General features: G+C 44.1%; 1 protein-coding gene across 1 annotated transcript; it reads right to left on the bottom strand.

Moving 5' to 3' along the window:
- Positions 1 to 82,327: 82,327 nt before the first annotated feature.
- On the bottom strand, positions 82,328 to 267,762 carry OXCT1 (3-oxoacid CoA-transferase 1). Its single transcript, XM_077462803.1, has 17 exons — positions 267,565 to 267,762; positions 256,087 to 256,195; positions 252,704 to 252,794; positions 236,318 to 236,453; positions 225,142 to 225,291; positions 216,872 to 216,978; positions 194,964 to 195,024; positions 172,348 to 172,455; positions 169,311 to 169,425; positions 164,668 to 164,762; positions 163,734 to 163,782; positions 162,463 to 162,535; positions 159,033 to 159,108; positions 110,587 to 110,676; positions 98,099 to 98,179; positions 92,254 to 92,355; positions 82,328 to 82,494 (listed from the first exon to the last, which is right to left on the bottom strand). The coding sequence occupies exons 1-17, from the start codon at positions 267,661 to 267,663 to the stop codon at positions 82,453 to 82,455; spliced, it is 1,584 nt and encodes a 527-aa protein (XP_077318929.1). The 5' UTR covers positions 267,664 to 267,762; the 3' UTR covers positions 82,328 to 82,452.
- Positions 267,763 to 288,358: the final 20,596 nt, after the last annotated feature.

Here is a 288,358-nt window from a genome sequence, read left to right as displayed (position 1 = left end):
GGCTATAACATAGCAAAATGTGGAAAAAGTGAAGCGCTGTGAATACTTTCCGGATGCACTGTACATATCTCGTATACAATTGCTATACAATATTTAAATAAATGTACTTTCTTTTTTTGCAGCTGCTGTAATGTTCTCAAAAAAATCAATGCAGTATGGCAACCTGGATGCCTTCTGCACAGAACTTCCCTAGAAGTTCCATGCTTGTTTCATTGGCTTACCAATTTTCCCAGAAGTCTGTGCTAAGTAAAATTTTACCCATTCTCTGCAATAGGAATCATATAATTGGTGAGATACTCCCTAAGATATACTAGCAGATTTAAATACACTAACAAATTTAGTCAAAACTCTATAACGCTTTATACTTTATAAGCAGTTACAGCAAACTGTTTTTTTATTTTTTATTTTGAGATAATAGGATTGAGCACCCCTGCCAGTGTTAAATGGTTTGGCTTATTCCTGTTACTGCTACATCTGCAGGGTAGCTTGTTCTTTTTAAAAAGAACAAGCTGGCCAGATTCCAGATGAAAATAAATAAAGAAAGCCTACAAAAGAAATCTAATGCAACCATTACATCTAAGAATTGGTAAGCTGCAATGCAATACCGTAAATGTTTGCTTTTTGGGTTAATACCACTAATCTTTAGTTCTAATGAGTGTTAGGAAAATACCCCAGCATTTATATTGACAGATACGGTAATCAACCACCATGTGAAGACAAGAGTTAACACCTATGAAGCCTTCCTGAAACCATGAATGGGAACAGTGTGGTTCCACAATTCTCACACCTCCCATCCTGTTCTTGGTCAATCAACATTTCTAAAATGTCATTGTGATTGAATCAACGTGTCAGTGCTACAGGCATGTATGTAAATGCTGGGGTATCTTCCTGATACTCATTATTAGAACTAAAGAATTGGACTCTGTACAGGCATGTCAAGTTCCTTTGCCCCAAACGTGCCCATCCATGTCTTTATGGACCTTGCTTACATTTCTTATTGCATTCCTTGTAGTGCTGGAATGCTGACAATGAGCCCTCAGGCTTATATATTTTTTTTTTTTTGAATAAATTTTTATTGAAAAAGTGATAGAACAGTACATAAAATCATCATCAGCAGATACAAGTGTTTTCTTGTTTATATAAGTACAGTGTACAAAGTAGACTATAACACAAGACGAGACTCTCATCATCTTGAAGGCGTGTAAAAGAAAAGAAAAGAAAGGAAAAACAAGAGACTTAAAAACCTGAACGAGAGCAGACGCTAATCCACTCCCTCATAGGATTAGACAGACATGAGGAGACTATAACTGGATGGATCTAACTAGCCCGGAGGCTCTAAAATTAACCTCATGGAACTAACCAAATATGGCAAAAACAGGAGAGGGGCTGGGAGAAGGGGGGGGGGGGGGGAGGGGGGGAGGAGGAGGGGGGGGGATAGTGGGCTTAGGTCCAATACTCCATGGAAGGAAGACATCCAATAGTGGAAGAGTTCATGTTTGATGAGGATCTTTGTACACAAATGAGTGTTTATCAAGGAGCGTGCGGTCGTGTGGAGAGAGGTGTATCGAAATAAAAAGGTCCCATCTGTCATGAAAGCGTTTGGAGGCTTTCTGGTGGTCCAGGTTGGCATTGATTTTGTCCCGAAAAAGGAGTTGTAAGAGATCCCTTTCGACCTGTGAAATGGAGGTCGTAGATGCGGAGGTCCAGTTGGCCAGTATGGCCCTTCTGGCTAATAGGAGGCAGATCAAGGACCAGTCCTTTCCCGGTGGGCTGGGGGCGGTTGACCAGGGAAGTAGAGTGTAGTCCCAATGCCCAAAGATGAGGAGGAGCGGATTCTTGGGGAGTTTCAACAGCGTAATCCTGAAGATATAAGCCAGAACTTGATCCCAGAAAGTAGCAATAAAGTTACAAGTCCAGAACCGGTGTACGAGAGAAGGTTTGGGTTGTTGGCACATTGGGCACAGTGAGGGGGAGGGAGAGGCCGAAGAATGGTTGGGAGTGGGTAGAAAAGGAATATGGGCGCGGTGGGCGATTTTTAGCTGGGTTTCCCTCCATAATTCATTAGGGATCAGATTGTACACAGAATTGAGGCCTTGCAGGATTTTGTCTACTATGTCCTCCTCTGGAAAGTCCTTCGCCCAATTCAGCACTGATGACGAGGCTAAGGATGGAGTAATTTTCAAAAGTAGTGGTTTGTATATGTCAGAAATTTTGCAGGTGTCATTCCGGATGAGAGTTTCCATGAATGATGTAGTGAATCTGACGGATTCGGTCCTGCAGGTTTTTTGAAGAAAGCTGACACATTGGCGATAATGGAAGTTTGAGGCATCCGGAAGAGAAAATTTTGCTGCTAGGGAGCTGAATGGCAGCACCCTGCCAGAATCTGGCTCACACATGGAGAAAAATGTAGCAAGACCCTTTTGGCGCCATTCATCGTAAGGTTGTCGTTCCAAACCTGGAGTGAAATTTGGGTTCCCTTGAATTGGAAGAAATTTAGAGATGAAAGGAGAGAGACGGAGACTTTTCCTTACCTCCCTCCAGGCAATGGCAGTGTCCCTCAGCAGGAGGTTGTGTTGATGCGGAGTTGCTAGAGATTTCCACTTGCAGTGAAGAAGGGCAGTAAGGGAATAGGGATGGACCATTGCCGTTTCCAAGTGAAAGTTTGAACATTGGGATTTTTGGGTAATCCAATCTAGACTCACCCTCAAGAGACATGCTAAATTATACAGTCTAACGTTTGGAAGACTAATACCGCCCTCGGTCCTGGGAAGATGAAGTTTCGAGAAGGCAATGCGCGGTCTTTTGTTTCGCCAAAGAAATTTTGATATTGCAGAGTTTAAAATTTGAATATCTTTGTGTCTGATGAGTAAAGGTATCGTTTGAAGAGGGTATAGCAGGCGTGCGAAACTGACCATTTTTATCAGGTGACATCTTCCCAGGAGCGAGAGGGGCAGATCCATCCAGTTTTCAAGTTCCTGAGTGAGCTTGTTAAAAAGGGGAGGATAATTTAGATGGTAAAGTGAGGAGGGAAGCTTCCCTATTTTAATACCCAGATAAGTGATGTGTGATTTAGCTATCGAGAAGATGGAATTGTGAGACCAGGCTGGAGGTGGGAGGGAACCGAGGGGCAGTATCTCGCTCTTGGAATAGTTTATGCGTAAACCGGAGCATTTTCGGAATAGATCAAATGTGTTCTTTATCGTGGGCATATCTGCGGAAGGGTTTGCGGAGAATATGAGGACGTCATCTGCAAAGAGAGACGTCTTCAGTTGTAGCTCGCCTATCGGAATGCCATGGATTGGGGCTACTGTGGACAAAAACCTAGATAGTGGTTCCAGGGCCAAATTAAAGAGGAGAGGGGATAAGGGGCAGCCTTGTCTCGTACCCTTATGGAGGCGAAATTCATTTGAGAGCAGGCCAGCTGCAACCAATCTAGCGGCCGGAGAGGTATACATAGATTTTATTAGATGTAAGAAAGGGCCGGTGAAACCCATTTTGTTCAGAACCAGAGACAGCCATTCAAAACTAACATTGTCGAAAGCTTTTTCGGCATCAAGAGTAATGATGGCAAAGTCCCCGTTCGGGTTGCATCTAGCGTGCTCTAGTGCCATCATCACCTTTCTGATGTTGATCGTCGCCGTTCTGCCTTTCACAAAGCCTGACTGGGCAGGATGGATCAGAAAAGGGATGATGTTAGCTAGCCTTGTGGCTATGATTTTGGATAAAATCTTGACATCGAGATTTAGGAGCGATATGGGCCTATAAGAGCCTGGTTCTGTAGGTTCCTTCCCCTTTTTTCCTAGAAGTTTTATTATCGCCTGGTTGCCTGTGGGTAGATAGGGGCCCCCTGTCCATATGTGTTGGTACACCCTTTCAAGTGTGGGTGCTAGGAGTGAATTGAGTGATTTATAAAATTCGCCCGTTAGTCCATCTGGACCAGGGGCTTTGGAAGAGGCTAGAGTCCGAATCGTGTTGGTTATTTCCGCGAGAGATATGGGGGCATTTAGGGAGTCTAGTTGTGAGGGGGATATTTGAGTCAGGGTTACTTTGCCTATAAATTCGTGTGCCGTTTGCTCGTCGATAGGGTCTGCCGCATACAAGGCCGTATAGTAACGCAGCATGGCAGAATTTATGCCCTGTTGCGACGTTGTTATAGAGCCGTCGGGCTCCCGGATAGCAGGTATGATAGTTGGGCGGTAGGTTCCTTTACATAGTCTGGCTAGCAGTTTACCGGCTTTGTTCCCGAATTTGTGGAGAGTGGCATCAAAGTGAGCTCTCTTAATCGATTCAAGTGTGTCGGCCCAAGTTTCAAAGGATTGTTTGGCTATTCGCCAAGCTTCCCGGTTTTCAGGTGTGTCATGGGTATAGAGTGTACGTTGGGCCTGATGGAGTTTGGAACTGGCCGTAGTATAGTTAAGATGTGCATTCTTTTTGAAGGAGGATGCATAAGAGATAATGCGTCCTCGGAGGAAAGCTTTCCCTGCGTCCCATAGCAGATTAGGGTTGTCCGCATGGTCCGCATTAGTTTGTGCGTATAAACGCCATTCTTTGGTGATGTAGGTGTGGAAGTCCGCGTTGTGCTGGAGGAAGGCTGGGAATCGCCAAATTTTGGGATTCGGATGGATATCAGGAGTCTCTAGAGATATAGATATAGGAGCATGGTCAGAGATAGCAATATCATGTATCTCCGCGTCTGGGATGAAGGGGAGTAGGTCATGTGAGCTAAATATGTAGTCAATTCTAGTGAATAAATTGTGTGGATGGGAGTAGAAGGAGAAATCCCTATCAGTCGGGTGGTGTATGCGCCATAGGTCAAGGAGACGAAGGGATTCCATTGTGTCCGCTAACAATGTAGTGTTGGTCGGTGTCGAGGACGAGTCAAGTCGTCGTTTCGAAGATTTATCAGCTAGTGGGTGTATTACGGAATTAAAGTCTCCCCCCACGACTTGAGGTAAGGAGGGGTAGCGCAGGAGCCAGGTGGTCAGTGTGGTGAAGAATTGCTTCGTAGGACTGTTTGGGGCGTATATGTTGGATATCACTATTTCTTTTGTCCCAATGCGGATACGAATAGAGAGCAATCTGCCCTGAGTATCCGTATCCGTTGACAGTATGGTACAAGGGAGATTTTTATGAATAAGGATAAGGACTCCCGCTTTACGGCCGAGAGCTTCTGAGCCCGCCACCGCCCCCACCCAGAGTTTCTTCATCCGAACAAAATCGGTTGAGGAAAGATGTGTCTCCTGAAGCAAAGCTATATCTGCTTTGAGCCGTTTGAGATGGCGAAGAACCTTCATTCTCTTAGCAGGGGAACGAAGGCCCTTCACATTCCAAGAAATTATTCGCAGCATGATGGGGTTAGGATGGGGATATGGTGTGCTAGTAGTGAAATCATTCGGATGTGTGTGGTTAAGTGTAGTGAGCAGTAGTTATTCATACTGGAGCATGGGAGCAAAGCCCTAAAAAGGGGGGTGATGAGTATGCGTGCACTAATAGAGAACCTATCGGGTAGAGGAAAAGGAGAGGAGGGGGAAGGATAAAACTGTCGCAGTAGCCAAAGATAAGATAAGCAGAAATAAACATAATCGCTAACTAACTTCTCTTTTTTCCGCATGGGGATCACTGCGAAGACCAGTTCCCATAACCAGCCCTGCATCATGTCAGAGGCTTCCGCCCCTTAGAGATGGAGTACAAGGCAGCGGCAGGGCATGTGGGAGAGCAGCACATGGGCGCAGGTCTGCACAAAGAACCCAGGGGGAAGAGGGTACGAATGTGTACAAGAGTGAAAATATATATGTCACAAATTAGTGTACATAAGTTGTCATGTTAAGCAGAATACCTCTATAGCCATGAACCACTGAGGAAGGGTAAAAATACATCTAAAATAGAACAAAACAAAAAAGTTCGTCCGCAAAGAGTCAGTTCAAGATGTATGCAGACAGAACAACAGGTCTGAACAAGTAGTAACAGATATTACCTGTGAGGTGTGGACTGTCCAGGGGGGAGAGTCCAAAGTTCAGAACACCTTAACTAGGTACGTAGGAAGGCCAAACAGAGCCATAAAGAAAGGAACACTTGCGTGTGGAAACAGCGGGGCCAGTGCGTGCCCCTCAGCGTGTAGTGAGGCCATGATGAGTTGGACCCGAGGCCCTGAAGCGCTTGGGAGAGTCCTTGCGCGGGCTCCTTTGATCCAGGGCCCGGTTGAGTGGTGGGGCCTTAGGCGTGGGGCTGAGGAGGGATCCTGAGCGCGACGATTTCAAGTAGGCAGATGCTTCCTCCGGGTCTTGAAAGGACAGTTGTTCACCAGAGGGTGTTTTGATCCGTAGGGTAGCCGGGAATGCCAATGTGAATTTGAATTGCCGTTGGTGAAGTTCTGCACAAACATGCTGGAAAGCTTTGCGTCGTTTAGAAACATCTACCGAATAGTCGGCGAAGATCAGGATGCGGACTCCTTCTATCTGTAGGGATCTTGCTTGCCGGTATTGTTGCAGTATGGCGGCTTTGTCTGAGTAGTTGAGATATTTGGCTATGATCGGGCGCGGTAACTTGCGTTCCGAGTTGAAAGCCCCCATGCGGTGAGCGCGCTCCACGATACACGGGCCTCCCAGACCCAGAGCTTCAGGGATGCGACGAGCGCATACTTCCATTAGGGCAGATTGATGGAGCGATTCAGGGAAACCTACGAAACGCAGGTTGTTCCTCCTGGACCTGTTCTCGAGGTCATCGAGTTTTTCCAGAATAAATTTGTTCGTTCTGTCCTGTGCATGTTCCAGGGATTGCGTCTGGTAAAGCTCGTCCTCAATGGTGGATATGCGATGCTCTGCTTCATTCAGTCTGGATGCATGTTCCCCCAGCTGGGCTTGGACTTTCTGCATGCCTAAGCTGACAGCTTTCTCCACTGATGCAGCGATCATAGGGGAGAGGAGAGCAGCCACAGCCTGTGCCAGGATTTCTGTGTGATGGTCTCGTGGCAGTGGAGGTAATTGTGGCTGCTGGATGAAGGGAGATGATTCAGGGCTAGATGGAGGAGGGGGGGCCTGGATCTGTGGTGGTATAGAGTCACTGATGCTGGATGGATGAGCAGGCTGTTCCCCTACCTCCATAGCAGGCGACGTCTCCTCAGGCTGGGCCGCACAGGCCGGATCCGTGTAGGCCGAAGCCGGGGCCTCGATTTGCGGCTGGGCCGGCCGCGCGGCGGCGGCCGCGTACGATCGCGGCCCGGTTTTTTCGAGGAACCGGTCCATCCCGTGGCCGGGGACGTGGAGAAGGCTGATGGGGCTGTTTGGGGCGGAAAACGCCGATTTTCAGGCCGATGTGGAGGGCGGTTTGCGGGAGCTGTGAGAGGCACAGCTACTCCATGCGGCGCCGGAACCGGAAGTAGGCTTATATTTCTCAAAGGCCATTTTTTTTTTCTCTTTAATATGCCTTTTTTGTGTAGTAACTGAAAATGCTAGATTGTTTTTATTTTCTATATGTTTATTTCACAAAAGAGGGGTTAGCCTATGGCTCAGCCTCCGCACTCAGTTGATTTGTATTTGTTTATTTACTGCACTCAGTGCACTCATTCAGGGCCCCTGTAAAGTACACTCCACAGCCTGTCCCATCACAACTCCCAGCTTTTTCTACTGCAGTTTCCAGCATCCTTACCTGCACTATACTCTCAGGCCTAAGTCCACCTACAGCAGCCCAGGCAGTGCAGTAGGCAGAGAGAAAGCTGCTTCCAACTCAAAGTCTAGTGCCAGCCCTGGAAGCAAATCCCACCCACACCCCAATGACTGTATGTGTATTAACCACTTAAAGATCAGGCCTTTTCTGGAACTTTTTGTTTAAAAGTTTAAATCAGTATATTTTGCTAGAAAATTACTTGGATACCCCAAACATTTACATTTTTTTTAGCAGAGATGCTGGAGAATAAAATGGTCGATTGTTGTAATATTTTATGTAATTTTTTGGCTTAAAATACACTTTAATGAATGAAAAAAAAAACACAATACTTACCCCATTTTTGTAAAATGTGAAATATGATGTTACGCTGAGTAAATAGATACCTAATATGTCATGCTTTAAAATTTGCACACGCTCATGGAATGGCGAAAAACGATGGTACTTAAAAATCTCCATAGGCGACAATTTAAAATGTTTTACAGGTTACCTGTTTATAGTTACGGAGGGGGTCTTGCACTAGAATTATTGCTCTCAGTCTAACGTTCACGGAAATACTTCCCATGTGTGGTTTAAACACATACATTGCCTACATTGCGTAGTTCTAGGAGTGGTGGTGTGGGGAAGTTGTGGTGAATACACCTGTCTTGGAGAGCTGTCAGCTGGTAGTACCCTGGGGGAGTGCACGACAGGAAGGTGACAACACTTGGGTAGCATTGAATCCCTAACACCAGATGTAAAAAGACAAGCTGTACCTGGAAGGATCAAAAGGCTGAAGGAATAAAAGGCTCTTTGTAAGGTGTTCGTCTTCTAGATTCCCCTGAAATATGATGTTACGCTGAGTAAATAGATACCTAATATGTCATGCTTTAAAATTTGCACACGCTCATGGAATGGCGAAAAACGATGGTACTTAAAAATCTCCATAGGCGACAATTTAAAATGTTTTACAGGTTACCTGTTTATAGTTACGGAGGGGGTCTTGCACTAGAATTATTGCTCTCAGTCTAACGTTCACGGAAATACTTCCCATGTGTGGTTTAAACACATACATTGCCTACATTGCGTAGTTCTAGGAGTGGTGGTGTGGGGAAGTTGTGGTGAATACACCTGTCTTGGAGAGCTGTCAGCTGGTAGTACCCTGGGGGAGTGCACGACAGGAAGGTGACAACACTTGGGTAGCATTGAATCCCTAACACCAGATGTAAAAAGACAAGCTGTACCTGGAAGGATCAAAAGGCTGAAGGAATAAAAGGCTCTTTGTAAGGTGTTCGTCTTCTAGATTCCCCTGAAATATGATGTTACGCTGAGTAAATAGATACCTAATATGTCATGCTTTAAAATTTGCACACGCTCATGGAATGGCGAAAAACGATGGTACTTAAAAATCTCCATAGGCGACAATTTAAAATGTTTTACAGGTTACCTGTTTATAGTTACGGAGGGGGTCTTGCACTAGAATTATTGCTCTCAGTCTAACGTTCACGGAAATACTTCCCATGTGTGGTTTAAACACATACATTGCCTACATTGCGTAGTTCTAGGAGTGGTGGTGTGGGGAAGTTGTGGTGAATACACCTGTCTTGGAGAGCTGTCAGCTGGTAGTACCCTGGGGGAGTGCACGACAGGAAGGTGACAACACTTGGGTAGCATTGAATCCCTAACACCAGATGTAAAAAGACAAGCTGTACCTGGAAGGATCAAAAGGCTGAAGGAATAAAAGGCTCTTTGTAAGGTGTTCGTCTTCTAGATTCCCCTGGATAGCCTAGGCTGGAGTGGCTCAATGGAGGTCCCAAACGCCGGCGGTTAATCAAATACACATACACTCATGGGTACGTGGTGAAGATTACAGGGTTTAATGGAAAGTGGACCGTCTTTTATGTGGTAATTTACAAAGCCCTGCCCTGTGAGGGGCCCATAGGGTGGATTTTACACATACATCAACAATTTTCTTAAACTCATGACATTATGTAAGTCAAAGGTTAAATACAATCTTCTGACAGTTATTTTGCCATTTCAGCATCTGCTGACTGACCATATTCTTGCGTAACCAGTCCTATCTATCCCTGTGCCTCTTACCACAGACAGATGTTTCCTGATATGTCAACATCTTGCATCTTAATTCTGAACCTATTGAAATGCACGCCTAAGCATATTATCTTAGACCTTTGACTTAGTACATCTTTGGTAACCTCAATAGGTATTCCCTTATAATCCTCCCTTTGATCATTCTGTGATTTACATAATGATCATTCCTTTTCTAATTTAATAGCACAGGCTTCATACTCCGAACCCTCGTGCTCTTGGTTTTTATACCATACCGTTGGACCTTTAACAATGGAAGTGAGTTTCAGATCCTCCTGAGCGGCCGTGTTTCCCTTTTTACATAAACATTTGATTATCTTATAACAGGCATATAAGAATAGAATGAAGAGAATCACAGTGGCAATTGTCATGGCAGTATTTCGGAGCCAAGATATTAATCCCCCAAAACTAAAACTGCTCGAGAATGGATCCCAGTTTTTTCCTATATTTCTTGCCTCTTTCTGTAGTTTATTTACCTCTTCCCTGTGTTGGGCAATAACGTCATAGTAGTCTGGGACTTCGATGCTGGTATTATGAATCCAGGTACAGCACTCATAATCCTCAGTAGTCTCACAGAGGCCAGTAAGGGCTGCACTCATACTTTCTATAGCCAACTCATGTAGTTCTAGTTGCTTCCTAATTGCCCTAGTTTCTAGATTTAGTTTGGTTATATCATCAGAATTTTCCTCCAGAATCTCATCAATTATGCCAGTGTAATTATTTAATCTTTTCATTAGGTCAATTCCCCACCCTGTCCAGGAAGGGAACCATGCCCAGGCCATATCTTTTTCTAAAAACAATTCTCGTTTATTACGGTGTCTAAGGGGATATCTAGGATGCATGCTAGCTTCAAGGAGGTGACTTCCCTTGTTATCCCCTAATACCCCCATGATAGGAACCAGGGCTGCAAGGTAACACCACCCCTGGGGTTTGGTTGGGATCCAGGGGTGACAGAGTTTGCCGCAGCATATATATATGGTATTTCCTAGAGCTAGGGGCCGTTTATGGAACACGTTCCTAAGAGTATCAGAAAGGCCAGAGAGCACCAGAATTGACATTAATTGGTGTATTGTAGACTTAGTACTGGAGCTAAGAAAGTCTAAAAAGGTGGCATTTAGGGTGGGATCTGAAGTATGGAAGAAAGAAGGACTGTTAAGCGATGTCATTGAAATGTTAAGTTTTGCTTGTTTGCAAACCTCGGCTCCATCTGTGGTGTTTCCCAGTTGGAAACACCAGTCTGGGAAGTGGCTTCTACCTATAATTTGGAAAGTGAGGGTTTTATTTGAAAGGGTCCTAGTAACATTCGTTAGGACGATAGGGGGTGTTCCATTAAGGAGGGGGGTAAAATTCAAGGGGACTGCCATGAGAGGGATTCTAGCTGTACTGGGATGTAGCTTGCTGCAAATCCAGCATTTCTCAAAACCGGATTTTTGAGCATAGCTATATTTGAATTTTAGTAGTAACATCTTGTCAGTCAGTCCCTTAGGTGACTCATTAACGGGTATAATACTTCTACTATGTCTTTGGCCGGGGGTATTATTCATCTTAGGTGGTCCACATATCCCTTTTAATAGACCTAAGTCTTCTGGATGATATATACAGTTGGCTATAAACCATGTGGGCAGGAATACAAATAGTACCAGACTACCCCAAAGGCATACAGCCTTCCCTGACACTGAAGGTAAAAACATTTCTACAAGTTCTTATGCTTGTCCTTCTTCCTCGCTATCGTGTAGGGTTTCAAGGGTTTATTGTCCAATGCCTTCCTGAATCTCTTGCAGTTCCGGTAGCTGTTCGGGTGGGTCGGGTTCTTCTTCAATAGGTGGGGGGTCGGGGGTTGTGGGAAGCGGTGGGCACTTTTTCAGCCTGCTGGCGTGGATCCAGGTGTTTCCTTGGTCAGTCAGGACCGCAGTTCTGGACACCTTTTCAACCTTCCAAGGTCCAGAGTAGATTGGTCCGATCCTCTTTTTGTGGGCCAGTTGCTTGACTAGCACTTGATCTCCTGGGATGAAGGGGTGTGTTGGCTCTGTGGAGAGAGGAGAGAAGGTGACAGAAACTTGTTCGTTTATTTCATGAAGCATACTTACCAGGTTTTTCACGTACATTTCCTCTTGGGAATAAATGTCAATATCAGTGTCTTGGTCTAATGGGGGTAATTCTATGTTTGCGGGGACTCCCATCAAAATTTCAAAAGGTGAAAGTTTCGTTCTGGCGTGGGGTGCCGTTCTAATCTGGAATAGCACAGAAGGGAGGTGATCAAGCCATCCCTTCATTGTGCCCCCTGTGGCCTTTTTCAATTTATCCTTTATATTTCTATTCATTCTTTCCACTACCCCTGCGCTTTGAGGGTGAAAGGGGATGTGTAGTTTCCATTGCAGCCCTAACAATTTAGCCACAGCCTGGGTAACGGAAGAGCTGAATGCAGGTCCCCTATCTGACCAAATAGATGTTGGTATGCCAAACCTACAAATCCAGTTATTCAGCAAGCATTTTGCTGCTATATTGGCTGTCTCACCTGCACAGGGAGTGGCTTCAACCCAGCCTGAAAATTTATCTACGACAACGCACAGGAATTTTAGGTTCCCCTTTTGTTTTGGCATGTGTGTGAAGTCTACTTGTAAATCTGTAAGGGGACCTATTGGTGGGGGTAGATGACCATGTAGGCCATGCCGTTTGCCCTGAACATTGTTTTGAGCATAGGTAAGACAACTTGTGGTCAGGAGTTTGACTTGTTTGTTCAAGGCGTTTGTGCAGAAAGATTTGGTGTACATAGTGGCTAAAGGGACGGCACCTATGTGTCCTGGACCATGAAGGTAGGAGAGAATTAGAATACTGCTTGCCTCAGGTATTCCCAATATCTTCCCCTCTTTTGACCACAGACCCTCTGGGTCTTTGGTCAAGCCAGCCTTCACCCAATACAAGACATCTTCCTCAGTGGCTAATGATTGCATTTGTGCCACTACAGATTTAAAGTTAGGACAGGTGAAATGATCCTTAAAGTACATGGACGTGGGGGTGGGCTCCTGGGTGGAGGACTGGGCTGCCTTTTTCGCTTCTCGGTCAGCTAAGGCATTTCCCTTGGAAAGTCTGCTATTATCTGAAGAATGTGCTTTTACTTTAATTATTGCCACCTCTTTTGGGAGCAAAATAGCCCGAAGAAGTGCCTGAATCTGGGTAGCATTGGAAATAGGTTTATTATCTGCTGTTTTAAAACCTCTTTTAGCCCATATTACTCCGAAGTCATGCACCACCCCAAATGCATATCTACTGTCTGTGTAAATGTTCACCTTCTTATCTGTAAATAAAATGCAGGCCCTGGTGAGGGCTTCTAGTTCAGCCACCTGAGCCGAAGAGGGGGGCAGTGGTTTGGCTTCTAATACCTTGTTTGGCAACTGGACTATTGCATATCCTGTTTGGAAGGTGGAATCGGAGGGACGGGAGCAACTACCGTCCACAAAAACATCGTCTGCATTGGTAATCGGTACGTCGGTGAGGTCTGGTCTTGGTGATGTGATAGACTCCACTCGTGTTATACAGTCATGAAACTGGTCTGGGTCTTGTGGTAGGCGTAACATGGAGTGCAAGAGACGGACGGCAGGGTTGTTGGCGGGAACATATTTGAGAGACAGATTGTCTGTGTTCATGAGGGAAATCTCATATCCACTGAGTCTTTGTGAGGTCATGTGTTGGGTGTTCATGTTCTGTATGAGGTGGGTGACAGAATGTGTGGTGTAAAGCGTCATCGGGTGTCCCAAGACCATCTTGTTGGCATCTTGTACGGCCATAGCACAGGCGGCTAAATTCTGAAGGCATGATGGCATGCCTTGAACCTAAAGGGGGAGTTTTTTAGATAGGTAGGAGACAGGGCGGTAGCCTGTTCCATGCTGTTGTGTCAAAACCGCGGCAAAAGAGGTCCCCGAGACTATACAGTATAGTTGAAAAGCTTTACCATAGTCTACCAACCCCAGGGCGGGTGCACATGACAAACTGTTCAATAGGGCCTGGAAGGCTTTAAGCCGTTCCTCTGTCCAATCAACCTGCCTAGGGGCTGTTGAGGCGGTGGCCTCTCTTAGTATGCCATCATAATGAGAACAGTCGGGGATCCACTGGCGGCAATATACCACAGCACCCAAGAATGAGAGCAGGGCTGCCTTGTCTTTTGGGGGGCTCAGAGCTTGTAGGGCTGCGGCGCGTTTGGGGGAGACCATCCTTGTCCCCCTTTTTAGTATGCACCCCAAGTATTCCACTTGTGGCATACACCACTGTATCTTCTTTCTGGATGCTAAATGTCCGATGTGGGCTAGATGGTTCAACAGAGATGTGGAATCGACCGCACAATCTTCAGCAGTGCGACTGCACAAGAGCAAGTCGTCCACATACTGTATTAGCACCGACCCTCGCTCAGGCGTCCAAGATTTGACAGTCTCATTGAGTATCATAGAGAAGGCAGCAGGACTATCAACATACCCCTGAGGCAGGCGTGTCCAGGTTAACTGACCCGTCAACTGGCCCTCCGTCCAGGAGAAGGCAAACATAGGCTGGGCCTCTTCCGCAATGGGAATGCTAAAGAAGGCATTTGCTAAATCAATCACTGTGTAGCATAGAGAATGTGCCGGTATACATGAGAAGATAAAAGTGATGTCTGAGACTAGGGGTGGAAGTGGAATCACTTGTTTGTTAACTGCCCTTAGGTCTTGTACAAGTCTCCACTCCCCACTGGCCTTTTTTACGGGGTAAATGGGCGTGTTCCAGGGACTGATGATTGGTTTCATGATACCTTTTGATATGTAATCATTAATTTGAGGGGAGATGCCTTTGACTTTCTCTGGGGGTAGGGGATACTGTTTTTGATATTGTATCCCCGCATCTGATCGCATTTGTGGTGCATATGGTGTGCAATTAATAAAGCCCACACTACCTTTGTTTTCTGCCCAAATTGTGTGATGGTCAAGGGAGGAAGGTATCATTAGAAAGAAACTCCTGTGTGCATGTCTTTTTGGGCTGTGTAAGTCACAAAGAGGGGAACTCGCAGTGAGGGAGCCGTCTTTGTCAAACTTAATGGTAATGTTCAACTGGGACAGTAAATCTCTGCCCATTAGGGATACTGGACAGGAAGTCAGGACAGCGAAACTCTGCATACATAGCTCTAGTCCATCCGGGGTAGAGACTGGTAAAGGCGGGGTGACGGAATGAGTAACCGATGTCCCATTTATTCCAATAGAGTGTCCCTCAGTAAACACTGGTGTGTCATACCTCTCATCATTTAATGAGCTAAAAGTGGCACCTGAATCAAGCAGGAAACACACTATGTGGTTGTCTACGCGTAATATAACTTGTGGTAGACTCTTCCATGATAGGTTGTGGCACACCAGACTGAGGGAAGGGACATACTCTAGGCATCCCTATTGGGGGTGTGTTTGTCGGGTAGATGGCCACTGCATGGGGATTCGAGGGGGAGGTCTGTTAGAGGTTGGGGTGTAGGGTGGCTGTGCAAGCGCATGGTTTTGAGATGGTGTTTGGGGAGGTGGCGGATATTGGGGGTACCTTGTAGTGTGAGGGGGGGGGGCGATTAGCAGCGTTGTACCCCCTTCCCCTGCCCCTTGGATAGCTCGCCCTCTGTCTATATGGGCACTGTGATTTCCAATGTCCCTGTTCCCCACAATTAAAACATCCTTGGTCAGGTGGGTAGGGCTGCATGGTCATGAGGTGCGGTGGTGAGGATGAGGTTTCAGGTGTGACTAGGGTTTGTGTTTGTGTCAAGGAGGGGAAAATTCCCCTTTTTGTTCAAAGACCCCTGAAGTCTCTCTGGACCTGGCGTCCTTCATAAATTCATCTGGTGCTTGCTCCGCCCATTTGGGGTTTGTGAATTTGAGCAATTGCGTCACTTTGGGATCGCCTCCCGACATGATGGTAGTGGTAAATAATTGTGGTGTGGCCCCATCTACAGCTTTCCATAGGGAGTATACTCTGGTACAGTAATCTTAGAATTTCTCTTTAGGTCCCTGCTTGGCTAGGATCAGTTCTTGGAGTGCAGATGGTCCTTTGTATAATTTGGACCAATGACCTCCCATGCCTTTCCAAAAGGATATCCAATCCTTATCGGTCTGGATATGGGTTGTCCATAGGTCGTCTACAGGGGCTACTTCTGGGCTGTCTGGGTCTACAATGCTAAGAATACTTTTTATGTCATCTTTGTCAAGCCCTGTGCCTGCACTATATTTTGCCAGAAAGGTACCTGCATCTCGTGGATACTTCTTGGGATTGGGACATAGTTCTTTTATTTTGGAGAGTGTACCCAAAGGTAATGGTATATGCACCTCGGTGTTCCCCATGGTCATCAAAGGTGCTTTGAATGAAGCCCCTACTACTTCTTCCTCAGTTTCCTCTTCTATGGATGATGTCCCTTTTTTACTAATTGGACCTAACTCCTCAGTTTTGGGAATAGGTGTCTCTTTTGTATGGCTTCTTGTAGTGGTGGGGGGCAGCGATATAATCCTATCCTGCGCTTCTTTTAACATTTCCTCCTTCTTCCCTAATTGCCTTCTTAACTTTTCTAGTTCCTTTTGTAAGTCCTCCATCCTATGTTCCTCTCTCTCTTTTCCCTCCTGGAATTCCTTCTCCCTTTTTTCCAAGTCTTTCTGATACATTTCTAACACTATTTTCCTATCCACTTCTGCCTTTTCTGCCTCATCGAGGGCTATTTCTTTTTGTTTTAGGTCTTCCATAAGTGTTTCTAACTCAGTTCTCCTTTTCCCTATTCTCTCTTCTTCCTCCTTTTTCCTCTCTTCAAACTCTTTTATCTTTGCCTCTAATTCCTGCTTTTCGGGACTACCCACCTCTTCTTGTCCTGTAACTTCTTCCTGTCTCCCCTCTTCCTCTCTGCCCCTACTTACTTGTTCCCATTGGGCCACTTGTTGTGGTGTTGCTGTGGTGTGTGCTATGGCGGCTAGGACTACAGGATCCAGTGAAGGATATAGTTGAAGGTATGAACCTGGCGTCCCATCCTCGTTTTTTACCATAACATAAGGTGGGGGTGGACATTGAGGCGGGGGAGGGGGAGGTGAAGGGGGTGCAGGGGCTTCAGCCATAGCACTGGGTCCTATATTTGGAGTAAGCTTTGTAGTTTTATTAATATGCTTCTTTTTATATTTGTGTAGACATTTATCCCATGCATGGTAACAATCTTTTATATATTGAATATTTTCCCACTTCCCTGGAGGGTACGAATTTTTGTGGATTTGGCATATTTTACTTACTTCCTGCCAGTCTTCCTCAGTACAAGGACCATATGGCCCTGGGTCATGTATCCCCAATTGCTGACACCTTTCTCGGACTTGTGTCCAAAATGGTTCTACCTGGGGGCCAGGGATCATATTACTGACAAATTCATAGGGTGATGGGGTGGCCATGGTTTGGGTTGCTGCAGAATTCCCCATCTAGTAGTCTGGGCAGTGTGTGTCTAGTGGCAGGACACAGGTGATAACACCCGGTTTGTCCAACAATCCGGTCTCTGGTCTGGGAGTAGGATCCCTGATCTTTTTTGGGGCAGATGGACTTATATAAAACTATGAAGATTTACCCTTAATATACGATGAAGGGTAAATCTTTCCTGGTGGCGGGATATACCCCTCTTACACCAAGTCTGCAAGAGAAGCCTGTAGGTCTAGTGGTCAAAAGAATCTACCTTTCATAAATGCTAAGAAAAAATAAACCTAGCGTGCAGTGTGAACAGGCGGGTGCTACCTCACTACAATCTGGTTCTTAATACTCTGTATTCATTTAACAACATTTGGGTTTATTCAAACAGATATCCACTCTATATAATTATATCTTATACAACGTTAATACTCTATATACTTACGCTTGCACCTAAAGAGAAACAGACATATTTTTATGGTTTAAGATTTCAGCTTTAAAACGTTACATGTACATTATCAAGTAATCACATCATGATGCATTTCATTATATATATAGTGCACTTAAAAAGTTCTCAAAGTGGGCGTCCATTTAGCCAATCCTTATGTCACGGGCGTATATGATACCTCCCGTGTTAGAATATAATCATAAATATCTCTCTTAGTTTATAGTCGGACCAACCTGGTCAGACTCCTCAGTACCTGCGAACCCTTTTCACCCCCCAAGGGACCAGCCTAGTCCGTTGCGAAGGCACAGTTTATATATATATATATATATATACACACAATTAAATTTCTTATAATGGTTGTTTGGACAGGTCAAGCATAAACGCCAATTACCATAAAAAGAGGTAAAAGGTGTAAATATGACTTACCTGTGCAAACCCCACTTCTGGTACCAAAACTGTAAGGTGTTCGTCTTCTAGATTCCCCTGGATAGCCTAGGCTGGAGTGGCTCAATGGAGGTCCCAAACGCCGGCGGTTAATCAAATACACATACACTCATGGGTACGTGGTGAAGATTACAGGGTTTAATGGAAAGTGGACCGTCTTTTATGTGGTAATTTACAAAGCCCTGCCCTGTGAGGGGCCCATAGGGTGGATTTTACACATACATCAACAATTTTCTTAAACTCATGACATTATGTAAGTCAAAGGTTAAATACAATCTTCTGACAGTTATTTTGCCATTTCAGCATCTGCTGACTGACCATATTCTTGCGTAACCAGTCCTATCTATCCCTGTGCCTCTTACCACAGACAGATGTTTCCTGATATGTCAACATCTTGCATCTTAATTCTGAACCTATTGAAATGCACGCCTAAGCATATTATCTTAGACCTTTGACTTAGTACATCTTTGGTAACCTCAATAGGTATTCCCTTATACTCTTTAGCTCTCTAATTGCTCACATCGAGTACCCAAGCGGTCCCTAGGGACCACCTCCGGGAGAGAAACAGAGTGACCCCCGCTGCATAAATTATACTTTTACTGGTATAGAGGAGGAACACGCTGGATCCATCCCCTTTCTATCTCCCAAATTATGTTACAGCAGTGAGGTAATTACCTAGTATATTACACGGGTGTCATTAACATCGAAGGATCACTTCTCACAGTGTCACCAGATGTGGTTTATCTTAGGAAGCTTTCACATGACGTTCCCATAAGAATATTCACATATCTGCACTTTGGACCCAGATCCGTGTCCAAATATTCACTTATTTATATTGGACTGTTATATTGATTTTTTTTGGCCAGCAGTTGTTTGCTCCCCACATTGCTATTGTTTTTATGTATCACGTGATTTTATCATTTTAAAGAGGGATTCCACCAAAAAAAAAAATTATTAAAAGCCAGCAGCTATAAATACTACAGCTGCTGACTTTTAATAAATGGACACTCACCTGTCCCGGGTTCCAGCGATGCCGGCAGCCAAGGCCGATCAATCGCTCGGCCCTCGGCTGCTGCCGCCACCATTCTAGGTGAGGGAATCAGGAAGTGAAGCGAATCGGCTTCACTTCCTGGTTCCCTACTGCGCATGCGTGAGTTGCGCCACGCAATAGGAAATCTCTGCGCTGTCACTGGGACCCGTGTGTGTCCCAGCAGACAGCGCGGCAGGGCAGGAAATGGCGTAGACTCCCACGGGAGTCTATGCCCGGAAGTGGGTGTAAATACCTGTCTTTGACAGGTATCTCCACCCCCCTCCCCCCTGAAAGGTGTCAATTGTGACACCGGAGGGGGGGAGGGATCCGATCAGCGGAGGTTCCACTTTAGGGTGGAATCCCGCTTTAAGTTCTGTCTATCAGAATTTTTTCAATAAACCATCATTGGTTGTATTTCACCATGCGAGGCGTTTTTTATGCTTTGTTCCTTTTATGGTGAACCCTCACGAGACTTCTGGCACCAAGCTCTACAGTAGTTTATGGTACGGAAACCCTACTCATTTTCCCGATCCGGATACTGTAAGGAACCCTGAGAGGAAAATAACATCTGGTCGGTGTACTGGGGTGAGTGGCTGGAGCCCCCCCCCATAAGCTCGCAAGACACACTACTATACGGTGGATGTGTCCAACCCATCTGGTAAGAGTATCTACTTTCTCTACTTGCCTATAACCCATTTTCAAGAGCTTTTGAAATCTGAGAACGTGACAAGATATTTAACCTTGAATGCCATCTGAGGACTTTTAATTAAGCTCTAGATGCACCAGAGTGATTAATTTTGGGACTGTTCTTAAATATTTCATGGACTTTCCATTCACTGTTTGTCAGATATGCACATTTTTTTTCACCTATTTAAATAGGTGCCTTTAAGCGCAGTACTAATTTATATATGTTATGTGAACTTGGTTTGTTTGTGTGCTAGCAGCTGGGCTGTGATTCTTACAGAAATTTTGTAGTTTCACTACTTTTCTTCACTTTTTTCATTTTTGAAATAGCGCGGTGTTTTTTCTTTTTTGTTCTGTAGCACTTTATACTGTTTATGAATTTTTATTCAGTATATGTTTTTTATATATTTTTTTATATTTTGTTTACCACGTAGGAGAGACAGCAATATATATATATATATATATATATATATATATATATATATATATATATATATATATTTGTTTCACATATAAGAATCGTTGTCACAAGATTAATTATTTTCATTGTACTAGGAGCATATCACTTTATCACTGATTTTATACTAAGGATTGTTTGACTCACACGGTGTCTGCAGCACCCTATATCTATACCTTACCATCCCATAGTAGCACGGGACGGGAGTACTTACTATACATATTCCAGAAGTGATGTCAGATGTCATTCCGGTCCTCCAAAGGCATGCCCAGCTACCGATAGCATTGGATCATTCCCTGGCTTCACCAATGGGCCAAGTAAGACCAGGAATGACTGGGCTAAAAGTGATTTTATCGGATAGAGAATCGGCCATAGTAAAAAAAAAAAAAAAATAGCTGCGGCCATAACACCCATTACACCGGTATATAACGTCAAACAAATTACATATTTTTACTATTGGCAAGTGGTTAAATTAGACCTTGCACCTGAAAAAGGCAGGTCTGATATTTAAATGCGGCCCTCCTCCCACTTGCTAAACACTGAATTAAATTTAAAAAAACACCTGTGAGGGGAAAAAAGTTAGATAATATATTTACATTTCCCCAGTTTCTGCCCATGGCAAGAGTGACATCCTCTCCCTTCCGGTAACATCCTGGGAAATGCAGCGGGGTCCAAATCTGGTTGAGAAGACAATGCTGCACTGTGCTATTATGAGTATTATTGTTACACAGGATTTATATAGCTCCAACAGTTTGCGCAGCTCTTTACAACATGAGGGCAGACAGAACAGTTACAATACAATTCAATACAGGAGGAATCAGAGGGCCCTGCTCGTTAGAGCTTACAGTATAGGAGGGCTACAGATTACAGATTCTTCTCCCAAGATTCAAAGTATTCAGTATTCTTTGGAATTCTCGTCACCAGGATGACATCACCCCTGTCCGACCGAAGGAAGGGAAAAGGTAAGTATAAACCTATCAGCTATAATTTCCACCAGTGACAGGTTAAGAGAATAACATTGATTATCTCATTACAATGGCATCTAAAAGCCCTTGGGGTATATTAGGTAGCTAGTAAACATGTTGTCTCTGAAACTGATGTTTTGACAGCAGAAAAAAATGGGCATCACAATTTGTTGTGTATGGGTTTACATAGCTGCAGAGTGGTCAAAGTGCCAAAAGCACCTAGAATGGCATTTGAGCATCGGTTGTGGCGCACAGAGCAATGGAAGAAGGTGGCCTGGTCTGATGAATCACATTTTCTTGTATACCATGTGGCTGGCTGGGTGTGTGTAAATTGCTTACCTGGGGAAGAGATGGCACTAGGATACAGTTTTGGAAAAAGGTAAACCGGTGGAGGCAGTGTGGTGCTTTGGGCAATGTCCTGCTGGGAAAACTTAGTTCCTGCCATTCATATGGCTGTTACTTGACATGTACCACATACCTAAACATTGTTGCTGACCAAGTACACCTCTTCATAGAAACAGTATTTCCTAATGGCAGTGGCCTCTTTCAGCAGGATAATGCACCCTGCCACACTGCCACACTGCAAAAATGGTTCAAGAATAATTTGAGGAACACAAGCATGAGTTTGAGGTGTTGGTGTGGCCTTCAAATTCTCCAGATGTAATTAAGCATCTGTGGGATGTGCTGGAAAAACAAGTCCAATCCATGGAGGCCCCATCCCCCAACTTACAGGAATTAAAGGATCTGCTATTTATGGCGTGGTGCCAGATACCACAGCATACCTTCAGAGGTCTAGTGACATCAATGCCTTGATGGGTCAGAACTGTGTTGGCAGCAAAAGGGACTACTCAATATTAGGTGAATGATCATAAAGTTATGGCTGATCGTGGCATTATCTAACTTTTTTTGCCCTACAGGTGTTTTTTCTACATTTTTAAAATAACGTAAAAAGCATACATTACTTTAATGTAGGGTTGCACCAATAGAGGTTTTTATCGACGAGTATGGGTACTGGTACATATCTGGGAAAATGCTAAATCTGCATAGTGTCCCGGTCCCGTCAATGATAGAAAATCACAGCTGCTGTAAGTACTCATAGGACTGGAGGAGAATTTCTGGGACCCCTGTGGGTATAGGGTGGAAGTGATGTCAGCTTGGGGACAGACTGCCTCTACATCTCCTCCAGCCCTGTGAGCACCTCCAGCGGCCGTGAGTATCTATCATTACCAGGACTGGGACACTATGCAGATTTTGCATTTGATATGCAGACATGTACTTAATGTGAGTTATAACCTTTTGTTCATTTTGTAATGATGCAAATCATACCACAAAGTAAGGGTTTCAGTATAGGGAGCATTTGCATGAGTACAAATACTCGCACAAATGCTTGGCATTGGTGCATCCCTACTTTAATGTAATTGCACACAATGATTGGGAGCACAAGTGGTTGAATAACATGGAGGCGACCTCAGGGAAAGGAGTGACCACTGAGATCCAGGAGATGAAGATAAGCTGCTGGGATATCACCATGGAATATAAGGTGACTCCTGAGTTTTCCTAGAGACTTGACAGGGCTAAAGCAGATGTCAGAATAAGTGGATGTATTACTAGTGCCCAGACTAACTGATAAAGAACAGAAGTCATAGTATGAGAACCTTTAAATATTTACCAATGTTATAAATTGCTGAAATATATTTAACCTTTTATTTTAGCTATACTGGCTCTTTAAAGTCTAACTTCACCTTTTTTTCTAATTTCCAGATCCCCTATGTACCAATATAGCATTAATGTACCTTTTTTACAAAAATATAAAATCTTTACATTACATCTACAGACACTTACTTCACTTGTCCTCATCCATGTTTCCAAACATATCCATTGCTTCTGCCTTACTTCCTGGTCAGGCTTTAGGTCATGACACAGGAAGGAGTTGACAAGCCTACCTCATTAGCACACATCCTGCATCATCCACCCTCCTACGTACCCACCCATTCCTAGCTACAAGTTTTTTAAATTAAATGCAATCAATCAGTGATCACCCTTCTCACTAAATACACAATTGTATACACAGATTGTATAGTGTAGGCCCCCTTTATACACCTAAAATTTGCTAGTTGCGCTTTCAGGGCCATTAATGGTTAACAGCACACCAAACACAAATGCAAAAACACATTTTGCCATTTGAAAAAAATGGGTGGCAAATGCAAAACACAAAGTAAAAAACATGCAACCCACAAAACACCAAAATGTCCCATAAGCCACATGTGGCCCAGCCCATTGAAATCAACAGGCTGCCCTATGCATGTCACAGGAAAAAGCGAGCCACAAAATGCTCGCTCCCACTATGTTAGATGGGAATGGGGCCTGAAAGGGAAATTGGTGCGTTAACACAAAAACAATGAGGCTCCATTCACATCTGTGCGTTTCCTTGAATTTCAGAAATGTACTGCACCAAAAATCAAAGTAAAAAAACGCACCAAGCTCCGCTCTAAAAAAAAAAATTCTGAAGCTTCTTTGGGGTGATTGCTGCGTGCAGGACAGCCCATTCAGGTGGGCTGCCCTATGTGTGATGAGTGAAAATGCTAAAAAAAGGCCCCCCCCTCACTAAAAAAAAAACACATGTGGGAATGCGAGTTCACGCTATGCAGATATGTGAATGTGGCTTGACAGCTGAGTGTTTCTGTCCACTCCCTTCTATGTACTCATATAAAGATGGCCAAACACTATGCAGTATGATTGTATATTGTGTATTTAGTGAAAGGGGTGATCACTGATTGATTGCATTTCACTTAACTTAACAGCTTGCCGACCGCCTCACACCGATATACGTCGGCAGAAGGGCTTGTACAGGCAGAATCACGTACCTGTACATTGCCCTTTAAGAGGTGGCCAGCGCACCCCCGAGACCAGCTTCATGAGTCGGGTCGTGGGTCCCGTGGACTCGATCGCCATGGGGATACCCACGATCGCCTCATGGGGAGGAAGAACGGGGAGATGCTAATGTAAACAGGCATCTCCCCATTCTGCCTAGTGACAGTGTCACTGATCTCTGCTCCCTGTGATTGGAGCAGAGATCAGTGATGTGTCACACACAGCCACGCCATCCACCGTTAGAAAAACGCCCCAGGACACACTTAACCTCTACACTGCCATCTAGTGGTTAACCCCTTCACTGCCAGTGTCAGTGCATTTGTATAGCACTGATTGCTGTAAACATGACAGTGGTCCCAAAAATGTCCGAAGTGTCCACCATAATGTCACAGTCACGATAAAAATCACTCATCGCCACCATTAAAAAAATATATATATTAATAAAAATGCCATAAAACTATCCCCTCTTTTGTAAATGCTATAACTTTTGCGCAAACCAATCAATAATCGCTTATTGCGATTTTTTTAAATCAAAAATATGTAGAAGAATACACATCGGCCTAAACTGAGGAAAAAAAATTTTTTTATATATTTTTGGGGGATATTTATTATAGCAAAATGTAAAAAATAATGTGTTTTTTTTCAAAATTGTCGCACTTTTTTTGTTTATAGTGCAAAAAATAAAAAACAGCAGGGGTGATTAAATACCACCAAAAGAAAGCTCGAAAAAAAGGACGTCAATTTTGTTTGGGAGTCATGTCGCACGACCGCGTAATTGTCAGTTAAAACAACGCAGCGCAGAATCGCAAAAAGTGCTCTTGTCAGGAAGGGGGTAAATTCTTCTGGGGCTGAAGTGGTTAAAAAATGTGCAGCTGGGAATCGGTGGGTAGGTAGGAGGGTGAATGATGCAGGGTGTGTGCTAATGAGGTCAGCTGGTCAACTCCTTCCTGTGTCATGACCTATAGTCTATCCAGGAAGTAAGGCAGAAGCAATGGATACGTTTGGAAACATGGATGAGGAGTGAAGTAAGTGTCTGTAGATGGAAAACTTTGATATTCTTGCAAAAAAAAGTACATTAATGCTATATTGGTACATAGGGGAGCTGGAATTTAGAAAAAAAAGTGAACAAATACTAATATAAGTGTACAGCCAAAGCTACCAAAAAAGAAAAAAACGGTGTCATGCATTAATTAAATTAGAAAGGACTCGTTAATTTGTCACTATTGTATATTTGTATGAAATCACTGTGGGACTGGAGCAGATGCCTATAAATATGGAATCCTGCGGGAAGAGGAAATCAGAAGTTTAATTTGCTTTATCTAAACTTGCATAACATCTTGTCAGCTAAGCGCAAATAACAACATGCAACATCCAATCTGCTGCCTCTGCTCACACTGAGAACGGTGCTGAAACAAGCTGATATCTGCCATCTGCAATGTGTAGGCTGAATATTTTATAATATTTATATAGCTGGGATGACCATATAAAAAGCAATGAGTATTGTTCATTATTCCACGGCTGAGTCTTGTTCTGATCATTGGCCAGAACTCCTGCAGATCGTCTTCTGCCCAGTGACTTAGAAGGAAATGAAACAAGAGACACAAATTATATTAGAGGAAAACAGCTTTATGGGAGTAAGAAGATGCTAAAAGTCCATTGCTAAGCAGCTGAGTTTTTCTAGTGGCTGTATTATCTCAGTTATACTGAAAGTCAGATAGATGGATGCACAGGTTTTGGTCCTGGGCCTAATTTTAAATCATGTGGTATTTTTACACAGTTTATGTAGTTCATTATATTAATATTTTATATATTTGTTTTTTAAATCGTCTATGCAGTTCATTTATTATAGAGACCATTTTACAGTCCATTCCTAAAATGCAGGCCATAGTGTGGAGCCTAATGCCCCATACACACGATGAGATTATCGGACGAATGAACGTCCGTTTTTTATTGCATGCTAATCTCAGATCGAATCTGATGAGTTTACTAAAGTCACGAAAATTCCCGCACGACATAAAAAAAATTCGTACGTGATGTCATGTGTTGTAATGCATTTGTATTGCATTTTCGAACGATAGCTGTACTGATTACACGAAAATCGTACGATCTAGCATCGTACGAAAAAAATTTCCGTGCACGTCCGATAGAATAATATCGGATGTACTGTTCGAATCGGCTCTCGAAAGCTCTGTACTAACGATCCGATTATCGTACGATCGCATCGAAAGCGGTATTTTCCGTACGATTTTCGTATCGTGTGTACGGGGCATAAGGTGTGTCTCTATGCTGTAACAAAGAGAACTCTGTGATTGGACAAGAGGCCAGATGTCACCAGCACACCATAGGACTCCAAAAATGGGTCAAAAGCTTTATTCAGTGATCACATCTTTACAGAAAGCATCAACGTTTTGGAGCCTCACAGGACCCCTTCATCGGGCATGTGATGACCCATTTTTGGATATTGTGTGCTGGTGACATTTCCCACTCTGATTGCTCAGGGTTCCAGCCGGTGGTCGCTTCAGCACCTACTTATACATACAGCCACTTCTACAGGAATGTGTGCATTGGGAATAGTCCGTTGGAAAAGAGGCCATTATTTTGCCAGCTCACATCCCTGGGTGATTTTCCCAGCTTTTTTTTTTTTTTTAACTATTCATTTTAATAGCACTACTATGGCTTCTAAATCCAAAACGTATCAGAGCACTAGACACAACTGTAAAACAGACCATTGTGCTTTATAAACTGTTATTTGTTTTTTTTTATTCTCCACAGTAAGGCCATGCACTTCTTTAAAAACAGATCCCAAAGTCTTTTTGGGTGACCTAGTTCAGCAACTCTCATTTCAATTAAAGCATACATCCTTTTAGTATGTAGAAAGATGGCTGTGCTGCAGCTTTGAGGAACGGGCTGAGCGCTCTGTGCCCACTCTCCTCCTTCAACCCATGCTATGCGTAAATTCCCCATTCGCTCCTGTGCCCCTCCCCACCTTCTAGCAACAGGGCAGTGGATCAATGAGAGATAAAGGGAGAGGATCATGGGACCCGTAGGTCTAACAGGAGCACTGTAGAGGGCAGACTAATGGGTTCTTGGACTTCATCAACCAGTGATGCAAACCAAGGGAGGAGAGAAACAGAGTTTTCCCAAGCAAATTACGAGAAAGCAAGGTCTTTTCCTTCTAGCGCTCCAACAGAGAGACAGCTACAGAGAAGACAGGGCAGCAAACAATCAGGTTGCTGAAAGACTGAGCTACAGAGAATTGCTGTGTCTTGGTACACAGCAATTTATGTCTGTTTTTAGGCGACAATTTTATTTTTTTTACCTATGATTGGTTTCTAAAAAAAAAAAAAAGGATGCTAAAAGAGATGTAGACTAATGTAAACTGAACTGAAATAAACTGAAAAAGAACTGAAGAGAACTGAACTGAAGTGCAAACCGATGTAAACTGAATTAAACTGAAGGAGGATGTGCAAATTGATGCAACTTGAATCATTGTTTTTTTCTTAGCAAAAAACATGACTGAACTGATAACACCCATTGTGAAAGGCCCCCAATGATATGATAATACCTTTCTACCTATTTTTTATGTAGTTCCACAGAATTTCCACATGCCTTTTCCAGTTGCAATACAAATGAATTTGTTGCCAAAGGCTAACGAGCCAGACAATATTAGCCAGACTGGAAGATAAATCCATATTTATGCTTCATAGTACTTTTTATATCATACATCTTTTTAGCTGCCCAACTCTATACACCTATACACTGACTCAAATACACCTCATATAATGATTAAATTAATCCCCATGTGGGGGAATATTTTACCATTTAAGAAAGCTGATGACTCTCGAAACAAGGAACAATCTGTGAGTTTAGGTACATTTGCCACCCAGTCCCCTAGTTTATATGTCCTGCATAACAACAGGATAGGATAACACTTTGTTATAAAAGAAAAAAAAAAAAAATATATATATATATATATATATATATATATATATATATATATATATATATATATATATGGTCCGGGCATCCTTTTGTAGACTATAGCCAGGTTGATGATCTAGCTTTTTCTTTTTTTTTCATAATCTCTTTATTGTTTTAAAGCATAGAAACAATTGCAGGTGCAGGCCATACTGGACAACAAAGTTCTAAAAAATAAATAAAAAGTCCCCCAACTAAAATCAAAAAAAGGACAAAATAAAAATACAACAAAAAATGTAGGTGTGTGTTGGCTCATGTGAAACTCAAGATTACACCAATAAGAACAGTAATCCAGGGTCCCTTTAAATATCAGGATGAAATCAAGGTGTAAAATAAACATGCTCTACCCCTGGGGTAGGCAACCTCTGCCCTCCAGCTGTGGTGAAACTACAAGTCCCATGAGACATTGCAAGACCTTGACAAACACAGGCATGGCTGGAGACAGAGACATGATGGGATTTGTAGTTTCACCACAGCTGGAGTGCCGAGGTTACCTACCCCTGCTCTACCCCAACCCAAAGCCCACACTCATATATATGCTAATACTATACAGTAGTGTCATCTCCCAGCCAGCTGGTCCAAACTTTCGGAAGCAGTCCCTATTTGCATAAGTATGTTTATAAAAGTGGAAGTTGAGAATTAACTAGCTGTTTCCAATATGCAATGGTAGGAGCCGTAGGTCTCTTCTAGTGTAATGTTAGTACTTTTCTAGCATAGAAAAGTAGAAGTCCCACTAGTGTCCTACCTGGGTTGGTGTTCAAGAGGCCTTCGACTAAGCCCAGTAAGCAAACCTTTGGAAAAGGGCAAAAGGAAATCTGAGCTACCTTGCTTATGATGTCAACAATAGAATCCCCAAAAGGACTGAATAACTAGGCACATCCAGACTATATGGAAGAAGTCCCCTTCAGCTCTGTTGCATCGCCAGCATGTAGAAGGGATGGTACCTCCTACGATGTGTACATGCGCTATGGTGAAGTCACGCCAGCTGATTGTGACCGCGCATGTGCTGGCATTTTTCGACGGAGGGCACAATTCGATAGAACACCGGCACTGGGGAGCTACAGTTCATTGAGGGAACCATGAATGCCAACATGTACTGTGATATACTGATGCAGAGCATGATCCCTTCCCTTTGGAGACTGGGCCACAGGGCTGTATTCTAACATAACGACCCCAGACACACTTACAAGATGACCACTGTCTTGCTAAAGAAACTGAGGATAAAGATGATGGACTGGCCAAGCATGTCTCCAGACCTAAACCTTATTGAGCATCTGTGGAGCATCCTCAAACGGAAGGTGGAGGAGCGCAAGGTCTCTAACAGGCACCAGATCCTTGATGTTGTCATGGAGGAGTGGAAGCAGACCTGATTGGTGTCACTGAATGGGCACTGATTGGTGTCACTGATGGGCACTGCTGGGGCTATATTGATGCTCAGTGCCCTGATTACCTTTACACTCTCTGCTGCAAGGAGATGCCACTGATCGGCTCTCCTCGCCTCACACTATGTTAGTGTGAGGCAAGGAGAGTCGAAAAATGGAACTTCCGTAATTAAATGTGACCCGGCTGTGATTGGACACAGCCGATCACATGGGCAAAGAGCTGTATCATTGGCTCTTTACCCAGATTGGAGGTCGCGCTGTATCCTGGAGACCCGGCACGACCACAATCGCCCAGTGGGCACTCCAGAGCAGTGACAATGTGGCGACATCCAGAACGAGAGGGGATCCCGCCCTCTGTCAATTTACTATACGGAGGGCGGGAGGTAGTTAAACTTGCACTGGAAAAACAGGGAGAAACGCAATCTGGTTAAAGCATAACCAAACAGGAGAACAAAAATGTAAAAGAGTTTTGCTCTCTAGTTCTGATCTTTCTGCTGTGGTGGAGGGGATTAGTAGAGGTGAAGATGGGAAGATATGTTAGTAGTCCAGCCTGTGTGACCACCATGGCTCCCTCCATAGATTCAGTGGATGATTGATTGCAGCCACCCAGGGCCAGGATGTGTGTTATTTTCAGGATTATCAGGGAATAATATGATACCCCTGTATAGACCTTGAATGGAGGAAGCAATGTGATTTAGAAAGATTGTTTTATTTTGTGGAAAAACTTGGAAAATCTTAAAAAAAAAAAAATCTGATTAAAAAAAAAGGGAAAAAAAAAGCCTTATATTAATATAAAAAACGAATGTCATCGCCACATCTAAGAACTGATATTTATTGAACAAAAAAATATATGGCACAGTACATGGATATTTTTTTTGACCCCCCAAATAATCGGTCCATGCAGGTATGTGGCCTAAAATTCTGCGATGTCCATTAAAATGAGCAGGGCCAAAAGGAAAGCACAACAGTAGGCAGCTCCACCAAAGGGATATGAATCAACCTCTGAAACATAACAAAAGAACACAAGGGGGGGCCCACTAAGTGCAGTATTGATGATACCTTTAATGCAGCAGCCAAATGCAAACTCACATTATGTGGCCTAAAATTCAGTAAGTCCATGAAAAAAAAATGAATAAAAGTCTATGAACAGGGCCCTGAAATGTCAGGAAAGTACAAATAACCCCCAAATGACCCCTTTTGAAAAGTAGACAGTCAAAGGTATTTAGTATAAGGCATGGTGAGTTTTTTGAAGTTGTAATTTTTTCCCACAATTCTTAAGTTTTTTTTTTTTCCACAAAATTGTGATAATAAAGTTATTTCTCACACACAGCATATGCATACTTCCAATTATACCCCAAAATACATTCTGCTACTCCTTTCGAGTATGGCAATACCACATGTGTGTGACTTTTACACAGCCTGGCACACAGAGAGGTCCAACATGCAGGGAGCACCTTCAGGGGTCTAGGCAGGGCTGGACTTATCATTGGGCTTGACTGGGCTAAAGTCCATGGGCCCCATCCAATAGGGGGCCCCGTGGGCCCCCCTGTTTACGTTTTAAATACTGTATCTTCTTTACGTTTTAAACACTAGGTGTCTGCGCTATAGCCAAAAATGGCTACAGCGCAGACTCCAATTGCCGGGAGGACGTCCCTGGACGTTCTCCTGTTTACTTCCCCAGTGTGTGTCCCTTGGACATAGCCAATCACAGATCGTGCTAAATGGCCAATTACAGTGGCCATTTAGCACTCGATCGCAGTGTCCAATGGGAGATGATCTCATATGTAAACATATGAGATCATCTCTCATCGCCAGCTCTCCCTCCTCACACAGAGACAGCGTGTGAGGAGGGAGAGCAAACAGAGGCAGCGTCAAGGTAAAAAAAAAAGGGGGTAAAATAAAGTGCTCACAGTGCCACGTATAAGTGCCATCTGTCATCAGTGTCACGTGTCATCAGTGACACCTATTAGTGTCATCTATCGGTGTCACGTATTAGTGCCACATATTAGTGGCATCTGTCATCAGTGTCACGTATTAGTGCCATCTGTCATTAGTGCCACGTGTCATCAGTGCCACATATTAGTGCCATCTGTCATCAGTGTCACGCGTCATCAGTGCCATGTATTAGTGGCATCTGTCATCAGTGCCACATCAGTGTAAGATGTCATTAGTGCCACGTCAGTGTCACGTGTCATTGTCCTGGTGCTCCAGGGCCTTCAAACGTGTAATAGGTAATCAAGAAGTTAGATGTGTAATTTATGCTCCTAGAACAGGTGATGGTGCTCCCTGCATGTTGGGCCTCTCTAAGTGGCCAGGCTGTGGAAAAGTCCCACACATGTATTATCGTAATACTCAGGAGGAGTAGTAGAATGTATTTTGGGGTGTCATTTGTGGTATACACATGCCGTGTGAGAGAAATAACCTATTACAATGACAATTATTGAGATTAATTTAACATTTTTAATAGACTTCAGCAATTAATATAAATTATGTAATTTTGTTTAGTTGTTTGTTCAGAATCGTGATCTCTATTTTTATTCTCAGTTTATCCTGAATTGTGTAGCTCTAATACATAGCTTGTGTATGTATCATTTTGTTCTATTTAAAGTAATGTATAGAAGGTAGGGCCCGAAAGTGACCCAAGCCCAGGGTCCCCCACCACCCTAAGTCCTGCCCTGGTTCTAGGAGCATAAATTACACCTCTAATTTCCTAACGACCTTGTAAGGGAAGTACTTACCGAGGCCGAGATGCCTTATAGCGGTTCACCCTTGCGAATATGCGCAGTTCGCCCCCTGGAGTTGGTACAGGGAGTGAATGGCACAAAGAGGCACAGGCTACCCAGGTGGCAGGAGAAGCCTTAGGTGAAGGTCCTTGAAGAGGTGAGCGCCTGTGCAAGGGCTGGGAGGGTGGCAAGTGCAGCAGGCAGGAAGTCCCGAAACAGGCTAAGGGTCAAACACTGACAGTCTATGATGTAAACACAGGCAGAGGTGTAGTGTCTTTGAGAAACACAAGGCAAGTCCGGGTCACAGGCCGAGGGTCAAGGCAAGGTGATAGGAGGCAGGTCCGGGTCACTGGAGAGAAGCAGAGTCCGTTTAAGCAAGCCAGGGGGTCAAGGTCCAGGAGATAAGCAACAGCGTCAAAGAACAATCCGGGTCACAACGGGTATACAGATGCAAGGAACAGGATCAAATTAGCAGGAGCTGAAGACAAACCAGCAATTTGTCTGCGCACCAGAACAGCTTTATATAGGCCGCAAAGGGGGGCGCTAAGCGTGCGCCAGTGTTCATGTGCGTGTGTTGGAGTGCCGGGCCGCAAATGCGCATGTGCCGCTCAGCCGCACATGCGCATAGGAACTAAGGTGCCTGGAATGTCTATTTCCCTGACAGACCTATTACATTTGTGAAGGCCCTGGAGCACCAGAACAGTGGTATTACCCACAAAATTACCCCATTTTGGAAAGCAAATACCCCAACGTCTATTCTATGAGGCATAATGAGTCTTTTGAACGGTTCATTTTTTTCCACAAGTCTTCAGAAAATGTGGAAAGAAAATTAAAACTTATTTTTTTTTTTTTACACAAAGTGGTCAGTTTATAAGATATTTTTAACTCAAAGCATGTATATAGCAAAAATGACACCCCAAAACACATTTTGCTACTCCTTCTGAGTACGGCGATACCACATGTCTGAGACTTTTACACAGCCTGGCCACATACAGAGGCCCAACATGCATCAGGCGTTTTTGGAGCATAAATTACACCTCTAATTTCCTAATGACCTATCACACTTTTGAGACCCTGGAGCACCAGGACAATGGAATTACCCACAAAATGAGCCCATTTTGGAAAGCAAACACCCCAACGTATATTCTATGCAGCATTATGAGTCTTTTTTTGATGGTTAATTTTTGTTCACACAAGTCTTCAGAAAACGTGGAAAGAAAATGAAAATCTTTTTTTTTTTTTTTTTACACAAATTTGTCAATTTATAATATATTTTACACATATATACTATTTACACATAGCATGTATATAGCAAAAAATTACACCCCAAAACACATTCTACTACTCCTGAGTATGGCGATACCATGTGTGAGACTTTTACACAGCCTGGTCACTTGAAGTAGTACCTTCAAGCGTTCTAGGAGCATAAATGACACATCTCATTTCATTCCTACCTATCACACTTTTGAAGGTCCTTGAGCACCAGAACAGTGGAATTACCCACAAAATGATGCCATTTTGGAAAACAAACACCCCAATGTATAATCTATGAGGCATGGGCTGCAGATAGGTACTCGGTTACTCTGATGGGCTGGTGACAGGTACTCGGGTACTCTGATGACCTGCTGACAGGTCCCTGGGTACTCTGATGGCCTGTTGACAGGTACTCGGGTACTCTGATGGGCTACAGATAGGTACTTGGGTACTCTAATGGATCTGGTGACTGGTACTTGGGTACTCTGATGGGTGATGACAGGTACTTAGATGAGCAGTGACAAGTACTCAGGTACTCAGATGGGCTGTGACAGGTACTCCTTTACTCAGATGGACTGTGACAGGTACTCAGATGGGCTGTGACAGGTACTCGGGTACTCAAATGGACTGTGACGGGTACTCAGATGGACTGTGACGGGTACTCAGATGGGCTGTGAAAGGTACTCAGGTACTCAGATGAACTGTGACAGGTACTCGAGTACTCAGATATACTGTGACAGGTACTTTAGGTATAATGTGGCAGGTACTCAGTAGTGATGGACGAACTTCCGACGGGACGTTTCGCGAACGCGAAACGCGAACGGACACAAACGTTCGCGAAAACGACCGTTCGCCGCGGGCTCCATTGACTTCAATGGGAGGCGAATTTCGCAAACCTTTAGGTCGAATTTGCGGCCACGGGGTAATTATTAGGGGGTAGCACGTAGTCCCACCACCTGGACAATAGCATAATACATGTATGAGGTGAATTTGGGATCGATAACTACAAGCATTTTTTTTTTATTTGGGAAATTGTTCTGACAATTCAGGACTATGGAGCTAATGAAGGCAATGGAGGAGAGGGAAGGTCAGGGACCAGGGTAGGCAAACAAGAGGGTGCAGGAGATACAGAGCACTGACAGCAGCACCGTAATACAGAGCACTGACATCAGCACCGTGACATACAGCGCTGACAGCAGCTCCGTGACATACAGCGCTGACAGCAGCTCCGTGACATACAGCGCTGACAGCAGCTCCGTGACATACAGCGCTGACAGCAGCTCCGTGACATACAGCGCTGACAGCAGCTCCGTGACATACAGCGCTGACAGCAGCACCGTGACATACAGCGCTGACAGCAGCTCCGTGACATACAGCGCTGACAGCAGCTCCGTGACATACAGCGCTGACAGCAGCTCCGTGACATACAGCACTGACAGCAGCTCCGTGACATACAGCGCTGACAGCAGCTCCGTGACATACAGCGCTGACAGCAGCACCGTGACATACAGCGCTGACAGCAGCTCCGTGACATACAGCGCTGACAGCAGCTCCGTGACATACAGCGCTGACAGCAGCTCCGTGACATACAGCGCTGACAGCAGCTCCGTGACATACAGCGCTGACAGCAGCTCCGTGACATACAGCGCTGACAGCAGCACCGTAAGCAGCCCCAGGAGGAAGTCAGCACAGCACAGGGATGGTGTGATCCCCTCATAATAAGAACCCCCAGGAGGAAGTCAGCACAGCACAGGGATGGTGGGAGCCCCTCATAATAAGAACACCCAGGAGGAAGTCAGCACAGCACAGGGATGGTGGGAACCCCTCATAATAAGCAGCCCCAGTAGAAATATGACACCGCTCAACCTCTTCAAAGAGGAGGGTAGGGGCATATAGTACGGTGTGCTTTTTTGGGTCAGGGAAGTGAGCCAAATGAATTAAGAAGGTCTGTGTGCTTGATTCCAAAAATTGTTTATAGACATATACATGGTCTACTGATCACATGTGTTGAATTCCTCCGAGATCCATGCCTCATTCATTTTTAGAAATGTGAGGTAGTTAACACTGTGGTGAGCTAGGCGAGTACGCTTATCGGTCACAATCCCCCCTGCTGCGCTGAACGTCCTTTCGGACAGGACACTGGATGAGGGGCAAGCCAACAGTTCGATTGCAAATTGGGCAAGCTCTGGCCAGAGGTCAAGCCTGCCCACCCAGTAGTCTAGGGGTTCATCACTCCTCAGAGCGTCCACATCGGCCGTTAACCCAATGTAGTCGGACACCTGACGGTCTAGGCGTTCCCTGATGCTGGATCCGGATGACACCTGTCGATGGGTCGGCTGAAAGAATGACCTCATATCCGAAGTCACCAACACATCTTCAAACCGGCCTCTTCTTGCAGGCGCTGTTGGATTGGTACCCGCAAATCCTTCTCTGGGAGTGGGAATTGCTCCTCTGCCAGCGCACGCAAAAGCAGAATGCAGCATTTCTCGAAGCAAGGCCTGGAAGTGCTGCATTCTGACAGCCCTCTGCGACGGCGGTAACATTTCCGCCATTTTGTGTTTGTACCGGGGGTCTAAGTACGTTGCCACCCAGTACTGGTCCTTGACCCTCATGCTTTTTATACGGGGGTCCCTATTAAAACACTGGAGCATGAAGGCCCCCATTTGCACTAAAGTGGAAGCGGTGTGGTGGCCTGGCTCCTGCTCATCATCCAGGATAATGTCGTCCTCTTCATTCTCCTCTCCCCATCCTCGCACAACAGGGATCCCAGAAAGGTTTAAAGCATGCTCTTCTTGCTCCTGCTCATCCGCCCCGGCACCATCCTCCTCTGACTCCTCATCAGACTCCTGTTGTTGACTTGTCTCAGATAGAGTAGCCCCCCCTGGGAATTCATCCAGCATTGCGACTTCCTCATCTTCCCGCTCCTGCTCCTCCACAGCCTGATCAATGACACGACGCAATGCACGCTCCAGAAAGAAGGCATAAGGTACCATGTCACTGATGGCGCCATGGCTGCGACTGACCAGTTTGGTGATCTCCTCAAATGGCCGCAGAAGTCTGCATGTGTCGCGCATGAGCAGCCACTGGCGCGGTGAAAAAAAACCCAGCTCCCCAGAACCGTTTCTTTCGCAGAGTTCATACAGGTAGACGTTAACTGCACGTTTCTGCTGGAGCAGCCTATCAAGCATATAGAAGGTTGAGTTCCATCGCGTCGGGCAATCGCAAATAAGACGTCTGACCGGCAGATGGTGTCGCCGCTGAATGTCAGCAAGGCGAGCCATGGCCGTGTAAGATCTTCTGAAATGGGCCGAGATTTTCCTTGCCTGCCGCAAGATGTCCTGGACCCCAGGGTATTTGACAAGGAATCGCTGCACGACCAAGTTTAAGACGTGTGCCATGCACGGCACGTGCGTGATTTTGCCCTGTTTCAATGCGCTAAGCAGATTGGCACCGTTGTCACACACCACTTTACCAACTGTCAAATTGAGCGGTGTTAGCCACTCATCTGCCTGTGAACGCAAAGCTGAAAGGAGTGCCGGGCCAGTGTGGCTCTTTGCTTCCAGGCACAACAGACGCAGCACGGCATGGCAACGTCTCACCTGGCATGTGGAATAGGTTCTGGGGAGCTTGGGCGGTGCAGTGGAAGAGACGCTAGCAGCGGAAAAGGAGGAGGCAGCTGAGGAGGAGAGGGAGGAGGATGGAGTAGGAGGAGGAGAAGAAGAGTCAGGCCTGCATGCAATCCGTGGCGGTAAAACCAAATCTACACGGGTGCCACGGGTTACATGCTTGACGGCCGTCAGAAGGTTCACCCAGTGGGCAGTAAAACTGATATACCTTCCCTGCCCGTGTTTGCTAGACCACGTGTCTGTGGTCAGATGTATCTTGGCACCGACACTGTGTGCCAGAGATACATTCACTTGCCGCTGAACATGGCCATATAGCTCTGGGATGCCCTTCTCTGAGAAATACTTCCTTCCTGGGACCTTCCATTGTGGTGTTCCAATGGCCACAAATTTGCGAAAGGCCTCCGAGTCCACCAGTTTATATGGCAGTAGTTGGCGGGCTATGAGTTCTGACAAGCCAGCCGCCAACCGTTGGGCAAGAGGGTTATCCGGCGTCATCATTTTTTTACGCTCAAACATTAGGCCCACGGAAGCCTGCCTTTTTGCAGAAAAATGTGAGCTTGGCGTGATGGAAGGTGGAGTGGAGGACAATTGTGAGGAGAGAGGAGAAGGAGAAGTAGAAGACGAGGCTGGACGGTGAGAGCCTGCAGTGTGGCTTTGTGTGTTCCGTTGCTCCCACTGGGCTCGGTGATGGCTGCTCATGTGCCTTCTTAAGGCGGTCGTCCCTAGGTGAGTATTGGGCTTACCGCGACTAACGCGTTGACTGCAAAGATTGCAGATGGCAACGCTATTGTCAGCAGCGGACACGTTAAAAAAAGCCCACACTGCGGAGCCATGTGCCGGTGTCCTGGGAGCGCCAGATGTGACCGTACATGGTCGATGACTCGCTCCTGATACATTTGCAGTCTGCTTTGTCCCTGCTGTGCAATGTAAGTCATTGCTGCTTCTCCTCCCTATCTGCTGGTCCATATCTCCCTCTGAACTCCCCTCCTCTTCCTCTCTTGTGGGCACCCACGTGACATCACTAGACACGTCATCATCAACGTCACCTTCCCCACCGCTATAAGTAGAGTAGGCAGCAACACCGGGGACCAACCTCCTCCTTGGGCTGATCTGGGTACTGGCGTCAGACTGCTGAGTAGCGCTTGTTGCTACCTCCTCTTCCTGATCCAATACCAAGAGTGGCTGCGCATCAGAAATGTCCTCTTGATATGGATCGGAAAATAATTCCAGTGACTCAAGCGGAAGGTATGTGGTGGTGGTGGTGGTGGTCGTGTTGTTGGTGGTAGTGTCTTTGGGGGTGCACATAGCAGAGAGTGAAGAAGAGGGTGCAGATCGAGAGGATGAGGAGGGTGCAGAAGAGTAAGGCTGAGCGAGCCACTCAACCAAGTCTGGTGCATCCTTTAAAGTAATTGAACGCACCTTCTGCAACTTCCCACTTTGGCTCAAGCCTGTTGCTCCTGCCCTACCCCTACCACCCCTGCGGAAGGGCCTGCCTCTTCCTCTGCATGTCATTTTTTAAATGACCCTGTGACAAAACTCTTAGTCCCTATACCGCTGAAGGACTGCTGCAGTATAGGTGAGCGGTCAGCAGTGGTGCACGTCAACCCTATCTATTGTGGACCTATAGCGGTCCTTACAGAACAGCAGACTGTACCGCACTCAAGCCTATGTACCGTAGCACCCTATACCAAGTTACCAGTCCTTATAAGAACTTTTGTGGACCAAGCAGGTTGTGTATTAGTGTTTAGCAGACTGTACGTCAGTCCCTATACCGCTGAAGGACTGCTGCAGTATAGGGCAGCGGTCAGCAGTGGTGCACGTCAACCCTATCTATTGTGGACCGATAGCGGTCCTTACAGAACAGCAGACTGTACCGCACTCAAGCCTATGTACCGTAGCACCCTATACCAAGTTACCAGTCCTTATAAGAACTTTTGTGGACCAAGCAGGTTGTGTATTAGTGTTTAGCAGACTGTACGTCAGTCCCTATACCGCTGAAGGACTGCTGCAGTATAGGGCAGCGGTCAGCAGTGGTGCACGTCAACCCTATCTATTGTGGACCGATAGCGGTCCTTACAGAACAGCAGACTGTACCGCACTCAAGCCTATGTACCGTAGCACCCTATACCAAGTTACCAGTCCTTATAAGAACTTTTGTGGAACAAGCAGGTTGTGTGTTAGTGATTAGCAGACTGTACGTCAGTCCCTATACCAATGAAGGACTGCTGCAGTATAGGGCAGCGGTCAGCAGTAGTGCACGGCAACCCTATGTATTGTGGACCGATAGCGGTCCTTACAGAACAGCAGACTGTACCGCACTCAAGCCTATGTACCGTAGCACCCTATACCAAGTTACCAGTCCTTATAAGAACTTTTGTGGACCAAGCAGGTTGTGTATTAGTGTTTAGCAGACTGTACGTCAGTCCCTATACCGCTGAAGGACTGCTGCAGTATAGGGCAGCGGTCAGCAGTGGTGCACGTCAACCCTATGTATTGTGGACCGATAGCGGTCCTTACAGAACAGCAGACTGTAACGCACTCAGGCCTATGTACCGTAGCACCCTATACCAAGTTACCAGTCCTTATAAGAACTTTTGTGGACCAAGCAGGTTGTGTGTTAGTGATTAGCAGACTGTACGTCAGTCCCTATACCAATGAAGGACTGCTGCAGTATAGGGCAGCGGTCAGCAGTAGTGCACGGCAACCCTATGTATTGTGGACCGATAGCGGTCCTTACAGAACAGCAGACTGTAACGCACTCAGGCCTATGTACCGTAGCACCCTATACCAAGTTACCAGTCCTTATAAAAACTTTTGTGGACCAAGCAGGTTGTGTGTTAGTGTTTAGCAGACTGTGCGTCAGTCCCTATACCGCTGAAGGACTGCTGCAGTATAGGGCAGCGGTCAGCAGTGGTGCACGTCAACCCTATCTATTGTGGACCGATAGCGGTCCTTACAGAACAGCAGACTGTACCGCACTCAAGCCTATGTACCGTAGCACCCTATACCAAGTTACCAGTCCTTATAAGAACTTTTGTGGACCAAGCAGGTTGTGTATTAGTGTTTAGCAGACTGTACGTCAGTCCCTATACCGCTGAAGGACTGCTGCAGTATAGGGCAGCGGTCAGCAGTGGTGCACGTCAACCCTATGTATTGTGGACCGATAGCGGTCCTTACAGAACAGCAGACTGTAACGCACTCAGGCCTATGTACCGTAGCACCCTATACCAAGTTACCAGTCCTTATAAGAACTTTTGTGGACCAAGCAGGTTGTGTGTTAGTGATTAGCAGACTGTACGTCAGTCCCTATACCAATGAAGGACTGCTGCAGTATAGGGCAGCGGTCAGCAGTAGTGCACGGCAACCCTATGTATTGTGGACCGATAGCGGTCCTTACAGAACAGCAGACTGTACTGCACTCAGGCCTATGTACCGTAGCACCCTATACCAAGTTACCAGTCCTTATAAAAACTTTTGTGGACCAAGCAGGTTGTGTGTTAGTGTTTAGCAGACTGTGCGTCAGTCCCTATACCGCTGAAGGACTGCTGCAGTATAGGGCAGCGGTCAGCAGTAGTGCACGGCAACCCTATGTATTGTGGACCGATAGCGGTCCTTACAGAACAGCAGACTGTAACGCACTCAGGCCTATGTACCGTAGCACCCTATACCAAGTTACCAGTCCTTATAAGAACTTTTGTGGACCAAGCAGGTTGTGTGTTAGTGATTAGCAGACTGTACGTCAGTCCCTATACCAATGAAGGACTGCTGCAGTATAGGGCAGCGGTCAGCAGTAGTGCACGGCAACCCTATGTATTGTGGACCGATAGCGGTCCTTACAGAACAGCAGACTGTACCGCACCCAAGCCTATGTACCGTAGCACCCTAGACAGACCAAGTTACCAGTCCTGATAAAGAGCTTTGTGGAACAAGTGAGTTGTGAATGATTAGCAGACTGCAGCAGAAGGGCAGCAGTCAAGTATAATATTCTTTCTATATTTGGAAGAAAGAATATTATACGTGTACAAGCCTATTACCGTACCACTGATACCAGTCCTGAAAAGAACCTTTGTGGAACTAATAGTAACAGCAAGTCTTTAAAATTATCCTCACTGCCTGACACACTGCTTCCTGCCTGTCCCTATACAAATTGGCAAAAAAGAGTAGGCTGGAACGATTAGCTGGAACAGCTCTTTTGTGGACCTGATAGTAACAGCTAATGATGATGATGATGATGATGATGAAGAAAGACTAATCTGGCTGAGCTGTCCCTAAAATAGCAGCATACAGCGCTCTGTCCCTTTATCTAAACTGACAAAAGAAACTCAGGCTGCTGACCTAACACCTATACCAGTCCTGAAAAGAACTTTTGTGTACCAAATAGCTAGCGTTTTCTCTGTCCCTACTCCACACAGGATCCTTTCCCTACAGTGACAGAAGAAAGAATGTAAAATGGCCACCGGATCGGGTGTATTTATAGGTTAGGGGGAATGTCCAAGTGTCCATGAGCTGTCATGTCTCAATTGGTTGTCCTGTAACACATGATAAACGTGTCACGAAAGGTTAAAGTTCTTGTATACATTAAACACGTAAGTCCGCCGGGGCGAACGACGGAAAAAGGCGTTCGAACCCGCGGACGGCGAAAGTCGGAAATTCGCCGCGAAACGACCGCCGGGCGAACCGTTCGGCCATCACTAGTACTCAGATGGGCTGTGACAGGTACAGGTGGTTGTTGCCATATTTTATGTCACACATTATTCGTGCAGCTGTTTATTAAGTGCAAATTTTAAGGGAAAAAAATACACTTAAATGCATTTTAGTGCACACAAACATCATATAATACCTATTTTTTTTTTTTTATAAAATATAAAACATGAGGTTGAGATGAATGAATAGATACTCAAAAGGTCAACATTTAATCTTTTTTTTTTTTTCTAACTGACAAAAAAAATTCAAATATGAATATGGTCATATCACATGACCTGTTTTTTTTGTTTTTCTAACTAACAAAAAGTCAACATATAATATATTTTTTTTTTGCAAAAAAAACCCTTTGCTGCCAGGGACAATTTTGATATTTGTTGCACAATTGTTAAATTAAACATGTTTTTTCGCAAGAAAATGGCTTATAATACCCGAAAAATTATATATTTTATGAAAGCAGCAACCCTGGAGAATTAAATGGTGGTTGTTGTCATACACCAAAATAAATTCTAGTGCATGCAAACACAATTTAATACCTGTTTTTTTGGGGGTAAAATATAAAATATGGTGTGGCATCCAGTAAATAGATATCAAATATGTGAAGATTTAATATTGCATATGACTGTGAAATAGTGAAAGAAAACGACGGTACCTAAAATTATCCATAGGTGGCGCTTTAAGAGCCTTTACAGGTTATCAGTTTGGAGTTAATGGTGGTTTCTGGGCTAGAATTATTATCTCGCTGTAATGTTCACATGTAGGTATTGCATTTGTGTTTGAGCATGGGGGAGGGGGTGCTTTAAAAAAAAAAATAATAGTAGTAATTGAATTACTTTTATTTAAAACATTTTTACACTTAAAAAAAAAAAAAGTAACTTTATTGCTGTTACCAAAAAAAAAAACAACAGTTTGAGAGATACACATTATTCATTATACTTTAAGGACAAGGTATAAAAATCCTATAACAATAAAATATGAGAGGATGACATCTGATTGGTGGATGCGTGATGTCTGCAGACATTTTTATTTCCAGGTCAGCTCCTTACTGGGGGGGAAGAGAAGGTCTGAGAGGTCACCAGAGGCTCCATTTTGCTTTTGTATCACATTGGTGTCACTCCAGGACAGAACATCCTAACCACACCCCCTATTCCACCTTCTCCCTGGCCCGACTCCGCCCACACCCTTATATGAAGCCATTTATAGTAAAATATGTGCCTCACCCCCCCCCCCCCCCCCCCAGGATCGCCCATAGGGCTGCCACCTTTCCTTCAAACCAAACCCGTACAATTTAGCGGGGCCTAGGACACCTTTGGGTGCCCCCAAGGAGAATAGTAATGCGGTGTGCATAGCACGCAGCAGTGAACAGTAGGTGTGGCCAAATTGTTCTTGCCCTGCCGCCCAGTAATGCTGAACCTGCCCCCAGACAGCTGCCACAGCTCCTGGACAGGAACAGATTTGTGTGCGACTATCTTGGTTACTTGGGGAGCCACAGCCTGGTCTGAATAATGTGAACACATGATTCAAAACCCGGAGTGTCCAGGTGAATCCCAGACAGGCGGTAACCCTATACTGACTTCAGCGCCCTGTTGTTTGTTTTCTTCTACATTGAGGTGATCCTACCCAGATGCAGGAGCTGCACAGGTTCCAATCATGATCCCTTCTTCTATTCAGCCATCCATCCACCCAGTTGTCTCATCCATTCCTCTACCCTATTGATGGTCTACAGATACAGATGAAAGTTTCAATGGACAAAGGTACTTTGTACTTCTCCTAGGAGACTTGTACACTCTTTGAATATGTCATTTACGGCCCCTTCCTTTTCTAAATGAACTCACTCACGGTGTTTCACAAATAGAAGCATAGTAAACAGTTAAATATGCTCTGGTGTGTTTGAGCTTTGGGGTGCACATCCTAAAACACTAGGCTGCCACACCTATGGGTGGATCCATGCCATCCATAGGTGGCATGGATCCACCCATATGAGAGAACACTCCTCCTCGCACAGGACCTACGTCCTGTACGAGGAGGAGTGTTCTCTCATGTGAGAAGGACAGGTACAACAAACACATAGTGCCCTCCACACCACTTGTCCTGCCAACACTCACAGAGACACAGGCAGTTAGAAAGTTATGAAAAACACCTCCTGAGGGGCCTTGGAGGGATGCAATTCCTTAAAGCACCCACTGATTTACAAAGGACAAGAAAGAGAGCAGGACACACAGACAGACCCCCCTCCCCCACGCCTCATCCTCAACTACTGAGCCCTACCTGCAATGTACAGACCCCCAACTACCAACCCCCCCCCCCACACACACACACTGCCAGCGAGAAAGGATAGGTGCAAAATAACTAGCAAGTTTTAAGTAGTGGCTGCTGGTTAAACAGTAAAGGTGCCTGGCCATTGAAGGGTTAACTGATCCTCCCACTCAGCTCCCTCGCCAGCAGCAGTGAGGTTAATTCTGCATCTGTCTGATAGATCCACTGCTCTCCTCTGCCCTACTGACACCATCCACTGCTCTCCTCTGCCCTACTGACACTGTCCACTGCTCTCCTCTGCCCTACTGACACCATCCACTGCTCTCCTCTGCCCTACTGACACTGTCCACTGCTCTCCTCTGCCCTACTGACACTGTCCACTGCCCTACTGACACCGTCCACTGATCTCCTCTGCCTCTGACACCGTCCGCTGCTCTCCTCTGCTCTACTGACACCATCCACTGATCTCCTCTGCCCTACTGACACCGTCCACTGCTCTCATCTCCTCTGCCCTACTGACACCATCCACTGCTCTCCTCTCCTCTGCCCTACTGACACCGTGCTCTGCTCTCCTCTGCCCTATTGACACTGTCCACTGCCTACTAACACCGTCCACTGACCTCCTCTGCCCTAATGACACCGTCCACTGCTCTCCTCTGCTCTACTGACACCGTCCACTGCTCTCCTCTGCTCTGACACCGTCCACTGCCCTCCTCTGCTCTACAGACACTGTCCACTGGCCTACTGACACTGTCCACTGCTCTCCTCTGCTCTACTGACACCGTCCACTGCTCTCCTCTACTCTACTGACACCGTCCTCTGCTCTCCTGACACCGTCCTCTGCCCTACTGACACCGTCCATTGCTCTCCTCTGCTCTACTGACACCGTCCACTGCCCTACTGACACCGTCCACTGCCCTACTGACACCGTCCTCTGCTCTCCTCTGCCCTACTGACACCATCTACTTCTCTCCTCTGCTCTACTGACACCGTCCACTGCTCTCCTATGCTCTACTGCCATCGTCCACTGCCCTCCTCTGCTCTACCGACACCATCCACTGCCCTACTGACACCATATACTGCTCTACTGACACCATCCACTGCCCCACTGACACTGTCCACTGCTCTCCTCTGCTCTACCGACATTGTCCACTGCCCTACTGACACCGTCCACTGCTCTCCTCTGCTCTACTGACACCATCCACTGCTCTACTGACATTGTCCACTGCCCTCCTCTGTTCTACTGACACTGTCACTGCCCTACTGACACCGTCCACTGCCCTCCTCTGCTCTACTGACACCGTCCACTGCCCTCCTCTGCTCTACTGACACCCTCCACTGCCCTACTGACACCATCCACTGCCCTCCTGTGCTCTACTGACACCGTCCACTGCCCTACTGACACCATACACACACCATCCACTGTTCTACTGATGGACACTCTCCACTTTTAAAGGTAGGCAGTTATATTTTTACAGTGACATTTGTTTTATTATATTTTTCTACGTTTTCCTTACTATTTAGTTAGGCCCTCCTATTTAGTTTTAAAAAGTGCTGAACCCTGGTGATCTTTGATCGCTTTCATGTTGTTCAGGTAGATCTCCACCTCTCAAAGGTTGGAGGTTGCTTTACACTGTGTTGCTGGGGAAAAGTGATTACGGAATTACCTATGCAGGGTGACCCGACAAACTCAGAGGGCCCTGTAAAAGCAGCAGTGGAAATGGAAAACAACTTTTGCATCGGGGTCCACAAACTTCAAACTACCCCACTGGATGTTGGGGTTCAACTGATGCATCCTATGAGGGAAGTAAGCTCTGTGGAGGATCTTAAATTGAAATAGTTGATCCCAGAGTGAGACTAGCTGTTTGGCTTATTGATGTATTTGATTATATTTAATAAATATACAATGTTTTTAATGTTTCTTTGAAGTACGACTTTAAAATAAATATATAACTTTTTTTTAATTATTGCAAAGAAAAGTTTTATTTTTATCATGTAAATTTTTTTACAAAACATAAGATAAACATAAGCACAAGTTCCAAAGTTAACTGTCACATTAAGAAATGGACTTGGACATTTTAAAATGTCTAGCTCTCACCACTAACAAGGGCCATTGGATTTAAGAATCAGTTTCAGAAAATGAATTGTTTTGTAAAAATTAGGAAGTTTTAGCTGTCAATTTATTGTGCTTGGACTGGTAAGGACTGAATGTCAGTGTGTGCCATTCCAGGACTTATAATGAACAGCCATGACTCAGAAGATCCACTTGTCAGTTTCTGACCCAGTTTAATGACGGGAGTTTATGCCGCAGTTTAAAATAACTTTTTGTGTTATATGAAAAGTTATTTGAGAAGCTCTTGCATATGTCTAGTATTCTTAGTACAATTCTTTTTTTTTTTTGGTGTCTGCGAAAGCATTCTGGAACCTTATTTTTTATTACGTGATCTAGTTCCAGAGCCAATAGCTCCAGAAATAACCTAAGGCACTACATTCCACCCAAAATTCACAAATCATACATTTGGGAAATGGAACTGATTTCCAACAAAAAATGTGCAGTTTAGTTTCTTCTGCCCAGTCCAAAAACAATTGCAAGTAGCACTCTGACACATTTCTTTCTGTTACTGGTGCTTGGCACTACCAATAATACATTCATAGTCTAGTGAAGGCTCTGGCTCATTTGGTTACTTGCAGGTTAGCGCCATAGCCTGTGTGGAGAGGGCAACTTCATATAACCACCCTATAACAGGGCTACACACCTCAAACCAAATAGGGTATAATAATAGCTTGGGTTATGTAATTGTAGAAACAGCAGGAGGTAAGTAATGATCTAATCTCACCTAGGAAGAATATTAAAGAGGGATTCCGCCCAAAAAAAAAATATTAAAAGCCAGCAGCTATAAATACTACAGCTGCTGACTTTTAACAAATGGACACTCACCTGTCCCGGGTTCCAGCGATGCCGGCAGCTGAGGCCGATCGACCGCTCGGGCCTCGGCTGCTGCCGCCGCCATTCGAAGTGAGGGAATCAGGAAGTAAAGCGAATCGGCTTCACTTCCCGGTTCCCTACTGCGCATGCGCGAGCCGCGCCGCGCAATAGGACATCTCCGCGCTGTCACTGGGACCCGTGTGTGTCCCAGCAGACAGCGCGGCAGGGCAGGAAATGGCGTAGACTCCCGTGGGAGTCTATGCCCGGAAGTGGGTGAAAATACCTGTCTTTGACAGGTATCTCCACCCCCCTCCCCCCTGAAAGGTGTCAATTGTGACACCGGAGGGGGGGGGGGTTCCGATCAGCGGAGGTTCCACTTTAGGGTGGAATCCCGCTTTAACTATAGCTTAATATGTAAAGCCTTGGTCTAACTATTTATCTAATATTTTTTAAAATTAGTTTGGGTAGCCAATGTGGAATACTAGCATTAACATCATCCAGTGCTCTACTGTTGAAGGCAAAGCTGTCATTCACTTTTTTGGCAATAGCCTTTCTAGCCAGAAACAACCTATCATGTTCAGGGTACAGGCTTGAAGACCAGTTGCTATAGCAGTAGCAGAACTACCACCAACCAGCAGGATAGGAACACAGGCGTGCAGAGTCTAAGTACTAACTGGTGTTCAACAAAGCTCCTGATGGTGGGGATGGATTTTGCTGTGTGTCAGTACCAGGTCGCAGTCCTCGGGATTACCCCACCAGGAGAGGATCAAGTCAGGTTCCAGTAGCAAATAAGTAGGTAGGGATAAAACAGAAGCGCAGTCAGAAAACAAGCCAAAGGTCAATAACGAGTAGTTTCAGGTTGGGATCAGGTAAAGGCATAGTCGAGGGATAAGCCAAGGGTCAGTAAAGAATGGTAGCAAAATATGGATGGCAGCAGGGAAGACAGGAGCTAGATACTGGCAGGAGAGAGCACAACAATGTGGGAGACAGGACGTGCAGAGACTTGTCTTAAATCAGGACGTTCATGGGAGGAGCAAAGAGTTCAGGGTTCAAGCCAAAAAAAGGTTCAAGACAGAATCATTCAAGGAATTGTCCAGGGAGCTGTCCAGCATTCCAGGTAGCTCAGCAAAAAGACATGGCCTGATATAGCAGGTGTTCTGGGTTCAAATTTAGGCCCTGACATAACCCCCTCCTGCACAAAGGTTATTTCCTGGACCTCTCCATGTCAGCCTACTATGGGTCAGCTCTGACCCCTCCAGGACCACTTTTCCTAGCCCATAAAGGGCGGCTGTCTGCCCACACCAGTGTTCTTTTTTCTTCCTTTTAAAGTTTATTTTTATTTATTTAATTTATTAATTTATTTTTCTTTTCCATCCACCATCCATCCTGTTCGGGTTCAGCCTCTCCCGGATCAGAAGACCCCCCAAATAGGCTGTAAATCTCCTGAGGAGGTGGGTTTCCATGGTGCTGGGATTGTATGGTACAGTATAAATTCCTGTATTATTGGCAAAGGTCACTGGCAGTATAAATGACTGTATATACCTTCGTTAGGCAGGTGCTGGCACTCCCTCCTTCCATGTTTTTGTGTGCTCAGGCAGTGGTTTGGCTTGCTGGAACTTGTAGTTCACCACCTCCACATGTATTCCTTTCAGGAAGCTCAGAGTTGAGCAGGTGAGGTCAGAGGTAGCTTCCTCTTGGATTGCCTAGCAAACACCAGAATGCTCACTGCTGATTTTCAGCAGGCTCTGTCCTCTAGGTTAATCTAAGCCTCCAGCTGATCAATCTACTACTCTGCTCTGGTAAGCCCGATTTCCAGGACTCTCATTACTTACAACTACAAAGAGGTTCCTAATCAGCATTCCAGCCTCAAAGGAGTAAAAAGGTGACTAGACATGATAAATCGCAGCGTCGCATGCAGCTGGATAGACGCCTGTTGTCACAGCATTCCAGATCTCCCTCACCCTTATCTCACTTTAGTCGCTCGGACCCGAGCCAAGACATCAGAAAGCCTCTAGAAAGAGCAAATCCGGACGCAGACAGAGAAGATCCTCCTCTTCGGATAGGTCTTCATTGCCAGCCCAGGCAGAAGAAGGATCCTGTTGGGCTTGCTCAGCTGAGGTCATCAGAGGAAAGCGGGTGTGCATCTTGCTTCAAGGAAGCAGCTCAGGACAATGCTGCGAATGCACGCCAGGTTAAATCCTACATTAAGCACGCAGTCAAGGAAGGGTTAAACAGTGTTTCAAGGAATCCTGCTCATCCTGCTGTATCTTCAGCATCTGGCGATTCAGATCATGTGTTTTCAGTGCGTTTTAACTCTGACGTCAATAGCGATTCAGATCCATCTGAGGGGAGATGGTCTCGGAATCGCATACGTTTGATTTTTGCACTGGTTCTCCCCTTGGTGGAGGCTGTTAAGGATGCGATGAAGTGGCAGGAAGAATTGTCACCTCCAAAGAAACAGCAGAGCACTTAGGTTGGATGTGCACCTGTGCGTTTTTTGCAGTTTTGCGCTACCGTTCATTTACCATGGTCTCCTATGGGACATGTTCTGTGATGCAGATCTGCAGAATGCAGGGAGCGTAGGGAAAGCATGGGTGTAAATCCAGCCTTAGACTGTGGGTAGCAGAGCTGGTGGATGGATGTTCAGATGAAAGTCTGGGAAGTGGCAGTTCTTCTCTTTTGCAGTTTGTGGCTGAATCGGCTGTTGACCAGGTCAGGGAGCCGGTTCAAAAGATGGCAGCAAAGATAATGGCTCATTCCATCACAGCCCGCAGAGCCTTATGGTTGAAGCATTGGTCGGCCGTTAAGACTTCTAAGCACGGTCTATATTCGGTTCCATTCAACAGGAAGCTACTCTTCGGGAAGACTTACAATCAGCAATTCAGCGGGTTTCCGGCGTGCAGATCTAGCCTAATCCCACAGAAGAGAAAAAGACAACAGCAGCCCTTTCAGTTTAACAAGAGATCAAAAGAAGGATTCAGCGAGGCCAGTACAGTTTTTCATGGAAGGGAGCGGGTCCAACCTACCAGAAACCTTCCAGGGCCAACAAAGCTTCTAAGGCTTCAAATAAGTCCTTCTGAAGGTGTCTCCACTTAACCCTCTCAAGTAGGAGCAAGACTAGCCTAATTCGGGGGGGGGGGGGGGGGGGGGGGGTTGGGCAGACAGTTTACAGGATGCCTGGATTGTAGCCGTCATTTGATCATGTTATCATCTCGAGTTCAGAGCAAGGCCCCCTCAGACCTTGTTTGTAGAAACTGGGCTTCCTACAGATGTTTGAGAGGATATATAGGGGAGCTGTTGGCAGCAAGGGCCATCCATTCCAAGGCACGGATTGGGTAAGAGTATGTTCCCTTCTGTTTTTGGTCCCAGAGGATTCAGGAGGTTTCAGACCAGTTTTTGACATCAAAGTCCTGAATTCTTACATGAAGGTACATGAAAGTATATGAAGGTTCCACCAAAAAAAAAACAATCATTTCAGTTGTGGACTCAGGAGACTGGACGGTTTCCATCGATCTGGCAGATGCGTATCTTCTTGTTTCCATAGACGCATCTCGCCATCGCTTTCTCTGGTTTTCCGTGGAAGGCTCTCATTTTTAATTTTAATGTCTCCCATTCGGTCTCTGCATGGCTCTGAGAATGTTCTCAAAGCTACTGTCTACTGTCGTTGCAACTTTCAGGGTCAAGGGAGTGCAAATATTCCATTATCTAGATGACATGCTACTTCTGGGTCCGTCAAATGAGCTCCTTCTACTTCATGTGAATTTCACCTGCAAAACACTAGCTTGTTTCGGTTGGTTGTTCAACTTTCGGAAGAGCCAGCTGCATCGGACCCAAATGTTGGAGTATTTAGGAGTACAATTCAGCACGGATCAGGGTGGTGTTTCTCTTCCTCAGAGGAAGGTCCAGGAGATCCTGTCTTTGACAAAAGCAGTGATAGCCAGGTCTTCTATGATGGTGTAGGAATGCATGCAGTATATAGGGCAGGGGTGTCCAAACTTTTTTCAAAGAGGGCCAGATTTGATGAAGTGAACATGCTCGAGGGCCGACCATTTTGCTTGACATTCTTTAAACCATTAAAATTCAGTCTAAGTGTGTTCATCCGAGCACTAATACACGGCCCAACAAGAATTCTCTTGCCTTTGTGCTGTGTGTGGTGAATAGATGAGCTTGGGTGTGTTATTTGGATATACTGTATTTAATCGGCTTATACCACACACCTTAACTTTAAAAAGGAAGTCTCAGGAAAAAAAAATAAAAAATCTTACATTTTAAATAAAGACATGTGAAGCAAAATAAGGGTCAGTGCCCATCTGCAGCCCCCAGTGTATTGCCATGAATTCAGCCCCCAGCGTATTGCCATGAGTGCAGCCCCCAGCGTATTGCCATGAGTGCAGCCCCCAGCGTATTGCCATGAGTGCAGCCCCCAGCGTATTGCCATGAGTGCAGCCCCCAGCGTATTGCCATGAGTGCAGCCCCCAGCGTATTGCCATGAGTGCAGCCCCCAGCGTATTGCCATGAGTGCAGCCCCCAGCGTATTGCCATGAATGCAGCCCCCAGCGTATTGCCATGAATGCAGCCCCCAGCGTATTGCCATGAATGCAGCCCCCAGCGTATTGCCATGAATGCAGCCCCCAGCGTATTGCCATGAATGCAGCCCCCAGCGTATTGCCATGAATGCAGCCCACACATTGCCATGAATGCAGCCCACACATTGCCATGAATGCAGCCCACACATTGCCATGAATGCAGCCCCCACATTGCCATGAATGCAGCCCCCACATTGCCAGGAATGCAGCCCCCACATTGCCATGAATGCAGCCCCCACATTGCCATGAATGCAGCCCACACATTGCCATGAATGCAGCCCCCATATTGCCATGAATGCAGCCCCCATATTGCCATGAATGCAGCCCCCATATTGCCATGAATGCAGCCCACACATTTCCATGAATGCAGCCCCCCATATTGCCATGAATGCAGCCCACACATTTCCATGAATGCAGCCCCCCATATTGCCATGAATGCAGCCCACACATTTCCATGAATGCAGACTCACCATTGCCATCAGTGCAGCCTGATTCATGTCCCTCTGCAGCGTTGGAGGAGACAGGGAGGGGGGCGGGACGAGCACCGACAGACATACAGGAGAAACTCCTGTTTCTATGACGGCCTCTTTAATTGAAAGTCCCGCCTCCTGTGATGGACAAAACGGTTGTCCAATGGCAGCACAGGACGGGACTTCCTTTTACACAGGACGCTGTCCTGTATCCAGTCCACGGCACTCGTCCTGCCCCCTCCATGGCAGCTGAGCCAGCATATCTATCTTTTGTGGCCCCCGGCGATCGGGGATTCGTTGGGGGCCACAAAAGATAGATATGTGAACATGACCAGACGGGCCGTCCGAAACCGGAACGCGGGCCGCGATTGGCCCGCGGGCCGGACTTTGGACATGCCTGATATAGGGGTTCTATCAGCCACAGTTCCAGTAGTCCCATGGGTCAGGTGGTGCAGAAGGAGGTTTCAATGCAACTTTCTTCTTCAGTGGGATTGTCACTCCTTGTTTCAGAAAATCTATCTGCCAATTCAGATAATCTGGTCCCTGGTTTGTTGGTCAGTAGCTCGCAATCTTTCCCGCGGAGTTCTGTTGAAGGTCTCAGAACCAATAGTGGTGACGACCAATGCCAGTCTGGCAGGCTGCGGGGCACACTGACTGGGATAGCAGCTTCAAGGCCAATGGAACTTTTGTGAATTTCCTGGGATTGGATGCTGTCAGACACCTCTGCTTCCATTGGCTCTCAAAATCCTGCTGAAGATTCAGCGAGAAAAATCACAGCAATAGTAGTCTTACCTTACTGGCTCAGGGAGCCGTGGTTTCCTGTGGCTTGGAGGATAAAGTTGGGCTTGCCAATCCCACTGCCTCCTTGTCAAAATCTCCTTCTGCGCAGTGGGGCCTGACACCCAAACTGCAGGAGGATGAAGTCAATAACTTGGAAGTGAGAGGGAGGCTTGAACTGGCTTAGGTCTCTCGTGCGGTGTAGTGGGGACATTATTACAGGCATGTAAGAAGCCGACGAATGTAACCTATCACCAGATCTGGAATACTACAGAAAGGGGTTGGGACCTTGGATCTCCGTCAGTATCTAACATTTTCTGCAGAGTGGTCTCTAAGCTTTAGCTTATAATTCCCTGATGGGTCAAATCCCTGCTTTGTCAGCTATGTCGTGTACAAGATATGCTCTACATCCATTGATTTTTAGGGGCAGCCATAGAAATCAGACCTCCATTGAAATAGTTTTTTCCAAAAAGAGGATTTAACACTAGTCTTGGGAACATCGCTGGTTCCTCCGTTTGATTAAGCTTTCTCTTGTTCATTATTTCTTTTAACAGTTTTTTGTTTTTGTATTTTACTAGCCGTTGCCTCGGCCAGAAGAGTCTCCGAGTTGTGCGCCTTCTCATCTAAAGAACCATATTGTTTGGTGCTCCCAGTCAAGATAGTCCTTAGGCCAATACCAAGCTTACTACTCAAGTTTGCCATGTAATTTCATATGAACTGGGAGGTGATTCTCCCAGCCTTTCCGGCGTATACAGCTGATGATGAGCGGAGTAGGTTAGACCTGGTCTCTGTGGTTTCTACCTACCCGAAATGGACTAAAAGCAGCTGTAGTTTTTCCGAATGGGGCCTAAAAGGGTATGCAGGCAACATCCAGAGTTGTGTCTTCCTGATTTGTCAAAGACCATACATATTGCATACAAAAAGCTGGGCCTTCCTCCTCCTTCAGAGATCAAAGCACATTCGATGAGGGGTATGGCAGCATCCTGAGCAGCATATGCAAAGGTCGCCCCTGAGGTAGTTTGCAGAGCAGCAAGCTGGAGCGCGCCCAACACTTTTTATTAGGCATTACAAGCTTAAATTGGCTTGTCCGCCTGAGGAAACATTTGGCTCTATGGTTATTACGGCAAATGTTGCCCATTAAAAATTTGAGTAGCATTGCATTGAGGGTTTGGCTTATTTTTTGTCTTCCCTCACTTTTTAATATTGCTTGGCACATCCCATAGTAGGCTGACAAAGGTCCAGGAATAAGGAAAATTGTTATCCATACTTACCATAATTTTCCTTTCCTGAATCCCCTTCTGTCTGATATACCCTGAATCAGGGTATGAACGTTAACCTGTTACCCCTTGACCCAGTGGTGGACTTGTGATAGCCGCCTTAATCTGGGAAAGCTAATCCTCTATTGTCCAAAGGGTTTGAGGGGATTTCCAGTTTATGTCTGCCATACAAATTAACATTAGACTACTAGAAAATGGCTGCCGATTGAATTCCGGATAGGTGCATAAATCATATATGGAGAAAGAAAAAGGCATCCCAAATAGTGTAGTATGTAAAAATATGGGTATTTTATTTAATAAATCCAACTGCGGTACTCACATTTAAAAACAAGGTAACTACTAATCTTCACGAGCAGCGAGCTCACACAGGGACGTCACTTATGGCGCCTGTCTGTTCCGATGCGTAGCGTCACGATCACATGACTTCATCAAGGAATAAAGGCAGGCAGTGGAATTGTCTTTAAATAGCCTTAAGTAAGTAATTCAATCAGTGTCCTTTTTCTAGTAGTCCAATGTTAATTTGTATGGTGGCCATTTTCCTATGGATGTATGTTACAGTCTAATCAAAAGTGGCCATTTTCTTATAGTATAATGTTAAATGAATGGTGACATGGCCATTTTCTTGTAGATATTGCTTACAACCTAATCATACGGCCAAACTTTTGGGATCTACCATTCTTAACATGCTAATGGACATTGGATAAATGATCTTTAGGCAAAGCTGCAAGCTAGGGATGTAACGAATACCAAATCTATAACCAAATAAATAAAAAAAGATAAAAAGAAAACAATCTGTAAAACAGACCACTGAAATAAAAAATTAAATACGACAAAAAATAAATAAAATAAAGTATATCGCTCTATCGAAGTGATGGCAGTAACATATTAGATAAATGAAGAACATATTTATCTGTATATGTTAAAATTACTAAAAAGACATATCGTAGTGTGTAAAGAATGCTGAATGTTAAACACAGCAAGTAAACATATACAAGAATTATATGGATAAAGGGAAATGTAATCAATAGAGAATAGAATAAACAAAAGGGGGTATCGTCAATATAAATGTGACTGTTTAAAAAATAGAAAAGAAAACGATCTGTAAACATAGATACAGTCACATTTATATTGACGGTACCCCCTCTTGTCTATTCTATTCTCTATTGATTACATTTCCTTATATCCATATAATTCTTTGAAATGTTTACTTGCTGTGTTTAATCTATGACCAATTTTATCAGTTTTATATTTTTGCACACTGTTTGCATTATCACTTAGAGTGCAGCACCACTTACTCATTTTGTTAAATTTTTTCCTACTTTGGTTATGGATTAACCATTTCGGTGCTTGCAGAAACTAGTGTATCTTCTTCCCCCTTTTTTTCTTGTGTGTGGTAGCGTGGGAATATCTCTTTATTTTGTTTATATCCATTCACTGTCACCTTGGCTTAAAGTGGAGTTCCACCCCAAAAAACAAATGGGACAGGTAAGTGTCCATCTAGTAAAAGTCAGCAGCTGCAGTATTTGTAGCTGCTGATTTAATTTTTTTTTTTTTAAGCAGAACACCGCTTTATGGTACCAAGTATAAAAGATGCAGCCAAGCTATAAACTTGGGTAAAATCCAACAGTAGTCTCACTCAACAGAATCAAATGCTTTAGCTACATCTAGTGACACCAGCACCCTTGTGCCAACAGAGTCATGTTGTGTCTGTAGTTGTACATTTTCCTAGTATTAGAGGTAGTGCTCTTCAGTGGCATAAAGCCTGTTTGACCAGGATGGATTCATTTAGTAATTAATTTATTTAGGCAGACAAAGCCTTTGCTATAATCTTAGTATCGGTCTGTAACAGAGACACACAGTAGGTGTGTATGATTTCTGTAGTGGGTTTTTTTTATCAGGTACAGGTAACAGAATTATATTTGCTTGTCTCAGGATATAGAATTAAAGCGATTCCACATGAAGCTGAGGATAGGGGATAAACTCTCTATAAATACTATATAAAATTTAATTGAAAACCCACCAAGGCCTAGGGCCTTAAATTTGGCAAATTCAGAAGGGGTGTCCTGGAATTCATAAATTAAAGGTCTATTTGACGCATGTAGGTTTCAAGTTGCCCCATCGACGATGCCTCTTGCAATGAAACGTACGTCGGGCAGAAGACGCAGTGAAGACGGCAACACTCTCGCCGGGCGTAGTGTTAAACATACAACAATGTCAAAGGCACCTAGATCGCCCACCCAGTGGCTGGAACTGGTGCATAAGAGACAAAAACAGAGAATAAAAGAGAATACAACATAAACTGAGGATGGCAGCCTTCTGATTAACAGTCATAGAAATCCCGAGTTCAATTTACATAATCTGCGGGGGGGCCCCAGAAGTGCAGGAAAGACCAGGACATAATGCATTGACTCTGCATTAAGATCTTGGACCTCTGTTAGTAATCAAAGAAGGGCTAGGAGCCTTGGTAAGAGAAGAGGAACAGAGAGAAATAGGAAAGAGAAGGGGGAGAATAAGAGAAAGTGGGAAGGGGGGAAAAGGGAAAAAGAGAGGGGGGGCCCAGGACCATCCAGGAAACCAGTCAGAGCCAATCCATACTCGCCAGAGGAAGTTCGGGGAAGGCATGCAAGCCATATGCAAGCCAATGCTCCCAAACTTTAAAGGAACTGGGCATGTGTGTCTAAGTATACTAGACATTTGTTCAGTGACCATCATGGATGATAAGTGTTTTTTCACTTCCTGAAAGGGGACTGAGGTTTTTTCCATGTTTTAGCAATCGTCCGTTAACCGCTATGAACAAATAGGTTGCCAATTTCTGCTGACAAGCAAACGTACCCGGTATGGGGCAGTGTAAGTGCACATTTGGCCTCTTTACGGACATTTAAATGGAACAGAGAAAACAACAGACCAAACACTCTGGACCAGAACCCCACTATTCACGGGCAGGCCCACCAAGTGTGAATTACATGCCCATGATGGCCACATGCGCGGAAGAAGCGACTGCTAGAAGTGGGGTTGGGCAATACGTGCTGGAACCCAATACCATCGCTATAGCACTTTGTATGCTGCCTCCAAGGTGGCAGTGTTAAAGGAACATTTGGCTATGGAAGACCAGGCCCTGCTCCAGTCTGCCGGATCGATCCCATGACCCAGATCCCGCTCCCACTGGGACACAAGAGAGTGAAGGGGGAAATGATCGCTTATGCAAAGCTGTGTAGAGGGTGGAGATAAGGCCCAGGGAACCTGGGGTATGTAGACAGATGTGTTCAAAAGCAGATGTCTGGAATGGGTAGGAGGAGGTACGTCGGAGCGTAGCTATCTAGTGCTGAATATGAAAAAAAGCGGAAGAATTCTGCCTGGGGAGTGTCGTAGGATTTGCAGAATGCAGACCACGTTGGTGGAGTACATGTAGTCAGTAGATGGCAAACCTGAGTAAGGCCCAATGAGGTCCACCACGCGAACACATGGGGCTGGTCGAGCCATGGGGGGAACAATGGGTTATTTGTAATGGGCAGCGGGGGCAGGAAGGGGGACATAAGGGAGCTCAAGTATCTAATGGAGTCCCACAGCTTTAGGCTATGTGACATAAGAGGGCTCAATTAAGTTGACCAAAGTTACTGGGGGAGCCAGAAAAGAGCTTGCATCGAAAGAGGGGCACAATTAGGGAGCTCCAGAAGCACCCATAGGGGGACATTGGAGGAAGCATGGAGTAGCAATAATTGGGAGATCTGAGCTGCCAGATAATAATTTAGAGACTTGGGGAACTCCCAAAGCACCTTGCAGTCTATGTGTAAAGAGAGTAGCCTTAGAAATTCTGGGGCGTTTATTAGCCCAGATAAAGTGCATGATCCTGCTCTGAAGTAGGTGGAGAAAATGGGAGGGGACCTGTACTGGTAGGGTGTGAAAAAAGTACAGAAATTTTGGTAAGACCGTTATCTTTACAGAATGGATTCGACCTAATCAAGACAGGTGTGGAAATTTCCAAGTCTGCAGAAGACTGGTTAAGGATCGAAGTAGGGGATAGTAATTAACAGAGAATAGGGAAGAGTAAATAGGGGTCAGTCGGATTCCCAGATATTCAAGGTATGAGGTTGTCCAACGAAAGGGGAAGTGGGACTGGAGGCATGTTAACAGGTCAGGGTCTCGGGATACATTTAGAGCTACAGATTTCTCTAAGTTGATGTGAAGGCCCAAAATGAGCGAGAAATGTGTCAAGAGGTGTAACAAGTCGGGGAGGGGGATTAGTCAAGGTCAGAAGAGCGTTGTCGGAAAAAAGGGTTAGCTTGAACTTATGACCTGCATAGGGGATTCCTGTCACGTTCTGGTCTGCATGAAGAGTGAGTACTAAGGGTTCCAAAGCCAGGAGGAACAAAGCTGGGGAAAGGGTGCACCCCTGCTTTGTGCATCTATGGATAGAGAAGGGTGCTGAAAAGTGCCCTGCATATTTGACCAAAGCTGTAGGGACTGAGTATAGTGGCTGCATCCAAGTCAGAAAGGCTTCCCCAAACCCCAGCGAGAGAGTACAAATTGCAGATATTCCCATGACAAGGTATCAAAAGGCTTTATAAATATCTAATGAGAGATGAAAGCCCGGGATTTTCCGATGCTGCATGAGATTAATAAGATGAACCACCTTACAGACATTATCGCCAGCCTGCCTCCCTGGGATGAAACCCACCTGATCTCTGTGGATCAGGCGGCCTATATATTGATTAATGCGGGCGCTCAAGATTCTACCTAGGATCTTTAGGTCGTCATTCTGAAATGATGTTGGTCGGAAGGCCTGGGGTTCACTAGTATCTTCTGGCTTCTTAGGGACCATTGCGATGTGGGCCCTTAAAGCATCAGGAGAGGGCAAGGAGCCCTGGTTTAGAGCATTGAAGTTGTTAGCAAGGTGAGGTGCTAACAATGCAGGAAATGACTTATAGTAAAGCCCAGAGAAGCCATACGGGCCCGGCGCCTTAGAGGGCTTCAGGGACTTGATTGCTTGGAGGACTTCAGATTCTGAGATGTTTGCTTTGAGAGCTTCATGTGCGCCACCTCTCTACTGGAATTTTGGACCATTCTTCTTGTGCCAACTGCTCGAGGGTCTCTCATATTGGAAGGGTTTCTTTTCCCAATTGCTGTTTTGAGATCTCTCCACAGGTACTCTATGGGACTTAGATCTGGACTCATTGCTGGCCAGTTCAGTACTTTTCAGTGCTTTGCCTTAAACCATTTCTGAGTACTTTTTGACGTGTGCTTTGGGTCATTAACCTGCTGTAAGACCCAAGACCTCTGACGAAGACCCACCTTTCTGACACTGGGTCCTACATTGCACCCCAGAATTCTTTGGTAGTCTTCAGATTTCATAATGCCCCGTACATGGTCAATACATCCAATGCCTGAAGCAGCAAAGCAACCCCAAAACATCAGTGAACCTCCACCATGTTTGACTGTATTCTTTTATTTAAAGGCCTCATCTCTTTCTGAAAACAGCAGAATGATGGGGTTTACCAAAAAGATGTAATTTTGTTTAGTCTGTCCACAGCACATTCACCCAAAAGGACTTTGGCTTCCTCAGGTAAGTTTTGACAAATGCCAGTGTAGCACTGACCCCTGACCCCCGAAGAAGCTGCTGGTTTGATTTGAGCTTACCGTTACCTCACCTGCTTGCTTCTCTGTCTTGGGGATCGCGTGGTAAATGGGCCAAAGAACGTTGAAACTGACACCAAATCCTCTTTTGGGTTATTTATTTAGGAAAAACAGTCTCTTAATGGAGGGTAGAGGTTTAGGGGTGAGTTCAGGAACTTAAATTGCAAGGTGAAAGTATTAAGAGAATCCAGAGAATAAAACTGTTTCACAATTTGATTCAACAACCCCCGGAGAGACCTCTCTCACTAGGCCTAGCAGCCGGTGGGATAAAGTCTCTGCCACAGACTTGTGAGATACACTTGAGCGTTACTGAGGGATGTGAATAAATTTAAAGAACTGACATACGGTACCAGTTTCTCTCAGCCGATCCGGCAAAACCGTATGAGTGTTGATCCAGGTTGCGTCCTTCAACTAAGCCTCCAGGCTCCTTCAGAGAAACCAGCCTTGCGCACTATCTTCTCCTGAAAGAGTCCTCCCCTGGGGTTCTTCGGTTGCTGGGCCTCTCCCTTCTGATGAGACAGCACCGGACCAACTCTGGATCAGTAGGCCCCGAAATTCACTCGGGCCCATCCCTTCAGTTGCATCACCTCGGGCCAGCCAGCCCCGAGACACCGGATGCATAGTTCTGCACGCCAGGCCAGGGGGGCCATGGGGCTGGGTTAGGAGCACCAGAACCAGACAGCAAGTAATCCCCCCGCCAACATGGCATCGGTACCTTAAATACCACCCCCCAGAATGCACAGCAGGAAAACACTCCCACTGGGCTGGTTCCGAGAGATAAGTGGCATTCAATGCATCCAGCTAGACAGCGTTTCTACTCTTGCCAGCAGTGACAGCGACACCTGCGGTTAAGGAGAACCCAGTGCAACCCAGCTGGACTGGTACTGAAACCAGACATTTAGAGAAATAATACCGAAGCCCAACTGTGGCTTCAGGCAACTTAACTTTACAAAAAAAATATTGCCCGCTTGTCAGGAGCCAACGCTACACCAGTCTGGCTTTTTTATGTTTCTGTGTCAGCAGTAGGGTCCTCTTTGGTCTCCAACCATAGTGTCCCCCCTTCTTTCTTTCCGATGGTGACGAACAATATGAGCTGATACAGTTGTACCCTGTGCCTGAAGGTCAGCTTGAATTTGTCTGGAAGTTGATTGAGGTTCTTTATCCACCATTCCAACAATCCTTTGTTGCAATCTTTGACAAATATTTCTTTTTTGTCCATGTCCAGGGAGATTAGGTACAGTTGAATCAAAAAATAAAAATATAATTGCGCTACCAGAATAACGTAAAAAGTCTTGCAGCCAGCAACAACGATAAATTTTTGTTTTTTTAGATTAGGTACAGTGCCATGGGCTGCAGACTTCTTGACAATGTTGCGCACAGTGGGCACAGAAACAAAGCAGTTGTAAACTGCTGGACATTTTTTTTTCTGCTTAAAACGAAGCACTTCCAGCACCAAGATGTCAGCGCTGCAGGCGCTCTTATCTTCACCCATCTTGCTTCTGGTTTCCCACCTCATTCACTCACTAGCAGCCATATATAATAGAGGAGAGACTCGATCTCTCTTCATGGTGACCGGCTACAACACACAATCCCTTGGAAATTTAGATATACAGACAGCCATTGCTTGCTGCCCTGCAAAGATAAGATTCCTCTGAAGCTTTGGCTCCAACAAACTATCCTTTATGCTTCTCAGCAATTATATTTGAAATCCATAGGCCCACAGGCTCCCCATTATATATCTTTGGGGATGAAGGGTAGAAACACTTAATGTCAAATCGACTGAAAGATAACCATACATTTAGTATACTGTGTAGAAAATACAGCAAGCTCAAAATGATGCCACCGTGTCCTAGTATGCATGTCTGTGGTTCCGTGCTCCACCCATACTGATCAGACTCTCTGGTTGCTTTCTCTCTGCACTCTATCCTAAGTCACTCCGTAACGCTTAAGAATTGCAAATGCAATCAGTATCTATTGCTTACATCAATTGTGTTAATGATTTTCAAAACGTATTGATGTTGTACATTTCATGCTGGTTCAGTGTTTCAAATGTTTTTACAAAAGCATCCCCACAACATGATGCTGCCACCACCACGTTTCACAGTGGGGATGGTGTGTTCAGGGTGATGTGCAGTATTAGTTTTCTGCCACACATAGCGTTTTGCTTTTGGGCAAAAAAAGTTCAATTGTGGTCTCACCTGACCAGACAACCATCTTTCACATGTTTGTTGTGTCCCCCACATGGCTTTTCACAAACTGCAAAAGGGACTTATGACTTTCTCCTTGTCACTCTTCTGTAAAGGCCAAATTTGTGGAGTGCACCAATAGTTGTCCTGTGGACAGATACGTCCTCCTGAGCTGTGGATCTCTACATCTCTTCCAGAGTTACCATGGGCCTCTTGGCTGTTTCTCTGATTAATGCTCTCCTTGCCCGGCTTGTCAGTTTAGGTGGAAGGCCATGTCTTGGTAGGTTTGCAGTTGTGCCATATTCTTTCCATTTTTCGGATGATTGATTCAACAGTGCTCCGTGAGATGTCCAAAGCTTGGGATATTTTTTTTTTTTAGAACCTAACCCTGCTTTAAACTTCTCCACAACTTAATCCCTGACCTGTGTGGTGTGTTCCTTGGCCTTGATGATGCGGTTTGCTCACTAATGTTCTCTATCAAACCTCTAAGGGCACACAGAACAGCTATATTTATACTGAGATTAAATTACAAACAGGTGAACTCTATTTACTAATTAGATGACTTCTGAAAACAATTGGTTCCACTAGATTTTAGTGTGCACGCCACACTTTTCAGTATTTGTAAAAAAAAATTAAAACCATTTATCATTTTCCTTCCACTTCACAATTAGGTGCCACTTTGTGTTGATCTATCACTTAAAACCCCAATAAAATACTGTTACGTTTTTGATTGTAACATGACAAAATGTGGAAAATTTCAAGGGGTATGAATACTTTTTCAAGGCACTGTAGTAGCTGTATTACCTGGCATGGTGTTTTAATTGTTATACAATTGGTCCAGAGATTTACACAGCCCTATCAGCACAGTAGCATCACTTTCACTTTTGCAAAGTGGTTCTAAAATCTAAACATTTTTACCTTAATGCATTCTTTAACCACTTAAATTTTTTGCACTATAAACAAAACAAGACCGGCAATTTTGAAAAAAAAAAAAAAAGCTATATTTTTTTACTTTCTGCTATAAAACACATCCAATAAATTTTTTTTTACATATCTAATTTCTCCTTCAATTTAGGCCAATATGTATTCTGCTATATATTTTTGGTAAAAAAAAAAAATCCCAATAAGTATATATTGATTGGCTTGCACAAAAGTTGTAGCGTCTACAAACTATGGGATATTTTTATGGATTTTTTTTTATGTTTTATTAGCGATGGTGATCAGCGACCTATAGCGAGACTGCAACATTGTGGAAGACAAATCGGACACTATGTGACACATTTTTTTGGGACCAGTGACACCAATACAGTAATCAATGCTAAATGCGAACTGTAACTGTACTAATGACACGGCAGGGAAATGGTTAACAAGGGGGCAATCAAAGGGTTAAACTTGTCCCTAGGGAGCACTTTCTAACCATGAGGGGTGCTTGTACTGTAAGACGACAGATCCGTGTTTCTGCTTAGCAGAAACATAAGATCTTGATCTTCTCCAGTCACAGAATGCCTTGTTTACATAGGTAGATTGGCGTTCTGTCTGCCTCCGGACCGACTGGCGGGTCCCGGCAGACATCCGGTCCTCTGGACCCGCTGATTAGCTCCCACTGTGATCGAACACACTGCGATTGTCGCCGGTGGCCCCAGACCAGGAAGAGCAAAATCACATACAGCTAAAGAGAGGCGCCCCGCTGCAGTAAATGTAAGTGGGGCAATCTAGAAGCCGTTAAGGTAAATCATGTCCCACTATCTGTCCTACCACCCATCTCACCCTCCCAACTCATTTATAAAACACTTATCTAGCCCCATGTCACTTCTCCAGCGCTGTCTGCCGCCACAGTACCGCTCCGCTCACTTCCTGCTTTAACAAGAGAAGCTATGAGTGGAGGGGGATGTGGCTTACCAGTGCTGTGTGTGTCTATGGATCCACAGAGCCCGGCTTGGGAGTGAACACTTAACAGGAGGCACTCCAAGGAGGGAGGAGTGGACTCAGCCGATGGGGGACTGCAAAAAGAGGAGAAAAGTCACTATTCTGTGCAAAATCTTTGCCTGTCCCCACTTCTGGGAGATCACAGTGCGATCACTCGGAAGTTCAGCCCCTCTGCTCCTTCCCCTGCAGCTCGGCCATTCCGAAAGTGCAGCACGCTTTGTACATACACGGTAGGGAACCATCTGTGAAGCCACACTGCCAGGTTCCCTTACTACAAATGGTGGTGACAGCACCCGAGAGCAGATGGAAACATTGGTTGGGGTACTGACATTGCCAAGTGTCCTAATATTAAAAAGTCAGATATAGTATGTGTAGTTGCTGACTTTTACATTTTTTTTTTGTGTGTGTTGGGGGGGGGGGGGGGGGGACCTCCTCTTTAAAGGAATACACTACTGACACCATTCTGCACCCATCCCACTGACTGGATGCTAATGGAACAGCAGGAAACTGAAGAGGACATCTTGTTGCTCACTGTGTGATTGGCTACAAGTGCTGCTCCTTGCCCAGTTTTCTCAGCTGTGCAGAGAATTGAAAGAGGATGAAATCAAGTCAAGCTATAGTATTTAAACTAGTTACATTTACAAAAAATATATATTTAATGATTTCTTAATGGATACAGAACTGAATAATTGTGGGTGTTTTATATCTGCCTGCTATTCAAATTTAAAAAAAACAGCAGGAGTTTTATTGGAAATAGTATTTTTACTAACGCAGCCTGAAGTTAAAGGAAGCAACCGCGGCACGGATTCTTGAGTCAGAAATAGCCTGCATGAGATGAAAGGCACGCAAAGCGGCGTTTTGTTTTTTCAAGCTCCCGGCTAATGTCTCGTGCACCTGACTTTTCCACCGCTCATCCAAAATATACATTGTGCTTTGCTACGTAAACAGGACTGACTGGCCCATTATCCTGCAAATGGATCCAATATAGCAGGAGACACACGACACGGCTGTTTATTTTAATGCGTCCGCCGCACAAAGCCATCATGTGGTCACCTGCTGAGTTCTATTTAGAGCTCACCTTGTTCTATGGATTCCAGCTCTCCACTTAGCAATTACAAGACTCTGGAGTGTGGCAGCAAAGGTGACCTTAAGTGACATTGCTCCGGGAACCACTAAATAGCTTTCTTTCTAAAATGCACAGTGAAAATAATCTATTCCAGGCAATGCAATGACCCTCGTTATCATCATTAGCCTTTATTTATAAGCTGGTAATGTGTCACAACATGTATTGCAAATATTGTATTAGCCATTTCCATACAGCAGCTGTCAGTGCTTGAACACCGGGCACTTTCACCCCATTCCTGACCAGGCCAATTTTCAGATTTCGGCGCGGTCACACTTTGAATGACAATTGCACGGTCATGAAACTGATTTTTATTCAAACAGAGCTTTCTTTTGGTGGCATTTAACCACTTGCTTACTGGGCACTTAAACCCCCCTCCTATCCAGACCAATTTTCAGCGCTGATGCACTTTGAATGAAAATTGCGCGGTCATACAACACTGTACCCAAATTAAATTTTTCAAATTTTTTTTCCCCCCCAAATAGAGCTTTCTTTTGGTGGTATTTGATCACCTGTGCGATTTTTATATGTTGTTAAAAAAATGTAAAAAGCTGGAATTTAAAAAAACAAAAACTTTTATTTCGTTATAAAATTTTAAAACGGGTAATTTTTGTTCGTCATTGATGTCAGCGTGAGGAGAAAAAACAAAAACAAAGCTTTTGTTTTGATAATATGGTCAGCTGTCATTGGCTGACAGCTGATCATATGGTAAGGGGCCGGGACCGGCCCCTTACTCCGGTCGGTGATCACCCAAGTCTCAGTGACTCGATGATCACAGCGCGCACAGGGGAGTCCGTCATGTGACGTCTCCTGGGAATTCAGATCCGCGCTGTGGCCATAGCGCGGATGTCAAGTGGTTAATCACTGCTGGGTTTTTACATTTTTCCTAAAAACTTAAAAAAAAATAAAAAAGTTTCTTAGTTGCGGTCAGTCAATTTTGTAAATAAGTACATTTTTATCCTTTACTGATGTGCGCTAATGAGGTGGCACTAAATGCCACACTGATAGGTGGCACTGACTGGCATCACTGATCAGCAGTGCCCTGATTACCTGTACAGGCCTCCCCTGTGAGGAGATGCCACTGATCGGCTACCCTCTCCTCACACTATGTCAGCGTGAGATGAGGAGAGCCTATAAATGGCAATTCCGTGTTCACGTGTGATCATCGACTCTTTACCGAGATCCTAGGGCAGTGATGGCGAACCTTGGCACCCCAGATGTTTTGGAACTACATTTCCCATTATGCTCCTGCACTCTGCAGTGTAGTTGAGCATCATGGGAAATGTAGTTCGAAAACATCTGGGGTGCCAAGGTTCACCATCACTGTCCTAGGGGCACGGCGCAACCACAATCATTGTGACGCCCCCGCAGACAGCTGGGGCGACATCATATGACATCCTCCCAGGAAGAGAGGGGATCCTGCCCGCTGTCATTTTACTATACGGCGGGTGGGCAGAAGCTGGATAAAGAGCACTGTTTTTTTTTTTTTTTTTAAGCAGTATTGTATATAATGCTGTTCTTCCAGTAAGTTTTAAAGTGGAATTCTGAGATAACAAACCAATTTTACAACTGCTCCCCCCCCCCCCCCCTTCTAACTATCCTGTCGTATAAAGTTGCATATACTTATGTACTCTCAGACCCCTCCACTACAATCTAGTGATCTCCCGTGTCAGCCATTACCAGCTGCATGGGAGAGGAGGGAATGCTCCAACAGGTTGTAATACCTGAATGGTGACGTCAACCATAGGTTTACTGTAGACCAGGGATCCTCAAACTACAGCCCTCCAGCTGTTGCGAAACTACACATCCCATGAGGCATTGTAAAACTCTGACCTTCACAGACATGACTAAGCATGATGGGAAGTGTAGTTCCTGAACAACTGGAGGGCCATAGTTTGAAGACCCATGCTGTAGACCATCCGTGGTCACGTTCCTGCCTCTGCTAGCTGACACAGTATATGTAGCTGCTACTTGAAAATTTTAAAGGGGCAGATAGAACTCCACTTTAAAATAATGGACATCACAATCAAGATCCTGCTATGGTCCAGTACTGCAAAAAACATCTGCAATATCATGAGTTGGGAGCAGCAGCAATACTCCTATGTTCCTAGGAGAAAACGTTCTACAGAAGAAACTCATAAAAGTTAGAATGGTGGCTTGAGGAAAATTACAACTAACCACATGGACATCATAAACCTTTGTTCATTCATAACCTCATTATTAACCTAAAAACCCTGAGAATTTACATTCAGTCTGGCTTTAACATACAACATCCACTGCCTCTATTACCCATAAGGTCAAGTCTTTCAGTGTCATCTGGGGTATGCTGCAAATAGTTTATATTGTGCAAAATTCAAGGCATGTCAGTTGTATATCCATGTTGCTGGAAGACTGTATTGTTAACGAATAAAAACAAAACAAAAAGAAAAAAAACTTAGATGCAGCTTGTCCTAAAGGCTTAATTTTTGTTAGGAATTAAAACTAGATTGAAGCCAAATCTAGTTTCAGAGCAAAGAAAATGTATGTGAACTGTCTTTGCTACTGAAATATTTGGGATTCTTTTTAGCCACTCAAGTGGTTTCCACACTTCTGCCAAAGCATGTAAATGGAAGATGTTTCTCTGCGCCATTTGTATATTTTATATTTACATTAAACTGCATCAGGTTATTATGGTTCGGCAGGGCAGCCATCAGGGGGTACAGTCGATACAACTGTAAGGGGCCAGATCATCTGGAGGGGCCCTGGCAGGAGAAGGTGGAGGGGAACCCAGTTGGGGGGCTCACATGTATACAGGTGTGAGGGGGCTCTGACATGTATAAAGTTGAGGAGGGGGCCTGACATGTATACAGGGGTGGCTGGCATGCATATAGGTGAGGGGGTGCCTGACATGTATACAGGTGTGAGGAGGGGGGCCCCGACATGTACACAGGTGTGAGGGGGGGGGGGCTGACATGTATACAAGTGTGAAGGTGGGGAGCTGACATGTATACAGGTGTGAGGGTGGGGAGCTGACATATATACAGGAATGAGGGGGGCTGACATGTATACAGGTGTGAGGGTGGGGAGCTGACATATATACAGGAATGAGGGGGGCTGACATGTATACAGGTGTGAGGGTGGGGAGTCAACATATATACAGGAGTGAGGGGGGCCTGACATATATACAAGTGTGGGGGGGGTCTGACATGTATACAGTTGTGAGGGTGGGAAGCCAACATATATACAGAATTGGGGAAGGGGGCTGGGTGCGTACAGGTGTGAAGAGGGGGGCTGACATGTATACAGGTGTGGGGAGGAACTTGCATATATACAGGTGTGGGGGGAGGGAGCCGACATATATACAGGCGTGAGGGGGGCTAACATATATACAGGTGTGGGGGGAGCTGATATATATATATATATATATATATATATATATATACTCACAGGAATAAGGGGGGCTGACATATATATAATGTTGGGGGAGGGGGGCTGACATACAGGTGCGAGGAGAGGGGCTGATGCATACAGGTATAAGGAGGGGGGACTGATTGTACAGGTGTGAAGGGGACCGAGTGCATATTCGGTGGCATGGACGTGGGCAGGCCCTGGAATGTTGGTGGTCAAGCTCGGGGGGGGGGCCAGGCCTAAAAATGTGTAAGGGGCGGTTCTGTAGTAAGCCGACATCTGGTGATGGTTTCCAGCCACTACAACTTGCATACTTATGGGATTTTGGTTTCTCACTGTTCTCCCCTCCTGTTTAGTGTTAGTTCAGTCTACACCCTCCTCACTTCGTCCATGTGCCAGTGTTGGTACTCGGCAGAAACAGGGCTTAGGAAAGTTATTGTCTTCTTACACTTCAAAAGAGTGGAAGAAAATCCTCTATTGTGCTTAACTGAAGTAAAATTATGTAGGCTTCAACTTCTGTCTTAGTGAAGAATTACGCTGGCTGTAAAGGGTGCCATGACAGCAGGCGACTATACTGTCCAGACATACTGGGGTTGATTTACATGGTAACCAATCAGCTTCTAACTTCAGCTTGTTCAATTAAACTTTGACAAGATAAAAAAAACTGGAAGCCGTATTTTTTTCTTTTTGTGGAGATTTGCACCAGATTTTGCACACTCCAGTTTTAGTAAATCAACCCCACTGGGTCCAAAGAGGTATGTCAATGCATAATGTTTAACGGCACAAAGCCAGCTACTACTATAAATTCTACTGTATGTACCCAATGACACCAGATCCCAGTGCCTTAGGGCCAGTTCACACATAGAAACGCAGTCCGCATGTGTGCCAGATGCTTTTCTGCATGCACGTTTTTGATGCCATCCAGTTCATCCCCACCCCCCCTTTTTCCCCCCTTAAACTTAAATAAGGACATGTGTGTTCCAAAGCAGTCAAGGGCGGATCTAGGGGGGGGGGCAACAAGGCAATTAGCGCCTCCCCCCCTGAGAAATTAGTGATGGGCCGGCAGGTGAGAGCGGGTAGGCCAGTCAGCGGGTGAGTGGGGGGGGGAGGCTCGGCAGGTGAGTGAGCGGCTCGGTCGGCAGGTGGCCAGTCAGCGAGCCAGCTGAACTGCAGTTCCTCACTGTGCAGCTACGGGCAGCAGAGATAACATCTCTCTGCTGCCTGTCTTCACTCTGGCAAGTGACAATCAGCAACGTGTGGCAGGTGATGTGGCAAGTGACAATCACCAATGTGTGGCAGGTGACGTGGCAAGTGACAATCCACGTGTGGCAGGTGACGTGGCAGGTGACGTGGCAAGTGACAACCTGCAACTGAAGGCAGGCGACATGGAAAGTGACAATCAGGGCTCCCACTGATTCTGCGTTATGGTTAGTGGAACCATTTCATATTACAATGCAACAATAGAAATAATGCACTTCAATTATCCTGACACCATATCAACCAATGCGTGGTGATGATGAAAGCGCCACCCATTGCCCCAATAAATTGCCCGCAAAATAATTTTTTTTGGCAGTGCCCCTCCCGAGACGAGACTCTGGATCCACCCCTGGTTCCAATACATTCCAGTGTGGAAAAAAAATGCGGCATGTTCTATTTTTTTTTTAATCTGGAAGCGCAAGCACTGGTGTGAACTATGCCATTAAAACCATATAACCTACTTCCTATGCATTTTTGATGCAGGAAAAAAAAAAAAAAAGCACTGGACTGCATGTGGTGTGACCCCGCCCCTAAAATAAATTATTCTATCCCACTGTACTGCCCCTTGACTTATCCCCTTCCCGCCGAGCGTACGCAGATGTGCATACTCGGCTTCCGGGGGTTATACCGGGATGATGCCCGCACCTGCAGGCATCATCCCGGTACTGATTTTTAGAGCGGGCGATTGGCTTTCCAGCCATAACAACCGATGCGGCTAAAAGCCGCTCGGCTGTTATGCCGGAGGATCGGGAGGGGACGTCGCCGCCTCCCGCCACTCTTACCGGGGCTCCCGTTCAATCGGGAGCACTGATCGCACATCCGATGCCTCTGGAGGCTAGGGAGGGACTGGAATGAAGCCGTAAGAAGCTTCATTCCAGTCTCCTAATTGTAAACACGGAAGCGGCGCCATGACGTCACTTCCGGTTTACTCAGCTGCCAATGGCGCCGGATTTAAAATATATACAGTATTCAGAATCGCCGAAAACGACGATCTGAATACTTTGAAGTGTAAAGGAGGGATCGGGGGTCTTTTAGACCCCCGATCCCTCCATAAAGAGTACCTGTCACCACCTATTACTGTCACAAGGGAGGTTTACATTCCTTTTGACAGCAATAAAAGTGATCAAATATATATATATATATATTTTTTAAAACAAATTTATTAATTTTAAAATAAGAAACATTTTTTAAACCGCCCCCGTCCCTGCGAGCTCGTGCAGCAAAGAAAACGCATACGGAAGTCGCACCCGCATATGTAAATGGTGTTCAAATCACACGTGAGGTATCACTGCGATCGTGAGAGCGAGAGCAATAATTCTGGCCCTAGACTTCTGTAACTCTAACCTGGTAACCGGAAAAAAATTTAAAGCGTCGCCTATTGAGATTTTTAGGTAGCGTAGCTTGTCATTCCACGAGTACGTGCAATTATAAAGCGTGACGTGGTATCCATTTACTCGGCGTAACATTATCTTTCACATTTTGCACAAAAATTGGGCTAATTTTACGGTTTCGTTTTTTTTAAATTTATGAAAGTGTCCCTTTTCCTAAAAAGTTGCGCAAATACCGCGTGACATAAAATTTTGCAACAATTGCCCTATTTATTCTCTAGAGTCTCTGCTAAAATATTATATATATATATAATGTTTGGAGGTTTCAAGTAATTTTCTAGCAAAAAATATGGATTTTAACTTGTAAACACCAAATGTCAAAAATAGGCTTAGTCATAAAAGGGTTATAGCACGATTAGGATAACTTAAAAAAGGTGGAGTCGATGCGATCATTGTAGGAAGGAAAAAATAAACCCCACACCACACGTTTCCATGAATAGCTTTTTATTTTAAAAAAAATCCTGAAGTTGCACTTTAGGCAGCCTTCTATTTATTTGTTCTCTTCCTCTTTCAGGATGATGTATAGTGACTTTTTAGACTCCTCTCTCATCGAAACAAATCAAAGCTGCACAATAAATTTTAGACAATAAAAGTGAGAGCTAAAGAAATTAGGCAGCTGCAGCGCACTCCGCTCGTGATTAAGAAGCAAACGAACATTTTAAGACACATTGCATGCTGGGTGATAAGAAGCTACAAGAACAGATTATGCCATTTATTGGTGAAATGAAATATATGGTGGCTTGGAGAAAACTGGCTCAAATTGTCAGCCATTCATAGAATATAAACATATTACGTATTTTTTTTTCTTTTTATAAAATAGACTAAATCTAGACTGCAGAGTCAGCTGGAGACAAGGAGATAAGATGTTTAATATCTAGTGTTGATAAATTTAGACAATATAAAAACAATTCCACATAAAATGTGTTACAAAAAAAAAAAATTTCCAGTATACGGAAATTAAAAAAAAAAAAAAAAAAAAAAAAGCATCCGAGTAGGAATAAAAGTTTATTAACTTTTTATTCACTCGAGTCAGCAGGCCGCCACACTGACTCCTGGGAACTGACAAGCGGCTTGCGGATATTACGAACTATCCGCGCCCATATCCGCACTATCCCCGCCCATTTCCACGATCACCATAGACAGGAAATAGACAACATGACAAGAAAAAAAAAAAAAAAGGTAATGATGGAAAAAAAAAAAAAAAAAAAATATAAGTGAAGGTGCACCTTCACTTAAATTTTTCTTTTTTGTTGTAGTTTCTCCTTCTTTACCTTTTTCTTTTTTTTGCACTTGTATTTTTTCACATTACATTTTTCACATACACTATATACCTTTCTACAACCAACTTTTACTATTGGTTTTGTTTCATTCATTAGGCATACACTCTTAGTTGGCTGTCCTTGCCCTCACTTGAGACGCACCTTTTTGTCCCGATGTCCGCCTGTGTATGCACCCCTTGTGCCCTGCTGCTGCTGGATGGGCCTCCTCAGCTCCCGTACCGCCCCTTTTGGGGGGGGGGGGGCTGGTGGCCTCCAACGCCGCGCCTATGGCTGCATGGTTGTATGTACAGTAAGTAATTATTAGGTGGGCCTTTCAATACCTTTTGCTTTATTATAAACATTAATCGAATATCACCCTGTATTTTCAGACCAATCACCAGCTTGCTCCTGATGAGTGGTATTAAGCCGTGAAACGCGTAGAGCTACCAGTTGCCGTGTCTTTTGGTATCCCAACCTTTAACGGCATTCATTTCTTCAATAGTGTACTCTATATACATTTGTTTTATTCATTGTAAGAACCATGAAGTCATAGATTCATGTAGCTGTAATTTATTAATTGTCTATTCCATCACCACCATCGGTGGCTTTTTTTATATATACTAGTGAGGTATGCATTTATAATCCTTTGATTATCAGTTACCATGAGTGTAAAGAAATATTGATGCTAATAAAATTGTATGTCTGCGTACCTCATTCAATGTATTTAATCATGTTTTGATAGATAAATAAAATTTTCCCATTAGTAATTTTGCCTTATTTTCTTATCCCCGTGCTTCATATAAAGTCCCGACATGTTCTTGTTTTTAAGTTATGCCTTACAATGATAGGGCTGGAGGCTATGACCTCATTTAAAGTCCCAACTTTCCCCATTCCCCTTTCCTCACCATTTGAAAAGTTTATTAAAGCATAACGATCATCAAAATGTTAAGTAATTTTTTATCTACATTGCATTTCAATTAATTCTATCCTACTAATGATCTGAATTATCTTGAAATTTGTAAACTTACTTTGTAAAGATCCCCTCACATTTACGTCCTTGAATTCTGTGACACGTAGTTACTATGTCATGCGAGTCGGCACTGCTGTGTCACACATTTCACAGAGCCGGTCTTCTGTACTACCGTGGTGCTGAGGAGGCGTTTCAGAAGAGTCAGTACAGGAATTAGTGCTTGCAGGCAGCAAGGTACCATGGGATATGTAGTCCTTAGAACTTGCAAGTAAACAGCAGAGAAGTCGTAAACCATGCATGGAAGTTATTACGTATTGAATTGTCCTTATACAAACATTCCCTATTACTCCTAGGACAAAAGCACATAGTTGAAAGGTGAGAGTTCGTGTTGGCCAACTAGGCACTTCATGCCTAACAATGGTAGAGGGATGACTTGATTAGGGTTATGTTACCACTTTCATCATCTCACCTTAACCACTTAAGCCCCGGACCAATTGTCAGCCTAAGGACCAGAGGTCTTTTTACAATTTAGCACTGCACTGATTTAACTGGTAATTGCACGGTCATATGTTGTACCCCAAAAAAAATTGCGTCCTTTTATTCCCACAAATAGAGCTTTCTTTTGATGGTATTTAATTGCCTCTGCGATTTTTATTTTTTGCGATATAAATGAAAAAAGACCAAAAATGTAGAGAAAAAAAAGATATTTTCTAGTTTTTGTTATAAGAAAAATTAAACAAACTCAATTTTAGTCATACATTTAGGCCAAAATGAATTCGGCCACATGTCTTTAGTAAAAAAAAAAAAAAATGTCAATAAGCGTATATTTATTGGTTTGCGCAAAAGTTATAGCGTCTACAAACTAGAGTACATTTTCTGGAATTTATGACTGCCTATCTCATTTCTTGAGGTGCTAAAATGGCTGGGCAGTACAACCCCCCCCCCCCCAAATGAGCCCATTTTGGAAAGTAGACACCCCAAGGAAATTGCTGAGGGGCATGTTCAGCCCATTGAATATTATTTTTTTTTGTCCCAAGGGATTGAATAATGACAAAAAAATAAAAAATAAATGTTTACAAAAATGTGTCACTAAATGATATATTGCTCACACATGCCATCGTTATATGTGAAATTGCAGCCCAAAATACATTTTGCTGCTTCTTTTGAGTACAGGGATACCACATGCGTGGGACTTTTTGGGAGCCTAGCTGCGTACGGGGCCCCGAAAACCAATCACCGCCTTTAGGATTTCTAAGGGTGAAAATTTCTGATATCACTCCTCACTACCTATCACAGTTTCGAAGGCCATAAAATGCCAAAATATCACAAAACCCCCAAAATGACCCCATTTTGAAAGTAGACACCCCCAAGCTATTTGCTGAGAGGCATGTTGAGTCCATGGAATTTTTTATATTTTGCCACAAATTGCGGGAATATTACAAACCTTTTTTTTTTTTGCTCAAAGTTGTCACTAAATGATATATTGCTCACACATGCTATGGGCATAAGTGAAATTACACCCCAAAATACATTCTGCTGCTTCTCCTGAGTACGGGGATACCACATGTGTGGGACTTTTTGGGAGCCTAGCCACGTACGGGACCCCGAAATCCTTCAGGATTTCTAAGGGCATTAATTTTTTTATTTACTCCTCACTACCCATCACTACCTATCACAGTTTTTGAAGGCCATAAAATGCCAAGATGGCACAAAACCCCCCCAAATGACCCCATTTTGGAAAGTAGATACCCCAAGCTATTTGCTGAGGGGCATGTTGAGCCCATTGAATATATATATATTTTTTTGTCCCAAGGGATTGAATAATGACAAAAAATAAAAATACATTTTTTTACAAAAAGTTGTCACTAAATTATATATTGCTCACACATGCCATGGTTATATGTGGAATTGCACCCCAAAATAAATTTTGCCGCTTCTCCTGAGTACAGAGATACCACATGTGTGGGACTTTTTGGGAGACTAGCTGCGTACGGGGCCCCGAAAACCAATCATCTGGATTTCTGAGGGTGCAAATGTTTGATTTCACGTCTCACTACCTATTACAGTTTCAAAGGCCATAAAAAATAAAAAATAAAAAAATAAAGATTGATCAGTGGGTATGCCCACCATTAGAATACCTCCCTTCATCCACCCACTTCTAATGATGGGCATACATGCACCATTTATATATGCCGAAGCATGGGGGCATCCTCCCACAAAAAAGTTATGCCACGTACACACGGTCAAACTTTTCCACGGGCAAGCCCTCCGTCGGAATTTCGACCGGATGTACGCGGCATTAGGAGCAAAATCGCTCCTCCGCCCCCGCATATATATATATATATATTTTTTTTAACTGTAGTGATGAAATCACCTCCTACAGCACTGGAGTCACGGCTTTATGTATCGTGGGAGCAAACGCTGTTGCTGTCAAGATAAATAAATCCGCGCTGCAACTGAATGGCATACCTGCAAGCAAATTATGGTTGACATTAAAACAAAGTAACATTACAGTAAAACCTTACCATACCTGCAAAGCAAATGGCAAAAAAAAAAAAAAAAAAAGTCTAAATAAAACATTTAACACAACCTGTGCCTAAAAAAAAAATTAATAAATATATATATATACATATATACACACACACATACACACATATATATATATATACACACACACATATACATACATATACACACACACACACACACACATATACACACACACACATACATACATATACACACATACATACACACACCGAAGCATGGGGGCATCATCCCGCAAAAAAGTTATGCCACGTACACACGGTCAAACTTTTCCACAGGCAAGCCCTCCGTCGGAATTTCGACCGTATGTACGTGGCATTAGGAGCAAAATCGCTCCTCCTCCCCTGCTGCCCCCATGCTTCGGCATATATGCTCTGGAGTCAAGGTTTTATGTATCATGGGAGCAAATGCTATTGCTGTCAAGATAAATAAATCCGCGCTGCAGCTGAATGGCGTACCAGAAAACAAAAATAATGGTTAACAATAAAACACAGTAAACAGTAAAGTATAAAAAAAATTACATACCTGGAAAGCAAGCATGATAAAACATAATAAAATATTGCAGAATAAAATACAGTAAAAAAGAGCAACAATAGAGACAGAAAGAGAGAGAGAATAAAACTATTTTTATACTTATATTTTTTGTTTTTTTTTATTTATTTTTTACACTTTTTTGAACTGTAAACTGTAACTGTAAGGGTTCGGTCTCTCAAAATGCGATGGCATCTTGGGAGACCCGGTGTTAGTGTGTCCTAGCCTGTTAAATGCTGTACCCTACGCTAAAACTTCACTAGTGTGTGGTAGCATTCAAAACATTCACCAAGGCAAAGACCAGGATTGCCAGGACAGCGTGGACAATAACTGGTGTCACGACATCTTCTTTGGGTGGTTCGTTGTGTAGGGATATTCGGGAGGACATAAGGAAAATGCCTCTCATGCAGCCGGCTTACTGCATTTGGTTGGGAATGGTGAGGTGCAGAACCGTCTGGATACAGAAGGTCTGTGACAACCTCTCTCTGGAAAAAAAGAAGGGTTAAAGTCCCGCCTGAAGCTCTGTATAGCACATAAGCATTCAGCAAAGCCAATTGAAATAAGTAAACAGACGCTTTTTTGTACCAGCGTCTGGCCTTACGGGCAACTAGATACGGCGCCATCAACTGGTCATTGAGGTCCACCCCACCCATATTTTTGTTATATTCGTGGACACAGAGGGGTTTCTCCACAATACCAGTTGCCGTATGAATTTGGAACGTCGTGTCTGCATGAAGGGAGGTAAGAACGAAGACATTCTTATTATCCCTCCCCATTCATAGCGAGCAAATTATTACACCACAAACAGGCTCTCTCCTCCAGCCTAAGACGGGAATCTACAAGCCCCTGGGGAAAGCCACGGCGATTAGGTCGCACAGTGCCACATGCTCCAATCTGATGATTAAACAAATGACTAAACAGTGGCACGCTCGTGTAATAATTGTCCACGTACAAGTGGTACCCCTTTCCGAACAAGGGCGACACCAAGTTCTACACTATCTTGCCAGCGCTTTCTATGTAGTCAGAGCAGTTCTCCGGCTCTACGTAACCATCTTTACCCTCATAAACCATAAAGCTCCATGTATAGCCCGTGGCCCTGTCACAGAACTTATAGAGCTTGTCCCCGTATCTGGTACGCTTGTTGGGAATGTACTGTTTGAATGACAAGCGACTAGAAAATTTAATCAGGGACTCATCAACGCAGACAACTTAATGGGGAATAAACAAGGCTGCAAAACGTTGGTTGAAGTGGTTTATGAGGGGCCGAATTTTGTAGAGCCGATGCAAATTTTTGGAAACCTAAACTACTGGGGACGCTAGTATAGATCTGATCAGATATTTGGGGGCGGGGGGTGACTGGGGTGCCTATGTGTACATATGTGTCAGTGGACTGTTGGTGCACTTACTTGGATGTCTTCTCTCCTCACCGTCCGGTCAAAAAGACCGCCTCGAGGAGAGTGACATCACTTCCTCCCTGGCTGTGTTTAGAATACACAGGCAGGGGAAGCTTCTCATTCGCAAAAAGAAAAAAAAAAAAGAAAAAAAAAAACAAACAATTTTTTTACTTTTTGCTATAATAAATATCCCCAAAAATATATTAAAAATTTTCCCCCTCAGTTTAGGCCAATACGTATTCTTTTATTTTATTTTTTTTAACAAAAATATGTAGATCGCAATAAGTGTACATTGATTGGTTTGCGCAAAAGTTATAGAGTCTACAAAATAGGGGATAGTTTTATGGCATTTTTATGAGAAATTAGTTTTTGCTAGTAATGGGGGCGATCAGCGATTTTTATCGTTAACACTAGAGGGCAGTGAAGGGGTCAAGTGTGTCCTAGTTTGTGTTCTAACTGAAGGGTGATGGGGACTGTGCATGGAACAGATAACAGATAGTCTGTTCATACTCTGTATGAACAGACGATCTGTCAGTTTTCCCCTCAGAGAACCGGAAACTATTTGTACACACAGATCCTGGTTCACCGTGTCCCCCAAGTGATCGTGGGAGTCCGGCATCGGCCCGGTGCACCCTCTAGTGGCAGTCTACGGTACTGGCGTACCATGATGGCGATTCGCGCAGCTGAGCCATGTTGCCGCAGTATAACTGTGGCAGCTGGTCGGCATGTGGATATACAAAAAGTAAAAACAAAAAAATTGAAGGGGAAGGAAGAGTTAATTTGAGCCAATTAGAGTAAATTAAGAGTCCTTTCACACTAAGGCTCTTTACAGGCCTATGTGCCTATTTACAGGGCTCCATTGATAGGGCACTGATGAGCGCTGAAAGGGGCTGCATCGATGAGCACTGCTCGGGCTGCACTGATGGGCTGGTGAGGCTGCATTGATGGTCACTGATCAAATTGTAAATATTTATTTTTGCAACTTAATTCTGCAAAAATCATTTAACATTTCATGAGATGATTTTTGAGGGCGTGTTTAGGGGCAGGGCAACTGGGGGTGAGTAACTAACACTATATACATTATACACACTAATAAATATATATATATATATATATATATATATATATATATATATATATATATATATATATATATATATATATATATATATATATATATATATATACACACACACATATACATACATACATATACATATACATACATACACACACACACACACACACACACACACACACATATACATATACACACACACATATACATATACACACACACATATACATATACACACACACAGATCAAAGCTCACCCCTTGGATCTGCAATTAAACGAAACATAGGAGATACAAAAGTAACGTTAATTTGTAGATCTCAATTTCCTGTGAGAAAACCTTTAGACCCCCTTTCACACCGAGTGTGTTTTTCAGGCACTGTAGCGTTAAAAATAGCACCTGCAATCCACCCTCAAAACAGCTGCTCCATTATCTCCAGTGTGAAAGCCCAAGGGCTTTCACACTGGAGCAGGGCGCTAGCAGGGCGTCAGGAAAAGTCCTGCCAGCAGCTTCTTTGGAGTAGTGTGTTTACCGCTCCCCATTGAAATCAAAGGGGACAGTGTGGCAATAACGCCAGCAAAACACCGTTATTGAGGCACATTGTGGGCGGTTTTAAGCCTTTCTAGTGGGGTTAAAAGCGACCCGCTAGTGGTCGAATGCACTGCAAATCTAATGATAAAAAGACGCTAAAAATAGTGCCGTTTTACCGCCAGCGCTATGGGTGGCGCAGTGTGAAAGGGGTATTTTTGAAAGCAGCAGGTAGAGCTGCGGTATATACACAGCAACTCCCAGTTTCATAAGTGATGGGTATTTCTGGGAAGTAGGCGGGGGAGATACATCAGCAGGGCAGAAGAAGGACTGGACATTCTACACACGCCCCGTGCACCCTGAAGCTTTTTGGGCCATGTATAGCGTGCACTCATGGGTGTCCACAGGTAGGGGTAAGGGTAAGGAGGAAGGTCTATATACAGGTAGCTGTATATACCCACACTCCTTCCTGTGTATATATAGACCTTCCTCCATCGTTACTGACTGCAGATATATACGTGTCCTGTATACAGCTATATACACCCCCCTTCCTACCTGTATATACTCAAACCATCCACCCCCTATATACACATACTCTACAGGCCACAATTGATCGGCAGTGTGAGGCTGCATATGGGCGGAGAACTAAGCCCCTCCCCTTCATGACATTGTCAAAGGGGCAGAGCATGGGTAACCTTAAAATGTCCCCCCCCCCCCCCCCCCCCCGAAAAAAGTTCTGTGGACGCCCATGAGCACACCCAGGATCCTAAACCAGTTCAATGTCCAATCAACTGTCTGGGAGACAGAGGAGAGGAAACACCAACAGGGCTGTATTTGCCATAATAGACATTTGTGGGACTGGGCCAAGGTCAGCAGGGTTTTAGGGCTGTATTAAGTCTCAAATTTATGCAATAACCATTTTCTTATCGTATTTCCCTGTTTTGGACAGTTGTAGTAAGAAAACTGTAGAGGGACAGGCATTCTGCAGATGCCGGGAAGAATCTGAAAAGCTCTTTGTAGTTCAGGAAACATGAAACCATCTCTCTAGTCTCTTTGGTGGGCTGTATAGTTAAAATGTAGTGCCGCATATAAAAAGTAGACCACATGCTTCAATAGCATAGTTAAGCATACGGTTTTACTAAAGTGATGAAAATGCAAGAGCTTTTTACAGAAGAGCATCATTACCCAGGTGTGCCTATAGCAGCATGAAGTTTAAAGTCCCTGGACAACACTATTGTTCTTTAAGGTTAAAAAAAAAAAAAAAAAGCGACATCTTTGCAGGAAAAAAAACAAAAAAGGAAGTATTTTGCTTACTCTGCAGCCTGTAAGGCTTTGCACCCCCCATCAGAAAATCACAGGCGCAATGTCAGGCTCCTGCAGACAGTAAAGTTGTCTGGCTGTACCTTATACAGGCAGTTACTGAATGGCAGAAATACCCTATGTTCGCCAGCACCCGCGCAGCTCATTCAGAACTACTCACTGGCCAATTTATTAGTTACACCTTGCTAGTACTGGGCTGGACCCCTTTTGCTTTCAGAGCTGCATTCAATTCTTTATGGCATCAATTCAACAAGGTGTTGGAAACATGCCTCATTTTGGTCCTCTTAGGTGCTCTATTGGATTGAGATCTGGTGACTGGAGGCCATTGGAGTACAGTAACCTCATTGTCTTGTTCAAGAAACCAGTGGTGAGATGATTTGATCTTTGTGACATGGTGCATTATCCTGGGTACATTGTAGTCATAAAGAGATGGGCATGGTCAGCAACAATACACAGGAAGGCCATGGTGTTTAAATGATGCTCAATTGATACTAAGGGGCCCAAAGTGTGCCAAGAAAACACCCCCACACCATTAACAGCCTGAACCGTTTATATAAGGCAGGATGGATCCATGCTTTCACATTTACAAATTCTGACCCTACCATCTGAATGTCGCAGCTGAAAATCAAGACTCAGACCAGGCAACATTTTTCAATTCCATTGTCCAGTTTTGGTGAGCCTGTGCGAATTGTAGCCTCAGCAGCATCCAGTGTGGTCTTCCGTTTCTGTAGCCTATCTGCTTCAAGGTTCGATGTGTTTTACACTCCGATGATATTCTGTATACCTTGGTTGTAATGAGTGGTTATTTGAGTAACTGTTACCCATTATCTCAAAACAGTCTGCCCATTCTCCTCTGACATCAAGACGACATTTCCCCCCCCACACAACTGACGCTCATTGGATATTTTCTTTTTCGGACCATTCTCTGTAAACCCGAGACATGGTTGTGCGTGAAAATCCCAGTAGATCAGCAGTGTGTGAAATATTCAGACCAGCCCATCTGGCACCAACCACCATGCCACGTTCAAATTCACTTAAATCCCCTTTATTCTGATGCTCTGTTTAAACTGAAGTCGTTTTCCACCACATCTAGATGACTAAATGCATTGAGTTGCTGCCATGCGATTGGCTGATTAGCAATTAGTTTTAGCAAGAAAATTAACTTGTGTACCTAATAAAGTAGCCCCGTTGAGTATTCAAGCTATCGGCTGCAGATAGATGTAGCTCATTCACAGAACCCTGAATGAATGGCGCGGCCATGTGGGCGGAGCCCTGGATGGTCACACTGTATTAGGCTTGTGACAGCAAATGCGGTGGAGAAGTCACAAGAAAGGGGTAGGCAGTTGCTAGAACATGTTCCATCCTAAACATGGGTGGAACATGTTCCAAAGGTGAACGTAGCCTTTCACTGTAATAGAGCAGATGGCGTCACCCTGCTGACTATGCAGTATGCCAGGTGTGTGAGAAATAATTTGACAAGTAAAAACCACTCACATGAAATATTTCCACAGTGCAGTTAGTCATTTGCATAGAGTTCAGGTAAGTGTTGCCAATCAGAATTGGAATTCCATATTATACAAACCACACATTGATAGACGCACTCTGTTAGTGAGGTCCATAGGTTGTGAGATGGTTCCCAATAACGATCTTTGGTAACTAATCCATCATAAGAGGTCAGGAGAATGGTGCATCACCTCCCTCAGATCAGTGTTGCAGAGAAGAGGAAGAATGTGTGTGTAGACTGATAAAAAGAAGCTTAGAATCTCAAGCAGTAAACAAAGCAAACACATTTATCATCAAAAGTTTTATTAAATGGCACAGCCCCCCTCTTCCCCTGTAACAATTCATCTGAGATTGTAAAAAACAAGTCCTTATTACAAAGTTCCGTTACCGATGAGGAAGACTCAATACATTTTATTCACTGATCTGCTGTAAGGGCTGAAGGTCTGGTGAAACCTTAGGAATAAAAAAAAAAAAAAAAAAATGTACATTAGACATGGGCAAAATAGACATGTTCACATCAACACACATAATTTATCCTACATAATTCGTTTACAGAACCATAGAGGTGCACATAGCCTTCATACTTGCTATATTCCTGGGGTCTTGCTGTCACAATGACATGGCATTGAGAAGCCAAATTTGTTTTTTTCAAGATACAAAATATAAAAAATTCACTTCAGTTGTAGCAAGTCGGTGATAGGTTAGGCAAGTTTAGTTCTGGCCTCACTGCAATCAGTGAGGCTGTATGTGAATGTTTAGGTCTGTTCTGTGTTTCTCAGGCTGCACTCCAGAACTTTCTGGGTCGTTCCGGGACATAGGTGTGGAGCAAGGCAAACGGGCAGCATGAATATTTATACTGTCAGTCAATCCCTGTTGGAAACCACACAGATTGTTGCTTGGAAGGTGTAGAAATAATCAGACCTGGAACAGAAATGTCTTGTCCCCAAGAAGATCAGAGCCTAGGGGGGCCATTGCCTCCCAGGCAAGCGCAACGCATACCTGCTGTTGGTTGAGGTCCTAGCTGGGGATGCCTACTTTGGAGAAAGTTGCTGAAGCTGACCAAGGGGCTTTTTGTTGGAGGATTTAGTCTGGCATCACTGGAAGAAAGTGTCTGGTGGATAGCGATTGTGTTGTTGGCATCCCTTTGGTGCCAATGAATCAGCCATGTTCAAAGGGGACACTGTATGGTGCCCTAAAGAGCTCAGTGAATTTAAAAAGCACTCCGATTGGCTGTCTAAGAGGAACATTATTAACCTTAAAGGCCAGGTCCACCATATTTTTTGCCAAATTACAGATCCCCTATGCACCAATATACCATTAATGTACTTCTTTTGCTAAAATAAAAAAAAAACAGCTATTTATTCTACACACCCTAACCTCACTTTCTTCATGGCTGTTCAAACACACTTAACCATTACTTCTGCCTTACTTCCTGGACAGACTTTAGGTCATGACTGGGGAAGGAGTTGACCAGCTGATCTCAATAGCACACACCCTGCATTATCTACCCTCAGGGGGTCAACTCCTTCCTGTGTCATGACCTAAAGTGTCCAGGAAGTAAGGCAGAAGTAATAGACGAGTGTTTTTAAACAACCATTAGGAGAAATATTGAGTTGCGTAGAATGGAAAGTAGTTTTATTTTTGAAACAAAAGTACATTCATGCTATATTGGTACATAGGGGAGCTAGGAATTAGGGGAAAAAGGGGGGGGGGGTGCACTTAGCATTTAAGTTTCTACTACAAAGCTCAGCCCATCATTTACTTGTGCAAGGACTTGGCCTATAGCTCTAAAGAAGAAGAAGAAAGTTTACAGTTCTCAAACTGCTAATAAAGGTTAGTGGAGTATCTCAGTTACCCTACTCCTATCCAAATTCACGTTCTACTATAAAGCATCAAAAAAGCATAACCCTAGACTGTTCTTTGAGCCCCAGGAGTGACTGAGCCTGACAGTTTCCGGGAATATACCAAAAAAATAAAAAAACCTAATACTGCAGGCTCCTTCAGGGGTACCACTACACAGTTGTAACCGATCAGGGATCCCAAATATTTGAATCCTCATTAGACAAACATACACAAGCTACCAAAAAAACGTGTAGAAAGTACAAAAATTAAACAAATTTAAAATTTGTCAAAATTTTCTTTTAGTACATCATGGGACACAGAGTTAGGTTAATATTCATTACCTACTGTGTTATACTTCCATCTCCAGGTGACTGAACACTGGTAGACCAAAGGGCTTTAGACAGGAAGTGATAACCTATATAACCCCTCCCATACAGGAAGCACTTCAGTTTTGTAGCAAGCACTGAATCTCCCAAAAGAGTATCCTGTGATGTAGACAAAGAAAGAATTTTACAGGCAAGTATGACAAAAGAAATCCTATCTTCTTTATCATACATCACAGGACACAGAGTTAGGCGAATATTCATTACCTACTGGGACGTCCCAGAGCAATAGCCTGGAGCGGAGGGAGACACCCTGACAAAAAAATAGCCATCAGACCAGACATACGCCATCCTGCAGTACACAGGGCCGAAAGCCAAATCCTCAGCTGCTTGAACATCCACTTCATAAAATTTTGCAGCGACAACCAGGTAGCAGCCTTACAAATCTGAGCCACAGATATCTGATGGCGAAAAGCCCAGGAGGTTCCTACACCCTTGGTAGAATAAGCCCTTACCCTGAAGGGAGGAGCTTTACGTTTCAGACTGCAGGCCTGAATGATCAATTGGCAGACACAACGGGGAATGAAAGTATTAGAAGCTGCCTGCCCCCCCCCCCTCTTGGGTCCTCCTGGTAAAAAACAAAAACAGAGTCTGATCCTCGTATCTCCACAGATAGACAAAAAAAACAAAAAACAAAAACACACAACCTCTGCTCGCACTACAGCCAAGGACTACAGTCATCTCTCTTCTGCCGAACGAGGCAGAGAGTAAAAAAAGAAGGCAAAATAAAGTCCCGATTTAAATTAAAAGGCAGACATCGCCTTTGGCAGGAAAGATGGAATAGGACGCAACACCACCTTGTTGTGGTGAAGAATTTGGACCAATGGTATTTCATTGATCGGCCCAAATGATAGTTTCTGTAACACAGACAGCAACAAATTTAAAGTCCCAAGGATACATCGGTAACTTAATTGGGGGAAGCAAATGAGTTGCCCCCTCCATAAAGGTTTGGACCAGTGAATGGGAGGCCCAAAGGCCTTTGGAAAAATACAGACAAGTCCGAAATCTGACCTGATTGTACTCATCTGATTTCCACAGCCGACTGTAGAAAAGAGAATTCTCCCAATCACGTATATCCGAGGATGCCATTTTCTGGCTTCACACAAAGCATTATAGGCTTTCCAGATCCTATAACAGATCTTTCTAGTGAGCGTTTTTCTGGCATTTACTAGGGTAGACACCACGGTCCTTTAACACCCTGGCTTCAATAGCTATGTTGTCAAATTTAGAGACTGTAAATTGGGGTGGAATATAGGACCTTGGAGACAGTAGATCAGGGCGGCACAGAAGCATCCATGGCCCATCTATTGCCAATATCATGATCTCTGGGAACCAGGGCCTTCTGGCCTCGCTGGTGCCACTGGAATCCCCCCCTCTACAAAACCTGCTCAACAAATGTGGAAGAGGGATCAGGGGAAAACAAACCAGGGAGAGCCAATTCTATATTCCATACTATACTAGAGCATCTGCTCCGATTGCCAATGGATCCCTTGTTTAGGACACAAACTGCTGTAGCTTGTTGTTGAATCTGGATGCCAATAGATCGACCTCTGGCCATCCCCAACACTGGCATATTTCCCGAAACATGTTTGGGTGTAGGGACCACTCCCCCAGGCAGATCTGCTGGCGGCTGAGATAAACTACCTTCCAGTTCTCTGCTGAGATATGGACTGCTGATAGAACCAGAACATGTCCCTTTGCTTAAAAATAGTTCACCTCCTCCTGAGTTGAAATGCTCCTGGTACCACTCTGGTGGTTGATATAGGCCATTGCAGTGGCAATATCAGACTGAACCCTGATGGGGCAGTCTTGAAGCTCCACCGTCCAGGACCGTAGGGCCAGATGTACCGTCTAACTCCAGGATGTTGATGGGCAGGCTCTGCCCTTGACCATCTCCCCTGAACTGTGAGCCCCTCCAAGGTTGATCCCCAGCCAGAGAGATTGGCATCTAGCCAGTACAATCCAAGACACCGGGAGGAAGGATCTTTACTTTTGCAGGTTCTAATCCTGCAACCACCAATTTAGGCTTAAGCGTGCCCAGGGAGATAAGTGCATTGGGTAATCCAGGGCTTATGCTCTCCTGTTCCAAGCCTACAAGATGTCTTATTGTATAGGCCTGGAATGAAATGGAGCGTAGGGAGCTGCCTCAAAATGGAGGACACCATCCATCCTAGAAGACTAATACAGAGCTGAATGGAGGGTTGCCTGGTGCCCCTTACCTGATCCTTTAAGGGCCACAGATTTTACGGGTGGCAGAAATTCCTTTGTCTGGAAAGTATCCAGGATCAGACCTAGATACTTTAGACTGCGAGTTGGTCTCCAGACAAGGTTTTCCAAATACCGCAATGTGCAGGCTACACTGTGTTCCAGGGCCCGTAGTGAGTGATCTGAGCCAGAGGTCATCCAAGCACGAATATCCCCATGGCCCTTAAAAAAGACCCCAGTACAGGTGCTAGGATCTTTGTAAACACCCGTGGGGTTGTGGCAAGCCCAAAGGGCAGTGCCCCAAACTGGAAATTAGGTTTCTCTACTGCAAATTGCAGGAACCTACGATGAGGCTAAAAAGATAGGTACGTGTAAATACACGTCCTTGATATCGATGGAGGACAAGAAATCTCCCATCTGGAGCGATCCTACTACCTAGCGGACTAACTCCATCCTGAAGGATTGTTGGTTCAGGAATCTTGGGTCCAAGATTGGCCTTACGTCCCCATTTGGTTTTAGAGCTGTAAACGGGTTTGACTAAAACTGTGCCTCTTGCAGACACCGGAACCTGTATGATCAATCCCTGATGCACTAGCTGCTCTAGTGCTTGAAACAATACTTTTTTGGAGATCCGCAGGAACACTGGATCTTGGAAACCTCCGTAATTCCAGCAAGTAACCACGGGACACGAGGTGAACCACTCGTCCTGCTCCACTGTCCTCAAATTGGAGCAGCCCCCCCCACCCGAAAGTGGGTGTGCCCCCTCAAAAGGAGGGCTTGGTGCCAGGTTTAGAAGAGTTCTGGACCCAGATTTTTTCTGGCCCTGCGGCTTGCCCTTGGCTCTAGTGCCCTGTTGGCAGTGTAACTGCCTTGGCGCTGAAATACCTGAGGAAGTCCAAGGTTTTAAACAAGGGACACCTGGTCCTCTTTACAGGAAGTAAAAGCCCTTTCCTCCAGAAATCTTTTGGATGCATTTGTCCAGATCAACATTCCCCATGAAAGTGGAACCCTGCCAATAACTTCTCGCAGGGAAGCTTGGCTGACCAGTTCTTAAGCCACACAAATCTGTGCACGTGTACAGACAGGAGAGGTAAATGAGACACTTTCTGTATATAATCCTTTAAGGCATGGATATGCAATTAGTGGATCGCCAGCGGTTACAAAATTACAAGTCCCATCATGCCTCTGCCTCTGGGTGTCATGCTTGTGGCTGTCAGTCTTGCCATGTCTCATGGGACTTGTAGTTCTGCAACAGCTGGAGGTCCACTAATTGCATATCCCTGCTTTTAGACATTGTGGCGGATCGGCCCACACGCTGCTTCAGTGTTTCCGTCAGTATATTGCTTAAGTCCTGGAACACAAGAGCAATGAATCTGGCTATAGTAACCCCCAAGAACCAGACAACCCCAGTCTTTATACACCAGAAAATAGCCTATTCTCACACAAATATATACACCAGGACGACAACACAAACTGTACCCAGAAACCCAATTAACATGAGCTAACAAATCATTTAACCAGACTAGATGACTCATATGATTTTTCATGACAGCTTTGTCTGCTAGCTCCCCAACTACAATCACATCATCATAAATATCAAAACCGAACTCTTTCACACAACAGCGTTAAATAGCAAAAATATCAATGGGTGAAAGTCCTTTAGAAGCCACACTAGACTTATTTACAATAAACACATTATAGCAGACGACAGGTGGCTTAATGACATCAGCATCTGCTATGAGTCCCAACAATATGAATCAGTCACTATTTCTAATATGGCATATACAGCGTTCCCAGTGTGATTCTTGGGGAGACATGGACTTGAATCCAAAGTAACCTTATTTCAAGGGTCCCCGGGCATACACCTCAGAGTGAGAGTATTGTTCCCTAAAAATCCATACTCAGTATGCAAGGGACTAGCATTCAGTCTCCTCCAAATGCCTCTTCCCAGGCGAGTCCATCACAAGCATCTACAGCAAAACACAGCGCTCGAGGAATATCTGCCCTATTTTCAGCAAGATCATCCTCCTGGTTAGGCCTGTCAGGCCGTCTGACCTGATCCTTTAAGGACTGGCAGATTCCAATTACTGTGACAGCTGGCTGAATAGCTGAACTGGCCAAGGAAAAGGAAGCCTTTAATAATGACTCCCGTTTCTTGTCAACAGGGTCATTCAAGCCCTGTCTGTTATCCACTGGATACGTTAAGTTCTTGTTTAAGGAAAAGACCGCTGCATCTACAGCTGGCATGCTCCATTTCTTAACAAACGTTTCCTCCGTGTGATAACGGAAAAAACTTAGGAGCGAAAATCCTGTCAGGATGTTCCCAATCCGCATTCACCGCCTGTTCCAACAGCGTGTGCAAGGAGAAAGCCTGTGCAGGCTTCAGGGACCCCTCCAAAGAAGGGGGGGGGGGGGAGGTGCGGAAACCTCTGCAGGAGGCCACTTAAAGACAGAACAAACCATCTCGATAAGAGTCTGAATCAAAAGCCTCTGTGACTGAGGCCGATACCAACTGGACATATTCTGGTCCAGATTACCAAGAAGCACTCATCTGCTGGGCTGAGTCCTTAGCATCTAGCTCTTGCCCTTCCTCAACCTATTCCTGCTGCAAATTAGGAGGCTCAGGGGAGGGGGATCTGTCACGTTTCTTGCCACCCTGCGGGATGGAGGCACTCATGCCAGCAATCCTGTGCTCTAATCCGGCTAGGGCTGACAGTTCATCCCTGATAAAAGGGAGAAGCAGCAGCGTTGACTGTAGGCACAATACCAGACAGGTGCAGCGGCTCAGGTTGCCCAGAAGTCTCTGGTCTCTCAGGGGATACAACACTAGGGTTTCAACTAGGCTCCTCAGGAGCTACTGATGACATAGGTAGGCAAGCGTTAGCCGCCCCCCCCCCCTTTTTTAAAGACATTGCAAGCTAGAAAAAGGAGTACCTGGGTTTAGTATTTACATACCCAAGGAGGGACATTTTTTTAGGGCTCACCAAGCTCCTATGCAACAATTCTGCTAAGCACTTTTGCCTGCCAAACAACACCTTGTGACCATTTACTGTTTAACCAGGTCCCAATCGGCTCACGTGCATTAGAATGGCTCCCCTGCGTGAAACCCTATATGGGTACGGGATTCCTTTAAGAGCTGCCAGAGGGCGTGTGCCCACTGCATGGTGGGGGACCCAATGCGCTTGGCCGGCAATCACCACCAGTCACACACAAGTGCTAGCACAGGGATTTGTGTGTAAGCACACAAATCTCTGTGCTGTCAGAGGAGAGGAGACATATCACTGTTCCTACTTACTAGGAATAAAACGACAGGTCTTCTCTCCTACTCAGTCCTATGCCCATACAGTTAGAACACACTGAGGGAACACATTTAACCTCTTGATCACCCACTACTGTTAACCCCCTTCCCTACCAGTGTCATTTACACAGCAAGCAGTGCATTTTCATAGCACCGATTGCTGTATAAATGTCAATGGTCCCAAAAATGTGTCAAAAGAGAGCTCAAACAAACATCCCCAGCCACCTTGCAGACACTGGTAAAAAAAAACAAAAAAACAAAAAAAAAACTGAAGTATTTTCTGTATGGGAGGGGTTATATAGGGGATCACTTCCTGTCTAAAGAACGTTGGTCTACCAGTGTCCATTCACCTGGAGATGAAGTATAACCCAGTAGGTAAATGAATATTAGCCTGACTGTGTCCTGTGATGTATGATAAAGAAAATAGTTTTCCGGTGGCAACTGGTACAGGGGCTCAAGCAGCGAAACGGACTAAGGTGAATAGAAGTCATAAAGGGAGGGGTCAAGTATCTAACGTGCAAAACTTCATTCTGCATGTGGTGGAGAAATATAAATTCATTGACAACCATTTCCAAAAAATTACTACACACAAATACCGTATGGTATACATGGGTATTTACCATGAATGTTTCCATTTAGGCTAAGAAATGCTATGGCGGATTTATATGTTTATTTTCAGAAACATTTTTTGTAACACGATTTGGTTATATTGTCAAAAATGTATAAAGATTGAGTCTTTGCAGATGACACCAAGCTATGCAGTGGAATAGCGCCCTTACAGGATGTCTCCAATTTACAAGCCGACCTCAATGCTCTGTCTAATTGGGCGACTATGTGGCAGATGAGGTTTAATGTTGATAAATGTAAAGTTATGCACTTGGGGCCTAAGAATATGCATGCATCATACATGCTAGGGGGAGTACAACTGGGGGAATCCATAGTGGAGAAGGATCTGGGGGTTTTGGTACATAATAAGCTCAACAGCATGCTGTTTCCAAAGCGAGCAAAGTCGAGAGAGAGAGAGAGAGAGAGAGAGAGAGATCGAGAGAGATCGAGAGAGATCGAGAGAGATCGAGAGAGATCGAGAGAGATCGAGAGAGATCGAGAGAGATCGAGAGAGATCGAGAGAGATCGAGAGAGATCGAGAGAGATCGAGAGAGATCGAGAGAGATCATTTTGCCCCTGTACAAATCATTAGTAAGGCCTCACCTGGAATATGCAGTTCAGTTTTGGGCACCAGTTCTCAAAAAGGATATCGGGGAACTGGAGAAAGTGCAGAGAAGGGCAACCAAACTAATAAGAGGCACGGAGGAGCTCAGCTATGAGGAGAGATTAGAGGAACTAAATTTATTCACTCTTGAAAAGAGGAGAATAAGGGGGATATGATCAACATGTTCAAATATATTAGGGGTCCATATAGTGAACTTGGTGTTGAGTCATTCTCTGTACGGTCAACCCAGAGGACACGGGGGCACTCTTTACGTCTAGAGGAAAAGAGATTTCATATTCAAGTACGGAAAGGTTTGTTCACAGTTAGAGCTGTAAAAATGTGGACTAGACTCTCGCCAGAGGTGGTTCTGGCCAGCTCAGTAGATTGCTTTAAGAAAGGCCTGGATACTTTCCTGAATGTACATAATATAACTGGGTACTAAAATAGGTAAAGTTGATCCAGGGAAAATCCAATTGCCTCTTGGGGGGATCAGGAAGGATTTTTTTTCCCCTGCTGTAGCAAATTGGAGCATGCTCTGCTGGGGTTTATTTCGCCTTCCTCTGGATCAATTGTGGGCATAAAATTGGGTATATTGGATTGTACGATTATTTTATTTATTTTTTATTTGTTTTTAAGGTTGAACTGGATGGACTTGTGTCTTTTTTCAACCCGACTATGTAACTATGAGTCAAAAAAAATAAATAAAAAACACACACACACACACACACACACACACACACACACACACACCCCCACCTTGGATAGGTGTTTGGTGCGGTCATTGGACTGTATAAATGTTTGTGGATTCTTTCCTGGTTTCAAAAGGGGTACCCTCCATATTATGGGGTGCTGACGAATGAGAGCCAGTGTGCCCAAAGACAATTTCAGTGAATCTTACAAAATCTGAATCCAGGGCCCTTTTGTTTAAAATACAAAGCTAACAGGAGACTCCTTCATGCATTCTAAACAGCATTGATGGAGCAATCTATTAGAGTGGGAAAAATCTTTAAGTGTATGGCTAGCCTTACCCTGACTAAACAATTGGGAGGAAGGGACAATTGAAGCCTTCCATAAATTCTTTGTAAACACTAAACACATGAACTGTACAGAAAACATCTTCTAGGGTTGCCATCGCCAAGTTAGCCAAAGCACAACTATTCCTTTAATGATCACATTTTATAATCCCTCCAAAATGTATAAAAAGTGCTAGTCTGGATCAGGAGTCAGTGAGCAAACAGAACAGAGAAATAGATGTTTAAATACCAAGCACTCACTTTAAAGTCGCTGCCTGTGCATTTTTTGATGTCGTCTACAGTAAGACCTTCACCGATCTCAATCAAAGTTAGCCCGTTCTTCTTGTCCACATCAAAGACAGCCTATTACAGAGAAATATACATAAAATGCAGGTTATCAGATTGGAAATGTCAGGAAAAAATATCAGCTAAGATTTCAGGTTTCTGTTTTTCTTCAGCAAGCATTATTATGCTGTGGCTAGGAGCCAACTCAAGATAATCATCTATATGAGCCTGGATAAGGCTGAAATAAGACATTAGCAAGCAGAGAAGAGCCTGGCTTACTCCAAACACACTGAAGCAATATTCCCACATTACAGCTTGAGCAGGTTTAAGGTGAATATGGCAGATTTAAAAAAGTATAGACGTATCTTGAAACCCAATTGGCTGCCAACAATGCCAGATTTTCTAAAGCCCTTTTTAGAGCAATGCATACTAAACTGAAGCATAAACCGTTTAGTTGATCCAATTCAGAATTCAATATTTGATGCAGCTTGGATGCTGGTGACATGAAGGTGATCTACAGACTGCAGCAGGAAAAGTGAGATTCCTTCATTTGGATTTTTGTTTTTAACCACTTAAGGATCGGGCCTCTTTTTCAGACTCGGTGTTTATAAGTTAAAAACACTTTTTTGCTAGAAAATTACTTCGAACCCCCAAAACACACTTTTTTCTAACACCCTAGAGAATAAAATGGCAGTCACTGCAATACTTTTTGTCAAACCGTATTTGCGCAGCAGTCTTACAAGCACACTTTTTGGAAAAATAATTAGAGTTACTTGCGGTTAACGTCTTTTCCGGGAGTCTTTCAGGACAGCAACCTATGAGAGACCTCGGCTCCTCCCTTCTTAGGAAACACCGCCCAGCCTAGATTTAAAAGGCATGCTTCCCCGCCAGCTCCTCAGTTCAAGAGCAACTCCGGCCAGATGGGGAGACACAAGAACACATCATACACCTTAAATTAAATTACTTTGAAGGTTCCCGAGTCAGGAACCCAAAAGGAAAAAAAACCAACAAGGGTGGGTACACCGTGCCATCCTGAAAGACTCCTGGAAAAGACATTACCAGTAAGAAACTCAAATTTTCCCATATCCTCTTTCAGGTCAGCAACCTATGAGAGGATAAGCGAGCACTTACCCTTAGGGTGGGACTGCAGCTTACAGGACTCTGTGTCCAAAGACCTTGATCCCTTTGCTGACAACAAGATCAGCCTCTAGTGTCAGGTAAAAGGTAGGAGAGCTGAATCACGTTGCCACTGCACAGATCTGGCGTGGAGTAGCATCAGCTTCTCTGAGATCTCCCTACATATAGGCTTGTCCGATTGTTAGCAAATACCATCTTGCCCAGGTACTGCTAGAGATTTTAACCCTTACTTTTTTGGAAGGAAACCCCTTATTGACACAAACTAAAGTTCAAAAAGGAAGAACCTGCGAGGGCCCACAATGAGTAAAGTTTCATCCTACTTGGAAACTGCAGACCTAACACTGGTCCAGCTGCCAAAATGCCTCCAGATCTCAGGTAAGTGGAGCATAAAATATAATCTTAAGGGATCCCTCTTCGTAGCCAGACCACCCGATTCCCAGAGCCTTCAGGAAAGAGAACCGTGGACCTTTAAGCCAGTGTGATACAATGAGAAAGCCCGAAGTGTTCTATGCCCACCAGTAAGACTGTGGGTGGGCAAGATGGCATAGCACCTGGGGAAAATGCCAGCTCTGAGCAACAGCGTCTACCTAGGAGTGCCAACCCTTTACTGGTTGAGGCCCAAAGAGGAGGTTTTATGGGAGGAAACCCGAGATAGAAGTGCCTGCAACTGAAAGATGACTCCATTGAGTTTAGTCATAACTTCCATCACCAGATGAGATCTGGTGCCCATTATTTTCACAGGAAGGGTTCTGTTCCTGTCTTATGCGATTCAGGAATCGCCTCCGGCTCCCTCTGAGGGAGGGATATCGCACAGTCTTGGACATGCTGTTTGTTACCCATCACTTGGGGGGTTGCCCGTCCTCTTACTGACCATGCATTAATGCGTCAGACAATATTCTGAGATGCGCGATACCCCTTTCAGAAAAGTTCACTCTTGAGCATGGAATCCAACAATACCCCTCTATTCCCCAGGACTAGGCCGGTAAGTCTGGATCTGTGGAAAATAACTGTCTGGAGGGAGCAGAGTATACTGAACCAAAGCCTTCCCTGGCTTCCAACGGACCTTATGAACAGGAAAGCACCCTTTCTACTGCTCTATCCCTTGTCGTGGAGCAGGAGTGTTTTTCTTATCCTCCTGCAACCACCTCCTCAAGAGAAATTTTGTAATGAGGGGGCCTACTGGATTCACCATCCAGGTCTTCTCCCACTCCTTAACAAGTGTTCTAGAAACTTGTGCTTCTTACTATGGTCTGGTTTCCTGAAAGCCTTTAACCCTCCATGATGCCATACAGGGGACCACTCCCTGATATTGGAAATCAGAGATCCCCTGTTTAATTTCCTATATCAGGTGCATACAGGTGATGTGGCCATCAGGCACCATCCACCCATCAACCCTGTAACCACAAAACACTAGTGAAACAAGGAGGGTGCTAGCTTGGTTGAGATTCAAACTCACGACCTCAGGATTTAAGGCACAGTTTAGGCTCCACACCTTCAAATGCAAGTTTTCCTCACCATTTGTGAGTCGGTTAGGAGAACCTGAAGCCCCCTGCCTGAAAAAGAAATTGCCTTTCATGCCATTGAAATTGAAAGTTTTCTGAGTTGTGTGACCAGGCTGGCAGGTAAGTTAACGTTCAAGACTAGAGATGTTGCATAATTAATCCATAGACCAGAGAAGTCATTGAGCATCCTGCAGATATTTGGTAATGAAGTCAATGGCAAAGTGACAGAGCATATCATCAGCAAGGAGGGCGCATTTATGAGTCTTAGGCCCACAACTCACTACGCTGATATCAGGGTTGTCCCTTATAGCGATAGCAAGGGTCTCAATGGCAAAAATCTATGGAGGTAGGGATACCCCTGCCTTGTACAATTGTGGATTGGGAAGGATTCTGAGTAAAAGCTTTGCATTTTGACCTTCATCTCAGGGTAGGTGTAGAGGGCCCCAAATTATGTCAAGGAAGCATTGTCCGAATCCCCACCTCTGCAGAATTGGAATCAGGTAAGACCAGGAGAGAGAATCAAATGCTTTCATCAGATCTAGTGAGAGCAGGAACCCTGATTGAGGAGTAGCCCCTCCCATCCTGACTGAAGAAGAGAAACAACGTCAAACGCCCTCCTGATCTGGTCAGGGCCGTGCCTCCTCGGTATGAAACAGACCTGGTGTTTATGTATGTAAAGACTGAAAATTAGAAATTCTATCTGCTAAAATTTGTCAATTTTAAGGTAATTTTTTATTAATGATATAGGGCAGTAGTTTGTAGGACAACTAATGCCCTTGCCAGGTTTGGGAATAACTGATGAAGGCAGAGTTTCTGCTTGTAGATGGTTGTAGAATCTAGCTAGATAAGGAGTTAAGGTGATGGAAAAAGGTTTGTAGTATGGAATGGAAAAGCCATAGAGTTATTTTGGGGGTTCTTAATGACTTGAGTCACTTCCTTAGCTGAGATCGGAGATTCCAATTCAGGCCTGTGTTGGTCTGTGATGTTACCGGTAGGTATGTTTAGGGAGTTGAAGAATGAATCCCGATAGGTGGGGGAAGAGATCTTTCCTTTGCTACTATATAGGGAGCTATAAAAAGGTGTGGAAGACTTCCAAGATCTTTTGAGGTTTTTGAGAGAGGGTGCCATCTCAAAGTCAAAATTTTGGTTAAGGTGCGCTATTTGAATTTACGGGTCAGCCTATTAGCTAGAAGGGTACTCGTCTTAGCCTTCTGGTGATTATGTGATGACTTAATTTTTTTTTGATGCAATTTGTCCACTTTGAGAGCACCGCACTAGTCACAAAAATGTAAACAGCAAAAAAAAAAAAAAAAGTGTGTGAATTACAGATTAAGTGCTGGCTTGATGGAGGATTTTCTTGGTGGCAACACAGGGATTTTTCTTCATCAAAAAAAAAAAAGCTACGAAAACTAGTGAGCTTTAGATATCCTTTAAGAAACCCAGGAATATCTTGGCTCTGGTGACTCAATTTTTTGAGTTAAAATGACATCCCAGAGATGCCATATGGTTTGCTTTATAATCCGCTTTGTAGAGTGGACAGAAAGCATGGAGCCTGTCAATTCCTTAGAACTTGCTTGCTCATGAAGAACTAATGTATGGATGGAGTGACTAGTGGTTGCACTAGTGGCAGACTACTCCAGGTATAAGTGACAGGTACATTTATGTAGACTGCAGTGATTCAATTACACGGCAGGTTCACTTAGTACTAAAGACAGATCAGAATCATAAGTCACTGCCTGCTCCTTGTCTTTGATTAGCTGCCCTGTCTTACCTTTAGGGCAATTTCCAGATTTATCTGCACAGGCAGCAGATGGAAAGGGCACCCAACCATATCAGTGGGATTGGTTATATATCACAGATCTTAGGACATTTTCCTGGGGCTGCAATACATTTATCTAAACCCAAGGACACAAATATGACTAATTAAATTGCAGGTAACCAGTCTCTAGATGTGGTGGTTGCATCTCAGGCTTTTCCTCCCTTTTATTTCCACTTGGTCATCCTGTCACTAACACTTCATGTCGGGGAATATGGGGGGGGCACCAACACTGACTTGCTGTAATAAGAGGAGCATCGTCCCCACCCAAAAGGTCAAAAACATTACAATCTGACCATATAATTAACTTACCAAAACTAATATGATAATACTTACAACTACATAGTTATTGGTCCATCTAAAAGGAGATCGTACAATCAGACTAACGTGTGCTGTTAGCCTTCAACACCTTCTTTACATAACACAGGGCGGGGGAGTTTAGTCCACAACGAGGGCAGAGAATAATGCTAACTGATAACATTCAGCAGAGGCAGAAAGCACAGGAAGTCGTCCGCTCACAAGATTGCTCCCAGGATCAGCGGGTATTTTGTACTTACAAAACAGATACCAAAAATTGTTTTGAACAGCATAATTACCAGACCAAAAAGGAGTAAAATAATAAAGTTCATTTTAATGCCTTGTTTACACGGCACTGAGGCCCATACACTGCAGGCAGCCCATTCAAGTCTATGAGAATGCAGCAGCTGCAGCCCTGTAAATATAGCCCTGGTAGCAGCCCTGCAAATATACCATGTATGTTTAGGGCAACTGAACACCTACATGCCTGTCTGAGAATCGAATGGGCTGGCTGCATGCAGAACCTACCAGCTAGAGACACAGATAAATAGCCTACTCACGGCATACATGTGAACAGGGTCTGAAGGGATTATATACATTTTATTTTATGCAAAACATTTAGTCTGGCCATATATTATTGTGTTCAACCAGCAGTCAAACACATTCAAGGTGGATGGGGAGGGAAATCATTCTCACTGTGCGAATGTGTTCGGATGGCGGGGAGACTGGCTCCCTGGGTGCCTGCTTAAGGGTAAGAAAGGGAGGCACAGGGATGAGTATGGGTGATGCTCAACCTTTCATAAGCCTACCTATAAAATTAAGTTTAATAGTCATTCGCTAGAAATAAAAGCATGAGTTCTGCACCTGCAGGTACCTTCATAGTGCTGTTTGATTCCAAAGCTGCCTGATGTGAAAACATCTGCTGATTTTGAGAAAGTGTGAGCACGAGACCTCTTCCCAGGGTGCAGAGTTCAGGCCCGAGCAGCCAATGCCAGATCCAAGCACTGTCATGTGAGGAAAAAGATGTATTTTCCTATACTAAATTATTGGGAATGGTAAAAATGGTTACCTTCTCTGTAATGATGCGATCCACGCACTGTTTACCAGTAAGAGGCAAGTTACATTGTTCCAAAATTTTGTGCGCTCCTCCCTGTAATAAAGCAGAAGACCTTGTGTTAGTCAGAAAATATAAGTAAAAAAATTCTTTAGCAATTCTGTATGGGCTCTCAATTATTGGAAGTCAAAACCTTATTGGTTGCCTGTATTATTGGAAATCAAAATGATATCCAGCATATGGCAGGTATGGATGATGCTGAACTATATCCCCCGGGAGATCATATAAACCCCTGTTGCCATAATATCCCCGGTATCTCAAGCAAGTGGAAGCTTTTAGTCATAAGAAAATGAATGTCAAATCATAATCTACATCGTATCCACATCAACATACACCGTCGCCAAATCCAAAAATTCAATATTTTGATGGGCAACCAGGGCTGTAAGAGTGTAGCAAAGTCCCAGGACTCCTTTAGTCTAATGAGAACCTCCAGAGTCAAGGACAACCGACATTCTTCTGTCTAGAGTGGGTTGCAAGGCATAGTGGGTGTAATAAAAGTTAGAGTCATGAGTGCCAGACACTTCTTGAATGTAAAGATTTATTTTCTCTTGAACAGAACAGCGAGAGAGGGTTTAGGGCCAGGACACCCTTAGGTAGTTGCAATGTTAATTAGCCGACTCAGACTTCTACAGGCATCCAGCCAGACACCACATCTGCATGTGTAGGAGCGCTGTCTCCTATGGCAACAGTCTTAGAACAGTTCCTAACACAAATTGTAACAAACTCCTTTACTTTTCTACAGTCACTTTTTGTAGACTCAGCCCACTGAGCTCCCAGTCTTTCACTGGACTTACCGATTCACTGCCACCGAATCCCATGAGCTCTTCTAATCTTAGTATCTTCAAGCGTCGCCCCCACTTCCCTGCTGGGTCCCTAGCTGGGCACTCCAGATACTCCTCAAGCATCACCTCACTGGCTGGGTCCCTGTCCCTGGCTTGGCACCTCCTGAAGTTTCTCGATCCTTCACTGTCACCGGTTGGGGAGAATACTGCTCCGGTACTTGCTTCAGCTACTCACAGTGGTCCCTGGTAACAAGGTGGATGGTCCCTTAGTGGCAACAGCTTTCCCCCTACCCCGGACAGATTCTCCGGCCAGCAGAACTGTCACTTCTGGTTGGACTGAAAGACATTCCCAACCCCACGCTGCTCTTGCTTCTGGATAGGCACTCACACAGCCTAGCAGCCAGATGTGCCTGGGAGAGGCCCAAATTAAATAGGCTCGCCCAGCAGGCCAAGAGACCCAAGAAAAACCCTGCCCGTTGGCTGATACCCCCTAGCTATTCCAAATCTGTCCTTTTAATGGCACTTGTCTTATCTAATGTCACCAAATAGCCGGCCATCTAGTGAGAGAAGTGCAGCAATTCCAGACTTAGAGTGAAATCAATTAATCCCTAACAATTGGCCAAGGCAAATACAACTGGCAGGTACAGTTAAGAGCAACCCTGCCTAAACATCAGGGTGCTAGAAGAGGAAGAATCTTCCAATGGAGATACTGGTCTCCAGTGACGATTGACTAGGAAGACATTTCTCACACATTGGGGATTTCCGTTTCCTTCCTGTTGAACCAAAAATATGTTTTAACCATTTCTTATAAAAAACTAAAAATTTCAATATTTTTAAGGCAGGTAACCTCCAGGCCTAAATTGCACCCTGCATCTGTCACAATGGAAGAAACATTGCAGCGGATTATGGCTTATGGCACTGTTTTTGATGTTAAGCCTGATCTTGGCTTCTTTACACCTAGAGCATGGGTAGGCAACTTTAAAGAGGTGGAGATCTACCTGAACAACAGGGGAGAAGTCAAAGATCACCAGGCAGTGTCGCCTTCTCACACACCAGTTTTAAACCCATAATCGCTGTACTATTGCGCCTAAATCATGTGCATTGCATACCAATCATTTAAGTGGTGAGAAGGCAACATCATTTAAGTGGTGAGAAGGCAACATCATTTAAGTGGTGAGAAGGCAACATCATTTAAGTGGTGAGAAGGCAACATCATTTAAGTGGTGAGAAGGCAACATCATTTAAGTGGTGAGAAGGCAACATCTCATCCTCACCACCTGTCAAAAACTATTTTTCTCCATGTGTGGCCCCCAGCAGTGTCTTTTCTATCTCTCCACTCCAATGAAAAGTATATATGCTTGGCCAAGTATGAATGATTATGAGACAAAGACCCCAGAGCCTAAAACGGAAATAAATTGCTAAAATAAAAACATTTCTATGAGGCAGAATAGTTTGACAGATCTTAACTGCTTAAAATGTCTTCCTTTACCCCCTAACAATTTTTAATTCTTTGTAAACTGTATGGTGCATGCAAGATGCACACTCGACGCATTCCCAGCATCTATAATGTCTAGAACTCAGCCGTGTGCCTGTGACAATGAACTGCCAGTGGACATGCCCAGGAGTTACTTCAATGGTCTCCCAGTGTCTGAAGATGAGCAGCAGGAAACGTGGTAAAAATGACGGCAGGTGAATAGGACTCTAGTGCTGTATAAGACTAGTTTTACAGTTTCTTTACCTACGGTTGGGAAAAAATTGAGAGCTCAATAGCTCAAGCTGAAATTATACATACACAAGCAAAAGTGTCAATTTTCTTAGTTTCCAGACTTCATCCAAGGCTTCATTTAGAGAGACTTGGCTGAGAGTTATTGGCTGAAAAAAGGTATCTACTGGTTTGCTCTCTAGACAATCCATAGTGCTATGGGAATGATTTGCACTGTGCAATATATAAATATAAAAAGCTTTTATCCCCAATACAGCTTCATCCTGGAAGCCACTAACCCCCTTTTTGTTTTAAATACTTAGCCAGTCTTCTTGCAAGTTTCCGTATATGTAGGGCCCTCCCGATGCTTCTGAGCAGTTCTAAAGTCAGCATCATTCTAGTCTGGATACAGGGTCCGGTTACCCACAGGGAGTCTTGATTCTCTGCACTCACAGGATATGGGTTGAAGGACATTGGTGTCTTTACAGTTTCCCTTCATAGACCCTTATGAATACAGATACATTATCTGGTCTAGTGGTGCAGACACAATTTACTAGTGGAAGCCTTGACTTAAAATCTAGTATAGCGCAAGGGGCCCCCTTTACAACCCTCCCCTGACAGTTATACAAAATGACTTTGCCACAAGAGATCAACCCAAGAACATAACTGATCTAACTGTTAAGAGTCAGTTCATTAATGCAGAGGTTACACATTGCAACAGATCTTATATTTCTGGAACACATCTGATCTAGCATGGAGTTTTGTACTTACTCAGCAACATCTCTTCAAAGCTGGCAACGAACAAGAGAAGCTTCACAATAAGCTAGTAGCCACTTAAGGTTTGTCTTCCTTATTTAGGGAAAATAGAACCGAGTAGCAGTCTCTCATGTACAATATTTGATTAAACTGAAATAACTCTTAGGAAGTTCAGTTAACCAAGTAATAACACAGGCCTGGTCAACAACTTTCTTCTCCGGATTTAGCATTGTACATGAGAAAGTAGGACACGTCACATGAATCAGAACCCAGAGGAGATTTCTCACAAATTAAGATAAGAAAAGCATGTCCTTCCATCTTAATGAGGCATGAGACATCATAAGTCTCAGGGCCAAGGGGCCATAATCTGCCATTAATCTGAACGTCTTCATCTTGACAAATGAACACAGATCACAGATGCCGCGTTCAACGTGTTTGCCGAGTGATTGGTAAGCACTTCTTAATGTCACTTCTGATGTTCCTACATCATGTCTGAATTATTGCTGACAGCACATAACTATTCTTGTGCGACTGTGGTAGGGATATTAAATGCCATCATCTCTGGGGACACAGAGCTTAATGCTTATATGTAGTGGGGGGGAAAAAAAAAAAAAAAAAAAAAGACTTAATACAACAACATTAAAAAAATAAAAATGTGATAATTGCATCAGGCAACAGCCACACTTCCTGCTAACAAAATACAAAGCATATAACCATTTGGCAACTGGGGTTTTAATTTAGTAACTGACCGAATACATATATTTACTGGTTATGCGAGAGATAGAGGAAAACCTTTGAGTTTACAGTACTGCATTTATAAAAGCTAGCAAAACATCATGAATCCCAAAATGTATATTTTATTTTAGAGTAAGATTACACAAATTGGCTTTATGCAATTTAACAAAAAATAAAAAATTATAAATTTAGCCTAGCAGAGAATTTTGCAACACATGGTTAAACAGAACCTACAAGCAAAGAGCATTAGCCAAACTTAAATTGAACTGAGATACGTTGTGTGCATTAAAATAACTTAGCCATTTCCTGCCTAGCCTATAGCAGAATTACAGCTGGGTGGGGGCTCATAGGATGCCTTTCAGAACAAGCCGCCCATGCGGGGGTGCCCGTTGTTTGGGTACAGCGTTGCATGACCACATAGTGCGACATCGCTGAAAGCTGAAAATTGGCCTGGGCAGGAAGGGCATGAGAGTACCCTGTATTGAAGTGGTTGAATTGACAGCAATGGATGGCAGAAAAAGGCTCAATATATGTTGTCTTTACATTTTCTCCCCTCATAGCTTTTTTTTTTTTTAATTTTTTTTTAACAAGTTTTACACTAATGGCCTTACATGGGTGAAATAAGCCTCCAGCACACAAACAAGCTTGTTTCAAAGTTAAAGCCTCTTTATGCTTTGTATGATCACGTAGAAAAGCAACATTTCAGGACTATGCAGGGATCCATGCTCAGGCAAATGCCTAAGGAAGGGTCCTAAAACATTGCTTTTCTATGTGATCATACAAAAAAAAAAAAAAAAAAAAAAACACACTTCGAAAAGCAATGTTTTAGGACCCTTCCTCAGTCCCGAAATGTTGCTTTTCTATGTGATCATACAAAAAGAACTTTGTACTTTGAAACGAGCTGGACAGTGTGCTGGTGACATTTCATATTGTACACAAAGACCAGTCTAGGAGTCTTTTCAGCACCCTTTTAATCACATGGTAGATACCGGTATGGTGCCTTAACCTCCTTGGTGGTATGATTGTTAGATTTTTGCGTCTCAAAACGGTACAATTATTTTGCATAGACATTTGGCATTTTATATTGTAGGCCTGTAATTCTTAGCAATACCACACGTAAATCTGTCCAAACAAGAGTCTAGTAGATCTCGGGTATGATGAAGTTTGAAACAAAAAAATCATAAATATAAATAAAATATTTAATTATACTTTATTTATATTAAATAATTACTTTCCCCACGCTTAAGTGTTCTAATTTACTATTGCTGTTTTCTAGCTGGTCTAAAACCACTTTTGACGTAAAGGGACACTTTTTGGTTGCTATGGACAAACGCCAGTTTCCAGGCAAAAAAACAGTATATATCATGTAAAACTGCATGCAGGGCATTGGACAAAGCACTGGGGACAAAAGGGATGTAAAATTTCACACAGTAATGTAATTTAAGATTACAGTGTACTGTATGCATTATGATATGATTTTTCACTTTTTTGAATTTGCCGCCAGGCTCTGTCCCCATTCGTTGTGGCGCTCGCAGGGAAAGGAGCCCGGCACAGAGAGGCATTGATTGGAGCACAGAGCCCACGGACACAGCGGGTGGACATCGCAGGATGCTGGGGACAAGGCAAGTACAATTTAACCCCAAGCCACACTTGGGAAAACCACCAGGGAGGTCAAGAGGAATCTACCACTGATGGCCATACAAGTGTTGGGTGCCAGGATTAAATAACGCCTGTGCGTGTTACATCATGCGATCATCCGCTAATCAAGACCGCTAAAGACTCTGGACCAGGAAGACAAGAGGATGGAAGTGGGCAGTACAGTGGCGAAGTGGTTAGCACTTTAAGCCTAGCAGCACTAGTGTAGTCTGTTCAAATCCCAGACACGGCACTACCTGCCTTGAGTTTGCATGTTCTCCCTCTGAGGGTTCTCTTTGGGTACTCCAGTTTCCTTCCACACTCTAAAGACATGCTGGTAGTTTAATTGGCTCCTGTCTAAATTGGTCCTAGTATGGATGGATGTGAGTTGGGGACCTTAGATTGCAAGCTCCTTGAGGGCAGGGACTGATGTGAATGTACACTATGTAAAGTGCTGCATACATTTCTCTGTTGCCAGCACTTATTACAGGTACTTGTATAGTGCAGTCAATGATGGGATATTGTGAACATCACATTGGCGGAGAAGAGGACTTCTCTTAAGGTGATCTCTGCCATAATGTGCAAATATACCCTGAAAAATTGCATATTATAGCAAGAGCCCCTGGAGGACCTCAACCGTTCCAATTCCACTTTAGATGTCCTTATAATCCACAATGTTAAAGCTTTGTTGTGATAACAGAGCCTCGTGTGAAGGATGGGGCATCACAGCTCCATGTGGGCTCGACATCAGATATTTTGGTGGTGCCACCAACAGAGGGAAGAGCAAATGAGGATTGTTCTGTTCTGCGGGTAGGCTTGCCACAGATGGTCACTTGGCGCTGTATGGGCAGGCGACAAGATCTTTAAACAGGTCAATATTCTCTAAATGCTAAATAAAAATAAAAGTTTTTTTCTCAACACAAGGCAGCTTAGGTTATACATATTTTACCACACAATAAAACATGTAGAAACTGACCAAAAACAGTAAAGTAAAAGAATCTTGCCAAGTTAATTATGTGGCCAGTGAAAAAAAAAAAAAAATGAAAAAATTCAATAACACAGGAAAGGTTTAAAAATGAGAACAATGTATTTGAATAGGGTGCTTAGCAAGCAAAATATGAACAGTGAGGAAAAAAAAAAAGCCCTCCAGCAGTTAAGTATGGAATGTTAAATATGGAACACGCTAAAATAAAGCAAAAAGGAGTTCAATTATACAATTCTCTGCTCTTTTGTCATATTGCCTTAAACAAGATTATGGAGAAGCCGGGAAACAAGACAGGGATTCTGAAATGAACTGTTTCCGTGGCAACAAGAGCGGCTGCACCTAAATAACACATCCATCTCCGTTCAGCTATTCAAGCGCCAATCATTAAATGCTGAAGCCTCCTTATTTGTGTGTTTGGACCTGGGTAATTTTTTTTGTGGTTATTTACCACTTGGAGATGGATAGTGGGTACACTCAGTGTTTCTGGGGAAAAAAAAAAAAAAAAAAAAACAACCCATCAACATATGCTTATAATATTTGCAAAATGTGCAGCAATATGGAGGAAATAAAATAAATAATAAGGAAAGGGAAAAAAAAAAAAAAACACATTGATTTCCGCAAAAATAGAAATGTATTCCGTAGTCTTGTCTTCAAGTAGAATTCAAGGTATGGATTTTTTGCCTAAATTTGTTCAACTCTGGCCAATGTGGGGCTGTGCCACACTGCAAGGGTTGGTAGCTGGTTTTGTCCTGGGGAGAGGATAAACCGTTTTATGTTCTGGATTCTCTACTTCAGTGGTTTTCAACCTTAGTCCTCAAGTACCCCCAACAGGCCAGGTTGTCAGATTTTCCTTTACTTTGCACAGCTGCTTTAAATCAATCTCAGTGACATGGTATTGATAAGAGCCATTTTATCTAAAGGAAGTTCCCAAAACACGGTACGTTGGGGGTACTTGAGGACCAAGAATGAGAACCACTGCTCTACTCCCCTGGCTGACCATGCTCCCCATGTGTGCTGTATCTGGGCTATGGATCCTGCTCTGGTCTTGAAGTCAGGACCCTGGGCCACTAAGAGTGTGGGGGTACAGGATCTTCAGGGAAGAATAACTGGTAGGAGAAGCAAAGGATCTGGTAAACATATCTACTTTTATGGTTTCCCTAGACATAAATGAGCAACCCTTGCAGTGTAGGTGCAGACAATGCAAGGGATATATACTTTTTTTTGTCCAGAGCTGGGTTCTAAGTATGTATATGCCATACCTGTGGCATCCCTGTGAAAGTGTTCTGATTGGATGAGGCGGAGATAGTAATGCCATTGCATTTATTGCAAAAACCTCCACCTGAATAAATACTCCCATGAAAAAGGTGAACGTAGTGACATCAAATGCTCTTCCCTACATGTTTCGTCACGCAATCACCCACATTAAAGACACATTGGTGTTTATTTACTAAAACTGGAGTGCGCAAAATCGGATGCAGCTGTGCATAGAAACCAGCTTCCAGGTTTCAAAGCGTAAAGTGGCTGTTAACCACTTCCCGACCAATGCACGCCGGTGTACATCGGCGGAATGGCACAGACCGGCAAATTGGCGTACAGGTACATCCCTTTAAAATTGGCGCTGTGCCATTACGTGCGTGCTGCCGGCACGCTCCGGTCGGGACCTCCATGAGTCCGATCGCGGGTCCTGCGGACTCGCTCGCTGCAGGGAGGTAGTCTCGCGGGTTGATGCTAAAGTAAACAAGCATCTCCCTGTTCTGCCTAGCAACAGTGACACCAAACTCTGCTCTGTGATTGGAGCAGAGATCAGTGATGTGTAAAACACAGCCACTCCCCCCACAGTTAGCAACACACCCCTAGGACACACTTAACCCCTTCACTGCCAGTGTCATTTACACAGGAATCAGTGCATTTGTATAGCACCAATTGCTGTATAAATGACAATGGTCCCAAAAATGTGTCAAAAATGTCCAATGTGTTCGCCATAATGTTGCAGTCACAATAAAAATTGCTGATTGCTGCCATTATTAGTAAAAGATAAAATAAAACTAAGAATGCCATAAAACTATCCCCTATTTTGTAAACACTACAACTTTTGTGCAAACCAATCACCAAAAATATGTAGACGAATACGTATCGGCCTAAACTGAGGAAAACAAAAATTAAAGACATTTTTGAGGGATATTTATTATAGCAAAAAAGTAAAAAATAATGCGTTTTTCCCAAAATTGGCGCTTTTGTTTATAGCGCAAAAAATAAAACAGCAGGGGTGATCAAATACCACTAAAAAAATCTATTTGTGGGGGGAAAAAAAAGGATGTCAATTTTGTTTGGGAAGCCACGTTGCACAACCACGCAATTGTCAGTTAAAGAGACGCAGTGCCGAAGCGCAAAAAGTGGTCTGGTCTTTGGCCAGCAAAATGGTCCGAGGCTTATGTGGTTAAGTCCCCCTTTCTCTACTATTCGCCGTCTCCTAATGACAGGTGTCCCGTGCGCGATTATTAAAAAAAATAAAAAATGCAGTCTATACCCGATTTCAGAGTGCCGCTCTGTGCTCCTGTGACCAGCCAGCTCTCTCCTCTCCCCATCTGCCAGCTAGTAATTTTTTGCTTGAACATACTCAGAACCCCCAAAAATTATATATATATTTTTAGCAGAGACCCTAGAGAATAAAATGTTGGTCAATGAAACTTTTTATGGCACAATATTTGCGCAGCAATTTTTTTTTATATTTGCCATGTTGAGCCTGGAGCTGAACCAGGAGAGACAGCCCTATGGGTTAAGGGTGGAGGGAAGGGAAGAATGAAAGAAAAGTGGGGTGCATTAGAAAAAAACAAAAAAAAAACAAATAGGAGGGAAAAGCAGGTGCTTGCATGGGTAAGTGTTGACCCCGAGTGTAGTATACAGATGACGAGAAAATCTTTTCATGGCCTTGCATGATGCTTCTGCAAAACACGCCGTTAAGTAGTTGCAATCTGTCAAGTTTGTAATGCAGAATTGAACCCTTCTTGAAAAAAAAGATAATCCACCTGATCTATCCAGTCTCATCTAAAGCACTGTAGGCGTTGTCCATAAAATCAGGGACTCAAACTGTGTGCAGCATTAATGAGATGTCATGGTAAGTGTTTAGCCAGAAAAGAGGGTTGCTCTTTATTAGAGTGTAGCTGGTACAATTCAGGGGGAGTATGGGTGAGAATGAGGGAAAGAAAAGCCTGTTTAAAACCCCCGTACACACCACTAGTTTATTTATGAACGAAGAAAAACTGACGGCTCCAATCAGAGCCGCTGTACAATCTGATGTTAGTACAGTGAACTCACATGCTTAGCCATTTTATTCTGAAATGGGGACAGCTCCCTCACCAGAACACTCCAGTCAGTGCTCGCGAAATCTGCTGTTCTCCATCTCCACCTTCTGTCCAAGTTCAGCTAGGGATTTTGCAGAGCAGCGTGGGCAGCTCTGCACATGCTCAGTTTTCAGTGAGTTTCTATGCTGAGCATTTCCTCATCACATCAGAGCAGCCCATGTGGCCAGAGACACACATGTGGGTGTATACGCAGTGTTAAATGACAGCCCACACACTCCCTCCCCCTCCTTGCCCACTAACACAATGGGGGTGGGATATTACATGAAGATTGAGGATTCACCTCCCTCTTATTCTAAGACAGACTGGAGAGGCATGACAAACATTGAAGTAACTTTTCCCCAATTTAAATAAGTGCCCTCATTCATACACAGAACTAAAGTGACAATGTAAAGTTAACAGTGTGTGTTGGGTATCACTTTAAATAAATGCGGTAAACCAGTGGTTCCCCTGTCCTCAAGTACCCCAACAGGCCATGTTTTCAGGTTTTCCTTGATCTTGCACACATGCTTTAAGTCAGTCAATGGCTTGGTATTTTGGACAGCCATTTTATTTTATTTTAGGTGGTGGATAGAACTTCCTCTTTGGGCGCACCTGCTATACATCTGAAGGGTGTTTGTAAAGAGTCACTTCAAGGGACTTATTCCATACCTTCGTACTTCCCTCTCTGGACTTTTTATGTGCTTCAAGTTTGATGTTTTTATACACAATTTTTCTTGATAGTATACATTGTTTAATACTAGAATTTAACACGTCACATTGTTAATACTGTAACGTATAAGTTTTAGCGCAGCCTTTTTTTTGGGTTTGTTTCTTAAAATGTCTGTGGGCATGTAGCCTAAGCCTGTAGAACTACGTACAACCTTGGAAATCCATATGAATATTGCAGCGTCAGCTGTTGATAGCACTAGAAGGACATTTCCACACTGAGCACTAGAGATGCTTCAAAAGCCTGTGAGGCCATAAAGCAGCAAGAGATGCTGTTAATATAGAAATGCTAGTCATAACACAAATTTTACCTCTTCTCTCTCAAAAAAATAAAAATAAAAATGCATATAAAGCCACTTGTATAGAAAAATCATGCTTGCGTTAATAAGCCAAACCGCATATATCCACGCACTCACAAACATTGATAGGGTAGGAAGCTGTTAGCTGTGCTGCTCTTCAAAAAATGTTCTGGCAAAGAACATTCTGTTCTTTTAAAAAGGAGTGCAAATCAATTTTACACATTTACAGAATTACCATTTAAAAAAACATCACTGAAGTTGTGAAAAGCTTTGCCGACAGTCTGGATTAATCGTATAGCTAAAGCTTTGGGCATCTTGAGGATATAAACCTCTCCCTAATCAAACCGTTTACTTTTATAGAATGATCATCCATTACAAGGCAAATGTTATTAGTGGCTTTTATGGTCCACTGCAGATTTTGATTTACTAAAACTCAGTAGGCCTAACAACATTTTTAAAGCAGAGTTAAACCAACTGAAGAATGGCTTTCCCCTGCCCCTTTTCCATGCAGCCATGCTTTATGCATGTGCACATTATCTGGCAGTATCTAGGACCAGGCAGAGACCGGTGGTGCATCTGCTGCCAGCTTCTGGCCAGTTTCCGGTATATCATTCGATGGCATTTGTGAATACATGCAAAAATCCATCGAGCATGCACACACATTTGTCGTGCATGTGCACTAACCGCACACAGTTACGACTTGGTAACACGATGAGTTTGATTTACTAAAAACGCAAATATACTGTGCACTGCAAGTACATTAAGGCTCGGTTCACACTGATGGGACAATCTCTCCGACTTTGGAGCACTTGTTGCATCAGAAGTCAGACCCCATTCAGTGCAATGGAACTGTTCTAATCTTGAGTTACTCTGACTTAGAAAAAGGTTTCTTACACTACATTTGGTCCGACTCTGCTACGAAATGCGTTGACTTCTGTTAAAGAAGTCAAACAAGTCTCGTTCCGAGGTCACACTGAGGTCCAACTTTGAAGTTGCGGGCAGTGTGAACCCAGGCTCAGTGCATTTGCTCCACATCTGGGGGGGGGGGGGGGGGGGGGGGAGCTCTGAAATGAGAGGAAGCTCTGCTGGTTCTATCATCCAATCATGCACAAACAAAAATGTGTTTATTTTCCTTGCATGTGATTGAGTACTCTGGGAAGTGAAGTTTTACCTCATTTGCTAAGCTCTGAGGCAAGTGCACTTGCAGTGCAAAGTCTATTTGGCTTCAGTAAATAAACCCCACTGCCTCCTAGCAAATGAAGTTCAAGCTGGCAGCTGAAACCAGGAAAAGAGCACTGCAAGGTTACAGTGGTTACCACACTGACCAATACTTTGCTCTTCAGTGCACGGTTCATGAAAGGAATCATTTTATTGGTTAATGGAACAAAGTGCAATGAGCATATGCAATGCACATAGTGAAATACAATAAGCAGATATAAGTGTTAAAATGGAAAACATTTGTTTAACCAGAGAAGATCTTACTTTGGCCGAGTGCTCCATTGTGACAACTACTTTTGTTCCAGCACTTGACACCAGGTCCATGGCACCACCCATTCCTTTCACCATTTTGCCCTGAAACAAGAATGAGGAAAAAAATTACAACCATAAAGCAAATATTCATACATCTCACAGAATTATATCTACCTTTAGAACTATTGAGGCTGCAAGTTCATAATCAAAACCTAAATGACTGTAAAGGCAGTTTTCTTTAATCTTCATGCATATTAGATGAAAAACCTTAGCATGCATGAAAATTAAAAAACCTGTGTGCAGCAGCCCCCTAATACTTACCTGAGGTCCATCTAGCTCAAGCAATGTTGTAGGAGTGTCTCGGGTTGACAGGGACTCCACTCATTGGCTGAGACAGCAAATGTCTAAATGGACACAGGAAGCTGTGGCTCAGCTCAGGTGCCCCCATAGCAAGCAGCTTGCTGTGGGGGCACTTACCAGGAGGGAGGGGCCAGGAGTGCCGAAGAGGGACCAGAGAAGAGGAGGATCTGGGCTGCTCTATGCAAATCTTCTGCACAGAGCCGGTAATTATAACATGTTATTTAACAAAAAGGAAAGAAAACCCACAAGACTTTACAATTACTTTAAACATGAACCCTTAAGCATCTTGTACTGGCTAATTTAAATGGACCATTACATTTTGACCAGTAAGTCGTCAGATTTAGCTTCAATATATCACTGAGACCTGCACTCCTGAATGAACTCCAATTGCCCTTCCACAGTCCAATGAGGCTGCCTTAGTGGCTAGTAAGGGCAAAGTGGTTAGTGGACAGACAGAGGGTTAGTCTCCAGAAAATCAAGTAAACTAAATCAAAAGGCTTAAAGTGGATGTTAACCCACTCACATCCTTTCTAAACTACTGCAATATTGGTTATCTAGAAGGATATGCATGCCTCCTGCGTGTATATTTATCTGTCAAATGTCTCCTGTCTGCTACGAGACCCGAAAAAACTATAGATTCTGTGGGTGGGTCTGTTTTTTCCGGGGCTCAGTGGGTGGAGTTGTGATGTCAGTAGACTCCCTGTCCACCTCTACACTCCCCTTAACATGCATTTTCTCCTGTGTATTTCTTACACTGAACTTCTGCTATGATCGCTAACATCCAGTCAAAAAACAGAAAAGTCCACACATGACTTCAGCATGCCAAATCATGCTGAGGTGTGGAACAGCCAATCCTTGCAGAGCTGCTGAAGAAAGGAGTGGGGTGGGAATTAAACAATGCACGTCTTAGGCTAGTGCACAAGATATGTAAATCATCTCAATCACAGCAAGGGGGAGGAACAGACAGATTTCACAAAAAAATTTAATATATATATATATAAATAATCAGAGCTGGATTAACTCGTGGCAAGACTGGGCACAGCTGATCTGAAATCCCATACTCTATTGCGCCAGACAAAAAAAAAAAAAAAACTTTTCAGATTTACACACTCTTTAAATCCTAAAAAGGCAGATAAATGCTCTTCAGTTGTATACTGTACTTTTATAAATGAGTAAAAGTTCACTTTATGTAAAGTATCTGCGCATGCACAAGCCGTCACTGGTTACGCAATCCTCTGGGACCAGTCACGTGTCCCAGACGATTGACAAGAGGGAGGGGGGGGGGGGGGAGATCTCCCTTCCTGCAATGAGGGCAGTGACATCAGGAGACCAGGCGCCAAAGGAGGCAAGACTACAAGGGACCCCCTAGCAACAGGCATTTAGAGGCAAGTAAAAAAAAAAAAATTTTTTTTAAACATTAATTCTCTTTTTGGGGGCAGAACGCAACTTCAAGGTGAACACCTGGCAGTGACTGACCCCCTAGCCCCCCCCCCCGTTTTACTTAGCTGAACCCCTTCATTGTTGGCGGGGATGTGCCGTCTCCCTCCACGGGCTCCTGGCTCTTGATTGGATAGATTGACAGCAGCGGGAGCCAATAGCTGTGCTTCTGGGCTGAGTCCAGCATTCTGCATCTATAGACGCAAATGCTGGCCTCGGGAGCACACCCATAAGGTAACCCCCTAGGGCAGTGATGGCAAACCTTGGCACCCAAGAGGTTTTGGAACTATATTTCCCACGATGCTTAACTACACTGCAGAGTGCATGAGAATCATGGGAAATGTAGTTCCAAAGCACCTGGAATGCCAAGGTTTGCCATCACTGCCCTAGGGGGAAGCGCTTCTCCGAGGGGGTTATCAGATGTGGGGAGGAGCCGCTAGAGCTGGCAGGGGACTGTAGAAGAGCAGGTTCAAGGCCACTATTTGCAAAACGAGCTGCACAGTGGAGGTATGACTTTTTTTAAACAAAGCCTTTAAAGTCAGTCACTTTAATGTATTCTCTACATCAAGGGGAAAAAACCCTGTGTAACCACCCTCTTCCAGACTTAATCCAAAATAGCTTTATTCAAAATAAGGAAATTCATACAACAGGAATAAAACAGACACTCTTGTAAATATCATAGCCACCCCATTTGCATTTAATTTTTTCCGCTCTAGCTGAGCAGCCCACAGAATATGGCTCCTCTATGCAAATGTTTTGTACTGGTAAGAAATTAAATTTTTTTTTTGACTCCTAAAATAGTTTTTGCATACACATTTTACTTTGCCGTTATGAGAACTTCAATTTGGGAAAAGCACTGTAAAACAGTATATATTTCAAAGATAATTCAACAGCATCCGCAACACCGAATTAGAAATGAGCGTTAATCCATCCAATATGGCCTATTTGCTCACAAGACTCTGCAAGGTCACCCCTGGATAAATAACCCATCTTACACAACCCTCTTAGTAAAATGTCTTTCCAAGAAAAAGGTCTAAAGCTTTGCTACCGACCTGTAGTAGTCAAAGCAGCCAGAATATAAAAGACAAAAAAAAAAAAAAAAAAAAAAAAAAACCTTGCTGTCCACTAAAATAAATCCATCTTAGTACCATAAGAGGGTCAATGTGAATGCAGCAATTCTCTTCACAATTATAGCTGGTGGCATCAGCTGGAAATCTATAGAGAGCTTGCTGGCTGAAAAGAACTAATCAGAAATGCAGCTTGAGACAAGCAACAAAAGCAGAGTCATAACTGCAGAGATAATGCACTGCAAGATGCTGGTCAGACAATTCCCTCGGTCACAGGTTCATTTATTTTACTGTAGGGCAAGACCAGAGACAAGATAGCGGGTCACAGTAAAAGCAATAAGCAAAATTGTTCTGGCTAAAAACAAAGATGTTCAAGTTTTTAGATGACAATAAGAAAAATAAAAACCATGCCATGGGAACCGGAAATGCAGATTTTTAAACTTTAAAGCATTCAAATCTAAAATGGGATAGATTTAATATAAAATTAAAAGTGCACAAACTGTAGAAATATTTTTCTGCTGCTGCGATGTAGACCGTAAAAGATATTGCGCAGGCAGCTATCTTTGCTCCTTAGATATACATGATGTACAACACGCCGCTTTGATTGGTTGCCAAATGCAAGTCATTTACCCAGATAACTTGATACAAACTAAAGCTTGCTGTATTTTATGCCCCTTTCAAAAGCAAGTTGCCCCTGTACAGTCCTACCTTCTGCAGGGCAGAGACACTCATCAGCCTGGGGTGTGCTCTCCTGAGTCCCGCTCGGCCACCGCCGTCATCCTCACAGCATGGCTGGTGAGAGGAGCTGCAGATCAAGACAGAGTGGGACCTGCCCAACTTATGTTAACAAGAGGATGAATACCTGCTTGATAATTTGAATAGACTACTGCTCTGTCCTGATCTGCAGCTCCTCCCACCCCCTTGCCCTGCTGTAAGGATGACAGTGGCGGCAGGGAGACTCGGCACACATAGCTCCCAAGTGGCGGCCAGTCTGGACAGGACTCACTTGGTCCAGACCATGGGCCACAATTTAGTGATCCCTGCTCTACAATATTTGAAGGGCATTGGAGCAGATACATAGTCTGCCATAAAAACCCACTGACTAAGGCAAGCGCCTTGGGCTTCAGGGGGTGTTGACTCCTGCCGTGTCATGTGTGACGCACACAACTTCCATAGAGCCCGGATAATAAAGTTACAGCAGCATATATCCCCTCACTTCACCAAATCCTACCTAGTACTTCACCTACAGTGGTTCTTAGCAAGTACACAAGCCTTGTGTTTTAGTCCCATTCACACAGGGCGTACCAAAGTTAACACCCATGGAGAGACCAGTTTACCCGTGCAGGTGTTCATACATCCCTCCCCGTGCAGGCAGTTCCACTGATATCAATAGAGTTGCGCAGACACACGTCAAACTGGGAGCAGCAGCCTACCAGCTGTACGCTTAAATATACCATGTGTGAAGGAAATTTACTATATTAGGTGATATAGTGTACCCTTATATCCATTTATACAGAAACCCTAACTAGTATAGGTGGACAGCTCAAACTACAGTGTTCTGTTGTGCAGTGTGATCTGGACTACAAAACGCATGCAAGACAGCATCTGGTTTATGGTCTATTCATTTAAAGACTTCATTACCTCTCTCATAAAAGTGATGTGAATGGCTAATTAGCCTCTGGATCTCTTTTAGAAGCAGTGTTTTTCAGACTGTTCTTATTGGGGAGCCCGAGAACTGATCCAACGGTTCCAAGGCTGGTCACAGGTGAAGAGAGACCAGTTGGGCTCTCCCAACCTCTATGATCTAGGACAGGGATATGCAATTAGCGGACCTCCAGCTGTTGCAAAACTACAAGTCCCATCAATCCTCTGCCTCTAGGTGTCATGCTTGTGGCTCTCAGAATCTTGCTATGCCTAATGGGACTTGTAGTTCTGCAACAGCTGGAGGTCCGCTAATTGCGTATCCCTGATCTAGGACGACGACAGGAGCAATGTCATGGGCAAAAGTGACTTTTTTAAAAGCACAAGATCAATGGGTCTTTTTGACCTGTTGCTTTCAAAAGTAGGGGAGAGATGTGGGGTCTGATAGACCCCACATCTCTTCAGAAAGAGGAACAGTCTTCCCTTATTTCTAAATACAAGGAATGTTTACATTACTTGCAATAGGAATAAAAGTCCCCCGTGCCTATGTGCTCATGTGAGTGCATATGCAAATGATGTTCGCACCACACATTAGAGGCATCACCACAAACGTTTTAGCAAGAGCAATTCCCACTCTAGACCGCCAACTTTAAACAGGTAACCTATATACATTTTTCAAATGTCACCTTTCCACGAGCATGCACAAATATAAAGCGCAACATGTTAGGTATCCATTTACTCAGTGCAACATCTACATTTTTGGTAAAATATAAAAAGGTCATATATTGTGGGGTTTTCCCCTAATAAACCATTTAAAAAAAACCACTGCGCAAATACCATGCAATATAAAAATTGCAACAACCGCAATTTTATTCTCCAAGGTCGCTGCTAAAAAATGTTTGGGGGTTCTAATTTTCTGGCAGAAAACTGTTAGTGAGCATTACTGCTTTGATGTGCTGGCTTCACCTGACACCTTCCAGGTGGTCAGTTCAGAGATCGATCAGGACCAGTGATGGTCATGTGACCACTTTTTCCTCTCCATTTTTAAAGGTAGAAAACCTTAAAACGTCAAAATATTAAAAGCTGAAGTTCATGCAGGTGGCCATATAAAAATATATAGTTTGCTGGAGACTGTAGTAACTTGTTTTTATAGCGCTCACACATTTCAACTCCTTTTACAGAGAACAAAACCATTCACACTGGTCTTTGCCTCTGAAGGCACCTCGAGTTCATCATTTCTACTACACTGACAGATAATTGGGTGGAAGGGAAATATGTTACGCAAGTTTCTTCCAGGCTGGTAGGTCGAGATGAACCATAAAAACTGGAAATACAAACATGCAGGTAGGGTTCTGGTGAGAATACACCCACATTCCAAAGTGCTTTGTTTTGGAGAAAATACAATATGCAGTTTTCATTTTTATCGGGCTGCTGAAAGTTTCCACAAGAAGTTCTAAAACAGAAGTATAGACAAGGTCAGAAAAATCAGTAACTCCGTACTTCAACTCTTGTACGTCTATGGAGGACACAGGCCCCACTGACCAACACCAAACTCTATTTACTTTAGCTAACTTTATGTTCACCTATGACTCACTGAATAAATTCAATGAATGTGCACAGTTAAGTCCAGTGAACTGAAAACCCGAGATTGTGCTCAATCACCAAATGCCCGGAAGGCCACTGTATGCATTACCCCGTCACTCTGAACCTCACTGTGGAATAAAAAAATGCTATAGTACCACCAAGGAAGCCTGCACAGGAAAGGGGACCCAAAAACCTCCACCCCAAGGACAGTTCTTTCCCCCACTACAAAGTCACTACCACTAAATTTTTTTTTAGATGAGCAAAAAGACTATGGTTACACTTTAACCACTTAACCCCCGGACCATTTTGCTGGCCTAAGACCGGAGCATTTTTTTGAGATTCAGCACTACATCGCTTTAACTGACAATAGGGCAGTCGTGCGACGTGGCTCCCAAACAAAAACTGACCTTTTTCCCACAAATTTTGTAGATTTGATCACCCCTGCATTTTTTTTTGCGCTATAAACAAAAAGAAAGCACCAATTTTGAAAAATAAATTTTTTACATTTTGCTATAATAAATATCCCCCAAAAATAGAACATAACTTTTTTTTCCCCTCTCAGTTTAGGCCAATACGTTTTTTTTTGGAAAAAAAAAATATATGTAGATCACAATAAGCGTTTGATTTGTAAACGCTATAACTTTTGCACAAACCAAATGGGGATAGTTTTATGGCATTTTTATAATTTTTTTACTAGTAATAGGGGCGATCAGTGATTTTTATTGTGAATGCGACATTACGGCGGACACATCGGACTTTTTTGACACATTTTTGGGACCAGTCATTTATACAGCAATTAGTGCTATACAAATGCACCGATTCCTATGTAAATGACACTGGCAGTGAAGGGATTAACCACTAGGGGGCAGTGTAGGGGTCAAGTGTGCTCTGGGGAGTGCTTCTAACTGTGGGGGGCGTGGCCAAGGGTCACATCACTGATCACCGCTCCCAATCACTAGACAGAACGGGGAGATGCTTGTTTACATTAGCATCTCCCCATTCCTTATCCCTGCGAGGAGATTGTGGGTACTCCTGCGGACATAGTGTCCACAGGACCCGACTCACAGAGGTCCCAGCCGGCGGCGTGCACTTCAGCAAATTTAAGGTACGCCCATTTGCCCAGCCATGCCATTCTGCCGACATACATTGGCGCGCGCCGGTCAGGAACCGTTAAAGAAAAACCTTTGGGTATAATTTCTAAGGTGGTCTTTATTTTAGCTTCGGTATTTGGGTGGCTTTTTTTATAGAAAAGTTACACCTGCCAAATAGCATAACTTCCACAGTATTTGCTACTCACTGCCAAGATCACTGCTGCCTATTGCAGCACATCACATCCTTGTGGCCTCTGCAGCTTACGCATGCATTAGCAAATGTGTGCAAACTAAACCCATTATTAATGTGAACTTTTAGACAGGCCAATTAGGTTTGTTGCAGGCTGGCAAGTTAAGCTGGGTATTTTGTTTTGTTTGACATGCATCGCCCTTCCATGTGCTCCTTGCTGTTAAGACCAGTTATTAGGTTGGGACAGTTGCTTTTTTTGAACCAATATTACATCGTTGGCCCCGATTTGCATCAACCCTACACGTCACCAAGTCATTCACAAAATGCATGGCTGCAGACTTGTCCTTGGGGAATCTAGATACCTGCCTGGCATGCTAAAGCTTTGGCTTCAATGCTTTCTGCATTACTGACCTTGGATTAATAGGGATATGGATTTTTTGTACTTTTGGCCAATTGACACCAGACAAGCCAGGCTTCTCTCATTACCGATTCACTTCCAGCAATCAGAAAAACCTGACAGTAGCACAAGCTCTCAAGAAATTGTACTGAAGTAGATTTGTCATGTAAAAACATTTTTTGACTAGACGATCAAAATACACCAAGAAAAATTACAACTATTGTAAAAATCCAGTAAACATTCAGCTGCAAGTGCAGCTGATGTTCCCTTTTCTGACAATTATTGTTACAGCACAGCAGGTAACAGAGTGCCTCAGTACAGGCAGGAGCAGATTCTTTAAGAGGAGCTTAAATTTCCAGGAAAGAGAGCCAAGGACAGTCGGCAAAAGCACAACACCCTGCAGCTACTGAAGCACCTGGAAACATTTAAGGGGAAATAGGATAAAATGCACTTACAAAAGGCAATTTAGAGAGAAGAAAAAAAAAAAAAAAAGGAAAATATGTTCTTGCTAGTTTTAGACACTACAAATTGTTTACAACAGGCAGGTTTACTTTCCAAGAAAAACCTCATTGGAGGAGCAGATCCATTAGAATTCTAGACAAAACAAAAAAAAAAAAAAAAAAAATACAAAAAAAAAAAAAAATAGGGGAGGGGGAGCTAAAGAGGGGTTAGAGTTCCTTCAGATTTTTATAGGGTCATAGATTGAAACTCAATTGAATTCTGTAAAACTAGAGAAAAGAAAAATGGAGCACAGTAACAGTTCTCTCACCACTCAGACTTATTTTGTTTTTATACATAAACATGAATAGTTGTTACGGCAGCTCCTTTTGTTCTCCAGTTAATACTGGAGGAACACAACGCCCAAAGATGTGGGAACATGCTCCATGTACACCAACACATGCAGGGAAGCGCCACATCACTACGGGGGTCTTTAGAACCTGTAAGGACTCCACAAAAAAGGCTAGCCAGTTGAAGGATCCATGTTACTAGGCAGTGACATGAGTACCCAAATTAAGACCCTCTCAGTCTAGAATTAATAAGAGAAGACTACTGGAGGATTTGCTAGAGAGTAAATGGTAAAGTTTAGAGGGGTGGTTTTCTGACTGGGCTTCAAATTTTAAGTTAACCACACAAAATTAAAATAAAATTCTGGAAGGCAAAAGGCATAATGAGTTAGTATGTACCGCATACTAATGAGCTAGTATGCACCACATACTAGCTCATTAGGAAATACTCATCTTCGATCGAAGCTCAAGTATCACAGCCCAGTCCATTCCAAAGGAGCAGACACATTTCCGTCTGCGCGTGGGAGTCTTCTTCCCAACACGGTCCGGCAGCGTCTGTCAGACCTTCAGCGGGGCATTCAGAGTGTGTGCACCGCTGACGTTAGCGGCTGCACGCAAACTGAATTCTCTCCTAAACTACACAGGTTTAGGAGATATTTAACCAACAGTTAAGCCTTATAGGCTTACCTGTATGTAAAAATAACAAATTAGGGTATACAACCACTTAAGGAAAAGGTTAGGTAGGCCCTTCAATTACATAGTTTTTTTAAAATCTAAATGACAGTATGGGGATTGCACAGATTGTAATGTGCATGGCTAGCTTTAGTTCTCAAAGCTAGTAGTCTTTGCTCGCTTTAGGTATATATACCTACAGTGCCTTGAAAAAGTATTCATACCCGTTGACATTTTCCACATTTTCTCATGTTGCAACCAAAAACGTAAAATGTATTTTATGGGAATTTTAGGCGATAGACCAATACAAAGTGGCACATAATTATGAAGTGGAAGAAAAAGGATTCACTTTTTTACAAATCAATATATGAAAAAAGTGTGGCATGCATGTGTATTAAATCCTGAGTCAATACTTTGTAGAACCACCTTTTGCTGCAATTACAGCTGCAAAGTCTTTTTGGGGAGGTCTCTACCAGCTTTACACATCTACAGTGACATTTCTGCCCATTCTTTGCAAAATAGCTCAAGCTCTGTCAGATTGGAAGGAGAGACTCTGGATGGAGAGCGTCTGAACAGCAATTTTCAAGTCTTGCCAAATATTCAATTGGATTTAGGTCAGGACTTTCATCCAAACCATTCCAATGTAGCTCAGCCTGTATGTTTAGGGTCGTTGTCCTGCTGAAAGGTGAACCTCCGCTCCAGTCTCAAGTCTTTTGCAGACCAACAAGTTTTCTAAGATTGCCCTGTATTTGGCTCCATCCATCTTCCCATCAACTCTGACCAGCTTCCCTGTCCCTGCTGAAGAAAAGCATTCCCACAACATGATGCTGCCACCACCATGTTTCACGGTGGGGATGATTTGTTCAGGGTGATGTGCAGCATTAGCCACAAATAGAGTTGAACTTTTTGGCCTAAAAGAAAAATTTTGGTCTCAACAGACCAGAGCACCTTCTTCTACATGTTTGCCGTGTCCTCCACATGGCTTTCTTCTCGACACTCTTCCATAAAGGCCAGCTTTGTGGAGAGCACGACCAATAGTTGTCCTGTGGACAGATTCTCCCACCTGAGCTGTGGATCTCTGCAGCTGCTCCAGAGTTACCATGGGCCTCTTGGCTGCTTCTCTGATTAAACACTTAAAGACCGGGCCTCTTTTTCAGATTTGGCGTTTACATGTTTAAAACATTTTTTTTTTTTTATAGAAAAATTACTTGGAACCCCCAAACATTATATTTTGTTTTTTTTCTAACACCCTAGAGAATAAAATGGCAGTCATTGCAATACTTTTTTTCACACCGTATTTGCGCAGCGATCTTACAAGCGCACTTTTTTTGGAAAAAATTCTTTGAATAAAAAAATAAGACACCAGTAAAATTAGCCCAATTTTTTTTATATTGTGAAAGATAATGTTACGCCGAGTAAATGGATACCCAACATGTCATGCTTCAAAATTGCGCCCGATCGTGGAATGGCATCAAACTTTTACCCTCAAAAATCTCCATAAGCGACATTTAAAAAAAATTCTACAGGTTGCATGTTTTGCGTTATAGGAGGGCTAGAATTATTGCTCTTGCTCTGATTGCAGTGATACCTCACATGTGTGGTTTTCCTGCCGCTTTCATATGCGGGCGATACCCACTTATGCGTTTGCTTCTGTGCGCGAGCTCGTCGGGACAGGGGGGGGGGGGGGTTAAATTTTTTTTTCCTCTTATTTTACTTAATGTTATTTATTTTTACACTTTAAAAAAAAAAATTCATGGATCACTTTTATTCCTATTACAAGGAATGCAAGCATCCCTTGTAATAGAAAAAAAAAAAGCACGACAGGTCCTCTTAAATATGAGATCTGGGGTCAAAAAGTCCTCAGATCTCATATTTGGACTTAAATGCAATAAAAAAATTAAAAAAAAAGTAATTTTAAAAAAGGACATTGAAAAAAATATACCTTTAAGAGGTATGGGCGGAAGTGATGTTTTGACGTCGCTTCCCCCCTCCTCTGGTATAGAGACGAGTGGGGGCCATCTTAGCCTCACTTGTCTCCATACCCAGCCATCGACAGGACCCGATCGCCTCCTCCGCTACCGATAGCTCTGGTAAGCGGCGGAAAGCGCGGGAGGGGGGGGTGGCACCTCTCCCGCCACCAATAACGGTGATCTCACAGCGAACCCGCTGCGGAGACCGTTATCGTACACAGGACCGCCTCCTGTAAAGAGTGATACCTCGGTTGTGGCAGCAGCTGCTGCCGTTACCGAGATATCCCTCTTCAAAAAGAGGACGTATACTTACATGAGGCAGTCCTTAAGTGGTTAAAGCTCTCCTTGCCCGGCCCGCCAGCTTAGATGGATGGCCATGTCTTGGTAGGTTTGCAGTTCTGCCATACTCTTCATTTTCAGATGATGGATTGAACAGTGCGCCGTAAGATGTTCAAAGCTTGGGATTTTTTTTATTATCTAACCCTGCTTTAAACTTCACAATTTTATCCCTGACCTGTCTGGTGTGTTCCTTGGCCTTTATGATGCAGTTTGTTCACCAAGGTTCTCCAACAAACCTCTGATGGCTTCACAGAACTATATGTTTTTGGTCTTAAAATGACAAAACGTGGAAAATTTCAAGGGTTAATACTAGGGCTGAAACAACTAATTGATTAATCGCCAACTAATCGATTTATGAAAATAGTAATCGATTAATAGATTAATCGGCCAGTAACATAATGGGGTTAAAAAAAACTAAAATGAGCCCTTTATAGTACAAAAATGGCAAATAATCGCTACTGTAAATACCACTTTCAAAGTTCTACAGTTAAAAAAAGAACCCTTTACAGTAGCAATCTGCTTTTTGTTGTAGCATAAAGGGCTACTTTTAGTTTTTTTCAACCCCATTATGTTACTAAACGTCTTAGACCTGGTTCATATCTGTGTTTTTTGGTGCTTTTTGCAGAAACGCACTACAGTTCATTTACATGGTTTCCTATGGGACACGCTCACATCTATGCTTTTTTCAGCCGTTATGTATTTTTTTTAACGCAAAACAATGCTTTTTTGGTTCAATGTACTTGTACATTGTACAATGGAGAAGCTGCAGTAAAGCATGTAATGGGTTTTGCAGTAAATTTTGTTTTTTTAATCTGCCTAACAAATTGGCCAATAAAAAAATGCAAAAACTCAAATCGCAGAAAAATCACGTGCGCAAAAATCAAAACGCACAGCAAAAAGCACTGCAGAAACAGATCAAAAGCAAACTGCATACCGAGGGTTATGCTGGCCACACAGATAAATTTTCAGACAAAAAAAAAAAATCGTCCATTTCGCTGAAAGGATGTTGTTTTGAAATTCACTCGTTTTTAACTTTGTTTTTAAAATGAATGTAATTTCTGAACGAAAACCACGCTGTCTGAAAATTCCTTTCACCAGTTTTCCATTTCCAAATTTTCCCGTCACTGTGGTTGGAAACGAACATCGATTTGACCCCCACTAACGATTAGAAAATCAAACAAACGTTCCTAAAATTACATTTTTTTGAGGGAAGATCTCTAATAGTATATACAGTACATCTCTTCTGTGTGTTCTCAGAGTGGATTAGATATTTTGCTCTCCAACCATATAGTTGGTTATTTATATTTACCACTGCATAGAGATATTTAAGAAAAATTGCTTTTTTTTTTTAACGTTACATATTTAACTAAATTCTACACTTTTAAGGTTATTAACCGATTAATCGAAAACAATCGGCCAACTAATCAATTATGAAAATAATAGTTAGTTGCAGCCCTAGTTAATACTTTTTCAAGGCATTGTAAAACATGTATGTTTCATTGTGTGGAATAGTCAAAAATCATCTGAAGGAATTACAGAAGTTATGACAAAGTCAACCAATTAAAAAAAAATTACAGCTAGAGACGCACTTCTTTCCAAAGCAGCTCCACCGAGATTAAACCCCACACGTGAACACATGCTTGAGTCACTGACCTGTATTATTTCCAGTTACATAGCCTGGCATACATCCTAGTATCGGTTATTCTTCGCAAAGCTGACACACAACTTGTCAATCCTTTGTGTAATTAATGAGAGCAGCACTTGTGATGTGTCTATAATTATGTCCGCCCATGTTCTGCACAGGCACATTGTAAGAAGAGTTAGCAATTACCATATTTTACAAATATTGCAGGGAATAAACATTACAGATCGGTAAATGTCAATGCAATTATTTTCTTCATTCAACCAGCAGATGCGTTGTAGACTACTTCTTCTGAGAAAGCACATCTATGAAGAAGTCCCTTATGAACATTTTCCAGTCAGCAGATGGATCGAAAATTACTCTGCAACAGTATACCCAAAGTCACATTTCTATTTCATCACTTTATATGACAGAGTTGGATTTTTGTTTGCCCTTGTATAAAAGGCAAAGCTTAGCGTAGGGAAGGTAGACGTCATTTCCTGCCCTGGCAATAACCAGGGCATTCTTGCAAACATCCCATCTCACTCTGTAGTGCATTCTCTATACATGCCTTCTGAAGAGGCAGGTTGCATTCCAAGAGAAGGTGCCTGTATCCCACAACCCCCTTTGTTGCCTACATAGCAGCCCAAGGCCCTAAACACCAACAAACCAACTTCTGTTGTGTAGGCAGCCTGTGCTTCCTTACATAAGGATGCCAACAATTATGCAGTCTTGTTGGCACTAGTCTGCTAGTATAAGTTAAGGTCAGGAGCCATGGTTTCAGTTAAGGGTCTTCTACTCTCCTTGATGCTTTAGTGACTGCTAATGACGGGAGGTCTTCCTCTTGCTAACCATGCAAGTGCAAAAAAAAAAAAAAAAAAAAAAAAAAAAAAAAAAAAAAAAAAGAACAAAAGCACATGAAGACTCAGCCTGGGCTCACACTAATGCAATCTCAGATCGCATGTGATTCGCACAGTGGAGGTGCCAATCACATGCAATCTCTGAGCAATGAGAGTTCAGCCACACAGTTGTATGGCTGAACCGGCATGGGATTCACACAGAAAATGGTACAGGGACTTGTTTTCCCCTGCTCTAGAATCGGGGTGTTTTCGCCTTTGCGATCGGATTCCTGTGCGAGTTCACACTGCAATCTGAACTAAACTGGGGGCATCATTAACTTTGTTAATGACACCCGCAGGGGTTCGCACAAAGTGTGAACTGGCTGCTGGAGAGGAGCGATGTGGGAACCGGCGCTGGTTCTTGCATTCCACTAGTGTGAACCCAGGGTCCAGAACGTTTTTGGCTGGAAATGTAATTTCTTTTAATGGTTGGTAGCATTGGGAAGATTTAAAACTATTAGATGATTTTTCTTTGCCACCTTTCAACAGAGATTTAGATCAAATAGTATGGACTGGAGGTTACAGAGACATTAGGACAGAGCAATTAAAACCTTACAGAGGTTCCAACTCTCCCCCGTTTAATATCTTTTATTCCATACAGAAAATGATCTTCTGAGGTTTGGCTAGAATTAAGGCCACAGAAAAAAAAAAAAAAAAGCCATCTAGTTCACCTATAGAAGGAAAAAAATATACATGCATGCAACCTATATTGTCAAAAAGTATTGGGATGCCTGCCTTGGGGTGCCTACAGGCACATAATCTTTAATAGCATCCCAGTCTTAGTCCGTAGTGCTTAATAGTGAGTCGGCCCACCCGTTGTGCATTGGTACGCAGTCATGTTGGAACAGGAATGGGCCATCCCCAAACTGTTCCCACATGGTTGGGAGCATGACATTGTCAAATGTCTTGGTATGCCGACACCATAATCCCCCCTCCACCAAATGATTTGGACCAGTGCACACAGCAAGGTCCATAAAGACATGAATGAGTGAGTTTGGGGTGGAGGAACTTGACTGGCCTGCACAGTCCTGACCTCAACCCAATAGAACACCTTTGGGATTTATAAGAGCGGAGACTGCAAGCCAGGCCTTCTCTTCCAAGATCAGTGCCCGACCTCACAAATACACTTCTGGAAGAATGGCCAAACATTTCCATATGCACACAGTTACAGCTGCAAAGTGTGGACCAACTCAATATTTAACCCTACGGACCAAGACTGGGATGCCATTAATGTTCACACACATGTAAAAGGCAGGTGTCCCAGTACTTTTGACAATATAGTGCAGTGATTGCAAACCTTGGCACCCCAGATGTTTTGGAACTACATTTCCCATGATGCTCAACTACACTGCAGAGTGCATGAGCATCATGGGAAATATAGTTCCAAAACATCTGGGGTGCCAAGGTTTGCCATCACTGATATAGATTAGATTATCCTATACCCAGTGTTGATCCAAGGGAAGGCAAAAAAATAAAAAATAAAACCCCAATAAAGAATGATCCAATTTTCTCCAGCAGGGAAAAAAAATCATTCCTGATCCGCCAAGAGGCAATCGGATATTCCCTGTATCGACTTTACCAAGAAATATTAGTATCCAATTATATTAAAAATAGAAAGAATCCAGGCCTTTTAAAAATCTGAGCTGGCCAGCACCAGCTCTTGAGGGAGTCTAATTCCACATTTTTACAGCTCTTACTGTGAAGAAGCCTTTCCGTATTTGCAGATAAAATCATCCAGACATAAAGAGTGCCCCCTTGTCCTCCGATGACCTTAACGTGACCGCCACCAAGTTCACTATATGGACCCCTTATGCATTTATACATCTTAATCATATCCCCCCTTAATATCCTCTTCAAGAGAATGCAGTTCCTCTAATCTTCTCGTAACAGAGCTCCTCCATGCCGCTTATCAGGTTGCTCTTCTCTGCAGGGTCTCAATTTCCGATATATTTTTGCCCAAAACTGAACTGTGTATTCCAGACGTAGTCTTTCTAATGGATTTGTACAGGGGTAAAAGGATCTCTGGAGTAAATACCTCAATGCAAGAAAGGATTTTGCTCACTTTGGAAACTGAAAATTACATGATCTCTCCTTCTGAAAACATGTTACTTGGCTGTTGACTTCTGTGTTTTGAGTGACTTGCAATAGATTTAAAGGTCGAGTCTCAGACTTCAATTGCTGCATGCTTGTTTCAGGTCATCAACTTATCATCCATGCTGTCCGAGCATCAGACTGGTGGTGTGGCTGCACTGGGTAACAGACAAATCCTGAATTGGTTTGATCTCTGTGGTAGTGTTTAGATAGCTGATCTGCCTTCCCCCCTTCCCCACACCGTGTACATCAACAGAAAGCCAAAAAATTGGGAATTCCCTATATCAGGTGTGATATTTGTGGTTTTGGATACGCCCTTTGTGTACTCCCTGGTGGCCGACTCTCCGACACCCCCCCAGCCGGCATGCTCTAATACACGGATTGGACTCCTGGTGGCAAGCTCTCCAGCCGTTTTCCCAGTTTTATCACATTGGATGCTCTCTGAATTCTGATGTACAACTTCACACGATAACGATATACACTTCAGCATCAGCCCCTGAGGAAGAGGTTTTATTCTTTTATTACCTCGAAACACGTTGGGCCTTGTTTTCAATTTCACTGCCTATGACCCATTAGAGCAATTGTTATGATTTATAGTAACAATGTACTTATCTTCATGTGCTTTGTACATTTTGTAGCTTTGCATCCTAATATTTTGATATTTTTTTAGCTTTGCATCCTGATATTTTTATTGTTACATACATTTTAATCATTCTTTGTAATAAAATTATTATTTTGATATAATTTTCTTAAGACTCCTGCCTTTCAAAGTCCCACTAAGAGGAAAAATTGGCTCTATTTACAGGTCATCAACTTAAAGCACTAAATCCAAAACAATGCAGGTAGTTTGCAATTTCACAAAGTCATTAATTGCAGGTTACAAATTCTGCTCAGCACAGGTCTCCTTTAGTAGCTACATTTGTTTTTCCCTTTCCACCAACCTCTCAGGCAAAATGGTAAAATCAAATACCCAAGATATGACGGCATCTTAGTTGGGTTCAGCAAAGGTTAGCTGGGAATTAACTTTCAGACAGTTTTCAGCTTTCTGTGATAATTAGGCATTCCAAGTCCTTCATTTCCGAACGTGTACTAAATTAGCTACAAATAGAAGAAATGATGTTCTGTTTTAGAGTTAATGGTTAGAAATGAGAAATCTGTACAGACGCTTCCAGTTATGGCGCCGACTGTGCAAATAAGCCATTCTAGTCTCGCAGTATTGTCATTGTCATCTAATTTGGTGAAAACATTTTAAGTCCATAGTTTAATAGGTAGCGATCAGAAAAGAATATGGGTCCAACTACTGCTTTACAAGGAGGCCAACTCCAGGGTCGTCATCAACCATTACCCTAGCTCAGTGATGGCAAACCTTGGCACCCCTGATGTTTTGGAACTACATATCCCATGATGCTCATGCACTCTGCAGTATAGTGGAGCATCATGGGAAATGTAGTTCCAAAACAACTGGAGTGCCAAGGTTCGCCATTACTGCCCTAGCTGGTATTCCTGACAGCAACACTTCCTGACATAAGGTGACAACACTCATTTACTCCATCAATTGAGCAGCAAATGTCACTTCAGGACAGAAAGTGTATTAGGACTAGAGCTGTACGATTCGGGGAAAAATTTGAATTTTGCTTATAATAAAAATCACGATTCTCACGGCTTAACATCAGCTTTCACATTATACAAAAAAATAGGGCTAACTTTAGCATTTAGCTTTTTTTAAATTACTTTATTGCATTTTTATGTAAATGTGATCTGAGGTCTTTTTGGCCCCAAATCTCATATTTAAGAGGTCATGTCATGCTTTTCTCTATTACAAGAGACGCTTACATTCCTTGTAATAGGAATAAGAAAAAAAAGTGAAGCATTTTTAAAAATAAGTACAAAAAAACAAAATAAAATAAAAGTGTTCAAACCACATGTGAGGTATCGCCGCAATCGGTAGGGCGAGAACGATAATTCTAGCCCTAGACCTCCTCTGTAACTTAAAACATGCAACCTGTAGAATTTTATTAAAACGTCACCTATGCAGATTTTTAAGGGTAAAAGTTTGTTGCCATTCCACAAGCGGGCACAATTTTGAAGCGTGACATGCTGGTTATCAATTTACTCGATGTAACACTCTTTCACAATACAAAAAAAATAGGGCTAACTTTACCGTCTTATATTTTTAATATTGCACTTGCAAGACAGCTGCGCTGGTCAGGTTTTTGATGTCATTTTTTCCCACAATTGTTTGCTTTGTAATAGGTAATTTCTCACATGGTATGTGTATATCACAAATGATGCCCCAAAATACATTCTGCTACTCCTCCCGAGTATGGCAATACCACGTGTGGGACTCACAGCCTAGCCACATAGAAAGGCCCAACATGCGGGGAGCACCATCAGGTATTCTAGGAACATAAATACACATCTTTTTGACTACCTATTAAACTTTTGAAGGCCCTGGAGCACCAGGACAGTGGCACCGAGGACACACGACACTAATAACAGATGGCACTGATGACACGCAACACTGGCAAGCATTGTTGGCACTGTATTTACAGAATTTATGCAGTGTTCACTCACGCTGCAGCATAGGTTGCTTTCCCTCCTCACATGCGGGCTCTGTGTGAGGAGGGGAGAGCTGGCAATGAGAGATCTCCCATGTTTACATTTGAGATCATTTCTCATTGGACATGCGGATCGCGTGCTAAATGGCCGCTGTGATTGGCCATTTAGCACGATCGGAGATTGGCTGTGTCCAAGGGACACAGCCAACACGTTTTGCCCGATGCGTGCCCCCTGGGGGAACAAGTAAACAGAATGACGTCCAGGGACACACTCCTGGCAATTGAGCACCACACTGTAGCAGTCTCAGATATAGCGTGGGCACTAGTGGTTGAATAAAAGGTTTACGTTTTAAATTTGTAACAAAATACAATACTGGACAGAAGGGGGATCATTAATTCATGAGCCAATATGCAGGGTTTAATTGGCTTCCTAAAAATCAATGCCTCCTATTAATTTAGTCTTCCAGCCTTTTATCACTATAAAATGAAGCCAGTTTAAAAATACACTGAACTTTAATGGCATCCCAGTCTTAGTCCGTAGGGTTATATATTGAGTTGGTCCACCCTTTGCAGCTATAAGGCCCCATTCACACCCAAGCATAGCATTTTCAGGCAGAAAGTCACACGTTTTTGCTGTGATTTTGTACAGGTCAAAAGGTCAGCAAAAAAAAAAAAAAAGCAGAGAAAAGCCCAAATAAAAGTTACAGAACTTGTTTGAGTTTCAGGGGTTATGTTCCACTGGTCCAAATCATTGGGGGGGGGGGGGGCATTGGGCATTGCTTTTCAGGGGTTGGGCTTCGCCCCTTACTTCCAGTAAACTATTAAGATGTCAGCATACCAAGACATTTTGGACAATTTCATGCTCCCAACTTTGTAGGAACAGTTTGGGGATGGCCCCTTGTTCCAACATGACTGCACACTAGTGCACAGAGCAAGGTCCATAACCACTACAGATCCGCGCTATTGCCAAATGACGGCATTAGCGCGGACCTACATTTCCGGGACTACGTCTATTGACGTCGTCCCGGATACGAGGATACGTCGTCCCTGAGGGGCGCGCGCGGCGCGCTCTGTGATCGGCGAGTCCGTGAGACTCGCCTGATCACCGATCCGTGCAAGGGGTTGATCCCGACCCCTTATCACGTGATCAGCTGTCAGCCAATGACAGCTGATCATGTGATAGAACGGAGCCGGTAATCGGCTATTATTCCTCCTCGCGCTGACAGCGCGAGGAGAGAAAAAAAAAGCCGATCACCGGCGGCCGTGATCGGGACATCAGTCCCGATCACGGCCAGCAATACAGCTGACCACCTGCCCCCTGCCAGTGCCCACCTGCCCACCGCCGTGCCATCCTGAATAAAAGTAAGTGCCCCCATCAGTGCCCCCCCATCAGTGCCCATAGTGCCCACAGTGCCACCCACAGTGCCATCCAGCAGTGCCACCCACAGTGCCCACAATCTGCCTCAAAGGTGCTGCGACCCAGTGCCGCCCATCAGTGCCCAGCAGTGCCGCCCAGCAGTGCCACCTATCAGTGCCACCTATCAGTGCCCATAAGTCCCATCTATCAGTGGTACCTATCAGTGCCCATCCGTGCCACCCATCCGTGCCACTTATCCGTGCCACCCATCCATGCCATCTTATCTGTGCCCATCTTTGCCCATCAGTGCCGCCTTATCTGTGCCCATCAGTGCCGCCTTATCTGTGCCTATTAGTGCCGCCTTAACTATGCCTATCAGTGCCCACCAATGCAGCCCATCAGTGCCCACCAATGCAGCCCATCAGTGCCCATCAGTGCCCACCAATGCAGCCCATCAGTGCCCATCAGTGCCCACCAATGCAGCCCATCAGTGCCCACCAATGCAGCCCATCAGTGCCCACCAATGCAGCCCATCAGTGCCCACCAATGCAGCCCATCAGTGCCCACCAATGCAGCCCATCAGTGCCCACCAATGCAGCCCATCAGTGCCCACCAATGCAGCCCATCAGTGCCCACCAATGCAGCCCATCAGTGCCCACCAATGCAGCCCATCAGTGCCCACCAATGCAGCCCATCAGTGCCCACCAATGCAGCCCATCAGTGCCCACCAATGCAGCCCATCAGTGCCCACCAATGCAGCCCATCAGTGCCCACCAATGCAGCCCATCAGTGCCCACCAATGCAGCCCATCAGTGCCCACCAATGCAGCCCATCAGTGCCCACCAATGCAGCCCATCAGTGCCCACCAATGCAGCCCATCAGTGCCCACCAATGCAGCCCATCAGTGCCCACCAATGCAGCCCATCAGTGCCCACCAATGCAGCCCATCAGTGCCCACCAATGCAGCCCATCAGTGCCCACCAATGTAGCCCATCAGTGCCCACCAATGCAGCCCATCAGTGCCCACCAATGCAGCCATCAGTGCCGCCTAATCAGCGCACTTCAATGAAGGAGAAAAATGACCCGTTTGCAAAATTTTATAACAAACTATTAAAACATGATTTTTTTTTTTTTTTTTTGCATCTTTTTTTGTTTGTTTAGCAAAAAATAAAACTCCGAGCTGTAACTAAATACCACCAAAAGAAAGCTCTATTTGTGGGAAAAAAATGATAAAAATTTCATTTGGGTACAGTGTTGTATGACCGCGCAATTGTCATTCAAAGTGCATCAGCGCTGAAAGCTGAAAATTGGTCTGGGACTGAGGGGGGTTTAAGTGCCCAGTAAGCAAGTGGTTAAAGACCTAGATTGGGGTGAAGGAACTTGACTGTCCTTTGGGATGAATTGGAGCCAAGACTGCGAGCTAGGGCTTCTCGCTCCCACCTCAGTGTCTGACCTCACAAATGGGCTGTTATAGCTGCAAAGGGTGGGCCAACTCAATATTGAACCCTATGGACCAAGACTGGGATGCCATTAAAATTCATGTGCAAAGTGTAAATAAAGGCAGGTGTCAATACTTTTGACAATATAGTGTGCGTCTATGACCACAATGCTGCTGGCTGTTTATGGACACTGGCCAATCCAGTAGAGGCATGAAGATGACTGAGTACCAGATGGGGTGGAGGGCAACAGTCACATCTTCTATACTCCTAGTATATGGTTGCTCCTCACCAATAGAGTTATTCTACAGTCTTCCCTTCAGGCTATTACTATATGCAATACATAACAGAGCACTACTCAAAAATTGTTCATACAATCCTGATGATGTCCATATAGTAAAACATGCTGGCCTTGAGTATTGCATCATTAGCACAGGAGGCTGCCCATGAGCAGGAAATGCATTTTTGTGTTTCTCAATTCAAACCTTAGCTACCAATTCTAGTGCCGAGCGTGGTTCAGAGCGTACCTCTGAATTGATTTTAATGTTAACATTTAATAAAGTTGTTAAACATTATGAGCTCGTGCTACTTTTGTATTTTTTGAACTGGACCTTTTCACAAGAGTTCTGAAGATCACAGGACCCAGAGGATTTTGGGGCTTTTGAGCAATGTTCTCCTGCACCGTTTGACTATTTTTTAACAAGTGGTCAACCAAAATCTGGTGAGCGAGTTATACCACTGGTGTGCATCCTGAAGGGTGTGAAACAGGTCTTGTGGAAGAGGTTTGTTAATACACTGCATGGTTTATGGACTTGATTGATTTTGCACACACGCTTTTTCCCCACTGTATTTTGATTTTTTTGATTCATTGATGTATTGATTTAATGCACTCATTTTGGTTGTAGTTATGGTATGAACTATTTTTTACATGTTGTATCGCTATGTTATAAATTTCTGCATTTGCTTATTACTATAGGTTACCTTAGTGGCATGAGAGCATATCACAGATGTGGCACTGCTGCTACCTTTTTAGCAGAATTAGCTGGCAAATAGCAATTCCCCCAGGCTCTGTGGTATACTGCAGCCTGCTGGCCAAAAATTACATTCAAATCTCTAGGTGGTGGGACAAGGTTCACTTCCTTCAGGCAGCTGATGAGAGCATTGCGTTTAGGTCAGCAGGCCAAGTGTTCCTCATCCAGGGGCTTTGTGGTCTGACTACAACTCTAGACCAGATTATGGCAGCACTGTCAAGTATCATGCAGTTACAGCAAAAATACACATCACCAGACCTAAAAGCCACATACGCCAAAACACAAACTGTTGATACAAATCTCTGAAGGACTGAAGTCCTGTGACCATTTAGTAGGCACTGGATTTTACCACAGGACGTGTCCCACCTTAAGAAATTTACACAATTATGTCATGTTCCCATTATAGCACCAGTATGCCCATGACTGGGCAACTAATGAATACCCTAGTAAATACTTGGTGCTCCACGTTTCCCTACCTTCTCACAAATCATGGAGATAAGCGTTTTGACGTTGCTTGCACAGAGGCTTTATTTTAAAGTTTCTGGAGGTTCAAAAAAAAAAAAAAAAAAAAAAAAAAGAAAAATACCACAGAGCGTGTTTGCAACAGACAAGACAGTCATAACCCAGACCTTTATACAATCATAAGCTAGTTACGAAACAAAACAGCAGGTCAATAAAGCAAACACCAAAAAAAAAAAAAAAAAAAAAAAAAAAAAAAGACTACAAATAGCAATTTAACCATGCTAAAGTTTGAATTTTTTTGTAATTTTGGTTTACCTTACTTGATGCCAAATCGCATACATGTACGTCATTTGACTTTAAGGGGTTATACCGGGATTATGCCTGCAGCTACAAGCATCATCTCAGAATGTTTTTTTTCAGCCAGCAGTCCTCCTTGTAAAAGCAATCCTAGTGGCCAACTGGCTGCTAGATTGCTTTGACCACCAGGTGGTTTTTGATCAGCTCTATAGATTTGAAAACCGCTGCACAAATACAGTGACATAACATGACAAAACTCACCATTTTATTCTCTAGGCCCTCTGCAAAACAAACATTACATATTTGAGGGTTCTAGAAATTTTTCTAGCAAAAAAAAAAAAAAAAAAAAAGACAAAAAAATAAACTTTGAAACCAAAAATAAATTTAAAAAAAAATAAGCGTTAGAAAAAGGCCTGGTCTGTAAGCGATTAATCTTTCCCATCCACGGACATCTCACAACGCAATGAGGATTAGGTGCCTTAGTAGCAGAGAGATTCCTGAAATCACTGTGGCATGCTGCAGGTATTGGGCAAGCCAAGACTGTCTTGACTGCCTTACGCTCCAGCTACAGCCTGGGGAAACCAATGCATTTGTAGGCCAGCTGGGAGGTTTATTTTTCCAACATATTCTGGCACTTTGCCTTGTCCATCCTTCTCTGACCAACAAGCCAGGTACAATTCCTAGAGAGCATCCTAACACCTTATAATTTTCAGCAGCCCTACTCAAGCACATCAGAAAAAGCCCAGCAGGCCTATGGGAGAAACCAATTCCTTTCAATGGATTCCGATCTCCCCACAGCATTAGAAGGTTAAACTACTCAAGTAGCAGGTTAGCACACAGTACTCCAAGAAAAAAAAAAGAAAAAAAAAAAACACTGTATTAACTGCTGAAATGTCATCTGATGGTATTTTATATAAACCAAATTTAATATTTATCACTCATTAGTTTTAGGGCTTTGCTGTCACCGATCCAGTGATTTATTTGCTCCAGCGACATATTGGCTCTGCCGTTTAGGCCATACATATTAATGAATCTCCAGCAGGCATCATTTATCATATTTATCAGTTTTAATCTTTTTATGTTTCTCAAAATGCTCCATTTGGGTGCCAGCAATGGGTCCAAAAGCTTCAAATGCATCATTAGTCAAAAAGAAGCTGTATTTATAGACCATAGAACTAGCTTAGCAATTTCCATAACGGAGTTTAAGCAACTAATTATACCAACCAGAAGACAGCAATAGTCTTGCATTCAGATTCAATTGCAAATAAATGGATTCTGCATGGGAGCGAATGTGATCAAACAACCGTTAGAAAAGTCTAATGGAATTCCTATGGTAAGCAAGCAGCAGCACCACCTGGAGAGCCAACAAATCTGTCTATACCCACGCAAGTGAATATGAAAGTTACATTTTCTAAACCAAGCTTGACAAAAATGCGCACATTCCATTATACCTAGCTCCCTCAAAGTCTCCAGGAAAACACCATTTTCTTTTGGTGAGCACCAGAGGTTGGGGTCCCCCACTGAAAACTTTGAAAGCTGTTAAAGTATATTGAACGCAAAACGTGAATAAAAAGTGCTAATTTTAAAGGCTTATATGCAAGTTATTGCAATAAAAAAGTGTTTGGGAACCGGGTCCTGCCTCAGGGGACATATCAATGCAAAAAAATAAATAAAAAATAATGCTTAAAGCGAACAAAATGAAAATATTCCTTTAACCGCTTCCCAACCACCGCACGACGATGTAGGTTGATAAAATGGCACTGAAAGGCAAATTGGCGTACAGGTACATCCATTTAAAATTGCTGCCGTGCCATCGCCTGCACGTTGACACGCGCATGGGTCGGGACCCCCGCGAGTCCGGTCGCGGGTCCCACGGACTCGATCGCCGTGGGGATACCCGTGATTGTCTCACGGGGAGGCTGAATGGGGAGATGCAGAAGTAAACAGCATCTCCCCGTTCTGCCAAGCAAATTAAACTGATCTCTGCTTCCTGTGATTGGAGCAGAGATCAGTGTTCACCAACACACAGCCACGCCCCCCCCACAGTAACACACCCCCTAGGACACACTTAAACCCTACACTGCCACCCCCTGGTTAAACCCTTCACTGCAATTTACACAGGAATCAGTGCATTTGTATACCAAAAATGTGTCAAAAATGTCCGATGTGTCCGCCATAATGTCGCAATCACAAAAAAAAAAAAAAAAAAAGTCTTAAGCCAGCAAAATGGTCCGATCTGAAAGTGGTTAATATTCTGCCTACAGGGGTGTCCTTAGTATGCCTGGAAAGTAGTGCATCTTTCCCATGTTCATAACAGTGCCACAGCAAAATTACATTTCTAAAAGGAAAAAAATGGCACTTAAAACTGCTTGTGGTTGTAATGTATTGTCAGGTACAAGCAATATAGATAAACACACGGAGATCACCGCTCTGATCCGGGAATGGGTAAGGCTGCATTCAGACACTGGCAAGCTGCATGAGGGGGAAAGTGTAGAGTTTTGTCTGCAGCTAAATCACAAGTTTTGTGCCCACAGTGCTGTTGCATCCAAAATGGTCATTTGTTTGCCTCTGAAACTATCTACCTCTGGCCACTTGTGTGAATGTAGCCATGCTATATAAACCAGGTCACAGGACAAAGGCTGTACTCCCTTTATTGACCATATAAAAAAAAAAAATTAATCTTGATTTTGACCCAGCTGGTTTTTTATCGCCATGTGATAGAATGGGGAAGGGTTAAGTTATTGCTAGTAGAGGTAACGATATGATCATTCCCAATAGAAATCTGTTGGAACGGAACCAGATAGCTTGCTTGGGGCCAGTTCACACCAGATGCAGTTCCGTGTGGGTTTTTTTTTTTTGCACAAAATGCATGTACAGTGTTTCCAATGTATTCCATGCACCGGAAACTGCATGGTGTGAACTAAAGCCATTGGAATACATGGAAAACACTGTGCATGTATTTTTTTTTATCAGGCAGGCTGCATCTGAGGGGAACTGTTGAGGCTGCTTTGATCTCCTGTAGCATGCCTGCAGTCTGACCATCTCCTGTAGCATACCCGCAGTCTCTGACCATCTCCTGTAGCATGTCCCCAGTCTGACCATCTGCTGTATGAAATTATTTTTTAAAAACAGTAATTTTCTGTATCGGTGCCGTTTCGGTATCGGTTTTCGGCCTAGTGTATTTTTCATTTTTGGTATCGGTTTCGGCAACAAAAACCCCATTCGGTGCACCCCTACTTGTAATAGGAATAAAAGTAATCAAATTTTTTTGAAGTGTCAAACTAAAAAAATAAAAGTAAAATTAACAAAAAAAAAAAAATATTCTTTTAAAGCGCCCCTGTCCCCGTAAGCTCATACACAGAAGCGAACGCATACGCAAGTCACGCCCACATATGAAAAAAACCACACGTGAGGTATCGCTGCGCTCGTTAGAGCGAGAGTAATTCTAACCCTAGACCTCCAACTCAAAAATGTAACCAGAATAAAAAAAAAAAAAAATAATAAAAAAAAAACATATGTTTGGGGGTTCCATGTCATTTACTAAAAAAAAAAAAAAAAAAAAAAAAAAAAAATTATGAATTTTACATGTAGGAGAGAAATGTCAGAAATGGCCTGGGTGCGAAGTGGTTAATACACCGGCTGCACTGCATCAGCAACTGTGTACACCGGCTGCACTGCATTATATATATATATATATATTATGCCAATTACGTGCTGGGTTATACTTCATCTCCAGGTGAATGAGCACTGGTAGACCAAAGTGTTTTAAGGTGCCCCCCTATATAACCCCTCCCATACAGGAAGCACTTCAGTTTTGTAGCAAGCACGGACTCCTCAAAAAGAGGGGAGGGACCTTTGTGGTCCACGATGTACTCAAAAGAATTTTACAGGCAAGTGCGATGAAAAAAAATCCTATTTTATTTCATACATGAGACACAGGCTAAAATTCTCTACCTTCTGGGATGTCCCAGAGCAATAGCCTTGAGGGGAGGGAGTAAAAATAAAATTTTGTGAACGTATGCAGCCTTACAAATCTGAGCCAGAGATACCCGATGGCAAAAAGCCCAGGAGGGTCCTACACTCCTGGTAGAATGAGCTCTCACCCTAAAGGGAGGTTTCAGACCATATGCCTGAATGACCAATTGACAGAGCAAATTGGCAATGGAAGCTGCTTGCCACTTCTTGGGTACTTTTGGTAAGCCAAAATGAGTTTGATCCTCGGATCTCAGCAGTTCTAGACAAATAAAGCTTGACTGCCTGGACAACTTCCAAAGAATGCAGTCTTCTCTCCCACTAAATGGGGCTGAGAGAAAAGGCAAACTAATGTCCTGATTTAAATGAAAAGTGGACACCACTTTTGGAAAAAAGGATGGAACAGGTGGTAACACGACCCTGTCGTAGTGAAGGATCAAGTATGGTTCCCTGCACGAAAGGGCCACCAACTCAACACCCTTCTAGCTGAGGGGATGGCCATCAGAAAGGATAGCTTGCGAAAGCAAGTCTATTGGAATTTCCTTGATGGGCTCAAATGATTGTTACACAGACAGCACCAAGTTAAAGTCACATAGGTGACCTAAGGGGGGAAAGCAAGAGCGTTGCCCCCTGCATAAACGTTTGGATTAGTAAATGGGAGGCTAAAGGCCTTTGGAAGAATACTGATAGGGCCGAAAATTGAACGCTGATTGTCCGATTTCCACAGCTGACTGTAGAAAAGAGAATTCTCCCAATCACATATTTCCAATGATGCTGGAACCCCCCCTTTCCAAATCCTGCACAACAAATGTGGAAGGAGGGGGTTCGGAAGGAAAGCATAAACCAGGGAGTACTGGCTGCAAACAGAGCATCTACTCCAATTGCCAGAGGATCTCGTACAGGACACAAACTGCTGTAGCCAGCCCCAACATTGGCAAATTTCCTGGAACACCGCGGGTGTAGGAACATTTCCCCAGCCAGATCTGCTGGCGGCTGAGATAATCTGCCTTCCAGTTCCCTACTCCTGGGATATGGACTGCCCATAGAATCAGCACATGTCCCTCTGCCCAGGCTAGTATGTGGTTCACCTTCAGAGCTGAAGGACTCCTGGTACTACCTTGGTGGTTTATATAGGTCAGGGCATTGTCGGACTGAACCCCGATTGGGCAGTCCTGAAGTTCTGCCGTCCAGGACCCCAGGGCTAGACATACTGCCTGTATTTCCAGGATGCTGATGGGCAGGATCTGTTCTGTAATTAACCATTTCCCCCCCCCCCCCCCCCCAAGCCGTGAGCCCTTCTAGGGTGGCTCCCCAGCCTGGGAGACTGGCATCTGTAATCCATACTCTCCAAGTTACTGGGAGAAAGGTTTTTCCCTTTCGCAGGTTCCGATCTTACAATCACCAGTTTAGGCTTAAGCGTGCCCAAGGAGATAAGCACATTGGATAATCCAGGGCTTGTCCCCTCCCGTTTTAAGCCAACAAGATGTCTTGTTGTAGAGGCCTGGAATGGAACTAGGCATAGGGCACCACCTCAGAGGATACCATCCTCCCTAGAAGGCTCATACACAGAGTCAAATGGAGGGTTGTCTGGTGCCCCTTGTCTGACTCACCTGATCCTTCAGGACACCGATCCTTGCGGGTGGGCAAGAAAACTCCTGCTTGGACCGTATCTAGGAACAGATCTAAATGCTTTAGACTGAGTTGGTTTCAAAGTTGACTTTTCGGCATTTATGATCCAGCCGAAGCTTTACAAATACCACACTGTGCATGTAACGCCCCGTTCCAGAGCCTGTAATGAGTGATATGAGCAGGAGTTTGTCAAGATACCCGGGCACCAAGATCCTTTGTACTGGTGCTATGACCTTTGTGAACACCAGGGGACCTGTAGCAATCCCAACGGGTAGAGCCACAAACTGAAAATGGCATTCCCCTACTGCAAATCGCAGGAACCTCCAAAAGGCTGAAAGATACACATGTGTAAATACGCATCCTATATAGCGATGGAGGCTAGAAATTCTCCTGTCTGGAGTGAGGCTACTACTGAGCGGACAGACTCCATCCGAAAGGACTGGATCAGTAGATACTGGTTCAGGGATCTTTGGTCCAAAATGTGCCTTGTATCCAAATTTGGTTCAATTTGAGTAAAACCCTGCACCCCCTTTGGGTACAGGAACCTCTACAATCACTCCTTGATTTACCAAATTATGTAGTGCCTGAAGCAATAAGTCTTTTTGGAAGAGGCAAGGGAACGCTGGATCTTAAAAACCTCTAGGGGGATCCCCCCCGCAACTCTATCTTGCAACTATTGTTCTCCAAAATGTCTGCAAAGTGCAGGAGCCCCCCCCCCACCTTCAATGGAGTGGGGGTATCCCCTCAAAAAAGGAGGGCTTGGTGCCGGGTTTAGAAGTTTAGACCCAGGGCTTTTTCTTGCCCTGGCGTTGAGGCTTGCCCCTGGCCTTGTTGGGGGCAGAACTACCTTGGCGCTAAGACATTTGAGGAAGCAGTCCCTGAGGTTTTAAACAAGGTACACCTGGTGCTTTTCTTCACAATAAGTAGAGAACTCTTCCCTCCAGAAATCTTTTGGAATGAATATATATATATATATATATATATATATATATATATATATATATATATATATATATATATATATATATATATATATATATATATATATATATATATATATATATATCCAAATCATGAAAATGTTCCCCATGAAAGGGGAAACCTGCCAATAACTTCTTACACGGAAGCTCGGCTGACCAGTTCTTAAGCCACAAGAGTGAATATGTACAGAGCCAAACGATAAACCTGCTGTATTGAATCCTATAAGGAGTCAATAGCAAAAAACAGCACTTGCGGAATATCTGCCTTATTTTCAGGCAGATCATCCTCCTGGTTAGGCCTGTCAGGCTGTCGGTATCTGCCAGTCCGTAAAGGATCAGATCAAATTGCTGAACTAGGCAAAGAACAGAAAGACTTTAATGTAGGGATGCACCGAAATTTCGGCCACCGAAACATATCGGCCGAAAATTGTCTTTTCGCCATTTTGCCGAAAGCGAATTCTTGCTGATAATGGCGCTGAAAATCACGCAGGCGCAGTAGCAGTGGGAGAAACTTCGGGTGACATCACTCATTCTGTGGGCGGCTTGCACATTCCTCGCGGATAAGACGCCGCACTCGTAAGCACGTTTCCTGCTGAGGCGCTGGCACCCTCCCCAGGAGACGGCGCTGGCACCCTCCCCAGGAGACGGCGCTGGCACCCTCCCCAGGAGACGGCGCTGGCACCCTCCCCAGGAGACGGCGCTGGCACCCTCCCCAGGAGACGGCGCTGGCACCCTCCCCAGGAGATGGCGCTGGCACCCAAGCAACACCTGGTGACTCATGTGACCCGGGTAAGGAGAAAATTAACCGCTGCAAATGCCTGGTTCAGAGCTTGCTCTGTGTCCCACAGCTGCCTCCTGGAAGCACTGCATGCTTGGCATACAGCTTAAATAAGCTGGCTGTGCGCTGGAACGTTCTGCACATGCGTGCACACATGGTCAAAGCCACACTCATTCGCAGGATTTGCGCAAGACAAATCTTCGTGCGCCCAGATAAAGGCTACAGCGCATGTGCAGAAAAGCTGCATGCGCCATGGCCGCCAATCAAACTGAGCCCAGTGGCGCTTTGCGGACACCCGTGGGCCCTGGCAAACCAAGGCGAAATGGCACACCCTCGTGTGCCACAGGTAAAAAGCAGCCAGACAAGCAAAAAAGTACACTTTGCAAAACACCCACAGCTAGCCCAAAAACTCCCCCTGTATAATCACCTCACAGGTGTCCATCCTCTAGCTAGCTTGACTAATTGTTACAATCACCAGGACACCCCACAATAATAAATAATTCACTTACCTGTCCAGGAGCAGGGCAGCTTAGAAACTAAGAGCCCAATCTTCACCCTTTGCAGCAGGTTCCTGTCACTTGAGGACCTTCAAAGACAGAGAACCCTTTTCATGTTCAGGGTCCACTCCCTTGGACCTGTACAGGACCCTGCAGAAATGCCTTAGCGCTGTAATGTCCAGGATGCCACTTCGCAGGGTCCAGCGCCTGGAGGCCGCATTATAAGCAAAACCTTGCAGGATCTCGAGTCTTCTTTGCGAGGCTTGGGTAGCATTTACCATTTTATATAAGCCTGTGTCAAATGGAGCTGATCAGCCAATCCCTTGATTCACTTAAGAACCATTTGTGGAGACCTGGAGCTCGGAGAGCTCAAACAACCGTGCCATCCACCATGCCATCTTGCAGACACGGGTAAAAACTGGAGTGCTTCCTGTATGGGAGGGGTTATATAGGGGATCACTTCTGTCTAAAGACCTTTGGTCTACCAGTGTCCATTAACCTGGAGATTAGGTATAACCCAGCAGGTAATAAATATTAGCCTAACTTTATTCATTACCTGCTGGGTTATACTTCATCTCCAGTTGAATGGATACTGGTACACCAAAAAGGTCTTTAGGACCAACAGTGCCACTAACTGAATAACCTGCCTGCTTAAGCCTTATATAATGTGGGCGTGAACTTAGTCCCCCTGAACCACAATTGGCCAAAAGGCAGCAGGGAACGCAATGATTGGCCAAAGTATGCAGGCCAGTCATCATACAGCAATGCACTGCGATCTGGCAGTGCATTATGGGGCATTACGCGGCGCTCAAAATTTCCATGAACGCCCCATTTGTTCGGTTTAAGAACAAACGAACACCCGATGTTCGAGTCAAACTTACTTTCGACTCAAACCGCGGGCACATCCCTAAAGCAAACTGGAACTCGCTTATTAAAACTCACACATACTTTATAGCCCCCAGGAGGGCATTCCCACTCTTGGGGATATTAGCACGACAATGCAAACTAAACAATAACGAACAGCCAACAAACAAATGATCCAATTAACTTGTCAAAATATTGTGGGATGTTGTGTTTGTTGATTAGCTTACTGTTTAAAGTGGTCACAATATTAAATCACCTCTCCAACAACAGGTGCCTCAATTAACAATGGGAATGAATGCCTAGGAGGCACACAATGGGAGAGACACACTTAATAAACACGGAACACCTTAATAAAACTGACTATAAAACAAAAAGAGTAGAGCTCCCTTAAAAGCCAGGAAGCCATCCTACAGTCCCTTCCAAAAGCTCATGTCCTGGTTGGGTCTGTCACAACTCCTCTGCTCCTTCTGTCACTTTTCAAAGCCAACAAAACAGCTCGAAACTGCACTGTCAACTTTCTGTGAAGACTAGAATTTTAGGGATACGTGTTCTGCTAAAACCACTGGAGGGATTACTACTACTCCATTTGCTCCGTTTGGACGATATGAGAAACTTTCAAATTCTACTACCATTATTGTGGCATATCTAAACCAAATAAAAAAAAAACTGCTTACTGCTCTGTTCCTATTAAAAAGGGTCACCTCAGGACAAGAAGCATGTTAGGACTCCCTCTCCTTAACATGGGGGGTATTCTGTTGTCCAGGTTGATTCAGGCCCGATTACAGTGCTCAAAATAAAACTGCAGAATGCACAGACCAGCACTGGCTTTCTGGCAGGATTAACAAGCATTTTTTGCGCTTGAACAAAACATGAATGGGATATTAAATAAATAAAAAAAGATTAGGGCTTACAAAGTACAGAGACCTTCACTGACCTCACAGCATTCTGCAAGGGACAGGAGAGCTTATATGCTTAACATTTAATAGATTATATACATTGAACACTGAGAAGATTTGTTCTTGAAAATTCAGGACACTGTCACATTTAAAATGCTTCTTGAACAACCAGAAGAGATGCAAATTAAATGATAGAGGATGAAATAGAGAAATGGTTTTATACGTTAACTGCCTGGAATGGACTGATAGCAGAAGACCAGCTTATCTCCTGGAACCATTTGTATGATGAGATAAAACCTCTAGAATCTGCAGACCACTTCAAATACATGCTGGATAAACAGTCTGATTTTCCTCAGGAAAAAAAAAATAATAAACTTTACTACGACCTGACATTTTGCCTCCGTATAACAAACTTTATAATTCTGTATTACATAATGAACACACTGGCAATATGTGTAATGGGAGAGTTAAAGTGGTTCTAAAGCCTAAATATTCTTGACCATAATCCATTCCCTGCATACATTTTTTTTGGTAACGGTATTGCTCCTTTAACCCCCCCCCCACCCCAGTTCTTTTATACTTACCCGAGTCCTCACTCCATCCAATGCGGTTCCCCGTCTGTAGCAGCTCTCCCTACTCTCATAGGCTTTTCTGAGGCAGCAAGAGCCACTTGCTGGCTGTGCGTATGGATGCAGGCTGCGCAGCTCAAGGATAAATTCCTCACGGCAAGCAGCTTCTTATGGGGGAACATACTGAAGAGGAGGAGCCAGGAGCACAAGCACTAAAAAAAGGTGGTGGTTTGAACCCAGAAAATGCATCACCCACCATAAAGAAAAGCAGGAGGAAGGAGGAAGGAGAGACAAACCTCTGTGCCTCAGTATTACAAAAGTACATCAGGAACAGGGAAAAATTATGTAAAAGGCAGATGGCTATAAATTTCCAAATACCACCCTCAGGGAAGGTTTAGAGCTGGGTAGCTGGTCCTTGCTGGACAAGATTTATTAGAGGAAGTGAGCCCATCTGTCTGCCCTTGCAGCAGTTGAAAGCCCGCAGGAGGGAGAGAAGCCGTCTTTCAGTTGCTGCAAGGGGAGACAAACAGGCGATTAGTTCCTGCAATTGCCTCCCCCTCTTCCTCCATTGCACCGGTGTCCTCCTCCCCTGCCTACATCTGATACCTCTGCTACAAGCCCTGGATTGGGGGTTAGGATCTCCCCCTTGGTGCCCAAGGCAGCTGCCGAAGCGGGCGCAGACCCTGGCAGAAGTGCCTGTAGTAGACTGCATCTGTAGGCTTTGCACTAGGGACTTAGAAGAAGGTGGCTGACATCTATCTGAAGAGACCACTCCCTCAGAATCTTCTACAACAAGTTTGATAGAGAGATAGAGAGAGATAGAGAGAGATAGAGAGAGATAGAGAGAGATAGAGAGAGATAGAGAGAGATAGAGAGAGATAGAGAGAGATAGAGAGAGATAGAGAGAGATAGAGAGATAGAGAGATAGAGATAGAGAGATAGAGATAGAGAGATAGAGATAGAGATAGATAGAGATAGATGTTTATTCTACAAATCATAAAAAGAAAAAAACACAATGGGGTACAACTCTAACCCTTAAAAGCAAAGATTGTTCCTACACATAGTCAGAACCATAACAGACACCCTGAGAGTCGATTCACAAAGGGGCAACACGACTTGCAGCGCGACTTTGGGAAGCCACTTGGACACGACTTGAGTATGAGTCACAGCGCGGCTTGGGGCGACCTACAACAAGACTTCAAGCTGCCCCCAGGCCAGACGACTTTGGCCAATCACAAAATAATCAGCTCTCGAGGGGGAACTCCACGTCAAATTTAAATAAAAAACAGGCACGAGTTCCCCTCCAAGGGCATACCAAGCTCTTTAGGTCTGGTATGGATTTTAAGGGGTATGGGGTACATCATACCCCTACCCATTCACCTGAGGTGGAAAAAAAAAAAAACACACACAGACAGGTTTTTAAAGTAATTAGGCAGCTCCGGGGGTCTTCTTCCGACTTTGGGGGTCTCTTCAAACTTCTCCGCTCTCTCCAGCCTCTTCTCCCGTTCTTCTGCCAGGCTCCTCCACTAGCTTCTGCTCTTGCTAGCGGTGGCCCAGTCTTCGCCGTCGTCTTGATCCCTCTTTTCTTCCAGTGTTGACATGACGCTCTCTCCCACTGTAATGCCACGTGCGCAACGACTTATATTAGGCATGGGGCATGGTCACCTGCCTCTTATGACATCACAGTCCCAGCATGCCCTGAGACTGCGAACAACAACCCAACCCTGCTTTAAGCTTCTCCACAACTTTATCCCTGACCTATCAGGCGTGTTCCTTGGCCTTCCATGCCATTTGTTCACTAAGGTTCTCCAACATCTGAGGCTTCACAGAATAGCTGCATGTATACCAACATTAACTTACACACAGGTGGACTCTTTACCAATTAGGTGACTCCTGAACACAATTGGTTGCACTAGATTTTAGTTAGGGCAACAGGGTAAAAGTGGGCTGAATACAAATGCACACCACACGTTTCACATATTTGTAAAAAATGTTGATCTCTATAAAATTTTCCTTCCACTTCACAATTATGTGCCACTTTTTGTTGGTCCATCACAGAAAATCCAAATGAAATAGATTTACGTTTTTGGTTGTAACATGGCAAAAATTTGGAAAATTTCAAGGGGTAGGAAAGCTGTCAAGGCACTGTTTATTCATGAACCAAAATAAAAAAAACCCAGGGGAAATAAAAAAAAAAAAAAAAAAGAAAAGAAACACGGACAACCCTATGCTTCTGTTGCTCACCAGAAAGGACACCAATAGAGAAGCGATGCGATTGGACTGGGTAGCCTGTACCAAGCAAACAGAGCACCCAAAGGTCAGCAAACGAGACCCAGTGCGGGGCGCTCAATTTTTTCCTTCGCTATAGAGGAACACGTGGGGTCTGCTGGGGGAAGGCACAAGGGATGGTTAGCATTAAGTCTCAGTTGAAGAGGTGTGGTTGCGGACCTCCCCATGGAAGAGAAAACTTGGGCTGCAAGAAATTTGAAATTGGGAGAGCTATGTTCCATCCCCCGGGAAGACCCTTCATAGGCACGCCTAGCACTCCTTGGTGTAGTGGGAAGGCAGCTGGGCAGGGAGGCTCCTGCAACAAGCACGACTTAAACAAAAACAAAATGTGATGCTCCAGTTGGCTCAGAGGAAATGTGAGACACAGAGGTATGTGTCACTTTATCACAACGGTAGAAGAGTTTCCTGTTTTGGGGTGGGAGGTGCCTTCTCTTTAAGATGCTGGCCTTGAAGACAACTTGAGGAAAAAAAAACAACCCTAGTTAGACTTACCGGTAACGGTATTTCTACGAGTCTTTCAGCCCCTAAAGCTTTATACACTTCACTGATAGCTGTCCGCAGCCATCTACCTATAGTGTTTTTAGAGGCACCATAGCCTCTACGTGGTCCTGAAAACAAAATGAAGAGCGAGTTTGACTTTCTGAATTCTCTTGTGATTTCCAGGTAGTGTAATAAACACCTTCTCACGTCCAAGCTATAGAAAGACTTTTCCCTAGGGCTGGCTGGTGTGGGGCAAAAAAGGTAGGAAGGATTATTTTCTGCATCCTGTGAAAGGCTGTCGGAAACTTGGGTCAGTTTTCAACACTACCCGATCTGGGAAAATATAACAGAAAGGTTCTACTATAGATAGGGCTGGCAATTCGCTTACCCTTCTAGCTGAAGTAACTGCCACTAAAAGGGCCAGTTTGAGCGACCATAATTTGAGCGTCGCCTTCTCTGGAGGTTCAAAGGGTTTTTTAGTCAAACCCTGCAGAACCAGGGATAGGTTCCATTTCGGAAAAAACGTATGGCACCAGCCTAACTCTGGACCATGCCTTATAGAACACAATAATAAGCAGCTCCTGAGATAGACGTCTCTCCAGGAAAACCGATAAGGCGGCCACTTGGGCCTTTAAGGTGCTGGCCACCAATCCCAACTCCATTCCCTCATGGATAAATTCTAAAACCGAAGGGATTTCCATTGGTGAAAACTTTGTTATACACCAAGAATTAAAGCGTTTCCACGTTTTAAAATAAATTGCTCCAGTGACCTTTTTACGGCTAGTTAAAAGGGTTGAAACCAGTTTATCTGACAAACCCCTGCCCTCTAGGATCTGTTTCTCAGTAACCACCCTGCAAGTCTGAGGTGTTCTATGTTTGGATGTTGAAGGGGTCTCTGAGTTAGGAGATCTCTGCGAAGAGGAAGAACCCAGTGAGGCTCTATCGCCCTCCTCTGAATGGTTGCCAACCAGGCCCTTTTGGGCCAAAAGGGAGCCACCAGAATAATGCTTGTGGTCTCCCTCTGTAGTTTCTTTAATACCAAGGGTATCAGCTGAAAAGGGGGGAAGGGATAGCACAAACGGAAGTTCCACGGTTGTGCTAGCGCATCTAGACCCCTGGCTTGATCCTGTCTGTTTAGAGAAAAGTAGTTCTTCACTTTTACATTGCTCTGGGATGCAAACAGATCTACCTGAGGAGCACCCCACCTTTCTTTTAGCTCTTGGAATACCTCCGCATTTAGGCTCCACTCTGATTCCAGCATTCTCTCTGCTCAGAAAGTCTGCCACTGAATTCAGATCTCCTTTTAGGTGCACCGCTGTTAGGGACCCCAAGTTGTTTTCCACCCAGGACAGGATCTGAAGGGCCGAGGAAAGCAGCGCCCTGCTCCTCGTGCCTCCTTGCTTTATTATATAGGCCACTGCCGTCGCATTGTCTGATAACACCTGGACATGCTGCCCTCGTACCAGTCTCTCGAAGGCCCATAGTCCTAGGAGAATAGCTCTTGGCTCCTTCCAACTGGATGATCTCCTGGCCTCCCTGTTTGACCAATTTCCTTGAGCCATTTGGCCTTCCAGGTGGGCGCCCCAAACCCAGGAACTCGCATCTGTTGTCAGCCTCGTCCCCATGGGTAAACACCAGAGTAGGCCCCTGTCCAGGTTTGTGCGGTTTCTCCACCACCAGAGCTTCCTCTGAACTCAGGGAGGCATGCTGATCAACTTTTCCAGGGACTCCCCATAGGACCAATTTTTAAAAATTGCCTGCTGGAGATCCCTTGCATGAAGCCGTGCCCATCCCACTGCTGGAATTGATGCAGTGAGGAGACCCAGTACTGACATAGCCGACCTTATAGAAATTGGTAGGTTTGTCTGGACCCTTCTCATGGCATCTTACACCTTCTCCATTTTTTCCTCCGGGAGAAAAATCCTCTCCTGTATGGAAATCGATGGTATATCCGAGGAAGTTTATTGACAGATGGGATCAGATTTGATTTCTCCATGTTTATTATCCAGCCAAGACTTTCTAGGTGACTCTTTGTCCCCGCTAGGTCCTCCTCTAATAGTTCCCTTGTCTTGGCAAATATTAGGAGGTCATCTAAATAAAGGGACAATCGATATGCCCTTTACTCTGAGGGGGGCTAGAGCTTCTGCTACAATTTTTGTAAATATCCTCGGGGAGGAGGATAGCCCGAAAGGAAGAGCTCTGAACTGAAGGTGCAGAGTTGAGCTTCCTGTCCTGACCACAAACCTTAGATATTTCTGTGATAATAGGGCTATAGGTACGTGGAGATATGCATCCCTCAGATCTATGGATGCCATAAAACAGCTTGGGGTCAAGAGACCCCCCTCACTGAAAAAATGGTGTCCATCTTGAATTTTTTGTACCCGATTGCTCCGTTTAGTATCTTCAGGTTTAAAATCAATCTGAATTTTCCCGAAGGCTTTTTTATCAGAAAAACGTGGGAATAGCAACCCTGTCCCTCTTTGGGGGGAACCTTCACAACCACCCTCTGTTGAATCAACTCCTGAAGGATTGGAGTCATGGCCATAGCCTTCTCTAGATCTCGGGGGGCCTGAGTGACATAAAAACGAGCGGGTGGGGTCTGAGAGAATTCCAATCTGTAACCCTCCAAAATAGTCTTGAGGATGTACGGACTGGTCGTTATCAACTCCCATTGTGGGAAAAAGGACTGTAGAATCGCTCCCACAATCGGAGGACAGTCATTGGCTTTTAGTATTAGGGGTAGGGGGCAGAAAAGGACCCCCGACTTACCCCTGCCTCTGAGACCTCCAAGGCCTTTTGTAGCCCGAATCCTTTGAGTCTGGGGGTCTTTCGAAAAGTAAGAAAATTTTTACTGTTTTGAGGGATCACCTTCTTCACTGGGAAGGCTTTTTTCTTATCAGCTGTTCTATCTAGTATGGCCTCAAGATTAGGCCCAAAGACCAAGTCCCCCTCAAAGGGCAAACCACATAATTTGGCCTTAGAGGCCGAATCCCCAGACCACGTTTTAACCCATAAAGCCCTACGAGCTGAATTTACCAATGCTGAGGATCTGGCTGACATTTTCACAGATTCAGCTGAGGCGTCTGCCATGTACCCCACTGCCTTAAGTAGTACTGGCAGCGTATCCAGCAGTTCCTTATGTGGCGTTCCTGCCTCTATATGGGCTCTTAGCCATTGCTCCAGATTTCTGGCCACCACCGTTGAGGCCATAGCTGGCTTTAAGTTCGCCAAGGTAGAATCCCATGCCTTCTTTAATAAGGAGTCCGCCCTCTTGTCCATGGCATCCTTCAGGATACCCATGTCCTCAAATGCAAGGTCTGCGTTTGAGACCTGAGAGAAAGCTGCATCAAGTTTTGGTTTCTTGTTCCATACTTGAGAGCCATCTTCATCAAACGGAAATCTCCGTTTGAGGGATCTGGAAAAGAAAGGGGCCCTCTCTGGGTCCTTCCACTCCCTTTTTATCGTTTCCGACAGAAACTTGTGTACGGGAAAAACCCTGTGTTTTACCTCGCCCATGCCCTGAAACATTTTATTGTGTAATGATAGCTGGGCTTTAGCCTCTGAGATTAAGGGTGGTGTGGATAACCTTCAAAAGATCATCCACTTCCTCCAGGGATAATTTATAACGAGAAGAAGAGGAAGAAGTTTCACGTCATCCGATTCTTCCACAGAACCTGAAGAAACACCTGGCTCTTCATCCTCTGAGATACTCCCCGATCTGGATGCAGTAACGGAAGAGAGAGAGAGAGAGAGAGAGAGAGAGAGAGAGAGCGGGGTACTGTGCTGCTATCTGCAGCTGGGCGTCTGTCCAGATAGGAACGGAACATTTCAAAAGTGTCTGCCAGTTCCTTCCGGAAGGAGTTCAATAACTCCCCTTGCTGAGTCGCAGGCGCAGCAGGAGTAGTTTCCTTTTTAACCAAGTCTGCTATGCAGGATCTGCATAACACTTTGGTCCAAGACTCTTTAAGAACGTTTCTACAAGACGGACATTTCTTTTTAATAGGAGGGGAGGAATGTTTGGTGTTTTCTTTAGCTTTCTGAAATACACCAAAAATAACATTCCATTAAACACCACAGCATATTATCAAGGCAGAAAAAACAAAAACAAAGGAGCTATCCCTTTAACTCCTGTTTTCACACCACCACCAGTAAATCTCCCCACAGATTCACTAAAATAAAAAAACAGGTACAATCTTCCTGATACATCAAAACAGAAAGATTGCTGCAGGCTTCTCTAGAAAAAATGCCTAAGATCCAGGAAGGGAGAAAACATTACTATGCCCCTACAGTAATGAACAGAGACCACTGTCTCTGCCTACCTGAGGCTGGCCGACATGGGTGGCTCCTGCTCCCGCCAAGGCCGTCTGTTCCTCCTCCATAGCGCGAGGTCTGGACGACGTTCCGCACATCTATTTAAATTTTCCCGGGTCGCTCGCCGCTGTGAGCGCCGGAAATGTCAGCCGGGGAAGAACCGCCCCCTCCTCCTGCGTTCCATGGCCGGAACTGGAAGCCGCGTCGCCGGAAGTTCCGCCCTCGGCCGTAATGACGCACTCGTCCATGGGACCCAGAAGGCATGAGGCTTTGGGGAAGGAGGCGCGAAATACAAAACAAACCAAGACTCCAAGCCTATGCCTCTGGTCTATGAGGACCGAAAGCCTCCCGGCAGCCTGACCCTCGCCGGGTATGAAGAGGAGGGGACACCGGAGCATCCACCACACGTAAGGGAGGAAGCTGGGCTGGTCCTGTGGAAAAAATATGCCCAATACCGGTATGCCTCCTACTCTCAACACCTGGAGAGAGCACAGCACACCCCTGGTTCCCTGCAGCACTTCCAACATGGCGGAGGAAACACTACAACTGAGGCCATAGTGGAAGCATCCGGTCTTTAAAGAAAACTGACTGCAGTGTTTCCTGGGAAAGTGGGTGGAGCTGCGCTCTCTCCAGGTGCTGTCCTGAAAGACGTAGGGAGAATAAATAAAAAAAAAAAAGGGAGGGGGGGGGGGGGGGGGGGGGAGCATAATGCGAAGATGCAATAAATTCTGGCATTCAAGGGAAGAGTCATGTCAAACAAAGGAAAGAAGAAAACAAGGCTAAAAAAGTGGATTGTTTAGTTTTCATGCAAGCATCGCTTTAAGCAAACCCTAGTATAAAGTTATAGGCCTCATGTTATGGAAAAGAGGAAATAGCCTAGTCTCATCTTTCTTTGATGATTATCCCTGAATGGCAAAAACACTGCTAGCTACTAGATTAATGATTATTATATACCGCGTTCCAAGTATTTTACAGACAATGCATAGTCCATTACAGACCCAGCTCTGACCCTCTGCGATTTGTTCTCAGTACAAGCTAGAAGCCTTTATTTCTGCAGTTAACTACATGACCTTCTCTGTAAAGGTGTCACTGATACCTCCCACATGACTCGCAACAGGCACCTGAAATAAGAAAAAAGAGCCGAGCCAGCCAACACAAGTGCATAATCGCCTTTACTCAGATATCCAGTTTGGCTCCAACTGCCTAAAGACGCTGACCCTTTCCAATGTTCTGTCGGACCCCGTGGGAGTTTGAGGATGGGGGGGGGATAAATAAAATCACATCTATGCCTGACTTGCAATTTGAGTAATACTTAAAGGGGAAACCAGTAGCAATGTGGAAAAAGCTGCTTACATAGAGGATCCAAATTCTGGAAGCTGTACGCAGATATTGGCAGGGAAAGAGCAAATGACTAGTCAATTTTATTTGTGGCCTCCATGCTGCTGACCATTTTCTGGGAGAACAGTACAATATGGCTCCCACAGTAGTGGCAATCGGTAAAAGACATTTCAGATACCCTGAGATTAGATGCAGCAGAGCCTTAGATTTTTCACTTCAGATATACAGCTAGGCTGCTATATGCACAGGAGTGCCTAGGTACACTCAAATACCAAAAATACGACATTTTACTTTCCAGGGGGTGTTCAAGATGGAAAAAAATAAAAAATAAAGGAGCATATCTCAGGGTACTGCTTAGGCCCAATCAACACTCAGTTTTCCTGTAATGTAGCAAATGTTCACTTTGGCATCAGATTCACGTTAAACCAATTGACAAATTTAAGGGCAACTCCACTTTTGTGGGGAAAAACAAACCATCAGTTATATTTTACGATTGCTACAAGGATTGCACTGACTGCCATGGAACAGTCACAAGAATCTCAACGTGTGGGGGTTTGAAGAGGTCTGGTCATGTTCATGGATCAGAAATAAAGGCTTGCTTTAAAGTTAGGAAAGAGTCAGCTGCATTGGGAGGCCAGCTGCATTGGGAGGCCAATGCTTTGGGTTGGGATCTTTCTTGGAGATCATTACCACAGAGGCATTGCAAGACTGATCAGATTCAATCAGGTCCTAGGAGAAAATCAGTACATCAAGGGAAAAGGGACTTTAAATGAGGCATGTCACTGAAGACTTTACATTTATTTATAAAATACAAATCACATCATGAAATGTGTTAATCTGGCATACAGGACACAAACTATGATACACTTGTATAAATACACAGAATAGAATACAACATGATTAAAGCAAATCCATAGACACACTCAACCATTCATAAAAACATAAGCGATTGCTCATGGTGAGCCAAACTTGTCTGTATCAGTAGGATATATACTCGACGCATGTTTCATGGCTCATGCCAATCATCAGGAGTAAAAATGCTCTGAAATTAAATAAAGGATATCTATAAATATGGAATAACCTTTAGACGGAGAAATCTCTCAAATAAAGGGGGGGGGGGGTATAACATGGTTTGGCTCACCTTGAGCAATCGCTTATGTTTATTGGTTTTATGAATGGATGATTGTGTCTATGCATTTGCATTGTTAATCATGTTGTATTCTATTCTATACCTGTATAGTTAACATGTATTTAAACAGTGGCATCACATTGTCAGGACATCAAGGAAGAAAAACACTCAAGGAGGAGATTGTGCAAGATTTTGTGATAATGTGCTTGAAGACCACAGGGGTTTTAGAGGACAAAGATACTTCTAGTTATCTTCCCTTGTATTAAATGCAGACAATTCAGTCCTTCTGGAGATTGATGCGTTTAGCCATGGCCTTGTCTCTGGGAGACAGAGCACATACCGGTCCTCTAGAGGGAGTACAGCCCAGGATGCTGTGGTAAGATCGGCTTATCCTTGGGAGAGGAGGTCTCAGCAATATGTGCAGTAACCTAAAATGGGGAAGGAAAATTTGGAGATAGCCAAAAGGGACAGGAATTGCTTACAAGACCTTTGAGGAAAGTGGAATGGCAGCAGGACACTCAGGCTAGGAGCCAGGAGAGGGAACAATCTCACACAGAAGAGTGTCCTTGGGAAGACCCAGGATAAGTGTAAAGACACCTTGTGACAGAAGGAGATGGCCTCATAGTGGAGATTGGCAGGTGTGGTTCGAAAAACAGATGGGCCCACAGGAAACAATAGTGCCATCTACTGCAGAGATTGGAGAATAGCTTAAGGGACTAGGTGAACTTACTAATGAGGGACAAGAAATCAGGTTGCCAGCGGCTCCTAGATTCATGAAGGCTCAAGGTGACGGACTTGTCTAGCTGTAGCTGCCCTGGAATCATGGGACATTAAAAATAGGGTATACAGGCATTCTAGACACTGGAGTTTCCAGGCTGCTGTGAACATTGCACAAGAAGATTTTTGTACTGTACATTTTTTCTTGGAGTCAAAAGAAGGACACAGGAGCAGTAGAAATAACAGATGTCCAAATGATGTCCATCTGAGGGGTGGGCAGCTTCTACTAGCAGATGCAACAATGTGGTAGCAAGAACCATAGGAGCAGACCATCATTAGAAAGGTCTAGCCAGACTAACGTTACTATAAATAGCCAAATGCAGTTACCCCTAAAATAATCAGAACGATAAATAAATCATGTATAAAAAGACTTCGAAGACCGACCAACAGTTGTAATTGGGACATTTGCTTGTCTTGGTTGCACAAATGATTTTCAGGACTAATACACATTTATATCTTATTATGCAAACACTTTGTTTCACGTAATCTTTTTACCTCCTTCATTTAGAAATGAGGACACATTTTTAGGAGTATATTTGATATAGATGTGAATGATCTTTTCACACACTTGAAATTTATAAAGATAAATTGTATACAAGAAGTAAGTGCACTTAGTCTGAATACCTTACTTGACAAATACTATGTTAAACTAAGTGATGCTGCCAACCTTTTGGGGGCGAGCATGGGTTATATTATCATTTATATGTTGTAACATAATACTAACAGTTAACGTAAACCAAATCACATTTCTGGAGACCCAGAAGAGGGTGCCCTGGGTATGGTAAGAGACTAACATTACCAAGTTAATGTGTTGTATGCTGGGCACGGTCGGGCTTTCTTCAAGGGCCCACAACCCTTGCCTGAAGTGTAGGGCTGAAACAACGAATCGATTATGAAATTCATCGATTACTATTTTCATAATTGATTAATCGGCCAGTAACAATGGGGCAAAAAAAAAAAAAAGCCCTTTTAAGTACAAAAAGAGCAAATAATCGCTACTGTAAATATTACTTTCATAGTTCTACAGTAAAAAAAACGAACCCCTTACAGTAGGGATTATCTACTTTTATGTACTATAAAGGGCTAATTTTTGTTTTTTTTAAACCCATTATGTTACTAAACGTCTTGGACCTGGTTCACATCTATGTTTGGTGCTTTTTGCAGAAATGCATTGCAGTTCATTTACATGGTTTTTTATGAGACACGTTCACATCTGTGCTTTTTTTTCTGCCGCTGCATATTTGGAAAGAGTCAGGGACTGTGCTTTCTTTGGTTCAATCTACTTCAATAGAGAAGAAGCTGAAAGCCATGTAATTCTTTTTGCAGCATTTGCGTTTTTTAATCTGCCCAACAACACTTTGGCCAAAAAAAAAAAAAAATGCACAGCAAAAAGCACTGCAGAAACAGATCAAAAGCAAATTGAATAGGTGTGTACCGAGCCTTATGCTGGCCACACTGATAAATTTTCAAATGAGAATATTCAGACGAAAAATCTTTGTACATTCGCTGAATGAAAGAATGTTTGAAATTTTCACTTGTTTTTAAAATTAATGTAAATTTCTGAATGAAAACCACACACACACTGTCTGAAAATTCCTTTGACCAAGAGGTTCCCCATTTCCAAAATTTTCCCGTCACTGTGGTTGAAAACAAAAAACGTCAAATTGACCCCACTAATGATAAAAAAAATAAAAAGAAAAAAATTATTCGAACGAACATTCTTAAAATTTTTTATTTTTTTTTGAAGGAAGACTTGATTAAAAAAAATGATCTGTGTGATATTTACCAGATTTCCCCTTTAATAGTATATAACACATACATACACATATACAGTATATGTCTTCTGTCTGTTATCAGTGGATTTGATATTTTGCTCCCTAACCATATAGTTGGTTATTTATATTTACCACTGCATAGAGATATTTAATAAATTGCCTTTTTTTTTAACTTTACATATCAACTAAATTATACACCATACTTTATTTTTAAGGTGATTAATCGAAACAATCGGCCAACTAATCTATTATGAAAATAATCATTAGTTGCAGCCCTACTGAAGGGCAAAGTCTGATTTAAGTTGTTGTGGTCTGACCTCTGCTGCATCCTTCTGCCTCACACATTAAAATACAGAAAGTAGGATTGTACAATCCAGTCTTTTTAAAAGTAACACATTTTATTGCTAAAGGAAACAAATTCAATTTGCTAGAGACATTTAACGTTTTAATGCCGTGAAAAGAGCAAAACTCTTAGTAGCCATTAAGAGAAATTGGGTGTAAAAAGAAGGTCACGCACCCGCTTCCAGCACATTAAGAACACTCAGACTTTGCCAGCATGAGCATTCAGATATGTAGAAGTAAAATGGAACAATGAACGGTTCAACAAACCTCATTCAAGTCCTGGTCAGCAACCAGAAAATTATACAACTACCTTGCATTAATGTTTCCTGTATATATTACTAATCACAAAGCTCAAGTAATTAAAGGGCAAGGTAAACAGGTTTCAGCTAGGGCAGTATCAACAAGGATGGAAGAGGCTGAATACTTGAAACGTGAAAAAAATAAAAAAATAAACACCACGTTGCTCTGAGCAACCAGATACATACCGTACTTTAATTCCCTGAACTGAAACATGAAAGAACCCAGCTGGTGACTAGAAGACAACTGTTTCTTTCAATTTCAGGCATGTGGTCGTAGGATCTTGCGTCACCTTCTAGTCAAGCCTATAGGACTAGCACGATAACCCTTTCATTGCTAGCTAAGCCCTGTCCATGTCCTGCTACCATAAACCCCATAAATATGTCAAACCCAACATTTCTGATATGATCTACTGTACCATGTACTTGTAAAAAAGTAAAAAAATAAAAAAATAAAACACACACCACACTATTCTCTTTGTATTGCATCCTTTGTGTGAAATCCATGGCATGGAGTTCAGTCACTCTGCTTTCCTATTAAAAATGGACCACGCTAGGTAGAAGAGCAAAGCCTGGTCCATTTTCTAGCTGTGCTGGAACTCATTGATCTTACAATGATCAGACTAGTGCCGGCATTCTTCACCCCCCCCCCCCCCCCCCCGGCACTATTCACTGGGAAAATCAGTGTGCTGCCGTTTCTCCTCCCATAGCTTTCTAAGCTCCTTATGTAGCTGAGAATAGGCGGGTACATCACCACAAAAACATACTTCACTTCTAGCTATGCCCATGTCTCTGGCTTCCAAGAAACTGCTTCACTGCTAGCCAAGCATAAAATATTGATAAGCAGACAAAACAGTTCAACTAGAACTCGGAGCTCAAAAGCAATGGCTGATAGCACTCAAAATGATGTTGCTACCTTTAGCGCGCCAATTTACACTTTTGCAGTAACACTAACATAACTTGGTACGATGCAGTGGTATTCATTCTTAACAGAACTCCCAACACACCCTACTAACACACCTGTAGTGCAATGCACAGTAACACCACAGCATGTTGTGGTGCACAGTCTTTTCTTGTGAAGGCCTCTGGGCTACTATGGACAGTTTGCACTTTGCCTTCTGTATAGCGGAAGTGTAGGAATTTATTAATTTTATTTAAAATGTTTTATTTTGTTTACCCTTTGTTCTAATAGTATAGCCCATGTGGCTCCTGCAAGCCATAGTTTTTTTTTGTTTTATTACCTAGGTCAGAGAAGGAAAAATTTCAACTGAATTCTAGCAGGTCAATGGTTTTGTTCTTTCACACTAGCTTACTTTTTCTGTACTGCTAATCTCTTGTTTTTTTAATCTTTTAGCATGGATGTTACAGAGGAGAAAAAAAAAAAAAAAAAAAAAAAAAAAACACTGAGGCACAAGTAATTTTTAAGAATGGTGTAGGGCAGGGATATGCAATTAGCAGACCTCCAGCTGTTGCAAAACTACAAGTCCCATCATGCCTCTGCCTCTGGGTGTCATGCTTGCGGCTATCAGAGTCTTGCTATGCCTCATGGGATTTGCAGTTCTGCAACAGCTGGAGGTCCGCTAATTGCATATCCCTGGTGTAGGGAGTACAAATGTGAAAACATTGATTCATAAAAGAAGCTTTAAAATCTCTAGAACACTCATGTAACGTGTGTACAGTCTCTGACCATCATCCAAAAGCATGCCCCTAGTCTTGCCAATCCCTTCAGCAAGGCTGCAGTCTTGGAGCATCTTAGCATGACCATAGTCTTTGACCATCTCCTGTTGCATGTCTGCAGTCTGGCTCATTTCTGTAGCAGTACATTTACAAAATATTACATGCAGTATTAATGATGTCTCAATATACTGTCTCAATATAAGGGGTGAAGGCCATTTCATCAAGTTGACCACTACTGCTCAATAGAACCAGTTGTTTGCCTGGGTTTTAGGAGCATTGCTGGCAAATACTCCATGATGCATTATACCAAGTCACTAAAGCCAGCCATAGACTTCTAAACCAGCTGAGTTTCAAAGGAAGCGGCCAAGATTCAAACTATGTATGGGCAGGCTGAAGGATTAAATCTATTAGCTTGGGTACAGCCAGCCTGTGCAATAACTTTAGTCTGAGCTTAACAGGTAAGAAGGCGGCATAATTTAGTACATATTGTCCAAATCAGAAAGACCTTCCCACAGACAGCCAAGAATTAGGGGTACGACCTGTACAAGATAATAGATAACAGAATGTTACTTACAGGAATCATCCAGTTGGCCAGATCTCCATTTTTTGACACCTGCATTGCTCCCAGCATTGTCAAATCCACGTGACCCCTACAGAACACATACGATTGCAAATTAAAACAATGAAACATGTCAGAGATTGCCAATACAGCTTCAAAACTGTTAAGTCTTTCACAAGCCAGCACAAATAGCTATTCTAATCTGAAGATTTGTCTACCACAATGTTGTAAATAGTTAAATCAATAGCATTTTTAGAAGAGACTCATTTAATCCTGCTGAAAAAGGAGACCTTGTCTAGTACCACAGAAATCTGCCCAGAGGAAACCAAACTTTCCTAATTTGGCAAAAGTTCACATTTTAAAAGATTTGTGGAATGAACATATTTCCTCAAAACAACTGTTAGGCTGGATTCACACCTATGCATTTTGCAGAATTGCACTACAGTCGATTTAACATGGCTTCCTATGGAACACGTTCTGATCTGAAAAATGCAAAAAGCACCAATAATGCATAGGTGTGAATCAGGCCTAATGCAGCTACAAAGTAGGAGGAGTTGGGCTGGTTATTCTAATAGAATTGTACAGGCTCCTCATGCACTGAAACTGCCTACTCTGATTTCACTTCACAATGTCAGCTTCTGTAAGTGCATTAGAAACTGCAGCAAGTCCAATGGAGACCGGCTTATATCCTGGCTGGAGGACAACCAGCCATTAGCTAGCCCTGTTCTCCCTAACCCAATCATGGAGGCTCAGCATCACATGCAAGCAGATACAGATTGCTTAGTAAAGGCCACTCCTCCAGACTGATATCCACCCATCAAGGCATTTTAATATTTGCAGAACTCCTCCCAACTAGTGCTAACCCATTGTCTGCATCAGAGCTGGGATTCTCCAGAGGAAAACTGAGGCAGGGCGGTATGATGATTCTAATAACCCCGATTTGGCCAAGAGAACTTTTAAGCATTCACTCACAGGAAACTGAATGACTGATATGCAAAGGCGGACTGACCCATCGGTCACTCGGCCACGGACAGAGGGCCCGTGCCGCTAGGGGGCCCGCGAGAGCCTCTGCAATACATGCCAACATGCAGCATCTAGCAGGGATCAGGACGCGTCTGTGATAATGCGTCTTACAGAGCGCTGCTCCCGCTGACTGTTCCTTCTCTCCCGTCCACCCCAGGTGCATGTACATGACATCTGGGACGGACGAGAAGAGAGGAGGGGCTGGTGGGGAGCAGCACGCTGTGAGGTATTCAGGCATCCGGTGACCATGAGGCGCTATTTTTCTTTGTTGGAGTCTGAAGGTACCATAGCCGCCATCGTGGGGGGAGAGAGCGGGCAGCAGGCAGTACAGGTGGCGTAGGGGGGCCCAGGCCACAACAAGACCGCAGGAGGCTGTGATATACTCGTGGTCCTCCCATGTCCTCTCCCCCCACAGTGTCCCCCAGACCTCCACCTACCCCCAGTGTCACCCCACAGTGCCCCCCCGTGCCCTCCACTCCCTCCCACAGTGCCCTCCACTCACCCACGGTGTCCACCCCCCGTGCCCTCCACTCCCCCCCACAGTGCCCTCCACTCACCCACGGTGTCCGCCCCCCGTGCCCTCCACTCACCCACGGTGTTCCCCTGTTTTTTTCCCACCACCCCCCCGCCCCCCCACAGTGTCCGCCTATGCCCTCCACCCCCATGGTGTCCCCCTGTGTCCTCTCCCCCCACGGTGTCCCCATGTGTTGTCCACCCCCTTCATGATGTCCCCATGTCTGCCTTAAGAGATTACTGTGTTGAGTCCGGAGGATCCCAGTGCTCTGCTGCATGCCCTGTGTTTTGGTTTGTGCCCTGCTATTTGCCGTACTGCATGCCCTGTGGCCTGTGATTGCCCTATGCTCTGTGATGTAGCCTGCTGTATACCCTCCGGATGTGCTATACTGTGGGCCACATGCCCTGTGATGTGTATTTTGCCCTACTATGTGCCCCCTGCCCTGCTGTGTAACACATCATGTGCCCTGTGACGTGCCCTACTATGTGCCCCACGCCCTGTGATGTGCCTTGCTATGTACCACCTAATCTGCCCTGTGACTCATGATGTTCCCCACTGTGTGCCCTGTGCTTTTCTGTGTAACCCCGATACACCATACTGTGTACCGTCAAATGTGCCCCGTTTCTAATCATGTGCCCTACTATGTGCCATGTGCCCTACTATGTGCCACATGCCCTGTGATGTGCTGCATGCCCTGCTGTGTACCTCCTGATGTGTCCTGCTGTGTGCCCAAAGCCCTGCCGTGTTCCCCTGATGTTCCCTGTGATGCACCATGCTTTGCTCAATAATGTGCCCTACTGTGTACAGCATAATAAAACCTGCCGTGTGCCTGTGATGTGCCCTGCTGTGTGACCTATGCCCTGTGCCCTGCTGTGTACCCCCTGATGTGCTCTACTGTGTCCTGTGATGTTCTCAGTGCCCTGCTACGTACCCCATCCCGTGTTCCCTGCTGTGTGCCCCATGATGTGCCCCAATGATTTATGTAAGTGGGGCTTTGTGTAGGTGTGGCTTGTATGTGGGTGGGGACAGGGGGCCCTATGATCTACTATTGCCCGGGGGCCCCATGAGTTGTCAGCCTGCCCCCGATGACACGGCTGTGCCCTTTTCAAATTGTGACAGTGGGTGTGGGGAGAAGAATCCTGCATGATGTCACAGGGAGAATGGGGTGAGGGAGGAGAGCTGCAGGTGCTGAAACATGTTCTACCTGGTTTTAGGGTGTAACATGTAACATGTTCTGAAAGTCAACTTCTCCTTTAAAGCTGGCCAGACCAGCAGGGACTGGCCAAATTTTGATCCAGGTATGAATTGTGGTTGAACAGTAGTCGATCTATCATTTGACCTTTTTACTCCATCCACCTCAAAATGTGTGTGGGGGGCGGGTCAGTTTTTTTTCTTTGAACCCACTGGTTTAACCACACACAAACCCCAATACTACTGACTCCTCCATGGCCAGCACTTTGCTTCAATGGAGACAACATTTTGTAGGGAATCACAAAGCAGGGTTGTCACCTTAGTCTTAAATAACCTTGTAGTTTTCTGGGGAATTAAATAGATAAACTAAGGAACTCTTCTACCTTAACACCTTTTAACCACTTCCCGACCAGTGCACGCTGATGTGCGTCAGAATTGGGGGGGGGGGGGGGGGGGGGGGAGTAAAAACACATGGGTTAAAAAGCTGACATTTTCAAGCACCGCTGTCAGCGTTCTATGGTTTGTCTGAACCTCTCATTTCGCTCTTATGGAACAGTCTGGACTGTTAAAAGGGGAAACAAATGGGGAAAAAAAAAAAAAAAAAAACACAGGGGCAACAAAACTAAAAACAAAAAACAAAAACATGTTAATGAGAGACTGACTTTTACTTCTAGTTGCACTTTATAGAGGAACTGGAGGAACTGGAAAAGCCCTTACCCTCGGATCATAGCAAATGAATCATCGCTGGAAAAGAATGCTGCGCCTGGAAGAATTGTGACGGTTTCTTTACCTGAGAACACAAATAAACAATGATTACTACAGAGAAGTGTCCCTGTGCAGTGTCAATGAGTCACAAGTGGCTGGTACCTTCAAAGAGACACCTAGGAAGTTTTCTGCATGGTTTCTATAACCGTTTAAAAGGTCCCATTGCATCTTACATCCCAATATGTCCCATTGCATCTTACATTCCAATATGTCCCATTGCATCTTACATCCCAAGTTACAGCCTATTACTGGTTACTTATTTACCAAGGGTTTTTTTTTCTCTTAAATCCAGGATAGGGGGCCCAATAATCCTAGCAGTGCAAAGAGTAATGGAAAATAAAAAGCAGAGATCAGATTAGTGAAAATTGGTTATTATAGCCTACTGAACCAACATGCTAGTGCAGCTATCTAGATGAGAACTTATTGTACTTTATATGAACACCACAACCGTACTGCATAGTGAAATGAACACGTATCCCTTTTAAAGAATCCACCTCAAAGTATTTTCATTTTCAGTATTATATGAATTATGGGGCTTGTAGGATATTGAGAAGGCATGTTGTGGCATGTGCATTCTGTGATGTGGATTTTGATGATTTGAGTTACTGATTGATTTTAAAGGTCACCCACATGACAATGGGTAAAAATGACTAGGTAGCACCTAAGCATATGCCAGTTAAAAGGGCCATTTACTAAAAAAACGAATGCATACGGATTCTACTAGAGCAGACCAACACACCGCTGTGTATGTGCAAGGCTGCCACAACAGGGTGCAATGCAAGGTTATTACACTGGGCCATCATTGCATATCTTCATAAGCCTTTAGGACCACTATTAGGGGATCCCATGGCTTTAAAGAGGTGCAACTCAGATTTTTTTTTTTTCAGAATATGGGAGGGAAAAAAAAAAAAAAAAAAAAAAAAAAAAACACCAACAACAATCTACCCAAAAAATGGGTGCAGACCCTCTGTATCCCAAGGACAGTGGTTGAATCCCTCCCTCATTCTCAATCTATAGCCACAGATTTTGAAGGGGCACTTACTGTTAAATAGGAAAATAAATCATGTGTATATATAATGTATATTGGAGTTTATCAGTACAGGTTTTTATCAGCTTCCCCACACTTGTTTTCCTGGGCACTCTTTTCCTAGTGTATTTGTAATCCATTGCAACAGTGAACTTCTGCTTTTAGAAAAGGATTTCCAAGAGGTAATGTACATTACCTGCATTGATGAGATCTGGATCCACCTCTTGTTCTGTTGGATAGGGGCCCTAGAAAAATAGCAGTATTTGAACAAAAGTCTATTTTGCACAACATACATGATACAAAAGCATGGAACTAGCTACTCGTTTTAATACGCCATCACAGTGGTATGTGTACACTATAGCAGAAGTATCACGATCACATGCTGAAGGTGAAATTGTTTCTTTATGTAGAACACAAGGGAAATGCATTCTAATCAAGAACAACCAAGTCGCAAACTTGGTGAACTTGTGGCCGGGCTATGCAAAATTCAAAATATTTATATTTTAAACACGCAAATTATATTTAAAGCAAGAGCCCACTGATCACTACCTGTAGGCACTGTGGGGAAATGAAGTCTCAAAGTTCACAGCAGAAACTCCGGTAGTTAAAGTCCTCTAAGCATCACAGCCTACCAACTCCCAGCAGCCACTGAACTTTTTGAATGGAGGAGACAGACCTTTTATTCATGCACCTGTCCTCCAATCAAGGAGTGTTTATTGCTGGAAGCTAGTACAGCTTCTATGAATAAGGGGTTACAGAGAGGAGAGGCACTTTGAAGTCTTAAGTCCTCTGTGAAGGACTTGTAACCAAGAGCACAAAAGGACATTAGTCAAGGAATGAGAATGATGAAGATTTTGTTTTTTAAGGGGGGGGGGGGGGGAGATATTAGGCTTTAAACCATTCCCTACTGTACCCAAAAGGCAATTTTTGTTAATCAACTCATAACTAGACCACATGGTAATGATTACTGCTGACTGAAGTTCAGCTTAAAAATGTTTTTTGGCCAAGTTATTCATTTTGGAGTCCCAAAACAAGCAACGTAACAGCTGTTTATCCGCTTCCCCATTTTTTTCCAGCAAATTCAAAAACATAACGTAAACCCCTATATATTAAAAGGAGACCTGACTTACCAAGCCAAGGACGCCATTTTCACTCTGAAGGTGAACAGTAATGTCTTTCTTGATAAAGTTGCTGGCTAACATTGGAATACCAATTCCCAAGTTTGCTGTATTATCAGTTAAGGCCGAACAAACCGTTTATACTTAATATAAGAGTACAAGAGTCATTTCACACATTTCAGAAATAAAAAGGCTGTACATTTTTGGCGTTATGCATAAAACATGAAAAAAAATAAAATAAGTAAAACAAAAAAAGGACAAGCACATAAGTATATAACATGGTACGGATAGTATTACTCTGCAACTTGGCACAAAATCCCTGGGAAGCTGTGTTACATACACCAATATTACACATGAGAGGCAACAAAAGTTCCAAGGATCTGCGTTTCTTGCTGCCAGGCAAATGCTAGCTAAAACCAGAAAAAACGGACAATTAACTTCTGTGAAGTCAAACAGTGACTAATGAGGGTATTATGGTACACAAGAAGCTCACTGCAATACTTAAAAATGGTACTCACTACAAGTTTCTTAAATTAAGACATGAAGATGGATCATTCCAGTTCTCTCCAAATTTGTGCATTAAGATGCTGGGATGTCAGCACGCCCGACCGGTACCCATGGGATTCTCTATACCCATCTTTCTTCCTTTTATTCTGCCCAATTTGTATTCCTTGCCCGCTCTTTTTGTCCTCATGGTCTAAAATCCCTACCCTCCTTCATTCTCGATTTTTTGCCTTCTCTACTTTTTTGTATTTTATTTCCACTAACTCCAAACTTATGTCGGTTTCCTGCCCTTTATAGACCTTCATTTCTTATTTACCTTTCCCTGAACAATTTTGCACTATGGAGGTTGTGATACCCATTACAGTTTTCATGACAAACTCACACCCAACTAAATACAATGAGGGGAAAAGAGTATTTGACCCCCTGCTGATTTTGTTTTGATAGTTTGCCCACTGAATAAAAAAAATAAAAATAAAAAAATAAATAAAATAAAAAACAACACCAAAGAGCTGTCCAAGGATGTCAGGGACAATATTGTAGACCTACAAGACCATCGCCAAAGCAGGTTGGTGAGGGTGACAACAGTTGGTGTGATTATTCACAAATGGAAGAAACCCAAAATAACTGTCAATCTCTCTCAGTCTGGGGCTCCAGAGATCTCACCTAGCGGAGTGTCAATGATCAAGAGAACAGTGAGGAAGCAGCCCAGAATTACAAGGGAGAATCTTGTCAATGATCTCAGTGGTCACGTGACAGTCGCTCGCTTCCTCCGATGTACACAATAGTGAGAGGTCACGTGATCACCCAGCAGACTTCAGAGGGAGATTCCGGCGCCCCCTTCCTTAGTACATACAGTAGAAGGGAAAGAGCAACGGGTAGTCATGTGACCACTAATCAGGAAGGAATAAGGTATTTCGAAGACAAATTTTACAAAAGAGGCATACAGTATATAAACTACAGGTTATACTAGCAGTGGGGCTGGCAGTGCTGGTTGTTCACCGCCTTAACCCCTTTAATGACTTGGAGAGGATCTCCAAAGAGGAGACGGACAAAATTCCTCCTGAAATAGGTGCAAACCTGGTGGCCAACTACAAGAAACAGACAATGGTGATTGCCAACAAGGGTTTTAGCACCAAGTACTAGATCATGTTTTGCGTAAGGGGCAAATATTTCACTCATTAAAATGCAAATTAATTTATAACTTTTTTGAAATGTGTTTTTCAGGATATTTATGTTATTCTGTCTCAATGTTAAACTAAACCTACCATTAAAATGATATAGACTGATCATTTGTCAGTGGGCAAACCTACAAAATCAACAGGGGATCACATACTTCTCCCCCCCTATGTATTTTGAACTACATTGCTACCTTCCTGCCTTTTCGCAGCCTGCATCTGCTATACGATTACTGTATGGGACACTCCACCTTTCCATATCCATCCATACAATATCTCAATATAAATGTAAATATTTTATTTCAGCTTTTCATGTTAAAACACTGAAGTGACACTTTGCTACAATATAAAGTAGTAAGTGAACATCTTGTACAACAGTGTACATTTGCTTTCCCCTCAAAATAACGCAAGAAAAGTGAGTACACCAAGTGAAAAATGTCCAAATCGGGCCCAATTGGCCATTTTCCTTCCCCAATGTCATGTGACTCGTTAGTGTTACAAGGTCTCAGGTGTGAATGGGAAGCAGGTGTGTTAAATTTGGTGTCACTCTCCCCCATACTGGTCACTGGAAGATTAACATGGTGCCTCATGGCAACGAACCCTGAAGATCTGAAAAAAAAAATTTTTTGTTCTACATAAAGATGGCCTAGGCTTTAAGATGACCCTGAAAAACTGAGCTGCAGCACTCTGGCCAAAGACCATACAGAGGTTTAACAGGACAGGTTGCACTCAGAACAGGCCTCGCCATGGTCAAAGAAAGTAGTTGAGTGCACCTGGTCAGCATCATATCCAGGGGTTACCTTTGGGAAATTGAATGCTGCCAACATTGCTGCAGAGGTTGAAGAGGTGGGGGGGGTCAGCCCCTCAGTGCTCAGACCATACACCGCACACTAAGAAATTGCCAGTAAAGCGATAGGCTCAGGTGTGATTGGATCCTTACTAGCATTTTTCTGGCTTTAAGAGTTTTAGAAGCATATTAGAAGCAAAAACGCTTGCAGCTGTAAAATGCTCAGCCAACACAAAAAAAAAAAAAAAAACACACACACTAGGAGGAAGGGGGGGGGGGGGGAATTAGGGATGGAGAGCTGTTTGAACGTAAGACATGTGACAAAACACTTCTAAAATGCCCAAGTCAGGTGTTTCTATTGAGGTCTATGGTGCCAAAAACACTCAATCTACCAAAAAGCAGCTCATGTACTTTGAGCTTCAGGCAACAGAACGCTCAAAGGAATTGGATTTGGCTTGTTGAGCATTTTAGAGCTACAAGCTTCAAGCAGAAAACCACTCAGGTGTGAATGGGGGCGGTGGTGAACTGAGTATGAAAACACTTCTCACCTTTGAAAAACCATCTGTGTGCTAGCTGGAATCCTGGCATTCAGGATTTCGCAGAGCCTTTGAGGGTTTTTATGCCTTCACCAAAATTACTGTATCATTGTACCCTCTCCGTCCTGTCCCCCAGGTCTTCATTCAAAAAATCCCATTAATGGACGATAACATATCAGCGGACTAATCCTATTCACAGGTATAAAAAGTTTATCATTGCAAGAGCCATTGATAAATTGCAGGCATTTGAAAATGTTTAACGTAGCTTATAGCTCTTCCAATTTTAAACCTACTTAAAAATAAGCTACTGGTGCTGCCTAGATCAATTGATTCTCGCCCCCTCCCCCCCCCCCCCCCCCTATTGCCAAATCTCAAAGAAAAAGAAAAAAAAAAAAAAAAGAAAAAAAAACACACCTACTGGGCTTTTGTTCCTATAAAAAGTACATTACAGGCAACAAGTGAAGCACACACTGCGGTTGATTTACTAAAACTAAAAAAAAAAAAGTGCAAAATCTGGTGCAGCTGTGCATGATGGCCAATCAGCCTCTAACTTCAGCATGTTCAATAGTGCTTATCCTTTTTATGCTGTAAAAAAAAAAAAAAAACCTGGTTGAACTGACCCTGGTAATCATGGCTGCTGTTCCACGATACCATGGTTAGTTTACGCGCCTCCGTCATCCTACTGTGTTAGTCTAAAGCCTCGTACACACGCTTTGATTTTCGGATGACAGAATGTCTGGCCTTTTGTGGCATGCTAGTCTCATATCGAAATGGAAGAGGTTACCAACAATATGAAAATTTTCGTTTGACAGAATACAATGTCAGAAGAGACATAGCGTGCAATAATTTTGTACGTATTCTTTTGTTTCTGAGCATGCATATTCTTGCTCTTGGGAATTTTGTTCCCTATGAAAACCATACTAATGAAATGAAAATCAGACATTGATTTCACGACCGACCAAATATTTTTATATAGACTGCACATCCAGCTTTTTTCTGATGAAAAAGTGAAATCGCATCGCAAAACACACTTTTCCTGGCAAAGCGAGCTGAGGACACCAAGAGCTTGACCAGGAAGTTACATAAGACGTCGCTTCCCGGGTCACACGGGGACAAGCGCAGACATCACATACTAGCACATTATGTGAAACTTAACTTAGAACGAAGCATTCCAGCAACGAGCGGTCACAACTGACAAGCCTTCCAGCTCGCGGCTTCGGGGCTGCCAGAGTGGCCAAAAGCGTGAGGACGTCATTCCCGTGCACGCATGGGGGAGCCACAGATTACAGCAAAGTACTCTGAACAGCCTGCGAGGCCATTCCTTCAAAGCACATGCGGCGTCGACGCCAACTGCTGCATTCACAGTAAATCTCTCCTAAACGGTGGTCGGAAATTTACAGTACCTATAGGTAAGCCTATAATGAGGCTTAGCTATAGGTACCAATTATGCATGGGAGTTTACCCCACTTTAAAGAAAAAAGATCAGTTTCTTGATCTATAGTACATTCAAATAAAATGTATAATTTCCTGCAAAGCTTTGCCATTGCCTTGCCTGTTGCCTTTGCCCACAAAATCAGATTGCGCTTCTAACAATTTCTGAGAGCAAAGAGATTAACCAGCAACTATACTGGGCCTTTGTGCGTTAATGGATACCATACATTCCATCCTGGAACTCCAGTGCAGCACGCCGGATAATTTTTTCTCTAACAATATCAGATTCCTTTTTGGGTTTAGGTTTTGAGTTTTCAGATTTCCTTAGAGTTAGTCTCTGTAAAGAAATAAGAAAAATTAATAAAATTAAAAAAACACATTTTATCTCATATGCATCATCTCACAGGACTAAAACACATATTTAAAATTCTGACAGGGGTCCGTTCAAATTTCTCACAATAATAGTACCAGCATCCCAAGAGAGATATATACACAAAAAGTTTAGAGGTGAGGTACTTTTACGGTACCAAAAGATAAAGAAATTTATATTTTTTCTTTATATTTTTATTTAACAAATACTCCACATACATATAAAAATTCAACATTTAATACAATAAAACACAATTTAAATAAAAAAGTTTAAAATTTCAAATAGGAGGTCCACCCAAAAGGGTAAGCGCTACTATTTTGCGATCTCTGCCATTGAGATTTAGTCTATGCTTTGGTCACTTGCAAGTGAAAGGGAAAATATATGATCAGAACAGGAATAGAGGGGAAATCTTCCAATGACAAATTGTCTAAGAAGAGGAAGGGCCTCACTTTCTCATTACGTTTTGCCTACAGGACAGTAAGTAGATCGGCATCTTATTTCAGGACCTCCCCCCTCCATTCTTGTTCCAGGGACCAAAAAACGCAACAATTTAGAATTTTTACTCCCTTGCAAACCTTACAAAAAAAAAAAAAAAAAAAAAACACCACACTTCTCACAAGGGGCGGACAAGGAAAGCAACAGTAACCTACATATCTACCCTATTAAAGCAAAACTTGTTAAGCACTTGGACTCAAAATCCAGCCATTACCTTCTTCAGGAAGAGGTTCGTGTTGGGCCACAGAGGCATGGGAGTAGTTTAAGAGTCCCAATGTCCACCCATAGCCAGCCCTGAGGCAAGACTTATCCATGGTAAAAGCAAAAGCGTTTAACATTTTGCAGGTATGCAGACAAGGCACAGGGAAGGTCATGCTACAAGTTTTATTTCCACAGCAGCTGGAGAGATACAGGCTGATCAATGTTGCTGCTGGACTAGAAGACAAACATCAAGCTGTGCTTTCATCAAGTGGACTGGTCATGAACTTTGTGTTTGACGGTACCTGAAAATGATTGGAAAATGAAACTCCTGGAAGAGAGATCACAAGGAGAGCAACGGGCACTCCGTGGCAGCAGAAAAATAATGAGGAGTGAGCATCCTGTACACTGATGTGAGCTGTTCATTATTCTTTGTTAGAAGTCTTTTTCTTATTGTGTAATGAAGGACATTTCTTCCCGAAGACTGATATGCACTTGTGATTTACTTCTTTGCGTGTCGCGCTTTTGGGTTTAATATAAAATATTGAAGTACTAGAGTAAAATAGACTACTTGAGTGAGTGCAAGGTAAAAGCAACATGAGGGGCCAGAGAAATTACCCCAGATATTCTACTCTTGTCCTGAATGTGCCCATACAAGATGCAGTCTTTGAAGTGTAGGGCTACCCCTGTGGGAGCTGCCGATTAGGATGGGTCCTCTATTCCTTGCCTTGACCTTTTCCAAAAAACCTCAGCCCCTTTAAACACACCAGGTTGAAATTACAACCATACAACATATCACAGGAAATCACTCAAGGTAATACTTGGAGCCCAGTAGTAGTGCTATGTCAAAGAAAACAGGCAGCAAACCAGATAGTAACGGCAAACTTAACTGTAACCCAATAGGGTTGGTAACTAGGCAAGCATAAAATGGATTAACAAATGGTAACAATTTTGCACACAACGTGATTAACACTAAGGACTGGGCATAAGAGGAAATTTGGCATCTAGATCAGCTTAAATTGTAGCGGCAGTGAGCTGTAGTAAAGTTTATTCTACTTTGATTGAACTATAATGCCAGAGTGCTTTTATGGCGGTGATGCTAATCTTAGGCTGACTGGGTAAGCACTGTGCAAAAGAAAATAAGGATGTAGCGGAGGGTCAGGAGAACAAAAAGGGGCTTGTAGATTTATTATGGGACAGGCATTTCTTTTCAGATGTGCTTCTGCTAGTCATTTGTTGGAGCACTTAACAAAAGTCCTAGTTAGTTAATGTGCATGCAATATATGTTACACTCAGCAGAGGTGCAAGTTAGGTGTACTTCAGATGTGAAGGTTTAGTGTAATGCAGTCTAGGTTTTGGAATAAGTGTGGTAAAGGGTGCAGTATGGATTGGGTACACTTGCCCCTGCTAGCAGTATCAGAAAAGAGCAGATAGCCCATGCTTGAAAACGAGCACTACTTGGTCAGAAATTTTGTGGACACCTGACCATAACACGGACATATGAGCTTGTTGAACATCCAACTCTAAAACCATCGTCATAGACCCCTTTTGAGACTTTAACAGCCTCCTCTAACAAAGCTCATCACTTAGATTTTAGCGCTTTCGTGAATTTTAGCCAAAGCAGCATTTGTAAGGTTAAGTACTCCGTTTTGGGATGAGTAGACATCTTGTTGCAATTCACCCTTAAAATGGTCTGTAGAGTTGAGGTTCGGGCTCTGTGCAGGCCACGCCACACCTCCACATTGATCTCACAAAACAATGTCTTACCTACGCCGAGTCAATGCACAGTCATGTGGAAAAACAGAAGAGAGCATTCTCCAACCTGTTGCCACAAGGCTAGAAAGCACAATCTCTGTAAACACTTGTACACAATTCAAAGGGGTAGCCACATACATCCTTACATATAGTATAGTTATGATGGTCAGGTGTCCATCAAACTTTCAGCCACATAGCGTATCTTTAAGTTGGCTTATGCCAAACTTGGTCAGATCTGCCTGTGCTACAAAAGTACTATATCCATGCAAGCAGAAACCCAGTGTCTGAGAACAGGCTTATGCATGAACATTTAGCAAAAAACGCCCACTTTTTGGCTACATTCACACTAGCCTCCTGTGTTCAATTTAAAAAATGCAGGAAAAATCACCTGGGAAATACATTTTTTTTTCTCTACACAAGCAGACAAGCAAAATGGTGTACCTCTATCCTCTTCTGATATCTCTCGCCTTGAATAATCCTATCAACATAAATACTGGGAATGTGGATGTCTTCTGGCGTAAAGGTTCCGGTTTCAACAATTTCTTCAACCTGTTTAAGGGGGGGGGGGGAAAAAAAAGCCAATATAACCAAGAGTGCTAGCATAGGTACAGAAACATACTGGTAATGCTTTTTGAACAGTAAACATTAGAGTTGTCAATCGCCCACAACAATTCTATTACTATGGTAACAGCAAGCCATTAGGACAAAGAAAGGTGCATGGGCTCCATCCAGCACAAGCTTTAGAAGGGCACATCACTAGAAGTGTAGGTTACCAAGGTAGGTCCTGGCCCTTGAAAGCCATTTAACATGTGACCATTAACAAGTGAAATGCTGCATTGCTGTGCATTGTGGCGTGCTACAATCCATGCGCGGCAGTGTTATGTTGCCTTAGTGAGCTGTGTCCTTCAAACTTAAGGACAACACATAACATGTACTGCAGCGCCAGATGCAATAAAAACACAAACCATTGCAAACCTGCACATGTAGAAAAGACAAAAGGCTGCCATTGCTAGGCAACATACATTTTCTGAAAGTCAGCAGTCCCTGCTTTAAAATTCTTCATTAGACCCAGAACAATCATGCAGATCATGAAAGCTAGAATTTCTCATAGTTAGATTTGTGAAGTACTGAAGCCATTTGATAAGAGCGGCAGTCAGACCAATACAAATCTGCTTTAGAAGGAAACTCTCATATTGATCAATCGCTGGTTAAAGCTAAATTCCCTTTGGTAGCAGAAGCTTCAGCAGACTGGTTGTCTAATTCTGGTAAAGGTGCTAGTTGTAAAGTAAAGGCTGCACTTTCTACAAGGCTGCAGAGGCGTATGCTTTCCTGAAAGCAGCACTGCTAAAGCTGGACATGCATTATATAACCTGGAATGTATGTTTCAGCTTTACACACTACATAGCTTGGTTACAGCTCACCAAGTAGTAATCAGAAATTATAACACATGGGGAGTGATTTACTAAGAAGGCACTGCACCAGTTCATACATTAATTGGTGCGCCAGAAAAATTATTAATCGAACTTGCGAATTGAAGCCCAAATAGTGATAATAAATACCCGCATACGTAAACTGCAACTGGCGCTAGGGTAACTGCGGTTCTCATTGATAATGGTGCACACCCAATGCAACCGTTTAATTTTATCTCATTGGATGTCTTGTTCGGCATCTAGTAGGTATTCTCAGTTAATTAACCCTTTTGATGCCACTCATTCCTAATATCTTTTAAATGTGTTTTTTTTCTTTTTTTTATCCAAATCTCTCATTACAAAGAGCAGAGAAGCATTTCTAAACCAAATACATTTTCCGATCTTGATCTTTAAAAAAGGTGACCATACACTGCATTCAGTTAGATCTTAAATAAATTAAATTTAGTGCAAGAACTTGTTTGATTTCCTATAATCTGAGTTGTTCAAGTGGGTCTGCCTATTACCCATTTTTCCTAAATAATCGAGTTGTACAGAGATTGGCCAATAAGATTGCATAGTCCATGACCATCTTAAGTGCCAAATTTGGAATGTAGATGTGCCATGACCCACTTATTTTTCCTAACAATATTTCTTGGGCATTATACAAGGCACTTGGAAAAAAAAAATAAAAAATTTCTAAGACATGCTAGAGTGATCAGGAATCTTCAAACTACATCTCTCCAGCTGTTGCGGAACTACACATCCCAGGAGGCATTGTAAAACCGACATTCACAGACATGACTAGGCATGATGGGAATTTTAGTACCTGATCAAATAGAGGGCCATAGTTTGAAGACCCCCTGTGCTAGACCATTATTATGCCTCCAGAATTGCATCTACTCTACTTCTCTCTGCTGGTGGACAAGAACCCACATCTATCCATCCATGTACTGAAGCAGGACGCAATATGCATTGGCCCAGAAGAGAATCTGGAAGTGAATCTGTACACAGGAAGTAGGTGTTGGTTTTGAGGCCAAATCATTTAGAGACACACACACACACACACACACACACACACACACACACACACACACACACACATTTAAAAAATAAAATTAAAAAATTATCTTAAATTTGAAAATAAGGATCATCACTTCCTCAGAGAGCAGCGAGTGGGGCATGGTAGTGGGAAGAAATTAGCAGCACAAGCAACTTCCTGGAGGGGCAGATTTCAAGGACTAACAAATGTTTATAGTGAAAGGCAATAGATGTTTTCTATTAGGCAAGGTCTAAATGGGCCATTGGCATGCATCAGTTGAACTTCAGAATGTGTCTTTGCAAAGTTAAACTAAATGAAATCCTTTTATTTTTGTTTAGGGATAGAGTGCAGAGGGATTAGAAGTCTTGTTAGTTTTTGGGGATGTCTGCACCACTTTAATGGTCAACAAAACAGGAATTGTAAAAGAGCAAGGAAAGCAAAAACACACACGTATGTTAATATGAGATACCAGAATATGGTTTTGAGGTCTGACCATTTTGCAGAGAAAATTAACAGGAGTTCAAAGGACTTCATCCACAAAACAGGCAGTCTCAAGGATTTAAACTCAGCTTGGGGAATATTTTGCAAAATAATGCAGCACAGACAATTAAAATCAAAGCGAAACCAACACCCTACAAGTGTTAACATCAAAAAAAGGCAACTGCATCAAGGTATAGGTAGGTATAGGGGATACTCAACCAAAGCCTGAAGAGGGGAAACCCCATTTTGCAATTGAAAATTCATTTCTCAGTTTGCAGTTGCAGACACAAAAAATAACCAGTTTTATAACTAGGAAAGACAAAATCTTAGTATCCAAAACAGTAAGAAAAACTACACTCAACATATACAGCTGTCCTTGCATTGTCAAAGCCAGTGTTTAACCCCAGTCCTCAAGTACCCCCAACAGGCCATGTTTGCATGTTTTCCTTCATCTTGCACAGACACTTTAAAATCAGAGAGTCAATAGCTTGGTATTTTGGACAGCTATTTTATCCAAGAAAAATTCCCAAAACATGGCCAGATGGGGGTACTTGAGGACTGAGGTTGATAACTACTGGTCTAAGCATAGAGACATGCCAAAAACTCAACTGAATGGTAATGTTTCTGGAACCTTTCTACAAGAGGTTTAAAAAAGTGAGATCAAATGGAAGCAAAATATTTTCGCTATTTAAGTACTTTAAAGATGAATATCAGATAATGTTATCCACACAGAGGACTGCACTATGAACACCATGATGGGGATAGGTTAGGGATGGGGAGGGTCGAGTTGAAAAAAATCCAAATTTTAAATTTACCCAAAATAGGAATTTCTAAGTCTTAGAGCGTCATCTGGTAGACAGGTACAGTCAATGCTTAAACACTGGGTTCATTTATAGAAGTACCTTCTATTTAGATATGGGTAAATATCCTGAGCTACACCCTCTAGGCTACTCTAGTTGAGGGAATTTTGGATATAAAAACAAAAAAAAAAAAAATACAGACAGAAAAAGGAAGACTCCATCTTCATTTTACTTAACAGGCCATCATCTTGGTCACGGTCTTCCAAACAGATGCTTTTTTTTTCTTGCAAAATCGTTTATGGAGTTTCATCATCATTTAACATTGCCCACACAGGGGCTGAACATTACCCACGCAGGGGCAAATCCTCCGATGCAGCAAAAGCCACACCAGGCATAACATAATATAACCAGTCCGTTCCTGGGGCAGCAACAGGACAGACCATCAACAAATACAACCTTACTCAACTATACCCCTATGTTGGGAGAGGTTCAATGCCAAAGAATCTGTGCTCACTCTTATAAAATGGAGATATAATAGGACATAAGGGTACTAAGGTCAATCCACCGTCACTCTACAATCATGTTAATCTAGGAGGAAATTAATGCATCAGTTGCTGTAGTATTGTCTTCCAACCAGCAGGTCCACACCTTTCCAAATTTTTGCGGGCAACCCCTGCCCGAGTAGGTAGCTCTATAAAAAAGGGGCAAACTGGCGGTCACCAGGTTTTTCCAGAACCTGACAGAGGGGGAAGATGATTGTTTCCAGCTCATTTTGATGACCTTGCGTGCATAGTACAGTAGCAAAGATATGAGTATCTTTCTGGCTCCGAGGACGGAGATCTGTTCCACTAGCCCCAGCAGACAATATTTAGAGTCATAAGGGACACTAGTCTTAGTGGTTTTAGCTACCACATGGGAGAACTTCCTTCCAATCATGTACAATTGCTGGGCAAGCCCAGAAAATGTGAAAAGTCCTCTGGCTGATGGGAGCAGCGCCAGCACGCCAGGGAATGTGCCGGCGACATCTGATGCAGCCTATGGGGTGTGCAATGAACTGTGTATAATTGTTACTGGACCAGTTTGTCCATGGCTGAGACCAGAAAATCCCAAATCTCCCTCCAATCATCGGCATCCAACTCCGCTATGTCCCCCGCCCATTTCCTATAGAGGGAGGACAACTCTGGGACGGCGGCAACCAGCAGAGACCCGTAAATTTGAGACCTGGGTTTTTCCAAGTCTTGCACCCGAAGGGTGGATTCAAGATCTGAATACTCCAATATAACTGGTTGACCCAAGAACTGACATCTATAAGCATGTGCGACCTGAAGATAACAAAGGCCCCCCACAGGTACATTGAATTTGGCACATAGGGCAGGAAAGGGAGTGAGCTCCCCATTAGTGATGATATGCTCCAGAGTTAATATTTTATATTTGGCCCAGGCCTGCGGATCTGGTATAGTGTATAGTGAACTGTGACAGGTTAGGATTCAACCACAGGGTGGCGCGAGGAGACCAGGAGTTCGGCAGGGATACCCTCAGCAAGTCTGCTACCCTCCACGCCCTCATAGTGGTGCACATAGAAGGGGTGAGGCAATGAGGCATTGAGTCCTCTAAATATTAACCCCTTCAAGGCCTCCAAAGACCCCCACTACAGCCGCCTCCAGCACCATTGCAGAATTGGTCAGGTCCGGCTGCAACCACCAATGGACGGTCACAAGCTGAGTGGCCAAAAAATATTTGTGGCAGTCGGGGAGAGCCAAACTCCCACTGTCCACAAGGCCTGTCAAAGTGGTATATTTGAATCTAGGTCATTTAGACCTCCAAATAAAGGAGAGGAAAAGTTGCTTAAGGGAGTTAAAGGAGGTTTTGTTTAGCCATTGTGGGGAGTTCCTAAATATGTACGCAAGTTTGGGGAGGATTTTCATTTTTAGGAGGTTAATGCGCCCAATGAGGGAAAGGGGAAGATTGCCCCACGCCTTCATTTGGATTTAATCCCTGTCAGGACAGGGTCAAGATTGAGCCAGACAAAACCCAACTCCCTCTTGAAATAATAATAATACCTAAATAGGTAAACTGAAAACAGATGCTCTTTTTGATCCAAGACTATCAGTGTGCCTGGAAGCCCTTCGCACATCCTCTACAGGTCATCAGATAAGCAGCCCTGCGAATACCCGGTGTGGTTCCATAAGCCTTCATAAATGTCTTCTGGGTAAAGTATACTTCTGTGCCCTATCAAATCTACATGACATAAAAGACTAAAATGTATTCATAGTCCCAAGATACAAACTAGTAGGGCTCTGAGAAAAGACAGGAAGGGTGTACAAGATTCAGGTCAGCTCTTAATTTTTGACATGATCCACCAATACATTTCAGATTTTAAAACTGATAACAAAATTCTTTCAAAAAGGTATATCAAAACATGAAAATAAGGGGATTTAGAAGTTTATATACATTAACATTCTATTAAAAAAAAAAAAAAAAAAAAAATGTAAACCTTTTAAGCAAAAAAAGTTATCTGCTCCCTAAAACTGGGGAAAAAGAAGAATTAGAACTCTAATTTTCTAAACCATCAGGAAAAGGCCTAACTGCAAAACCAGAAAATGAAAGATGCTCCATGGTGGTATTTTTCTATCATTTTAATGATAAACGGCTCAAAGGGGGCTTAGAATTTATGCCTTACGTCAGGTCTCAATCCATTTCTTTCAACCCTCCGGGGCACCACTGAGCTGTTTTGCCAACCATTTTTTGTTCTTCATTCTCTTCTATTTTCAGAGCAAACCATTTCTGTCACAAAAGCTGTTTTGGACCATTTCTTTAGCCTCATTTTCAGTCAAATCTCTTATGGCATATTGCATCAGCAGTAGAATATATTTAAAGGGAAAGTAAAGGATTGAATGAAGATACATACATACATACATACATACATATTAGTTAGGGAGAACAGCAGTCCAAAGATTAATATCTGGAAGTAATATGTTTAACTCGTGTGCCTTAATGTTATTTTCCAAATACTGTACAAAAGCAGGGCAGTTTAATTTGTGAAAACAAAGGATTAGGACCAGTTCAGCTGTCATCCAGACCAGTGATTGGACCTCATGGACCATTAAATTAAAAATGTTGTATCCCTTGGACCACTGCCATGAATTTTACATGGCACACACTGCTCCTGCTCTCTGCCCCTCCCCCTGGAACACACTGCTGCCTTATACACACAATGCTCCGGCTCCCTGCATCACAGACTCATCGTTGGATCTCATCTCCTTATCCAGTCATGTGCTCAAAGCTCTGTGCTTCCTCCCACAGTTTAATAAGCGCTGCCATTGGAAGTCACCCTCCTTCACCTCCCTCTGAATTCACCTGGAGCCGGCACTGCATAGTAGGCATCGGGTATCAATGTGCACTGATGGTATTGATGCATGGAGAACACTGGAAACATTGGGTAGTATACATCCGGGGATCGTCACAAATTTCTTGTGGATCGTGGACCATCAGTGGTCCATGAACCACTGGTTGGCGACTGCTGATGTAGACAACCTAGCCTTCTGAAAGTAACCTGGTGCAAAAAGGAGTAGGGCTAAAGAGAATCCCTACAAAACATTTCAGAAATAAGAAAAAACAAAAAAACAAAAACCCAAAAACACACTATAAACATGAGTGCACTTCTGAAGTTCTGAATCATCCATAATTCAGATGGCAGAAAGGACCAAACATGCATTTAAGGATATGGTGCAGGAAATGTTGGATCATCAATTTTAAGCGATCCGTTAAGATTCGTCAAGATAAAAAAAAAACAAAAAAAAAAAAAAAAAAAACACACCACACTCAGGTGTGCAAATGTACTGGAATACCAGTACTTTGTAATGCCACTATTTTCAAGAAGCACTTGGCGTTAAGCATGTTTCAAAATCCCAAGTGTTCTATTAAGCCCAAGGCAAAGCACATTGTATGGATTGGGAAGCACAATGGCAAAGTGGTTAGCACTACTGCCTAGCAGCATTAGGGTAGTTTGTTCAATTCCCTGTATCTGCGTGGGTTTCCTCCCACACGATAAAAGAAATGCTGGTAGATTTATTGGCTTCTGTGTAAACTGGCCCCAGTACATGAATGTACTAATGCTTTAGGGACCTTAGATTGTAAGCTCCTTAAGGGAAGGGACTTATGTGACTGTATAATAAATGTGTAAAGCACTGCATAAATTGATGGGGCTATGCATGTACTTATAAGAAAAAAACATTTCTGGACAGCATATCACCACACATACAAGATTGCTGGACATCCCATTCTAAAATCATGGATATGAAAATATGGTTGGCAGTCAAAACAGCTTTCACTCTACTTTGAAGGGTTACCACAAGATTTGAGTATGTCCATGGAAATGTGTTTATTTAGCCAAAATAAAACATGTTAGAGAAGACTTGGCTCATAATTGCCATTTTTAAAATCATCCAAGGTGTTCAATAAGGCTTGAGGCAAAGCTCTGTGGCAGTCACTTGGATTCCTCCACAAAACCATTTTCAACTCTTGTTTTTATTTAGCTCTGGCTTTGTGCACAGGGGTACAGTCATGCTGGACTAGAGAAAGGCCTTCAAACTGCTGCACAAGGTTGTAAGTACAGAAGTCTAAATTAAGTTTGCACCACCAAATTCAGTCATTTGGAGATATGTCCACATATTTTGGCAACATAGTATATTATGGCAAAAAAAAAAAAAAAAAAAAAAAAAAAAAGTTGTGTTATACTTACCTGTAAAAGCCTTTTGAGTAAATCATAGGACACAGGCTAATATTCATTACCTGCTGGGTTATACTCCATTGCCAGGTGAATGGACACTGGTAGACCAAAGTCCTTTAAACAGCAATTGATCTCCTCTATAACCCCTCCCATAGTACTTCAGTTTTGTATCAAGCACTGAATGCTCAAAAAAGAGGGTAGGGAACTGTGTCCCATGATGTACTGAAAGGATTTTACAGGTAAGACAAGTATGACAAAAAAATAAATAAATAAATAAATATTATCTCGTTCATACATCATGGGACACAGCGTCAGGCTAATATTCAATACCTGCTGGGACGTCCCAAAGCAATAGCCTTGAGAGGGAGACACCCTGTCAAACAAAAGCAAGAACTTATACAGCAGCCAGCAAGACAATGCAGCCAAAAGCCGAATCCTCGGCTGCTCGAACAGCCACTTGATAAAATTTTGTGAACGTATGCACTGAAGACCAGGTAGCAGCTTTACAAATCAGAGCCACAGATAGCTGATGGTGAAAAGTTCATGTGGTTCTTACACCCCTGGTAGAATGAGCTCTCACCCTAAAGGGAGGAGCTTTATGTTTTAGACTGTAGGCCTGAAAGATCAACTGATGGACCCAATTGGCAATGGAAGCTGCCTGTCTCTTCGTGGGTTTTTTGGTAAAAAAAAAAAAAAAAAATAAAAAAAAAAAAAAATATTTTGATTTAAATGAAAGGCCGACACCACTTTTGGAAAAAAGGATGAAGCAGGTTGTAACACGACCCTGTCCTGGTGAAGGCTCAAGTATGGCTCCCTGCATGAAAGGGCCACCAACTCAGACACCCTTCTGGTCGAGGTGATGGCCATCAGGAAGGCTAGCTTGCATGACAGCAAGTCTAATGCAATTTCCTTGATGGCCTCAAATGGTTGTTTCTGGAACACAGACAGCACCAAGTTAAAAAGTCAAGAGGACACACAGGCGACCTAATGGGGGGGGGGGGGCTGCGCAAATGAGTCGCCCCCTGCATAAGGGTTTGGGAAAACAAATGCGATGCTACAGACCTTTGGAAGAATACTGATAAGGCCGAAATTTGACCACTGATTATACTCAAAGCCAATCTGATTTCCACAGCTGACTGTAGAAAAGAATTCTCCCAATCACATATTTCCAAGGATGCCATTTTCTGGCTTCAAAACCAGGCAATACAAGTCTTCCAGACCTTATGATAAATCTTCCTAGTGACCGCTTTTCTAGCATTCACTAGGGTACACTACTGGACCCGAGATGCCAAGGTCCTTCAACATCCTGGCTTCAATAGCCATGCCGTCAAATTTAGAGACTGTAAATTGGGGTGTAATTTAGGACATTGAGATAGATTGAGGCGCCGTGGAAGCGTCCATGGTCTGTCTATCGTCAGTCTCACAATCACTGGGAACCAGGGTCTTCTGGGCCAGTCTGGTGCTACCAGAATGACTGGAACCCCCTTTCTTGGAATGCTGTGTAACAAACATGGAAGGAGAGAGTTATTGAAGGGAAAGCATGAACCAGGCATGAACTGGCTCCATGGAACAATCAGAGCATCTGCTTCAATTGCCAGATGATCCATTGTTCGGGACACAAATTGCTGTAGCTTGCTGTTGAACCTGGATGCCAATGGGTCAACCTCTGGCCATCCTCAACGCTGGTAAATTTCCTGGACCACCCCTGGGTGTAGGAATCATCTCTCCCAGGCAGATCTGCTGGCAGCTGAGATAATCTGTATTCCAGTTGTCTACTCCCAGGATATGGACTGCCAATAGAGAAAGAAAAAAAAAAAAAAAAAAAAAAAAAAAAAACCATGTCCCTCTGTATAGGCTAGTATGCGATTCACCTCCTTCAGAGCTAAACAACTCCAGGTACCGCCTTGGTGGTTTATATAGGCCACTGCAGTGGCATTGTCAGATTGAACCCTGATAGGGCAGTCCTGAAGCTCCACCGTCCAGGACCATAGGGCACGACGTACAGCCTGTAATTTCAGGAAGTTGATGGGCAGGATCAGTTCTGTTCCTGACCATTTCCCCTGAGCTGCGAGCCCTTCTAGGGTCGCTCCCAAGCCTGAGAAACTGACATCTGTAGTCAGTACTCTTTACCAGGAGGAAGGATTTTTACCCTTTGCAGGTTTTGATCCTGCAACCACCAGTTTAGGCTTACGCGTGCCCAAGGAGATAAGCACACTTGATAATCCAGAGCTTGTCCTCTTCTGTTCCAAGCCAACAAGAGGTCTTGTTGTAAAGGCCTGCAATGGAACTGGGCATAGAGCACTGCCTCAAGGGATAGCATCCTCCCTTGAAGTCTCATACAGAACTGAATGGAGGGTTGTCTGGTGCCCCTCATCTGATGCACCTGAACCTTCAGGGCACAGATCCTTACAGGTGGAAAGAATGCTCTTGCTTGAATCGTATCTAGAATCAGACCTAAATACTTTAGACAGCTTGTTTCAAGGTCGACTTTCCGGTATTTTATGATCCAGCCCAAGCTTTTCAAATACCACACTGTCTATTCTGCTCTGTTATAGAGCCTGTAATGAGTGATCTGAGTAGGTTGTCCAGATACCCAAGCACCAGGATCCCTTGGGCCCTTAAAAGACCAAGTACTGGTGCTAGGACCTTTGGGAGCACTAGGGGAGCTGTAGCACGCCTGAAGGGTAGAGCCACAAAATTAAAATAACATCCTCTACTGCAAATATGTAGGAACCTCTGATGAGGCTAAAATCTCTCCTCTGGAGTGAGGCTGACCGACAGAATCCAGCCAAAAGAACTATCAGATACTTGTTCAGGGATCTTGGGTCCAAAATGGGCCTCGTGTTCCAGTTTGGTTTTGGAACCATAAAACAGGTTTGAGTAAATCCTCATGCCCCTTTCAGATACAGGAACCTCTACATTAAATCATGCCTTGATGCACTATATGTAGCGCCTGAAGATACAAGTCTTTTTGGAGGATCAGAGGGAACGCTAGAGCCTAAAAACCTGAGGGGGAACCCCCCACAACTCCAGCTTGTAACTGCGAGATATAATTGAGGTGACCCACTCTTCCTAAATCATTGTTCTCCAAACGTCTACAAATGTCCAAGTGCAGTAGCATTCCGCCCCCCACTCGATGGAGTAGGGGCGTCCCCTCAAAAGGATGGCTTGGTACTGGGTTTAGAAGAGCTTTGGACGCAGGGCTTCTGGCCCTACGGCTTGCCCCTTGACCCAGCACCCTGTTGGTGGCAAAAGTGCCTCAATGTCGACACATTTGATGAACCAGTTAAGGTTTTAAACGAGGGACATCTGGTGCATTTCTTCACAGGTAGTAGAGAACTCTTCCCTTCGGAAATCTTTTGGCTATATTTGTCCAGATCACCAAATAAACGTTCCCCATGAAAAGGGAAACCTGCCAATAACTTTTTACAAGGCAGCTCGGCTGAACAGTTCTTAAGCCATAAAAAAAAGTCTTCGCATTTGTACAGACGAGAGCCAAACAAGAAACTCGCTGTATTGAATCCTTCAAGGCGTCAACAGCAAAACACAGCACGAGGATTATCTGTCTTACTTTCAGGCAAATCACCCTCCTGGTTAGGCCCATCAGGCAATTTGACCTGATAATTTACGGACTGGCAGATACCAATTGCTGAAACAGCTGGCTCAATAGCTGAACTGGCCAAAGAAAAGGAAGCCTTTAAAATTAATGACTTCAATTTCTTGTCAACAGGGTCTTTAAACCCCTCTGCATTATCTACCGGACAAGTTCTTATTTAAGGAAGAGATTGCTGCATCTACAGCTGGCGTGCTCCCGAGCCTCGCTTTTCATCTGGAATTCGCTACCCCAATCGGTCACACTTCTTGCCACCCTGCAGGATGGAGGCAATCATGCCAGCAATCTTGTGCACTAACCTGGCTAGCGCCGACAGTTCATCCTTGGTGACAAAGGGTGAAGGACTTGGGTGTGGTATTTAAAACACCTCAGAAGGGAGACCCTTTAATAGGGCTCCATAAGCCCCTAAGTAACAATCCTGCTTAGAACCTTTAGCCTGCCAAACACTTGGTGACTCACATGACCCGCGTCAAGGAGAAATGAACAGCTGCAAGTGCCTGTTCAGAGCCTGCTCTGTGTCCAACAGCTGCCTCCTGGAAGAACCGCATGCTTGGCCTACACAACTTAAATAAGCTGGGTGTGCATACGCACATGCACGGTCCTGGCGAATGGGGATGCTGTATTCGCAAATGACGCAAATCTTCGTGCGCCCACGGCCAAACTGCTGAGCAAAGCAGCAATCTTGCGAACGCACGTGTGCCATGGTGAACCACGGCAAAACGGTGCGCCATCATACAGGTAAAAAACAGCCAGAAAAATAAAAAGTACACTTTGCAAACACGCACAGCTAGCCCAAAACTCCCCCGTATGGTCACCACACAGGTGTCCAGCCTCTAACTAGCTTGACTGATTGTAAAAATCAATGGGACACCCAACAATAAAGGGGGTTTCACTTTCCCGTCCAGGCGCAGGGCAGCTTATAAACTAAGAGCCCAAACTTCATCCATTACAGCGGGTTCCTGTCACTTGAGGACCTTCAAGAACTGCGTACCCTTTCAAGCTCAGGGCCCACTCCTTTGGACTTGTACAGCACCCTGCAGGAACGTCTTGGTGTCCAGGATTCCACTTCACAGGATCCAGCGCCCAGAGGCTGCATTACAGGCAAAACCTCACAGTATCAGTCTTTGTGAGGCTCGGGTACCATTTATCTAAGCATATAAATCCTGTGTCAAATGGATCCAATTGGTCAATCTCTCAATTTAAGAACCGTTTGTGGGACTAGAGACCTGGAGCTCAAACAAACCATGCCATCCACCTTGCAGACACTGGTAAAAAAAAAAAAAAAAAAACTGAAGTGATTCCTGTATGGGAGGGGTTATATAGGGGATCACTTCCCGTCTAAAGACCTTCCTTTGGTCTACCAGTGTCCATTCACCTGGAGGATTATAACAGCAGGTAATGACTGTGTCCCATGATGTATGAAAAAGAAAAAATGGCTCACCTCACATGAGCCATCCTATTGGATGGTGTAGGCAAACTTTATATTCCCCAGCCCCTGGCAGATCCTCCAGCTTGAGAAAACTGAAACTCGGTCTTAAAAATTGCACACAAGGATAAGAAGCTGCACAGTGCACCAGGCAATCATGTACAAGCCTTTGGAGTTACTCCATGCATACCAGTGAACATTTCATTAAATGAAGGGTACTAAAGTCAACTTTGAAACTAACCACCCTCAAAAATGGGAAAGACCTGTTTGACACTATACATTTGTCAAGCAGTACAATAATACATAAAAAGGTTCATTACACAGATAATGGAAGGCATGGCTGTAGACTCCTGAACAGTTTCTAGGCAACAGCAGCTATGGTGCTGCACTGTTTAGTAGATGACGTTCTATAGCTATATTACTACAGTGCTGTTATTGTCAAAGGCCGAGACTAGCAGGCATCAATAACAGTGCTATTACCCATTTTTCATAAATACATTTTGAAACAATAGATATTTAACATTCAGAAAGAATGCTCTGGTACCAGAACTACTGGTGGGCATGTGCCAGCCAGACATTTGTCAGGATTTATTTTTGATTATTAGACAGATGCTGAACAGCAACACATCATTTTTGTCAGCTACATATCCAGGATGATGCCAAGGTACCCTTCCCTCAAGGTCTGTAATAAGCAATTTAAGCATAGACAACTTTGTATTTTTAATTTAACTCGCAGAGCAAGGAGTTGAGAAACCATGGAGAAAATAAAAGTTATCCGAAGACAAAGCAACTACTACAGCCCCGTCCTGTCATTGCTGAAGGCAAATAAGCAGGAGATTCGACCATAGGCAAGTGCCATAACCTGCATGTATAAACACATAGCCGATTGCGCTGCAGTGCTAATGAGGAATATGCTGATAAGAGGAGAGGAGACAAATGAGATTAGTCTGCTGCTTTTCCTTTTGATGTTCATTCACTGGCTGAGGAGGGACAAGACTGCAGCAGAACTTAAACTTTTTTTCTTCTTTAAAAATGTATGTACACTCGGCCCTGTCCCCGCATCACTTTTGTTCGACAGCAGCGGGAGCCAATGGCTCCTGCTGCTTTCAATCTGTCCATGAGGAGAGGGACAATAGCTGGAGCCACTGTGCTCATGCACGTCGCTGGATCGGATCTAGGGCTGAAAACTCAAAGGATTCACTCCGAGATGTGATCCACGGACATCCTCATTATCTGAAATGTGGTGACCAACCCACAGTTTTCTCCAGGGTAAAAAGGTCTCCTAGGCATGTTCCTCGTTGGCCTAGGAGACCTTTTACCTGGAAGTAGATGCCAAATTCTTAAAATGTAATCTGCATGGATAGCATATCCTGAGATTCCTTTATGTACTTCTAGAACACACTCGACATGGATAATCAAATAGTGTGCACCACACCAATTGTCAAACACTTATGAAGGATGAATTTCCACTCGATTGAGGTTGATGCAGTATGTAGAAGACATGTACCCGAGTTGGAGAAAAGCCATCCTCCATCTTTCCCGTGGTCTGTGATAAGAGATGCAATTGCTCAGTGCTGAAAACTCAAACTTTATAGTCCACTGGGGTCCTCATTGTCTTGAGTAGTGATGGACCAACCCACTCTGCATTCACTTCCAGGTAAAAGGTCTCCTACGCTACATTTAGGAGACCTGTTAACTGGGAGGGATCATCAAGCAGGTTGGTACAACACCACTCAGATAAGGATTTCCGCAGATCACATCTCAGTGGGTCCTTTGAGTTTTCGGCCTTAGCCACTGCACCTCCTATTGCAGGCGATAGAGGGATCACAGATTTTCACCAGCTGGCACATGTCTTGCTTCCACATGCTACAGCAACCTTTTTAACATGAGTGGATATTATTTCTTAATAAAACTGGAGTTAGTACTTACCGGTAACTCCTTTTCCGGTGGTCTTCCAGGACAGCCCTTGAGAGATGGAGCTCCTCCCATCGACCCAGGAAACACATTGCCACAGTTCAAAAGGCGGTCCCTCAGGTCCCTGGTCAGTCATTCACCAAGAACCGAAGGATGGAACTGAAAAACATATAAACCATAACAGGTAATAACATTAGTACATCATTATAATCAAATAAAGGGTGGGATCGTGCTGTCCTGGAAGACCACCGGAAAAGGAGTTACCGGTAAGTACTAACTCCAGTTTTCCCAAGTGTTCTTCCAGGACAGCCCTTGAGAGGATCCCCAAGTACTTACCAGATTAGGGGGGGACCACGGCCTGGAGGACTTTCCTCCCAAAGGCCTGATCCTGACTAGACATTAAGTCCAGTCGGTAATGCCTTGTAAAGGTGGAAAAGCTTGACCATGTGGCTGCTTTACATACCTGCTCCGGGGTGGCACCAGCTCTTTCTGCCCAGGATGCAGACAACGCTCTTGTGGAGTGAGCTTTAACACCCTCAGGAGGATCTCTATTCAAGGCCTTATACCCCTCTGCTATAGCTAGCCTAATCCATCTAGCTATGGTTACTTTTGAAGCTTTCTGTCCCCTACGCTGTCCGGAGAAAAGGACAAAAAGGGAGTCTGAAATTCTGAATGGATTTGTTACTTTAAGGTATTCTAGAACACACCTCCTCACATCCAATAAATGAAAACGTTCCTCTTTCTCATTTGCTGCATTTTGACAAAATGAGGGAAGGACAATATCTTGGGACCTATGGAAGCTAGATGCTACCTTTGGTAAGAACCCAGGGTCTGTCTTTAGAATGACTCTGTCTTCTAGGATCTGTAGAAAAGGTTCCCTGATGGAAAGGGCTTGGATTTCACTGACCCTACGGGCTGAAGTGATTGCCACCAGGAGTACTGTCTTAAATGTAACAAGCCTTAAGGAGGCCTCCGAGATAGGCTCAAAGGGTGACCCCAAGAAAGCTTTTAGTACAACTGCTAAATCCCAGGATGGGACTTTGGTGACTCTGACTGGCTTGCGTCTAGCGACTGCCTTACAGAATCTAGCGACAAAAGGATTTTCCTGTAAACGTTCATCTAGGTACACACTTAAGGCAGCTATCTGTACCTTAATGGTACTTAGGGTTAAACCCTTGTTTACACCTTCCTGTAAAAACTGTAGAATATTAGCCGTGTTTATGTCACGGCTATTCAACCAGCTATTAAATTTTTGCCAGACTTTTTTGTAAATAGCCCTCGTGACTGGTTTGCGACTCTGTAGTAAGGTCGCAATTACCTCATCTGTCAGGCCCTTACTCTTTAAGATTTCCTCCTCAGTAACCACGCCGAAAGCTTCAGTGTGGCGACCTGTGGATGGTAAAGAGGTCCCTGCGACAGGAGGTCCTGTCTGTAGGGAAGCCTTAGAGGTGGACAATCTGTCAATTGTAGCAACGTTGTGAACCATGGTCTCCTGGGCCAAAACGGTGCTACTAGAATCAAACAGGTTTTTTCCTTGAGGAATCTTGCTAGGACCCTCGGAATGAGATGAAGAGGGGGAAAAGCATACGCCAGACTGAAAGACCATGGAGCTTGCAAGGCATCTACAGCCAGGGGCCGATCTCCTGGGTTTAGCGAGAAAAAATTTGGAACCTTTGCATTGTTTTTGTTCGCAAAAAGGTCTACCTCTGGTTTTCCCCAGTGATTTGTTATGAGATTGAATGCCTCTGGGTGTAAGGACCATTCTTGGTTCGAAATCTTTTGTCGACTCAAGAAGTCCGCCGTGTTGTTCAGCTCCCCTTTCAGGTGGACTGCAGAAATGGATTCCAGATTGGCTTCTGCCCACTGGAAAATGCGTCTGGCTACTACCATCAAACGAGGACTTTTGGTACCTCCCTGTTTGTTTATGTATGCTACAGCCGTCATATTGTCTGAACGGACTTGTAGATGGTGACCCTGTATTGTGGGGTGAAAGGCTAAGACCGCTCTCAGGATTGCTGTTAGCTCTTTCCAGTTGGAAGAGAAACATTTCTCTTCCGGGGTCCACTTGTCCTGGACCCAGCTTGAGCCGAGGTGGGCTCCCCAGCCCCAACTGCTCGCATCTGTTGTCAGTGTTGAAGTGATAGGAAGGACCCAATGAACCCCTTTGTTCAGGTTCTCCCTGTCCTTCCACCACCAGAGGGAGCGTTTTATCCTTGAGGGGATCAAAACTTCCTCCTCCAGATCTCTGCCCCTTAATTGTTCTAGCAGAAATCCCTGAAGGTCTCTTTGGTGGAACCTGGCCCATTGTACGGCTGGAATGGCTGCTGTCATAAGACCTAAGACCGACATTACTTCCCTCACTGTACATTTGGGGCTGCATTGAAGAAAAGATATTCTCTGCCACAGATTCAAAATCTTTTCTTCCGGCAGTATAATTTTTTGATCTACTGACTTGATCCAGTAACCCAGATACAGGATCTCCTGTGTTGGGGTTGTCTTGGATTTCTCCTGGCTGACAAGCCACCCTAACCGACTCAGGCTGAGTTGAGTCAACTCCAGATCCTGAGAAAGACGACTCTCCGAGCGTGCTGTTAGGAGTAGATCGTCTAGGTAGGGAATAATTGAGACTGACTGAAGCCTCAGTGGAACTAAAGCCTCTCCGAGAACTTTGGTAAAGATTCTTGGGGAGGATGACAGACCGAAGGGAAGCGCTCGGCACTGAAAGTGGTAAACCCTTGTGTCTATCTGTACTGCCATTCGAAGGAATTTCTGGCATTCCTCCTTTATTGGAATATGCAGATAAGCATCCCTTAAATCCAGGGTAGCCATAAACATCTCTTTCTGCAGGAGATTCTTTATGGAGTAAATGGACTCCATCCGAAATCTCTTGTAACGGATGGAGCGATTCAATGGTCGGAGATTCATAATTAATCTGAATCTTCCTGACGGCTTTTTTACTACAAAAATGTGAGAGTAAAAACCGTCTCCTTGTTCCTGTATAGGGACTGGTGTCAATACTTCTTGATCCACCATCTCCCCTATCAGTAAGGGTAAGGCCCTGGCCTTTTCTGAGTGACTTGGAAGTTTTGTCACTACAAACTTTGAAGGAGGGCGGCTGTGAAACTCCAGCGCATGACCCCTTTTTATTATGTTTAAGACAAATTCGTTTGAAGTTGTCTCTTCCCATTGTGGAAGGAATTGGCTTAATCTTCCTCCCACAGGGACCCTGGCATCACTGGGGTTTGGGATCCTGATTGGGGCGGCTAAACAGTATGCCCCCTTTTCCTTTCCCTTTATGCCCCGACCAATGTTTTTTGGGGATTGAACTCTTCTCTGGTTTAGAGGGTTCTTTAAAGGGACGAAAAAATTTTCTTTGAAAATTTTTCTTTTTTGCGGGAAAGGTTTTCTTTTTATCCGCCGTCCTTTCTAAGGCGGAGTCTAATTCAGGCCCGAAGACTAAGTCTCCTGTAAAAGGGACGCTGCACAGGCGGGTCTTAGACGCCGTGTCTCCCCCCCAGGTTTTCATCCATACTGACCTCCTTGCTGCCACTGAAAGTGCTGCTGACTTAGCCGCAAATTTTACGGAGTCCGTGGAGGCGTCAGAGATGAAACTGGTGGCCTTAAAAAGCATAGGGAAGGATTTCAGAAGCTCCCCCCTAGGAGTGCCTGCTTTTAAATGTTCTTGAAGTTGCGACAACCAGAACTCCAGGTTTCTAGCTACACAAGAAGTGGCTAGAGCTGGTTTTAAGCCTGCCATAGAGGCATCCCAGGCCCTCTTTAAGACAATGTCAGTTCTCCTGTCCATTGGATCTTTCAGGTGACCCATATCTTCAAAAGCCAGATCAGCCTGTTTTGAGATTTTGGACAAAGGGGCGTCTAGTTTAGGATTTTTATTCCAGACCGCCTCTGGGCTCTCATCAAAAGGGAACCTTCTCTTAAGGGATTTAGGAAAGAAAACCTTTTTATCTGGTTCAGACCACTCCTTAAGGACAAGGTCAGAAAGCACCTTATGTATAGGGAAAACCCTTGCTTTCTTTTTCCCCAGAGCCTCATACATTTGATCATGTCTAGATAACTGAGTTTCTTCCTCCTCAATTTCCAGCGTATCATAGATAGCCCCCATTAGCTCATCTACTTCCTCAAGAGACAATCTATACTTTGAGGCTTTGGATGTTACTTGATCCTCTTCCTGACCCGAGTCAGTGTCAGAGGAATCGGGGCTAATCAACGTGGGGCTAGGCTCCCTGATCATACGGGGCTCCCCTGAGCTGGGTGTTGTAAGGCATGGTGAGGAAGAGATTATAGTTGCTTTACTCGTGGAGGCAGCTGCAGCTGATCCCACGTCAGTGATTAACTCCCGGAGGGACTTAAAGGTCGACGCCATTTCCTCTTTAAAGGAGCCCAAAAACTTTGCTAAAGGGGAATCTGCCTCAGATTTAAGCAAGCTTGCAATGCATTGCTTGCATAGGGCTTTGTTAGAGCCAGAGGACAACCTATTCCCACAATTAGGACACTTTTTGCGGCCTGTCTTGTCTTCCCTTGGGATATCTTTAGCCTGAAATAAGAAGACAAAGGATTTCTTAGCGTCAGCCCCATGTCCCTCCTTCAATCACCAAGTGCAAACAATCTCACTGTGAGTAAACCGCCACCGTGGGGCACTACAGGACCCAGCCTACAAACACCACCACTCCACCAGAGTAATAGCATGCCCAGCAGCCTACCTGGGATTGGCTGGTGCCTGTCTCCGCCGGAGTATCCTGGGGAATAGCCTCCATGGTCCCCCTCTGATGCTCCCGATCCCGCCGCTAGTCCGGTATTGCTGGACGCTGGTCGGGCTTCACAGGCACAGCGCTGGCTCTCCCTCTCCTCCTTGTACCTTTAGAGACCCGGAACCGGAAGTCTCGGCACGCAGTGATGACGCGGTTCCGCCGGAAGTGACGCTCGGCGTCTCCGACCCCACCGCAACAAGGAGCTGAGATGGAGGTTCCACTCACCGCTCCTGGGGGAACCAGCGCCATTCTGCCCCTGGCCACCTCGGCACTGGAAGGAGGAGGGTAACGGGTCTGCTCCGAATCAGCTGGACGGTACCCGAGCCGTTTAAAAAAGGTATGGACCCAAAACTGCAGCCAAGGAATAGGACCCGGTCCCTCATGGCTACAGGTTCTCAGGCAGCCCCTGAGAGGGGCCTTCAGGTTCCTGGCAACATGTTCCTCCGACGGAGGAAACACAAATGACTGACCAGGGACCTGAGGGACCGCCTTTTGAACTGTGGCAATGTGTTTCCTGGGTCGATGGGAGGAGCTCCATCTCTCAAGGGCTGTCCTGGAAGAACACTTGGGAAAAAGGTGTTTATTATTGACACTTCATTGGTGTGGCTGCACTCTGATTATCCTTGCACAGTCTGAACAAGTGATTTACCATCAGCCTGTCAAATGTTCTCCTAGAAGTACATAGAGGACTCCGAGGGGATTATAGCCTTTGCTTATTAGTGAAGTATTTTTGTTTTGTTCAAGGGTCCATTCACACTGTGCTTAAAAACTCCAGTTCTTTGAAGGGTTCCCACAAGATTTTGGAGTGTCCGTGGAAATGTGTGCATTCAGCCAAAAGAGCATTTTGGCTGAGAAGACTTTCCTCATAATTGCCATTTTAATTAATCCCCAAGATGTTCAAGTAGGCTTGGGGTTCAAAGATCTGTGGTGGTTACTTGGGTTCCTCCACAAACTTGACAAACCTTGGTTTACATAGACTTGGGTTTGTGCACAGGGCACAGTCATGCTGGACCCAAGCAAGGACTTCAAAAACTGTTGCACAAGGTTAGAAATGTATATTAGGCTTGCATGCTGAGGCAATAACAGGACTCCTTACGCAAAACTAAACTCAGTAATTTGGAGATGTGCACACTAGGGATGCACCAATAAGTTTTGTTTTTTGTGACGGGTAGAAGTACTGATGGAAAAAATTATACCGCGCTAGGAAAAAACGTGAGAACAAATAAACTATGTGTAAAACAGGCAGCAGCAATAGATGTGATATAACACCCAACAGATATACAGAAATAGAAAACTGCGCCAACCCTATACTTAAATAAATAACAAAAAATAGTGTCAAAATATGTAAGTAATTATCATTAAATGATTATAACGATAAAAAAACACCTTAAGTGCATAAAAAAACACAACAGCACATAAAGAAAAAATATCACAAACAAAAGTCCAATCATAAAAAGTTCATATGCGAGTCCAGATAAGCGTTTGTGACACCACAGTGATTCAACACGATCCAAAAGCGCATAAAGTGCCCGTCACCGTATATTGAATGCGCTTACCAGAAAATAAACAAATTAGGGCGTTTGTATATATTCGATGGGTCCCATCAAAAGATATCCTCCTTATTAGTGGGTCAGCTCTCCATCTCCTAATAGTACCTTCCAGATATTAATATACTCCGTGGTCCCAATAGGGAGCTCAGTAATTCCTTACACAGGACACAGCAGATGACATCGGAAGTGCAGCAAAGGGATCTAGTACTGATACTTTGTGGTGCAATTTGCATCCATACAGAATGAATGGGCACAAACTGCACTGAAAAGAATCGCATGCGATTTCCCCACTGCTCCTGTGTAATCCTAGGCTTGTCAGTGATCTCAGCCTGGTAACAGAAGCAGTGCAGAAAGCACATGCAAGTCAGACAGAATTCGCACTGCATTCCCGTTCACATTACATGCAATGATTTTTACCGATTAATTTTCTAAATTGCTCCGCAATGCATCGAGAGTATTTTCACAAGTATTCGTACTTGGCATCGACACAGATTTTGTCAACGTGTCAAGCCCCTTGGCAGCCCTTTCAGTTTAAGAAACTTGAAAATTTGTATTGAAAAAAAAAAAAAAAAAAAAAAAAATGGTACATGAGCAGCAGCTGCATATGAACACTGGGCTAAGCCAAAAAAAAAGAAACCCATATAAAGAGTGTTTTTGTATAGGTGGTTAGGAGCGTTTTTCTGCAAGAAAACGCCTCTCAAAAACACAATCCAGAAGAGTTTTTTTGTGTCACTAAACACTGAGCTTAAAAATATGCCTCTGAAACATTCAAATGTGCATAAGCACATAGAACATTGAGCTGCTTCTATGGGCAAACTCCTCTAGAAGCAGCGTTTAAGCCCAGTGCGCATGGACCCTTAGGAGGCATTTGTTTTTACCCTTCATCATAAAGTCCTGTCTGATATGCTCTCTAGGGGTTGACAGCTGTATTGTTACTACATCTTACTTGGCCTGTTTGGCTAATATTGGTTGGGGTTTTGGGTTTATAGTGTATTTATATACAATATATAAGATATTACAAAAATAATTTCTTAGAGACCCTCCTGTGATGACAGTGACATGCCCAGGTGCAAAGAACAGCCAAGTCAGCATAAAAAGACCCACTTTAGAAATTGTTTCCCCCCCCCCCCCCCCCTACAAAAATAAAGAGATTTCAGACTTCATTTATAAGAGTACTAAGTGCATTCAGACAAAAACTTACCCCGTCAGATATAATGCGCTGAGAGATCCAGCAGTCATAAAACAGGGAGCTGAATAAAGCCATGTCAGCCTAATACAAGCATCACTGAACTCACAGGCATGTAATGCAAATGAAAAGCAGCACCTACCTCCACCACTGTGACTTTGGCTGCTTTACACATCGGCTGGTTGAAATTTCTGGCAGTTTTTCTGTTAAAAAAAAAAAAAAAAACAGTATAAGAGCACAAAAGTGGCATTTAGAAAATTAGAATTAAACATTTGCAAAACAATACAAAATTCCACAAGGTGTGCAAACAAAGGAGACTAAAACTTAAAAATGAACAGAAAAAGCAAGTTAAAGCTTACTTGCAGAGTTTTCTTTTCCATCAAATATTTTAATTTACTTGCAATGGGAACCTGATAGAAGATTTGACCATTTCAGAAAAAGTCAGTTTCCTAGCACAACCTTCCTCCCTTCTTGCATGTCACATCCCTCATCTATTCAGAGAAAGTCTAATTGCTGTCTGTTCCAGGACAGCGTCTCCTCCCTTATCTGCATAACCTTTTATGTAGCTGCCTGGTGAAAAGTGAAGGGGTATGCGACAGAGCAGCAGTCACCAGTGGTCCATGGAGCAATGATAGTCCACGAGAAAAAAAATAAAATAAAATGTGGTGGTCCCCAGGGGTTTTTACGCAAATCAACATGATGAATGCCTAATGTCGTTTAAAGCGTTGCTCTCAATGGTGCGCTGACAGTAAATACTGTCAATACTGTCAGCGTGCATTGATACCCAATGCCTCCTCTGCATTTCTGGCTCCTGTGAACTCAGAGCGAGGTTCCGGAAGTAGCACAGAGGGCAGGAAATTGGGGACTTCCAATGGCAACACTGATCAGACTGTAGAGAGCACATGGCTGGATAAGGAGGTGAGATCCAAACAATGAGTCTAAGGCAGCAGTGTGATGCACATTGGGGGGGGGGGGGGGGGGGGTCAGAGAGCTGGAGCATTGCGTGTATAAGATATTTAAAAATTCAGAGTTTAGTAGTCTGAGGTCTGAAAGGCTGGCGACCACTGTGATAGTATTGGCACTCAAGTGACATTGCCTCCAAGGTGGCAGGGAACATCAAGGCTTTCATGTCTACACAAGGGAGGCAATTACAGGCACACAAGCATAAAGAGACACAGTAAAGGCATACAGTATTCATACCCCCTTGAAATGTTCTACATTTTGTCATGTTACAGCCAAAAACAATTTTGGGGATTTTGTGTGATAGACCAACAAAGTGGCACATAATTGTGAGGAAAATGATAAATGGTTTTCAAATTTTTTTACAAATAAGGATCTAAGTGTGACGTGTATTTGTATTCAGCCCTCCTGAGGCAATACTTTATATAACCACCCGTCAATGAAATTACAGCTGCAAGTCTTTGGCATTTCTCTACCAGCTTTGCACATTGTTTTTGGCCATTCTTCTGAACAGCAATTTAAGGCTTGCCACAGACACTCAATTGGATGTAGGTCTGGACTTTGACTGCCATTCTAACTCATCAATATGCTTTGATCTAAACCATTTCATTGCAGTACTGACTGTATGTTTAGGGTCATTGTCCTGCTTGAAGGTGAACTGCCGTCCCAATCTCAAATCTTTTGCAGACTAACAGGTTTTCTTCTAAGATTGGCCTGTATTTGGTGCCATCCATCTTCCCAGCAGCTCTGACCAGCTTCACTGTCCCCGAAGAAGAAAAGCATCCCCACGACATGATGCTGCCCACCACCATTTTTCAGAGGGGATGGTGTGTTCAGGGTGAAGTGCAGTGTTAGTTTTTCACAACACACAGCAGTCTGCTTTTAGGCCAAAAAGTAAAGTTTTGGTGTCCCACACATGGCTTCTCGCAAGCTGCAAATGGGACTTATGGCTTTCTTGCCACAATTCCATTCCATACAGGCAAGATGTGGAGTACAAGACTAATAGTTGTCCTGTGGACAGATTCTCCCACCTGAGCTGTGGATCTCTGCAGCTCCTCCAGAGTTACCATGGGCCTCTTGGCTGCTTCTCCGTTTAATGCTCTTCTCAGTTTAGGTAGATAGTCACGTCTTGGTAGGCTTACAATTGTGCCACACTTTCCATTCTCAAAGTTTAGGTTTTAATTTTTTAATTTTATTTTTTATTTATTTATTTATTATAACCCAACCCTGCTTTAAATTTCCATAACTTTATCCTCAACCCGTCTGCTGTGTTCACAAAGGTTAAAAAAATAAAAATAAAAAAAGGGTTTCACAGAACAGCTGTATTTATACTGAGATTAGAAATTACACACCCCTGGACTCCATTTACTAATTAGGTGTCTTCTGAAGGCAATTGGTCCGACTAGATTTTAGTTAGGGTTATCAGAGCAAAGGGGGCTTTTGGTTGTTACATGACAAAATGTGGAAAATTTTGAGGGAGTATGAATACTTTTTCAAGGCACTGTAATAATTTAGATGTTCTCTTGTTTCAAGCAATTCCTTCATCTGTGAGTACTGCTGTGTATGTTAAAGAAGAGTTCCACTCAAAAATGGAACCTCTGATTTAAGGGTTCCAGCTCCCGGGGCACTGCGGTGCCAGAAGTTCACATCTACCCCCTCCCAGCAATCTGGGACATGTCACAGGTCCCAGATGATTGCCCGGCCAGTCAAAGTGCAGCTCGTGCAGTGCATGGCCGGCTGTTCAGCCACAGCCAGGCACCCACAGTGACAATGTCAGTGCCGCAGAGAGGGGGGGGAAGACGAGTGGGGTTTCGTTCCACCACATCTCTGGACCATGAAACAGACAACTGTCTGATTAAAAGTCAGCAGCTGCAGTATTTGTGGTTGCTGACTTTAGTCTGAACTCCGCTTTAAGTCATCCGTTTGTTGACAATTCTGACAGGATGAACTGGCATGTTATCAACTTCGTGTGGAACCCCTCGTCCCAAAAGAAAGAAGACCGACCTACATATACGCAGCTCAAATGTAGATTCTTGGGCTGCCTTAGTGCTGGGGTGAATAGCAGTGCACTGATATGTAAAGGTCCCCCGATACTTCTGTGCTCACAGCAGCAAAGCTAAATATCTAGTGTGAGATCTCAGGCACTGCTGACCAACTCCTAGTCTGATGGGGTCAGTACTGTACTGCTCTTCTTGCTGGAGGATGTGACAAAAACAAAAGCTCTACCTCTACCAACATGGTACTCCATGGTAAGTAATGGGGTAAATATCACTTTTAGCCGACAGGAGACACGAAGAGGGCAGTATAAGGGCATTTACTGGCAGAAGAAAAATAGGTTTTACTATTCAAAGTCAGATTTAATAGAGTTAAATAGATTTAAAGTTATTATACAGGATTTATATAGCGCTGACAGTTTACAATAACATTAGGGCATACAGTACAATACAGAGGGGAATCAGTCGTGCTCGTTAGAGCTTACAATCTAGGAGGGAGGGTCAAGTTATACAAAAGGGTAATAGCTGTGGGGGGGTGAGCTAATGGTGAAAATAGTGCAGTTACATGGAGGCAGGATAGGCTTCTCTGAAGTGGAAGGTTTTAAGGGATCGTCTAAAAGTGGATAAATTTGGAGACAGACAAATTGGGATAGCGAATTCCAGAGGATGGGCAAGGCCCAGGAGAAGTCCTGGAGGCAGGTATGGGAGGAGGTGATGACGGAGCTAGAGAGCAGGAGGTCTTGGAAGGAACGAAGAGGGTGATTAGGTTGGTATTTTGAGACTATGCTAGTGATGTAGCTAGGGGCAGAGTTGTGGATGGCTTTGTAACTTGTTAGCGAGTGGCAGCCAATGGAGGGATTGGCAGAGAGGTAGCAGACACTGAGCAGTTTTTGTAAGGTGGAGGAGTCTGGCAGCAGCATTCATGATGGACTGAAGGGGGGTTGAATAAATTACTGTGCAGGAGAAGAGGTTAGTGGCAGCAATATGTCTTTCAGGCATTGCATTGTTGGAAGACATGTGTAAGTGATTCTAAAGCTTCCAGAGCCAACGCAACTTAGAGTGTATTGGGAGGTGGAACCCTGCAGAAACTTCAAAAACACATCTCCACCCTCCCCTCTGCTTACAGAGACAAATATACCACATTCCTTGCCAAAAGATAACTGAAGAGCACATCTCTTCCCATGGTCATATGACTGCATCTCATGATAGGAACTAAAGTCTCTTTCAACAGGCCAAATGCGATCAGATGACTATAGAAGTACCATAATTTTTTTTTTTACTAAAAACGAATCTGCTTTATAAGTGCAGCAGGTTTTATAATGCAACTATCGGGGGCTTGCCTGCTGAACCATGTTTATTCTGGTGCTAAGACTTCAGCTTGAAGTCAGATCAGGATGACAGCCCCAGAGCCTTCATTTTCAAAAGACAAACCCGTAATGGCAGTTCCAATATTTCCATCCTGACAGGTTCTTTAAGAGGTATGTGAAATGTCTCCTAGGACACATGAAGCAACACGGATGAAGACTCATGATGAGCTGTCTAGTGTGATCAATGATCTGTTCAGCTTCACATGATCTAATTCAACCATCATTCATTCCGAATAGTGAAAAACGATATCAGAGTGAAGCAACTGATATATAGATCCATCTATACACATCAATTTTAAGGAAATTATCACTCACACAAATTGTGGTTCGCCAAGCAACCTCAATTTTGTCACAGAAAACATTAGTATCGAATCATTTATAAAAACAGGTATTTTTGATGTAAAAACCCACTTAAAGAGGAAGTAAACCCTTATGGGTTTACTTCCCGTTTCCCTGCAAAGGCAAAGCATAATGGACTACTATGCATTGCATAGTAGCCCATTATGTGTCACTTACCGGACACAGGAGCCAGCAATGTCCGATTTCCTCGCCAGCGGGAAGCGCCCATCTTCCTTCACGACTCTGGCTCTGTGAATGGCCGGAGTCGCGTGACAAGACTCCCACGTGGGAGCCTCCAGTCACAGCATGCCGTGACTCTTCGAAAGTGTGCATGCGCCGAGTACACCAAAATCAGAGAACTCATTAGAAGGTAAATAACTTACAGTCCATAGGATGTGTCCCTTGTGCCAATTCCTTGGCTAGTCAAAAATCTATGTCCTCCACATCCCACCCATTATCCAATGCAGGGGGGGGGGGGGGGGGGGTTGATACAACCAGGAGGCGGGCCCAAGCCATCATTAGGACAATGCAGCTAGGTCTGCCCTTCCCATCCGACATTCACAGAAGCCATACTACATTCTCAGAGCATGTTCCTTTGATAGAAGTTGAAGATGGGTAGAGGATTGATAGCTCCCATCCCCTCCATTCATAGATGCTGTACTACAGCTTCTACAAATTGAAGATATGGGTGGATAGGGTGAGGCTAGCCAGAGCCTGTAAAAGCCTTTTAGCTCTACTAACTCCCTCCACATTGGACTATTATAGTGCCTGGGGGCAGGAAGGGAGGAGAATTACTGCCAGAGGAACCAACACAAAATACATATCCCACTGACAGCAAGTTATGTCTCTTGTGCTGCATTTTCTGTTGACTTTGGCTTGGTGTAGGTTTTAAAGCTCAATAAGAATGGAGAGTTGTGCCTTTCCACAAGACTCTTTCATAAATGGTTCCACACTATTCTTGCATTTCATAGTTCATAGAAGAGAGGTCCTGTCACAAACAGAAAGGCACACGTCAGGTTTCCTTCTACCAACACTCGCCCATCTCCCTAGCAGTGATGGTGAACCTTGGCACCCCAGATGTTTTGAAACTACATTTCCCATGAGGCTCAAAAAAATGAACATCTCTTAAATATGCACAGTTTAGGAGAGATTCACCCTGCATGCAGCCGATGAAGACTGTGGCGCATGCACTCTGAAGGTCCAGGGGATCGTGCCAGAATGGAGGAGCTCTGGACACTCACAGCGCCCGAGCCCACAAACCTGAAAGAAACTCATAGGGAACATGTCAGCCCCCTCAGTGACCAGTCATGCTGCAGGAGCTTTGTTCTAAGGTAAGCATTTCATAATGTACTAGTATAAGATGCATATTAGCACATTATGCGATTGTCTGGCTGGGTTTTTTTTTTGTTTTGTTTTCCGTGGTTTACTACCGACTGCTTATTTCAGAGTTCCAAAGTAAAATTGGAAAGCACATTTGTAATGCAGACCGTGCCGCTTTACAAAGGCACCAGAGCATTTTTTTGAAAAGAAGTGGTACAGCTGGGGTTGGGCCATACCACTTTATAGACTCTGCACTTCAGATGGGGATGCCTCCCACCATCAAGTAGACATGGGCACAGCTCTATGAAGCTAATTGTATGTATGTATGTATGCCCAACCCTTGGCAATTTTATGGACCCGCTGTAACATGCTTGAAATTGTTTCCCAAAAAAAGTCTCTTGAAAAATTTTTTATTTTTTTTTGAACCACACACACGAAGTAGGTCACCAGGTGTTCAACCCTCTCCAATAGCTTGACTTAGGACTGGCATCTGACATGCATAAAATAAAGGAAAAGAGGGCGCACCAACCTACAGCGTTACCACTAGTAAAAGCATAATTCAATTAAAAAACAGCAAAGTGTATACTCAAAACGAGCATTGATAGAAGGTATAAGCAAAGCGAAATCCACCATTCTGAACATAGACAAGCCAGGACCTGGCGTCGAGTGGATCAAATAATACCTCAAGATGGCTGACGCATTTCAGGGGAGAACCCCTTTCTTCAGAGCCTAAACTAGACACCAGAGCGCAGGAGAAATTCTTTTGTGTTTATCTGACATGCATAAACATGTGCATAGCCAATTTGTTTATGCATACTTTACAAGACACACTATAGAAAGGAACCAATCAAAGCTGAACCTGAGGAACTCAACTCTTTGTTAGAAGTTCTGAATTAGTAGGGGGTTATGGGTTAAGTCCAACAAAATGCATGCATGTTTAACTTCCAGAGCTCCTACCACGGGACCCTCTGGTCTCAGCTACTGAGGCTGCAGAGTTGCATGCAGTCGTTGTAACCAACCCTTACATACCCTTTTGGTCATCATACCCAACCCCTCCCTTACACTTGGCCAATCACAGAACACTTTGGATTCTGTGAAGTTGTTCACTTAATACAAAGGGTTTGTGAATGGGCAGTAGAGGAGATGGGTGAGAAGAGCTGCTGTGTGTAAGGTAGCGTCTTACTCAGCACTCAGTCCCAGAGTGCCAAAAAACTGAGCTGCAAATTAAAGTCTACGAGGTGGCATGCAGTTCATTGGACTTAACTCATTTACAAAACGGTCGAAATTCCTGGAGTTCTGCCATCCAGCAGGTCTTTGAAGGAAAACCACGTGAACACAGGAAGAACATGAATACTCCATGCAAATAGTGTCCTGGGTGGGATTTAAAACTGGGATCCAACACGACAAGGCCATGTACACCAACTACTAAGCCAACATGCTGCCCTTGACAATCAATACACATTGGTAAAATGTTTTACTTGGCCAGTAGTTGCATAACGGGAGGGGGGTGCAAACATTGATCTGATAATGCCACAAAAAAAAAAAAAAAAAAAAAAACATTAATCAATCTACAATCCCATATAAATGCTGTGGTGCACATTGCACGCATGTGTGCAAAATCTCTATATAGCACCAGTCTGAAAAAGGAGAGGCCATAACTGAAGGACTCAAAAACACAATACATTTCCTGCTGAAGTTAATAAAGCTACTTGGTAAACAAGCCTTTTCTTTTTTTGCAGCAGGCCACTAACAACTCAGATGTCCAAACAGAAATTATCAAATCAATGCAGGGAGTCTGCATGGACCCAGAGAGGAGCAACTTGTGCCAGAGGCATCTGTCAAGAGGCTACGCCAGGCCGTGTTTCCCTGGTAACTACATTATCTACACAAGTCAAACCTCTAAGAGACAGTTGGGTGGGAAAAGGCAAAAAATAAAAAAGTAAAATACTGCAGCTGACAGGCAATAGATCTGTACCGAAAGGCAAAACAGATCGGGCGTTAAAGGCTTTGATATCAACCTCAAGCAGACTTAAACAAAAAGCAGGCATCACTCCAACTCTACACCTCAACCAGCATGGATGGACACTTGAAATAACCAACTTTTTGGTCTCAGGAACCTCTGATAAGGATTACTGAATCTATAACTCACAGTACAATAGCGTGATGGTCAGTGGCAAGAATGCTCCTTACATCTGTGCTCATTGGGAAGAACCCCCCCCCCCCCCCTTATAGATAGCCAAAAAGATCATTGCCATCAGTGGTTACTTATTAGAAGCAATGACTGCTCAAGGAACCCCTAGCAACCAAGCTCTAGTTGGGAAATGCTGCACTTTGAGGGCCTACTGGTAAAAACACTGCAAATACTGTTTTTGGGTCTCTACATTTTTATTTTTAAATAAAAAATCAAATAAATAAATGTTGGAGGTTTTTTGTCTATAGATATTAAACCAAAACTAATCTCTCTCAAATCAAACACTAAAAATGATTCTAAAAAGCAAACTTTTCATTCTGAACAGTATTCTTAAAGCGGTTCTTCACCCTAAAGGGGAAGTTCCGCTAATCTGATCCCCCCTCCCGTGCCACAATCGGCATCTTTCAGAGGGGAGGGGGTACAGTTACCTGGATAATCCAGGTATCTGCACCCACTTCCGGGCAGACCGCTGCAGACCCCCGCAGACGCCCCCGCCCCTTGTTTTCTGGGAAACACACAGTTCCCAGGACACAGCGGGGGACCAGAATAGACGCGCAGCGCGACTCGCGCATGCGCAGTAGGGAACCGGGCAGTGAAGCCGCGATGCTTCACTTCCCGATTCCCTGACAGAGAATGGCGGCGGGGGCAGCAGCGAGACGAGTGATCGCTCGTCATCTGCCGCCGACATCGCTGGACCCTGGGACAGGTAAGTGTGATTTTATTAAAAGTCAGCAGCTGCAATATTAGTAGCTGCTGGCTTTTAATTTTTTTTTTTGGGTGAAGAATCACTTTAATGGGGGTCACACAAAGATCTATATAGGGAAATCCGGACCTTCTTCCTCCTGCTGGTGATCCCTCCACATCTTAGGATTCTATTCCAATTTCCCCAGGGCTCTCTCCCCTCCCCCCTTTAAAGTGGTTGTAAACCCTTACAACCAACTTTGACCTACAGGTAAGCCTAGATTAAGGCTTACCTGTAGGTCCAAGAAATATCTCCTAAACCTATACGGTTTAGGAGATATTTGCCCGAAGACAGCCACCGCTGTCTACGGCACATGTGCCGTAGACAGCGGCGCGCAAGCGCACTGGGGCAGGCCGCAGATCGCGGCGATATGCCGCGAGCGTCGGCTCCCGTGAGCATGCACGGGAGTGACGTCATCGCTGCACCAGCGAATCACAGCGCCGGAGCAGCGAGACCTGGAAGTCGCTCCGGGATCCATGGCAGCGGCGAAGAGGAAGACGGAGGACCGCTTCGGGGGCTTCGTTCTCAGGCAAGTTATTCATAATGAGCTAGTATGATGTGCATACTAGCTCATTATGTCTTTGTCTTGCAGGATTTTTTTAAAAAGGGTTTACAACCACTTTAAGATCTCCAGCTTTTGAACTACTGTACACAGTTTGTTGTTGGCCCAAACTGTCTACCTAAGCTGTCAGCACCGCTACATGTGCAAAACTATGTATATCTGGTCTGTATTTGTGGCTGGCTATATACAGTATACTGCACTGTGTTCTGTGTATGAGCAGAGACTTCCAGAAACACAGACTAGTCTACATTGATTGCTATGATTGGCTATGCACTGCTGCTGTTGACTAGTCTGTGTTCCGAGAAGTCTTTGCCCATACCCGGAACACAGAGCGGTATACTGTATGACTATGTATGTAACCCGCAGCTACATATACATAGTATATTATAGTATAGCAATATAGCAATAGTATATTTATTGCACATGCAGCTGTTAACACCTTAGGGAGAGAACTTTTTTTTCCTGACATATTTCTGTTATAGTTAGTTGTCCTTTAAATTTATAACAGTTTGTTTTGCACAGTAACTTTGGGATATGAAACTGAAGGGAACAGGAACACAGAGGTTGCTTGATTTACTATTACTAAAACTGGAGAGTGCAAAGTCTGGTGCAGCTCTGTGTAGGTTAGGCTAACCAACTGGTTTCCATTTTTTTGGGTCAAAGCTTTTAAAAAGCAGAAGAAGAACTTCGAAGCTCATTGGCTAGCCTAATGAACTCAGCTGCGCTAAATTTTTCAAACTCTCCAATTTTAGTAAATCAACTGCACAATCTCTAGTGCTTGAAAGTGTGCCCCAGACTGCTGCCTACATTTTTCCCTGCTGGTTTCACTGGACATGCCTTGCCTTGATGCCCCCTTATGACTAGGGAAGTCAGTGGATACACTGTCTGAAATAAAACAAGACAGAGGGCGCCCCAGCCTTGTGCATTAAGGAAGACCGCTCATTGTTAATATGGTAACAAAGTGGTTGTAAACCCTTTCCAACCACTTTAAACTAGGCAAGTCTATAATTAGGCTTGTCTGTAGCTGCAGTAGATATCTCCTAAACCTGCACAGTTTAGGAGATATCCCTGCATTTGCCGACATTATGCGGCACATGCGCACTTGAACTGAAGCAATGGCAGTCCGTACCGTTGCTTCAGTTGTACTGTGCTATTCGCGGTGGCTCCCGCGCGCATATGCGGGAGTGACGTCATCAGAGCTCCGGCCAATCAATATCGGAGCTGTGATACCTGAAAGCAAGCCCCAGGTGACAAGGCGGTGGCCTGAGGGGGCAGACAAGGATGGCTGTGGGGGATTTGTTCTTGGGTAAGCAATTCATAATGAGCTAGTAGGCTATACCTACTAGCTCATTATGCCTTTATCATGTAGGGTGTGTTTTTTTTTTTTTGCAGGGGGGTTTACTTTAATATACAACAAACCAACAGGTGTACTTGTAATCAAGGTAAGCTTGCAGTCCACAATACATCAAATCACCTATAGCCTAGGAAAACTGGAAAACCCAACAAGCCAATATGTTTTTAAGACTTGACTTTCCTTGGAGCTCTGGCTCTAAAGGAAGAGGCAGGTCCTTAAAACACCTTAGCCTGTTGGGTTTTGCAGTTGTCCCACTCCCATAATGTGAATGATGATGCATCGTGGACTGGAAGCTGATGTTTTACTTTGACAACAAGCTTTGGTACAGAACTGACAGCCTAGAGAGATGTGCATAATGGGAGCCCTGTCTTGTTTTATGTTTTTTCTATTTTTGAACAATACAGGTAAACCATGCAAATACTGTACATCTAATCAAACAGAGGCTCTTGGTCTTTGGCATTTTTATATTATACTTGTTTTGTTTTTATAATTGTACAATGTGCAGCAGATGTACTGTTACTGCAAGTTACTTTCATTTTGTATTTTATTTTCTGTGTGCAATTTATTTGGGTTACTTTTATTAAAGTACTTATTTTACATCACTGGATAGTACTTTATATATATATATATATATATATATATATTTTTTTTTTTTTTAATTTTCAGTTTTGGCCTAGCGTATCCTTCATTTTTGGTTTGGGTACCAATATTTCCATTCAGTGCACCCCTATTGTAATCCCCATGTTCAGCAATTATAAAGACATGCATCATTTTACAATTTGTGCAATGAACATGAAAAGTGCTCAACTTGTAGCTCATTTACCATTTTCCTCACAGCCCTCAGAGTGCGGAGCAGTGGGCAGGTCTCCTGCCTGGAGCTCAGGAGGCAGACACGTGACATCACTGGACTTGCCTCCCAGCTTTACACACCCTATTCAGTAAAAGCAAAGTGGGTAGCCAAGTCATCTATGACGGATCTTCATTTCCCAGACTTGGCCCAGGAGAAGGTCTGATCAGGACAGCTGTCAAGTCTATGAATGTGCCTAAAACTAAGTGTAAGTAAAGCCCCCACCCCCATCGTTTTCAGCCAAGAAAGCTGCCATAGTTGCCTCTGTTTAATCTACAACTGCTATAATGCTGTACATGTGATCAGTTATAACACCAGTCATTGGATGGTTTGACAGTTTGGTTGAGAGCACAACCAATGGGAGTGTTACATTTCTGGCACATGCACAGGGGGACGAGACAGTGTTCTGGAAACTGTAGGTCAAAAATGACATGCCAAATTGCACTGGGGCTAATGGTCATGGTCCAGAGGAGCAGAGTGGGAAGAAAGTGACATTGACACTCCAAGCTCTGTTGGGCTGAGAGTGCAGGAGCCACACACTTCACTCATTCATGTACACAGGTTCTCTGCATGACTGTTAAAAGAGGGGGCATGGGGACACTTTCTGCTGCAAAGCGGGGATGATTACAAATGACAGGATGCTAGTTTCCTTGTCAGACTGTAAAGCAAAGCATCACAAATCATTTCTAATCAACAATGTTCAGTTTCATTTTTGTTATCTGGTTTTACAACCACCAAGTCCAAGCTTGTACAACTATTAGATTATGTGTATTATGTGGAACTCTATAAAATAGTTTGCTGAAATCAAGATAGGCCATGTCCTGGTGGAGGAACTTGACTGACCTCAACCTGATAGAACACCTTTGGGATGAATTAAAGCAAAGACTGCGAACCAGGCCTTCTCGGCCAACAACAGTGCCAGACCTTACAAACAAGTTTCTGGAAGAATGGTCAAACATTCCCACAGACACTCCTAAACCATGTGGACAGCATTCCCAGAAAAGTTGAAACTGTTATAGCTGCAAAGGGTGGGCCAACTCAATATTTAACACTACAAACCAAGCCTGGAATGCCATTAAAGTTTGTGCGTCTAAAAGGCAGGTGTCCAAAAATCATATGGTAATATAGTGCATCTTAATACAAAATACTAAAAACAGGCTTAAAAACACTGCTGGCCCACTGACATCCTTTTTTGATGAAACATGTCAGGTGGAGCTGAGCAAACTGCTGGTCAAGAGCACTTTAGTGCCCTTTCACACTTCACTTTTTGATGCACTTTTGGCTTTTACAACAAGGAACAAAAATTCATGAAAATCTAGCCCCACCTCTCACCTCTTCTGAGTAACCCAATGTTTCCTCCTTGCGTCCCCTGGAGCCTTCCACTGGTGGCACCTACATAAAAATGCCTTTGCACACATTTTCTCAGTGGTCGTACCATTTATACTTGGGCAGAAATTAGAGAAAGTACCAAGCCCCATCTTCCAAATTATTTTGATTCCTACAGACATAACATTGGCTCTCCACCATATTCACCAACAAAGCCCCCAAGAGTTTCTGTAGCCATCACTATTTGAACACAATTGCCACCATACACCTCTCTCCTAATCTGATCTCTATTCTGAATTGAATAATTCTAACCGTATCGAACAGGCTCATGTTTCCAAATGGGAGACAGACTTCCGGTGCAACAGAGAGGGCACAATAGCCTTCTGCTTCATTACGTGAATACTATTAAGTCTGCTTTAAAAAACAAACAATTACCAGAGGTTACCTGGTCCCATCATGTGTAGCACCATCTTCAGCTTACCCATACTGGTGGTCTGTGCTTTAACCACTTGCCGACCGCCGCACGACGATATACGTCGACAGAATGGCACGGGCAGGCATATGGGCGTATATAGACGTCCCTGCCTTCCCGCGGGTGGGGGGCCCGGTCGGGCCCCCCCCCCGGTGCCTGCGGCGGTCGGTATTCGTTCAGGAGCGATCCGGGATGAGGGGGCGGCCATTCATTCATGGCCACCCCCTCGCGATCGCTCCCAACGAATAGAAATGCTCCGTGACATCACTTCCTCTCCATTAATGTAAACACAGGAGAGGAAGTGATGTAATCTCTCCTCCGTGTCGGTATTTTTCGTTCCGACACCGAGGAGAGAGGATCGGTGAGTTGCACCAACACGACACTACACAGTAGAACATGCCAGGCACACTCACACCCCCCCCCGATCACCCCCCCCCCCCCCAATTACCCCTGCCCTGCATTGGTGTCATTTGTGACTGTAATAACTGTTAGGGCAGTTAGGGTTAGCCCCCTTTAGTTCTAATGTACCCCCCTAACCCCCCAATAAAGGTTTAACCCCGTGATCACCCCCCGTCGCCAGTGTCACTAAGGCTGGGTTCACATTGCAGTGGTTTATGAGAACGAATGTGATTCGCACCGCACTGCAGTGCAAATCACATCCGATCTCTGTGCGATTCGAGTTCAGCCATACAGATAGTATGGCTGAATTTGCGTCGCACCCGCCGCAAATTCGCACGGGACCCTTTTTTTGGTCCGCAGCAGAATCGGATCGCATGGGTGTTCACACCATGCGATGCGAGTTTGCAGATCGCACTGTGATATGCGAACTGATCTGGGGGTGTCATTAACATTTCACTGACACTCCCAGCAGTTCGCATAGGGCAGTGTGAACTGCCGCCGGGAGGCATGCGATGCGGGAACCCGCCGCGGATTCGTGGTGTTCCTGCATCGCTCCAGTGTGAACCCAGCCTAATAAGCGATAATTTTTCTGATCGCTGTATTAGTGTCACAGGTGACGCTAGTTAGGCAGGTAGGTAGGTATTTAGGTTTGCCGCAGCTTTTTATAGCGCCAGGGACCCCCATATACTACCGCATAAAGCCCCCTGATTGCCCCCTAGTTAACCCTTTCACCAGTGATCACCATATAACTGTTACAGGTGACACTGGTTGGTTATTTTTTTATAGTTTCAGGGCACCCGCCATTTATTACCTAGTCTCACTAGTGTACCCCTAAATTTAGGGGTGTCTACTTTCCAAAATGGGGTCATTTTGGGGGGGGGGGGGGGTTGTGCCATCTTGGCATTTTATGGCCTTCAAAACTGTAACGCCCTTAGAAAGCCTGAAGGCGGTGCTTGGTTTTCGGGGCCCCGTACGCGGCTAGGCTCCCAAAAAGTCCCACATATGTGGTATCCCCGTACTCAGGAGAAGCAGCAGAATTTATTTTGGGGTGTCATTTCACATATGCCCATGGCATGTGTGAGCAATATATCATTTAGTGACAACTTTGTGAAAAAAAAAAATTAAAGTTTGTAATTTTCCCGCAACTTGTGGCAAAATATAAAATATTCCATGGACTCAACATGCCTCTCAGCAAATAGCTTGGGGTGTCTACTTTCTAAAATGGGGTCATTTGTGGGGATTTTGTGCCATCTTGGCATTTTATAGCCTTCAAAACTGTAATAGGTAGTGAGGAGTGAAGTCAAATATTTACGCCCTTAGAAAACCTGAAGGCGGTTCTTGGCTTTCGGGGCCCCGTACGCGGCTAGGCTCCCAAAAAATCCCACACATGTGGTATCCCCGTACACAGGAGAAGCAGCAAAATTTATTTTGGGGTGTCATTTCACATATGCCCATAGCATGTGTGAGCAATATATCATTTAGTGACAACTTTGTGTAAAAAAAAAAAAAAAAAAAATTTTTTTTTTGTCATTATTCAATCGCTTGAGGCAAAAAAATAAAATATTCAATGGGCTCAACATGCCACTTATCAATTTCCTTAGGGGGTCTACTTTCCAAAATGGGGTCATTTGGGGGGGTTTTGTACTGCCCTGCCATTTTAGCACCTCAAGAAATGAGATAGGCAGTCGTAAACTAAAAGCTGCGTAAATTCCAGAAAACGTACCTTAGTTTGTAGATGTGACAACTTTTGCGCAAACCAATAAATATACAGTTATTGACTTTTTTTTTACCAAAGACATGTGGCTGAATACATTTTGGCCTAAATGTATGACAAAAATTGAGTTTATTGGATTTTTCTAATAACAAAAAGTAGAAAATATCATTTTTTTTCAAAATTTGCGGTCTTTTTACGTTTATATCGCAAAAAATAAAAATCGCAGAGTCAGTCAAATACCATCAAAAGAAAGCTCTATTTGTGGGAAGAAAAGGACGCAAATTTTGTTTGGGTACAACATTGCATGACCGCGCAATTACCAGTTAAAGCAGCGCAGTGCCAAAATTGTAAAAAGACCTCTGGTCATTTACCAGCAAAATGGTCCGGTCTGAAAGTGGTTAAAGACTGTCCGACATTTTACATAACTGGTGGACATGTCCGATGCTCACACGGTTTTGGACCAAAGTCTTGAAATTCATACATTCCTTGTTCGACCACACTTTCCCCAGAGATCCTTGGCATGGCTTTTTACATTTTAAGATTATACTAAACCCCACCCCCCATTCAAAAAATTGGTGACCTACATTTTGTTAGTGGCAAAACAGACTAAATCACCAAGGCCTGGAAGAAACAATTTAATCTCTTTGAGGAAGTTAGTCAGTGGGTCGAAAGATTCTTAAATTATAAACTGACCCTCACCCTGCTGGACACCCAAAATAAATTCTCCCAGATATGATACAATATACCCATCTGTCACGGTCCATGGAGAGTGATACCTCAATTTAGCAGTCCAGCTTTGGGGTTCTGGTTTTGGGCACTCAACGTTCACTCCTAACCCCACCTCTCACCTACCTACTGTGACATCTTTCCTTCCGCTTTCCTTATTGCGGATCACGTGTATTCAGATTGACATTCTGATCTGCTTATTGTTTTCTGTATATATGTATGCATATATGCGTGTACATGTCTGCATTCCAACCATTTATATACACACAATTTTTTTTTCGGAATTTATATTTTTTCCACCCTCATTGCCATGTGTACGATATATATTATATTAGAATATGAATATATATTTTCTTGTATCTATTAGCCCCCAGACACTTTATCAGTGCACAGCCTCGTCTGTGCTTATCAGCCTTCAGACTACACCTGTCATTCCCCCTTTCGCCGCTCTGTCCCACAGCTATTCTCACTGTCTTTGTTCCCCTCCCTCCCGCCTCAGCCACGCCCCCCTCCCCAGCCTTCACTTGTCCCTTCACTACTCTTCTCAGTCCATATAGTCTTAGTTTGTGTCAGCCACTCCCTCCCTTAGCCACTCTAGCTACACCCCTCTCTAGCTTTCCCCCGCCTTAGCCACGCCCTCCCCTGCCCTCACTCGTCCTATCACTTCTCCTCCCAGTCTGTGCAGCCCTTCCGTTCTAACCACACCCCCAGCGCTTCTCCCACTCTAGCCACACCCCCTCTGCTCTTTATCTACCCGTCCTTCCTTTCTCTCCCCTCAGCTTGATGGAGTGCAGCTGACTCACTATCTCAGCCCATACGCTCACGAAACCGGTTGCAGCATGCCAGTGACATCATCCTCTGCTTGTGTTCCTCCACCTGCTCTATCCACAGCAGTTTGTTGGATTTGACAGCTTCCAGTGTCTCAGCCGGCAGGATGTGCAGACTGATCTGATGACTCCCACTCCCTGGATTGTTTTATCCATCGCACTTTAACCCTTGAAATGGGAGTTTAAACTAGGTGATTAAAACAGTTTTTAAATCTACACCAAAGGCGCCTCTTCTGTGTATCTTTTACAGTTTGGAACATGGCTTCCGTTTCCTTTGCAGCTGCCCTGTGTGTATGAACTCCCTGCCATTGGATTCTTCATATTTGACTAAAATCCTTTATGGACACTTTATATTATATAAACTGTTTGCTTAAACAGCATGTGTATATAATCTCAGGCTACCTGCTCTGTGTGTAAAAAAAAAAAAAAAAAAAAAAAAAAAAAAAAAAAAAACTTAGTGATCTGGTTCACTGCGCATTTACTTGTATATAGCTTATTGTTTTCTGACCTGATGCAAAATTACCTGGCTCATCGATACCTACTCTAACTTGCAGGCTACAAAGTTGTTTATTAATATGCCATTTATACTGTTGGATGTTTTTTACATTCTTGGCAGCTACGTTGCTGCTGTGTAATATTTTAAAGACCCATGCAGCTTGGTGTGTAAATTGCCCATACATACATACATACATACACTGAATACCTTCAGAATGGGATTTTTAAGGCAATTTAAAAGATAAAAATATATATTCAAAAAGTTTAGTACAAAAACCATCAACATGATAAAAAGAAGTCCCCAGTTGGGAAACAGGACAAAGAAAAAAACATGTACATCATAATACTGCACAAATGATCTAAAAGTGGCAACTCCCCACTACACAGTTATACCACCCGTACAAGTTGCAAATGATGGTGGGTAGTATGAATATTCAATGCATTTTGAAATGTGTATACATTCTATTTTTCAGGGACTAATACCACTTCCGAGAGCATAGAGTACAAATGCAATTTAGAATCCAAATATGAATATCATATAGACATGGAAACAAACGTAAAATTGTAAAAAACTTAGATCACAGCTATATTATTGGAGAAAGCATTCCCTCAAAATTAATGGTTATCATAATATTCCGCAGCATAAAGCCTTTCACCACATAGGACCGCAACGACGCCACGCGTGGTGCAGTGCCTTCATCCGTCAGAAGGAAAAGAGGGAATGACATCACAGGCAGCACCAAGAAGTGGCTATCAGCACATCCAGCAGCAGAAGAAAAACGTGGGAAGGACTTTGCTTTACCCCTAGACGCCCTCTGGGTGATCTCTAGTGAGGCAAGCATCCATTATAAATTCAGACTGGAATGTATTTTCACTGATATATATTCCTTTTGTACTTCCTCTCCCCCACCCCACTTATTTTCTTGCAGCCTAAACATTTTGGGCCTCCTTTCTCTGCTTGGGTGCCCCTATGGGATTTTATCCAGTGGTCCTCCGATGTGGTAAAAGGCTTTTTGATGCAGACTTATAACCATTGATTTTGAGGGAATGCTTTCACCAATAATAAAGCGGTGATGCAAGTTTGACATTTTACATGCATGTGTTTCAATGTCTATGCGATATTCATATTTGGATTCTAAATTGTATTTGTATTCTATACCCTCAGAAGTGGTATTAGTCCCTGAAGAATAGAATTTATACACATTTCGAAAAGCATGGGTGTTCCCACTACCCATCATTTGCAACTTGTATGGATGGTATAACTGTGTAGTGGGGTGTTGCCACTTATAGATGATCATTGTGCAATATGACACACGTACATGGGTTTTCTTTGTCCTGTTTCCCAACTGGGACTTTTCTTCATGTTGATTTTTTTGTACTAATAAAATTTTGAATATATTTATTTTTTCATCTTTAAATTGTCTTAAAAAAAAAAATCCCATTCTAGAGGTATTCACAATTTTTATGTTCTTACTGTGAAACAACTTCTGGCCATTTCAAAAAGTTTTTACGCAAGGATGTGTTTTTCTCTAGTCATTTTTCAGGACAGCACACTTGAGATGAGAGGCTCCTCCCTACAGGAAACACAATCGACTGCTGTTTTAAGTCCCCACATTTCCCCTTGAGCCTCAGTTTTTGATTGTTTTTCTCCCCACACAGAACAGTTTTTTTCCAAATGACCCGAAGCCTGGGGGTGGTGTGGTTTCCCCCTGGGAGTTCGGAGCACAAGCTTGGGAAGCCTCTGGGTCTGGTAGGATATTCTTGTCCTTCCTGGGGGGGGGGGGGGGGGAGGGGTCTATCTTTTCCTTGGGGGGTTGGCAGCAATTGGAAGAGCCCCCCCGAGAGCTGAAGGACCCTGGTTACAGTGGTGTACCTAGAACTTCAGTGGCCATTATCCAGCCTCCCCCTTACGTGTCCAAGCGTCCGTTCAGACAGGGTGCTAGCCATCAGTTCTTTACAGGGGGAGCGTCTCCCCGGACTCCTGGTAGCTCACGTGGGCTGCTGGGGAGAGCGCCGGCCGACACTGAACAGGGTAGTGTTAATGGCGGCAACCACCTGCATCATTTTCAGCCTTCGGGAAAATGGCGGCGTTCTTACTCAGGAGGGAAGGCTGAGAGTCAGCAGGAGAAGGCGTCCACATCCTCCTTCCACTAGGCAAGGAGGCACCAGTTCACTACGGTGGATGTCTACCTAAACCACCTCAGATGAGAATGAGGAATGTAAGGCATTGCCCCCCAATATGTATATACTGACTGGTACAGTGCAGGACACAGCCTAACCTTGCAGCTCCCTATGGGGACAGCAGTTGGGGGGGGGGGGGGGGGGTAGGTACTTTGGCAGCTATCCTCCTTGCATGTTGACCATAAGGATGGAAAAGCAAGCCCAGTGGCTGTGGCAAAAAGGGGGAAGATGACAACGGTACTTGTACTTTCCTTAGCCCTGGGAATTTAGCTGCAAAATACCCAATTCCAGCCAGATGGTTTCTGGGCAGTTGAAATAATCTACCCAGCTCTCACTTACAGCAGAGACACTGTGGTTATCTCAACAGTAGGTTGCCAGCCTCTCCCTGCATGCCCAGTTGTGGTACATTAATAGGGGTGAAAACAGCAAAGTGGGGGACCTGGTGAATACAAAGTTCTTTACAGGCCATGTATACCACTGAACAAGTTAACCATGCAATGGTTGAAGGATTCAGGAGTAAGCTCCCCTGGTCAGCAGGTGCACTAGGTTATCCAGCCCCATTAGCCCAGCTGCTAGGAATCTGAAGTTGTTCCAAGATGCTTAAAAGCTGACCCAAGTTTCAACGATGGGCAGGGACCAAGCTTTTGTATGGCACAGTAGGGGTTCCATTGTGACAGCTCCTCCTTTTGGAGTTTCTTGCTTTGAGTAACTTGATAAGCTCCAACCTACCATGTCACCCTTACACTGGAGTTATATTATAGTGCAGGAGGTAGGAAAAACCTTTGTTGGTTTGGGCTACAGTCTACTCGGTGGCAGATCTAAAAGGTGATTACCATAAATCACTTCCTTTATCCTTTGAGGATTTTCTGTGCAAACCTATGCAAGAGCTACATGATTAATGCCTGCAGGTAGCCATTTACCACCAGGCTAAATTGGTAACCACCTCTAGAAGCTGTCTTAAATTAGTCTCTAGGGCTAGGCTCATTGAGACTTTAGTTGCTGATCAGCCCCACCTGGGTATGAGCTGACTAGCATTTGCTCAGTCCATAGAGGTAAGGTAGGACAATAGCTACTATAGTAAGGTGTCCAACCATTTTAAGATTTGTTCCTTCAATGGTGGTGAAGGGTTAGCATCTACAGCCCAGGCTATGCCTATGAAATTACCTGTTTGGTTATTTCATAATGGGATACACCACAACTCTGGGATGTTTTGTGGCACAGCAGAAATACACAATGAGATTTTTGACCTCTCTGCTTATAAGGGGTATATTGCTGTACATCAGAAATGCACTGCACTAAAGCTTGTTTGGCGTCCTTTATATCCTTAAAAAGGTACTGCTTTGTTTGGCTACAGATCAGAAAAATACAACAATGAGGGTGGTCTGTACTTTCTGGTTTTGTGCCGCACAGCAGAAATGCACAGCATTGAGTCTGGTGACATTTCTGCTCTTAATTGTTATATTGCTGCACATCAGACATACAAAAGATTAAGGTCTGTCTGTGGGGTTGGGTGTCCTGTATTACTGCCTTATTGGTGGCTTATTAGAAAGGCAGCAGTGAAGATTGATGGTCCTGAGTTTTTGGGCTCCACAGCAGAAATACAAATTGAACCTTTGCCAGGGGTAGTACACATGCTGCCTTTGGTTATCGGAGCAGCACCAAAGTGGCATTGTGCTGAATCAGACTACCGTGCTATTAACGGCAATGGCTGCCGATTTTAGGCATGCAACTTGACATGTTGAGTCACATGCCAAATCACTTCAATATGGATGTGCTGCTATCTCTATTCAGAATGGTTATATTGTTGTACATCAGACATACAAGATTGAAGGTTGTCTGTCCTTTATGTCTTACATACACTGCCTTATTGGCTGTATATCAGAAAGGCTACAGCAGTGAAGGTTGCTTGTCTTTTTCCGATTTTTCTTTTTTGCTGCTCAGCAGGGAAACACATTGAGGATGGTGGCATCTCTGCTCAGTACTGGTATATTGCTACACATCTGACACACAAAGATTGAAGATAGTTTGGGTCCTGTATGTCCTATATTGTGAACTGGTCAGTGTGCAAAACTTAGTAGGCACATGTGTCCACATCCCAGGTAAAGCAATAGAGAAAGCTTTTGGACTGGGACTTAATGGCATATCTATATAAAGAACAAAAAAAAAAAAAAAAAAAAAAAAAAAAAACCACACACACACACACACACGCACGCACTTTATAAATTAAACCTTACCTGAAAACAACATTACCAGCACGATCTGCCTTCCAAGCCTTTACTAGTGCAAAGTCTCCTGTGATCGCAGTCTCCATAACAAAGTGGCGGCCATTAAACTCCTTGACCTAGAAGAGGGAGCTCGTTAGAATAAATGTAATAAAAAAAATAAAAAAATAAAAAAAAAAAAGGGGGGGGGGGATGGTATTTGACCCCATATAAAATGATCAAAAATGTATCCTTCCACACCTGGCATATGTTGGAGATGTAATGATCATGGACCTGAAATACCCCCAAGTCATATGTGCATATCTCCAATGTAGACTATCATCTTGGATCCACTTTAATCTAATTAGCAAGTTTTGACTGACATTTCTAGTTTACTTAGAGCCCTGTCAATGCCTATACCCTCATCTTTATGAACCAATGTAACTATGTTGGTTACAAAATGACTAAAACGTGAATGACAATCCATTTTGTCAATTTAAAAACTTGCAATAAAAATGTATTGTTAAAAGAATAAAATGTACAAAACGTTTCAACAATCAACTCGAACAGTGTCCTACAAGACAGATTAACCTTTACCTTGATTAAAACCTTAGTAATAGAAGTTCCCTTTCTGGTAGGCTAGCATAGTAACCAAGAACATGCTTTGGTGACCTTCACAAAAACAGAAACCCGTGATGGCCAGAGTATAGTCTACTGCATCTATGTAGTTACAAGTAGACAACTTAATAGAACTTAACCCCCTGTTTTATTAAAATTCTATTGGACGGTACCACCTTAACATGTTTACCGTGTAGTTTATTTTTGTAATCCTAATTTTCCTAGTTCATTTTAAATCAAAAGTCATCTTCTAAATGTCATTATTACTGCAAAGTGAATTCTGATGGTGTTTAACTGCAATCTTTACATGAGATTTAATATAATTTTTTTTTTTTTTCCTTTAAAGGGATTGGCTTCAACAAGTCAGACAGGAGTACATGTTCCTGTGGTTAAATATTTAGGATGTTTTAATGAATTTGATTTGTAGAATAAAAAAAGATATTACAGTAGGATCACAGGAAATACTTTTAAAATGTTGAGATTTGGCTCTCTATGTGGCATTGGCTTAAGAACACTGATTCTCATTAGGCATCCATCTACAGAGGGAATCCCAGCGGCGAGAATCTACCGATTCCTGCTGTGGGGTGTGACAGCTGTGAGCAGATAGTTGCGTATTCCCAATGACAAGATGTCGGTGGCCACATCCATTCATGGTTACATATGGTGATTGTGGCTGGCCACAAGCAGAGAAATACAACTTCCTTTAGCTCCATGCTTGTTCAGGGTCCGACTCAGAAGTACTAAAACCAAAAAACATCCAGGTAAATTGCGTTTTAAAACAAAAAATGCATTTCTTGCCTGAAAAGTCTGAGGAGTTTTAAGGGTTTAGTTAGGAGTGTGTATAGGGGATGGTTAAAGTGCAGCTAAACTTAAAACCCCAAAAATGTATACATTGCAGTTTACTAATCCTTAAATTGGCTTGGCTACATTTGTTTTTTACTTTTATTTTCTTTATTTTCACCCGGCAATTCTGTAAACATTTCTTCCACTGGAATGGCTACATTCACTTTCCGCTGCAACAATCAATGGGAGACTTGGTTGTCATCCAGGTTGGAACTCAAATCAAATCTACCCATCTTCACTACATGAGTGGGGAGATTAGCAGTTACAGAACGAAGATTGGGTTGTTTGAGCCACAGATTAATTGAATCTCAGGAACCTGCCAAGGGTATATCCATCTATGGGTAGGCCATTTGGATCAACTTGGGCACAACCAGCATGTTGGATTTTTGGCATAGGATTGCCAACAGCTGTAGCTGCTAGCTTTAATCAATGTGCTCTCCTGGCAGGGACCGCTCCCTGCCATTGTTGTTTCCGGGGGGGGGGGGGGGGGAGGAACATACATAATCTATTGCCCATCTTAAAGGGGGTGTCAAAGCAGAATTTTTATCTGAATGCATTCTATGTATCAAGCTAAAAAGCCTTCTGTGTGTAATAGCCTCCCCAGCACCCCCTAACACTCACCTGACCCCCCTCTGTGCATGAGTCACTTGGCTGTCCAAGATACTGCCTCCTGATTGGCTACCACAGCTGTCAGTCAGCCAATGGCACTGCTGTGCTGTTTCAGCCAGAGGAGAGAGGGGGCAGGGTCAGAAAGCTACATGTCCGATTGCACACAAAGCTGCAGCTCAGCTCCAGCCCCCCCCCCCCCCCCCATAACAAGCTGCTTGCTGTGGGGGCAAGCGACAGGAGGGAGGCAGCACCAGGAGCAGCAAAGAGGGACCAGAGAGGAGAAGGATCCAGGCTGCTCTGTGCAGTGGATTTTGCACAGAGGTGCCAAGTATAACAGGTTTTTTTTTTTTTTTTTTAATCAAACACACAAGACTTTACAATCACTTTAAGCTCACAAATTGAGAAGGGCTTCGACTTTCTGCACTTGCTAAACATGCATAGCCTGAAAAACTACTCCACCACATCCAGAGACCTTAAGGCTGGCCATACATGGGTCGAATTTGGAAAGGATTTTCTTTAGAAAATTGTAACCAAGAATGTTAGAATTTTGCACCATTAGTGGGCAGCAACAGCCAATTTCCATATGGTCAGATAAAATGAGTGACCGGGCATGTTTAGAAAATATTTTGACCTCATTTGTAATGATGGGCGAATTGTGCAAAAAACCTTACCAAAAGAGAAAAAAAAAAAAGTGTACAAGAAAAAGCTACAAAAATAATTTTCTGGAGCAACATTAGATAAAATTGAAGGCTTGGTTGGTCGAATTTGGAAATCAACGCTGGCACCAACGGATCACAAAATGCGAAACTTCAAAGATTTCAATTTTCAAAAGATATGTTCGGAATGCGACTCATGAAAAGCCTGCATGAAGCTCCAATATATGAAATTTTTATGTCATATTCTTGGGTTTATATGGTTTAAGTTGTATGTAAAAGTAAAATTTATCAGATTTGCTCACTTTTAGTCTGTCAAGTATAGAATTGAATGCGTTATAAAAGGATCCGCTCAACGTGTGCAAAGAAAAGCCGTTCATCCAGCCAAAAGTTGATAGCTTCCTAGACTAATTTTTTTTTTTTGGGGGGGGGGGGGGGGTGTGATACGATTTAACCGCCGCACAAACATTTAAGTCAGCAGAATGGCACGGATATAGGCAAATGGGCGTACAGGTAATAGCCCTTTAAATTTAAGGCTGTGTGGTCGCACATGCACAGCAAGCGCCATTACTAATTAAAATAAATAAAAATGCCATAAAACTAGTCCCTATTTTGTAGATGCTATAACTTTTGCGCAAACGAAAAGCTTATTGCGATTTTTACCAAAAATATGTAGAATACACATTGGCCTAAACTGAGGAAAAAAACATTTTATATATTTTTGGGGGTATTCTGGCAAAAAAATAAAAAAAAATAAAGTTTGGGAGCCACGTTGCACAATTGTCAGTTAAAATAACGCAGAGCCAAATCGCAAAAATACTCTGGTCTTTGGGAAGCCAAATGGTCCGGGGCTGAAGTGGTTAAAGCAGAGGTTTGGCCATAAAAAAAAAAAATAAAATAAAAAAATAAGTCAGCAACTACAAACACTGTAGCTGATGACTTAATAAGGGCACTTACCTGTCCAGCGAGTCTGCAATGTCGACCAAACCCCCCCAGGGCAATCCGTCCATCAGGTTAGGATTGCGGTGCCGCCACCCAAGGGAAACCGGCAGCGGAGCCTTGCAGCTTCACTGCCCGTTTCATACTGCGCAAGCGCGAGTCGCGTGGTGCTTTGTGAATGGTCGGCTGTGTTCTGGGGGACACTCAGTTCCCAGAACACAGCACGCCCCATTCCCCAGAAGACAACGCGAGGAGGAGAAGAACGAAGATCACCGCGGAGTAGGAAGTGGCAGATTAGGACGATCTGCCTAGCAACAGACATTTCTGGCGAGTAAAAAAAATTATAATTTTAATTTTTTCGGAGCATTTAGGAATTTGTTTTTTTTTAGGGCGGACCTCCGCTTTAAGCATTCAGAAGGACATCAGGGACATTTTGGTTCACTGTGTGAATAGGTCTTTGAAACCAAAATGCACCACACTGGAAAACTATAGTACTGCAAGAAAAAAAAAGAAAAAAAAAAAAAAAAAAACACACCACACAAAGCCAAAAAAGTTTAGCTTTTACCATAAAGCCAATAAAGTTGCAGATGATGATCTGATGATCTCTGGGTAAATGAATTGAAGATTAAATTTAAAAAAATTGTACAGTAACGAAAACTAATCAAAAATGGACAAAGCTGCTACTTCTTGAACAACAAGGGATACAGAACCATGGCAGCTCAACTCCAGAATTACTCTGGGGTTATTTGCACAATGACAGGGCAAGACATCTGGTGCCAACTGACTAAAAATGTCCAAATGTCTGCAGAGCGCAGTGTGCAAGTCCATACCGCCATCTAGTGGCAAAACATGTGAATTTTACTTTTTGCACAGAAAGATTTAAAAAAATAAAATAAAAAAGCCAGTTGTCCACCCAGGGCCGCTGATAGGCCAGTACATCTGGCCCTGCTGTACCGGGCCTGACCAGCAGGGGGGCCCAGGCAACCTAACTGCCAAAAAAAAAAAAAAAAAAGTTCCTCCTCCACGATCATGGATTGCCATAAATAACGTGCGCTATCAGCAGATAACATCCAGCCATAATCCCCTCCACCAATTCCCCCCCCACGGTCGGTACAGTTTTTTTTTTTCCAATATGTGTTCTACGCTCTGTGTATGCGGCTGCCTGTAGTGGGGGGGACTCTTTCTTCTTTTTCAGCCGCGGAGGAATACATCCTCTGCACACCGCACACCGCACAGCATTAGCATAGAAAGGTTATGCTGCGGAGTGATATGCCCAATCCTCTCTCTCTCTACACATGACTAACAAGAAGCTGAGAGAGCAGGGGCCGGGCGATCGAGGTGAGATCTTATCTGGAAGTTGGGGACAAGGTGAGGTGTGTATTCTTGATCTTGAGGCATAAAAGATGACACAAAACTGGACTGACCTTCTTTTGTGTCATACTTAATGATTACATACTTGTGTCATACTTAATGATTACATTTTAAAAATCGTAAGCAATTTTGTACTTTTGAAACATAATTTTAATAATTGCACTTTAATGAATTCTAGCACATGTAAACACAAAAGAATACCCATTTTTTTTTAGGCTGGGTTCACACTGGAGCGGCTGCAGTGCAAATCACATGCGATCTCTGTGCGATGCGAGTTCAGCCATACAGATAGTATGGCTGAACTCGCATCGCACCCGGCCCCAAACTCGCACAGGACCCTGCAAACTCGGACAGGAATCGGATCGCATGGTGTGAACACCCATGCGATCCGATTCTGCTGCGGACCAAAAAAAGGGTCCTGTGCGAGTTTGGGCCGGGTGCGATGCGAATTCAGCCATACTATCTGTATACTATCTGTATGGCTGAACTCGCATCGCACAGAGATCGCATGTGATTTGCACTGCAGTGCGGTGCGAATCACATCCGGTTCTTGTAGCCGCAGCAGTGTGAACCCAGCCTAAAGATGTTGAACTAACATTACATTTCACTATGTATGGTCTGGGGAGGGGCAATGGGTGGGGCCAGGGGTGGGGCTGGAGGAGGGACTAGGGGCGCGGCCAGGGTGGAGCTGAAGGGGGGCCCCGTCAGGTAGGCTGTACGGGGCCCCGTGATTTCTATCAGCGGCCCTGTGTCCACCTTGTACTGCATTGTACAAACAGGTTTCCACAGACATATGAAAATCCTGGATCAAACATGATGTGAGGAAATAGAGGTCTGAGATGATACTGCATGGCTTCTTTAATCAAAGTTGTTGCTTTCATTGCAAAAGGGAAAAGTCTTGGGCAAAAATAAAGTATTCCCACACAGACAGATTTTATTAATCATGTTAAGTGTATGCTTTTTATGCCTGTGATCCACTGCATACACCAATACGTGAACCATTTATACAATACAGCTACTTCAGACTTGTCAGCTCACATCAGATATCGGGGCTTCTACATCTTGGGGAACAAAGAGGCATGTTGGGGAGAAGTACACCAATGTCCCTGCAAGCACAACAGGCCACAGGACATAAAGAAAACAATTGGTCTTTGCATGGGTTTAGTTTTTCATGGATCAGAGGAATGGCCGTCTGACATTTGTCAGCCACAAAACAGATCCTGTCATTTCCAATTCAAGCATTGTAAAGGCATTTTCCTGGATTGGAGATATGGGCAGCATGTGGGTCACTGGCAAACATGAAAGTAATTTGTCATTTTACTACAACCAGCAGATGATATCAGCTTGGTGACATGGTGCGTTTCCCCCGCTAAAAGACATTGGAAGACTGGTAGAGACTGTATGGTTGTCATCAATATCACCCACATGCAGTGGTGGCATTCAAATGCTAGTACGAAAATCTGGGCGTTTGTGGACCTTGGAAAAGACAGACCAACTTTAAAGCCATCATAGAAACCACTTTGTTCCTGTGCAGTTTAGAAATGTTCCATCACAAAGGTTTGTATGTTTTATACCTGGTGGGCAATGTCCTGAGGCCAGAGACCTAGAGATACAGCCTCCTAGAAGTCTATGGGGTGCTAATCTAAACCAACACCAAAGGGATGCTGTGGCCATTGGATTACAGCAAGTGTGTCTGTGGATGGGGAGGGTGGGTTAGGTTTGGTCAGAGGAAAAAAAGGATTAAAGGAGTACTTTGTTTTAAAGTGCATTTATCCTTTAATAGAGGATCATTGCCATGTGCTACATTACTGTAACCCTCCACCTGCCATTCTCAACCAGTGTTCCATGTAACCTGAAGGTTCCTTTAGAGGTTGGTAGGGGTTCCTAAAGTTGTGGTTGATTGACCTCCCAATTAGGATGTGCCTTCATAGTTCCAGGTCCATTGTCATATGGAAGAGCCAGTAGCTCGACACCCAGGGGGTCAGCAGGTTCTAGGATGCTGCAACCACCATCTCATCCACCAAGGATTCGTTGCTTAGCTCACGCATCCATCACATCCTAAGGTTTACATGAATCCGACTATTAGGACCATGTCAAGGCTGACTATATGGTTCATGGTTTGGCTTTCTGCATTAATGAAAAAAAAAAAAAAAGTGCTCATAATAAAGTGACATTTATATATCAGTTTGCAGGGAGTCCTCTGTTAGAAGTTGATCAGAATACATGTAAACTGGAAGGACTCTATACAAGGACAAGTGTCCAGAGACTACAATTTGAAACTTGCTTGATTTTCTTATTAAAATCAGATAAAACTCTTAACCACAAGACTTTTTAAAAGTATTTATACCCTATATAGTTTGGGGAAGACTGTGGGAAAGAAAAAAAAAAAAAATCACACACACACACACACACAAAAAATCAGGCCATTGGCAATGAATGAATGAAAGAAAGAAATACTTGTATAGCGCACAATGCAAACTGAATCGCCTCTAGGCACAATATTCATAGCAGCGCAGCAGAGGGCAGCATATTCCCTCCAGCACCTTTGCTGAGCTGTATTAAACCCATAAGCAAACATTATATGGCAGTTATTGATATCTAGATGTGGTAGCTGCATTCGTTTTCTATTTTAGGCTCTGTCTCGTACTTTCACCTTGTGATCATGTCAGCAAGTCTGTTTTTCAAAACAAGCAGCTGTCCTACAAATGTAGCAGGTTGAGCCAAACCATCAGACAGGGGCACTTACAATGATCAGCTTTTTATTTTATTTTTAATGGAAAACCTTTATGCCAAAAAGGGAGTGAGGAAAAAAAAAAAAAACAAAAAAAAAAAAAACAAACAACACCTCCACACACACACCTCCACACACACACTTGCTGTAACGGCTTTTGTAGTATTAGTTGGAGTTTGGCTTTAATTTGTTAGTTCATCTAATGCTGCTAGTATAGCCAACATCCGCCTCCCCCAGATTGAATGTTGCTGTACAAAAGGTGTTGGTATTGCTCCTTCATCCAAAGTGGGGACATAAATACAGCTGGTGTGTTATTGGTTGGATATTGGCAAGTGCAAATAAAGGGAAAAGCCTAAAAAAGTAAATGCATGCAATATTAAGTGTTTGCTTTTGGGTTTCATACTGCTTTAACCTCTTCTCTTATGAGAGAGAAATGAGCAAACATTTCAGAAATACTTTTCCCTTCCTGGGAAATGCAGCTTAAGAAAAAAAAATAAAAAAAATTAAAAAAGCAAGTGGGAAATAAAAATTCTACTTACCTCTTTAGGTTTGCTGGCGATGGCAACTGTTCCATCCTTATTATATTTTATAGGCGCTCCCCCTTCTTGAATTAATGTGCCGTAACCCGTGGGAGTAAAAAATGCCGGAATACCTGCACCGCCGGCTCTGACTCTCTCTGCAAGAGTTCCCTGGTGGGGAATGAACACAATTTCTCTGTTAAACATTTACATTTCTGTGATTTTTTTTTTTTTTTATTACAAGTGTACCTCCACTAGAGTAGAATAAAGATTAAATAAAATTTAAACCCACTATTCAGCTTGTGGAGCTCTGGGTCTAATTATACTTTTAAATGGAGGTTGTGCTAAATTTTGCACATTCCTCTAAAGCATAGCTATAGTCAAGTATAAAAAAATAAATAACAAAAAATAAAAATAAATAAAAGTCCTTCCTGATCATAGAGGCAATCGGATTTTCCCTGGATCAACTTTACCTATAAATGTTAGTACCCAGTTATATGATGTACATTTAGGAAATAATCCAGGCCTTTCTTAAAGCAATCTACTGAGCTGGCCAGAACCACCTCTGGAGGGAGTCTATTCAACATTTTCACAGCTCTTACTGTGAAGAAACCTTTCCATATTTGGAGATGAAATCTCTCTCTAGACGTAAATAGTGCCCCCTTGTGCTCTGATGACCATAAAGTGACTAACTCATATGAATACAGTATAGAAAATCAATCCAATATCTAGTTAAGGTAAATAAATCATTTCCATCTCCTCTAGGGGTCTTTTTTTGGTTTTTTTAAATGTTAAGTTTTGCAGAGTAGGGCTGCCATACATTCAAAAAGTTACAAGAGCGACAACAACATAATGGTCAGTCACAAAAATTTACAGCAACCATAGTTGGTAACAAAATTAGCTCAGAATAAAATAAATCATTTTAAAATAATGTAAATGGTGTATGAATGGAGCACAAAAATACAGTACAATACACAGGAGCAGCGACACCCATTTGGAAAAATTCACATCACCCACATTTTATGAAATCAATGAGTGGCTGTTGGCTGGATAATACTTTATTGGGACAACTGCTATTGAGGAAATTGTCCTACATGGGCAAATTGAATTTAACAGCATCTAGAAATAGATTGGAGGGGGAGAATTTTTCCAGCTTAATGTAATATTTTGTCCTTAGAATAAAAAAAAGTCAGCAGCTATTTTGTGGGAGGAGCCTGGAGCTCCTCCTCTTTAGGCTTGGTTCACACTTGTGTGTGGCTACGAGAATCGCAGCAATTGCCACAATGAAAAAGACGCATTCTGAATGGCAACCGCACACATGTGAAATCAGAGCGTGCCTACAGTCAACCTTTTGAAAATGTGCATGCACCTTCTGTGGAGATGCAGGCACAGCAGCCATGAGAAAGGAGATAATGCAACCATTATAAAATTGCGCTAAAGCTCAGAGGTGAGCGTCTCAATCTCAGGTACTCACAACATGAGTTCAAGTTCTGAATAAGAGCTCAATCTGACAACGTGGGAACTGAGCATTGAAGGCAAATTGTAGATACCAAAAAAAAAAAAAAAATACACCACCATGTAGGGAGGCTAAACGTGGAACACATTGTAGGGAAGGGCAGTAACCTGCGATTCCTGATTAAATGATCCAGCTACTTAATTTTGTACTTGGACCAAGCAGCCAGATCAGTTAATGTGTAAAAATGTGGAAGGGAGGGGTTGAGCCATAAAGTGGTATGGGGAGAAAGTGGTAGGGGTAAGGGATTTGCAATGAAGCTCAGTTTTCAGGCTATTGGGGTAGTAAGCAAGGACGGGGTTAAATTGTAAGGAGCCTTTGGGCCTCTTAAGCAAATTTAATAAGGCTTCCAGAGAACGACAGATTCCAGCAAGGTGGAGGAACTGGTGCGATAGGGTTGTGAGCACTAATGCGCCATGAGCAGCTGGGAAGCCAGAAAATATACTTATAGAACATTCACCCCTGACGAGTACCATATCATCCATCTCTCACTGAATACATCAATCTGCACATGTACCCAAGAGATGAATTATAAATTGTTGACGTGGCGGTATCGTACAGTCGGTACTAAGCAAGATCTTTCCAGAGGTAGCAGATAGCTGTTGGAGATGCCAGGAATAACGAGGTACTTTATTTCACATCTTTTGGGCATGTCCCAAGATTTAAAAATATTGGTCGGAGGTACAGAGGATAACACAAAAATTTACGGAATGCCCAACATGAAAAGATCTGGCATTCTTTCTACTACATTGTTCACAATTGCCAAATCAGAAATATAGGGAATCAGTTTTGTGCCACCAACTCAGAAACCCGCCTTGCAGATGTAATGGCCACTAGAAACCCTACTTTCCGAGAGGGTGTCAATAAGCGGATCTCCCTAATGTTTTCAAACTGCAGTTTCTGAAACACCGAGAGACCAGATTCAAATCCCACAGGGGGTAGTGCCGGTCGTACCGGAGGAGCCACATGCCGAACCCCCTGAACAAACTTACACACCAATGAACGAGTTGCGCACACACACACACCAAAAGCTGATACCTGCCCCTTAATGGTGCTCAATGCAAGTTTCTGATCCACTCCTTGCTGCAAAAACAGCAGGATCCTGGAAACTGAACGTGTACAGACGCCAACCTATCTCCCCACACATGGAGATTTATCACAGGTGGAAGACTTCTGTGCCCTCAGCATAGTGGAAATTACAAAAGCCAAGAGTCATTGATCCCTCAGCACCTGACTTTCAACAGCCTCGCCATTAAAACCAGTGACGGTAAAGCAGGATGAAGTATCGGACCTCGCGCATTGGCAGCTGCCAAGGAACATCCACCATCTGTCTGCATCTCAAGGACTTCGAGGCCAATCTGGGGCAATCTGAATCACCTCGGCCTCCACTCTGCGTAGCAGACGAGGGAGGAGTCCGAGCAGGGGAAAGGCATAAAATCAGCCGATAGTGCCCCCATGGAGCCAACACGTCTGAGGCCTCCGCCCAGGGATCTTTTGACCTGGCCACAAAACCTCTACCTTCCGACTGAGCCAAGAGGACAAGAGATCCACATCCGGCATGCAAATGAGCCGAAACACTTCCTGATGCAGTGACCATTCCCCCTGGTCCAGTAACTGATGACTAGAGGTAGTACACCTGGAATGTATACGGCTGACAGAGCTGGCACACGCCGCTCTGCCCACTGTAGGATGTGAGACCTCCAGCACAGCAGCTGAGCTCCTTGTCCCTCCTTGATTGACATATGCCACCATGGCGTTGTCCAACTGGATCCTGACCGGACACCCCTGCAACTATGTGGAGAGGCACCGTCTAATCGCCCAAAGATCCAGCACATTTGATCGTCAGGCGGGATTCATCCTGCGTCCAGCCACCCTGGGCTGACTGGATGCCCCAAAATCCCCCCCAGCCCATCAGTCGCGATCACCGTCCAATGAAGAGGAAGGAATGACTTCCTGGATCGAAGGGCTGGAGACTTCAGCCACCAGAGAAGCAAATCTTTGACTAGCCGGCTCACCCGAATTTCACAATACAGGGATGTCAGATTTGTCACATTTGGACAGGGTCTCTTTCTGCAAGACTCAAGTGTGGAATTGAGCATAAGGTACCACCTCAAAAGTGGCTACCAAGAGACCCAGAACTCACAAGCAAAAACGCAGCGAAGACCACCTACGGGACATCAATACCTGCACCGCAGATTGAAGAGTCTGCATCTTGTCTGAAGGGAGAAAGACTCCTCTGAGGAGTCCAGAATAACCCCCCCCCCCAATTACTCCAGGCATTGAGTCGGCATCAACACCGACTTCTGGAGGTTCAACACCCAACAAAACTCCAGAGAGTCTGTATGGCGATTGCCACATCCTCCCTTAATTCTGAGGCAGAAGCTGCTCAGGAGGAGGTCCTCCAAGTAACCCACAATTGCAATCCCTCATTGTCTCAGCAATGTCAGAATTGGGGCCAGCACCTTGGTGCCGTCTCTAGGCCAAGGGGGAAGAGCTACAAATTGATAGTGCTCACCCCCGACTGCAAATCGCAGAAACCTCTGGTGTCTGATGCATATGGGGACATGCAAGTACACGTCCTTGATATCCAAAGACGCCAAGAAATCCCCTTGATGAAGTGCAGCGATCACAGAACGAACCGATTTAATCCTGAACCTTCGCACCTTCACAAAGCAATTGAGGGCCAGGACTGGACGGACCCCTTCCTTCTTTGGGACTACAAAAAGATTGGAGTAGAATTCTCTCTCTCCCCCCCCCCCCCCGCAGCAGTAAGTCCTGTACTGCCCCAAACAGGGCCTCCTGACAAGCTAGAAGATGAAGGTTGGAGGGAGAAAAAAAAAAAAACACACATTTTGTTTGGCAGACTAGAAAGAAACGATCTTGTAGCCTGACTAAACCAGTTCACAGACCCACCGGTCGGTAAGGAAAGGGGTCCACCAGACTCCCAAGGAGACACCCTGCTCGAGTCGGGTGGGGGCAAACCTTCATGCGCCAACAGATTTTCTTGCAGGTTGGTTGGACTTGCGAAACCAGGGACGCTTTTGTCCCTCAGCGGGCACCTTGTCGGACTGGGAACGTTTAACTGCTGGATGAAAAAGCTGCTTCTGAGCGGAAAAAGGAGGGCCCCTGCCTATGGCGTGTCTCATATATTTAAGGATGTGCACAAACTGGTCTATCAGTTCCATGCAGACTGGGGAAACCTGTTCCTTAAATCACGGTGCAACAACTTAGCCCATTCAGTAAGTGTTTGTGACAACGGCGCTGTAACACCACCGTAAACATGGACTGGGCAACCGCCTTGGCCCTTCTGTCAGCAGGGTTTTTGAAAGAAGGGGACACTTATTTAACCTGGATACAAGGGGGGGGTGGGGGTCAACAACTGGACAAGATGTCCATTTTTTTTACAGGAAACTCTCCAAGGGGTAACGCACTGCCATTCTTCTCAAGACTGAAAAGGCCCGCTGCAGGCTTTCCCACTCCTTGCAGATAAACTTATCAAAATAAGTTAAATAATGAAACACCTTAGCAGTGCAGGCCGGCTTGTGGGACCCCAATTAGGGACAGGCACCTCTGCAGATGCCCCCGCCGCATCCTTTATCTTTAAGGTATCCTGCACCACTGTGATAAGTGCTCCTACTAGCGCTTTTTCCTGCGCCGACATGGATGAAGAGTCTTCCTCCACACTGTCCGAATGGTCCGCATCCTCTGAAGCATCAGAACAGGGGCCAGGACCAGAGTCTGAATCAGAGCTCTCCTTAGAAGATGGGGGGGGGGGGGTGCAGGGGAACCAGTTGCTATAACGGGTGTCTGGAGAAGTGCCAGCCTCTGACGCCATGCTGAGCCCACGCTTGCCTGTCACCCTTAGGGACCTATGGCAAGCAAACCTCCAAGAAGATGGCCACGGTGACCATTCTCCCTCCCCCCCCCCCCCAGACACTCAAAACGGCACCAAAAACAGAAGAAACAGGCGGACCACCAACCGCAGCCCCCTGCCAGAACCCAGAGACCACCCTGAGAACCCCCAGCCAGGTGCAACCCCTTGGAGAGGGAGGCTGCATCCTGCTGAGACAGGTGGAACCATACTTGGCCCTCCTGCAGGGACTGCTGGACAAATTCCAGACAGACCCATCGCCCGAGCAGTACTGGTGGCTGTCTGCCACAGCACACTGACAGCAGTAGCTCAGTCAAATGTGTGCCCCGGAGTATATAGCTCACCGGCTTCCCCTGGACCAGAACGAGGCCTGTCGCAGCCGATCCAGCGTGTAGCCAAGGTCTGCACACGCTCCATGGCCAGGCTGGGGAGACTACCAGGATCTATATTATCCAGCCTGTCACCCAGCCCGGCTGTTTATTGTAGATTACAGGAACCAAGAAAAAAATAAAATCCAAGGACCATTGGTGGGGACAGGGAGCCATGTCCTAGACTAGGCAGAGGAAAAAAAAAAAAAAAACTGAGCTGCTGGAGGCAGAGTGAGGGGTTATAGACAGTAGGACCGGCCATGGGCGGTGCCGTGTTTAGGTGTTCTCCCTAGTCCTCTCCTAAAGGTGGTGATATAACCCCAAGGTCAAGATTTAAGTGCCGTGTCAGTCAATGAAGGAAAGAGAAACTGCAATCACTGAGCAGCAAATGAAATGATATCACCTGTGATGTATTTCAGTTATCTTGCAAACCTGACCTGTAAGTGGGATCTGAGGACAGGGTTGATGACCCCTGGTTTAAGGCATTGCTAGTAGAACCTGCAATAAACAAGCACACTGCAGCCTATACTGTGTAGAGGGCTCTCAGCAACTGCCAAGCTAAAGCAAAGGTGATGAATAGAAGCCAAGTGTCTTTTGTAACAGAACACGGCTTCATCAATGGCTCCTCTCCAAACTGCAACAGGTTAACCAGTGTGACAACAGCAGCTGAAGAACTTAAGACAAAAAAGTTCAATCTGCTTTTATTCACTTTACATTTCACTGTGCAAGGGAATTTTCATTTAGCTTAGCTAATGAGGTGAAGCTCTGCCGACTTCCATCATGTGCAAGCTAAAATTTGCACCAGTCACCAAGAAAAAAATATAAAAATAAAAAAGTGGGAAGGAGAACACAACACAGGTGGTAATCAAGCCAACAATGGGGGAGATTTACTAAAGCTTGAGTGCGCAAAATCAGGTGCAGCTCTGTACAGACACCAATCAGCTTCCAGGTTTTATCATCAAAGCTTAACTGAACAAGCTAAAGTTAGAAGCCGATTGGCTACTATGCACAACTGCACTAGATTCCGAGTGCTCTAGTTTTATTAGATTTCCTCCAACCCTACAAAGGGGACAATGTAAGGGGTCATTTACACTATCTTCAAAATCTGGGATTTGACTTTTTTAAAGCACGCCAAAATGCCAAAGTAACTGTCACCAAAAAAATAAATGTAGGAATACCTTACAGTCCGAAGGAGGAGGAGAAGGAGAAGGAGAAGGAGGTGAAGGAGAAGGAGGTGAAGGAGAAGGAGGTGAAGGAGAAGAAGGTGAAGGAGAAGAAGGTGAAGGAGAAGAAGGTGAAGGAGAAGAAGGTGAAGGAGAAGAAGGTGAAGGAGAAGAAGGTGAAGGAGAAGAAGGTGAAGGAGAAGAAGGTGAAGGAGAAGAAGGTGAAGGAGAAGAAGGTGAAGGAGAAGAAGGTGAAGGAGAAGAAGGTGAAGGAGAAGAAGGTGAAGGAGAAGAAGGTGAAGGTGAAGGAGAAGAAGGTGAAGGAGAAGAAGGTGAAGGAGAAGGAGAAAAAAAAAAAAAAAAAAAACACAAGAGATTGCATCTGCACTGCCACCTAGTGCACATGCAAAAACTTCAAATTCCTCACACTGATAAACAGATTATTTCTGTCACAAAAACAAAATTACATATATTATCAAAAAGGTGAGTGATCAATCAATGCTTATACAAGAAACATGACACTCGATGGTGAGGTGAAGATGTGACCTATGAAAGTCTCAAAAAATAATCATCTTGGAGATTGAAGTGTCAAGCTGTGAAATATAGTGCTTCAGTTTAAACCGCGCAAACTGATACAAGCAGGCGTCTTCATTCCATGTAGTGATACCTCTGTGTGGAGTGGCCTCTCACCTTACTGCTGTAAAGTAACAGCATGGGAAAACCAAAAGATTCCACTAAACTCTGCGGGTCCTTACATGGATGGCAGGTGGCTTTAAAAACCTTGATTTCCTTTAGGAATCCTCCCCTCGTTCTCCCAATTACCAATGCTGGGTGGTGGCTGGTAGCTCCTCTATGGAGAAGACGACCTGGGGGGATGGCAGGGGAAAGAATAATGCCCAGATAGTGTAGTATGTAATGTATTGTCAGTCACATGACTTCACAATACATTACATGCTGCACTATCTGGGCATTCTTCTTTCCCCTGCATCTCCCCAGGTCATGCCCCCCATAGAGGAACTACCAGCCACCACCCAGCATTGATTCTCGGGAGAACAAGAGGAGGGTTCTTAAAGTAAATCAAGGTTTTTTTTAAAGCGACCTGCCATCCATGCAAGGACCCACAGAGGATAGTGGAATCTTTGGTTTTCCCTAGTTTTTCATCTAGTGCCATGTTCTTGTATAAGCACCAATTTATCACTCACCTTTTTGCTTATATATGCCATTTGCTTTTTGACAGAAATCTGTTTTTCATCATAGTGAGGAATTTGTTAATTGAAGTTTTTGCGTCTGCACATTTTTTGGTGAACGAGTGTACTAATAAGCCAGAGATTTGCTCAACAGCCAGGGTTCTACTGCCTCCAACAAAATAGAAAACACACAGGGCCTTTGCCAAGCTTTAAAAAAAAAAAAAAAAAAAAAAAAAAAAAAAACACAAGTTGAAGCTTTAGGCGCTTTAATGTGTTGAATTCTAGGCGCGTGTAAATGAACCCAAAAGAAATGGGTCCACAATTCAAGGGCAACCTAGGAAGTGTGTCACCAGCAGAGCAAAAAAAAAAAAAAAAAAAAAGCCATCATGGTTCTTTCCCAACACAAAGGAGAGCCCATGTCCAAGTCCAGCAAACACAAGATGCCAATTAATCATTAAAGATGACATTCACCATGCAGCCAGAACATCAAGGCGATCCTTACTCCTGCTGTCGGATGCAAAGGCGGCTTTCAACCGTGTCGATTGGTACTTCATACAGGCCACCCTAGAGCACATTGAACTCCGATAGCCCATGCCAAGTTGGATACTATCCCTCTACTCCCACCCCACAGCTGCGGTCAAAGTCAATGAGACGAGGTCTAGCTTCTTCAACATTTGCAATGGCACGCAACAGGGCTGCCCCCATCTCCGCTGATCTCCGCTGAGCCCCTCCTATGCAGAATAATGGCAAACTCGGGCATTACTGGTCATCAAAAATCTCCAGGGTCTCACAAAGTGGCAGCCTTTGCAGATGACCTAATCTTTTTCCTTAGAGAACCGCTCACCTCACGCCAGAACTTACTCCACTCCCTGCAGGAATATGGGGCCCTCTCTATTCCAAATTCTTGCTTCTCAACATCAGTGAGCAAAGACATTGTCTGATGCCTGTGCTCGGAGTACCCTCTGCGATGGGCAAACACTATTCCTTACCTAGGCATTGACATTACTTTCGACCGCTCCGACCTTTATCTGGCAAACTTCACCCCACTACTCCATCTGAAAGTGGACCTCCTCCACTGCCACTCCCTTACACCAACGTGGTTTGGACGATGCAATGCCCGCAAGATGACCGTATTTCCTAGGATACTGCACCTGCTGCAGGCACTTCCTAGTCGCGCGCCCCCCCCCCCCCCAATATTTAACCAAGTCGACTATGTTCCACGACTTTGGGGACACTGAAGAGTGCCAGACAATACCCTCTCCTATGGTGCCAGTCCTGGGTAATCCAGACTTTGCACCCGGCCTTCTGAATCCTCTTTAAACATCTGGCTGTGGGTGGCCGGCTCAGCCTGTATGACTTTCTGGGGCTTGATGGTCAACACTTCAGAAGCCGGAGTGTCTGCTACAGACCCCCCACTGGACTACTGGAGCAGCCTGCAGATGCACAACTTCCTCCACAGGTGCTCGTGGACCCTGGGTATCTCACAGAACTGGAGCAAATCTGCCATTGCGGGGAACCAGGCCATCACTGTCTCACTCTAATCTACTCCTCCTTGACTCAACCAGCTGAAGGGTATTTACCCCCCCCCCCCCCCCGTTCCTCTCCAAGTGGGAAACAGATCTAGGAGTCCGATTGACTGAGGGAGAAGATTCTCCACTTTGCCCAGTTCTCGATAGCTACCAGAGTCCAAGAGACTTGTTACAAGATTATGACCAGATGGTATAGCGTGCTCACTACTCTGCACTGCTTTTTCCCGCAAGTCCCCAGTCTGTGCTGGCGATGTGGGCCCAGCTGGTCTTCAAGAGACTTGCCTCCCAAACTACTGAGTGTTTAGCCTATTAAATAGCTCTGGCTGAAATACTATATGTAATGGCACTCATGTATTTGTATGGAAACCTCTCCGGCATAACACAGTGACAATTGTTCCATTCCCCATGCCTACCACAGTGCGTATTGCCAGGGGAATTGATACTTGATTTGTTATTCACAGCGTAGGACCCTCTACGTTCCCCAAGTCTGTTTTTATTATATTCTCGGTCATTTGTTTTGACTGTTAACTGCAAACATTTTGACAAGAAAAAAAAAAAAAAAAAAAAGAAAGTGAAGTTAATCTATATTTTTCTAGGAAACTAGAAACATATGTACTTGACTGGTAGCATACGACCATGTGCTTAGTTGTACACTATGGGCCAAGTTTTTTGTACACTAACCCAGCCTACAAGGTTGTACATCCCATCTGCATGACTATTCATTCCCCAAAAGGTGAAGGTAAAAATTTTATAATTAATATATATATATATATATATATATATATATATATATATATATATATATATATATATATATATATATATATATATATATATATATATATATATATATATATATATATATATATATATATAATGACACGAGTAGAAGTCATACTGCATAACAGAGTAAGGTTGAATAAAGACACCAGTCCAACCTGCGAGAGTATCTACAATTGTCCCCATCTCTGTACACTGCACACTCACATCAGTCCCTACCCTCAAGGAGCCCACGAACCAAGGTCCCCATTTATATACTAGGGACAATTTTGGACAGAAGCCAATTAACCTACCTGCATGTCTTTGGAGTGAGGAAACCAGAGTACCCGGAGGAAACTCACACAAGCACAGGGAGAACATGCAAACTCCAGGCAGGTAGTGTCGTGGTTGGGATTCAAACCAGTGACCCTTCTTACTGCTAGGTGAGAGTGCTACCCACTACACTCATAACAGATGAGAACTGTACCTGATGGCTATACATCTCATGTTGCAAGAAAAAAAAAAAAAAAAACAACTCAGTTTTGCAGTTTACGGTCCCCAAGTTTTAAAACCGACAATGCATATACTACATTCTTATAGATTAAAGAAAAAAAAAAAAAAAAAAAAAACACCACACACACACACAGTATGAATTGGGCCAAATCACCACATGGGCTGCAGCTTAGCGTCACACATACAAGTATCTCCTAGGTTAGTTTGCTGAACAAGTCTGGTTAGGAGTTGAGGCCCTATACTACATACAGAATATCCTACAAATTTCAGATCTTAAAGAAAAATACATCTCACCTGTGGTACCAGCTCCACTTCTAGTTCTCCTTGTAGATACTGTCTCTCAAACTCAGCATTCTCACCCACGTAGGAGGACACCATCCTCTTGATCTGTTTGGTCTTGAGCAGCAGTCCCAGGCCAAACTCATCAACCCTGCAGAAACATAACATGGACTGAATTAGGACAGAGAACCCAAAATACTAAAAAAAGCATACCTTGCTGATCCTCACAGGTGAACTGCAATGGTGGATAAACCCAAGCAATTTAAATTAAAACATTGGCATTCAAATAATTTAAGAGAATAGCAGGGCAATCCTTCCCCTAAAACTGCCAACTCTTGAGGCTCTACCCATTCAACATGGTGTGTTGCTTTTGATATAAAATATACAATTTTTCTATAAGGCTGATAGAATGGCAGACTAGTTTGATTGCAGAGATCAGGTTTGTCTGAGGATGTTTTCCAAACGAATGACTTGGTAACAATGGGAACTGCTGACCGTTTGATTAAAGTAAACTAGGTTTGTAACCATTGTCAAACTGGTAAACAAAAGCCCAAATAAAAAAAAGGAGCAGTGGAGACGGATAGGGAGGACACTCAGGGATTAACACCAGAGCAGGAGGAAGAATCTGTAATAAGTGAAGAAGGCGCCTGGTCTTCGCATGGAGGAGGAATGGAGAAAGTTAAATAAAAAGGGACACTACTATTAAAGACCGTATTGGCAGTCAAAGTCTAGCCTAACAAAGTCCACTGAACAATTATGGAGTCATAACCTGTCCACATAAAGAATTTCAAAATGGGCCAAACACACCCAGCTTGGGTGACAATTTTTATATTCAGAGAAATGTAGAAACCAACTAGCACGAGAGAGTTTATTAAAGTGCTGGAAACAAAAAACGCACAATCGCATGTGTTCTCTCCACCCAAGCTGAACTGGAAGAATTATCTATCCTCCCCTCAACCATGACCGAGTTGCTGGTTAGTAGAATCAGCCATACAAGTTCCTGTTATGCTCAAGAATGATGGTTGGGTGGAAGTAGACCACGTAGCTACACAACTGGCGCAACAGCTATGATCAATCTACACAGTTACCAGTATAGCTATGCGAGCCAGTGGACCAAATAAAACTGCCCATGAAACAAAGGGTTGGCATTTGGAGGCATGTACATACAGATACAGCCTGGTTAGCTGCTAGAGAGGTTTAAGTGGTGCAGATTTTCCTTTAAGCTTTAGGTATCCTGTATGAATATGAACAAACCTAATGGGGGTTTTGAAACTGAATTGCAAATGTGAAGCTACACTAAAAACTAATAAAGTAAAAACTCATATTTATATGATAAAATAATGATTGTGTATAAAAAGTGTTAACGTCATCATCAATATGCAATTTTAAAAATCAAACAAATTCCATGCGGCTTGCACATGGCAGTAGTGAATTAGCTCTACGTGTTTCACTAGAGTACGGTTTCTTCAGGAGTCTTGACTACTGCAATATAAAAAAAAAAAAAAAAAAAAAAAAAATCATCAAAGCACAATCAGGGGAAGGTGCTCAACAGAAAGGAGGATAGCTCTTGGACGATTTCTATTGCAGCATTATTGATTGGTGCTTTGATGGAAGGGGGAAGGGGAGTACTTTTCTCCACTCTACCCCTTTGCTAGACTTTGAAGACTTCAGATGAAAAATCAGAAATTGATTAATTCCGCAGCCGCGATGTCAGCACCCGAAGCCGATCTCTTGATAGTCTCTCGGGTGCTGCCGCCGCTATCTTGGGTATGGGAAATCAGGAAGTGGAGCCTTGCGACTTCATTTCCCGGTTCCCTACTGCGCATGCGCGAGTCGCGCTGCGCAATAAGGATGGTCCCCGCTGTCTCTGGGATCCATGCGTTTCCCAGCAGACAGCAGGGGACCCGCGGGAAGTGGCGTAAATATCCACAGATATCTATGCCGGAAGTGGGTGGAGATACCTGTACTGTACAGGTATCTGCACCCCCCTCCCCCCTGAAAGGTGCCAATTGTGGCGCAGGAGGGGAGGGGGGGGGGGTTCCAATGAGTGGAAATTCCACTTTAGGGTGGAGCTCCGCTTTAAAATGCCCTCGCCTATTAAAAAGGTGTAAACGCAGGGGATTTTAGGGTTGATTTACTAAAAAGAAAAAAAATATATACTGTGCACTTGCTCTAGAGCTTAGTAAATGAGGTAAAGCTTCACTTTGCAAAAAAATACCCAATTGCACGCAGGAAAAATAAACTATATATAATTGAAGGATAGAATTTTCAGCAGAGCTTCCCCTCAGTGCACAGTATATTTGACTTCAGTAAATCAACCTCCTCATAAGTCCCTGGGCTGATCTACATGCACAAGCTTCTCCCTGTGACACTTATTGTAGTATTCATGACACCTGAAGAAGCCATATTTTGGTGAAAGACGCAGAGCTGTCATGTTGAAACCACACAGATTTTCTGTGATGCTTTTAAAATTACACATCGATGGTGTGGTTTTTAAACAATTATGTATAGGGTAAAAACAAATTGTTTTATAAAATGTTTGACACCTTAAAAAAAAAAAAAAAAAAAAAAAAAAAAAGTTTTGTTTAGGATGGTGTCCCCTTTTTCCCCCCCATGACACCGGTTAGCTTCTATACCATAGAAAATGTGTTATAATGTTCCCATTCACATAACTAAAGTTTTGCTATTTTCTAGACCCTCCAGCAAGAAAAAAAATCCTAGATAGAGGGCTCGGCGGCTGCGTTTGGCATAATTAACTCAGTCTATACTATGAAGGCAGATTTTCCTCATCAAATATAACTAGATTTGAACACTTGACTGTCCTAACAAAGGGTTAAAGGTGAAGAGGCTGGGCTTCCTGCATTGTATGCCAATGAGGACAGACTTGGGACCAGTTCACCGACATATCTAAAATCTGACTGCAAGGCTTCTTGAAGAATTTGTAAAATGGCAATGCAGACATATTGCAGGATTTTCTCAAATTTGACTGCAAAAGTAGAAATATGTTTTAAGCGAAAGTTTTGCAGTCTGTGGGTATCTAGCACTGGCCAGCAGTGAGGGTCATTAGTCTACAAGGTAAATATTTGCATTAGAGATCAGTTTTATCTCATCATCCAAATGAGCTGTCAATAGCAGAATTGGAAGACCTGTATGACAGGTTAATGATTGAACAGGCATTTGAATGAATGCTCCTAAGACTAGATGTCAGCTACTGGAATGCTGCTAGGCCAAAACCCCTACTGTCCCATCAAGGATAAAGTCTTATTCACCTGTCTGACACTTTGACAGTCTGCTCAGCTCATGCTACTTAGCTCCTAGTATAGTTTGCACACTTTGTAAATGTAGTTTTTCCTAAATGAATCCGGGCTGTCTGAAATAAAATGCTGCACTTTAAAGTAAATGAAGAAAGCCACTCCAAATACTGTACACCGATCAGCCATAACCTTATGAACACCCACCCAATACTAAATGGGTCTCCCTTTGCTGCCATAACATCACTGCCCCCTTGAGGCATGGACTCCACTAGACCTCTGGAATCTGACAAGCCCTCATTCGCACATCCTTTGAAAGTCCTGCAACTTGGGCTTCCTTTTCCAGCACATCCCACAAATGAGATTTGGAAGGCAAGTCAACACCGCAAACTTGTGCTCTTCAAACCAAAACCATTCTTGAACCATTTTTTGCAGTGTTGCGGGGCACATTATGTTGCCGACAGGGGCCACCGTCATCAGGGAATACCATTTCCATAAAAAAGTGTACTTGATGCCCAACAATGTTTGGGTAGGTGGTACATTGTCAAGTAACATCCACATGAAATAGCAGGACCCAAGGTTTCCCCAGCAGTACATTGCCCAAAGTATCACACAGCCTCCACCAGCTTGCCTTCCCATACTGCATCCTGGTGCCATCTCTTCCCCAGGTAAGCAATGCACATGCACTCGGCCAGCCACATAATGCAAAATAAAGTGCGTTTCATCAGACCAGACCATTATCGTTATTTTTCTGTGGTCCAGTTCTGATCCTAATGTGTTTATTGTAGGCACTTTTGGCTGCAGAGATACACCAGACAGCTCTCAGCCTTTACCACCTACACCGTTTGAGTTGTGGTGGGACCAGGCTGAACGGTACCCTCCTATCCAGGTACATTAGAAGATTTAGGCAAGCCATATTCAGTTCGAATCTCAGCTGTAAATCTCCCTTGGTCGATTTTAACCTCTAGGCAAGCCTATAATAGGGCTTACCTATTATGTATAGAAAATATTGCTTAGAAAGTGCAAACATTCGAAAATATTTACCTGCAAAGCCGCTGGTGCGCTCTGAAAGAACGGCATACCCATGTCATTCCTTCAGAGTCCTGTGCCTTGACCAGTGGCTCTCATGGGTGTGTCGTCACTGAGGCTTGTCAGCAAAGCACCGCCACGGCAGTTTTAACACTTTTTAGTCCGCTGCTAAAAATAGCGGCATTTTACCACTGATGCCCGGGAAGCTCAGTGTGAAAGGGGTCTTAGCCATGTGTCCTGTTCAACATGACATACAAAGGTATGTTCAATTCACGAAAGAAATAGAAAGTAGCATAACCATTCTACTCCATGAGTGTAACACTAGTGCCACATGATGGTGCAAGACATTCCCTGAAGCATGCGATCAATGGGTCCCAAGGTTTCTCAAACAATTTAAAATGTTATTCATGGTAGCAATTTTTCAGTGATTATCCAAGACAATTTAGTCTATCAAAACAGTATGGCAAGAGACTTCCAGGATCTAGCTATGGCAAATTCTGTGGCTATAAACTCAAATGAGATTGGCTCTCACAGACACCTCGCTGAGAGATTTGAACAGGTATACCTAATAAAGTGGCCGACGAGTGCATTTTCTGACCTGGAGAATTGTTTGGCAACACAAATTGTTAATCAGCCAATCGCATGGCGACAACTCAATGCATTTAGGCATCTAGATGTGGTGAAGATTCAAGAAGATCAAACAGCGCAACAGAATTGAAAAGAAATGAGATTTAAGTGACTTTGAACGTGGCATGGTTGTTGGTGCCAGAAGGGCTGGCCTGAGTATTTCAAAAACTGCTGATCTACTGGGATTTTCACACAACCATCTAAGGTTTACAGAGAATGGCCTGAAAAAGAGAAAATATCCAATGAGCAGCAGTTGGGTGGATGAAAATGCCTTGAGGTCAGATGAGAATGGGCTACTGTTGCCTATCGAACCAAATAACCACTCGTTCCAACCAAGGTATGCAGTATACCATAGCTGAATGTACACCACATCAAACCTTGAAGTAGATGGGCTCAGAAGCAGAAAACCGCATCAGGTGCCACTCCTGTCAGCTAAGAAAAGCGAAGCTACAAATTAACATAGGCTCACCAAAATTGGACAATAGAAGATTGGAATAACTTTGAAAATCGCAGCTGAAATTGACTCCTCAGACCAGGCAGATGGTAGGGTTAGAATTTTGCTTAAACATAAAAGCATTGATCCACCCTGCCTTGTATTAATGGTTCAGGCTGGTGGTGGTGTAAGGGATATTTTCTTTGGGCCCCTTGACCATTGTTTAAATGCCAAGGCCTACCAGAGTATTGTTGCTGACCATTTCTAACCCTTTATGACTACAGTGTACACATCTTCTGATGCCCACTTCCAGCAGGAAAATGCACCATGTCACACTGATCAAATCATCTCACCACTGGTTTCTTGAACATGACAATGAGGTCACTGTACTCCAATGGCCTCTATAGTCACCAGATCTTAGAGGAAGTAAACCCTGATGAGTTTACTTCCTCTTTCATTCCCTGCAAAGGAAAAGCATAATGGACTACTATGCATCGTATAGTGCGTCATCAGACGAAGCCGCGATGACGTCACTCCAGCACATGCGCACGGGAGCCAGCAGGGGAGCTGAAACGCGCGGTATCTTCATCATTGACGATGCTACGCTCAGTGCGCCTGCGCGCCGCTGTCTGTCTTCGGGCAAATATCTCCTAAACCATATAGGTTTAGAAGATATTTCTTGGACCTACAGGTAAGCCTTAATCTAGGCTTACCTGTAGGTCAAAGTGGTTTGTAAGGGTTTACAACCACTTTAATCCAATAGAGCACCATTGGGATGTAGTGGAATGGGAGATTCGCATTCAGCAATCTGCAGCAACTGTGTGATGCAATAAATCACTCTTTTGTGGTCCATGCATTTTTCTTGGTTTAACACAAATTGACAAATAACACTTCTTCTGGAGTGAAAAGAGTTAATGTTAAACATGTTGAACACAGCACTGTCCGCCTAGCGTGAGGAGACACTCCTCCACAGAGATGGACCCCCGCTATATTTGTCCTTGGTGATTGTATTGGTTTCATTAAAGTACATATGTGCCAGCGTCAAAACTTTGGAGGCTTCCTACCCATGTGCTCACAAACTAGTTTGGGTTAATACTGTAATGGTTTTAATTTGTTTTTAATCCTTTTTCTAATAAAAAGACTGACTATTGATACGATTTTGTGTGTTCAATACGGTGCCTAAAACGTCCCATTTTCTGTGGTCTCCATTTTGTTCTGTGATGCGATCATGTCAATATAGACCAAAATCTAAAGGAATGTTTTCAAACACCTTGTTGAATCTAGGGCATGAATAATTAGGGCAGTTGTGAAGGCAAAAGAGGGTTCAACCTGGTACTTGCAAGATGTACCTAATAAAAAAGGTAGTTGGTAAGGCTATATAAAGAGATAGATATACACACACACACGTATCTATATTATAGATGGAGTAGGTCAGGCACCCAGCAGTTGTCACATCTGCACTAGGAATCAACAGATTTTTTTCGGTGCTGATACAATACCGATAATTTGGCCACCTCTCAGGCAGACATTGTGTCCTGATAGTCTGTACATAAAATAAAAATAAATAATAATAATAATTTACACTGTCACAAGGAATGCAAACATACCTTGTGGTAGTAGTAGGCATTGACAGGTACTCTTTATGGAGGGAGCGGGGGTCTATTAAGACCCCAAACCCCTCTGCAGTGCACTTGAAAGTAATCAAAAAAACATTGAGATCAGTATTTTTAAATACTTGACATTTTAAAAAAATGGCCCCTTTAAGATGCCAGTAATCCGTAAATCCTGACATCACTTCTGGGTTACTAGATCTGAATAAAGCATCAGCTTTGTTTGGGTCTTCAGCCAGCTGGCGAACATTCCGGCATGGACCGGGGATCCTGGGCGAGTGGCGGGCAGGCGCTGCTTGTAATAACAGCCGACGGTTATTACAATAAAGCTGACCGTCCACGCTAAAGAGCATTACATCATCCCGGTAAAACCCCTTGAAGCAATATCAGTTATAATCGGGTGCGTTTCTGCCCGATACAAAAAAAAAAAAGTGAATATCATCGGCCTCACCAATAAATCTGTTGATCCCTAATCTGCTCCACCTGTAGATATGCCTCAAGGGGTAGTGCTGCTCAAGTTGCTTTTCACATACATAAAGAGGCACATCCTGAACAGCTATGAAATAAATTACATTTGCAAAAATTACAAATTTTAGCTGCTTTTACAATCAGAACAGTACATCGTTTATTAAAAAGGAGTTAGTGGCCAGTTTATTCTGTACACACATCTTGTACCTGTAACGGAGTGCACCAGCAGTCATGATGAGGAAAGCTGTGGTCTGAAGGTGAATAGTGCGAAAAAGCTACCCCCCCCCCCTTTTTTTTTAACTTTTTTTGTTGAAGTTCTGATTTGAACACAGTAGGAAACGGTTAAACAGAATTTTAGACTGAAAATACCCGTGATCTACTTTTATTTTTAAAATGTCAAAAACTTGGATAGTTGTCACTAGTCAAGTACGATAAGCAAACATTCCCATTCATATCCTTTAGTAAAATAATCCACATTCACATGGGCTGATAAGCAGGGTTAGCGAGTTTATAGAACACAAACCTTTTACAGCTTCATAGCCCAGCCATGGTGAAAACAGACTAGTAGGGTTGTATGGAACACGTAGGTAAGATTATAGGTCATTTTGTATTTTTAATAAAAGAAACATTTAAAAATAACCTATAATGCTACCTATGTGTTCCATACATTGAGAACTACCATCATTGAATTTAGTTATACTAAGTACTTACCTTACATTCCAAACCTCCTGTACAAATGTTAGTATGATTGTAAATCTGTTCATTTTGAATACAAATAAAGCTTTGCTTCCAAAAGATTAGAGATCATTTTGTAGTACAATGCAGTACTATTTTGGTGTAGCTGCCAGAGCATTTCTAGGTTTCTCTTTAGAGACTGGCTCCGACAAGACAAGGTCATTCCCAGCTCTAGCTGCTGCTGGGTAAGGAAGTGGAGAGAAAAAATAAATAAATAAATAAATGGGGGGGGGGGGGGGGTGGAGGGTAGAGCCGTTTGTCATTGCAGCTTTGAAAAAAGTTAAACTTTAGAGCTCTTTCCCAATGTGCCACCTAGGGCATCCATGTTAAAGCACGCCATTTTTCGCTCTGCTTTACCGTCATTTCAGTGGCGCCAATCGGCCACTAGCAGAGCGGTTTTAAACCCCCCCCCCCCCCTCCACTAGCGTCCGAAAACAGGTTAATCCACCCACAAAAATTCCACCGCACCACTGTTTTGCTAGCAATATAGCAGTGCTGCCCCATTGATTTCAATGGGGAGGAGCGGTGAGTTCACCACTCCAAAAAAGCTGCTGGCAGGACTGGCACCCTGCCAGCGCACCGCTCCAGTGTAAATAAAGCCGCTTCTTTCAGGTGCTATTTTGAGCGCTGTAGCGCCTGAAAACCACCTCCAGTGTGAAAGGGGGTCTAAAGCAACAGATCCTGTGGAGAGTTAAAAAAAAAAAAAAAAAAAAAAAAAGTGAAGGAGTCTGCTAGGCATTACCACCATCTTCCAATACCATATGACAATATGGTAGTGGTAAACGGTGTAAGGTTCACCCCCGCAAGTTGGCTTCAGGTTTTTTCCCCAAATTTTGCAACAGCAGCCAGGCAAAGCAACATTCTTCTGTCTCAATGAAAAAGTCTAGGAGCAGGGGTGCCCAACCGCTGGTCCGCCACCTCCTGCTCAGGTTCCCAACCAGCCACCCCAGAGAATCAGTTTGAAGAACAAAGCCATTGCTAGAGGAAGCAGAGTGCATGCTTCCTGTATAGAGCCGGCTCCTGTCATGTCTATACTGCAGCTGCCTGCTTCCTCTAGTGCCAGCTCCATTCTTCACACCGATGCTCAGGGATGGTGGGTCAGGAACCAGTCAGCAATACCCGCTGGAATCCGAGGCAGAAGTGAAGAATGAGGTGAGGTGCAGGTAAACCAGTGCATCACTGTGAAAGCCGCCTTAGGGCTCCTTCACACGATCAGTCCAATCAGGTCCATCTATCCTTTTTTCAGGCGGACCCAGTTTGACCTTCCAATCACCTCTATAGAGCAGCGGATGTAAATGGACGTGTGTCCATTTACACCTGCCTATCTCCAACTATCCCAAAAACAAACACACACACACACACACACACACACACACACACACAATCAGTGTTTGCGCTGCATATGCAGAGTGGACACGGCCTGTCATCTGCCCGCTCTGTACACTGCTGCCTGTAACCTGTTACCAAGTCACTAAAGTTGGCCCCCTGCTTAAAAAAGGTTGGGCACTCTTTGTCTAGGAGGTTGCCTTTTTCAAAATGTATTGCTCACTAGCTTTTGGGAAGTCATAGGGAGCCATGGGATACTCAATGAACAGCAAATCGGAGTACACTATGCCCTTTATCACTACGACAGTCTTTCTAGCCAACACCCAATAATGGACAGCACTGGGGACATAATCAGCAGAGTCCCTGGCCAGGCAAGTACTAGTCTGGCTGCAACAGTCACCAAGATCCTGCACTCAGGTCTGTACTCACAATGTCCACGGATGCCTCTTTCCAATATCAGCCAGACATTTCACCCGTGAATCCGCTAGACCACATCCTCAGTGACATCTTTTAGCTACAGAGATTCTCAGCAAGCAGGTACTTAGCAAAAGCCAAGACCTTGATGAACACAGCAAGACCATAGAATAAAACCAAAACATCTGCTCATTCAAGTCATTATCGTCTGTTCCCGATGAACAGGGTGCGCCCCCCCCAATGAATTTCCCAAAACAGGCAGCTCTTGTACCTTTCCAGCATTGAATCAGGCTTTTCACCCAGCAGCAGGCTCTAACAGGAGAGAGGGAGGGCCCCAAGCATCAGTCAGTTCACATAAAAGCCTGCGGATAACAGACTAAATGTGTTCTAGCTACCAGGGAGGATGTGGACCTAGGATGGAGAACTTTACAACCCAAAGCACTACAAAGTCTTTGGGATCCAGGGCCCAGGACAGGGCTGAGGATCTGCAAAAACAAAAACGCTCGTTTAGCCATGAACCCTGGAGCCACTCTCCATGTGGGAAACTTAAGTGACATGTATACACCAGCAACAATGCTGTATACCTGCTATAGTATATACATTCAAACACACATACACCATGTATATATGCACATTTACTAAGAATGCATCAAGGTACCTCTATCATGCAGTCTCATGCTAAACAACGAACAGCAAGCTAATTAGAGGATATGGTGCATGAAAAACCCAGACCTATACACGGCCGCTGGAGAGAGGTCTCCTGTGTATTTGCTGGTCTAGATCAGTGGCCTCCAAACAGCAGCTCAGGGGCCAGATGTGGCCCTTAGCTTGCTTTTATCCACCAATACCAAACAATGGGGCATCATTTCCCTCACTGACACCAATGAAGGTGCACAATTCCTCCCGATTCAAAACAATGTACAATTCCTCCCACTGACACCAATGATGGGGCACAATTACTCCCATTATTTTGTCCCACTGACTTCAGGATTTTTTTTTTTTTTACTCACAATGACCACAGTCCAGCCCCAACTAAAATCTCAAGGACAATAATAAACTGGTCCTTTATTTAGAAAGTTTGGAGACGCCCTGTATTAGAACACACTATAAATTCCTGCATACATTCACCCATCTGCAGCCAATGTCAGCGATAGCAATCATCCAATAAAGATTAAAGACCAGAGTGGACTGTAAAACAGCTTACATCAGGAGTAGTTAGGTCCCCTTTAATACGTGAAAATAGGATCATAAGCCTTAGCAAACAAATCTTGTTTACCAAGACTGGAACTAGGTAGGCAGCCCATAGGAGTCAGGTTAAAAAAATAAATAAATAAAATAAAAAGCCACACAACACCCCACAAAACCATGACCAGATTTCCATTCACACATTTGGGAGGTGGATGAAGTAATCCTTCCTGCCAATTCATTGTATTCTGACAGTAGGGAGACCCCTCCAGCGATCAAAACACACTGATCACTGGTCGAGAAAGAAAATTGGTTCAGCAAATTGATTATATATTAGTAAGGACAAGAGCTTGCTGTAGGAATTCCCAAATTTTGGTATGGATATTTTGAGAGAGAAGTAGGTTTTTGTTGTTTTTTTTGGGATAATCATACTTGCCTAGGTGGATGCAGCATCAGACCAATGCTTCAGCTGTCCCCTGGCATCGCTGCACTGAGAACAGAGCCACCGAACACCTCCGATGGCTTGGTTCCATCACCTCAGCGTGGAGAGCTGCTGCCTGTCAAACAGTACTTATCAAACAGATATACAGTGCCTTGAAAAAGTATTCCATACCCCTTAAAAATTTTCCACATTGTCATGTTACAAACAAAAAGGTAAACATATTTAATTGGGATTGTATGCGATAGACCAATACAAATCTTGTTTTTACAAATATCTGAAAAGTGTGCATTTGTATTCAGCCCTCTTTTACTCTGCTACCCCCAACTAAAATCTAGTGGAACCAGTTGCCTCAAGTCACCCAATTAGTAATAGAGCTGTTCTGTGAAGCCTCCAGGCGTTTGTTGGAGAACCTTAGTGAACAAATAGCATCATAAAAGCCAAGGAACGCATCAGACAGGTCAGGTATAAAGCTGTGGAGAAGTTTAAAAAGCAGGGTTAGGAGAGCGATAGAAAAAAAAAAAAAATTATTTATATATATTATATATATATATATATATATATATATATATATATATATATATATATATATATATATATATATATATATATATATATATATATATATATATATCCATCCCCAAGCTTTGAACATCTCACAGAGCTGTCCAATCCATCATGCAGAAATAGAAAGAGTATGGAACAACTGCAAACCTACCAAGACATGGCCGTCCACCTACACTGACAGGCCGGGCAAAGAGCAATAAATCAAAGAAGCAGCCAAGAGGCCCATGGAGGAGCTGCAGAGATCCACAGCTCAGGTGGGAGAATCTGTCCACAGGACAACTATAAGTTGTGCTCTCCACAAATCTGATCTTTATGGAAGAATGGCAAGAAGAAAGCCATTGTTGAAAGAAAGCCAAAAGAATTCTCATTTGTAGTTTGCGAGAAGCCATGTGGGGGGGCACAGGAAACATGTGGAAGAAGGTGCTCTGGTCAGATGAGACCAAAATTAAATTTTTTGGCCTAAATGCAAAAGCTACAGTAGGTGACCGCGATAGTGTGTCAATCTCGCCTTTTCTATCGGCGAGATTGACACCCTACGAGCCCCGCCACGGGAGCCAGCGCCAAACTGGCTCGCATAAGCATCGCTGGCCGGGTTCACACTGGTGCGGGGATCCGAATTGGATTCCTGCCAATACCAAGCACGGTGTTTGGTATGAATCCTAAAGGGAGAACTCCACGGCAAATAAATAAAAAACGGCATGGGTTCCCCCTTGAGAGGCATACCAGAAAACTAAAACTGCACCCTGAAACATGATGGTGGCAGCATTTTGTGGGGATGTTTTTCTTCAGCAGGGACAGGGAAGCTGGTCAGAGTTGACTGGAAGATGGATGAAGCTAAATACAGGGCAATTTTAGAAGAAAACCTGTTAGTCTGCAAAAGACTTGAGACCGGGGCAAAGGTTATTTGCCGTTCACGTCACAAGCATGTGCCACCTTGTGTGCTATAGAAGTTAATCCTAGCACCATTTAGAGGACCTTCCACTTTCTTTAAACAGCTCATTATCCACTATTGCCCTATCTTTCACGCTTACCTCCCATCTTATTTTATCTGCTCGAGTTACTTCATTAAGACTTAATGTACAGATCAAGTGGTAAATTATTAATAAAAACGCGTTCTAGGTCAGCTACTTTATGTAAAACCAGAAAGGTATACACGGCTCATTAGCTCAAACTGACATCACTTAAAAAGGACTCTAAACCCTGGCTTAAATAAAATAAATATCCAAAAATTGTGAGTTCACCAACTAGAATTGCATAAAAACCCATTACAGTAAAGATGTTAAAAAAAAAAAAATAAAAAAAAAAATAAAAAAAGGGGAACACTGACAGTCTAAGTGTTTGTGCATCTATCCTAGGCCCCCTTCACACTTGTGCGACGTAAGACTGCAAAGTCGCATTACAAATCATACCCCACGATTCATTCATAGCGAACCAAGTTTACACAGGCATTCTCTGAAATCGCAGTAGTAAAAACGCTGTTAAAAAAAAAAAAAAAAAAAAAACAACACGCAGCAGTGTAAAGGGGCCATACACTGAGTGAGATGGGGAGGTCACTCTGAACTTAATGGGAGTAGGATTACACCACAGGTCCTAGATTTTAAGCAATGTTAATGGACCAGTTCCTATTCTCATAAAAACTTTTACTTAAGGAATAACCTGATTAACCAATTTTGTAATTCGTTCAACCAAGGTGAGCAAATTACATCCGGCACCTCATCCCATGAAAAGCCAGAGCCTGAAGGACGACTTGGGAAAGATTTTTCTGTGCTTGTGGGCAAAACCTATCCATTTTCTTCTAGATACAAGCTACATTACCTGCAGGCGCCCTCCTGTATACATTTTGCACACATCTTCAACTTGGTCATTCTGTGTCCTTTGTGGCTGCATGGTGCCGCCCCCACCCCTCAGTTGATTCTAGTGGTGATCCTGCCCAGGGCTATATATACACACCCTTTTTGGTGACTTATAATCCTCTGAAGAAGCCAATGCTGGCGAAACATGTTGGAAAAACACCCCATCTTGTAACCAATTAACCCTTTTTGTGTGATCACCATCACAGATATACAAACAAACTGGTTTTATCTTTGATCCAATTTTAATCAGGTTAGTAATTAAAACATGAAATGTATTGTTTACTGGTACCATTATCAATTTGTTGGCACCACTATAATACCACCCCATACTTCCTTCCTACTTCTGATTAACCAATGATTTCCAGTAGACTGTGGGGAAGCACAGACTCCTAATAGCTATGGCTTTGGGAGCTTTAAAGTGTTTTGATTTCCTAGTGATCAGTTCTAACCTGGTTCTACTCCAATGATCAGACTTGGCCTGACATGTCTTCCCCTGCACAGCCATTCACTGGGAAGATCAGTGTATTGTTGCTTCTTCTCCCCCCAGCTCTCATTGCAGCTAACAGAGGCAATACCCCCAAGAGGGGGCATTTATATTGTGTTTTTATATCTATATACATTTTTTTTGCCTTTAATTTACATTTTAAACTGAATGGATTGTATTACAAGGCGATTGTTTGCAATCACTTTAAACAAGCTTTTCTTGCAAGAATATTTTATATGGTGTGGCCAATATTCTTTGCCTAGCACAGTAGCCTCCAAACTCCTTTGCTTGCCTTTCACTAGGCCCTCTCACACCGAGAACAGCAGGGCACTATCCCTTCCACTAGCACCAACAATGGGGTGCAATTCCACCAACCAATACCAATGATTGGGCACCATTCCTCATCCTACTGACACTGCTTGGAATTTCAGCACAGCAGAGGCATCGTGTTATCAGCTCAAATAGGAAGTTCAGAGCTCACAGGGTTTCTGGTAGATCAACAGGCATTTTGGTATCAATATTTACAACAGCAGATCACAGTGCAATGTCAGGCTCCTGCAGACACATCCTATAGTTTTCAGCTAGTACTTCTATATAGGTTTTCCGTTTGAAAGCTGCAGGGCTTGTGAATGAACTACAAAGACACTCAGTGCTCACAGTTCATTGAGAACTACAAGCTGTCTACTGCTGTGGAAGACGGGACTACTTGTTCTCATTCACAGGACGCTGTAAATTAATGATGTACGATCAGGAATGCCTGTCAGTTATTTCAGCGAGACCTGGTTGGACCCTCCATTCAACCCTATGAACCGGCGGGTATAAAATGGAATTGTGTCCATTTATACTTGCCTAAAATCAAATCCAGAAGAGGATTTGCCCCCTCCATCTAAGCAGATCGGAGGTATAGTAAATGGACAGCAGACGCCATTTACTCTGAGCTGCCCATACAGTAGAGCGGGCCCTGTCCATGTACGCTCTGCAGAAACTGAGCGGACATGTCATCCACCCACTCTGCTCTAAAATAGAGCTCACCCCTAAAGTGGCGACACCTCCCTAGCAGGATGTAAACCACAGACATGGTTGTGCAGAATTAGGCAGGTAGGACAGTTAATATACAAATGTTTAATTGTATTTAGCGTTCCATCTAAATGCCTACAGGAAAAAGAATCAGCCAACCATAGATGACAAAACAGTCAATAACCAGACTTAAAAGGAAATTCCTTGGACAAAGATTAGGAAACATTACTAAAACCATACTGCCTGGCAATCGTCACAGTGAGTCTTTCCAAACCGAGTGCTGGAAAAAGTTATGGTCTAGTGTGCTGGCTGAAAAAAATAAAATGTGCGTACAAAGCACAGTAGCTTAGTGGTTAGCATTTATGCCTTGCATCACTGGGTTTCTCAGTTAAATTCCTGGTAGGGGAACAATCGGCATTTCCTCCCTCTGTTTGTAAGTTTCCTTCCACACTCCAAAGACCACCCCTATCACACTGAAGGCATTTTTCAGGTGCTAAAAGGCTAAAAATTGTGCCTGAAAAATGCCTCCCCTGCAGCCCCAGTGTGAGCCCGAGTGCTTTAACACTGGATCGGTGCGTTTTCAGGAGGTTTGAAAAAGTCCTGCAAGCATCACCTTAGGAGTGGTTTAAGAGCGGTGACTATACCATCCCTGCCCACTGAAATGAATAGGCAGTGCAGCGGCACACATTTAACACTTTCTTCGGACGCTAGCAGAGGTTAAGAGTGCCCCGCTAGCGGTCGAAAATGATGGTAAATCGCTAAATCTAGCTGCGCTTTACAGCCAATGCAGAGTGGTCCCAGTGTAAAAGGGGTCATACTAATAGGTTAACTGGCTCCTGTATGTAGGAATGCATGTGACCTTAGGTGTGCCTTTAGAGCGGGGATAGATATGACTATACAATAGGTACAGCGCTACATAAAAAGTTTATGCTATATCGATACCTGTAATAAATAAGTACATACCCTGCATTATTGCTCACAGCTGTGATTCCTTTAACACCGGTCTTCAGCAGCCCACCTATGAGGTTCTCTGGAATTCCACAAAGACCAAAACCTATAATAAAAAACACAAGACCATCAAATACTGTATACAACAATATTTGTACAATCCTCAGCCTGCACATGGGAAGGGAAGATCCCATACAAGTCAATAGATGGATCGATGAACTAGCCAAAATTTGATCCATCTATGGGCAGGCTGAGGGTACTGAAGATGGATCCAATCAAAAGACTTCAGTACAATAAGCCTGTTGGATTCCCCCCCCCCCCCCCCATGTGATCAATGCCAGTGGTCATAGCCTCCAACAGTGTTCTGCCAGCAGGGAAGGCGATAGCTGATTGTTGCATTTTGATTAAGGGCTTGTTCAGACATATGACCAAGGCATATGAGCAGGCAGCTAAGCTAACTTATTTATCAGGATATACAGGAAGATTAGCAGTAATAGACTGATTAACATTTCCTCTTGTGACCTTGAGCTACTGTAGCTTATATGCCCTTTGCCTTTTTTTGCTTTTCATTTTATCAGACTTCAACCAACAACCAGACCACACAATCCTTACAGCTGGATCACATCTGCAGCAGTCTGTTGGACCTCCAGAACATCTTGTTCCCAATAATTTGTTATTCGTGGAAATCTCATGATTAAATCCTGTGAAGATTTTGCTAGTAAGAATTACTTGCAGGCAAAACTGCAGTAGAGTCCAAAGACCAAACAAAAAAAAAAAAAAAAAAAACACCCCACACACACACACACACACACACACACACACACACCACCAAAAACAGTGATTTGCATCAATAAACCACCTCCTGGAAATTGCATTTGCCTGGCTGTCCAACTTCCACACTGACGGACAGAGAAAAAAAAAAAAAAGTAAGTCCTGCAAGCAGCATCTTTGTAGCGGTGTATAGACCACTCCTAATGCACCCCTGCCCATTGAAATCAATGGGGCAGCACCAGAAAACACTTTGCGGGCATTTTTAACCCTTTCAGCTGCTAGCAGGACCAATAACTCCTCTAAAATTAGGGTAAAGCGGCGCTAAAAATATTGTCGCTTTATCACAGACGCCAGCCCACCCCAGTGTGAAAGTAGCTTTATATCGTGAAGGACATTTAAAAAAGGTGAATTGTGCCCAAGTAGCAGCCGTCAAAAAATAAAATTCATAAAATCTACATTTGCTGTGAAAAATAGCAGTGTAGCTCCTCCTATGTGAGGTGCACTCCTTTGTCTATAGCCCTATAGCTGTATATACACAACGAGATATCCAAGACACTGCTGCCTTAGACCCTGCTGGAGAGGCAACAATGGAACACTTTGTTAACATACTTTCAAACCCATCAGATTAAACATTAAAATGTGCTAGCTTTGCTGGGATGCCAAAGATTTTCTAACCAAAATAGCAGATCAAAAGAACATTAGGGCCTCCTACATGAGCATTACAGTTTAGACTCTGGATCCTGTTTGCAGACGATCCAGAGTAAAATCTTATGTAAAAACCTTGCTTAAATAATGCGTAAAAGGCGCACCATAGGAGGAGATTTGTATATTTAGGAAAACAACTTGCTGTGCCATTGTATTATGACAGTGGGCACACCTCTGCTGTCAAATTAAACTGATCAGGACTGCAGTCCCTGATCAAATACACCGTGCCTTGAAAAAGTGTTCATACCTCTCGAAATTTTCCAAGTTTTTTCCTTTTACAACCAAAAACGTAGATGTATGTCACTGGGATTTTAAGCGATACATCAACAAAAAGTGGCACAAAATTTTGAAATGGAAGGAATTTTTTACATATAAAATGTGAAAAGTGTGGCGTGCATTTGTATTCAACCCCTTTAAAGTGATTTGGAAAAAAATATATAAAAAAAATAAAAAACACCCCACCATGTCATACTTGCCTCCACTGGGCAGCTCTTCTTGCACAGAGTGGCCCCAAACATCCTCTTCTGGGGTCCCCCGGTGACTCCTCCCCGCATCAGATAAACTCCTAGGAGAAGCGCTCTAAGGGGGGTTACCTTGCGGGTGCACTTCCAAGTCCAGCATTTGCATCCAGACATCAATGACAACTCAGCCCCGCCCCCTTATTGGATTTGATTGGCCACAGCGGGAGCCAATGGCTGCGCTGCTATCAATCATGCTGCTATCCAATCAAGAGCCGGGACCCCGTGGAGAGAGGTACCGCACATCCAAAGAGATGATGGGGCTAAGGTAAGTAAAGATGGGGGGGTGGGGGGGGGGTGACTGCCAGCTGTTTTCACATAAGAAGCAGGAATCCAACCCTAAACATACAGCCAGAGCTACAATGGAATGTTTTAGATCAAAGCATATTCATGTGTTAGAATGGCCCAGTCAAAGTCCAGACCTAAATCTAATTGATAATCTGTGGCAAGACACAAAGATTGCTGTTCACAGACGCTCTCCATCCAATCTGACAGATCTTGAGCCATTTTGCAAAAATTGGGCAAAAACTTCAAAAGCATGTAAAGCTGATAGAGACATCTCCAAAAAGACTTGCTGCTGTAATGGCAGCAATAGGTGGTTCTACAAAGTATTGGCTGAATACAAATGCACGTCACACTTTTCAGATTTGTACAAATTTAAAAATCATTTCAACCCCCCCCACTACACAATTATGTGGCACTTTGTGTTAGTCTATCACAGGGGTCTCCAAACTGTGGCCCTTTGCTTGCTTTTCTGGACCTTGAGCCCTTATTCCTTCCACTGATACAAGGCACTATTCCTTTGACACCAACTATGGAGAACAAATTCTTCAACTGACACCAGTGATGGGGCTCTATGCCTCCCACGGACATCAATGATATAATTATTTTACTCCCACTGACCACCAAAGCCTAGGGCATGTTTGTTTCTTTCAACTCCCACAGTCCAGTCCCGACACCCACCATCCCCCAACATTTGAAGGGCAGTAAACTGTTCCTTGGATACTTTAAAGGCACTCTAAAAGTTTATACGCTGAATATTGTTGACAGAACCATCCTGGAGTAAAATATTCTGTAAAGACCTTGCGCAAACAAATGTGCTGTGCTATTGTATGACAGCGGGGACACAACTGCTGTCACAATACACTGGTCAGGACTTCACCCCTGAATTGATTAGGTTGCCAACAATACCATTTGACAGAAATCAATTGCTAGATCAGCGTCTATCAAGTAGAAACTGTCATAGATGGATCTCAACTCGGCCAGTTCCTGCTGAACTTCAGTCCCAACTCTGGACAGCTGTAATCCCATGTGCAAGATGCCTAGAAGTACAACCAGTGGATAATCTCCTGCCATAGCACAGCGCGTTTTATCTAGAAGAAAAGTACCAAAATGTATACTTACCACCGACAAGTAGAGTTGATCCATTCGGTATGTCCTGCACCGCTTCTACTGGATCACTGTAGATTTTAGCATTGTGGGAACTGGATGTAGAAAAATGACAGCCACAAACCTAAAGGAAAAAAATAAAATAAAGGTAGTGAGTGGATGTAAATATAGTTAAGTGCAGAGGACATCCTGGGGCATTTCACAGACAATTAACCATTCACAGCTGACCCCACACATCAGAGGGCAAAGCGTTCACTGACTCGTAAAGAGTTCAAAGACACACAAGTGCAAAGCTATAGGTCTGACCAATAACCCAAACATCCATGTAATCCTTTAATACATTCATCAGGCTCTTTTTTTCCCCCCATGCTGTTTGCAAAATACACATTTTTTTGGTTCAATATATTTCAATGGAGAAGCTGCAGAAAAGCATGTAGTGCATTTGCCATGATTTGCATTTTTAAATCTGCCAAAAAAAAAAAAAACCCCACACACCACACCGCAGAAACAATCAAAAGCAACATGCATAGAGGTGAACTGAGCCCAATACAGGTATAAAAAAAATAAAAAAATAAAAAAAACACAAACAAACCACCACACCACACACGGACTGTACAACCACTTTTACCTACATTAAAGGGATTGTAAAGTGAATTTTTTATTTTTTATTTTTAACCACTACAGATCCGCGCTATTGCCAAATGACGGCATCAGCGCGGACCTACATTTCCGGGACTACGTCTATTGACATCGTCCCGGATACGAGCGGCCTGCGCGCCCCCTGAGGGGCGCACGCGGCGCGCTCTGTGATCGGCGAGTCCGTGAGACTCGCCTGATCACCGATCCGTGCAAGGGGTCGATCCCGACCCCTTATCACGTGATCAGCTGTCAGCCAATGACAGCTGATCATGTGATAGAACGGAGCCGGTAATCGGCTATTATTCCTCCTCGCGCTGACAGCGCGAGGAGAGAAAAAAAAAGCCGATCACCGGCGGCCGTGATCGGGACATCAGTCCCGATCACGGCCAGCAATACAGCTGACCACCTGCCCCCTGCCAGTGCCCACCTGCCCACCGCCGTGCCATCCTGAATAAAAGTGCCCCCCCATCAGTGCCCACAGTGCCACCTACAGTGCCACCCACAGTGCCACCAATAGTGCCACCCACAGTGCCCACAATCTGCCTCAAAGGTGCTGCGACCCAGTGCCGCCCATCAGTGCCCATCAGTCCCATCTATCAGTGGTACCCATCAGTGCCCATCCGTGCCACCCATCCGTGCCACTTATCTGTGCCCATCTTTGCCCATCCGTTCCGCCTTATCTGTGCCCATTGGTGCCGCCTTATCTGTGCCCACCAGTGCAGCCCATCAGTGCCCACCAATGCAGCCATCAGTGCCCACCAATGCAGCCATCAGTGCCCACCAATGCAGCCATCAGTGCCCACCAATGCAGCCATCAGTGCCCACCAATGCAGCCATCAGTGCCCACCAATGCAGCCATCAGTGCCCACCAATGCAGCCATCAGTGCCCACCAATGCAGCCATCAGTGCCCACCAATGCAGCCATCAGTGCCCACCAATGCAGCCATCAGTGCCCACCAATGCAGCCATCAGTGCCCACCAATGCAGCCATCAGTGCCCACCAATGCAGCCATCAGTGCCCACCAATGCAGCCATCAGTGCCCACCAATGCAGCCATCAGTGCCCACCAATGCAGCCATCAGTGCCCACCAATGCAGCCATCAGTGCCCACCAATGCAGCCATCAGTGCCCACCAATGCAGCCATCAGTGCCCACCAATGCAGCCATCAGTGCCCACCAATGCAGCCATCAGTGCCCACCAATGCAGCCATCAGTGCCCACCAATGCAGCCATCAGTGCCCACCAATGCAGCCATCAGTGCCCACCAATGCAGCCATCAGTGCCCACCAATGCAGCCATCAGTGCCCACCAATGCAGCCATCAGTGCCCACCAATGCAGCCATCAGTGCCCACCAATGCAGCCATCAGTGCCCACCAATGCAGCCATCAGTGCCCACCAATGCAGCCATCAGTGCCCACCAATGCAGCCATCAGTGCCCACCAATGCAGCCATCAGTGCCCACCAATGCAGCCATCAGTGCCCACCAATGCAGCCATCAGTGCCCACCAATGCAGCCATCAGTGCCCACCAATGCAGCCATCAGTGCCCACCAATGCAGCCATCAGTGCCCACCAATGCAGCCATCAGTGCCCACCAATGCAGCCATCAGTGCCCACCAATGCAGCCATCAGTGCCCACCAATGCAGCCATCAGTGCCCACCAATGCAGCCATCAGTGCCCACCAATGCAGCCATCAGTGCCCACCAATGCAGCCATCAGTGCCCACCAATGCAGCCATCAGTGCCCACCAATGCAGCCATCAGTGCCCACCAATGCAGCCATCAGTGCCCACCAATGCAGCCATCAGTGCCCACCAATGCAGCCATCAGTGCCCACCAATGCAGCCATCAGTGCCCACCAATGCAGCCATCAGTGCCCACCAATGCAGCCATCAGTGCCCACCAATGCAGCCATCAGTGCCGCCTAATCAGCGCACTTCAATGAAGGAGAAAAATGACCCGTTTGCAAAATTTTATAACAAACTATTAAAACATGATTTTTTTTTTTTTTTTGCATCTTTTTTTGTTTGTTTAGCAAAAAATAAAACTCCGAGCTGTAACTAAATACCACCAAAAGAAAGCTCTATTTGTGGGAAAAAAATGATAAAAATTTCATTTGGGTACAGTGTTGTATGCCCGCGCAATTGTCATTCAAAGTGCATCAGCGCTGAAAGCTGAAAATTGGTCTGGGACTGAGGGGGGTTTAAGTGCCCAGTAAGCAAGTGGTTAAACAAACATGTTATACTTACCTCCACTGTGCAGCTCGTTTTGCAGAGTGGCCCCCGAACCTGCTCTTCTGGGGTCCCTCGGCGGCTGTCACTGCTTCCTCCCGCAGATGCTTCTCACGTTCATGCGAGCTCCCTCGCTTGGTTATAAGCACCTGCGGGCGCGCTTCCGTGATACGGCGAGCGGCTATAGCCACCGGCTGTATCACACGGCCCCGCCCCCCGGCGCTCCGCATCAGTGGATGTGATTGACAGCAGCGTGAGCCAATGACTGTGCTGTTTCCATCCATCCACTCCATCCAATCAGCGGCCAGGCTGAACGGTGGCGAGCACAGGATTTTCAAAGGGGTGAGGTAAGTAAAAAAAACGGGGGAGGGGGCTGGGGGCGCAGGCACACCCTTTAAGTAGGTGCTGGAAATCTCTCCCAAGCCTCCTATTTACAAAAAAGCCAAGCACCAATGTCATTGGCACATTGTTTCTAATAGGGGTCATGTCGTGACTGGCAGCTCCCGCACACCTGTGTGGGAGTGACGTCACCCAACTCTGGCCAGTCGCCGAGCCGGAGTTATCTGCCCCGGAAGGAAGAGGGGGCAAAGATGAATGCTCGCTGCTAGTGGGGACAAACGGGGACAACGCGGGCTTCGGTTTCAGGTAAGTGACACATAATGGGCCCATTATGCTTTACCTTTGCAGGGAAATAAAGAGGAAGTAAAACCCATCAGGGTTTACCAAAAACGCAGCAAACAGGATTTTACTAAATGCAGAGTACACACAACTGATCACAGTGCGAGTCCTGGGTCACACATTTGCGTGGTGCAAGATGGTATGCGATTCGCACCACAGTGCAAATCACATGCGATGCGATTTGCGATAAAGATAGTGTGGCTCATATCACATTCTGACCAAACTCGCACAGGACCTTTTTATGATCCGCACCAGAATCGGACCACATGGGTGTACACACCCATGCAATCAGATTCATGTCCGAACTGTCAGTATGCAGTGAGCTATGCAAGCTGAAATGGGGGTGCCATTAATATTGTATTGACACTCCCAGCAGTTTGCATATGGCAACTGCCGTTTGAGCCAAGTGCGATGCGGGAACCCGCAGGTTTCCACATCTTACAAGTGTGAACTGAGCCTGAAAAGTTACATGGTATTACATGGTAGCGCGATTTCCTTCAGTTTTTTGTCCCCCGTCCCATGGTCATGTTTTACAGGGAAGAAGAAAAAAAAAAAAAAAAAAGAAGAGGGGGGAATCATGCACATTGGCACCACTGTAAAAAGTTAGCGCATTTCTATACCTGGGAGTACAGGTGTTTGCATACAGTATAAAAATCAATGTAAGCTGGTAACCGCAATCTGAGTTTTTACATGTACAGGGATGACAGTGTCCATAATGGATCATCCGCAGAGACGCATGACCAACTCCATCCAAGCAGAAACGTATAGCTGTGGGTAATGTCAGGTTCCTGCTGCTTTCAATGGAGTTCCCCGCCAGCAGCTGGTCACAGGGAGCTGTGCATAATCACAACTGGACCCATTTGCGAGTGCGAAAGGGACCTTCGGAAATACTTAACCCGTTAAGACAATCTTTACCCTTTTGGTTCCTCCCTCTTACAAAACTGGGGCAAACTACAGCAATGGCCAAAAGTTGAGAACAAAAACAATTTTCAAAGTCTGCTGCCTCAGTTTTTATGATGGCAATTTTCAAATACTCCAGAACATTATGAAGAGCGATCAGATGAATATCAATTCCAAAGTCCCTCTTTGCCATGAAAATTAATTTAATCCCCAAAAAAAAAAAAAAAAAAGAAGAATTCCACACCCCATTTCCACTGCATTTGTGAAGGAGACTTCAGGGACAGACTGATAGTCTGGAAAGTTACAGGGATTGGACTGCTGAGGACTGGGGTAAAGTAATTTTCTCTGATGAATCTCCTTTCTGATTGTTAGGGACATCCGGAAAAACCCTTGTCTGGAGAAGAAAAAAGGCGAGTACTGTATCATGCAAACAGTAAAGCACCCCGAGACCATTCACGTGAAGGCTAGGTTCACACCATAGCGATGCGGGAACGCCGCGAATCCGCGGCGTTTTCCCGCATCGCATGCCTCCCGCCGGCAGTTCACACTGCCCTATGCGGACTGCTGGGAGTGTCAATGAAATCTTAATGACACCCCCAGACCAGTCCGCATATCGTAGTGCGATCTGCAAACTCGGACAGGAATCGGATCGCATGGTGTGAACACCCATGCGATCCGATTCTGCTGCGGACCAAAAAAAGGGTCCTGTGCAAGTTTGCGGCGGGTGCGATGCGAATTCAGCCATACTATCTGTATGACTGAACTCGCATCGCACAGACAGATCGGATGTGATTTGCACTGCAGTGCGGATCACATCCGGATCTCTCACCCGCAGCGGTGTGAACCGAGCCTTAGGCTCGGTTCACACAGGGGCGGCACGACTTGCAGCGCGACTCACAGAGGCAACCTGCACACGACTTCAGCGGCGACTTGCAAAACGACTGCTGTATAGAAGTCAATGCAAGTCGCCTGAAGTCGCCCCAAAAATAGTACAGGGACCTTTTTTCTAAGTCGGAGCGTCTTGAGTCGCTCCTATTAGGACGGTTCCATAGTACAGAACGGAGCGCGAATTGTCAGGCGGCTAAGTCACCTGACAAGTCGCTCCTGTGTGAATCGGCACTTAGGGTTTCATCTCAGCCAAGGGAGTCAGCTCGCAAGTTTTCCTAAGAACACAACCATGAAGAATAGTACAAAAACATCTGGGAGCAACTTCTCCCAACCATCCAAGGACAGCTTGGTGAGGAATAATGCCTTTCAGCACGATGGAGCACCTTGCCATAAAGCAAAAAGTCAGAACCAAGTGGCTTCAGGACCAATACCACAAAAGTGTGGGTCCATGGCCAGGAGACTCTCCAGATCTTGAACTTACGGTTAATCCTCAAGAGGCAAGTGCAAAAAAAAAAAAAAAAAAACACACAAATTCCGATAAACTCCAAGCATTGATTACCGTATGCAAGAATGGGCGGCCATCAGTCAGGATGTGTCCAGAAGTTGATTGACAGCATGCCAGGGCAAACTGCAGAGGTCTTGAAAAAGAAGAGTCAACACTGCAAATATTGACTTTCCATAAACTTCATGGAATTGTCAATAAAAGCCTTCGACAATTATTATGAAAGGCTAGTAATTATACCATAGTAACATCTGACAAAAGGATCTAAAAAAAAAAACACTGAGGTAGCAGACTTTGTGAAAATTCATATTTTTTTAAAACTTTTGGTCAAGGCTGTATAGCCACTTCAGCCCCGGAAGATTTTACCCCCTTTCTGACCCGAGCACTTTTTACAACTTGGCACTGCGTCGCTTTAACAGACAATTGAATGACCATGTAATGCTGTACCCAAAATTTGCATCCTTCCCCCCACCAATAGTGTTCTTTCGGTGGTATTTGATCACCTCTGCGGGTTTCCTTTTCTTCGCTATAAACAAAAGGCTGACAATAAAAAAAAAAAAAAAAAAAAAAAAGTGTATCTATATCACACACACAGTTGTATGCAAAAGTTTAGGAACTTGACAATTTCCATGATTGTCATTTATAAATATTTGTGTGTTTGCATCAGGAATTTCATTTTGATCTACCAAATAACTGAAGGACACAGTAATATCTCAGTAGTGAAATGAGGTTTATTGGATAAACAGAAAAGGTGCAATATGCATCAAAACTAAATTAGACAGGTGCATACATTTGGGCACCCTTGTCATTTTGTTGATTTGAATACCTGTAACCACTTAGCACTGATTAATTGGAACACACAATTGGTTTGGTGAGCTCATTAAGCATTGAGCTTCATATAAAGTTGCATCCAATCATGAGAAAAAGATATTTAAAGTGGCCAATTCCAAGTTGTTCTCTGACTCTCCTCTGGAGAGTGGCAACATAGGAGCCTCCAAACAACTTTCAAATGACTTAAAAACAAAGATTGTTCTACATTACGGTTTAGGGAAATTGAGGAAATGGAAGGCCACAGGCACAGTTCTTGTTAAGGCTAGAATTGGCAGGCCACACAAAATATTGGAGGGGAAGGATGGCGAGAACGGTCAGAAACAGCCCACTGACCACCTCCAAAGGCCTACAACATCAACTTGCTGCAGATGGTGTCAGTGTGCATCCTTCAACAATTCAGCGCACTTTGCGCAGGAGAAGTTGTATGGGAGAGCGATGTGAAAGAAGCCTTTTCTGCACACGTGCCACAAACGGAGTCGCTTGAGGTATGCAAACGCACATTCGGACAAGCCAGCTTCATTCTGGAAAAAGGTGCTGTGGACTGATGAAACAAAGATCGAGTTATTTGGTCATAACAAGGGGCGTTATTGCTTGGTGGCAAAAGAACACAGCATTCAAAGGAGAAAAAAAAATAAATAAACGTGTTACCCACAGTAAAATTTGGTGGAGGTTCCATCATGCTGTGGGGCTGTGTGGCCAGTGCCGGTACTGGGAATCTGTTAAAGTTGAGGGTCGCGTGGATTCCACTCAATATCAGCAGATTCTTGAGAATAATGTTGAGGAATCAGTCAAAGTTGAAGTTACGCCGGGGTTGGATATTTCAGCAAGACAACTACCCAAAACATGGCTCAAAATCTACTCTGGCATTTCTGCAGAGGAACAAGTACAATGTTCTGGAATGGCCATCCCAGTCCCCAGACCTGAATATCATTGAATATCTGTGGGGTGATTTGAAGCAGGCTGTCCATACTCAGCAACCAAACCTAATTGAATTGGAGATGTTTTGTAAGGAGGAATGGTCCAAGATACATTCATCCAGAATCCAGACACTCATTACAGGCTATAGGAAGTGTCTAGAGGCGGTTATTTCTGCTAAAGGAGGCGCTACTAAATATTGGTGTGATTTTTCTGTTGGAGTGCCCAATTTTATGCACCTGTCTAATTTTGTTTTCATGCATATTGCGCATTTTCTGTTAATCCAATAAACCTCATTTCACTACTGAAAATCTTACGGTGTCCTTCAGTTATTTGATAGATCAAAATTAAATTGCTGAGTCAAACATTTATATCATGGAAATGGTCAGGGGTTCCTAATCTTTGACACCACTGACATTTATACAGTGATCAGTGCTAAAAAAAAAATGCACTGTGTAAATGTCACTGGTAGTGAAGGGGTTAACACTAGGGGGCGATCAAGGGGTTAAATGTGTTCCCTCAGTGTGTTCTAACTGTATGGGGATAGGACTGAGTGGGGGGGGGGGGGGTTGTGTTGCATATCATTGTTCCTACTTATAAAAAACAAACGATAAGTTTCCTCTCCCCTGACTCACACAGTGTACTACACGCGCATGTGACGCAAAGATGGGAGGATGTACCCCATACGGGGTTTCGCCCAGGGGAGCAATTCTGCCGCAGTATATCTACATGAGCCAGTCGGGAACCAGATAGAAACTGTGGGCCCCACTGTCTCCTGGGATTGCTGTGTCTCACTTACCCCAAGGTTTAGCACATATGCAGTTACCTCTCTGAAGAATAATCTGAACATAGATTGCTCTTCACCTAGTACAACCGAGCCCTTAAAAGGTTTATAAAAAAAAAAAAAAAAAAAAAAAAAAAACACCAAGTGCATACCCCATGCACTTTTTTTTACAGGTAAAAAATAAAATGCATTCTTTTTTTTCTAAGGAGCCCTCTCAGAGCATCACAGGTGCAATCTCAGGCTCCTGCAGACTCAATATGGCTGTCCGATTGTACCTCATATGGGCAGGCAGATCAATGGACTAGGACAGGGGTCTCCAAACTTTCTAAACAAAGGGCCAGATTTATAGTCCTTCAGATTTTAGGAGGGCTGGACTGTGGCCAGCAACAGTGTAAATTTTCCTGGAATTGGTGGGCATAAACATAAGCACATTTGGTGTTAAGGGGAGGAATAGTCCCCTATAGCTGGTATCATTGGTAGGAATAGTGCCCGATTACTGAAGTCAGTAGGAGGAATTGTGTCTCATTGTTGGTGTCAGTTAGCAGAATAGTGTCTCATTAGTGAGACTAGAGCCAAGGGCCAGATAAAGGTTAGCAAAGGGCCACAGTTTGGAGACCATTGGACTAGGAGATCATTGAGAACTGCAAGCTGTTGGCCAACGGTACTTGTAGGCATTTATTCACAGAAAACAAAGTGCCGGTTCACACTGGGGCAACTTCAAAGTCATGTCGCTCTGAAGCTTCCCCGCACAGCGCAGCCGGTGTTCTGCCGTTTGATGTCCGGCCATCACATAGTGTCCGGGAGCAGCCGAAGCTTCGGAAAATCTCTGAAGCTGAACGGCGCCTGCGCCGTGAGTGGAGGTGGTAGCCCCACCATCCAAGCGGACATAGGGTTGTGAATATTAGATGGCCCCTCGCAGGCGAGCTTCGCTTGCCACGCTTCGGGCTCGGCCTCGGTCGGCTCTTTTATTCCTACTCTATGTCCACTTGGATAGTGGGGATAGAACCTGGACTCACGGCGCAGGCGCCGTTCATCCTCTGCAATTTTCGGAATCTGTGTTGCTGTGTACTGCGCATGCGCAGTACGCAGAGGACACTATAGGATGGAGGACGTTATATGACAAGACACCGGCAAACGACTTCTTTAATAGGAGTCGATGCAAGCCACTCCAAGTAGTAAAGGAACTTTTTTTCCTAAGTTGGAGCAACTTGAGTCGCTCCCATTAGGATGGTCCCATTGCACTGGATGGAGTGTGACTTGTCAGGTGGCCAAGTCAACTGACAGGTCATCCCAGTGTGAACTGGTAAATAAAGCTACTTTCACACTGGGGCCACCCAAGTATTAAGCAGTGCTTTTAACTCCCGTTAGTGGCCAAAGGGGTTAAAAGCACTCGTGTTGTGGCACTTATGAAGTGCTGCCCATTCATTGCAATGGGCAGGGCTTTTTGTAATGTCCCGCAAGTGCATCGCCCCAGTGTGAAAGCACTGAGGCGGGCAGCATGGGAGGCAGTTTTCGGTGCCATTTCTAGTGCTAAAAATGCCTGAAAACTGCCTCAGTGTGAAAGAGGTCTTAATCAAAGGACAGCCAAGTGGTTTACAAATTGTGATAGCAGGTGAGGAGAGAGATCCCCCCACCTGCTGTCGGGGGAAAAACAAAAAGGAGGGGGGGGGGGGACAGACACGGATGGGAGAGCTGCATAGACTGGGACATGTAACATTTTCCAAAAAGGTGAACGTATCCTTAAAGCTACTCCATTATTCGAGTTTCAAGTTAACCATATTTGGGGTGGAACATAAAATATAGTTGGGTCCACAGCCAGGGTCCTTCTCCCTTCTATCACATTTGAACAATCTGTCAATTGAAAGAACTAAAAAGAACTAAAGTGAAGTCAAGTGGTGTCACTGCACTTGAATTCCACTGGTATTTCCTCCGTAAATGAAAGTACAAACCTGCGGCTGGAGGAAGAGTCTGCAGGAGCCACCAGTGGCCGTTGCAATGCCGGAGGGCTCCAAAGCAAAAATAGATAAGATATAGAGAAACACATGTATACATACACTCATGTACATGTGAAAGTTAAATGCACCCATGTAAAAAGTTTTTATTGTCTAAAACCTGCAATTCTCCTTTTACCACAATGAGCAATTACTGTTCAGGTGACCTTGTATGAGAACATGCTAATCTGAGACAATGGCAGTGAGCGCACACTGTGCTCGTGACATAAAAAGGTGACAAGCAGTGCCATGTGACACCCTCCTGTCATCGGTAGCAGACATTCTCACCACCAGCTGTCCCCCACCAACAACTTTCCTGGACAGCGACCCGGACACCGGTCACTCTGACGTCAAGGTCACTGCCACTCCTATGCAAAGTTATTACAGTCTTGCTGCATGCATGTCACACAACAAAGTCAGACACACACTCTATACAAAGTCATGATACACACACACACACACACACACACACACACACACACACACACACACACACTTTAATACATAGTCATGATATATATATATATATACTAAGGATGAGCTCAGGCACATTCACATGCTCCACGTGCAGAGCGTGCCAGGAAGTTGGTGCAGCGCTAATCACGGGCAGTGAGACATTGCCCAGTTGCTGCACCCACGCATTGAGGCAATGTCTCACTGCCCGTGATTAGCGCTGCACCGACTTCCTGGCACGCTCTGCACGTGGAGCATGCGAACACACCTGAGCTCACCCATATTATATATATATATATATATATATATATATATATATATACATATACACACACATATATATATATATACACACACATATACACACACACACACACACACACACACACACACACACAAGCTATGGATACAAACACAGTCATGATATATACAGACACTCACTATACAAAGTCATGATACACACAAACTTTATGATGCACATTAATGACACATCAGCAGGAAACCACACATTCAGATTGCTCAGATCTCACAGCATGCACCCACTTTACCCAGTATAAACCAGCATGGTCCTGGGTGTGCAGACTTGAGCTCACAAGGCAGCCATCCCAGCAGCAGCAGGCAGTGCCAAGAAAAGTAGATAAACAGAGTGCAGGCAGAGAGTGGCCATGACAGCTGGCATACCTTGGTGTGTACAGTCCAGGCAGAGCTGGCACTCCTGTCCCATGTGCTGTGCAGGCTCAGGCCTCTCCTCAGGACAGACAGATAGTTGCAGACAGACATACTGACACAGAGCTGCAGATCTCCACAAACAGCAGCAGAGTTTGATGAGAGGCCCTGATCACTCCAAGGAGGAGGGGAGGGGCTCACTGATGACGTAGGGGAGGGGCTGTAGGTTGTCAGCTGCCTCTTATTGTTGCCATGCTGGGAGGTGTGTGCTGAGGGAGGGATATAGAGCAATAGAGCATGTCATTATCACACCTCAACACAGCTTCTGTCTGTCTGCTACTCTCAGGTCTCTGTGCCCTGTGAATGTTATTTCAGCCATTATTTCTAGTGGAACGTGACACTAAATAATGTCCTTTTCCCCCCAAAATAACCCAGTGCACATTAACTACTTAATGCCACCGCCGTGACTTGCCATGTGACCTTTAAAGTCGCATGACAAGTCACACCCCATTAACGGCAATAGAACCGCTCTAATTGGTGCGACTCAAGTCACTCTGACTTAGAAAATGTTCCTGCACTACTTTGGTGTGACTTCAACACAACTTGCCTTAACTTCTGTTAAAGAAATCATATGCAAGTTGTGATGAAGTTGCGCATGGAAGTCGGCTTCAAAGTCGCATTGGTATAAACAAGCACTAAGTGCCGGTTCACACTACAGCGACTTTGGATCTGACTTGTAAGTCCTCAAGTTGCTGGACATAAGAAATGCCATAAAAGTAAATGAGAGACGTCTTTATGTACACTACTGAAGTTGCTCCAACTTCAGAAAAAGTCGACTTGTACCCATAGATTTCAATAGAAGTTACCTCTAAGTCAGATCTCCATCTATATTGAAGCGACTTTACAGGAAAAAGAAAATAATTTACCCAGGTACTTCCCACGTTTACCCAGGCAACCCCTTCCCACCCACAGAGCTGATTATTCTGTGATTGGCCACAGCCAAAGTCACCTGTCCTGGAGACAACTTTAAAGCGGAGGGCCACCCTAAAGTGGACCTCCGCTCATCGGAACCCTCCCCCCCTCCGGCGCCACAATTGGCACCTTTCAGGGGGGAGGGGGTGCAGATACCTGTACAGTACAGGTATTCTGCACCCACTTCCGGGATAGCTCTCTGCGGAAAGGGGCGTAGATTACGCCCCTTTCCGCAAGTGCCCGCCCCTTTCCGCAAGTGCCCCGCTGCCTGCTGGGAAACACACAGACCCCAGAGGCAGCGGGGACCGTCCTTATTGCACAGCGCGATTCGCGCATGCGCAGTAGGGAACCGGGAAATGAAGCCAAAAGGCTCCATTTCCTGATTCCCATACCCAAGATGGCGGCGGCAGGACCTTACAGACGATCTAGAGATCGGCTTCGGGTGCCGACATCGCGGGCGCGCTGGGCGGGTAAGTGTCACTATTTTAAAAGTCAGCAGCTGCAGTATTTGTAGCTGCTGGCTTTAAAAAAAAAAAAAAAACGCGGACTCCCGCTTTAAGTCACGTTGTAAGCTGCGCAAAGTCGCGCTGAAGTCGCCTCCAAAACGCCTTGCAAAGTCGCACTGTAAGTCGGGTTGCCCCTGTGTGAACCGGCCTTGAGGCCCCTTTCACACTTGTATGACTTTGACACGACTTGAAGCATTGCCTGTGTAATCTTGAGGTCTATATGGACCTTAAGTCGCATCAATGTCGAACCAAAGTAGTGCAGGGACTACTTTTAAGTCACACAGATATGAACAGTACTCATTGGAAATCATGAGGTACAACTTTTTATGTGACTTTGCAGTCCCAAGTCGCACAAGTGTGAAAGGGGCCTAAGGCTGCATTCACACCTTGGTGTTTTGAATCATTGGCAAATTTGCAGTGATTCTGCCCATGATTTCAAATCGCCAAGGTGTGAATGACAAATTGCAGAAAGCACATTTGCCACAATTCTGCCTGCGATTTCAAAGTACTGAGGTGTGAATGACAGATAACAGAACGCACATTTGAGCCGCATTTTTCCTCTAATTAAAATACGCTCCGCCTACAGACTAAAAAAGTGTCCCTAGAATTTTATTTAGAATGTTGCCAACTATGCACAGGTGTTGCATGCATCCTCGGTCCAGCAGCCCCATTGTTGTCTATTGGGAGTTGCATGGACACAACTGCTGCTCCCAATGTGGGTGCATGGCCACAAATACACCCATGGTGGTTTCGGGGACACACACCCACTCGGATATATTGGCATACAAAAGCTGCATCCCAATTAGGGTTGCCACCTGTCCAGGATTCACCCGGACAGTTTGGGTTTTGAATCATGTGTTCGGGTTTCAGTCCACCTGAAACCCGGTCACATTATTCAGACCAGGCTGTGGCTGAGTAATTTGGCCACAGCCACTGTGTGCCAAGGCGCACTCTGTGCATTACATTATTACTCTCCTTGGGCACCCAAATGTATCTCAGGTCTTTTAGAATCCTATAGTGTTTACAGCAAAAAAGAAATTAAAAAATTCCCTGTGTTGCAAAAGTGTTCGGGTTTGGCTTGAAGAAAAGGTGGCAACCCTAATCCCAATGCATCATCTATGCGGATGCATGGCCACAAATACACCCATGGTGGATTCGGGGACACGCACCCACTTGAATATATTGGCATACAACAGCTGCATCCCAATAGACATGCATGAATGGGACTACCAGGGACGTGCGGTGAGGTAAGTGGCAGGTGAGGCACTGGCTAGTATCAGAGCCAGATACACACAGGTTACATACACCGCCATCGTTAGAGCGAGAGCAATAATTCCATAGTTGGCAACATTGTAAAAAAAAAAATCGGGACACTTTTTTGGCAGTAGGCGGAGTTGTGTTATAATTAGGGAGCGGGGCATGCGGTTATAGGTGTGGCATAGGAAAAGGATAAAATTTGCCAAAAATATGGGCGTGGTTTATGTAAAATAGTGGGCGTGGCTTGCATGGGGTGTGTCTCAAAGGGGTGTGGTTAGTGTCTGAGATGAATGTGGGATGGAAAGGGAAAGGGAAAGGGGGGAGGGTGGAGGGATGGAGGGACAGCAGCCCCCCGATCCTACACCACAATAGCAATGTGTTTTCCAGAGTTTGACAATCAGCAGATAAAGATACTCCCAATACCTGGTGTTAGCGCTTCAATCATCCCGGCGCCATGATTGTTATGGTGTCAGGATGATTGAAGCGCATTATTTCTATTATTACATTGTAATATGAAATTAAATCATTCAACTCACCATAATGCAGAATCAGTGGGAGCCATAAGTGCGTCACTAGCCACGTTGCCTGCCACCAGATGCCATCAGGTGCCCCATCAGAGCAGCCTTCCTCACATCTGGTGTCCATCAGAGCAGCCTTCCTCACATCTGGTGTCCATCAGAGCAGCCTTCCTCACAACTGGTGTCCATCAGCGGAGCCCCTCCTAACATCTGGTGCCCCTCTGACATCCAGACTCTGACTGCGCCCCTCTGACATCCAGACTCTGACTGCGCCCCTCTGACATCCAGACTCACTGGCGCCCCCAACATCCAGACTCACTGGCGCCCCCTCTGACATCCAGACTCGCTGGTGCCCCCTCTGACATCCAGACTCACTGGCGCCCCCTCTGACATCAAGACTCACTGGCGCCCCCTCTGATATCCCCAGACTGGCCCCCTCTGACATCCCCAGACTGTCCCCCTCTGACATCCCCAGACTGGCCCCCTCTGACATCCCCAGACTGGCCCCCTCTGACATCCACAGACTGGCCCCCTCTGACATCCACAGACTGGCCCCCTCTGACATCCTATCCACAGACTGGCCCCCTCTGACATCCACAGACTGGCCCCCTCTGACATCCTATCCACAGACTGGCCCCCTCTGACATCCTATCCACAGACTGGCCCCCTCTGACATCCCATCCACAGACTGGCCCCCTCTGACATCCCATCCACAGACTGGCTCCCTCTGACATCCTATCCACAGACTGACCCCCTCTGACATCCCATCCACAGACTGGCCCCCTCTGACATCCCATCCACAGACTGGCCCCCTCTGACATCCTATCCACAGACTGGCCCCCTCTGACATCCCATCCACAGACTAGCCCCCTCTGACATCCCATCCACAGACTGGCCCCCTCTGACATCCCATCCACAGACTGGCCCCCTCTGACATCCTATCCACAGACTGGCCCCCTCTGACATCCCATCCACAGACTGGCTCCCTCTGACATCCTATCCACAGACTGGCCCCCTCTGACATCCACAGACTGGCCCCCTCTGACATCCCATCCACAGACTGGCCCCCTCTGACATCCCATCCACAGACTGGCCCCCTCTGACATCCCATCCACAGACTGGCCCCCTCTGACATCCCATCCACAGACTGGCCCCCTCTGACATCCCATCCACAGACTGGCTCCCTCTGACATCCTATCCACAGACTGGCCCCCTCTGACATCCCATCTACAGACTGGCCCCCTCGGACATCCCATCCACAGACTGGCCCCTTCTGACATTCCATCCACAGACTGGCCCCTGACATTCCACTGGCCCCCGACATCCCGTCATTGCTGCGCGGAGACTTTGAACTGTGGCGCCGCCCACTGCACTTTACACACACACACACTGGCAGCGGGGGTGGGTGGCGCCACAGGTTCTCTATTGAAGACCAGCTTCTGGTCTTCTTAAAAATGGCGGCCGGAGGAGACATTGTCTCCGATGGCCGCGGACTTCTAGCGGCCGGCGGCGAAAAACTGGAAATTTGAATTTCCTGGGACAAACCGAATTTCCCGGGACAAAATTAATTCGGGACAAATGTCCTAATCCCGGAAATGTCCCGGGAAATTCGGGACCGTTGGCAAAGATGTAATTCTAGCACTAGACCTCCTTTGTAACTCTAAACATGTAACCTGTAAAAAAATTTGAAAGCGTCGTCTATGGAGATTTTTAAGTACCAAAGTTTGGCGCCATTCCACAAGTGTGCGCAATTTTAAAGCGTGACATGTTAGGTATCTATTTACTCGGCGTAACATCATCTTTCACATTATACAAATCAAATCAGGCTAGCGTTAGTGTTTTCTTTATTTATTTATTAATGAAACAGTATTTTTCCAAAATAAACACATTTGAAAAATTGCTGCTCAAATACCGTGTGACAAAAAAAGTCACACGGGTGTCTGCTAAAACAATATATATATATATATATATATATAACTGTAGCGGTGTAGTTGCCACTAGTAACAAACATCCACCATATCACCCCACTGTCAGACTTCCACATATCACTTGCAGAGACAATGATAATTTGCTTTGTTTTGTTTTGTTTATTGGGGGGGTACAACTTGGTTAGGGAGAGGGGTATATGGGATGCCCATAGAATAGACCATTTTTGCCATCATATTTAGAGATTTTTTTTGTAGATTAGCACTTAATTTGAGCCTGAAGGAAGGATGCGCATGTGTACCAGCTACAGTGTTTTCCCTGCATCTCCATGCAGACTATTGCTCCTTCACTGCGTAACTCCTGCAGACTATTGCTTCCAGAACTTCCTCATCAATGACCGGGTAAAGATGAGGACACCACTCTTGACCGTGTAAGGGTGATGTTCCCAGAAATCCTCTCCTCCTGCACAAACTTCATACTATAGCATGTTTAATTTTCCTGTCACATCTTCTTTAAACAAGAGAACCCACTCTGAATAGTTCCTCAAGCTGACTCGCTGCTAGTAGGCCAGAGGCCTGCAGTGCCTCTCCCCGAAGGCCTTAACCACTTCCGGACCGCCGCACGCCGATGTACGTCCCTACTTTGAGGACGGATATCGTTGTTAAGGCAACAGCTAGCTGCCATAACCACGGTATCCCCACGTTCGGCCAGGGGTCCGGTACAAGATAAATGTGGTCTCTGCATGGCCCTCCACCGCTTACCGGAGCCGTCGGCTGCCTGGGTATGGAGACAAGTGAGGGGAAGATGGCCCCCACCTGTCTCCATGATACTGCAGGGTGGAAGCGACGTAAACGTCACTTCCGCAAATAGCTCTTAAAGGGACATTTTTTTTCTTCATTTTTTTAAATGACATTTTTTATTTTTATTTTATTATTATTATTGCATTTTAGTGTAAATATGAGATGTGAGGTCTTTTTGACCCTAGATTTCATATTTAACCACTTGACCACTGGGCACTTAAACACCCTTAATAACCAGACCAATTTTCAGCTTTCGGTGCTCTCGCATTTTGAATGACAATTACTCAGTCATGCAACACTGGACCTATATGAAATTTTTGTCCTTTTTTTCACACAAATAGAGCTTTCTTTTGGTGGTATTTAATCACCGCTGGGTTTTTTATTTTTTGTGCAATAAAAGAAAAAATACCGAAAATTCGGTAAAAAAATGAATTTTTCTTTGTTTCTGTTAGAAAATTTAGCAGATTAGTAATTTTTTCTTCATAAATTTTGGCCAAAATTTATACCACTACATATCTTTGGTAAAAATAAGTACAAATTGGTGGATATTATTTGGTCTTTGTGAAAGTTATAGAGTCCACAAGCTGTGGTGCCAATATCTGAAAATTGATCACACCTGAAGTACTGACGGCCTATTTCAATTCTTGAGACCCTAACATGCCAGAAAAGTACAAACCCCCCAAATGACCCCTTTTTGGAAAGAAGACATTCCAAGGTATTTAGTAAGAGGCATGATGAGTTTTTAGAAGTTGTCATTTTTTCCCACAATTCTTTGCAAAATCAAGATTCTTTTTACTTTTTTTTTTTTTTTCACAAAATTGTCATATTATCAGGTTATTTCTCACACACAGCATATGCATACCACAAATTACACCCCAAAACACATTCTGCTATTACTCCCGAGTATGGCGATACCACATGTGTGAGACTTTTACACAGTGTGGCCACATACAGAGGCCCAACATGCATGGAGCGCCATCAGGTGTTCTGGAGCACCCAGGACAATTCTGACATTTCTCTCCTACATGTAAAAATCATCATTTATTTGCTAGGAAATTACATAGAACTCCAAAACATTATATATGTTTTTTTAGCAAACACCCTGGAGAATACAATGGTGGTCTTTGCAACTTTTTATCTCGCACGGTATTTGTGCAGTAATTTTTCGAATGCTTTTTTTTGGAAAAAAAACAGTTTTGTGCTTAAAAAAAAAAAACACAGTAAAGTTAGCCCAATTTTTGCATAATGTGAAAGATGAAGTTACGCTGAGTAAATAGATACCTAATATGTCACTCTTCAAAATTGCACACGTTCGTGGAATGGCGCCAAACGTCGCTACTTAAAAATCCCCATAGGCGACGATTTAATTTTTTTTTACTGGTTATATGTTTTGAGTTACAGAGGAGGTCTAGGGCTAGAATTATTGCTCTCGCTCTAACATTCGCAGCGATACCTCACATGTGTGGTTTGAACACCGTTTTCATATGTGGGCGGGACTTACGTATGCGTTCGCTTCTGCATGCGAGCACATGGGGACAGGGGCGCTTTAAAAAAAAACATTTTTTTTTATTGTTCATTTTACTTTATTTATTTTAGTTTGACATTTTTTTCCCCAAAAATAATTTTTTTGATCACTTTTATTCCTATTACAAGGAATGTAAACATCCCTTGTAATAGGAATATGGCATGACAGGTCCTCTTTACAGTGAGATGTGGGGTCAATAAGACCCCGCATCTCACCTCTAAGCTGGGAAGCCTGAAAAAAAAAAAGATTCTGGCTTTGATCGTATTAGCGATTCGGTAGAAGCACCGGAGGGCGGAGGGCGGCGGGAGGGGGGGGGGGGATGTCTATGGCTGGGTATTGCAGGGTATCACCGACTATGGCTGGGTATCTCAGAGTTTGGCGTTGCAGAGTACTGCGTTGCAGAGCATTGCAGGGTATTGGCGGGTGTTGCAGAGCATTGCAGAGTGTTGCAGGGTATTGGCGGGTGTTGCAGAGCATTGCAGAGTGTTGCAGGGTGTTGCAGAGTGTTGCAGAGTGTTGCGGAGTGTTGCAGGGTGTTGCAGAGTGTTGCAGAGTGTTGCAGAGTGTTGCAGGGTGTTGCAGGGTGTTGCAGAGTATTGCAGAGTGTTGCAGAGTATTGCAGGGTATTGCAGGGTATTGCGGAGTGTTGCAGTGTTGCAGAGTGTTGCAGAGTGTTGCAAGGTGTTGCAGAGTGTTGCAAGGTGTTGCAGAGTGTTGCAGGGTGTTGCAGGGCGTTGCAGAGTGTTGCAGGGTGTTGCGGAGTGTTGCAAGGCATTGCGGAGTGTTGCAGGGCATTGCGGAGTGTTGCAAGGCATTGCGGAGTGTTACAGGGCATTGCGGAGTGTTGCAAGGCATTGCGGAGTGTTGCAGGGCATTGCGGAGTGTTGCAGGGCATTGCGGAGTGTTGCAGGGCATTGCAGAGTGTTGCAGGGCATTGCGGAGTGTTGCAGGGCATTGCAGAGTGTTGCAGGGCATTGCAGAGTAATGCAGAGTAATGGCAGGGTATTGCAGAGTAATGCAGAGTAATGGAAGGGTATTGCAGAGTAATGCAGGGAATCGAGGGGTTAATTTTCGGTGAGCAGCGATGTGGGCACTGCATATGCAGCCCACATCGCTGCTGACACCGATCTCTTCCCCCTCCGCTGTACCGATCGGTACAGAGAGGGGGAGGGAGGAACCGGCGTCATAACATGACGCCGGCTTGTTTACAAGTGATCACTCCATCATTTGACGGAGCGATCACGTGGTAAACGGCCGCGATGAGCGCCCGTTTACCGTGATTCGTGATGCGCCGGGTCCACTGGACCCAGCGGTCACGGATGCTCTCGTGTGCGCGCCCCAGGGGGCGCGCGAGAGCAGAATTCTGGGAGGCCGTTAATTAACGGCCTCTCAGAGTTAAACAACCGCCCTGAAGCCGTTAATCGGCAATGGGCGGTTGTTAAGTGGTTAAGAGGTCCTGTCATGCTTTTTTTCTATTACAAGGGATGTTTACATTCCTTGTAATAGAAATAAAAGTGACACTTCTTTTTTTTTTTAAACAGTGCAAATATAAAAAATAAAAGGTAAAATAAATAAGAATTTTTTTTTTTTTTAAACGCGCCCCATCCCGCCGAGCTCGCGTGCAGAAGCGAACGCATACTTGAGTAGCGCCCGCATATGAAAACGGTGTTCAAACCACACATGTGAGCTATCACCGCGATCAGTAGAGCTAGAGTAATAATTCTAGCCCTAGAACTCCTCTGTAACGCAAAATATGCAACCTGTAGATTTTTTTTTAAATGTCGCCTATGGATATTTTTAAGGGTAAAAGTTTGTCACCATTCCACGAGCGGGCGCAATTTTGAAGCGTGACATGTTGGGTATCAATTTACTTGGCCTAACATTATCTTTCAAAATATAAAAAAAAAATTAGGCTAAACTTTACTGTTGTCTTATTTTTTAATTAAAAAAAAGTGTATTTTTTAAAAAAAAAAGTGTGTTTGTAACACCGCTGCGCAAATACGGTGTGACAGAAAGTATTGCAACAACCGCCATTTTATTCTCTATGGTGTTAGAAAAAAAAAGTATAATGTTTGGGGGTTCTAAGTAATTTTCTAGCAAAAAAAAACGTTTTTAACTAGTAAACAACACATCTAAAAAAGAGGCCCGGTCTTTAAGTGGTTAAAAGTATGTTCTGGACTGTGGACTACTATTCCCAGCTTGCCCAGCTTGCAAATCCTGTGCTCTCATACCACATCGATTTGACACTACTCCCCACAGTCTCTCCTCTGATCCAGTACTCTTCATCAATGACTGTGTAATGATGAGGACTTCACTACTGACCATGTAAAATTGAAGTTCCCTCACAGACTTCCTGGCACATCCAGCCCTCCACTGTGGTACACTCACCGACCTTTCTCTGCCCTGAGTCCTTGATGGCGAACTTGACCGGACTGTATGTTCCGACAGCTTCACCTGCCCCTCTTCTCCAGGAGTTCCCCATCAATGACTGTGTAATGATGAGGACTTCACTAATGACCATGTAATAGTAAAGTTCCCTCACAGTTCTCCCCAGGCCTCCTCCTGTGATCCTGCTGCTTTCTAGTACTCCATTTATAGGAGGCCCGCCCCCTGCCAATGCCAGTTGGGGATTGGTCAGGGCTCCCACATGAGCTGCCTGCCACTCCAGTTCTAGGCCCTGCACCTCTTCCAGAACATTCTCCCTGGAAGCAGGGGAGGCGCCTCAGAACTAGAGCACAGGTGGTCACACCCACTGCTACACTAACAATTCCCAGCCCCCAGATCAAATCAGATAAGCCTAGCTCAAAGCATAGACCTGCCTAGATTTACCTGTGCTGACAGTATTCCTAGCAAAAATCCTATGCTAGCACCTACCTATGGTAGAGGGTGCTACATAATTGTAGCGCCGGCTCCTGAAGAGCATGCGCTATGTGTTTTTGAAATTTAACGTTACACTTAAACTGCAGTTTGGTTTGGGTATAATTATTCCAAATTTTGACCTCAGCATCAGTCTGACTGGACTATAGGATGTTTAGCCAGGCCATAGGGGGCGCTGTAACTTCTGACAGGCATGGGAACACAGTCTGGTTGGGTGCTTTAAGGTTACTTTCTCTTGGAATCAGCCCAGTGGGAGTGTCACTCTTGTTGTGCTTTCTGTGAGAGGGTACTTAAGATGCGAATGTCACATGTTTCGGGGTTCTGGTCCAGAAGTATTTTCTGACTCCATGGTCCTGGTCCTCCTGACCAGCCCCCAGGACGCCTATGGCCTGGGGTGCGGATCCACTCAACTTTATGTCTTGGGGCTGGTTAGCCTGAGGCAAGGAAACTAAGGCAAGGATTTGGAGGTGGTCCAGTGCCCTCTCAGGTTGTGGAGAGGCCCAGCAACTTCATAGTTATCCAGGGGAGGACTCTTCAGAAGAAGGTCATGCAAGGGTTGGTTTCTTAGCAAGAGCCTGGTAAAGCTGAAGGACCTAAGTGAATCCCATCTCGTGCGGTATCGCCGGATCGGCTGTAAGATACTGGTACCACACGAGTGTTCTACAAGTTTTCCTGTTTCCTGTATATGTTCTAAAACAAAGTCTGTGGCAGAGACTTATTCCTACATGTTTTACAACAAAGTCTGTGGCAGAGACTTATTCCTACACGTTCTACAACAAAGTCTGTGGCAGAGACTTATTCCTACATGTTCTATAACAAAGTCTGTGGCAGAGACTTGTTTCTGACTCAAGCACCCTGTTGGCTGCTAGGCCTGGTGAGAGAAGGACTATCCAACTAGGGTGAGGATCCAGCTGTGAATGGCTATTCTCTGGATTTTATTCAAAGTAAGAAAGTTCTTATATACTGACTTTGACACTAAGCCCCTGTACACACGGTCGGAGATTTCCACAACCAAATCCGTTGGATTTTGTCCGTCGGATCTTGTCCGAAACTGTTGCATACACACGGTCGGACAAAGTTGGCGAAAAATCCGATCTTTCAGAACGTGATGACGTAATTTCGTTACGATGGGACTATATTCAGGCTAGTAGCCAATAGCTTTGATGTAGGAATTTGATCTGAGCATGCGTGGCACTTGGTCCGATCAAAATTCTCTACACATGATCGGAGTATGTCCGATCGGCCCAGTTGGTCAGGAAATATTTCCAACATGTTGGAAAATTGGGTCCGACGGATATTCCGACGGTATCAGTCCGAAGCATACCACACACAGTCGGATTCTCCGACAACACGGTCCGATAGCACACATTCCGACGGATTCTCCGACCATGTGTACAAGGGCTAAGAGTACCTGGACCTTTCACCTAACCCTCTGATCCTATACTGAGAGACTGTTGTTAACTACGTTTTTGCAAATAAAAATCCCTTTAAGCGGATCTGTCCTCAGTCTCTATAGTTTATGGGCATCTACCACGGGAAACCCCTAGACGCAAATCGAGGTGAAGAAGGTAACGGTAAGCCCATTAAAACCAACCGCTTCTTCGGAAGTCAGTGCTACATAATGTTTAAGGGTTCAGAGTAATTTTTTAGCAAAAAAAAATCATGATTTTTACATGTGAGAGAGAGTTGTCAGAATTAGTTAAATAGTTATTATATATTGTTTCTAAGGTAATTTACTATATTTTCAAAAACTGTACTCAAGCAGGTGGATTGATTGACAAATTACTGAAGTTTAAAGTTATAACTTTCAACCAGTAATTTCACAGTAAATAAATAAATAATAAATTATTATCTTATAACTAGATTTGTCCGGATACCGAACATTTGTGCGAGTACTTGTACTGGCATAAATACTCCCTATGCCTGATCCGATACCTGGGAGATGCGGTGTTTCAGATTAGGTGACCCAGTGCAACTAGAAGTCAGCAGGTGGAACAACGGAAGTGACGACATCCTGACGCCCATCTTGGTACACCCTGCATTTGGGCCGCAGTAAGCCAACAGAGGACATCTTGTTATACCCAGCCCATATAGTTCGGGCTGGGTGTAACAAGATGGCCGCTGCTGCGTTTATGCAACCGAGTGCAAGGAGTACCAAGATGGGTGTCATAGTCAGCCTTTCTTCTCATGGCATTTCAGTGCCTGCCCATTAGTGCCAATAAATGCCACCTATCAGTGCCCAATTCCCATAAGTGTTGCCTATCAGTGCCAACTACCTGTCAGTGCCATCTATCAGTGCCAGACACCTGTCAGTACCACCTATCAGTGCCAGCCACCTGTCAGTGCCATCTATCCGTCAGTGCCAGCCACCTGTCAGTGCTATCTATCTGTCAGTGTCATCTATCTGTCAGTGCCAGCCAGCTGTCAGTGCACATCAAACACTGCCAACCATCAAGTCAGTGCTCATCAGTGCTGCATATCAATGGCACCTAATCCTATCAGTGCTTATCAGTGTTGCTTAATCAGTGCCACCCAACTGTCACTTGACATTAAAAAAAGTATCGGTATCGGCGAGTACTTGAAAAAAAGTATCAACAACCTACTTATAACTAGGGATGAGCTTGATGTTCGGATCAAACATAAGTTCGACATGAACATCAAGTGTACGACGAAGAGCGCACATTATGGGGCGTTTGCGGCAAATTCAAGCGCCGTGGAACGCCCCATAATGCACTGCGAGATCGAAGTGCATTGCTGTATGATAATTGGCCAAAGCATGCACCTGCCTTTGGCCAATCATGGCTCAGGGGGACTAAGTCCACGCCCCACACTATATAAGGCTGCTTACACGGCGGCCCTGTGTAGTGTTGTTGGCGTGGACAGAGAGATAGCTTGAGTTAGATTAGGCAGGCAGGTTATTCAGTTAGTGGCAGTGTATTTGATATGTATATACAGTCAGTCTAGTATGTATATATATATATATATATATATATATATATTCTGCATTTAGCATAGACTATATATTCAGTGTTTACTCTATATTCAGTCAGTACAGGCAATGTATTAATATATATATATATATATATATATATATATATATATATATATATATATATATATATATATACACACACACACACACACACACAGTCTCGTGTTATTCTTTTCAAGGGCTTTGTTTGCCCATTTTTATTAAAAGAAAGTTTTAACCCCCCCTCACAGGGGTTTCAGCATGTCTTTTCATCAACAAAACTACATTCAGCCTAGTTGGCTCTCACTTGCAGCACTGCAGCTCTGGCCTTACCCTACAGGCCCTTGTCTGTCTCATACAGACTGTTTCACCGGCCACCTTTGTGCACACAGCCTCCTGCGCCTGAAATCGAATATTGTCAGCATCAAGCGCATGGTACATACCAATGTGTCTACTAACCGCAGTGACCATTTTTTTATTTAATATAGGTTTAATATGGTCATGCATGCGTACCGAGAATGCTCTTTTTGTCTTTCCTATATAAAAACCTCCACATTGACACTGAGCTAGATAAACAATGCCCAGCGTAGAACATGTCACATGAGATTTGGGTTTATGCCATTTACCGTTAGGTAGTTTGAATTTTGCACAATTGGCCATATAATGGCACATGTCACAGTGTAGTGATGGACGAACTTCCGACGGGACGTTTCGCGAACGCGAAATGCGAACGGACCCAAACGTTCGCGAAACCGACCGTTCGCCGCGGGCCCCATTGACTTCAATGGGAGGCGAACTTTGCAAACCTTCATGTCGAATTTGCGGCCACGTGGTAATTATTAGGGGGTAAAACGTAGTCCCACCATCTGGACAATGACATAATACATGTATGAGGTGAATTTGGGATCGATAACTACAAGCATTTTTATTTTATTTGGGAAATTGTTCTAACAATTCAGGACTATGGAGCTAATGAAGGCAATGGAGGAGAGGGAAGGTCAGGGACCAGGGTAGGCAAAGAAGAGGGTGCAGGAGATGATCACCAGCAGCGTGACAGACATACCGGAATGACACATGCACCGTGATAGAGGCATCTGACAGCAGCACCGTAATACAGAGCACTGACAGCAGCACCGTGACATACAGCGCTGACAGCAGCACCGTGACATACAGCGCTGACAGCAGCACCGTGACATACAGCGCTGACAGCAGCACCGTGACATACAGCGCTGACAGCAGCACCGTGACATACAGCGCTGACAGCAGCACCGTGACATACAGCGCTGACAGCAGCACCGTGACATACAGCGCTGACAGCAGCACCGTGACATACAGCGCTGACAGCAGCACCGTGACATACAGCGCTGACAGCAGCACCGTGACATACAGCGCTGACAGCAGCACCGTGACATACAGCGCTGACAGCAGCACCGTGACATACAGCACTGACAGCAGCACCGTAAGCAGCCCCAGGAGGAAGTCAGCACAGCACAGGGATGGTGTGATCCCCTCATAATAAGAACCCCCAGGAGGAAGTCAGCACAGCACAGGGATAGTGTGATCCCTTCATAATAAGAACCCCCAGGAGGAAGTCAGCACAGCACAGGGATATCATAAGCAGCCCCAGTAGAAATATGACACCGCTCAACCTCTTCAAAGAGGAGGGTAGGGGCATATAGTACGGTGTGCTTTTTTGGGTCAAGGAAGTGAGCCAAATGAATTAAGAAGGTCTGTGTGCTTGATTAAAAAAATAGTTTATAGACATATACATGGTCTACTGGTCACATGTGTTGAATTCCTCCGAGATCCATGCCTCATTCATTTTTAGAAATGTGAGGTAGTTAACACTGTGGTGAGCTAGGCGAGTACGCTTATCGGTCACAATCCCCCCTGCTGCGCTGAACGTCCTTTCGGACAGGACACTGGATGAGGGGCAAGCCAACAGTTCGATTGCAAATTGGGCAAGCTCTGGCCAGAGGTCAAGCCTGCCCACCCAGTAGTCTAGGGGTTCATCACTCCTCAGAGCGTCCACATCGGCCGTTAACCCAATGTAGTCGGACACCTGACGGTCTAGGCGTTCCCTGATGCTGGATCCGGATGACACCTGTCGATGGGTCGGCTGAAAGAATGACCTCATATCCGAAGTCACCAACACATCTTCAAACCGGCCTCTTCTTGCAGGCGCTGTTGGATTGGTACCCGCAAATCCTTCTCTGGGAGTGGGAATTGCTCCTCTGCCAGCGCACGCAAAAGCAGAATGCAGCATTTCTCGAAGCAAGGCCTGGAAGTGCTGCATTCTGACAGCCCTCTGCGACGGCGGTAACATTTCCGCCATTTTGTGTTTGTACCGGGGGTCTAAGTACGTTGCCACCCAGTACTGGTCCTTGACCCTCATGCTTTTTATACGGGGGTCCCTATTAAAACACTGGAGCATGAAGGCCCCCATTTGCACTAAAGTGGAAGCGGTGTGGTGGCCTGGCTCCTGCTCATCATCCAGGATAATGTCGTCCTCTTCATTCTCCTCTCCCCATCCTCGCACAACAGGGATCCCAGAAAGGTTTAAAGCATGCTCTTCTTGCTCCTGCTCATCCGCCCCGGCACCATCCTCCTCTGACTCCTCATCAGACTCCTGTTGTTGACTTGTCTCAGATAGAGTAGCCCCCCCTGGGAATTCATCCAGCATTGCGACTTCCTCATCTTCCCGCTCCTGCTCCTCCACAGCCTGATCAATGACACGACGCAATGCACGCTCCAGAAAGAAGGCATAAGGTACCATGTCACTGATGGCGCCATGGCTGCGACTGACCAGTTTGGTGATCTCCTCAAATGGCCGCAGAAGTCTGCATGTGTCGCGCATGAGCAGCCACTGGCGCGGTGAAAAAAAACCCAGCTCCCCAGAACCGTTTCTTTCGCAGAGTTCATACAGGTAGACGTTAACTGCACGTTTCTGCTGGAGCAGCCTATCAAGCATATAGAAGGTTGAGTTCCATCGCGTCGGGCAATCGCAAATAAGACGTCTGACCGGCAGATGGTGTCGCCGCTGAATGTCAGCAAGGCGAGCCATGGCCGTGTAAGATCTTCTGAAATGGGCCGAGATTTTCCTTGCCTGCCGCAAGATGTCCTGGACCCCAGGGTATTTGACAAGGAATCGCTGCACGACCAAGTTTAAGACGTGTGCCATGCACGGCACGTGCGTGATTTTGCCCTGTTTCAATGCGCTAAGCAGATTGGCACCGTTGTCACACACCACTTTACCAACTGTCAAATTGAGCGGTGTTAGCCACTCATCTGCCTGTGAACGCAAAGCTGAAAGGAGTGCCGGGCCAGTGTGGCTCTTTGCTTCCAGGCACAACAGACGCAGCACGGCATGGCAACGTCTCACCTGGCATGTGGAATAGGTTCTGGGGAGCTTGGGCGGTGCAGTGGAAGAGACGCTAGCAGCGGAAAAGGAGGAGGCAGCTGAGGAGGAGAGGGAGGAGGATGGAGTAGGAGGAGGAGAAGAAGAGTCAGGCCTGCATGCAATCCGTGGCGGTAAAACCAAATCTACACGGGTGCCACGGGTTACATGCTTGACGGCCGTCAGAAGGTTCACCCAGTGGGCAGTAAAACTGATATACCTTCCCTGCCCGTGTTTGCTAGACCACGTGTCTGTGGTCAGATGTATCTTGGCACCGACACTGTGTGCCAGAGATACATTCACTTGCCGCTGAACATGGCCATATAGCTCTGGGATGCCCTTCTCTGAGAAATACTTCCTTCCTGGGACCTTCCATTGTGGTGTTCCAATGGCCACAAATTTGCGAAAGGCCTCCGAGTCCACCAGTTTATATGGCAGTAGTTGGCGGGCTATGAGTTCTGACAAGCCAGCCGCCAACCGTTGGGCAAGAGGGTTATCCGGCATCATCATTTTTTTACGCTCAAACATTAGGCCCACGGAAGCCTGCCTTTTTGCAGAAAAATGTGAGCTTGGCGTGATGGAAGGTGGAGTGGAGGACAATTGTGAGGAGAGAGGAGAAGGAGAAGTAGAAGACGAGGCTGGACGGTGAGAGCCTGCAGTGTGGCTTTGTGTGTTCCGTTGCTCCCACTGGGCTCGGTGATGGCTGCTCATGTGCCTTCTTAAGGCGGTCGTCCCTAGGTGAGTATTGGGCTTACCGCGACTAACGCGTTGACTGCAAAGATTGCAGATGGCAACGCTATTGTCAGCAGCGGACACGTTAAAAAAAGCCCACACTGCGGAGCCATGTGCCGGTGTCCTGGGAGCGCCAGATGTGACCGTACATGGTCGATGACTCGCTCCTGATACATTTGCAGTCTGCTTTGTCCCTGCTGTGCAATGTAAGTCATTGCTGCTTCTCCTCCCTATCTGCTGGTCCATATCTCCCTCTGAACTCCCCTCCTCTTCCTCTCTTGTGGGCACCCACGTGACATCACTAGACACGTCATCATCAACGTCACCTTCCCCACCGCTATAAGTAGAGATCTCGGAGTAGGCAGCAACACCGGGGACCAACCTCCTCCTTGGGCTGATCTGGGTACTGGCGTCAGACTGCTGAGTAGCGCTTGTTGCTACCTCCTCTTCCTGATCCAATACCAAGAGTGGCTGCGCATCAGAAATGTCCTCTTGATATGGATCGGAAAATAATTCCAGTGACTCAAGCGGAAGGTATGTGGTGGTGGTGGTGGTGGTCGTGTTGTTGGTGGTAGTGTCTTTGGGGGTGCACATAGCAGAGAGTGAAGAAGAGGGTGCAGATCGAGAGGATGAGGAGGGTGCAGAAGAGTAAGGCTGAGCGAGCCACTCAACCAAGTCTGGTGCATCCTTTAAAGTAATTGAACGCACCTTCTGCAACTTCCCACTTTGGCTCAAGCCTGTTGCTCCTGCCCTACCCCTACCACCCCTGCGGAAGGGCCTGCCTCTTCCTCTGCATGTCATTTTTTAAATGACCCTGTGACAAAACTCTTAGTCCCTATACCGCTGAAGGACTGCTGCAGTATAGGTGAGCGGTCAGCAGTGGTGCACGTCAACCCTATCTATTGTGGACCTATAGCGGTCCTTACAGAACAGCAGACTGTACCGCACTCAAGCCTATGTACCGTAGCACCCTATACCAAGTTACCAGTCCTTATAAGAACTTTTGTGGACCAAGCAGGTTGTGTATTAGTGTTTAGCAGACTGTACGTCAGTCCCTATACCGCTGAAGGACTGCTGCAGTATAGGGCAGCGGTCAGCAGTGGTGCACGTCAACCCTATCTATTGTGGACCGATAGCGGTCCTTACAGAACAGCAGACTGTACCGCACTCAAGCCTATGTACCGTAGCACCCTATACCAAGTTACCAGTCCTTATAAGAACTTTTGTGGACCAAGCAGGTTGTGTATTAGTGTTTAGCAGACTGTACGTCAGTCCCTATACCGCTGAAGGACTGCTGCAGTATAGGGCAGCGGTCAGCAGTGGTGCACGTCAACCCTATCTATTGTGGACCGATAGCGGTCCTTACAGAACAGCAGACTGTACCGCACTCAAGCCTATGTACCGTAGCACCCTATACCAAGTTACCAGTCCTTATAAGAACTTTTGTGGACCAAGCAGGTTGTGTATTAGTGTTTAGCAGACTGTACGTCAGTCCCTATACCGCTGAAGGACTGCTGCAGTATAGGGCAGCGGTCAGCAGTGGTGCACGTCAACCCTATCTATTGTGGACCGATAGCGGTCCTTACAGAACAGCAGACTGTACCGCACTCAAGCCTATGTACCGTAGCACCCTATACCAAGTTACCAGTCCTTATAAGAACTTTTGTGGAACAAGCAGGTTGTGTGTTAGTGATTAGCAGACTGTACGTCAGTCCCTATACCGCTGAAGGACTGCTGCAGTATAGGTGAGCGGTCAGCAGTGGTGCACGTCAACCCTATCTATTGTGGACCGATAGCGGTCCTTACAGAACAGCAGACTGTACCGCACTCAAGCCTATGTACCGTAGCACCCTATACCAAGTTACCAGTCCTTATAAGAACTTTTGTGGACCAAGCAGGTTGTGTATTAGTGTTTAGCAGACTGTACGTCAGTCCCTATACCGCTGAAGGACTGCTGCAGTATAGGGCAGCGGTCAGCAGTGGTGCACGTCAACCCTATCTATTGTGGACCGATAGCGGTCCTTACAGAACAGCAGACTGTACCGCACTCAAGCCTATGTACCGTAGCACCCTATACCAAGTTACCAGTCCTTATAAGAACTTTTGTGGAACAAGCAGGTTGTGTATTAGTGTTTAGCAGACTGTACGTCAGTCCCTATACCGCTGAAGGACTGCTGCAGTATAGGTGAGCGGTCAGCAGTGGTGCACGTCAACCCTATCTATTGTGGACCGATAGCGGTCCTTACAGAACAGCAGACTGTACCGCACTCAAGCCTATGTACCGTAGCACCCTATACCAAGTTACCAGTCCTTATAAGAACTTTTGTGGAACAAGCAGGTTGTGTGTTAGTGATTAGCAGACTGTACGTCAGTCCCTATACCGCTGAAGGACTGCTGCAGTATAGGTGAGCGGTCAGCAGTGGTGCACGTCAACCCTATCTATTGTGGACCGATAGCGGTCCTTACAGAACAGCAGACTGTACCGCACTCAAGCCTATGTACCGTAGCACCCTATACCAAGTTACCAGTCCTTATAAGAACTTTTGTGGAACAAGCAGGTTGTGTGTTAGTGATTAGCAGACTGTACGTCAGTCCCTATACCGCTGAAGGACTGCTGCAGTATAGGTGAGCGGTCAGCAGTGGTGCACGTCAACCCTATCTATTGTGGACCGATAGCGGTCCTTACAGAACAGCAGACTGTACCGCACTCAAGCCTATGTACCGTAGCACCCTATACCAAGTTACCAGTCCTTATAAGAACTTTTGTGGAACAAGCAGGTTGTGTGTTAGTGTTTAGCAGACTGTACGTCAGTCCCTATACCGCTGAAGGACTGCTGCAGTATAGGTGAGCGGTCAGCAGTGGTGCACGTCAACCCTATCTATTGTGGACCGATAGCGGTCCTTACAGAACAGCAGACTGTACCGCACTCAAGCCTATGTACCGTAGCACCCTATACCAAGTTACCAGTCCTTATAAGAACTTTTGTGGACCAAGCAGGTTGTGTATTAGTTTTTAGCAGACTGTACGTCAGTCCCTATACCGCTGAAGGACTGCTGCAGTATAGGTGAGCGGTCAGCAGTGGTGCACGTCAACCCTATCTATTGTGGACCGATAGCGGTCCTTACAGAACAGCAGACTGTACCGCACTCAAGCCTATGTACCGTAGCACCCTATACCAAGTTACCAGTCCTTATAAGAACTTTTGTGGAACAAGCAGGTTGTGTATTAGTGTTTAGCAGACTGTACGTCAGTCCCTATACCGCTGAAGGACTGCTGCAGTATAGGTGAGCGGTCAGCAGTGGTGCACGTCAACCCTATCTATTGTGG

The sequence above is a fragment of the Lithobates pipiens genome, unplaced genomic scaffold (genome assembly GCF_037356315.1).
Source record: "Lithobates pipiens isolate NorthernLeopardFrog02 unplaced genomic scaffold, aLitPip1_a1.2 Scaffold_3, whole genome shotgun sequence".
NCBI lineage: Eukaryota > Metazoa > Chordata > Amphibia > Anura > Ranidae > Lithobates > Lithobates pipiens.
The sequence above is the reverse complement of the archived record's forward strand: the minus strand, read 5'-3'. Positions and strand labels throughout refer to the sequence as shown.

Excerpts from the sequence above, each read along its gene's own strand:
- OXCT1 (XM_077462803.1), bottom strand. The coding sequence starts at position 267,663 with ATGTCTGTCTGCAACTATCTGTCTGTCCTGAGGAGAGGCCTGAGCCTG. Across the intron at positions 236,454-252,703 it reads GCTGTGAGCAATAATGCAGG|GGTTGATGAGTTTGGCCTGG; the intron begins GTATGTACTTAT and ends ATGTTTCTGCAG. Across the intron at positions 159,109-162,462 it reads TCATTTGCTATGATCCGAGG|GGGTCACGTGGATTTGACAA; the intron begins GTAAGGGCTTTT and ends TGTGTTCTGTAG.